A 288,358-nucleotide genomic window follows, 5' to 3' on the forward strand; every position below is an offset into this window, starting at 1 on the left:
GACAAGCCTATACACACGAATTATACTCCTTTGCTTATGGTTGAAGTCTGTTGTCAAAATACATAATGATTGTTGTTTTTTTTATTAAATCTGAAATAGTCAATACTTTAAACGGGGAGCAAAAGAAGAAGATAATTAAATTCAAGGTCGAATTTAACCATTGGGCGATCTCTAGTCATGGTCATAAAATGGTATATAAGAAAGAAAATACAAATACCTACTCTCATTAAAATCAGTTTACATTTCTTTTGCAACGTATCGAAATATTCCATCGCATAATATGACCGTCATGACATACTTGCCTTTTCCCACATCATAACATTGTGTTTTTCAAGCTGATTCATCTTTGAACTATTATATTTATCTCAAAGTCTCTTGCTACTTTAAATGTGTGTGATAATATTGTGTGGGATTTTCCTCATACAATAAAATGACGTAGAACTCAATGACGAAGTTAAAGGATAAAATTAAGATACTATATTATAATTTATAATATGAAGAAAAACAGCAAGCAATGATTTATAATTCCAGTATTAATCCTTGTAGGTAATTTAAGGTATCCTAACAGGCAAATTTGGTGTAAAATTACGTCTAGTCGCTACGATTTACCGAAAAAAACCAAGTAATTTATAATTGTACTGTCTAATTATGTATAGGTCTGTGGCCAAAACAACTAGTATTACCGGTCTAAGTGTAATTGTTACCATTACTTGATATTTTGATAATAACGAGATGACTCGCGGTATAGGATTCACCTGATAAGTTTTATTATACCTTTTAAACTAATTATAAACGTTACGGAGTTACTAGAATCTAGATCATTCGTTTGCACTACGTCATTCGAAATCCGGCCAAGTGTGAGTCGAGCATATATTTTATTTATTTAATAAAAAAAGAATACCTATGCTATAATGTATAAGACAATGAAGAGTTTCGGATGTAATAAGTTGATCGTTAAATTAAAGTGTATAGTTAAATCAAATTTTAGCAGCATTTACGGTTAAAACAGTTTGTTGACAGACGTATAGACAGACAAAGAAGTCTATTGTCAAAACATTTTAAGGTGGCACCAGCGGTCATTGACCTTTCTAGTCTAGGAGTTGTGAGAAAAATATCCTTGCTTACAAAAACTATTACCTTGAGAAAAAAAAATTAACTCTTATAAAGACGAAGAGGTTTTCTGATGAATATAAAATAGTGTATGTATCTATTATATTATATTCATCAGAAAGCCTCTTGGTAACTCTTAGTATGATATACTGTAAGTATATTTTATGAGTTTGAGTGATATAATTCATAATGAGTTCACATCGAGTATGTAAAATACAATAATATCACCCTGACTAAAACATTTGTCACTTTATTGTCAATACGGTTTGTACTATCAGAGAAGTTGATTCCTATGCAAATCGGGGACCTAAGTAGTTTGGTTGCGTTACGTCAAGCCCAGCTGACAGATCACAATTAACATTGAATTGACATATTCGACCAAATAACGTTGGTCTGTCAATTGCATAAGATAGGTAATTTTGTAACTGACTAACCGTACACTTGTTACTTCACCAGAACTTCATTTCATAGAGCAAAGTCTTTCAAACCACTCTGACATTGGCAACTCACTGAGTCGGCCATTTGTAAAGAAGAAGAAGAAGGAATCAACTTCCTCGATGGTAAATAAAACGATGAAATATGACAAGTATTTTGACAGGGGCCTAATGACCGCTACGGTCTGAATACAGCGATTTGATAGTAATGCCCCGTTCCTCAGATTTTTCGAATGGAGTATGTCTTTTTGACATGGTTTTTAATTTGTTGACTTTAAGCCAATCGGATGATTGGCTCTACTGAATAGATAAACTTTCAACTTTTCCTTTCTAATATACTCAAAAAACCAGGCATCGGCCATTTTTATTTAAATTTTTAAGCTTTTCGTATCCAAACCTAAAAAAAAGGTATGTCAATACCAAAGTTATAAGTAATTTAGAGATTTTCTCCCAATGAGTAATAGCGCGACCTTTCCGAGTGGTTTCGAGGCTAATTGAAAGGGCAAAAGCCTTAAATCGTCGCCATTTCATTATATTGGTAATTGGATACAGTTCTATCTATAAGAGCTACGAACCTTAGAGGGAGGGTGAGAAAAAAGTGACGGCAATTTTTTTTTTAATTTCTATTGCCTTAGTTTGCCTTTTTAGGGTTCCGTACCATTAAAGAGAAAGAATAGAAAAAAATGTGGTTTACTGTATGGGAGTGCTTCCTTTATTTTTTATTTTATTTAAATTTTATTATTAATTATTCAAGTATAAATATAATTGAGTATTTTGTGAACATTTCAAGTGCCTACCTAGTGTCATTATTAATATCGAGCAAAAAATAGCAAAAAAATACGTTTGTTGTATGTGAGCCCCCTTCAAATATATTTTTAATTAGCTGTTGCCCGCGACTTCGTCCGCGTGGACTTCAGTTTATAGCGCGCGGTGTCAACAAACTTGCTGTCAAATGCTTTTTAAAACCCCGGTACCCCTTAAATCAAAATACCCAAAACAGCTGTACAGTGTGCACATAATATAAATATTTTTTTAAATCAAACTTTTTATACCAAATTTTAAAGCTTATTTAGCTTTACACAACTTAGCTGCAATATAGGGTTGTTGAGGAAGTGATTATGAGGAAGAGGAGGAGGAAGAGTAATTTTCACGCGCAAATTTAGAGGATGCGGATGAAGAAGAGGATATTTTTGGAGGAAGAGGATGCGGATGAGGAAGCGGAAGAGGAAGCGGATGAGGAAGAGGATGATAGGAAATTATAATACTAGCGGACCCAACCCAAAAGTCTTTGTTCTGTCTGTACATAACTAGGTACATACATTACACAAAAATTAATTAAAAGGGCATTTTCCAGTGGACCAAACTATGAATCTAAACCATTCTCAAAACACACACTATAAAGAATCATCAAAATCGGTCCAGCAATTAAGGAGGAGTTCAGTAACTAGTCTAAGAAAATTAGTTTCAAAATCGACGATCAGACCGAATAATTCGTGTAGTTTTAAAAGTTGGTACAGTTGTTCCTAAAGGTGTCCAGATCCAGTCCAGTCCAGAGGGTGGGACAAGAGCCGGCGGTGGGGGAGGGGGGAAAGGTCTCTTTTTCAAGGTTTTTGCTTGTGACTCGAAAATTATTTAAAATATCTCTTTAGTGACTTCTACATTAATTATTTACATTAAATTTACTATAAATTACGTCCAAACATTTTTACTGTACGATCATTACTTTAGGAAATACAGAGTATTAAAAGGGTACGCTCGCACTGTTTTTCTGTTTTGCAGCACCCTCTAAGTCAGTTTTTAAAAAAAACCTAAAAGTTCACCCTAAACTAATTTATTAACCCAAAATTAAATTAGTTACATTTAAGCTATGACTTCCCACACGTTACTTGCCCGGCTTCCAGAATCTAACTGCCTGATAAATTGAAGTAGAATGAATACTAAACGAAAACTGCAACGCAAACGGAAAAATATCGAGGAATAATAGAAATGCTTATTAAACGGAATGTACTAACTAACTAGGGATGTAACAGCTCCCCCCTTTTGACGAAGCTTTATCTCTTTAAGATAAGCGAAGTTAAAAAGATAGAGACGTAAAGTGTGCGAAGTCTACAGAACATAGAAATATAAAACATTCAAAACACAAATGAAATAGGAAGTAAATATCTAAAAATAGAACATCATTGACATTATTAAAAACATCATTAAAATATCAACATAATAAAACATCATTGTTATAAAATAGAAAAATCGTAGACTTCACAAAAATAAAGAAATTGAAAATAAAACGAGACAAAATTATTAACTGAAAACGAGACAAAATTATTAAATTAAAAATTTAAATTTCTATTAGAAGAAGATTGATTTTTATCAAAAATATTTGCACGATGTTGCAATGGCAAGGATTTAATAGATTGCCTTTCTTCATCTGAAGATGAAATCTGAGTCATCTCGATAGAATTTGAAATTTTAGATTTATGTCTTATATTTTTCTTATTATTACATTGATTGAAAATCTGAATGCAACATCCTGACTCATTCATAGAATTTTTATTTTTAAAACATCTGAAAATCTTATACACAAAATACAAAAATAGAGACACAATTAAAATATAAGTAAATGTAGAATAATATTGGCCATATTTAATAAAATGAGATTCTTTTTCTAAATTATTAATTTCATTTTCTAAATTGTCCATTTGATGTGAGGCATATTTTAAAGAGTCTAAATTTATTTTGCTTAAGGAAATAGGAGATAAATGTGGTAAACTTTTATTAAATATGTCCTTCTTACAACAATCGTCCTCGGTAATATCAAAACTTATATCTAAAGGAGATTTAATCATAAAAGAATAAGAATTGGTTGGCAACAATTGCACAGTCTTCGAATAGCCGACACAATCAGCTGTTAATTTAACAATACCAGTACCCTGGATAGAAAAATCATTAATTTCATCATCACAACGAATAGTTAATTTATTTGGTTTTGACTGTACAAAAATCCATTTATTATTTTGCAACTTTTGCCATATATCGATATTACCGTATAGAATTTTAGAATTACATTCGGAGGGCAACGAAAGTGTGACCTCGGTTAAGATTTTCGATTCACAATTTGGATTACTAACACAAGAGTAAATATTAAACAATTCACAAATAGAATAATAACTTGTTATTAATTTACAATCATTTAAGGAGCTCAGCATAGCATAATGCAGTCTGTCGTCGCTCAAGGCGATATATGAGTCAGAGGGTTGAATTAACGCGGCAAAGGAATATTTTTATACACCATAAATTTTTCAGGTGTGACTAAAGGAATTTGTAAAATAAAAATTATTTTATTATTTAAGAAATAGGAACTAAGCTTAGAAATATCGATTAAAGTATGAATATTCTCTATACTAAGAGAGATTGGAAACTCCAATTTTTTACTTATTTGATTACTATGCTTAATTAACTCATTATAGAGACTTATAGGACTAATTACACTAGGATGTAAAACATTCACTTTAGAAAATAAGATAGAATTTAAGGTAGTATCTAGTAAATTAGAAATAGTAAGCAAAGAACCTTCGATAATATTAAGTAAATTATTTAATTTAGAATTGTATAATAATTGATTATCTGTATCCGTAATTTTAGAAAGAATATTATTCATATTATTAATTTGCATATTTAATTTCATCTCATTTTGATTGAGCTTGTAAATAGTATTATTAAAATTATTAATTGTAGACTTTATAACGTGTATATTATCACGCATTAAATGAAACATTTCAGATTCGCTTTTCTTACAAGACTCAATTGCAGCATCATATTTTCTAGCATCATCAGCATCTAACGTGCCGAAGAAAAACTTTAAAATTTCGCCACCAAATTCTAGTGACCGTTTGACTTTAGTAGTCTTATGATCGGAAATAATATGAGACAAAGATTGTAATTTAATACTGTTACTATGAATCAAGACCTCGATAGGGTTAGATATGTCTTTACAAAAATTTAAATCTTGCGATTGAATCTTGTTACAAATATCAATTGTATTGGATAAAAGATTTTGTATTTTATTTAAATAAGGCTCAAGAGAAAATAAATCGATATGCGTAACAACTTTCCAATAGTCATTATAAAAATTAACATAAGTAACAGGTTCAAAATAGATTCCTGGACTATGCGATATAGGAATGATATTCGACTCCGCGTCGCTGCGGCAAAAGCCACGACAGCATAATATTCTGAAAAGAAAGAGACGAAATATGTTTTTATAACATAGAGATAGAAATCTAAGAAGTGGCAGGCTTAATTTCATTAGTATGATGTTTGACATTTTTGCGACCTACTTGTAGAGTCACATTATGTTTATTATGAACTTTAAGAATTTTATATGGGCCTTTCCATATCGGAGATAAGGCTTTTCTTAATCTATGATGATGTTTTAAATACACCATATCACCTGACTTATAAGAAACTTCGCGAGAATTAGAATCGTAATATTGTTTTGACCTTTCTTTACTACTGATAAGGTTCTGAATTGCTTTTTCGCGACTAAAGCGCATTCTATATTGTAAAGCACGAATATATTCATTATAAGTAGTATTATTATTACTCTCGTATAAAGAGCTAGGAATAGAAGGTTTATAGCCGAACAATAGTTCATGTGGCGTAAAATTAGTAGAAGAATGCGGCGTCGTATTATAAGCTAAGATAGCAGTAAATAAATAACAATGCCAATCGTTTTGATTCTCATTGACAAAAGATTTTAAATATTCTTTTAAAGTTGCATGAGAGCGTTCTAGTGCGCCATTTGTTTGAGGATGATAAGGAGTAGTAAATAATGCTTTTACTTTTAAAATTTCAGTTAATTGTTTAAATAAATCAGACGTAAAGGGTGTACCTAAGTCTGTTAAAATAGTTTTAGGAAATCCGAAAAGAGACATAAAATGAACAAGATTTCGAGCTATTTCGTCACTTGTCGACGAAACCATAGGATAAGCGCTAGTGAATTTAGTAAGATCATCTTGTAACGTTAAGATGAATTTAAAATTTTGGAAACCCGCGTCGGGCAGAGGGCCTACAATATCGAGAGCTAATCTCTCAAATGGCCTCGTAGAAGTAGAAGTGATCTCCATTGGAGCTTTGTTAGATTTTCGTAAAGGCTTATTGATTTGGCAAAGTTTACATTTTTTAACATAATGCTCAATATCAGAGCGCATTCCTTTCCAGTAATAACTGGCTTTAATTCTTTTATACATTCTTTGAGAACCTGGATGACCCGCAATAGGCGAATCATGATTTTCCTTTAAAATTTTAGGAACTTCTACCGGAGTAGGATAAATTAATTGATTTTTGTAAATACAAATTTTAATATTAGTATTGTGAAAAATATAGGAAATCATATTATAAATTTTAGTATAAGATAACTTAGAAAATGGATCTGAAAAATCTGAAATAGCAAGATCCGTAATATTTTGGCAATCGACTAAAATATTTCTTAATTTAATTAAGAGATTAAAAATATCGTTATAATGAGTTTCATCAAAATGATGAACTTTAGTAAAAAGGAAATAGTAATTTTTATCTTTAAAATTATAATGTTTAATTGTGAACGGCTCACGTTCAGAATTTAGTAATTCGTCAGCATTTTCTAGCTGCGATAAAATTTCTTCGCAATGCGGAATAGAATAGTCGAAATCTAGAGAAACTGGACACGCAATATTATTTAATTTAGATAAATGTAAACCTTGAGTACATTCTTCGATAATAGTATTAGAAATAGGAAGTTGATTAGTAAATTGACTTTTAAAGTATTTTTCATAGGTTAAATTATTTAAGTTATTTATATTAAGAGCATTGACCGGACACCTAGACAGAGCGTCGGCATTAGAATTGAGACGACCTTGTTTATAAACAATCTCGTAGTCATACTCCTCGAGGTTCAAGCGCCAGCGAATGAGTCTGCTACCTGGATCTTTTACATTAAATAGCCACACAAGTGGTCTATGATCCGTGACGATTTTGAATTTATTACCATATAAGTATGGTCTAAAAGTTTTGACGGCAAATAAAATTGCTAGGAGTTCTTTTTCCGTCGTAGAATAATTGCCTTCAGGCTTATTTAAAGTTCGCGAGGCATATGCTATAGGTTTGTCCTTGCCTATAGGACCTTGAGATAGAATTGCGCCTACAGCATAATTACTAGCATCTGTAGTAACATTAAAAGGTTGAGAAAAATCGGGATACTGGAGAAGAGGAGCAGAAATTAATTTTTCTTTTAAAAATTCGAATGCTTGTTGCTGTTCCGCATTCCAGTGGAAAACAGCATCTTTTCTTAAGAGACACGTAAGAGGCTTAGTTAACTTAGCAAAATTGTCAATAAAACGGCGATAATAGCCTATTAGACCTAAAAAGGATTTAATATCTTTAGGATTCTTGGGAACTGGAAAATGGGAAACGGCCTTGACCTTATCAGGATTCGGAGTGACACCTTTATCGGTGATGATATGACCAAGATAAGCGACTTCATGTCGAAGAAATTCGCATTTATCTGGCTGAAGCTTTAAATTGCTTTGTCGAAGTTTGTCAAAAACACGTTCTAATTTTGTAATATGATCTTGTAAATTTTGGCTAAAAATAACGATGTCATCAAGATAAATGAAGCAATCTAGACCTTGTAGGCCTGACAATACGGTATTCATTAACCGCTGGAACGTGGCTGGGGCGTTTTTCAACCCAAAAGGCATTCTGGTAAACTCGTAATGTCCAGACATGCTTGAATTAGTACTAATTGTAAAACCCGTTTTTGGGGCGTCCTTGGGACTCATTTTAAGCTGATGGAAGCCACTTGCTAAGTCTAAGGTACTGAAATATTTTGAATGACCTAGTTGATCTAGGATGTCTGTGATAAGAGGCAGTGGATAAGACTCTGAAACAGTGGCGTCGTTAAGGCGACGATAGTCTATGACGATTCTCCACTTTTGTTTGCCAGAAGCGTCTATCTTTTTCGGGACTACCCAAACTGGGGCGCTCCAAGGCGAAGAAGAAGGCCTAATAATTTTCTGATCTAGCATTTTACGGATTTGGGAATCGACCTCTTCTTTGTGACACTCAGGAAAACGATAGGATTTAACATGGATAGGAGGAGTGTCACCCGTATTAATACTGTGTTCAAGGACACTAGTACAAGTTAAAGGCTCGCCATCTAAATGGAAAATATCAGTGTAAGACGAGACGCAGTTTAAGAGAGCTTTTCTCTCTTCATTATTTAAATGAGAACAGCGAATTAAATTTAAAACTTGACTTACGCGATTTGACTTGGAACTAGAAATAGAATTTATGCTTATACAATTTTTATAATTATTTAGACATTCATTTTCGAATGGTGTTAATTTTACGTGGTAATCTTTGACTTCGATATCGGACTCAGTGGTATTTAAAATAGTAAGGTTCACTTTCCCATTAGGTTTGACCTTTACTATGCAATTAGCAACATAAACACCTTGACTTAAGGTATGATCTAGAACTAGAGCTTCATTGTTATGATAAAGCTCGGGCGAGAAATTTGATACAGTACACTCAATACAGGCTTCCGCACGAGCCGGAATGATATACGTTGGCTGAGTGTAAACAATAGGAATGGAATGATTATTTATAGTCATAGATTTAGAAGAATAATCAATGTTAGATTTAAAGAAATTGCAAAAATCGCTACCGATAATACCATCATAATTGGCTAAATTTATGTCGTCATTTGTCACATGAAACTTGTAATTAAATTTTTCGAAAGATATAGAAAATTCTAGTTGAAAAGTTCCTAATGTCTCGACAGGATTTTCGGAACTGTTAATGCCTTTTAGCTTAACGATTTCATGTGAAAGATCTGGAATTTGTAATAGACAGGACCCCTTAATGATACTGATGGCTGATCCCGTATCAACTAGAAAACATAGCATACCCGATCCTGGTGCATGCTTACAATGCAAATAAGTATGAGGTAATGACACCTTCTTAGTATAATTATTAATTTCGTATATAGATTTAGAAGAACTAGGATTTATGTTAGATTTAATTGACTTATTAGAATTAGTATTTTGGACAATTTCGTCCTTAAAATTAATTTGACTCGGTTCATCTGACCGAGATGTAGATTTAGGATTATTTAAACTAGAATTAGTAGAAATTAATTTACTAGATTGAGACGATTGAGGCGATTGAGACGAATTAGTATTAATTGAGTTAGAAAATGAGACATTTTTTGATTTAGAATTATTCTTACACATTTGGCAATTATTTTGGCCATTAAAATTTAAATGACTCTGTTCTTTTGACAGAGATGTATTATTCATTTGACTCGACTCCTTTGATCGAGATGAAAATTTAGTAAGACCCAAATTTTGGGATGAATTATGACTCAACATTTTATTTTGTTGAGATGGACTCAGCATCTTTGGCTGAGATGTAATATTAGAAAAATTTGTTTGACTCGGCGATTTTCGTCGAGATGGACTCAGCATCTGTGGCTGAGATGGACTCAGTAACTGTGACTGAGATGTAGATTTAGAAAAATTTGAAAAGTTAGTTTGACTCAACGTTTTTCGTTGAGGTGGACTCAGCATCTTTGGCTGAGATGGACTCAGTAACTTTGACTGAGATGGACTCAGCATCTGTGGCTGAGATGAAAAATTAGGAAAAATTGTTTGACTCGGCGTTTTTCGTCGAGATGGACTCAGCATCTGTGGCTGAGATGAAAAATTAGAAGTATTAGAAGATTTAGGATATATCGTGTCCTTATGATTTAAGTTGGATTTTGGCAGACACGGAACCAAAATCCTTTTTAATTTAAATCATCGTGCTTGGATTGAGTCTGATGATCATTATGAACATTATATTCAAAGTCACATGTATGTGAAGGAATATGACCGTCGTCACGTTGCGCGTTGCCAGCGTTTACGCGGCGTTTCATATTAAATTGACGCTTACGACATTCCATGATCGTGTGACCGACGTTTTTACAATAATTACACGATTTAGCAAATAAATTAGAATTATTATTAGACATAGAAATAGAATTATTTTTTGGAATAGAGTTAGTATTAAAATTAGAATTTGAGTTAGAATTGAAATAACTTTGAGGATTTACGTGATAAGATTTTTGCAAGACAGTCTTTTTATTTTTAAAACATTCAGAAGAGCCATGTCCGAATTTATTACAGATAGAGCACTGTTTTTGAGCCCTAGTGCTATTTTTAGATAAGTTAAATAATTTCTCCTCATCAGTGGCATATTGAATTGCATCACTGAGGGTTTTAGGATTTTTACACCTAACAATAATAGAAATAGAAGAATTTAAGCCCAATAAAAATGTATTTAAAGCGAGTTCTTCCATAGCCGCAATTCGACCGGGAAGTTCACTTTCGTCTACGCAACTATAATGAATATTAGATTGAATTCGAGTTAAAATTTGTTCAATTCTTAGTGAATATTTTATGACATCCTCATTGGACATTTGCTTACAATTTTGGAGATCAGATAATAAATGAGTTGCGTGTTTCTTTTCGCCGAAAGTTGAGCGTAAAAATAATTTTAATTCCGCCCAATTTGAAAATGTTTTTAAACTACAGGCGACTTGTGCCTTGCCTTCTAATTGAGAAATAATAAATTTGCATAAAATTAATTGTTGTTCTGGGCTAGCTAAAAGCATTGCATTTTCACAGTTTGTGAGAAAAGCAGGAAGTGACTCTCTGTCACCAGAATAAGGTTTAATAAATTTAGTTAAAAATGAAAGCGTTAATTTTTCGGACATATTTTTGTCTTTAGATGACTCTCCTTTGACTGACATTATGAATTATGTTATGCTGAACTTGTATAAAAATTTGAAATATATTAAGATTTAGAAATTAAAAATAGAATAAACTAGGATTTAGAATTATTTTAGATTTAAGAGTTTATAAATTTTAGATTTAGAATTCACTTCACGATTTAGAACACTTTATAGATTTAGCACTTTTGATTTAGCACGATTTCTTGAATTTAGTAGAAACAGAGGATTTAGAAAAACTAGAAAACACTCACAGGAACACGACGAAAACCTGCATGCCGTGGAGACTGGAGTGGAGCCGGAGTCGCGTGCAGAGGCTACGCTTTACCCGGAGCTGGGGGCCGATGATGTGGCCCTGGCGAGTTAGACTGGAGCGGCTCAGACAGCACAGCACCGCTGTTGAAACTGCTGGGGCAGACCGAAGTCCTCGTGGGGTTGTAGCTGGAGCGGGCTCAGGCTAGGGCCTGAGGCTGACCGTCGTCCGAGTGTGTGAACCGGTTGGAGCAGGCTCGCGCAGAGGTGCGGAGGCTTACTGTCGTCCAAAAACGTGGTGCGGGCTCGCGCCTTCGGTGGCGGAGTCTTACCGTCGACCAAAAAACTTTAAAACACGGGTGCCACGGGTTCGTGATCCCTGGTCTAATTTTTCTAGACTTTTTACGGGATCAAATTACATCCCACTTCTGACACCAATTTGTTTTGCAGCACCCTCTAAGTCAGTTTTTAAAAAAAACCCAAAAGTTCACCCTAAACTAATTTATTAACCCAAAATTAAATTAGTTACATTTAAGCTATGACTTCCCACACGTTACTTGCCCGGCTTCCAGAATCTAACTGCCTGATAAATTGAAGTAGAATGAATACTAAACGAAAACTGCAACGCAAACGGAAAAATATCGAGGAATAATAGAAATGCTTATTAAACGGAATGTACTAACTAACTAGGGATGTAACAGCTCGCACTGTTTTTCCATTCAAACATATTCCCCAAGTTACACCCTGGACAATGCGTTTAGACAAATGATTTTATGCAATACTATGGTCTGTTAAGGCTACGTTAGATTTTTTTCTAAATTTACTAATAAATAAAAAATAATATGACCCTTAAAAATTGCAAAAAAATGAATGCCCCGTACCCCGCCAATCGACCGACCATAAAATAAATTTGAAAGATGTTTACGATAACATAAAAACGTAGTGGTATAGAATCATTCTCCCTGAAGATATTTAAAAAGAATAAATTTAGATAGGATCAACTTTGAAGGAGGAATCACGGGAATACGTTACCTCGATTAACTGTATTGATTTACAGATACAGTAAATCGGCGTAACGTAGTCCCGTGATACCTCCTTCAAAATAGTCTATCTAATTTTATTTATTTTTTTATTATTTTCAGGAAGAGCCTTCCCCCCTCCCCCACCACCGGCTCTTGTCCCACCCTCGGAGACTTTTAGTATATTCATCTGGACACCTTTAGGAACAACTGTACCAACTTTCAAAACTACACGAATTCTTCGGTCTGAATTCCTTAATTTTCCCAGGCTAAACAAACCCAACAACGCACACAAAAAAAAAGATGAGTGAATGATACAATTCTCTGGCTCTGGCGTGTGCGTTGCCATGATTGGATATGCGATGCGCATGTGCAGTGAAATTCCTTATAAATTCCTCTTAAATTTTGAGGAAGCGATAGCGGAAGAGGATTTTTCTATTTTTATTTATGAGGATGCGGTAACGGTTGAGGAACCCAAAATATTGCGGAACTTCCTCATTATGAGGAAGCGGAAGAGGAATCCTCAGCAACCCTACTGCAATACAAAACTTTAACTCTACCCATAAACTATTTAGTATTTATTATTGGTAGGCTGTTGTTTCTGATATCTATGTAGGTAGGTGAGTTATTAATTAATAACGTGTATAACAATCGAAAAAATCGAAAATCCCCAAAAATCATGGTACCACCTCTTATAGAAATACATATTATGCGCAAGCAATAGCGCAATCTAGGCGACTCTTGGCGCCATCTGTTATGAGTTTTTGGAACTAATTTAATTTCCAGTTAAAAATTAGATTATGTCCTTTCACAGGCTTTGGACTATCTGTGTACAAAATTTCATAACAATCGGTTCAGTAGTTTTGGCGTGAAAGCGAGACAGACAGACAGACAGAGATACTTTCGCATTTATAATATTAGTATAGATACTATATATTTATTTCGTTTTTAGTATTTGTTGTTATAGCGGCAACAGAAATACACAATCTGTGAAAATTTCAGAAGTATAGCTATATCGGTTATTGAGTTACAGACAGACAAGCTGCTAAGCTGAACAGCTTATGTAGTGCAACAAATCCAAATTGTTTGGTATTAAGTAATACCTTACCACAAATAGATGTGGTGGACATTAATAATATTTTCAATTCTAGATTAGGTAATTTGACATATGATAAGTATTTCTTATCTAATTTTTTTACTCGACATTCAGCTAAATGGCTATACAATTTTATAGTTTTAAGACAAGCCAAAAAATTGGCTAAGCCGACCACTGCTTTTATTGAGCAGTGTTCTTATTCTAATCAATATGTAACTGAGAGCTTGGAATATGTTCCAAATAATTTAAATTAGATTCTAGGACAACAGAGGCACACTCTAGCAGTATATTATTAAACAAAAATAATAATACTAATGCCTACCACCAACAACCTAGTAAGATTTCTAGACAAAATTGTAATTTTAATATAAACTTGGTGCATCAGAACTTACAGGTAAAATAGGAAAAGAATTAGAAATTGAGTTATTTTTAAATGAATGTAACATTGACATTTTGTGTGTATCAGAACATTGGTTAAAAATTATGAATTGTCATTTAATTATTCTGATCATCAGCTAGCAAGTTCGTTCAGTCGAGAGAATGCTATTAGGGGTGGCTCCTTAATATTGATTAAGAAAAAACTTAAATTTAAAGAACGTAAGGATATTGTTAGACTGTCAACTGAATGAATTGCTGAGTTAGCCTATATCAAGCTGAGCCACCTTATTATTGTAAGCGTATACAGACCTCCATCCGGCTTATATGATTGTTTTGAACAAATAATGGAGCAAGTGTTAACAAAAGTGTGTGCATCTAACAAAAAAATTATGGTATGTGGTGATTTCAATATTAATTTACTAGACTTAAACTCCACCACTGTTAGATTCACATCATTGTTCAAATCGTATAACCTTATTAATTTATTCAACGAGCCGACAAGAATTTGTGATACAACTGCGACTTGCATAGATAATATTTTCACCAACATAACTCCCTATAGGAAGGAAATAATTAATGTATTAAGCTCTGATCACTGTGGATAGTTAGCTTTATTTAATATAAATTGTGATACTAATTTAAAAGAAAAAATTGAATATATCTATATATTAATACGTGAGAGAAAAACTTTGTAACCCTTTTTACGCAAAATGGGGAAACGTAGGTGCATGAAATTTCGCACAGTTATAGTTTATATGGTGAAGGAGTGCGTCAAGCTAATATTATTTTGAAATTATGCTTTTATCATATATATTTTTAAGAAATAAAACGTTACACACACTACGATACTACTACTAGGAAAAATGACAGATTTTTGAGTGACAAGCCTATACATACGAATTATACTCTTTTATTTATGGTTGAAGTCTGTTGACAATAAGTTGACAAATTGAAAATGGATTATTGTTTTTTTTATTTAATTTTAGATACTATTAGACAATGCTTAAACGGTCAGACTGGCCGTTTGAGTCATCATCAGTTGAGTCCCAGAGACAAGAATTGAAAAAAAAACTACTTATGATGAAGTCAATATTTTTTACAAAATATAGGTAGTAATCGTAGTAGTAGTAGTGTCGTTGCAAGTAAGGTCGAATTTCGACCATTGGGCGATCTCTAGTACCTATAAATACAAAACGTATTGAGAAATTTAGAAGTAAATTATTATCAAGTTTTGAGAACTTGAATGTATCAAATGATCCAGATAAAGCGTTTAACAATATATTCAATAGAGTAAATCAGCAATACAACGCTGTATTTACTTCTAAAACGGTCAGTTTGAATAATAAAAGAAATAATTTCAAAAATGGTCAAGTGCAGGTATTACTGTAAGTAGACAAAAAATATATGATTTGTATAACGAGAAAACTATAAACCGCAGTGAAGCTTTTAAATTGTACGTCAAGAACTACTCGAAAACTTTAAAAAAGGCTTGTCAAGCAGCGAAGGCACTTCAAATTAAAGAGAAAATTAGAGGCTCTAAAAATAAAGTGAAAACCACCTGGAAAATAATTGCGGATGAGACTGGAAAAGTCGCCTGTCGTAACTCTTTTGAACTTTTAATTAATGATAAAAAAAAACAATTCTGATCTTGAGGTTGCGACAGTCTTTGAGAAGTTTTTTGCAGACATTCCAATCTCAACTACAAAGAACTTTAATTCATCACCTACAGTTGCAGAAAAAATACTTAGAGAACATGTCAAGGAATGTGATGTCAATTTTATTTTTAGAGATATTGACTCCAGAGATATTATCAAGACTTACAAATCAATTAATATTAAAAGTACCACTGATCTTTGGGGTATGTCCACAAAAAATATAAAATCAGTAATTGACATCATTGCCCCTTACCTAGCTTTCGTTTTTAATAATTGTATCAAAAGTGGTGTGTTCCCAGACTTAATGAACCACAGCAAGGTGATGCCTCTATTTAAAGCTGGGAAGAAATCAAACCCAGCCAACTATAGACCAATATCCATATTGCCGACTTTAAGTAAAATCTTTGAAAAAATAATTCTAAATCAACTACTTGCTCATTTTAACTCAAATAATTTATTACATAATAATCAATTTGGTTTTACTAAAGGTCGATCTACAACAGATGCAGGCATTAGTCTTCTGTGTAGTATTTTTGAAGCTTAGGAGGGGTCGCAGGATGCACTTGGTATTTTCTGCGATCTCTCTAAAGCATTTGACTGTGTGGAGTATGATACTCTAATAAGAAAACTACACCATTACGGTGTAAGGGGCACGGCACTTAAACTTCTAAAATCTTACCTTACAAATAGAACGCAGAGGGTGGAAGTTAACTCCATAAGGTCTAATGGAACCAAAATAAAACTAGGTGTGCCACAAGGGTCAATTTTAGGGCCTTTTCTTTTTCTCATCTATATTAATGATTTACCTTATCTTGTTAAAGATAAGCATGAGATAGTACTTTTTGCTGATGACACTTCACTAATTTTTAATGTGAAGAGGCGACAATTTAATCATGACGAGGTAAATAGTGCTCTCTCAAAAATAGTACATTGGTTTAATGATAATAATTTACTTTTGAACTCTAATAAAACAAAATGTTTAAAATTTATCTTGCCAAATGTTAGGCAAGTACAAACCAATGTACTATTATATGATGAGAAAATGAATTTAGTAGACACCACCGTATTCCTAGGCATAACGCTGGATTGTAAGTTACAATGGGGTCCACATATTGCGAAACTGGCAGATAAGCTTAGTTCTGCAGCATATGCTGTTAAAAAAATTCGTGAAATCACTGATGTAGAGACCGCGCGATTAGTTTACTTTAGCTACTTTCATAGCATAATGTCTTACGGCATCCTCTTGTGGGGAAACGCGGCGGACATTAATACAATATTTGTGCTGCAGAAGCGAGCTATTCGTTCTATTTATAAGATGTCGTCTTTGGAATCTCTAAGAGAAAAATTTAAAGAAATAAGAATTCTGATCGTCACATCTCAATACATTTTGGAAAATCTCTTATATGTTAGAAAGAACATAAACATTTTCAAAAAGAAAAGTGATAATTATAATGTAAATACTAGAAATAAGAACAAGTTAGCAATACCAATGTTTAGACTAGCCAAAATAAGCAAATCCTTTAAAGGCCAATGTATACGCCTATACAATAAAATCCCAGAAAATGTTCAAAATCTACCTTTAAACAAATTTAAAAAAGCAGTTAAAGAACGTTTGTGTGCTAAAGGCTAAAGCGTATTATAAAGTCAATGATTTCTTCGAGGACAGCACACCTTGGGAATAGGGTGGCTCCATGCAGGTTACTTTTCTTTTATTTTTGTTACATAGCTGTAAGCCATAACATTGTAATTTTCTATTATTTTAGTAAAAGATGGCCCCGTGCGAGTTTCTTACGCCGGTTCTTCTCGGCGGGGTAGTTCCCGAACCGGTGGTAGGCAACGTAGTTTCTTCGTTCGACTTTCAAAAAGTGTATCATGATACCCATTTTGAATAAAAATATACTTTATTATTTACTACAGACAGACGGACAGACATCTATGTCTCAGTAATAGGGTCCTGTTTTTACCCTTTGGGTACGGAACCCTGAAAACAAAATAAAATGAATATTTAAGTGGGATCCCATACAACAAACGTAATATTTTTTGCCTTTTTTGATGTATTATATCAATAATAATGGCAACACTAGGTAGGTACTTGAATTTTTCAGAAGTCCTTTATTATAATTTATGTGTACTTTATATTTAATAATAATATTAAAATGAAAATAAAAATTAAGGGGGGCTCCCATACAAAAACACATTTTTTGGCATATTTTTGCAATATAACGGTATGGAAACTTTCGTGCGCGGGTCCGTCTCGCACTTGGCCGTTTATTTTTAAACGAGCTTTTGCCCGCGGCTTCGCTCGCGTTAAGAAGTATTATTAAATACAAACTTTCACCCCCTATTTGAACCCCTTGAGGTTGGAATTTATCAAAATCCTTTCTTAGCGGATGACTTTTTTTTTTATCGTTGGGGGAATGCATTTACGCATCCCCGGGGCCTGGGGAGGACCACCGAGGTATGTGGGACTCCCCGGGGCGGACGCAGTATCCGCACCCGGGACTACCCACTAAAACCCCAACGGTGTTCCTGCTCCTGAAGGTAGGACTACGGGAAATACGTGATATACGACCGCAGCCCCACCACCTCTGCCTCTTTGGGCTCCACTTGTGGAAACACCACATTCCACACCACTCCGCGACGATGCGCTGGAACACCTAGCGCATCGTGGCCTACCCGGGACTCGATGTCATGGGCGACGGCAGCCCCATGCCGACTCCCCGAGCTCCCCTGCTAAGGCGGGACGTCGTGACCATGTCTGGCCCTTGGTCTCCGCCTCGGCCTTCTCTGAGGATCGTGCGCCTCTCGCCCGCGCTCCGCCTCCTCCTTCGACGACATCACCGATTCAGCGAATGTCTCGACTGCCCTCTTAGCGGATGCCTACGTTATAACATCTACCTGCATGCCAAATTTCAGCTCGATCCGTCCAGTGGTTTGGGCTGTGCGTTGATAAATGACTATGTCAATCAGTCAGTCACCTTTGAGTTTTATATATATAGATATCTATTGACGCTTCACAACACGTCTCAGTCAAGAATTTATGTTAAGGGAACCAAATAATATGAAATATAAATAAACACTGATAAGCAGCGGTGTTGTAGATTTTTTTATTTTTTATTTTGATATATTATTTTAAAATCTTTGCAAAGTAGTAAATTTTTGACGGGATTTTGTATGTCTCCTTGTTTGTGCTTATAGCTACTGCGCTACAAAGATCGCCAGTTTATCAAATATAAACTGTAGAAGAGAGAGAAATTTGAAAAACAATTTATGTATTAAATTATACCATCTTTTATTTTCTTCCTATCGTTCCGGAGTTCATATTATCCAAGGTAATATAGGCCTTATATAGCTCACTTCCTATTCCTAGGTAATTTCAACTCTGCTCAAAAAATTTAAAAGCCTTAACAAAGCATCACTTTTTGCTTATTGCTATATTATTTCCATAGGCGTGCGAATATGAACCAAACTCGACTTACTATCAAAGAAGTTAATTAATACAGATGGCGGACCTAAGTAATTTGGTTGCGTTAAAGGGGCGACTAACCCTAAAGTGTCGATTTTATAATTCATTTTTATACTTAAAAATAAGCCCCCAATTGTTTCATTTTCTAAAATTAGATTCTACATTATATTTCCGAGAATTCCATCTGAGCAAAAACACGATATCTTAAAATTTTCTCCATAGAAAAAAATCACAAAGATGCATCTAATTTTCACGATTTTTTCATTTATTGCCATAACCATGCATATTTTAACACATTGTATAAAATTCTATCATTAAGAGATCGACCTAGCGGATTTTTAAAATGTTGCATATTTCAATCAATTTCCTCGATGGTACATGTACTATCAGGGAAGTTGATTCCTAGGCATATGGCGGACCTAAGTAATTTGGTCGAGTTAAGTCAAACTCAGCAGACAGCTAACATTGAATTGACATAAGCCGACCAAATGACGTAGGTCCGTCAACTGCCTAGGAATCAATTTCCTCGATGGTACATGTACACGGTACAATATTCCGTCGCAATACGTCTCGTACATTTAGGATAGCTACGACTGAAATGATTTCAATGTGGAAAAGAATAGACAAAGGAGCTTAGGTACTGTCCACAAAAAGTTCCTAATAATCATTAAAGTCATAAAGTAGGTAATTGGAATTTCTATTATTTTTAACCTCCATTGTGCATTGTCAGTATATGTGTTAGAATTATGAATAAGAGTACAGTAAACTGTGTTGACAATGTGGAACTTGCTACCTTTCCTAGGAAAGTTAGCTAGTTACACTAATCTGGATGCCGAGAGTATGACCCTACTTTTGGCATCTAGGAAAGGTAGCAAGTTCTATGATTTTTAAATTGGCCGTTATAGGCCACGGGTCACGGCCTTGGGGCGTCATCGTTCTAGAGGGGCGGCAACATCCATACTAGAGGCCTTAAACGTACACGGGCGGCAGAATTAAAGTGGCCTACTCTCATAAAATAATATGAATTCGGCACTGCTTAGAGGCGCTTCGCCTCGTCTCGCTTTTGCGACGTCTCTGTAATATGATACGTCATTGATGTATCTGAACAAGCAATTATTTTACAATTAAAATTATCCTCATATGTTTACGATCATAATTTGGTTCCCGTTTTACCAATTTTGTATGTAAACGAGCACATTGCACACACAGAATTTGATTTTCGAACTGTTGGGTTAATTACGGCTTTAAAATGTTATTAAAATATCCGACGAATCATTAAAATACGAGGCAATTTTAATCAACATAATATTTAATGAAAAAATCATGAGTATCCTTTATTTTAATAATGATATTAAATTTAAAAACTTCTTATAATTATTATTGAAAAGTGCATACAAACCTACATTATCAGTTGCTTATAGGATTTTTTTGGGTTCATAGCATTGTTCTCATAGAAAAAGTTGTTCATTTTGATGGGCTTATTAGATGGTTTTAAGGATAACGGTGTTAACTCTCACCCAGTATAACAATCTTTACATCCAAGAAAAACTGGAGAACTGTCGTGCGAAACTCGCAAATACATTCGGCCAGCCGCCCAAAGCGGTGACGTGCAACAAGTGAGGCGAGGGCGGGCGGCGCGACGGGGGCGGGCGGGCAGTATCGCCGCGACCATGGCCACGGACGGACGTACGAAGCGCTCGCAGTCGATATGCGCGCCGGCCTCCGCGAGCATGGAGGCCCTCGCGGTGCCCGAGAGCACACCTGCCCCGCGCCGGCGGCCAGCCACGCGCTCGCAGTCGGCCCGGATCACGGGCGGCCGCTCTGTGAGGCACCGGCGGCAGCAGCAGCAGCTGGACAGGGAAACCCGCACCAGATACAGCTCGGAGCCTCGTCTGGCGGAAGCGGAGACCCCGCCGCAGGTTAGAAGGCAGGCCTCGGCGAGACGAAGGCCTCCAGCCGGCCAAAGCCAGCCGAGGCGCTCCAATGCCTTTCTCGATGTCCCTCGACCGCATCAACCTGAGGAGGAACCGGATGAGGACTCGTACAGGCTGAGGACGTTCAACATCACGCAGAAAGGAGGTCAGTACTACGTTCATTCACCCGGATTCTAAATTTGAGTTTTGTGTTTTTCGCGTTGGCACCGATCCTACGCTCAAGATGTTCCATAATTTGATATGCTTTTGTTTCTTACAACTTTTAGTGCTGATGAAAGATTCATATCTTTGAAAACTGTAATATATTCAATACTTTGTAATCTAAGGTACCTACATTGTAGAACTTTATGCTATAAAAGCGATTGCCAATATAATATTTCAATGCACTTTGTTTCCTTCGTTATATATTTGGACTAGCTGTTGCCTGCGACTTCGTCCGCGTTAGCATAGTACTTAGTAGTAGATCACATCCCAAGTATTATTTTTTGTACAAAAATATTCAATGTGCAGAATTAACTTTCCTACGATTTTATACTTATATATGTTCAGCGCGGTTTTGCTTGCGTAATTTAGGAATTTCAAGCAACCGTACCTTTTTCCGCAAAAAAATAGCCTTTGTCCCTTCACGTGGTCTATTCTTTATGTTTGCCAATTTCAGTATCTCCATACCAAATTTCATGTAAATCGATTCCGCCCTTTGGGCTTAGGCATAAGGAGATGAAGAAGAGAACATACATACACATTTGCATTTATAACATATAAATTGCTCCAGTAGTTCTTAAGATAATAAGCAATTTCAAATAATTTCCCTCCGTTTTTTCCACATTTTCCTCTATTTCTTTGCTTTTATTAGTCTTAGCGTAATAAAATATAAGCTATAGCCTTCCTCGATGAATGGGCTATCTAACACTGAAAGAATTTTTCAAATCGGACCAGTAGTTCCTGAGATTAGCGCGTTCAAATAAGCCCTTTCATATAATTTCCCACGTTTTTTCCACATTTTCCTCTATTTATTCGCTACTTTTAGTTTTATCGTAATAAAATATAGCTTATAGCTTTTCTCCATCAATGGGCTATCTAACACTGAAAGAATTTTTCAAATCGGACCAGTAGTTCTTGAGATTAGCGCGTTCAAATAAGCCCTTTCATATAATTTCCCTCGTTTTTTCCACATTTTCCTCTATTTCTTCGCTCCTATTAGTCTTAGCGTAACAAAATATAGCCTATAGCCTTCTTCGATCAATGGGCTATCCAACAGTAAAATAATTTTTCAAATCGGACCAGTAGTTCCTGAGATTAGCGCGTTCAAACAAACAAACTCTGCAGAATTATAATATTATATACTAGCTGTTGCCCGCGACTTCGTCCGCCTTAGCTCAATAGATTACATCCCAAGTATTATTTATTGTAGAAAAATATTCAATGTACAGAATTGACTTTCCTACGCTTTTATTATATTATAATATAGATGTTCCGCGCGGCTTCGCTTGCGTTATTTAGGAATTTCACGCAACATTACATTTTTCCGCAAAAAATAATCTACTCTTCATGTTTGCCAAATAACAAAACAATTACTCCAGTAGTTCTTAAGATAATAAGCAATAAGCAATTTCATATAATTTCCCCCGTTTTTTCAACATTTTCCTCTATTTCTTCGCTCCTATAAGTCTTAGCATGACAAAATATAGCCTATAGCCTTCTTTAATAAATAGGGTATCTAACACTGAAAGAATTTTACAAATCGGACTAGTAGTTCCTAAGATTAGCGCGTGCAAACAAACAAACTCTGCAAAATTATAATATTAGTATAGATAATAAATAATAAAATAATAAATAATAATAATATTAGTATAGATCGGAGTGAAAATTGTGCAGTATTGTATTTGGTCCAAAGCCATTAAATACGATTATGTTCCATAAAATCAACAAACACAGTGGTTAATATACTGGCACCTGACACTTAAATAAAGAAAGTTTAATACTTCCTCATATCGTATAGGTACTTTTTATTCTTCTTTTCTTATTGTCTCAGCACTCGACTGAAAATGTAATCATAAAACCAATCCAATACCAGATGTTCGTTCGTGCAAAAATAGTTTATAGTAGGGCCCTGTGCATTTTTTGTTACAAATATTCTACATCCTTCACCGGAATCAATGCAATTCCTATCTAAGTTGGTCCAGCGGTTTTTAATGTGCAGGATCACACACACACACACACACACACACACACACACACACATACACACATTCTATCAATGTCCTTTTCGATGAGGCCGTTAATATAAGCCCGAACATGAAACCTCTACTTTGGGTTCATACGAAGCTCGGTTTCTATAGAATCTAGGTGATGCTGCAGCAGCAGCATGTAAATATTTACTGTTTATCTACTTCTTACTGGTTGTCGCAATTAAAATGAGCCCAAACACGAAACCTCTGCTCTAAGTTGGCGAGGAGTTGGATATCCTATTGATTACCAGGTGATGCTGCAGCAAGGTCAACTTTCCATTATTATGTGTATACGTATATTGTATATTCACAAATGTCACGAACTATAATGAAATATAAAACCCATCAAACGACTACAAGTTGCCAACGGCCTTTCATGAACCAGGTAAACCCTGATTGTTCAGCACTGAACAGGCTGATGATGATGAATTATATCTGAGAACACTCTCGATCATGTCAGCTTTTAAATAAAAAAACTAGATCAAAATCGGTCCACCCGTTTGGATGCTACGATGCCACGGACAGATACACACACAGACAAACAGACAGACAGACACGTCAAACTTATAACACCCCTCTTTTTTGTCTGGGGTTAATAACTTTAAACGACTCCTATCATTGTAGGTATATTGTATGTATTGTATCTAGTGTTGACTGGTTTCCACGACACAGGGGATCCTAGCGTGGAGATCAGTGATTGTGTTAGATTAACCTGTAGAAAATTTTAAGTGAAAATAAAGATTTGTTAGTTTGTTTCGAAATTGAAAAAGTCATAACGTGGTACAAAAGTACAATTAAAAAACTCTGAAACATGGGATATTTTGTACATTTCGTATTTAAACATAACGTGTCGTTAAACGCAAAAACATCAACGTTCTGACTAAAGATGTTGTAAGATCCACGAAGTGAAATGCAAGGTGCATTTCATTTCGTGGCTTACATGAAAATATTTCTAAAGATATTCAATATTCATGCTTGATTATAAATTGGAAAGGACTGGAAAATGTCGGTACATTTTCATTTTTACTCTAGCAAATTATTAAGCCACAGAATGCATGAAATATAGTATATTTTGGAGTCTATCATTTAACCATATTAAATAAACTACAATATAGTGCTAATAACGTTAAATTAAGAAATTTAAAAACAGACCCTGATTCAAAAGTAACCTAACACCTAACCTAACCCAAAATGTTTTCGGCACTGAGCGGGCTGGACGTGATAATGAACTATTATATTATGAACACTCTCGATCATAACAGCTTTCAACCAAAAAAAATCATAACAGCTTTCAAACAAAAAAAAAGTAGATCAAAATCGGTCTACCGGCCTATGCTACGATGCCACGGACAGACACATACACATACATAGACAACACCCTTCTTTTTTCGTCGGGGTTTAATAGAAACAAAACGCATACTGAAAATTCAAGCCGAAGCCGACCCCCCTGTAATATTTCTCGGTGAATCTCGCACATTCTGTATATAATATGTTGCGGCGAAACTCGAACACCCTGTCGTAAAACGTTGAATCATTTCGGTTTATGAGGGCTGTATAAATCAAGTGCGTTTGTTTTGGGGTAAAAATAACGTTTGACGTGTGCGTTACCGCTAATAGATTGTTCAATGTTCGCGCTCAACCAAAGTACTTTATCCGCCCTATCCAATATCTATACTAATATGATTAATGCGAAAGTGTATCTTTCCGTCTGTTTTACCTTATCTTTTCCATCAAGTGTCATCACTTATTCAATACGTCAGACAGAGAGCCAAGCCAAGCCAAGAGCCAAGCGAAGCGCAAGGGCACTACCTACCTTTTCTCGAAACGTTTCGTCGTGTTTTTGAACTCTCGTAATTTTGGTTTGGATAATATCTTATTTACTGTGTAAATTATTATTAACAAAATGGCGGCCACAACTCCGTGAAATTTCGTTTATCGCATGAAACCGTACATATTTCTTGAATAATAATAACCCTATGTCCTTTCCCGGGACTCAAAGTATCTCCATACCAAATTTCAGCAAAGTCGGTTCAGCGGTTTAGGCGTAAAGTGGTAACGAACAGACAGACAGACAGACTTTTAATATTATAGTACGGATTGTAATATTTAATTATTTTAAAATCATTATAATAATTACCTATATTACCGTAATATGTAAAAGTAGCTCAGGTATCTTTTTCCCGGTTTTTAGTTTATTAGTTTTAAAGCTTACCGAAGCAAACGGAGAAATCTATGCCGATGCAAAGATCTTTCTTTTACATAATATTAGAAGGGAAAACTTTTTATTACCTTCGTAATAAAAATTCTTACATTAGTTATATTAGAAACAACTTCGCTCCCAGTAGTGTTAGCACGGCGACCAGCGGAAATGCGAAAGTATGGACAAACTGTGGAAATACTCGTAAACCTAAGGTGCCGTTCAGATCTTTTTTCGTTCCGAAAAATTCAATTAAAATGCCACTTTATGACACACTATAGTATATGTCATAATGTAGGATATTATTTGAATTTTTAGAACTATAGTCTGTCATAAAGTGGCTTTTTAATTGAATTATTCGGAACTAAAAAAGATCGGAACGGCACCTTAAGTTTATCTCCACAGTTTGTGACTATAGTCTGTCATAAAGTGGCATTTTAATTGAATTTTTCGGAACAAAAAAAGATCGGAACGGCACCTTAGGTTTATTTCCACAGTTTGTCCATACTTTCGCATTTCCGCTGGTCGCCGTGCTAGCACTACTGGACTCAAGCTATCTCCATGAAAAGTTTCATTTAAATGGCTTAGTAGCATTCGTAGCTATGATTAGTAGTACCTATTAGATATGACGCCCGCGACTACGTTGCGCCAAAGTCACACGGACAGACAGACACACTTTCGTATAAATTTATAATATCACTAGCTGTTGCCCGCAACTTCGTCCGCGTGAATGTATTATGTATGTTATTAAAATCGAGTTTTAGAAAATTGAATCTATCTACGACTACACCTATCTACGACTATTTTATTTAGAATAAGAATAAGAATAAAGAATAAATAAGAATAATTTACTTAAGTACATACAAACTTGAACCTCAGATACTTATCGTTTTGAAAATCCTTTCTTCGAAGGGAAACAAATTGGAATTTGTTGTGTTAGACTGTTGCCAATAATAATTGTCACAAAAACGCTTGAAGACACGGATTAAGTTCCTATAGCGCTGTCCACGATATCACCGTAGTATAATTGCGACATCAGATTTACTGTAGGCTGTCTAGCATTATAGTTCTTTCGTTTTGGCAGAATAAACTCTCCCAGAGAACATGATGAGAGGTTTATTCAAACATACTGCCTTCGGTCGTACATATTCTACCATTTCTACCTATGTGCTCGGCCGATACCCGACTGACTTAGATCCGTAAAGTTTGACTTTAAAATTTCCATGGCCGGTAACAAATTGAGATACACATTACACAGTGGTCAATTATATCCATCCAGGGTTTGGATAATCGTTTACGAATATTAGGAAAATATTTAAAGATCGACCTTTGCTAGAATTGGTAATTACTTTGGTTGTCGTTGTAAATTTCGAGGAGTTCCTTTAATTCCATTACTTATCAAGTCACAGTTTTTAGGGTTCCGTGCCCAAAGGGTAAAAACGGCCGGGACCCTATTACTAAGACTTCGTTGTCTGTCCGTCTGTCTTCTCCAGGCTGTATCTCAAGAACCTTTATAGCTAGAGTTCTGATTTTTTTACAGATTGTGTATATCTGTTGCCGCTATAACAACAAAGAAACAAAACAAAATAAATATTTAAGGACCCTCCTTAAATATTGATTTTGTTTTGTTACATTACCCATACAACAAACATGAATTTTTGGCCTTTTTTGCTCGATATCAATAATGACAACAGGCAGGCAGTTGAAATTTTCACAGAATCCTTAATTATATGTGTATTTAATAATTAATAATACGATTAGAATATAATTAAAATTTAAGGGGGGCTCCCATACAAAAACACAACTTTTGGCCTATTTTTTCTCTATAACGGTACGGAACCCTTCGTGCGCGAGTCCAACTCGCACTTGGCCGATTTTATTGTAAACATGGTATCAAATTCGGCCAATCTAAACAACAAAAAAATAATTTTAAAAAACTGACCTCAATCAGCAGAGTTAACATTAACTCCTCCTTTTTTGAAAGTCGGTAAAAAAAGTATCTAAGATGTTGACCAGGGATGTAAGGTATCATCATGCCAAATTTCATTGAAATCGGTCCAGCGGATTCAGAGATTAGCCTGTACAAACAGACAAACAGACAAACAGACAGGGAATCAAACATTTCAAAAACAGTTAAAATGTATTCTACTACTCTTCTAACATGCCCCTGACTCGTTTTTTCAAGTTTATTTTCAATGTACAAAAATTTTACCTCTACGATTTTATTATAAGTATAGATATATACCTCTATGATCTAGCATTCTATTGTAATTTGTATTGTGCTATTGTGTACTGATTACCGCTTGTGTTATAGGTGGCGAGAGTCGACTCTCTTACTAGCAGGCTTAGCATGGTCACCATAGAAGCGGTTTCTTTCAACGGAAGAAAAGACAAAGCGACATTTAGACAAAGATAATCCGTCATTTTGTCACTAAGATCTGTTAGCATGTCCATTCCTTCCCGTTTCTAATGTTTTTATGCTAAGCCTGCAGTTGTGTCGGTTATGCGTCGTCCCCTTGCGAAAGTAAAGTCAAAGCGGGCCCCTAGACGATCAATTTTATAGCGCAACGAGCTTTTGCCCGCGGCTTCGCTCGCGTTAAGAAGTATTATTATATACAAACTTTCATCCCCTATTTGAACCCCTTGGAGTTGGAATTTATCAAAATCCTTTCTTAGCGGATGCCTACGTCATATACCCGCATGCCAAATTTCAGCCCGATCCGTCCAGTGGTTTGGGCTGTGCGTTGATAGATCACTACTATGTCAATCAGTCAGTCACCTTTGAGTTTTATATATATAGATATCACGGTATTGTACAATATTATTGACCGTCTAGGGTTGATATTGAACGCGCCCGCCTTTCAATTTTATTGCCAAATAATTTGTTCAATGGTTTTGCACAATAAAATTGATCATTTAGGGGCCCACAAAGAGAGTGATCTTTTGCACTGCTCATACACTTGGGTAATGGGTATCAAAAATACACTCCTGCGTAGTCATTAATAATTATTATAACCAGTTACAAAAGCAGCAAATAAATTCTCAGTCTGACTAGTCGTAGTCGAGAACAGAACACAAAAATCTAGCTTTACTGTTTAGACAATTACAATTCGTTCAGCCAACTTCAAAGAACGGAACTGATTTAGATTCGCGTCAGAACTATTCGTGGTGCGAACATTTAATTAAATTGTGAAGATCTTCCAGTGCACTCGAAACTCTTCGTCTGTTCGCCTGAATTCCTATTATGTTACATATTTTACAATAGCTTTCATATCCCTCTGGAACACTAATATTGCTAATATAAGGAATATTAGCATTATTAGTATAATAATTTGGCTTTTTAATTTAGCTTTTATTCCGGAAAAATATACGTATCCAGCGTTTAAACGAATTTTGACGCAACAGAATTGCTCTCTCTCTCTCTCTCTAAACTCAGGAGGCAGTCATAAATTACGCAAGATAAACATAAAGATATTTAAGTAAGGAAAAGATATATCTCTCCACAGTTAATGTGCGGGTGGTGAGATATAGCCTCATTTTGGCCTCATTAAATTAAGAAGATGTAGGAATGTATAATTTTAGCGTGCCGCAGATATATCTTAATTCATGTTTATATTTGAATGTTTGTCTATCGAATGTAATGCCGTTTTGTCGAATTAACTGTCAGAGAAATTTTTAGGCAGTCGGCGAACTAACTTAATTTAGTCGGGCTATGTCAAACCTGAGAGATCACGATTGACTCGATAACCCGACCAAATAACATGGGTACACTATGAATCAATTTTTTTACAATGAATCAATTTTTTTGCTAGTAGGTACATGATAATCGGTGACAAGTCTTCCTCATTATAATGCTTCCCGCGCTTCTATCGTATGCGATGAACATTGTATGTGTTCGGTGAGCAGTGCTATATTATAATTGTGGTGTAAGTAGTGTAAGCAAAGTCAAAATAATAGTATCTATGAAGGGTTTTCAAACAATAATAATACTTAACACAAAATATTATGAAAGTTTTAATGCCTAACATACTATTTAATTCATTTTTCCTTATTCGATGTGCTTGATTTTGTATTCAAAATGCTCATTTCAAATGTTTTGAACATTTCTTCAAAACCACAAAATTCATTAGATAATAATTTAACATCGTATTAGCATGTCCGAGTGGAAATCCAAGAAAATTAGTGAGCATTTTCATAAATAAGGAATCACTCATGGTACAGGTATAAATTCGAGGCCAGGAAAGGTTGGATCATACATTTTACATGCGTCATATATTATGTATGGAGTACCCAAAGTAAATGTTTCTGTACTTTTATTGTCATATCGAATACAAGATGAATATTATGAAGTTGTACGAATACAAGATGAATATTATGAAGATATTTGGTACACAAAAACTGAAAGTATATTCTTATGTGTTAGTGAAAATGACGTGTCTGTCTGTCTGTTACGCCTCTCTACGTTACCGATTTCTATAAGGTATGAAAATACATACTATGAGTTCCAAGAAAGCATAAGGATGTCATCCCGGAAAAATATACGGTTACATAAATAACATGATAATTTCGCATCAATATTGCTAGTGCTCATGCACCCTTTTATTAAAAGGGCTCGGGTAACAATATTCTCAATTCACATTTTTCGAGCCAAATTCGTTCATTTACATAACGTTTGATTAAAAAAGAAAACCTTTCCCTTATCCTGCAATTTTCCTTTGAACGTTCAGCGCGGGTTGAAAAAACACATAATTTTGCCATTTAAATCTCATCTTCGCTAAAATGTATAATATATTTTACAGGGTCGGTCTGTACATTCAGTTAAATAATTTGTTGTACTTAATTTTAATTTTTATGGTTACTTTTATTTATTCTAAGTTTAATTACTAAACTTTCAGTTATTATATTGGTTTAGATTACGTTTGCTTTGTGGAAAATCTGGTAGTAGCAATATAAATTACAAAATCCATACTAATATTATAAATGCGAAAGTGTGTCTGTGTGTCTATCTATCTATCTATCTGTCTGTCTGTTACCTCTTCACGCCCAAACCACTGAACTGATTTTGCTGAAATTTGGTATGGAGATACTTTGAGTCCTGGGAAAGGACATAATATAATACTTTTTATCCCGGAAAAATATACGGTTCCCGCGCAATACACGATTTTTGACGCAACGGAGTTGCGGGCGTCATCTAGTATTTGAATATTGTTTCTCTCTACATCAGAGTATATGCTAGTCATTCGTATATGCTAGTCATTCGTATTTTTTTTTCTAACGTCCAATAGAATATATTATTTACTGCAATGTTTTCACGCCAGAGGCGGCACCAGCATAGATAGAAAATATTTTGTTCGACGTTTGACAACGTTTCTACCAATACTCTGACGTGTGAAACAACGTCGGATTTTGGTCTGAGTTTACAGGGTGCAATTAAATAAACCTTCCTGCCAAATTTTGATATATTGATCCTTGTTAAAAATAAACATTTAATATTTAGGTGTTCGAGCCTAATGGCTTGATCCACCTTGAGATTACGCATGTACATTCTGACGTCATAACAGTGTGAAGTGAGCTCGTACTAGCGCCCTCTATCGTAATTCGTAAGTGTGAAGTGCATCAACTTCACTCCAATGGAGGGGACTCATTCAGCGCGGGTGGTGCATTGGTCAGTACGCTTTTGCATTCTGACAAGTCAATACATATACAAAAGCTGATATCTTTCTAGGTAAGTAAATTTTTGTGAAATAAAAGCTATAGTAATACAATACTCCGTCGTACAAATAGTCGTAGTGCGCCCTTGAGCCACTAAATGCAGTGCGCCACTGTGCCACGTGCGTGGGTTGACAACTAACCTCAAATCAAATTTCGTGCGTCGCAGTACCACGGTACGACGTCGTATCATCGATACGCCAGACAAACGACTCGTCAATTCGAATAATTTCATACGACAGTAATACGACACCCTACACGTCGTATCGTCTCCGATACGGCAACCTTCTCTGCGTTAACGAAACGTAGTTAGCTCAATACTAGGTTCATACGACAAACCAGCTGATTCGACACAAGTCACATAAAATTGATACGACATACACAAATCAATAAGTTGTTATGACCTAATTCATCTCATTGCAGAAATATGGATGCAACCGCCTCCTGCTCAAAAACAATGACGATGGGCGAATTGTCATGTCTTTTACCAGAAGGAGATGAACGGCGTTTTAAAACAGTTTTAGAACTCGTACGAAAATACTACCCTCCAGGTTGGGAAAAATGGGAAATCCAAAATTACTCATTTGAAAACCTCTTTGGAAGCAGAATATCGCCAGAAATCGAAAAGAAAATTCTTTTTGCGCTACCTACAGTGGAACTTATTCAAGCGATCTACCCTGATTCGCTAAACGCCTCGGAAATATCATTCAGAGACTTACAGCGCCGCCTTTTAAACTGGTCTTTTGGCCGCGCATTATTATATTCGCCACATAATATTATGGAAAAAAATCAATATAAGTCTCACAACATCTTCATGGACACAGTGGTAAAATTGAAACCTCTAATACTCTCGAGACAAAGTGCCCTCGAGCACCTCCAGAGCATTAAAAGAACAAGCACCCCCTCAGAACGCTCGATATCACCACAAGCACGTGACTCGTGAAACAGACTTAGCACGTTATCTCGGATTTCTACACACTAAGATGAACCTAGCTCCAAACACCATAGCGCTACACAAATCAGTTGTATGCACTTTTACAAATCCAGATGCTACCGCATCGATCGGCTCGCACCCTCTGGTCAAACACATGCTAAGAGGCATTAGTTTAAAAGGGCGTAAACGCCCTAGTAGACTTACCTGGAACGTAAACGAATTCACAGAGTGGTTAAAGTCCTTTAAAGTAAATAAGGATAGCATTTTTCAAGTTAGCAGACATCTAGCTATCCTGTTACTTCTAGAATCCACGATCTAACTATGTTAGATGTAAGTGACGAGTTCTTCGAAATAACAGATAAAAGTATTAAATTATGGCCTAAATTTGGCTCAAAAATAGATTCCTGTAAATACTTACAATCAGGTTGGGAAATTACTACGAACCCAGTCAAAAACTTAGACCTCGTTACCTGGACTAGGCGCCTACGGGAAATATCTGAACCAAGACGAAGAAACAAAGGTATTACAAATTTGTTTATAACAACCCGCGGTAAAGTCGCCCCAGCTTCAAGATAAGTAATGCGGGATGGATACGCACACTTTTCAAAGAAGCCAACATAAACGCCTCTCCAGGTAGCTGTAGATCAGCTGTTGCTACCGGTAATTGGTTACGCGGGTATACAAACATAGAAGAAATTATGAAGAAGGGTAATTGGCAATCTGCAAAAACATTTTTTAATCATTATCTCAAACCAATCAACCCTAACGACGACGTTTTGACGACCTCTGTGGCTTAGTGGTGAGCGCGTTGGTAGCTCAAGCCGGGGGTCGCGGGTTCGAATCCCGCCGACGGAACAAAAAGTTTTTCAAAGTTCCTGGGTCATGGATGTGTATTAAATATGTGTATCATATAATAAAAAATCTTAAATATATGTATAGTATAAAAAGTATTAAATATATATCCGTTGTCTGGTACCCGTAACACAAGTCCTTCAGGTACTTACCACGGGGCCAGACTGACGTGGTGTGAAGCGTCGATAGATATTATTATTATTATTACTAATATCACAAATACAATCGGTAGTAACCTTTCAGATAGTTTTGTGCCAATCGACTGATTTACTAAACTTGTTATAATCAAAGTTCCTTTAGTTAAGAATAAGAATTATTTATTTTTTGTTAGTATGTTGATTAGTTTACACTGTTTAAGAATAAATATATTATTTTCTTTTCATACTTTATTTTTATTAATCACAGTACGCTCATTCAGCGCCGGCAGATAAGAAACACGTCTCAAGGTGGATCAAGCCTTTAGGCTCGAACACCTAAATAGCAGCGTCTTCCCCCCGAAGGGCAGAAAACGCTTATTTAGGTTTCAGCCGTTCGGCTTGATCCACCATAATTTTTAGTGCCTTGCCGGCTTACAAATTGTACTGACCAATGCCACCACCCGCGCTGAATGAGTCCCCTCCATTGGAGTGAAGTTGATGCACTTCACACTTACGAATTACGATAGAGAGCGCTACTAAGAGCTAACTTCACACTGTTATGACGTCAGAATGGATCGCGTAATCTCAAGGTGGATCAAGCCGAACGGCTGAAACCTAAATAAGCGTTTTCTGCCCTTCGGGGGGAAAACGCTGCTATTTTTTCTTTTATGGTCACTCAGTACTAAAATGTTGAGAAATACCTTCCGAAAGTTATCCTAAAAAACCCTACAATAATTAATGGACACGATGCGTCGGCCGCGCGTGACGTGCCCCCGCGCGCGCGCCTCATTCCGCGTCACCCCCTCTTATTCCCCGCGCCGCGAGTGACCGTTCTGCAACGATTTTAAATGGGATAAAATATGTCAGTGAAAAAAAAAATAACACCCAATTTTTTGGTTAAATGGACTATTCTAATGATACATAAGCCCTGAAAAAAATTTGGCAGGAAGGTTTAATTGCACCCTGTATACAGAGGGCGCTACTAGCTGTGCTAGTAGTGCCCTCCGCTCCGACCTTTGCGTGATATTATTCCCTAAGGAAATACAGCGCGCAGAATCTAGTGTATTGGATGTAAACAGAACTCTAGGGGGTTGAACTTTTGTTGAACTCCCCATAATGGCGTCTAGACAAACGGGATTTTATGCGGCTCTGGCGAGGTGGGAATCGAATGCTTGTGATAAGTCGAACGTAGTTCATATCCAATTGCCTGAATAGCCAAAGGAGATGTACATTTTGCGGAATGAAGACTGAAATTGAGAATTATTTTGTCAAATCATAATGTGGGAGTGTTTCTCTTCGTTACCTTTTCCTCTTAAGCCATTAAACCGATGTTGATTTTGTCTGGAGATTACTTGAGTAATCATTGGAAATAATATAGGATATTTTTAATACAGCAAGCGGTTTCCGACCGACGCGATGGCCCGAACGAAACAACTCTTGAACGTGCCAAATGCATTTCCGTTTATGGAAGTAGTTGTGACATGACAAAGTAGTTATTATTAATCGATTCTAGGAATCGGCACGTAAAATGTATTTATACGAATTATATGTCAATAGTTTTCGCATCGAAAAGATATGCGAATAAATAAACAATTTTACCCTCCTCTTAATTAGGTGCAGTTCATAAGGCTGGATTTATATTCGGCGCGGCACGCGGCGGCGCGAACGCGCGGTTTGGCCGCAACACAGCGAAATCATAAGAAAAATATTATGTATGTAGCGATTTATGTAAATAGCGGCGGACGCATATATAATTCGAGCCTTTAGCTCATTGGTAAAATATACATGCAGGTCTGTATCGGTAACGTTCTTATTTATAGTGATCGATAAAGGGCAATCCGAGGTGTAATCCCTTGAGCCTTTTATCAGTGGCCCTTTGTGTTTATTGCCTCTACGAAAAGTTTCCGGATATTTTGTTAACTAACACCAATACGTGAATCGCTACTCAATTTTGACTCACGAAATGCTAATTTATACACCCATAGATTTACAGATTTCTGGATATGGCACAGTAATTGCAAAAAAGCATACAAGAAAAAATTGCTTTTATACGAATGTAAAATGGCCCTAAACAGTACCAAAGTAGAGACATTTTTGGATATTTTTGGCTTGAAATGCTTTGTATATTTTAAAATACCTCTAAGGATATACCTTACAATTTACATATTAACATTATAATATATATAATAGGTATATAACTGTCTTTCAGTCTTCTATCCATCCATTAGCAAGTTTCAAAATATTGTTCAGCGAATATTTTTCTAGAAATGTATATAGAATGAGCTTTTGCCCGCGGCTTCGCTCGCGTTAAGAAGTATTATTATATACAAACTTTCATCCCCTATTTGAACCCCTTGGGGTTGGAATTTATTAAAATCCTTTCTTAGCGGATGCCTACGTCATAACATCTACCTTCATTCCAAATTTCAGCCCGATCTGTCCAGTGGTTTGGGCTGTGCGTTGATAGATTACTATGTCAATCAGTCAGTCAGTCACCTTTGAGTTTTTTATATATAGAAAACCAGATAATACGATATATTGTTATTACACCTACGAGGTATATTAAAGGTACAACACGATGAAATAAAAAATGTATATACAATTAATTTTGACATCGTCTATAAACAATTTTCTGATCCTATATAAGTCTCATGAATATTTCGTATCTGTAGGTTTTGCAAATTGATTTATCGTTATTGTAATACGTTTCCGTGACAGCCTCAATATAGTAACGTACTATTTTCGACGTGTTTGATGATAGCGTGACTGCGTGATGGGGAATGATGGATGCTTTCCAATAGTTGGCGATGTTGGCAGTCACGAAATATTATAGTTTGACGAAGCTTTTTCTATTGACATAGCTTGCAAAATGTTATTTATGAAAATTTCACAGCTTTTTTGTCTACACTTATATTATACTTAAGTGCGAAGTTTCAAATTAATTAGACTGTTAGATAAAAATCGTGCTCAAAGGTTCCGTTACATACATTACATAGGTACTTACAGCCCAAACTTATAAAAGCGTGCTAAAAGGTAATAAGTGATGTATAGTCTGTCAAAAAAGTGAAGAAATTAAAAAGTGGCAACATCGTAGTGTCGTCCCTTTCAAATCAATCTAAGAAAAAAGGGATGACACTACGATGTTTCCACTTTTTTTATTTCTTCACTTTTTTGACAGACTATAACATTCCTCATTTTTTACTATGACAAATTTTATTAATTATAACCATGATATTGGAAAGCCCTGATGATGGCATATTACTTTGATAAAGGTTAAGGATTTCCATTCAGGTTCATCGGACCGTTCACGCGGTAGTAATGAATGCCAGCTGAACATCGGAAAATGTTAGACAGTGTTGGCTTAACGTTTTTTTTTTATTTGGCCGCGCAAAACTTTGAGATCGACAGAAACTAGAAGTAGTGGTTAGACTATTAGAAGGTAACAATGAACGCCAGTTGAACCTCGGAAAACGTTAGTCATTAAGAGGACGAATAAAGCAAAAAATAAAACATCGTTTTTCTCTCTTCACTCTTACATATGCCAGGTGAAAAAGAACGACGCAGAATCTGCGCCAAGTTTGCTTTAGTCATACTCAGAGGGCCTAGACAAGCGGCAAGCAATTATAGTAAACGCCAACGCCAACGCCACAAAATGTATGGGATTTGACATTAGTATTCGCTAGCGAAGCGATGACTTATGTCAAATCGCATACATTTTGTGCCACTTGTCTACTAGGGCAGATTATTTTTTTGCGCTAGGCCACGCATAACTTTAGCGGTTATAAACTAGAAGGGTAATGCAGTTGCAATAACACACGTTATTGGAAGATAATGTTCATAAAATGCGGTTTGGGCGTGAAGAGGTAACAGACAGACAGACACACTTTTGCATTTATAATATTAAGTATGGATATTTTGAATAACTCCTACCCCATCCCACAATACTATACGGTCAGAGTCTATAAATTCTATTGACCCTATCAATATAGGTATTTCATATGACTATAATGACCCTAGTTGTCCCTGGTCGCACATGGGTGACCCTTTCCCTTAGTCGTTATTCTCACGATGTTTCACGGCGGACGTGACAAGAATTATGATCAAAAGGGCTTGGAGTAATAAAACCAATCGTGAAAGAGAGAGATAAGATTTTTAGCATCGCAGTTGTAAAATGGGATTTTTTAAGAAGTTGCTCAAAATTGGTTTATCGCGAACCGTACATTTTTCCGCAATGAAAAGTATTTTATGTCCTTTCTCGGGACTCAAAGTATCTCCATACCAAATTCAGCTAAATCTATTCGGCGGTGTGATCGTGAAGACGTAACAGACAGACAGACACACTTTCGCATTTATAATTATATATTAGTATGGGTATTAAGAAATCTTTCCCAATACAAGAGTTTCTGCTATGAATCAGAGAAACTGTTATATTTAGCCCACACGTAATGTTACGTTTATTATAAGCCGTAAACGAAGTGGAACGTATCCTAAATTACCTCCTTTTGGAAGCCGGTTAAATATCGTTATAGTCTGACCGAAGGACAAAGAGAAAAGAAAGAAATACGCTGTTTGTTTCATTCGCACACGAAAATATTCGTACCTCGTTTTCTATGCTACGTAAGACGGACAATATTTTTGCACACAATCATGTTTATTATATGAAAGGCCTACCTGAATATTGATCGCTGAAAAAGTTGAAACTCACTTTAACTCACTTATGGCTTAACTAGTGCTTTCCCGGGACTCAAGTTGTGTGCATACTCATCAAAATAGTTTAAACGAAGCGTAAGGAGGAAAAAAAGCAGACATTTTACCATTATTACGGATAATAACTACAAGTAACAAAAGGGAAATTTTGTATTATTCTTGAAAAAGTAACTTCCCAACATACTTTTCTCATCAAATGTATTCTGTTACTCCATAAACTTCCTAATTAACCTCTCAGGGTATTTGGTGCGAGAACTGCAGTACTTTACCCGTATTTATGTTTGAGGAGGGTAAGAGATAGTTATAGCGCCTAAAGCCATACGAGGTTTGGGGCAAACGAGCGACAAAAATGTCGCTTATGTACCATTAGTAATGAATTTATTTTATTCGAATACGAATTTAAACATGTTAATTCCAGCAGTATTGTGATTCTAGATAACATTCTTACTAATCTAGGTAATATTTAAAAAGTCGGGTTTTCCTTCCTGACGCTATAACTCCAGAACGCACCAACCGATTTCCACGGTTTTGCATTCGTTGGAAAGGTCTCGGGCTCCGTGAGGTCTATAGAAAACAGAAAAGCAGGAAAACAGAGAAAATCATTTTTAAATGGCAAAACAACATTTACCGGGACAGCTAGTAACTCTACACGCTTAAACCTGTGAACCAATTTTGATGAAATTTGGTATTCCGGAAAGGACAAGATACTTTTTATCCCGGAAAAATGTACGGTTCTCGCGCGATAAACTAATTTTGGTGATGTTGCGGGCGTCAACTAGTAACATCTAATATTAGATGATCAATACATACAGCAACTATGATTAATCAACGCACAAGTAATAAGAAGGCGTACAACAAAATGTTAGAGCCAAAGTAGGAGCCAAATATATACGAATAACATTCCTTGTTTTTCACGTAGCCGCGGGCAACAGATGACTAGTTACAACTTATTTGATTGTACCCATTGACGTAAAACTTTACAGGATACTGAACTTGTATTAGCAAAATGTTCACCTTTAAATACCGATTGAACAATCAACTTTTCTCTTGATCCAACAAAATTTTTAATTAAAGCATTTTTGTTTATATTTGATGTCAAATACCAGCAAAGTAAATATATGCCTTAAACATTCCTAGCTATTACAAACTACTTTCTTGACCCAGTGCCACTATTATGACTAAGACAAATCTAAACATAGCTAAAAACCTAATAAAGATCGACAATTAAACGACTAACGGCCGTTCCCAATATTTGATCTATCTCTGGTTTTGCCCTACTAGAGATAGGAATAGCTCACATTAGACATTAGAGACATATATTTTATGTCAATTGAGAGCTATTCCTATCTCTAGTAGGGCAAAACCAGAGATAGATCAAATATTGGGAATGGCCGTTAGCCAGCGTAGGAGGTTACACAGTTCTAGTACGTACGAGTACGACCAACAATAATATTTCAGCGCAGTCAATTTTTATTATACAACTTCTAACTTTTTCCTTATAATATGGAAGATTTCATTCCACTTTACCGTATTAAAATATGGCGTGCGAGGTCCATGTTAGTATTGTACATCAGCACGTTAGGTTATGTTGGGGCGCACATATTCTATCGAATCTAAGGGTTCTCTTTAGCCCTATAACGGTTAAATATTGACAAATATACGGGGGCGAAAACCTATTCACTGTTGAATACGAAATTAAATAGTCATCCGTTTACAAAAATTGGAAAAACTTTAGTATGGTTAGTAAAAAAAATATATAAAACCTCTTCGTTTTTGGAAGTCATTTTAAAGGCAAGCATTGTTGTGTTCTCTCACTTCCTAATAATAATTTACACTTAGGTACATACTACGAGTAGTTTAATAGATCAATTTGACCCATACTTGATCTTCTGGACTTTGTTAATTCAGTAAACAATACTTTTGTTCCACTTTAACATAAAGTGTCGAATAATCTATATATCATCAATAAATAAAGAAATTAAAAAAAAACCCTGCCAAACAACTTTAAAAAGTAATGAAATAATATATATTACTGACTTAAGTTTTAATTTTATTTCATGCTTTTTAAACTTGTGTTGGTTATAGTGCAGAATAATTCCTATCAACAGGATCATACTATATCCCAATGAATACCATCTAGAAATGCCCTTTTGCATGAGGCCGTCAATATGAGTCCAAACATGAAACCTCCACTTTGGGTACATATTATGGAGCTCAGCTCCTATAGAATCCAGATGCTGCTGCAGCAGCAGCATGTAATAATTTACTGTTCATCTACCTACGTCTTACTAGTTGTCGCAATTAAAATGAGCCCAAACACGAAACCATTGCTCTAAGTTAAAAAAAAAGATAGATAAAAAAGTTGGTGAGGAGTTGGGTATCCTATTGATTACCAGGTGATGCTGCAGCACCAGGTCAGCTTTCCATTAATCTGTAAATATTCATAAATGCCACGAACTAGAATGCAAAATATAAAGCCCACCAAACGACTGCAAGTTGCTAATCGGCCCTTCACGAACCAGATGAACTGCGGTTTTCCAGCACGGATCAGGCTGATGATGATGAACTATAGCTAAGAACACTCTCGATTAAGTCAGCTTTCAAACAAAAAAAACTTGATCAAAATCGGTCCACCCATTTGGACAAGACAGCAAGGACAGACAGACACGTCAAACTTATAAACACCCCTTTTTTTGTCGGGGGTTAAAAATTATGCAAATTGATTTTGATGAATTTCAGTATGGATCTAATTTGACTCTTAGGAAAGGCATAGTATTATTTTCTTCCTGGAAAAATGCTCAATAACAATAAACACAAGTCAGTTTTTCGGTGCAACAAAGTTACTGGAAACATATTGTTCATTACTAGATGACGCCCGCAACTCCGTTGCGCCAAAATTTGTTTCTCGCGATGGAACCCTACATTTTTCCAGGATTAAAAGTATCCTATGTCTTTAATTTCAGTAAAATCGGTTCAGCGGTTTGGGCGTGAAGAGGTAACAGATAGACAGATAGACAGACAGACAGACGGACAGACAGACAGACACACTTTCGCATTTTAAATATTAGTACGGATAGTATGGATTAAAAATTGGTGAAACGCTTAGGTGAAATATCTAGTTTTTATTTTAAATATACCCGCTTGGGTGAAAGGGATTGGATATGAAGGGTTATGGTTGTGGTTCCGTCCGCAAATATCTCGTATCGTCCCACCTACATCCTCCCGCCACCATCTTACCCCGAGCTAAGCGTCAAAAACATACATGACCTCTTCATGATAAATGTATTTTTGACGCCCGACGAAAACAAAGGGCCGTTGTTATTCGAACTTTTTTAAATTGTTAGATATTTGTTTTTGTTTATAATCGTGGTGTTGCTGTTACTGAAAAAAAAATGGTTCTTATAATAATAAGAATCATTTTTTTTGTTCTACTCCGTTTCTAAATACAGAAAAACATAATATATTAGGTTTAGGCTTAAAGATTCTTTATTATCAACAAAGGCAAGCGGCCACTTATTTGATAACATTGATTACTATGTCTAGATACAATTTCATCGTTCGTCGTCGAAAATACAATATAAGGTACAGTTAAATTACTGCCCCCGTAGACAAGTGGCAAAACGCTAACGCTAACGCTGACGCTAGCGCTACAAAATGTATGGATTTGACATTAGTATTCGCTAGCGAAGCGATGACTTATGTCAAATCGCATACATTTTGTAGCGCTAGCCTTAGCGTTAGCGTTAGCGCTTTGCCACTTGTCTACAGGCCCTGGTAAGTACCATCGAGGAAGTTGATTCCTATGCAATTGACAGACCAACGTTATTTGGTCGAATATGTCAATTCAATGTTAATTGTGATCTGTCAGCTGGGTTTGACGTAACGCAACCAAACTACTTAGGTCCCCGATTTGCATAGGAATCAACTTCTCTGATAGTACATAAAGGCACTTGAAAAATTTAAATTTTTTAAAAGGTAAAAAATGTGTACGTACCTCACATATTTTAACAAAATATAGCAAACTGATTACAAAACCTCAGGTTATTACCAAGGATAGACAGGTTATTACCAAGGACCTTTACCGTACATATTTTGAAGTCATTACATTTTCACTAACCATATTTTTTAGGTAAAAACAAGTTTGAAAATAATTATAACAGAGCACTATATTTTAATTTAGTAAGCCTTATAAAATTGTTTAAAAACAGCTGAGCCTATGCAAGAAGTACCTTACGTAGGTTTTTACGAATATAATTTTGATATAAAGCCTTGAATTATTTATTTTTCAGCTTTAGCTGATGCGAGCAAAAAGCGGGCTAAGACAATTTTTCCAATAAAGCCCATAATTTTTGTCCCAAAAAGTAAAAAATTTCGCAGTTTTCGGCCAATTATAATTACTTACATCGCATCCGCTCCGCGGAGACATTTCTCAAAGTTACCAACAATCTTTTACAAAATATGTGATTTATTAAAAGGAAAAGTTTGAGTGTTCGCCTAATTTGTTTGCCCTTTTTGATTTTTTTAACAGAATAACGTTTTATTTGTCGGCTAACTTTGAACGCAAGTATGCCTGCCATCATCATCATCATCATCGCTGATCCCTTACACGATGATGACTTTGTTAAGTTTCTGATAGAAACTTCTCAACAAAATAAAACTGAAACGCTAGTTGGTCGTTGTTAAGCATTAATGTCCTAAACATTTTCTTTTGTTTTTAAAATTAGAATACACTCTTGCTCTAAATCATTTAAAGAACATAACTGCAATCATAACTCGACACGTAATTTTTTGTGGGTAGTACACGGATGCTCAGCATCCAGTTAAACGTGCGAGTTTCTTACGCCGTTTCTTCTCGCCGGGTTAGTTCCTAAACTGGTGGTAAGCATTCTGAAAATATTTGATTAACTCAGAAATAAAATAATTTTTATTTATTTATTTAAACCAATCCAAATAATGTATTCGCAATCCAAAATGATCCGTGAGCAGCTTTTAAACTGTTTAAAAGCTGCCGACTGCCGTATACGTAAACCAGCACGTAAACCAGCTTAATTTGGAATGCGTATAGAGTGGTTTAACTAGAATATTACATAGCTTTTCATTCGGATTTAAGATTTAAGAACAGCTTTTTGCATCTACCCACCCTAGCTCAGTATCCTTGTAAAAGCTTTGTAGACCGTCTTTTGTTATATTTTTGTTGTTAAAATCGTAATATTGAATTTCGAACAGGATTTTAGCACATTTTATAATCCAAATACTTATTATAAAATAAATTCTAAATGTAAAATAGAGATGTTTGTTTGGGCACACGGGTTTTGTACCCGCGGGACCAAAAGGAAATATGACGTTACGAGTACTATCTGTGTTTGTACCTGTGGGACCAAAACGGAACAACTTTTTATTCATGGGTTCTATTGGGTATATTTTGCGTGGAATTTATTTTCTTTTTTAAAAAGGTTACTGTTATCTTATTATGATTGTTGCGCCGAATAATTCTATTTGGGGACCGTAAAATCCATGACAATATCTTATGCTATTTCTTCTTCTAGGGACTGAAAATATTTTCATCTAAAATAATTAAGAGATTTAAAGAAACAGACAGACAGACAGACCCTCTTGCTATTCCGCGGGAACCATCTATTTTTCCGAAAAAAGTAGCCTACCTCCTCCCCTCCTCTTATATCTGTGCCAAATTACATTCACATCCAAATCACATCAGTAGTTTGCGAGATTAGCGCGTTCAAACAAACTCTTTAGCTTTATAACATTACGAGTTTTTGCCCGCGGCTTCGCTCGCGTTAAGAAGTATTATTATATACAAACTTTCAACCCCTATTTTAACCCCTTAGAGGTAGAATTGATCAAAATCCTTTCTTAGCGGATGCCCACGTCATATCATCTACCTGCATGCCAAATTTCAGCCCGATCCGTCCAGTGGTTTGGGCTGTGCGTTGATAGATCACTACGTCAATCAGTCAGTCACCTTTGAGTTTTATATATATATATATATATATATATATATATATATATATATATATATATATACTAGCTGTGCCTCGCGTTGCTATGCCGCGGTTTTTTGGTAAAGGTAAATTTGCGCTTAAACAGTAGATAATTTTACGCAAATATATTTTCACTGATTTCCCATAGGAATAAGACATTTTTGCGAAGTAAAATGTAGCCTAAGTTTGCATCCAGGCTGTCAGCTAACTCTTTACCAGATTTTATCGAAATCAATCCAACCGTTTCAGTATACAAATAACAAGTAGTACGAGTAGAAGTAACAAATATACACACTCACAAACTGTCGCCTTTATAATATTAGTACGAAAAGTATACAAGGGTCAAGATGTAACAAAACTAAGTGATAATACTTTAAGGTGTGTATGTGTCCTTTATATAGAGTTCACTGTGCAGCGCTGAAAGAGCAATTTTTTGTGATTTCTATGGGCGAGCGCCCTCGCGTCGTGATTTTTTCCATACAAAGGCGAAAAAAAAGTCAGCGCTGCTACTTCCACAGCGAACACTATAGGTCTGGTATAGAGGGCCTTGTTACACCCTGCAGATAGATGACAGTCTTTTGTGTCACGTATCTAATGTGCGTGCGAATGTACATTAACGATCAAAGTGTTATTAGCGACTGTACCGCGGTGATCAAAGCGAATTACCTCAATACAGCCAAATGTCGCATGAGTATCAGATCAAACGCGCGCGTAATTTGAATCGGGGTGGTGCAGACGGGCGATTATTGAACGCTGATAGAAAAAATAGGTACCACCAGATAAAATTATACATAGGCAGTTCTACGCTCTTTATTCTAAGTCATGTTATGGCAATCTCAATCCACATATTACCGGTAACATTGATATGGTATAACGCGAACTTCGATATTTTTTCTCAATTTAATATTTTTTTCATTTACAAATTGTAAATGAAAAAACAAAAGTTGAAAGAAATGAAAGAACAATGGCCAAATCGTACCAGGTGGGCGGTGGCGTCCCGATATGCCATTAGTAGCAAAAATTCCCTACTATTTTAAGGCATCGAAAATCATTAGAAATGTGTCTATAAATAGCCACAAAAAAAAGATCAATATATTTTAGTTTCGTTATGTTCTGACAGCCGGCGATCATTCGCATTCGTTCTATTATTTGGGTAATACTCTAGGAAAAATTGAAATAATTAGAAACGAGATCGCCGAATATACACTTGTAGGCCACACCGCAGTCGGGAAAAAGGTAGTTCTTAAGTCTAACCTCAAAATAATTGTAAACGTTATTAATTATTATAAAAAATCGTGGCTATTTAGACATAATTCTCAAACGGAATTATGTTTAGAGCATAAGAACAACCAAATCTAACTATAGTTTATTTTGGGACATCAAAAATAAAAGTCGAGTCCAGCTCCTATACAAATTTGGCCATGATTCTTTAACTCAAAGTTTTGCTGCTTATCACTATTAAATTAGAATGTTAAAAGTTTAAAACGTTTTTTATCTGTGCATTAATGAATACTGTATCATTAATTTAAATGAATACGGTTATAATAATTTCAAAAGATAAAACTGTTATTTTAAGAAGCTTACAAAAAATATTTAATTATATTTTAACACTTTTGTAGCTCGTTTGCGCACCTTAAAATGTTAAAAAGGTTCATTTCCTTTTGATCTCATTATACTCTTGTTCAGGTTGAGGCCTCTTAGTCTTTTGACTTTTAGGACTATTGAGTCAAGGAGTCTCTAAGGTCAACTTGGCTTTGTGTTAGCCAATACAAAAAGAAACATCATCAGCACAATAACAATTATTTTTAAAGAACACAAAAAAAAACTCAATAATAGAAATATTTAAATACAAAATAAGTATAATGAGAACAAAAGTGAAAACGTCTTAGCTAAGGCCTATATTGAAAATAATGGCATACTGACTTGTAAATATTATATTATGTGCTTTTGCTGTGACTTCGCTGCGTTCTTTGAGTTCAAAGACTTTTCAGCAAAGTTTTAAAACTGATCGAACAGAAATTATTGGATAACCTAATACTCCTATACGCATCCTTGGTCTCCGTGGTCTAGTGGTTTAGAGCGTGGCTCTTGACTCGGAGGTCGTCTGTTCGATTCCCGCGTTGGAAACATAATATTATTATTTCCAAGTTTGGTTAGGATAATGCAGGCTGATCACCTGATTGTCTGACAAGTAAGATGATCCATGCGTCGGATGGGCATGTAAAAAGTCGGTCCTGCGCCTGATCTCTCGCCGGTCGTGTCGGTCGTCAGTCCCACTGGGTTATGAGAGTAAAGGAATAGAGAAAGCTCTTGTCTGCGCACACACTTGGGCACTATAAAATTACTCCTGTAAAAAAATACAATAAATATGGGCACCATCACCGAAACCGGTGTAGGGAGTATTATTACTCCTATACAAAATATGTAATCTTTACAATTTATAATATAATATTCTAAATTCCAAATTATGTCTGTATATCTGTTACCTCTTCAAGCCCAAACAACTTAACCGATTTTGTTCAAATTTGGCATGGAGACATTTTTGTGTCACGGCCCACGGGAAAGGACATAGTATTTTATCTTGAAAAAAGGTGCGATTCCCGCGCTTTAAACTACTTTCGGCGCAACGAAGTTGCAGGCTTCATACAGTAATTAATATTTAATCCAATCTTATTTTACTAATATGACGTTCGCGAAATTTCAGTCGCACAGAAACTCCAAGGTAAAACCACTCCTAACAAACGTATTCCTATATTATAACTGTGTATCCCGTGTGGACCGGGATTCGGAAATCGACGGGCCCGGGATGTGGGATCCGGGATCCGCCCGATATCGGGATGTGCTCCAATTTCCATTTGATCTCATAACTTGCAACATGTAGAGACATTCGGTGTATTTTTGTATCTTGTAATTATTTTGTGTTCAATGTATTTTTGTACATTGTAATAATTATTGTTTCTAAATTTGAAACTTTCAAACGTTTTGGTGGCCATTTTTTTGTTTTTCTTTTGCTGTATTTTTTAGGTCCGTTTAAGGCAGCGTTCCTCAAACTTTTATGGTGGCGGAACCCTTTTAAGAAGTAACATTTTTGAAGGACACCAAAAAATAATGTCTTTGAATAAATTTTCTCCATGTAGGTGTCTGATATTACTGTTAACATTTCTAAAAACTTATCGCTCGCGGAGCCCCTACAAAACCTTTTGGGCTCCACAGAGCACACTTTGAGAATGAGAATGAGAAAAAAATGAATGGCACTTAGTTTCATTCGCCTTCCAATTCGTTATCGTTTATCATTGTAAATTTTTTCGCGATAAAAATATCCTATGTCTTTTCTCCGATTTCGATGTGCAAATCATATGAATTGGTCCAGCGGGTAAAGCGTAAAGAGTTAACAGACAGACAAACTTTTGCATTAATTACAATATCAAGTACTTATGAAAATACTAGATGACGCCCGCAACTGCGCGTTGCGCCAAAATTCATTTATTTTTTCGTTTATTCCTAAGTACCCTATATCCTTTCGCGGGACTCAAAGTATATACAGAATTTTAGCAAAATCGGTTCAGTGGTTTGGGCGTGAACAGGTAACAGACAGACAGATATACTGACATACAGTCGCATTTATAATATTAGTATGCTTGGATGACTTCTATCATCCATGCAGCAAACAAAATTGAATGTAAACTACATAGTTCCATTGTACTTACATACAACATGCTTCTATAACAATAATAATAATTGACATTTCACACACAAATCACAATACACAATATCCACAACACAAAAATTCATACACATTTTTCGTTTCCGAAGACCGACCCTTCCCCTTTCTGAAGGGCCCTAATAAGGGCCCTTCAGAAAGGCGAAGGGCCGGTATCACTTTGACGTATTTCTGTTCAAAGTAATACTTAAAATATTGTGTTTTCATTAATTTACGTATTTTTCAATACTGTGTTTTAAATTATTTATTTTATGTTTTGGGTGTTAAAATTTTTCTACATAATAATTTACAGATTTATTGTAAAACTTAAAACTACTAGAGAACCAATCTTTGCGACGTGCGATTGGCTCCATGAACGCCTATAGCTACGCTACAGTATACATTTATTTTGTAGTTACAGTATAACTTGTAGAATTAGTAAGTGTGAACTAAAGTTTCAGAAATTGTTAATTAACTTAGTTTATCGTTAATCGCCCATGACTATTAACAATGTCGGATGTGAAAAACGACAACTTTACAGGAGAGCGATTCAAAGTCTAAATTGTGCATAACTTTTTACTTATTTCAAGTAGGATCATGAAATTTCAGGGTAATACTATAAAAGTTATTTACGTTTGATATGTTATTATGAGTATCTCGTATTTTTTGCCTAAATATGAGAAAAGTCACTTCTGACCTTTTTAACGGCTTGTAGAAAATCGACGATTGCTTGTCATTGTTAAGTGATAACTGTTAATTTAAAAATATGTCGCATGTAGAAATTACCAACAAAAACGACCAAAATTTAAAGAAAAAAAATTGTTTTATGGACTTCTGTCAAATAAAACGTAAAAACAATGTACGTATGAAAATACAAAACATTTCTTATGATTTAAATAATTCGGAAAATCAAATTTTCATCCGAAATGAAAACTTACTTAAAATATTGAAATTAAAAATTATTACCAACACTATTTTGTTGACTTTTTGATAGCATAACCATAGGTTTATGAGCATAACATAAACTAAGTAAACAAAATAAAATAAAATAAATTATTAAGAGAAAAAGTTTGTTTTAAATTATAAAGAGAAAAAGTTTTGTTTGTATTGAATGGGCTCAATAACTACTGAACTAATTTTAAAAATTCTTTTACTTTTGGAAAGCTACATCATTTGCAAAGAACACAGGCTATGTATTATTCTGAAAAATATTAGGGATCCTACCGAAAATAGCAAAAATATAACCCAAAGTGGTAAAAATTTGCCAAAAATTTCATTATTTCGCTTCCGCAACGAAAAATACTGATGATACATCAAAATAATGTTAAACATGTTTATAGTACTCATCATTATTTACAAAAAAGCCCAGGGCAGCTTATGTCTATCTTTTATGCTTAACGAATAATAACCATTACTTTCATTAAAAAATTTACTTCAAATCATCTCCTTCTAGCGTGACTTTTTTTGCATATTCGTTATTAATCCTTACCTACATAAATATCAAAATATTAATTGGAATTATGTGAAAAATAAAATTGTCCTTTAAATTATTACCATGAGCAAAATATTTTAGAAGTAGGGACAGTTTGATTAAAGCTCAAAATAAGGCACCCGCGCCGACGCGGCAACGGCGGCGGCTATCACGAATGTGTAATGGAAAATATTATATTTGCAAGTCGAACGACCGGCTATCGATCTCATCTAGATCTTCCAAATATGCTCGAGAGATGATATTGCCTAAATGTGTGGGGAATACAGAAAGTACTGACGAAGGACTGACTGTTTTGCAGGCCCATGAAACGAAGTTCGCGGAGTCACGTAGTTCTTAAATATTTCTACATTTTAGGACACTTACCACCACAGCCTTTGTTTACATGAAAAATTGAGATTAGTATTTATTAGATTAATTATTCAAAAGCAGTCTTCTTCATCCGAGATTTTCTCTGGTCCATTGTGGTATTTTAAATAGCATTTTAGATATTATTTTTGGGAATTATGTCACTTTTACATAATTTGAGTAAATTTTTATGTTTGTTGCCTACCTGCTTAATAGCAAAATGCCAAGAAAGTCTGGCTTTATTGCGGCTACTAGTCACTAAATCGCAAAACCATGAAAAATACGATTAATAAATAAAAAAATATATTAATTCATTATGTATGACATGTGCCAACATAAAACTAATTTTCGCACAAAAATTACCCATTTTAAAGCCTTCTGAATTTTTTTAAAAGTCGGTAAGCAACGACAGATATGGTACAAACTACAAGCGCCATTTAATCAATAAGAAAAGTAAATGAAATGATTATGATTTAGTACTACCGACATTTTACCAATTTATAAATCCACATAATAATGTCAGAAATGGCACTACCGACAATTTAACCATTCATAAAACCGATTAAAAATGTCGTATGTGGTACTACCGACATTTTACACATTTGAAAAACCGGTTAAGAACGTTGGATGTGGTACATCCTACAATTTTAAGTTACCTACGATAAATTAATGTTGATGAAGTTAAGAATTCATCTCATAATCAAATCTAAAGCAATAAAACATAAGCTATACTGTTAAAAATATTTAAAAATATTATAAAGAATAGTAAATACCATTTTCCGCACTAGCGTTAGCTTTGGACATAATTCAGTCAGCATTTTTTGCCTTTTACTATATTTTTCTTAATTTAATAATAATAATAATAAGCTTTATTTGCCACTACAAAACACGGTACATATTTACTATTAAAATATTATATAAGCAATTCAAAATAGTAGTTGCAAATTGGCCCACACTCGGCATATGCTGATACACCCGAAGGCATATTCAGCGCCGGTCTTCCGCGAGAGCCATAAGTGACGACATGGATATCATCGTTATAAACTAATCACAAACAGGCAACGACATAATATATAACAATAAATTTTATAATAATAAACTATAAACAAATAAAATTTAACGCGACAGCCTACGACTGATGCTGTCACCCACGCGACAAACATCTGTCGCACGCCGCCGCCACAGCCCACAAGTGATTATATTGGCACAAGTGATTTCGTTGAGTACCAAGTTTTAATTGGCCGTGCTGATCTTGTAGACAAAATATAACTACGGTAGCAAAAAATCAAGTGACAGCGCAACGTCCATTCCCTCCGTTAACATACTCGTAGTCGGATGTGGCACATCGTGCGCTCGTACTCGCTTCCGCGTTCCGTTAATAACGTAGGTAGTGACTATCCGACATTGTTAGCGGGCTATCTTAGTAATATACGACATTTTTAATGTGGCTATTTCAGAAACTAAGCATAATATAGATTTTTTCTTTTCAGCTCACGATAGCCTTGGTTAGAAGGACATATTTTATGAAATAAAACAAAAATGTCGATTTTGCACATCCGACATTGTTAATAGTCATGGGCGGTTTATCGATTGCTGTTGCTTGGTATTTTGCGATGTTAACAGAACTTTTACAGTTTTTCCTCTTGGTGCTTATCTCTTAAAGTTTTTAATGATAGATTTCTGTTGTAGTGGAAGTAAAAGATCTAATAGAAGTTGCAAGACACTTAATGCATTAAAAGAAATTATATTACATTTAGATGTTTTTTTTCTTAGCTTATACCTACTGTCCCACCAAGTATAATTTATAACATAAAAAAATAAATGTTCCAGCACTGAGCTGGTTGACGATGATGAACTCAAATGAAGACTCTCGATCGTCTAACAAAAGTAGATCAAAATCGGTCAACCCGTTTGGATGCTACCATGCCACGAACACACACACACATACATACACACACATTGACACACTCATAGACGGACATACACAGATTAGTCACACTTATAAAACACCTCTCGTTTTGGGTTAAAAAGCAGCATAAAAGTAGCTACGAAATGAACGTAAAATTTCGTAGGCGCTCGTAGTAACCTCTACGCCGTAGCTCGCTACGCGCTACGGAGCCTAATCTCGTAATGTACGGGGTCATTAACATCTGACGTCATAGTGACGTCACGAGTCATTATGACGCGGTAATTGAATACACTGTCGATTACCGTGTTGGACTAATTACATATTATCTTCATCGAACTTGAATATTAGGCTAATCGTGATGTAATAACAGAAAATCTTGATGGTGGGCCTACGTTATGTCCAGTAGATCAAAAAACGTAACTTGACATAGTCCCACCGAGTATCGAAGGTTTGCCTTATGCTTACCACATTGCTTACGAAATAGAAAATATATTACGCTGCTTTTGCAATGGAAACGTGTATCTTCTATTTTGTATCTTTAGGTCTGATTCACTATCCTTAGGGTCAGTTCATATTGCTCAGGTGACGAAACAATGCATTTTTAAATGAGCCAGTCGAAATTAGAATAGGTATTAGGTAGCCCAACACCACCGGCACCAAGTCTAACTTTAATGTGTATATTCTTTTGTAGTAAATAAAGTTCAGTTTAGAATGGCATTTAAAACGCATCGCCTCGTCACGTAACAAAGTAGATTCTAAGGGCTATTTCATATTAAAAGAGTCGCTAATGCGGGCCACGGGTAGTAATAATAATAATAATATAACTCTTTATTGCACACCAAAATACAGTACATAATACGAAAGATACAATAAAGGTAGTATTGAATATAATTAAAAGCTACTGAATCGATTTTAATCATTTCTTCTGTGAATAACACAGGTAGGCTATAATAATATGTTTTATACCCCTGCCAAGCCAGGGCGGGTCGCTAGTAATATTATATATCTCAATTTCGCAAAAAAATGCCGGTAAATACATTTTCCTTTCCACCATCAGTACAACGCTTCACCTCGTCACGTTGCAATTTAAACAAACCCTTATGCAAGTAACGTTAGCAAAACCACTCTCATCCCGAATTCATCCGGAATCCGGCGAAATTGAAACAGCAGTGAACCAGTTAGTGCGACATTGGCCAGCTCGCTACCGTAATATGTCACGTACATGTACCATCGAGGAAATTGAATCCTAGGCAGTTGACGGACCTGCGGCATTTGGTTGGATTATGTCAATTCAATATCAGTCGCGATCTGTCGGCTGGGTTTGACATAGCGCGACCAAATTACGCAGGTCCGTAGTCTGTATATGAATCAACTTCTCAGATAGTACATTGTACAGTCGGCAAAAACATATTAAACCCTCTGATACCTCAGTGCTTACGATTATATATAGGTATATCAGAATATTACACAAACGTATTTTGTTTGGTTTATTTTGTTTGGCATTTAACAGGTAGAAGTTATACTTCTACTTTCTTATCTGCTAAAGTAGATAGACAATTTATTGATGGAGAAAAATAAAAATAGATACTCTGTTTTCTCTTCTCATTTAATAAAACTGGTGAACCGATTTCTATATAAAAAATTAAAAAAATGGTTATAGTTCAAAAAATGCTAGGCTGATTTTTATAAAATTTTAAATACTCATAGATATATTGATAAAATTTTCCATGTCACGGAGAGTATAATTTAATACTTTGCCGCAGGATACTATAATATTTACTCATCGCAACTTCTAGTGCATTATAACTTATGCTGCACACCATACAGTACGCAGTGTGCATACCTGTTTTAATGAGACACCAACTTCCAATCAGTATTCAGTAAGCATTGAGTGTGTACCTCACAAGTATCGAAATTGGATTGGTACATGCTTACTTTTAGATTGGTTGATGAAATTATTTAATCATAATTATTCCTGAATATAAGAAACTTTCTTCATGGCAGATAACTTGACCTAAGAAACTAACTCTCGTTCTTAAAGTTGAAAAATCTATATTATAGCATTATACAATATGTGAAAGTCTATTTGTCTGTTACCTCTTCACACCCAAACCGATATTGCTGATTGGTATGAAGATACTTAGATTCCCGAGAAAAGTCATTGTCACAGTATAGCATAGGGATATGTCATATTGCTATACTGTGACATTGTCATGTTATAAAGATTGGACACGTAAATTAAACACGAGCGTTGGGCTAAGACTGCTTTATTCTTTTTGGTTATACAACCTACCTTCAATATATTTTATAATAATAATTTACATCTACCTACAGACATGGTATATTTTTATGCCGAAAAAAATTACGCTCCCCGCGCGATAAACGAGTTCCTTCAACGGAGTTGCGTACGTCATAATATAGTATATTTGACTAAGACAAAATCTTAGTCATCAAGATTCCTAGCTAGCTAAATACTTTTACATACAAATTAAAATATGACAAAAATTTCTAGCACTATAACTTTATCATCAATATGTTCTGCTATCAAACATATTTTCAAAGCTTTGATAAAAACCGTTGATTAATTCCCTCTGTGAAGTGCTCTTCAAGGCTGGTTCAGTGCAGTTACAACCTGCATCGGATCAATTTCACGAATGAGGCTGAGTTCAAGTGGTCGAGTAATAATCGTCTATATGTCTCTTTGATAAGGCTTGGTCCCTAATGGGAAATAACCACCTATAAGGTTTGAAGCGGAAGCGTAGCTAGCCTTGGCGCGGTCCCGTATGAAAAATTTTCGGGACCTAATTTGAGGGTTAGTTTTTACTATTTTTGCTGACGCACGTTGGGACTCCAGCGTCTTAGAGACCCCGTATGATTGATAAGGCAGATATGACGGTATATACGGCCCTGGTTTGAAGGCATAAGTTCAAATGTTTCTAAAATCAAAAAATGGATTCTTTGGCTAGTCATATTCAAATATTTCACCGACCTCCATTAGGAGTGGCACAAACAATTGACAGTGTTTGTACCGTACTGAAGAAAAACAGCTTGCTTTTTGGGATTGCAAGAAGTGAATACGAACAGTTCCAGGCTTACCTTTCCGCCATAAGATTGGAAGATAGATATTACGAGAGAGAGAGAGACTACACTGCGCCGGCTGGCTACTTTCCCTCGGTCTTGCGAGGTCACGTGTTGAAAGATTGTCTGTCTAGTATATTATAAGTTTATGATCTGTCTTAAATGTCTATCTGTCTTCCTTCGTCGACAACTGACATTCTTTCATATTACGAATAGGTAGCTGTCAATAATTATTTCTGGCACCCTGTAATCTTTAAAAACTACCATCAAAACATGGAAATATCGTTAGACAAAACAAATCATGAACCATTTATAAAAGTATAAATGTTTTTGTACTTATAAACCTCATAACAATAGCAATAAAGTTCAAATTGTCGGTTGTCCGAGTATAGCGGTAATGGATACCTAATATCATATATGGGACAATCTTGGCTACAAAAAGACAATATTCTTTACGTAAGTATTTCCAAAGGTCGGTGCGTGTTTCGAATTCGAACCCTTGTACTGCCTTGTACATACGAAGTAATAACGGTAATTATACTATAGGTCTACCAGAATCTGATGGCAAAAAGTGAGAAAATAAATTGTACCGGGGTAATAGGAATAAAACATTTTGATCCTTTTTTTTCCTTTAGCGGCTTATTCTGTGTGTGAAACATGCAAATATAAAAATTTATCCAATGATCAAGTATTTTTTTTACGTCCGTGTGATCAAGGATATTTTTTGAAAATCTACTGTCAAAAATTGCCATCAGATTCTGGTAGACCTATATATTATTTGGTGCCCAAGTAAAAGTAGGTTTAGTTAGTATTCTGTTAAATACCGACCAAATTGTAAAAAAACATTAACACGGCGAATATAGGTCCCCTTATCCTAGTCTGGTGCAAAAAATTGAGGTTTATATTTTATCAAAGATTAGTTAGACCTTCAGAACTGGATACCTGTTAAAGTAACCTCAACCGACTCCATAGTTCTTACCTCTGTAGCGGTTAAATACAAGAAAACTTTCAGCTTTTATATAATGACCAAAGTCTGGCTGGTCGCTGGCTCTTGGGCCATTATGTACTATCAGATAAGTTGATTCATAGGCAGATGGCGGACCTACGTATTTTGGTCGCGTTTTGTCAAACCCAGCCCATGGCAGATTATAAGTTGACATAATCGAACCAAGCGACGTAGGTCAGTCAACTGCGTATGTATGAATCAATTTCTTTGATGGTACATGCGTGATTCAATATCGTTAGCTATTTTCCGCAAAGACATAATATTCGATATGTCGACAACCTTTTCGTAATATCATTATTTGTAATTAATGCTAATTGGGTAAATGTACAATGTTTTACAGTCTATTACTAGACTAATAACAATAATAATAATGAATTAATACATTACTGTTATCCCTGGATAATTTCTGCTTACTGTATAATTAATACTAGACGTTCCGCGCGGCTTCGCGTGCGTAAATTAGATATTTCACAGACAAATTAGTCCACAAAAAATAGCCTATGATACTGCACGTGGTCTATTTCTTATTTGTGCCAAATAACAGATCAATGTTCCAGTAGTTCGTGAGATCTCTTTCAAAATATAATTTCCCTCGTTTTTTCCACATTCTCCTCTATTTCTCCGCTCCTATTAATTTTCGCGTGATAAAATATAACCCTTCCCCTAAAGACTTTCTCGATAAATGGGCTATCTAACACTGAAAGAATTTTTCAAATCGGACCAGTAGTTCCTGAGATTAGCGCGTTCAAACAAACAAACAAACTAACAAATTCTTCCGCTTTATAATATTAAGTAAGTATAGATTAGTATAGATTAGTATTACTATAGATATTTATAGAAATACAGTTTCTTTCTGCGATGAACACTATAATATTACTTTTTAATCTATTGCATTGTCATATTCCATCAAAATTGCTTCAGCAATTTAAGCTGTAACAATGTAAGCTCTAACACACTTTTGCATAGTTCATAAATAATCTTCCTCTATTGTATTGTATTCGAGGTTCGCTGTATCTGTCTGTCATGGTGTTTTTTAAATAGGCCATCTGGCTTATTTAAAAAACACCATGACAAGACCATGAGAGAAGCCTTGTTAATTTAAAATATAAATAAAATTCGCTGTTTAATTGATATTATTTTTAGTGAGGGGTAAAATCCATACTAGTTAATATTATAAATTAATCCATATTATAATATATGCGAAAGTGTGTCTGTCTATCTGTCTGTATGTTCAACCTTTTCATGCCCAAACTGCTGAACCGATTTGCTGAAATTTAGTATCGAGATGACTCCCGGAAAAGGAGATAGAATATTAGATATTCATCCCAGAAAAAAAATACGGTTTTCACGCGATTAAACGGAGTTGTCTGAAATCAATAGGAGAATCTGATGTACAGTCTCTTGATTGAACGTTTTTGGGTTTGTGACAGGCCAAAGAACTGACGTTTTGAGCATATTCTTTTAATTTTATACAATATCTAATTAATTTACGTATCTGAAATTGAGTGACCAATTTAAGGAGATTACATACTTTTAAATTAAGAATAAAATCTTTAAAATATAATGTGATTAATTAAATATTGACTGGTGACTGTGAATTACCCAATTTTTGTAGAATCACCCGTTACGGAGTTGTAGGCGTTATTTTGTATTTTATAAAAATAAATGTTGCATTGCAGACCGCTAACTCTCATTTAATCTTGCAAAATAAGAATTTATAAACAGGATTATGCAAAGCTGAGCAAACTGTATTTAACATAAGCGCTAAGCGTTGAGTTGGTTAACGTCATATGGGGTATGGGGACAAAGAGCCAGAGATATATTATAATAACATGGACTAAGCGATTAATTTTGTAATGTCATAAAGACCATAGCGAACATATATTTTTGTCTCTTTTTACTTAAGGAATATAGGCAATAACAGCTTTGTTTACATGATCGTATAATATTATTATCTTTGTCATGGTTGTTAATTACAAGTACCTAAAAATATGAATTATACAGCGTCCTATAAACTTTAAAATTTTCAACAAATTGTTAAATTAATTAACGCGTAGTTAGGTAAAAATTTAAAAAAATTTAGCTCCAGCAGAACTTACACGTACTTTTGGACATGTGATCGGTTCGATTGTGGTCCATAGGTGTCTGATCAATAATTTTTTAAGGGGGAAACATCTAATCTAACTTCTTTTTAGATCTGAGAATTTCTAAACGCTCAGCGCATTATCTATGTCTATGGTAAAGGGGAGAACACACACCCCTCCCAGGCCTCCTCTGTCATTGTATCGCTATTAAAACGTATTTTTATAGCGCACTAAACACAAAGTGTCATTTGCAGGCCGCGTTTCACATAGACGCGTCCCGAAGAAGAATAAGGGTGGGTTATAACAACTTACTTTAGCTATAACTGTAACTTTAACTATAACTACAATGCAAAATATCAAATCTTTGGTTGAAGTAAAAAATGGAAGCCATATTTAACCATAACCTTGAGCTCGATAAGGCTTTGAATGAACGTGGCGAAAAAAGAAACTAACGCTGTCATCATACAAAAACGCCATTTTTGACAGTTCTCAAGACAATTCTGTGGTAAAAGTTAAGATTAAAGTTAAAGTTAGCTTTAACTATAAAACTAAACCATAACTTTGACCATAACTTTAACTTTAAGCACGCCTCTGGTGCAACCCACCCCAAAAAGGTAAAAAAAAACTCTGCAAAAGACAACCTTTTAAAGGTTTGCAAGTTTTCATAAATGAGTGGTACAAATAACAAATACTATGAAGAAGACATGAGTGGAAGAAGCAGGAAAGTAACAGATAAAAAAAATGACTTTTTTTGTGCATATAATATGGGGGCTTTAGGGCCGGGAAAATAATGGACCACGGTGTAGATATTTAAGTTGTACAGTTCCAGGGTTTAGTGCATTTATATGAAACTTATATTCAGAATAGAAGTTATATAAAGGGAAAACCTTAGCGCGAAGCGAGTTGTGACAAAGAGAGAGCATAAAATTATTCTACCTTCGTTAGCTACAAAACTCACGCAAAGTCCTGATAAACTACCATCGTAATGAGCTATGCTGCCTATGATCATAAAACGGAATGAAATAGCCACCTATAATGTGTACGAGGTCGGGGAGCATCGACCTCTGTGTAAATGCGGACAGACGCGCCAGTAACGCGCCAGTAATGCGCCAGTAACGTGACAGTATCGTGACAGTATCGTACCAGTGGCCAGTAACAGTGCTGTAATGCATTGATGAATCTAATCGACGTTGTATTATAATATTTAGCTTTTACCTAATTCTATACTAGATGTAGTTTGCAATTTGTTAAGTTGAAACTATCCTATTCCTTCCCCTGGACTTAAAGTATCAGTACTCAGTCAGCTTTTAAACAAAATCTGTCCATACGTTGTGATACTACGATGCCATGGACAAAAACAAAGACAGACAGTCAGACACGTCAAACTTATATCACCCCTCACCTCACCATCATGGTTAAAACTTGTAGAGTTAACTTACAAACAGGCGTACGTCTATGATTTTAGTACGGATTGAATATAAAGATTTATAATAGCAATTAGCAATAACCAAGAGGCCCCAAACGCCATCTTGGATAACACAAATGACGTGTTCTAATAACAAATCACGACACATGTGACGTCACTTGCCTTGGGAGTATTCCAGCCAAATTGATTTTGTCCATGCTTAATTGCTTTTTCTTGACATCGGAGAAACCGTACCGCTTTCGGGCTTGGTCACAATATTGTTATTATGTTAAAGTATTTTTTTCGTTTGTTACTTATAGTAACTTAAACAAAAAGAAATAGTTTAGTACATAATTTTAAAGTGTATGTCTGTTATCTCTTCAATTTTAAACGATAAGCCGAGTTTTAGGAACGTTGATACAGTAATACTTATTAATTAATATTTTGTGTAGGTACTGAGTAGGATTCACCAGAAAAGTTTGTTGTCAAACTCCTACAAAACGGTTGAAACGATTTTGATGGAATTTGGTGTACCTATTGGGCAAGTCTTATAATTGGCCAACACTTATTCATACCCGAAATACTTACAGCAAAATATTTGCTTAAAATATTTTTAGCTAACCTCGACTAGAAATGTTTTTAACACACAAGTTTTAACTAAAATTTACTAGATTCACACAAAAATTAAAATATAAATTAGTCACGAAAACATTCACGAACCGCTATCCCCCTGGGTATGCCATTGTGTGTCAGTAATTAAATCGGTGACAATCGAGTGAGGCGACAATGATGAGTCAAATCTGCATATTCGTGATTGTCATGTTATATTCAATAAACTTTGTGTTTCAGCTCTTTGTTAAATAGCCAATAAATTATTTTGGCTATGATAAAATATATTGAAATTTATAGCCAATAGGTTGGCTGTTAATAGTGTGACTGGTATTGCCCAAGTCTTTTTAAAGTATGGCTCTCTACGAGTGACATGGTCTTCTTGTACCTAACTCTCTCTAAAAAATAAAGATTAAAAAAAGTATTTACGAAGTAAAAGCTGCTTTAGCGGTTGTGAACTTTTTGGGATGGCTACAAAATAATAATATGGTAATTTCGATTGAGATTTCGTAAGATGAAGAGAAGTTGACCGCCTGCGCGGCGTAGGACAGCATCCGTATTCCCCTTGAAAGAGATAATATCTCTACCTCTTCGGCAGACAACTGTCTAGCTATAGAAAGATACAGTCTAGAGGTAGACAGCCAGACGGACAAACAAAAAAAAAATTAAGTTATAAGTTTGACGTGTCTGTCTGTCTGTCTGTCTGTCTGTCTGTGTGTGTGTCTGTCTGTGGCATCGTAGCATCCAATTTTGATCTAGTTTTTTTTTGTTTGAAAGCTGATACCCTATATTGGTACGAATCTCTGAAAAGTAAAAATAGACTGCCTAGTGCCTCGAAATGCAATAGTGACATCAGCATTACATTTCGAGTCTAGATTCGGTTTGAAACTAAGCTACCGCTATATTAGAAGACTCGAAGTAGTGTGGCTGCTTTATTATGTCCTCAAGTAGATACGCCACTGCTAATTGAATGCTCTCCAAACGAAACCACGAGCTCCTAGCGTTTGCCTTTGCTTAGACTTTACTTTGACTGTACCTCAGCGAAGAGTCGACATTTGCAGTAGACTGTTGCTTCGTATGTTATATTTAATTCTGTGTATTTCCTATTTAATTAAAGTAAAACATGTACTTAATAAGAAACTAACTTTTATTACTTAAAATATTTAAACTATTCATATAAGTCTCACGTTGATTTTGACCGACTTCAAGAATGGATGTTTTGTCAGATAAGTTTTTCTATAAAACATTAAAAGGCTAAGACTTGCTTAGCAAATTTTTCTTTGTTTCAAGCTCACATATAGCTTTGAGCTAATACAAAGAGTAATCTATATAGAAAGAAAATTAATTTTAAATGTTGGTCTCACTAAAACTCGAGAAAAGCTCAAATTTGTCTAATTTTAGTCTTGAAATGTTCGCGAAAGTCCAGAAAAGGCTTATATTAGGAGGAAAATGATACGGAGTTCCAGTCATCTAGTATTTAATAATATACCTTTTGAGTAAGATTAAGTCCACTAGAACCTAGTTAGTTGTCAAAGGATGAAAATATATTAAGAGGGCGACTAACGGAAAAACATCGTCATTCTCTCTTCACACCCACGCCCGTCTTTCATATGCCAGGTGAAAAAGGACGACGTGGATTCATCGCCAAATTAGTTTATTCTCAATAACTCGATAAATATACAACATTTTAAAAATCCGTTAGGTCAGATTCTCAATGATAGAATTTTATACAATGTGTTAAAATATTAACATAGTTTTATCCACGGTTATGGTAATATGTGGAAAATTCGTGAAAATTAAATGCATCTTTGTGATTTTATTTCTATCGAGAAAATTTTAAGATATTGTGTTTTCGCTAGGTCGGATGTCTATGTTTAGAAAAAGAAACAATTCAGGGCTTATTTCAAGTAAGTAGGGTTAGTCGCCCCCTTAAGCATATCTTTGAAAAATTTTCTCCGCGTAAGCTAAGCTAACGTAATACAAGGAATTTTAATTTGAGTGCTTTTAGACTCAAGCATACATATAAATGCAATAATATCCTACAAGGCAGAATATTAAACTCTTTAGTCTTTTGTTCTTTGAACATGATATTAGAAAGGAGTTTGTATGGAAATGAGATGCAGGCTGAATGTTTAAATTACCATACAAATCTTCTTAGAGACGTTCAAGCTTTCGCTTGTGGGTCAGCCCGCTTTCAGCCCATTAATAATACTAAAGGAATTAATTCAGTTTCATTTATACGTGGGAGAGCCATGCTTCAGCACGAATGGGCCGGCTTGACCGGATAAATACCACGTTCTCACAGAAAACCGGCGTGAAACAGCGCTTGCGCTGTGTTTCGCCGAGTGAGTGAGTTTACCGGAGGCCCAATCCCCTACCCTATTCCCTTTCCTACCCTCCCCTATTCTCTTCCCTTCCCTACCCCCCCTATTCCCTTTCCTAACCTCCCCTATTCCCTTCCCTTCCCTACCCTCCCCTATTACCCTATTCCCTCTTAAAAGGCCGGCAACGCACATGCAGCTCTTCTGATGCTGCGAGTGTCCATGGGCAACGGAAGTTGCTTTCCATCAGGTGACCCGTTTGCTCGTTTGCCCCCTTATTTCATAAAAAAAAATTATTTTTATTTATTATTTTTATATATATTTTTTTATTTAAACAATGATTTAGATAAAATCTAAAGGATCTATGGATCTAAAGAAAAGGTTATGATTTAGCTAATCCGAGCATATTATGATATCTAATTTTTGGATAGCCTAATAGCTAAAACCTTTATAGATTCGTCATGCCTGTCTGTCTGTCAAACCGTACTTTTTTGGTCAATTTTTATTTTACGGACCGATAGTAAAGTGAACGAATAATAAATTATAAGCAAAAAACTTTTTGAAAAAAGCTTTTATTTAAATACTTACTATAATTAATGAAGATTTTGACTTGACCCATCAAGCCCCAAACGGCCACATGCGGCCGCGAAACAATTGAATATCTATTGTGTCTCATTTCTCACGATCGAGGGATTAAACCCCATACATTATCTGTCAAACTCTTCATTTAATTAAAGTTTTATCATCGTTAAACGTCTGTGAGCAGCCTTATATTACGGTGGTAATTACAACCCCCAACAACCCCCGATTCAAAACTCAAATAATAATGTGATGAAGCAGTTCAGCCCAAATTTTCCGGCACTGAGTGGACTGATGATGATGAACTTAGGCTAAAAACTATTGAAGAAAAAAAATTTGATCAAAATCGGCCCACCCGTTTGGATGCTTCATGCTACGATGCCACAGGCAGACACACACACACAGACAGACAGACAGACACGTCAAACTTATAACACCCCTCTTTTTTGTCAGGGGTTAAGTACAGATGTTGCTGATGTTTGTCTACGTTGAGCTTTTTGATCGCTTTAAATATCACCCAGTACTCCAGATCCTCAGCAAAATAAACCTTTGAGTATGTTAAACGTGGCTTCGTGCTAGCTCGATAAGTGGGAGGGAGAAAGAAATATTATGTGCTCTTGCTCGCACTGTTCGATTTTGGTTTGAAATCGTGTATTATTGTTCCCCATGTCATCGGATGTGCAGTTGTGGATAGAAGCGGTTTACCAATTTTCCAGAATAATCTTCGTACATCGAAATTCGAAGTCTTCGTATATTGTACAGTCAGTGGCATGGGTGTGTTACATTAAAAATGGAAATTGAGACTTTTCATGGTTTATTCCAGTTTTAAGGCAGATGGCAAATCTACGTAATTTGGTCGGATTATGTCGGGTCCAGCCCCAAAAACCACTAACATTGACTTTACATTATCCGACCGAATAATGTAGGTCCTCAATCTATTATAAATCTACACCTTGATGGTACAACACCTTATTTCAAAATCTTTGAAAATTTTACCACTAAATGATTTTGAAAGAGAATATCTCATTTTTAATAATTTTTAAAATAATGATTAAAATGAAACTTACCAAACAAATTCATTTTATCCCTTTTTCACCAAAATGTCCGATCGAATCATAAAATATTAAGTAATCAAGTCGCTCGGGATTTGAATTTTTAATTAAACTCCAGTTTGGTAAACACGAATTCCGGGAAAAATATTCCCAATAATCGCTTCCAAGAGATTTGAAGAGTTGATAAAAAATGTAATTGACTTTTAAACGATCTTTTGTATCTTGTTTATAACATTATTTGTCACTATAGACGCTGTTATTTTTGTGGATGCGGTTATTTGTTAGTGTGGTAAATAATATATTTTTTAGTTTCTCTTTTTTATCATAAAATTTTCAGGTAGATATTACTTGCAAGTTCGGTGTACTGAAAATCTTTTGTCACGTAACCGTAAAAATTTCGAGAAAAACACTATTTTATATCCTTCCCCATGACTCAAAGTGTATTCATACCGAGTTTCATCAAAATCGGTTTAGTGTTTCAGGCATGAAGAGGTAACAGACAGACACATATATTATTATTTATAATATTAAAGCATGGATATTAGCGAGCGTAAGTATACGCTGTACTTTTATTTTTAAATCAAGGAAAAAGTGCAGTTTTCCAAGAGTTTATTTTGAAGAAGCAACAAGTAGCCAGCCAGACAGCCCAACTTCAGTATCATTTATCGTAAAACCTTTTTATATAATACGAAATAATGACTATGTCCTTTCCCAGGACACAAAGTACCAATTTAGTGTCAACAAAATTAAAAAAAAATAGTATTGTATTTCAAAGCGATTTTAATTCAAAATCTGTGTAATTGTTTCAGGTATATAAATTGCAAGTTATAAAGTTAAGTAGAGAATAAGGTAATTTTAAAATTACGTAAGCTTCAGTTTAAGTAAGTACTACGTACTAGGGTACATAATTTTTTTCGTAACATGTCATTGTACCTACAATATATCTTGTTGCGAAGTAAATAGAGAAATATTCTAAACTAAACAGTAAACTGACCCTGGCCGTTTGTCCACCGCTGCCGTCACCGGGACGTCACATACAAAATCTAATATATAAAATTCTCGTGTCACAGTGATTGTGCGTGTTTGTGTCGTCCAAAACGGCTCAACCGGTTTTAATGAAATTTTGTATGTACCATCGAGGAAATTGATTCTTAGGCAGTTGAAAAACCATCATTTGGTCGGATCTTTTCAATTCAGTGATCTCTCGGCTGGGTTTGACGTAACGCGACCAAACTACGTAGGTCCCCCATCTGCCTAGGAATCAACTTCTCTGAAGTACATTCGTTAGGCCTGCTTGATGATAACACATCTATCTATACACACTCACACAGACACACACACATACACACTCTCCCTCACACACACTCTCCCTCACACACACCACATGCACACACAAACACACACACACACATACACACACATACACACACTTTACATCTTATATACTACACAATATTCATCTAACCTGACTTCACCATCTCTACCTTTAAAAATATTTTTTCTTATGTAATCTAAAACTGGAACATCTACTTCTAAACATAATCATTCTTTTGTAGAGCTTTTTAATCTGGGATAGAGGCCTGGTGTCCTGAAATACAGGCTCACGCCCAGTTTAGGCACCAGTCTCCCACATGAAACCTACCGATAATGTGCTATTTGTCGACCTATTTGTGTCTATAATTATACTACTTTATCTACAATTATCTATAATCATACTACTTTGTGTCTATAATTATGTACCTACTTTCTGTCTTTTAATATTATGTGGTGAGAAATAAATAAAATTATTATATTATTATTATTATTATATTATACAAATATTATAAAGCGGAAGAGTTTGTTTGTTTGTTTGAACGCGCTAATCTCAGGAACTACTTGTCCGATTTGAAAAAAATCTTTCAGTGTTAAATAGTCCATTTATTAAGGAAGGCTATAAGGCCATATTTTATCACGCTAATACTAATAGGAGTGAAGAAATAGAGGAAAGTGTGGAAAAACGGGGGAAATTATTTTAAGGGCTTATTTGAACGCGCTAATCTCAGAAACTACTGGTCCGATTTGAAAAAAATCTTTCAGTTTTAGATTGTCCATTTATTGAAAAAGGCTATAGGCTATATTTTGTTACGCTAAGACTAATAGGAGCGAAGAAATAGAGGAAAATGTGAAAAAAACGAGGGAAATTATTTGAAAGAGCTTAATTGAACGCGCTAACCTCAGGAACTACTGGTCCGATTTGAAAAATTCTTTCAGTGTTAGATAGCTCATTTATCGATGAAGGCTATAGGCTATATTTTATTACGCTAAGACTAATATGAGCGAAGAAATAGAGGAATATGTGGAGAAAACGGAAGAAATTATTTAAAATTGCTTATTATCTAGAAAGCTGCCAGAGCAATTTTTATGTTATTTGGCACACATGAAGAATAGACCACGTGAAAGGACATAGGTTTCTTTTTTTCCGAAAAATGTACGGTTTCCGTGACATTCCTAAATTACGCGGACCGAAGCCGCGCGGAACATCTAGTATTACTAGAGATCGCCCAATGGTCAAAATTCGACCTTAGTTTCAACGACATTAGAACTACTACCTATATTTTGTAAAAAATAATATTGACTATTGCCTTTGGGACTTAGCTGTTCTCAGACTGGCCGTGTAAGCATTGTCTAATACATAAGTCTAATATTATCTCAATAAAAAAACTATAATCCATTTTCAAATTGTCAACTTGTTGTCAACAGACTTCAACCATAAATAAAAGAGTGTAACTCGTATGTATAGGCTTGTCACTCAAAAATCTGTCATTTCTCATGTGTGTGTGTTGTAGTGTGTGTAATGTTTTATTTGTTAAAAAAATGTATGATAAAAGCATAATTTCAAAATAATATTAGCTCGATGCACTCCTTCACCATATAAACTATTTATAACTGTGCAAAATTTCATGCACCTACGTTTCCCCATTTTTCGTAAAAAGGGTTACAAAGTTTTTCGTTCGCGTATTAATATTATGATATTATAAATAAAAATTACTATGTTAAAGCACAAATTAATAGGCATGATAATTTTTCCGTAAAGTGTGCCACAAAATGTTCAGGTTGTGGGATATAATAGGGCTCACTTCGCTCGCCCTGATAAATCCAGGGTTGGTTTTATGTGGCATTTTATTTGAATTTTTGTCGATGACGTCCCGTTGACGCCAGCGTTGGAAAAACCGTCTAACAGACTCGTAGCTGCGAAGGCTGTCAGTTAATATAGCTTAGTAATTCCACTTTATATATTCAAATATTGGAATTACACTTGTAACCCTTTTGAGTGCTTGTACAACATAGTTTACTTCGCCTAAGCTTTTCAATAGGGTTGCCACTTCTTAGATTTTTTCAATATTTATTTATTTTAAGGATTTTTGTACAACAATGATGTCAATCCCATCGTACTTCTTAGATTTAAATATTGAAAAAGTGTTTTTTTTTGGTAATTTTGGTATTTGTACCTGAAATTCCTAGGAATGTTTCTTATCTAAGATAGTAATAATAACTGTCTATGTCTATTCTCTTTAAATTGCTCTTACAACGCAACTTGAAATATTATTTTAGCACGTGATATACAAAAGTACAAAGCAGAGGAATTGTTCTAAAAATATTCTCAAACTACTTTCCTCAAGAATTATTCCAAAAATATTCCTAAAATAGTTACGGTATTCCCGTGAAATACCTTTGATATGCTAATCCTGACCTCACTTTATATAATATATCAATACCTACAGCTACATCTTTATTTCATTTATATTTTATGAACGACGGGAAGAATTACATCGAAACTCTTTTAAGGCGGTTTGAACCATTGGATCACTTGAGTTATTTTGTCTTTTGGTTGTTATAAGGAGGCTCAGATTTACTTACAGATTTTTTAAAATAAAATAAGGGGGAAAGCGAGTAACGGGTCACCTGATGGAAAGCAACCACCTTCGCCCATGGACACTCGCAACATCAGAAAAGCTGCAGGTGCGTTGCCGGCCTTTTAAGAGGGAATAGGGTAATAGGGGAGGGGAATTGAGCCTCCGCAAGCGCTGTTTCACGCAGGTTTTCTGTGATTATCTATTAATTCTATATACAGCAATATCCATCAATTCTTCCGTACTCATATTACTAGCTAAAAGCCGAGCTTTGTTAGAACTCGCGTCGTCACACCTCGACTGACTAATGTTAACACATCTACTTTACATATAAATAAAAATTACTATGTTAAAGCACAAATCAATAGGCGTGATAGTTTTACCGTAAAGTGTACCAAAAAATTGGTTGTGGGATATATGTACTAGGGCTCGCCTCGCGCCCTGATAAAATATGTGAAAGTGTGTCGGTAGGGTATATCTGTTACCTCTTTACGCTCAAACCGCTGAACCGATTTTGCTGAAATTTCGCATGGAGATACTTTTAATCCCGAGAAAAGATATAGGATTGTTTACATCCCGGAAAAATTTACGGTTCTAGCGCGATAAACGAATTTTGGCGCAACGGAGTTGCGGGTGTCATCTAGTCACTTATTCTAGTGTAAGTATATTAAAAATACTATTTGTGCACAACCCTGCGTAAAATATTTGTACATTGGCTCATCCATATTGGCTACGCCGTAAAGTTTAATGTAAATCGTTATGGTCGTATTGATACTTCGTTGTGGGGTCGTTAACACGTAGGTATAGATAAGTGGCAAATTATCTATAGACAAAACTGTGACTCAAAAAAGTCTGTAAAGTTTTGTGCTTCGTCGACAGACTGTTAAAGCATAGACTTAATATATACTGTCGTATGTTAAAGCATAGTCTTAATATATAAGTTAAATATTAACGCTGGAGTAGATGTGAGTTTCTTACGTCGGTTCTTCTCGCCGGGTTAGTTCCCGTAGTTTCTACGTTCTTCCGCCTTTAAAAAGTGAATTCATGATACCTATTTTGTATAACAAGATATTTTATTTTATTTAGCGTCACAAGCAATAATTGTAAGTAAATGACTATAGTCGCTACTAGACATCCATTACCATGGTAGGTATTAGGTTTTGCTGTCAGTTTTACCACAGTCATGGCTGTAACTGATGGATAACCTACCGTGTAAGAGCGTCGAAAGTCTGAATATCTTGATTTTTGCTTCATGCAACTATCTGTCACGAATTTTGTGAGTGTTGTCAGTTGTCACGTCTGACAAAATAGGAAAAAAATTACAAACGTATGACCTTTAAAAATGTTGGCTTTGACTGACATAAAACTGAAGAGAATTGAGTGACCGTCTAATGCCATTCGTCAGTCCATCAGTCACCATCAGTCAAACATAATTCATGATTGACGGAATTGACTGTCGCTTGCATGAGCGTGTAATGGATGCCTTACATACGTTTGTGATCTCGCGGTGTAGCGACCAAACCGCTCGTTCGCGCGGACGCATATAAATGCAACCTTAGATTATAATTTGAGTTTTTTACACCACATATTATGCATTGTCGCCGCGGTAAAAAGTTTTTTTTTTCCTCTCTTACATTGCCGCCAGTCTACTCTACCTCCGTCTAAAAACTGTTAAACAAGGTCACCTCCTGATGCGAGTGTAACATTTTTACTCATTCCAAAAAGGCGCACGACGCCGCCACATAAGTTTTTTCTAGAAAAACCAAATAAAGTATTTAAAGTATAGGCTTCAATGCTTCCAAAGTTTTCAGCTCTATTGAATACCCTTCACGACATCGACTCGCGCTTGGCCGGTTTTAAATATTCTTTGTATGTTGTGTTTCAATATTCCCGCGGGTTTTCTGAGAAGAGCAACAACAAAGTGTTCGTTAGTTTGCAACTTCACTCATTATTTTGTCGTTCGCAGGAAACGTTAATTGTCGGGAGCTCTACGTTTATATTACGTAAAAAATAAGTGGAAGTAATTTAAAACATTTAATTAATTTGTTACAGAATCCTTTGGAAAAAATTTAGTAAAAGGCTTATATTTAGGATCAAAATCCGTGCAGTCGTTTTTGCGTATATACTCATAAGTCATATACATAGCAGTAGCGAAGAGTCCATATAACCCGATTCCCGTCGGCTTCCCTTAGAAAAATCGAATCTATGGGCCAACGACATTTTAGGTCTATGTTAAGTCTACTAATTGAGATTTAAACAGCTTAAGTAGCCTATTTACGTAATTCTCTTTTAACATCTTAAGTCCTTTAATGTGTTTTGAAATACACTACATTTACTTACCTTCCATTATTCCGGAATCTGAATCTTGGCACGACGCGTTTATATTGTTTTTCCTTCAAAGTATTAAAAACAACCACAAAACCTTCTGACGTCAACATATTCTAGTGACTAAGATAATAATATTATTATATAATATGGTAATCAGATAGTAGTAATACATAAAGGTTGAGGTCTATCTATTGCGTGGGTATAGTATAATCATCAAAATTTGAATGGGTTATCAATCAGTATTTAGCTCTTTTGAACCAATTATCGCTGTTAAAATACAAGAAAAAATAACTCTCATACGTTGCAGTTTCTTTTAGGCACACAAAAATAAATCAATGAGAATAAAAACCTATAGATACTGTCGATTTTCAACAAATAAACAGGTGTATTCGGACTGGAATGAACTAAAATAATAAAAAATATATATTTAGACTACATGATGCCCGCAACTCCAAAAAAATTTTAACGCGCGGGAACCGTACATTTTTCGGGATAAAAAAGTATCATATTATATCCCAAAACTCAAAGTATCTCCATACAAAATTTTAGCAAAATCGGTTCAGCGGTTTGGGCCTGAAGAGGTAACAGACAGACAGGCAGATAGACACACTTTCGCATTTATAATATTAGTACAGTATGGATATATTATGTTATGAAAAATTAGTATGGAAGTATGGATATGGATTTGGACAAGTAAATACAGTTCTAATGATGATTTATTACTCCACCTGCCCTATGGGGGTTGGGGGGGAAAATCGCCAGCTGGGGGCTACCCCATTTAGGGGCGAAATGATAAACGAATTAATAATATTCCAGTTTTAATTGCCGATTTGTGACTGATGATTTAATTTGTGTTTCCACTCTTAATGTTTGATTTTCATTATCAAATATCAAGTTTATTTAAATTCAACTAGCTGATCCGGTAAAATCCAGTTGTTTTGTCATATTAAATAATTATGGATATACTGTAAGTCCCAAAGCCTTTCTTGGGACTGTTTGTGTGTTTCCTGTATTGACTTGTTGACTGGGACTCAATGTATATCCATAATATTTAACTTGTATGTCTTTACAAAGGATAGTCGTTTAAAGAAATACGTATCCAATGCGGTTTTTCAATTTTATTGCAACGAAGTTGCAGGAAATAATATCTGGCTATAATACTCGTTGATACGAGTATTTAGTTGAAACTTTAAGGGACGGGAAAGGACATAGTTTTTTCTCAAAAATGTGCGTGCGGTTCCTGCGCGATAAACTTTTTTTTTTTAATAATAAGGGGCAAACGAGCAAACGGGTCACCTGATGGTAAGCAACTACCGTCGCCCATGGACACTCGCAACATCAGAAGAGCTGCAACTGCGTTGCCGGACTTTTAAGAGGTAATACGCTCTTTTCTTGAAGGTTTGCAGGTCGTATAGGTCCGGAAATACTGCTGGTGACTGTTGAATGGTGACTGGTGGTGAATATTGGCGAAAATGAGTTGCGGGTATCATCTAGATCACTTATATAGCATACCAAGTTTCAACTAAAACGGTTAAGCCATCTTGGTGTGAAAGGGTAACAAAGAGACACACTTTCGAATTTATCAGGGCGAGTGAAGCGAGCCCTAGTATATCCCACAATCTAAATATTTAATATTTTGTTGTACACGTTACGGAAAAACTATCACGCCTTTTGATTTGTGCTTTGACATAGTCATTTTTATTTATAACTAGGTGTCCCGGTGAACTTCGTGTCACTTTAAAACCTTCCCTGGACTTTTACGAATATTTTAAGACTAAAATTAGCCCAATCCATTCAGCCGTTATCGAGTTTTAGCGTTACTAACACAATTGGAAATCCATTTTTATATAATACTAGCTGTCCCGGTGAACTTCGTGTCACTTTAAAACCTTCCCTGGACATCTACAAATATTTTAAGACTAAAATCAGCCCAATCCGTTCAGCCGTTTTCGAGTTTTAGCGCGACTAACACATTTGAAAATCCATTTTTATATATAAGACTAGATGTCCCGGTGAACTTCGTGCCACTTTAAAACCTTCCCTGGACTTCTACGAATATTTTAAGACTAAAATCAGCCCAATCCGTTCAGGCGTTTTCGAGTTTTAGCGCGACTAACACATTTGAAAATCCATTTTTATATATAAGAATATAGATAGTACGGGAGCCCTAGAACATTTTTTTTATTACTATCAAGCAAATTTTTTGTGAGGAGCTTCATTTTGATAAGACGAACAACATTTTTATCTGCGAAAAATCTTGAAAATGGTAGCTAACAGAAATAGAACGGACTTCATACTTTGAATTGATGGTCCTAAAATATGGATCGTTCTATTTGTAGGACAATGTTACTATTAACCTATCAATATACAAAAAGTCAGCTTGTTAGGGTTTCGTTTTAGGGTTAAGTAGTCAACCAAGTTTTGTTGATTATATCAAATTATGAAATCCTTTTTATCTCTGTTAGCTACCACTTTCAAGATTTTTCGCAAATAAAAATGTTGTTTGTCTTATCACAATGAAGCTACTCACAAAAATTAGCTTGATAGTAATAAAAAAAATGTTCTAGGGCGGAGTACTATAATATTATGTAGATGTGTTATCGTCGGTCATTCAATGTCTGGTTGATATTAAAATATAAAAAAAAAAACTTCCCTAAAGATTATCACCACGCAGAGAACGATGCGAGCCCTCACCAAGCTCGGCTTTTAGCTAGTAATATTAGTAATAATTCCATCTTTAACTGGATGGGGTAACCTCGATGATGATGATGGAGGGTTCCGTATGATCTGGGTCGGGGACTGCTGCTATCGCGTGCCGTGACAGCCTTTGTCTGATTAAATTATAACGATAATAATAACTATTCATTTTAAAAGTGCTCTCTCATAAGGCTCTGAGAAAATTTAACCGTAAACCGTCATCAGATGAACTTTAAGCCTTAAAAAATGATATGGGCGAAAAGTCTAGGCACGTAATATATTATTAAGTATATAAAATAAAAATATCAGCATACGTGGGAGAGCCATGCTTCGGCACGAATGGGCCGGCTCGACCGGAGAAATAGCACGTTCTCACAGAAAACCGGCGTGAAACAGCGCTTACGCTGTGTTTCGCCGAGTGAGTGAGTTTACCGGAGGCCCAATCCCCTACCCTATTTCCTTCCCTACCCTCCCCTATTCCCTTCCCTTCCCATCCCTACCCTCCCCTATTACCCTATTCCCTCTTAAAAGACCGGCAACGCACCTGCAGCTCTTCTGATGCTGCGAGTGTCCATGGGCGACGGAAGTTGCTTTCCATCAGGTGACCCGTTTGCTCGTTTGCCCCTTAATTTCATTAAAAAAAAAACTAAAATTCTATTGACAGTGTAGGTTGACGAGACGATGCGATGCATTATTAAATGGGCCAGTAAAAATTGGAATAGTCAGCTCATTGCGTGCTTAGTTTTGAATAGTTGGATACAAATGCATAGTTTTGCATCAAAATGTCAGTTTTATTGATAATTGATAAAATATATCAATTTTAAAATCTACTGCTTGATGAGTACGGTACGTCGAGTATGACGTCACAACTCATATCGTTATGACGTAGCCGCTGTGACACGCCGGCCCCGAGCTTTAAATAATTCTGTCTTGAAAAGGTGTCGTGAAGGTGTCGTGTCCAATGACATTATAAACTAAAACAAATAAGGGAAACTATACACTTGAAATGTGCAACTTTTTTGTGAATTATTTTAAACGATTTTGTTTTTGTATAGAATTGCAATATTGCATTTCACAAATTTAATTATTGTTAACAGTTCAGAACTTGCTGCTCTATTATGAATTTGGAAATAAAAATATGTTTCATTTCATTTTAACATTACCTATGTTACATACAATGCTATGTCTCTAACAGCAAAAAAGTAAGCTTTTCTCGCAATATTATAAATATTGCACTGAAGTGAATGCATTAAATTTATCATTGTTATAATTATTTTAAAAAGGCAGTGTAGGAAAAAAGTTCAGCTTAGCTATTGCTTTTGTTTCTTTCGTTTTTATTTTACAATAGACTCTTTATTTTGTTTTCATGTAACAGTGAATAATAAAGCACAATAAAAGTAATGTATGTTACTACAAAGTACTTATTTCAACAACACTATCTCTTCAATCTACATATATTATTATCAGAGTCATTCAAATACAAAATATTTTATGTTAATGTAATCCTTTTACCAACACATCTAGCTGAATAATAAAGTAGTAAAAGGTATTTTTAGTAGACAACTCAGTAATTTTATTTATTTTTACGAGTATGTTCAAATAATGTTAACATTTTTATGTCTGTCCATTTAATTATTAGGAAGTTGGGAGAAAGTTTTAAGTTGTACCTACAATCCTTTTAAATAAATAGAGGACTTTAATTTCAAATAACTTTAAAATAATAAACTTGCGTGCAAAAAAATCGACCCACCTCTCTCCTTATGATTCAAACGGTAATAACACGGTATTAAATAAATGTTGGAATCGTTTTAAAGTTAGTACAATAAGGATTTAATTATTGCTATAGTTATTGTAATTGTAAATTGTTTACTAATTCTACAGCCTTAAAACAAAAACCGGTCAGTTTGGCATAACATTTCAGTAGGCGATTAATGACATCTTTCTTGTAAAAAACACTAACAAATTGATTTCAATAGCTCATAGTGCCACCCATTACCCTAATTTAGGTTTCCATCCGGGTGTTCCTTGACCTTATCAAAGTTATGATGAACTCCTGAGCGATACCATGCCGATCTTCTTGTACAGCCACCTGGAGGTATTGAAGGGTATCTGCGGCAAGAGTCCGGGCCCTGACCCTCCTTTTGAGTTCTCCCCATAGGTGCTCAATAGGATTAAGGTTAGGACTCCTTGCTGGCCAGTCCATACCCGAAATTTCGACGTCGGAGAGATATTGACGAACTTTCGCAGCAACGTGCGGTCGAGCATTGTTCTACATCAATATGAAACCTTCATCAACAAAACCAGCACATGGCACCGCATGTTGTCCTAGTACGCCCTGAATGTATCGATAGGTACTCAAAGTGCCAAGGCGTGGCCCGGTTACGAACTCAAGATTGGTTTATGCATCAAAAGAAATCTCGCCCCATACAGTCCCCGAACACCTACCAAATGGAAGCCTTTCGTCAATGCACGCCTGCGCAAATCATTCTCCTTATCAACGGTATGCTTTTCTGCGACCATCGTTACCATAAATACTGATTTAGCTTTCATCAGAAAAGAGCACGACCCGCCATTGCTCCAATGAAAAATCAACATGAGAACGTGCGAAACTAAGCAGCGCTTGACTGTGTGCTGGGGCTAATTTTGGACCGTTAGCGAGTTTTTGTGAAGTCAAACAGCTGCCTGCAAGTCTTCGTCGTACAATCTACTCAATTACTGTAACTCATCCGACTTCTCTTGGCCGTCGTTGCACTTGAACTGAAATGAGATGTCGATTGACGTTGACACCTTAAAACGGTCATCACGTTCAAATGTAGCCCAATGTCTTCCTGAACATGGTCGCATGGTAAAGTTTAGAGTCTCTAGAATACTTCGGTATACTCTTGTAACCGAAGTTCGACTTAAATTAAGACTTCTAGCCACAACTCGTTGTCTAAATTCAGCTCTTAGCAAAGCCCTTGCTTGAGAGGCTTTATTTAGAGTAATATCCATTTCGCCACAAATAAATTACGTTTAAAATGAAGTTAAATGAACAATAAATCAATAAAAATCGAGACAAAACAAAAACAATAAGATTTGACCGATTTTTCATACAGAACAAAACCGTTCAATTAACGATTAAAAAACTGAGTGATGGGGGTGCTTAGTGATTTGTGTCGTTTGTAGTCAAGCATGTTGGAAATGAAAATGTAGAGTAAACGTACACATTCCCTATCATATTAACTCGCATTATTAATAAAAAGAAATAATAAATAACTATAACTTTTTAAGATATAGCGACTTGAATAGAAATGCGCGGGGTGGGTCGATTTTTTTGCACGCAAGTGTATTTCCGTTGCACATATTATGAATGCAAGATAATAGGAAATTTTTCAGAATAAAATGTAGCTAATATGTGTAATTGAATAACAAAGCCTGAACTCTTATGTCACACAAAGTTACATAATTTTATTTAAATCAGTTTCGTAGTTTTTTTTAACACATCCAACATCTTACTAAAGCATCGTCACAAATTTTACTTTTATAATAAAAGCAGGATTATTATATTTTGAGGTATCGTATATTGTAGTCATTTCTCCTTATTCAATTATTTATTATAGAAGAGTTACATTACATTATTTTATTTGTAACAACAAAACCAATTTATGTCAGGGTACAGTGTACACGGCGCCTAACAGAGTGTCGTAGCGGTGCTACGGCGTAGCGGCTACGTCACGCGTAGCCGTCAACTTCGTGACGTCATTATCTACGTAGCCTTTGTTCACGTGAACACCGCGGCCCCTGGCGGCACCGTTATCGCGCGTAATGGAAACTTTCACATCATCATCAGTTTAAATGTATTGTTATATTTATTGTTTGTTATATTTAATCATGATCAACGTTATTTTTATTACGATTTGTTATAGTTGTTTACGTTTTTGGTACCAAATGTCAAATCGACGACGGGCCTGAAAGAAGCCTGATCCCGCTGAGAGGATATTTTTAAGGGTTCCGTACCCAAAGGGTAAAAACGGGACCAACCAAAAATTTCTAATTATAAAAACTCAAAACCTCTAAAAACCCATTAAAAGGTTTCGCCACAGATAATTAATTTCGGTCGACTGTGAGTTAATTAATTTTACAATTTGGTGGTTTTACGTTTTCTTGAAACGACATTCGGACAAACTGTAAGCTTTATTGATTTGAAGCCTTTTAACATTACAATGAGCAAAACCAAGAATTTCCATGATTGGGTGACATCAGCGCGAGAATTTTGGCAGAGTCATTATTGTGTCTTGCGATAGCAATTCAACAGGCGATATTATAAGTACATGATTTTCTCCTAATACAATGCTGTCGCAAGATACGAAATTACCGTGCCGATGCCTGCTTGGTATTTCAAATCATTTTTGTTTTACAACTGATACGTCAACAAATAACAATACGTCTTATATATTATCATTAAAATTATGTGCGGATTATAGGCCAAATATCCTTACTAACTATAATAATAAAAAAGTGTGTATGTCTGTTATAGATATTTTAAATCTCGAAAAGGAAAATATATGTTCGTTCTGGAAAAATTTACGTTGGTTCGATTAAAACCAATTTCTGCGCGAACGGAGTTGCGGGAACCATTTTTTTGTAACGTGAATGCTTAAGAGTTCATCAACGGACTTTTATCTTCGTGTTATATGAAGTAATATCTGACCCAGATATAACATCACCTAGTTTAGTTCAGAGTGTCATATACATATTTTAAAACTATAAAAATATAAAGCATTTAAATGTCATCGTAGCGCGTTCAGTTTAAAAGGTTTAAAAGGTTACGATATCATTATTTTTATGTTTATAGAAATATAGCTTTTATAATTAAGTATAAGAGAGACAGCCCGGTTACACCGGTTCAATATCATATCCTCCTGGAAAACTGACGTGAAGCAACGCATTATGTGAGTTGGTTGGTTGGTACGTCTGCATTATGAATAGCTGATTTTAGTTAAAATTTCGCTCGTCATTTCTTTTCATTAATTAAAGAAATGTTAGCAGGACATCTATAGCAGTATTTTAACTTTAAAAATAATACCTTAGATATTATATGCAAAAATTCTACGAAAACAACGTTGAAAAACTAAAAACATTTTTGACATTTCAATAAAATCGAAATAATTCCAGCAATTAAAATTTTCCCAGCACGCCGTAGCCGCCCGTAGCTTCCAAACAATACAAAAACAGATTTCACAACTTGAAAATACATGTTTCAAATTACAAAAAAAAAAAAAATTAAGCTCGTAAATTTTTTGGGTCGTAATTGGTGATATTTTATATCAAATTGAATCTGGTTCCATTGTGATTTTTGAGGGTTAGTAATTAATTAATAATAACAGAGCAAGATATTTCTATTCTATTTTTTCTTTGTTTCTCTTAAAATAAATATTTTTAGATAACAATTAAATCAAACTTAAATTTTGTTCCTACGAGTAAGTGTCTGATCTTCTCGCATGGTAACGAGAATTCTGTACAAACCACGATTTCCATTTTAATCAGAATTAAGATATTCGTGGCTCCCAAACAATGGCTTTTAAGATTGTGTAACCGCCGTTGTTTTAAACTAGACGTTGCCCACAGCTTTGTTCGCACAGATATTCCTATTATTGGGCGGTAGTTTTACAAGAAAACTATCGATAAAATATATTATTATATCGTCACAAGTATACCAAATTCCATTTAAATCCATTTAGCGCTTAAAGGTAAAATGCATTTTCGTATTTATATTAACTAAGTATGGATGTTTCTCTTTCATAAAAAAATATTGTAAACATTTTAGTGCTGAATAAAAAAGGTATACAAGACTTTTTCTTTCTCTTTTCAACAACTAACATATAAATATGGTCTTACACTGCTAAGTATTTACTACTTAGCAGTGCAAGACCGTATTTTGTATCATGTAAACTATGATTATCAAAAAAAAAGCAGGGTTTAATTTATACAAAAAGTTTATGTACCAATCAAAATATTCAAGATGTACCAAAGGCTACCATAAACAGGGTTGTCATTTTCGAAAAGTTTTTGAGTAAACATTATTTTTAGTTAATTTTAAGTTTTTGACCGAATTGAGTTTTTTTTAATTTGAAGCCACAGACAATTATTATTATTTCACTAATACAATAAAATTCAAATATCGTGTATAGTAACTGTTTTAACTTTTAGACAAAATAGTGTCGGGTTATAATGACTCCTAATGCAGGTTTATCTATGAAGGTTTCATAAAATGAAAAGTAAAAGAATAACAACCGATTTTTAAAACCCACAAAATTCACCCAGTCAAGCTTTAGCCAGCCGACTAAGGAAAGAGTGAAAAAACTCACAAGGGCAAATATAATAGGAAATAATTCGTAGATGTAGCAACCCTATTTGATTGGAGTCCATTGCTCTGTCGCTGACAGGTCGATTACGTTTTATAACCTGCAGGCCTGTCACCCCTCACCTGAATAAAAATCATATTACGTTAGATATGACAACACATTAAATGATTCTTATGGATATTATGTTATGAATAATGGATTGTGCAACTGTTATATTATGTTATGAAGAGACAGTATTTTTATATTCAAGGTATTTACAACTTACAAGTTATTTTTTGCACCATGAACTTATGCTTTTGAAAAGTCTCTTGAAATTCGATTTTTTTATTTTAATTAAACTTTGAAATATCTTATTAAAGAAGTGTAAAACAATTTTCGTTGCCTACGTGTATGATGGAGCCATTTGGCCAAAATATATCAAAGTTATCGTTCTATAGATTGTATTTCGAAATTCGATGTCTTAAATGAAAGTACTTCATAGCTGTACGATAATATTTTCCAATAATCTTGGAAAAGCTTGAGATTATTGGAAGTTATTGACAGAGTTAAGGGTTTCAATTAATTCACTTTACGCCGCGCCGCGCGCCGGTTATTTAATTATATGTATATAAAATCTATTTAGGCTAGGGTGAGTTTATAATAACACTACGAGTACACACCCGCTGCCCTGTTGCGCTAAAACTATTTTATCATTAAATTAAATTAAAAATATAGTAATATATATTTTAATCTATACTATAATATTATAATTGGGAAGAGTTTGTTTGTTTGTTTGAACGCGCTAATCTCAGGAACTACTCGTCCGATTTGAAAAATTCTTTCAGTGTTAGATTGCCCATTTATTGAGAAAGGTTATAGGCTATATTTTATTACGCTAATACTAATAGGAGCGAGGAAATAGAGGAAAGTGTGGAAAAAAACGGGGAAAATTATTTGAAAGGGCTTATTTGAACGTACTGGAGCAATTTTTATATTATTTGGCACACATGAAGAATAGACCACGTGAAAGGACATAGTTTCTTTTTTTGCGGAAAAATGTTCGGTTTCCGTGACATTCCTAAATTACGCGGGCGACCCCGCGCGGAACATCTAGTCGCGGAATATCTTTTAGCCAAATCATAGTAAGTCCAAAGTGAAGGGATTCCTTTGTATGTTAAGCGCTGACATCATGGACTATGATGGACTTTCGATAACGAATGTGATCGAAAGTCAATTCGTCAATGATTGTCTATACTCCACTCGGGCTAACTTGTCGCTAGCGGTCATTGACTCCCTGTCAAAAACTTGTCATTGAAGTGTCAGATATTGTCAATCGTGGTTTTATAATATGGAAAATGACAAGTTTTTGAGGGCAACCACTGTAAAATCATGGCCCAAAATTAAGGGCTATTTATATTTTGAGCACTGATATGCTGGATTACGAATTTATAAAAGGTTATAACCGTCAATGATTGTCGATAATTGACAACTACAAAATCATAATATTTAAGCAATCATAGTAAAGGGTCCAAAGTAAAGGGCGCTTTATGTTTTAAGCGCTGACATGTTTGGAGGCACATCCATGTGTGAACTCACACTCCACTCCACAGAACCAATGGGTTAGAAAAACATGAAACTAGCTATAAAGTGTATTTATAGATCGTATGCAGAAGTTGTGCGATTACCAAACGGAAATGAACGAATGAAAGTCGCAGTATTTCCTTTTGGATGGTTTTTCGAATAAAAGTAACAACCTATACTTACCTATAACATTGTAACAAAATATATTACTTAGTAGCCATTTTATGAAATACGACATAAATTATTATCTGTCAAAGTCGACAGATAATAATTTATGTCGATTTTTTTTATTCCATTGCAATTTACATTTAAGTACTTAATTGATATTCGTTTCTGAATAGTGGTGGTTACCCACTTACTAATGATTTAATATTATATTGACGCATATTATTCAAATTCCATGTCTCTGTCTGTCGTATGACTTTTCCAATCTCTCAAACATAGACAAGCTGGCCTCGTATAGTTTTCCGGATTTAATATTATATTTTTATTGCGACGAAGTTCCTTATCGCGCGTCGCGAGAGGGGGCTAGACGGGAAAAGTTGTAACGACACTTTTTATTATCAAGAAAATATTTCTCAATATTTAATATAATTGAAGCTAATAAAATAGATTCGAAATACAAACAGTAAAAACTTTTTCTGCATGATGTTACAGTAGAAATTATCAATTTTACTCAATTCTGGTCAACGCTTTTTACACATATTTCCTTAGCACTAAAAATAGTATCATTCAGTAACAACTCTTCCGCTACCTAAAACTGTTAACATAATATATTTCATCTTGATAAAAAGGTAGCCATAAATTCACTTTTCAATTGCCACTCGTAAATTCAATACAACAAACTTTCGTGTTTTCAAAGCCGCGGCACACGTATTCCAAATTTAAACCGCCCGAGACGGCGCCGAAAATAGCCGACACGAGCCGAACGCAGCCGAAAATAGCCGAACGCACGCACTACGTAATTCTTGACCCTATTTCAAAAATGTCTAATTTCTATATATAGGTTGGGGTTACCATATTATGACTGGCTTAAGTCGGACAGTTGCAGTAGGTAAGTAGGGTATAGGTTCGTAGAACTGGGTCTGCATAGACAACTTGGTCACGGTAGATCTAAAGTCAAAATTTTGTTGAAAAAATGCTCTTTGTTCGAAGTAATGACTACATATTTTTATTTTCAATACAAAAACAATTAAAATGGGATAAATTAGTATTCTTAATTAAATATTTACAAATTGTGTACTGTTAAGTTGTATACTTCAGATTTTAACAAAAAATATAAACTGAAACACAGGACTGATAAAACCAAATATCAAAGAAGCTTTAAATAATATCATTGTTATTAATTATTTCTAACCGTACTTACTTCGATAGCACAATATACCCAATTTAAGAAAAATTCACAGCATTATAATGTAATCACAACAAACACCGGTTTTATTTTATTCGACAAGCAATCCTTCCCCAATAAATTTTCGTAAATTGAATTTGCCTAGCTAACGACTGTGAAATGCGAGCTGTATTTTTATCAGGAAAAGTCCGCAATTTTCAATATTCATGCTTCGCCTAGCGACAAACCTTTTAGCGCAAAAATGCACACGAGCCCTTATGTCACATATTAATTTAATTTTTATGTGGCACTAATATGTGCACATAACAGAGGAAAGATTTATTATATTTTCATTTGATAGTTTTATAGTATATAACTGCAATAAATAAAACCATGGTTAAGAAATACGTCACAGAAAAGCATTCTTCTCTATTTTGATTAAGTAAAATGGTTTAGAGTTAAAATATTTTTCTATTTTGCAGTTTAAAATTATCCCTGAAGGCTGCTCCTTCCATACACTACCCAGTATACTCCAATCAGTTGATTAGTTAAGTCCGATTGTTACATCTTTACGGTCGAACCGAATTTGATAATCTTTAAATGAAGGTATGAAGCTCTCTTCTTACCATGATTACTCCATAACTCTGTATGATATTTTTAGTCCCGACAAAAGACATAGTATTTTCCTCACAGAAAATATACGGTTTCTGCACGATACACGAATTTTCCACAAACATCTAATATTCGTTCATCATTTTGATTTATTGATCAATAATGAGATGATATGAATCATTAAGGTTAATTGACCTAATCTGTTATTTGATGAAGTAGGAAGTTAAACAATTACATCAACATTTGATCTCATTTACAAGATATGGATTATGGCGGTCCTTTATGTTGTATGATCCTTTATGTTTGAACTAACTTTCCGAGTTGATAACAAATGTCTCTGGTTAACTTGGTTCATTAGTAAGCTGTAAGTAGTTACAGTTAATAAGTTTATAGTCGAATAGATTTAGCATTTAATATTTTATACATACCAGCCATGCTGGCCAGCGGTGGCGCAGAAGAGTGACAGATGGAAGTATTTGGGGGAGGCCTTTGCCCAGCAGTGGGACAGTTTAGGCTTATAATAATAATAATAATAATTTTATACCTTGAAATTATGTTATTTTAGATACTTAATCTTAACACAAACACATTATAGTTATAATAATCGCCCAAGTGCGAGTCGGACCGCGCACGAAGGGTTCCTTACCGCTATAGAGCGAAAGTAGGCAAACATTCTATTTTTTGCATGAGAATAAATATTTCAAATATTTTTTTAAATTTTTAGTTTATTATTAATTGTTAAAGTAGGTACAAATAAAATTAAGCATTTAGTGAAAATTTCTATTGTCTACCTGGTGTTATTGACTACGTGCAAAAAAGGCCAAAAAATACGTTTGTTGTATTGGAGCCCCCCTTAAATATTAACTTTCTTTTTTTATTATAACATGTTGTTATAGCGGCAACAGAAATACACAATCTGTGAAAATTTCAGAAGTCTAGCTGTAGCGGTTTTTGAGATACATGCTGGAGGCAGATGGACAGACGGACAGACGGACAGACGGACAGACCATACTATAACACCCAAACAGTAAGTAATATTTAAATTACCATTACTCTGACTTGAGGTGTCCTTACAATCAACGATATCAAAACGTTCTAATTCTATGCTTACAATAAGATATTACTCTTGAGTACTTACTGATTTTGTATAAACTGAAGTGTCGATGTTCAATGTAAGGGCGTTTGTGCACTACACGGAATTTTACCGTCTGGCGTTCATAACTTTCACGTTTGCCATATAAATAAGGTATATCCTAAGATCCGACCGTAAAATCCGGCATGAATCGTTTTTTTCGATCAAATATATTTTAAAATAATCTTTAGAACGTATAGAATGGATTAATGTTGGGTTGCCTTGTTAAAAGTAGCCGCAAGTACCTGTAATTGAGTAAAATGAAAGCCCGTAATACAAACTTGCGTGTATTCAATGGAATCAGAACTAAGAAGGAATGACATTGAGGAATGACAGGACACTACACATAAAAATAAAAACGCCTGTTAAATATAAATTGCAATCTTGCGGGTTCTCGACGTCCTCAAATTCTCCCAGGCATAATAATTGTAGGCCTGAACATTTGTCTTAAACAAAAGTGATGGCAACCCCAGTTTGCGGCTATCTTGCAACTGGCAACCATGGATATTCATGCACAAAATGCATAAAACTTTAATTTTGTATCAAAATTATTAAAAAAATAAATGCTTCAATTTTGATGATGAACTATGTCTGTTTACGGGCTGGCAACCCTAGGTTGCGGCCGACTTAGAGCTGGCAACCATTTATACCTTATTTTGTCTCGTCATTTTCTTTCAAATGATGTAAAATTTACTGAAAAAAATATTCAAACAAATTATTCATTTATCTCATGAACATTCAACTTAATTAGAGGTACTTGCAGCTACTTTTGACAAGACAACCCAACATTAATCCATTCTATACGTTCTAAAGATTATTTTAAAATAAATTTGATCGAAAAAAACGATTCCTGCAGGATTTTACGGTCGGATCCAATACTAGTAGGAAATCGAGATGCCGCGCCCCGCCGGATGGTTATATCTACACAATTTACCCTTCATCTTATGCATGCGACATGCGACGTTCTTACAATTTCGTCAATGCCGCCATGAATAGGTGTCAACTGTCAAGCGCAGCGAAAGCAATTCTCGAGCTATAACGGCGGCGTTATATTGGCAATAACATTATATACTTTATTGTTATGGCAATAAAGCCTACAGTAATAAATTAACAAACACTGGCTACACCTGATAACTGTCATAAAATCCCTTATTGTGGTATAATATTATATATGTTGTCAAAGCTTAGAGAATATGGGATCAGTTTCTCTGTTTATTATTAATATACTGTGTAAAAAAACCATATCGATGTATAATGTCGTTAGAGTAGCCTCTTATAATAATAAATAAATAATTATATACTTATATATATTTAAATTATAAAGCTAAAGAGCTTTTTTGTTTGTTTGTTTGAAGGCGCTGATCTCAGAAACTATTGGTCCGAATTTGATATTTCTTTTACCTATAACTTTCGTTCTAGTAGCACCTCGTACTTGTAAGCACCTATTTAAAACAAAAAAATATTCTTCCCTTTTCAAAGTCCAGTTAAAATACTCTAAAGCGTCGTTACAACTACCGTGCTAGTACTGAAAAACAGTTAATCGAAAAGTGTCGAACTAGTTACAGAGTTACGTTCAATATGCCGGCGCGATCGACTTACAGTTTTAATATTAGTTCGAAAGCTGCATAATCCTTTATTAAACATTATTGGGGTCGTTGAAGTACCATAGGTCGTTGAAGGACGTCGCATACGATGGAGATAATATGTACCTAGGCAACACTTTTGTTTAGAAAATGAAAAACGGCTTATTGTAGAAAGTTGCCAATACTTGTATTGTTTTTCGAAGTAATCTCCGTTTCACTCTACACACTTGATTGACTTAGAAATATAGTTGCCAGAACCGTACATTTTGCTGCAAGCTATTAGCATTCCTAAGCTATTGCTAAAATATGTAATTTCGCTATATCTTAATATGTCAGAATTAACACTATGTTTTGGTTCATTCTGTATACCTATTACCTTCTGCAGTCGTATTCGTCAGCAAGAAATGATTCCACGTGTACAAAGTTAAATAAATTCATGTTCCGAAGTAATTAACTAAGGGTCAAACAGACCCTCAACATTACTTGACTTATTCAACTCAGATGATACGGGTTAGCGGAGTTTAAAAAAATAAGTATAATTATTTTCCTTTGATTTTTGTTGCGAGAAAATCATCTATTTATACTCATATTATAAATGCGAATATGTGTCTGTCTGACAATCTAACTGATGATAACAATCACGCCCAAACTGCTTTGCTGAAATTTGGTATGGAGGAACTTTTAGTCTCGGGTAAGGACATAATATTATAATAATAAGATAATAATATGTACTTTTTATGGAAAATGTTCTCACGCGATAAATTAATTTTGGCCCAACGGAGTCACGAACGTCATTAGGTGTTAATATAAATGCGAAAGTGTGTCTGTCTATCTGTTTGTTACCTATTCACGCTCAAAAACCGATGAACAGATTTTGATAGGTATGCAGGACTTCGAGACCCGGGAAAGGACTTTTTATTCCGGAAAAATGTATGGTTCCGCGTGATAAACGAATTTTGGCGCAACGGAGTTGCGGGCGTCATCTGCATCTCTTCTAATACAAGCATATTCAATTTTGATGCAGCTTTGTAAAAGAAAATCTACTTTTTAAATAAAAACCCCACCATCACAAATTAAAGGTAATATATTAGAAAAGTTGAGAGTGAGTTGAACAAATTCCTCAAGTTTTAACGTCTCGAATTATGAAAATATACTCGAGTATTTGAAGCAAGTTATACGTTATGAAGGCACTCCAAACATATTAATATTATTCAAAGCTTTCAAAGCACAAACTTTACATATAATATAATAATATTATGAAATGAATGGTACACACTGAAATCACATATTTATCAGTGTGTCCTTAGTTTCTTCTAAGTCTAAGGGGCTGTTTCACCACTTCCTGATAAGTGCCGAATAGGCTATCCACTGAACTTGACAGATAGAATATGCAGAATCTGTCAAATGAGTTGTGGAAAGCCTATCCGGCACTTTATCAGGAAGTCCCTTAGAGCCTGTTTCACCACTTCCTGATAAGGCTATCCACCACTTAACGTGACAGAGTATGGAGAATCTGTCAAATAAGCCTATCCGGCACCTTATCAGGAAGTGGTGAAAGAGGCCCTTAGTCTAACTCTCTAACTAGATAAATAAAATGCACTTAATAGGGAATATTAATAGTAATGTAACTATGTTGGAAAATGAAAATACTTTTGTTGAAATTAAGAAAATGTCTCATTTTAATTATCTCTCCCGGGGCCAATAAAAGTGTTTTTTCAGTTCAAATAAAAGTAGCTTACTCCAAATAGGCCCCTATAAAGACGGATCACCATTTCCCAAAAGGCTATACGCTATGTATATAATACTAAAGGCCCCCGTATTAGACGAAGACGATTGAATCTGATTGCCGACCTGACTGGACTAGTTTATTAATCCTGTGTGTGCATAAGTTGACCTGATAGGCATGCGATCAATCCGATTGGGGCATTGAACCAATGTCCAATACAAAGAAAATTGTGTATTAAGCCGATTGTAAGTACTGAAGTCTTTCTTGAATGGTTCTACTTTTCGGATTCAACTTTGATGCAGCTTTGTTAAAGTTTAGATGCAGTCACAATATAATAAAATAGTCATCAAAATCGTTTTAAACCCAACATCAATGATTCTTCTGATCGATCAAAACTTCATAAACTCTATCGATTTAAGTTTTTTGATGCTGAAATACATTTGCCATTTCATACGATCCGAAATGGATCCAAACAGTTTTAATGATGAACGAATGGATGGATTAAAGTAAGCAGAGTTGTTGTTTAATCCTGTGGGATTATATTTTACAATTAAAACAAAAAAATACTTGGATATATTTCAACAAGAACAAAAACAATGTTCATTTATTTCTGTTCATTTCGAAACTTGAAACAAAAATATTTGCCCCAAGGGCTTACTAGCTAAGATAAATCAGAAAAATTGATCCAAAGGCAGATAGATTCAGATTTGATAAAAAACAACAATCCATTTCTAATTATTTGACAACAGACTTCAACCATAAATAAAAGAGTATAATTCGTGTGTATAGGCTTGTCATTCAAACTATCGTAGTGTGCACATTGTAGTGTGTGTAATGTTTTATTTATTAAAATAGGGTATGATAAAAGCATAATTTTAAAACAATATTGGCTCGATGCACTCCTTCTCCATATAAACTATAACTATGCGAAATTTCATGCACCTGCGTTTCCGCATTTTTCGTCAAAAGGGGTTGAAAGTTTTTTGCTCACGATAAAAAAATTAGTCCATATTTCCCTTGGTCACGACATAACGCGTAAACGGTTGGACCGATTTTGCTGAAATTTGGTATAGAGATAATAGTCCCGAACAAGAACATAGGATACATTTTGTCCCGAAGAAATGTACGGTTACTGCACAATATACTTTTGTGATTTGCGCGTAAGCTGTTGAATCGATTTTGATTAATTTTGGTATGGAGATACTTTGAGTCTCGGGAACGGACAAGGGATACTTCTTGTCCCGGAAAATGTACGGTTCCCACACTTTAAACTTTTATGATTTTCACCTAAACTATTTACTTAATCTATTTTGATGTTTGGCATGGAGATGCTAATTTTAATTCTACTAGCTAGCTAATTCTACTAGCTGACCCGAAAGATGTTGTCCAGACGGGACAACATCTTTCGGGTCAGCTATATCGATTATAATAATATTATAATCGATGATTATAATATTATTTTAATTCAAATTGGTATTTAAAAAGTGTGTTTATTTTTCCTTGCCATCGTGCACTCATTCCAAACTATTAGATTGCTCTGCTACAACACTTTGGCCATCGCACAATTTCTCGAAAGGTTGCAAGTTGGGGTGCTGAATGAGGCTGTTCGACCGCCATCCAACGATGTGACTACAATACCTGATGAAGAAATTACAAGTGCGATTCAGTTTTCTTACATCTTTTTGTGGAAAATAATATAAATTATTTATTTTACATGTATTTTCTATCGATATATTCAGGTTTTAGGGTTCCGTACCCAAAGGGGGTAAAAACAGGACCCTCTAACTGAGACTTCGTTGTCTGTCTGTCTGTCCGTCCGTCCGTCTGTATGTCTCCAGGATGTATCTCAAGAACCACTAATTCCTTCTAAAATGTTCATAGAATATTTTTAATACCTGTTGCCGCTTTTGCTCCATCAGGTATTCGTTGGATGGCGGTCGAACAGCCTCATTCAGCACTCAAGTTGCCGTTGAACTTATAAATAAATGAAACACCAACTTGCAACCTTTCGAGAAATTGTGCGATGGCCAAAGTACTGCAGCAGAGCATGCTGCGTGCTTGAAATAAGAATGTGTAACTGTAGCTTATTATCGCAATAATTGACAAGGCAAATATAAGTACTTCCAATTTAATTATGTACCAAAATATTTCGCGCGTAATATATGATTCTAAATATATTTTACAAATCTTTTCGGCGAAATCTCGCAATCGTCCGTTACAACACTCGTATTTATAATTCAAATTATTTGGTGAAAGTGGTCCAAGTATTGAGAGGAAGCGATTTCTTATTTTCGTCAAATTAGGCCTTCATTTAGACACGACAGTCTTAAGACAGCATACAGCTATTGAAATTATATAGACATATAATAAACATAAACATTTTGTATTGTGCCATAGGTTGTCTCAAGTCTGTCGTGTCTGCGAGTGCCCTTTGGCATTTGTGCAGTGTGCAAAGATTATTGTCTTATGGATACTCTCTCGTTCTTTGTAGTTATGAAAGACAAGGCATGATGTTTTGGCAAACGATTAGTAATTACTCAGACTATCGAAAACGACAGGCTAATAATAATCATAACATCATGTGTCTTGCGACAGCGATTTATTACATGTGTATGTCAGCAGATATTACATTTATATTACCTGCTTTCAAACGCCTGTTTTTGCTGTCGCAAATACATAATCACCCTGTGGTTGCTCGGTATCTTAAATGATGATGGGTAAAAATGTATGGGCTCTGGTATAGGGCTCAACAAGAATTGATTGTATATTTTTTGGAAGGTATACCCATGTACATGACCATGACCATGACCAATAGGGCGCTTGTCAAGATTCTTTGTACTTTTTGAGCTAACCACGTTAAAAGTGCTCACTAAGAGCTATCTTACAGTGTATAATTTATCTTTGTTGAGACTATATACCAAAATGCACCCTTTACGGCTAAATATTTACTAAAACTCTTTCATTTTTCCATCTCAGATTGTTAAATTGTTGTGTTGTTGATGACAATATTTAATTTTGTTACTAATGTTGTTAGTGAAAATTGGGCTCTTACCCGTAACTTTATTCTCTTCCAATTTAGATAGAGAGTTTGATAAATAATAATTTATAGAAAAGGTATAGAGATAGTAAGGAGTAAACAGCTTTTATCTTATCCCACACTTCACACCGTCTGGCGAGCGATGTATTTGACAAGGATACGTCTCACAAACTATTTTTAACATGAGCGCACTCCATTTCTCTTCTATACTACTTACTACTTACTAGTAGACTGTAGAAATAACCTATGTACATACGTAACATGCGGTATAGTTATAGTATAATTTATATCCTTGTCTATCAAATAACTTTTCTGATGTTGATACAAAAACAAAACGTTGGTATAATTATTATACTGTCTGTAATACATAAAACGGAACTTTTAATTGATAATAGGTTTAGAATATCTAACTCTATCTTTCAGCATTGCGTGTTTATCACCATTTTACACAAGGCTATAGTGTATAATCAGTTTTTTTATACCCCTATTATTTTCTAATGGGAAAAGATTTTATTGTTTATATTTAACAAACCAGATTGTTGTTCTGTTGGAATATACCAATTTCAAAGAAAATTTGGACACAAATATAGAGTAGATTTAGGAAGAGAACCAGATATACTTTTTAATTGCGGCGGAATCTACGGTTTCAGCGAGATTTATGTGCACGACCTTTTAGGGTGAAGCCAAACGAGCGTAATTTGTGAGGTGTGAGTCGCAGAATTTCGGCTGGCAGAAATTCTGCTGCATTCAGTTTCATACAAAAGTTTGATTCACACGAGCGTAATTTTTTGAGTGTATAAAAAGATATTTATGTCGCAGCCAACTGGTTAAAATAGCTTAATCAAACAAACCCTTTGACTAAACAACGCCATTCAATCATAATTCTAGCTTTTTAATTGAATATTTCAGTCACTCAAAACGTTCAACACTACAGCTGATTCAAAAGCAGCCGTTTTATTGAATTAGTTCAGCGCTCACCACCGCGGCGCTAAGTGCGTTATGTTTACAATATGGCGCCAACTAGCCGGTGTTTTGTGATTGTATTAAGATATTTTTATTTTTCGTAAATATACGTTACAAGTGTTATTAAAGTGACAGAAATTATGGGGGCAGATACGAGTGAATCAAAATTTAAACTAATATTCGAGGTTACTGGATTATGAAATGCATCACCAAGGTATTTATTGCAATTGTGTTCAAAATGAGTTAGAATACAATTTATTCTGCTTGTTATCAATGCGCTTGTGTACTTAATAATAACACTTAACTAATGGTCACCTTAGTTAATTTGCCATTTAACCAGTTAGCTAAGCGTCGTCTAGCTGTAGTGTTGAACGTTGGAGTCAACAAGTCGGCTAAACGACGTATAGCCGTGTGATTGAATGGCGTTGTTCAATCAAAGGGTTAGCTCTTTGATTGAACGGCCATTTTAACCAGTGACCTGCGACATTTACGCGGCAGAAATTCTGCTTTTTTGCAGAAATTCTTCTCACGATTCACAAAATTACGCTCGTTTGGCTTCACTCTTAGGCAATATCCATACTAATATTATAAATACGAAAGTGTGTCTGTCCTGTCTGTTACCTATTCGCGCCTAAACCAATAAAACAATTTTGCTTAAATTTTGTTTTGAGATACATACTTTGAATCCCGGGCAAGTTTTATCCTGGAAAAAATCGATAAACAAATTTTGGCGCGACGTCATCTAGTCTAGTCATAAAATTAATTAAGCTTTTATGAATTCAGTGAATATAAGAACCGTAATGCCTTTACACAGGTGTATTAACAGTAAGAACATTATTTCAATTTCTCCGACACCTAGCGAAGCGAACAATATTAACGTTCCCGCTACTTATTCAAGTGTAATAAAATTTCCAGCATTGCGTATTCAGATTTATTCAATATTATATTATTAGAATTTTATTTGCAAATTGTTACAATAGTTTGTCTAAATCTAAATATTATATATAACTTAAAGGTGACTGACTGAGTGACTGACATGGTGATCTATCAACGCACAGCCCAAACCAATGGACGGGTCGCCCTGAAATTTGGCATGCAGGTAGATGATATGACGTAGGCATCCACTAAAAAGGGAGTTTAATGAATTCCACACCTAAGGGGATAAAATAGGGGATGAAAGAGTGTATATAATAATACTTCTTAACGCGAGCGAAGCGGCGAGCAAAAGCTAGTAATAAATAAAGTAGATAAAAAACTTGAGAGGTGTCAAGGGACATCCGAATGGAACGAAGTTATTTCTTATGTTCAAAAAACGTGTATACACATTATTATACACTCAACAAATTATTTTATATTGACGCCCAGGAATACTAACAACGCGTCGCTGTTTATTCTCAAAAAACGCAATCTAGTTGACGCAGGAATAATATTAACGCCCTCTGCCCCTAACATGCAGGTACTAATAAAAAAGTGTCGAGGTCAAATATCGTTCTTTCTAGCCTCCTTTACGCCGAACGCGCGAAAAGGAACCACATGTTTCCATATAAATGAGGAGTTCCCTCGATTACTTATGGATCCCTTCATCAGGTCACTAACTCACCACTTTTATGAATATGGTACTAAATTGGGATTATACCTTATACACCAAAAGAAATTTTTTGAAAATCGGTTCACAAACGGCGGAGTAATCGTTGAACATAAGAAAACAAACATAACACCTCCTCCATTTTGAAATGGGTTATTCTCATATAATCTATATTATTGTAAAGTTTTATTTAAATCTGTTCAGTAGTTTTTGCGTGAAAGAGTAACAAACATCCATACTTACATCCATGCATACATCCAAACTTTCGCCTATATAATATCAAGTAGGATTAAACCAACACATATTATACGAAAAAACTATATTAGTTATAAACGTTTTTTTAACACAAAGGTATGTTTCGTCTAGACTCGAGAGAAAAAATAAAACAGGACAATAAAAGCGGCCTCAACGTAAAATAGTTTTCTAAAGGGTTTTTCCTCGACATTACGGAATCATTAAGCCGGACTATACAATAGCGACTATTCATGGCTATAAAGGAACTACTGTCGACTATAAAAGGACAAAGGTCGTAATAAATGAACTGAAATAGACGGTGGAGTCAGAGTAGACAGAAGTAGTTATGTCTATTGTGGTGGAGTGTCACACACTCGATAGAGTTGACCTACGTCAAACGTTTTTCTGTGACAGACGCCGCGGTTTCTGATAAGGGGTCCAAAGGGGTCCAAAATAAGGGATAAAGACCCCTATAGGTTAAGCCCCAATTTCACCAACGACTGTTAAAGTTAACGCCGGAATTAGTATGATGTTACCTCTTTCGATTTTCATATGAATGAAAGAGAAGACATTACATTTTAACAAGCTGTTAACACTAACAGACGTTGGTGAAATTGGGGCTAAGTTGGGTAAGGGGTTTAACTTACAGTACCCATATACAAACCGCAAACCGCCTTAAGTGAATGACCTAAGAACCAAAGTAATAAAAATACATCAAAACATCAATAGTTATTAATTGTATTTTAGATTTTGAACGGTTCTGAAGCGGGCCCCTAAACGATCAATTTTATTAAGCAATATCACGTATTGCGTAATATTATTGACCATCTAGTGTTGACATTGAATATCGCGAGCCTTCAATCTAATTGTCATTGTAGTGTTCCCTATCTAATTGTATTGTTGTTGTTCAATAAAATTGAAGCGTGATATTGCACAATACAATAGATCGTCTAGGGGCCGGCTAAGATTGTCAAAAGTTGTAGAAACAAAATGACATACATTCAGTGAAAGCTTATCTCGAATTCAATACAGCTTCGCGAAGGTTCCTGCCCTTTGAATCTTTTGTTCTCGATCCCGATGACTTTTGATGGAAACTTCCGAATCGAGCTACGAGTAAACCTGCGTACTTAGTCTATTAGTACTCGATTATTTAGAAAGCAAAGTTACAAATAAAAAATGCATGGGATTTAACACTCATGTTGACCCTTAGGTCAATTCACAACGCAACGCGACGAGCAGATCCGTTTCTAAATTTGTGTAAAATTGACAGACTTGCATGACGTCTCACGAAATAGAAGTATGTCAAATCCATACTTTAGAAATGGATCTACGCGTCGCGTTGCGGTCTGAATTGATCCTCAGGCGTCGCTAGCACAATGTCACGTTAAACTTTAAATCCAATCCTTTTTTGGGTACTTAGTCACTTTGCATTTGATAATTTCAACAGCGAAGTCAAAAATTAAAAGATTTGTTATTTAAAGGCATCGCATCAAAAATGTTACGTTAACTATCACAAAATTTGAAATCGAGTGCTTTATGACTAAACACCCTGTTCTATTTTAAATAATCTTCTGTCGAATCAACATTATCATTCTATTTACAAGTCTCCTTTGCCTCTCTCACTTGAAATTTTGTCTCAGAATTAAGAGGATACACCAGGGGCTAGAGAAATGAAAAAAAAGTACGTGTAATATCTATAGCTGTCTCCCTTACCTCAAGCCTATACCGCAGACCGCGATAGAGACAACTGCAGAAAATCCAGAAAATCAACGATTCGTTGTCCCCTGATTCCTTCTCCAAAACTTAACCGATTTAAGTACTTTTTTCATTAAAGGTTAAAAAAAGGCTTGAGCTGTGTTCCTATGTTTTGCTTTTTTTTGTATAATCTAGCCAAATCTGTTTTCTGGACGTTTGAACACAGCGGAAAATCTGGCCATTTTTTGGGGTTTTTGAACGTTCATATCTTATTTAATAATTAAATTATGAAAAAAAAGAAATATAGGGACATTGTATTAGTGGCCGTAGATATTCAGGAAAAAAAAATTATAACTCTACTAGCATTATCCAGAGTGGAAACAGGGGACGACGTTTGTATGGAAAAAAGGGCGGTGTGGACTCCTCTTAATAATAAGTTTGGGAGTTTCTACTCAAAGTTAATATAAAATACTGTTACGATACATTTTTTCAGTCCCATTCTTTTTAACCCCCGAAAAAAAAGAGGGGTGTTATAAGTTTGACGTGTCTGTCTGTCGGTCTGTCTGTCTGTCTGTCTGTCTGTCTGTCTGTCTGTCTGTGGCATCGTAGCATCCAAGCGGGTGGACCGATTTTGATCTAGTTTTTTTTTGTTTGAAAGCTGACTTAATTGAGAGTGTTCTTAGCTATAGTTCATCATCATCAGCCTGCTCCGTGCTGGAAAATCGCGGTTCATCTGGTTCGTGAAGGGCCTTTTAGCAACTTGCAGTCGTTTAGTGGGCTTTATATTTTGCATTTTAGTTCGTGACGTTATAAATATTTACACATTAATGAAAAGATGACCTGGTGCTACAGCATCACCTGGTAATCAATAGGATACCCAACTCCTCACCAACTTAGAGTAATGCTTTCGTGTTTGGGCTCATTTTAATTGCGAAGACTAGTAAAACGTAGATAAACAGTAAATATTTGCATGCTGCTGCTGCAGCATCACTTATCCAGGTGATGCTGCAGCAGCAGCATGCAAATATTTACTGTTCAGCAGCATCTATAGGAGCCGAGCTCCATATGAACCCAAAGTGGAGGTTTCATGTTTGGACTCATATTGACAGCCTTATCCAAAAGGACATTCCTAAATGGTATTCATTGGGATATAATATGATCCTGTTGATAGGAATTAGGAATTATTATTCTGCACAATAACCAACACAAGTTTAAAAAGCATGAAATAAAATTAAATTAAGAAATTTAAAAAAACCCCCGCCAAACAACTTTAAAAAGTAATGAAATAATATTATATTTTACTGACTTAAAGTTTAAATATTCCTAAGTGTAAAGTGATATTTTAGTCCATAATTGTTGTCAAGGTGTGTCGGGGGACCGCTAATGTAGATGTTTGATTTCACATAGTATAAAGGGTCAGTTCACAGCGAACCGAATCGAGACAATCAGTGACATGGTGATATCAAAAGACACTAGACTAGTTGGCGGTCCCCCGACACACCGTGACAACAATTATGGACTAAAATATCACTTTACACTTAGGAATATTTAAACTTTAAGTCAGTAAAATATAATATTATTTCATTACTTTTTAAAATTGTTTGGCGGGGTTTTTTTTAAATTTCTTAATTTAATTTTTTACTTTTATTTTCCTTTTTTTTTTTCTTAAGTTTCTATTTTCTTTTGATAGTTAACCTATAATTACAATCAAGTAATATGCAGATTGTAACAAAACAAAGTGATAATGCTTTAGCCATGGTCATCAAATTGCGGCCCGCGATAAAGTAAATTATTTGAATGGTCAACTATTTACTATACTACACAATGGTTAAGAGTACGCCATATTTAACGATTTAAAACGTAACCGGCTGCTAATGTTTCCTTAACAAATGTCATAATAATAACCTAATCCAGTTGTTTTATGGTGTGGTGCAACTCACTTATAGGGCTCTGATTACTCCTACCGAGTAGAATGGCGAGAATAATTGTTCTCGACCAATAACATTTGCCGATCATAGAACTGTCTCGCTACTCTATATTACATAATTATAGCAAATAGACGATTTCTATTCTATTCTATTCTACTCGGTAGGTGTAAAAAGGCCATTAGTGTGAAACCGCTCTTGCCAGTAAAGTGTGACGACCGCTGCTTTAGACTTTAGTTTAGGGTATGTATGTGTCCCATATAATATAGAGTTAACTTTTAAATTAGCACTTTGTAGAGACCACCTAGTAAGATATTACTAGGTGGTCTCTACAAGACCGGGGCAAGAGGTATATTAGGCAAATGTTACGTAATGAAGCATGTAGTGTTCAAAGCGGTTTGTTTGTCTGTTTGTACAGTGACCGGGGAACTTCAGGCAATTACATATTAGGCTTAGATATTGAAGCCTTGATGTGACTAGCCATAGAAGATGTACATTTAAAATGTTTCTTGTGCCCAATAAATTATTAAATCCATACTAATAATATAAATTGCAAAGGACATGACGCCCGCAACTCCGTTGTGTCAAAATTCGTTCATTGTGCGGAAATCGTAAAATTTTCCGGGATAAAAAGTATTATAATAATAATATAAAACTCAAAGTATCTCTGTACCCAGCGAAATTGGTTCAGCGGCTTGGGCTTGAAGAGGCAACAAACAGACAGACACACTTTCGCATTTGCAATATTACTCGTAGTATAATGGATTAGGTTTGATGACGTGCGTGGACTTCTAAGGCGCCAACCCACCGCAGCGCACGGAGAGGCTACGCACGCACTAATATATTTTCTTACAAAGCGAAGCTTGACAGCTTCGCTTTGTAAGAAAATATATTATGTGACTGTTTCCACTGCAACCCACGGACACGCTACGCACGAATTGACTCACGTAGCTTGCTCGAATATGGTGCACACGTAGCTCAACGCTGGCTACACTACGCATGCTATAGATCAGTTAACTAAAGCTGGCTCGTTCACACTTATGCAATTTCACTATACAGTATGTTTAAAAATATAATATGTTTGCATCATGATTTATAAAAATTATGCGTACGATAATAATATGCTATCGTACATCGTACGTACGCACAAAATTATCGTATGTTACATACGATAATTACTATCGTATGGTTCCGAACCCTGGCCCGCACCGATCACACGTTACCGACTTGTAACATCACGCTTTATTTATAAACAGTAGTATAAGAAAAACAATAACTGTCTCCTTCACGCTCATAAGATAGACCGCGCGCGAGAGAGACGGACAGACTTTTTATGATGCGTATGTAGTACGACGTCACAGTAAGCACTACACAAGCGCAATGTTTAAATGTGTTGATCGTGCCAGCTCTTGTTAATTGACCTGTATGCACGGGAAAGTTGTGTGAAAACGTTGACCCACGTAGTCAAAGAAATAAATCCGTGCACGTCCACGCCTGCGCGTGGCCGTGCACAGCGTGCGCCGCGGTGGGTTGGCGCCTTAACAAAATGTAAATTGTAATACAACTTGTACTTACATGATACGTAAAACTGAGTTTCCGTCTGATTTTGGTGGGCCTAAAGTGTATTTCTAAATAAATTCAGCTACGAAGATGATTATTTGAGTTTACTTTAATCTTTGACTACTTTGATCCAAAAAGATAAATTGCTACGTCAAACTAAACCATCTTTGACATACCACATACTAAATAGTTACTACTTAACTAATATACTGAGATTATAACTATCACTGTAGGCTCTCTTCAAAGAGTCAGCCCTGGGATATATTATTATTTATTATATTATAGGGTTTGCGTCATGACGATGTTGCCTCTCAAGAGTCAGTAGTCAGTATGACGTACGCAGAGATTTGAGAACTCGCAGACTTGGTTTGGGGTCAGCAACACTGGGACATGACGTAGCATGTGCAGGGTGGTTATTTTAACTGAACTTTATAAAACGCAATTTTTATATTTTATGAATATAATATTATTGTCCAAATTGAAAAATTATTTTAGTTAAGAAAATAAAATAAAAATACTCACTCTAATTGGTGTTGCCAGTTGAACGCTGTTTAGCATTCGTGTACTAACCCACAAAAAATTACGAATTGAGTTATAAATGCAGTTATGCTTTTTAGATAATTTAGCACAAAACTGCATTCAAAATTTAACAACAAAAAAAATTGTGGGTTAGGACAAGTTAATGCTTAACAGCGACCAGTTAAAAGATTGAGTTTAAAAATTGCATGTTTTGTAAAATTCTTCAAAATTAAAATACAATAATTGAAATCTTTTTATTTCATTGAAAATATAAATGGCTAAGCTCTCCATCCGATCTGTACGTATTTACCCATAAAATATAGAATTTTAAAAGCATGATCACAATTTCTACTTGTAATAAATATAATATCACAAATATATTAGAAAAGTTACACCACACTTTGTTGCCAACTAGAACAAAACAGGAACAAATCGGAAAATACACTTTTCAATACTAATGTTTTACGATAGGCCATCGGTTATATCACATACAAAATACATCACATGTACGGTAGATCAAGTTTACAACAGCACTGTAGAACTGTAGATACTGGGCAGAATCAGCAAACGCCAAAAATAAGCGTGATTTGAAACAATTTTGGGAAGCAGTTGGTTAAGCACGAGTTCTTATCGTTATCAAATATTAAACAACACGCATGGAAGCTGTCAAAAAGTTCGTGACAGCAAAAGGAGTCCAAAACTTTTGGACAAATTTATTTTACACAAAAAAGATATTTGATAATGCTCACCCCTCATATTAAAGTATACAGTATCACAAAATATTGTATCACGTACCGCACATTGTTAAATTATTCTCTTTTTCTTCCTCTTTCTCCCTCGAATCCTCTCTCTATAGCAAGGATTTGATTTCAAGAACGCGGCTGAGTTATGCTACTGTATATTATATTAGTGTTGTGCACGTTCGCTTCTGTATTGCATTGTATAGTTATATTGCTACACAGTTTACAAAACAGTGTAATACGGGAAGGTACCGAACCGAACCGAACGATCTGTAAACATACATTGACGTCAATGCAGCTGCAATATTGTTTAGTGGAGAAGGGGTGTTGCAACACTGCAATGGAGAATCTGTCAAAAAAGTTGTGAATAGCCTATTAGGCACTTTATCAGAAAGTAGTGAAACAGGCCCTTAGTATTGTAAACACAGCAGCTAACATTTATTCAGCGGAAACAGCTAGCAGGAATGAAATAGTGATAAAGTCTTCGAATAAAACATAATCCCCAACTTCGTCAGTTAACGTAATTGTTGTTGTTAAGAGCCATTCGTTGCAGTAACTGAGTGAGTCTTTAAATTGACTAGACACGTAACGATTAAACTGCACAGTTTGTTACACCGTTTATAATTAATGTAAAAAAAAACTTTTCACTCAATGATATAATAGGCAATGACCACGATTGGATATGGCAGTTGTCTTCAGTGCTACATATTATTGTATAAATTATTGTAAGCAATTTTACGAAAGGAATGTTTGACTAAGATTTTTCTGCCTAAAAGAACAATAATTATAGCAATTTTTTACACCTCATATAAATGTACAATCTTCATTCTTTATATAGTACATCGGTTGGGCCAGTTCAAGCTGTATAGTTATATCTACAGTGACCGAACTGTACAGCTATATCGCTGTCTGTAGCAGTCGTTGACTCAGCGCCATAAACAACTGAATCCCGCCCATGACAGACTTTTTGTGGGACCGACGCGACGGGCTCTGTTTTTATCGACATTCGCTGATTTCAAGATATTTTGGACCATTGCAATGTACTATATTTAACTATAATATCTTTAGACTGGCCGCAAGCGGTTGATTAAAAATTATAAGCAAAAAACTTTTTGAAAAAAAGCTTTTATTTAAGTAAATACTTTAAAAAGAAGAAAATAAATTTCCCCTTAAAAATTCTAACTATTAAGTTATAACCTCAATATATTATACAATTTGCATTATAATAAAAGCTTGTCGCGAGATTTGTTAATAATAAACTAGTAAGTGCCAATTTAACTCAATAAACTGATATTATATTTTTTTATTTTATTAGAGTAATTAAATATTGACAGATTGTTAAGTCTCGCGACAAGCTTTTATTATAATGCAAATTGTCTAATATATTGAGGTTATAACTTAATAGTTAGAATTTTTAAGGGGAAATTTATTTGTCTTAGATGAGCCGCCATATTGGATATAGAATGACATTACATTCGTTTCCGAGTTACTCTCAATGAGCCCTTTCATTTACCCACCCATACCCATATTGCAGAAGTGCATTAAAAATAACTATATCCCCCTACCTTGAATGAGGCGCCATAATTATTGGATGTAGAATGACATTACATTCTTTTCCGAGTTACTCTCAATGAGCCCTTTCATTTGATACCCATATTGCAGAAGTTCATTAAAAATAACCATACCTCTATCTTGTATGAGCCGCCATATTGGATGTAGTATGACATTATTTTCGTTTTCGAGTTACTCTCAAAAAGCCCTTTCATTTAATATCCATATTGTAGAACTGCATAGAAAATAACTATTTCGCCATCTTGGATGGTCGGCCATATTGGATTTAGAGTGATGTCACATACAATATCATGTATTGTCATCCAAACTAAACGTGCCTGCAAAATTTCAGCTCGATCGGTTAAATATATCTACACCAAAATTGAGTTCCAAGATTTCACCCGAAGAGCAAGTTAAATAAAAGCTTTTAAAAAATATAGGAATATAATATTATACAATGTTTCCCGACACCGGTGTCCGATCCTTTAATGTCATGGCTCTAAAATTTTTTCTCTCTCTCACGGTTGTAAAATGGCAGCCATTTTAATTTTTCTCGGGCTTTCACATTAATCTGACCAGTACTTCACATGTAAATATCCTATGAAGATAAAAAAGGTCTCATTTGATAGCTGAATTTGTGGACTACGCTTACATAGGCAATATGTTATAAATTTCGTGGAATTAAACATAGAAAAACCCAAGTTTAAGAAAAAAAAAATGTGTGTTTTTTATTAATGGCTTTTAGTGGAAAATCTAGCAGATTAAACTGGTCCTTTTTTATTTCAAATAGATAGAGGAAGTTTTCATCTTCTAAAATTCTTTTACTTTAATGCTCTAAGTCAGATAGTTTAGAAGTTATAACGATTTTCTTATGTTGAGGTGGTCAGATTAGTATGAAGCCAGAGGAAAATTTTTTTTTTCAAAAGTTGTAGAAAAAAATTTTGAACACATGATGTATGGCTTATATTAGTGATAAATTGGCTTTCAAATTATTTTTTTCTCCAACTTTTGAAAAAAAAAATTTCTCTGGCTTCATACTAATCTGACCACCTCATCATAAGAAAATCGTTATAGCTTCTAAACTATCTGACTTAAAACATTGAAATAAAATAATTTTAGAAGATGAAAACTTTCTCTATCTTTTAAAAATTAAAAAAAAACACCTTAATGTGCTACATTTTTTTACAAAAAGCCATTAATAAAAAATACACAACTTTTTTTCTTAAACTTGGGTTTTTCTATTTTTAATTTCACGAAATTTATAACATATCACCTGTGTAAGCGTAGTCCACAAATTTAGCTATCAAATGAGACCTTTTTTATCTTCATAGGATATTTACAAGAGCAGTTCTGGTCAGATTAGTGTGAAAGCCCGAGAAAAACTAAAATGGCTGCCATTTTACAACCATGAGAGAGAAAAAAAATTTGAGGGCCAATTTGTCGATAAAATATGCCATAGATCATGACATTAAAGGATCGGACACCGGTGTCGGGACACATTGTATATTATCAAACGAAAGTTTATTTAGAATATTAGATTCTTGCAAAAGGGTTAAAAATTATAAATATGTAGGTAGTAGCAGGCTAATGTACTAAATACTAATACTAATCCACAGCTATCAGAGAAGTTAATTATAGGCAGATGGCGGACATAGTATTTTGTAATTTGGTTGTTGTTAATGTATGTCAAAGCCAGCCGATAGACACAATAGACATAACGACCAGTAGTTCGACTGCAAAGAGACGGACAGGTTTCAATATCTGTCAAATTCGTCGGGTTTCACTAGGATTATGAACGGAATGTGCCTCGCGCTGGCTGATATAATTTATTTTTAAATATTTAAAATAAAGATTTCAAAATTGGATTCTGACAATTTTAATCACAATATGTGCCAAAACACAAACAACAATACGACCAAAGAGGAACACGTCCATCGAATATGTCATAGTTTTAAATTCGTAGGTAACAATTTAACAACCCTAGCGACGATTTTCGTCATAATACGTCAAATTTAAAAATTTCAACATCAGTTCTAAGTCGGCATACTCTATCATTCTGTCTACTCTGCGATAGATGTTGCTATGTGCCGATAGACCACAAAATTTTAGTTGACTAATTGAAAATTGACATTACCCGACATAGGCCTGTCAACTGCCCATGAATAAATTTCTTCGATGGTACTGATGATGATGGATGATGACTGAGTAACACGCAGTAGATCAGCAATTGCAAAAAAAGTTTTAATAAAATTAACACAATATTATTCTTGGTGACAAATTTATCTCTTATAATGTCATCAATATTGGTCCCGTAGATCCAAATATGTATATCTAATGCAAGCCTTTTATTCCTCCTCATCATTTTATTGTCAAAGTATAGAGAAAATTTCAGATTGTCGAAAAATCCCTGAGCGTTAAAAATCGTTGTCTAAATATTTACGTTGTGTTTACACGCCTGACGTCAGAGCTCGAGTGGTGTCGGGTAACCATTACATCCATTTTGTAAACGAGGTCAGCCATTTTTGTTTTTGACCGACAAAAGAGTTTGATTGATTTCAAATGCGATTCAGTGGCTAAGTAGTCGAAAGCTTATAAACACATTACGCCATCAAGAAAATAATAAATTATTATCCTTGGAACGGTTTAACGGCCGCCCTCACAGATATTCAATTATGATCAAATCTTCATTTAATTATAGTTAAGTAAATAATATTTGTCTCTGAGTGCGGCGGTAAGTAAAAACATCAAGAAATGTCCTTGAAATGGCTGAGTAAAGGCCATTCATACTAATATTCGATTAATATAAATCGATTTTGGAGAAATTTAGTATGGAGATACTTTGTGTCCCGAAAAAGGACATAGGATACCTACTCGTATAACCTATTATCTAGGAAAAATTTACAATTCCCGAGTTCCCCACTAACCCGAGTTGTGGGCGTCATCTAGTATTATTGTATCTACAGAACAAGAGTACAAATACATTCAAGTAATCAAACTACTTATTGTATATCTACAAGTAAAAATTATAGCCATTACATCGTAAGTGAACATTTGGACTTTTCCAGAATCCTCAGGGAAATTAACACAATCGTAATAAGTAAGTTATGAACTTGTGTGGCTTAAATATTATACTGTAATATGACTGTAATGTACTTGGGAGAGCTAATATTATGAATTAAAGCTATCGAAGAAATAATAAGAGTTGAGACTCGGGTTTAGTGAAAATTACAATGAGAGAAAGAGCTATGGCAGATTTTTAGGTAAAAGTTTTTAAAGCGTCTTAGGAACGCATAGCAACCAAAGAATAACATATATTCGTAAATGATTTTCAACGATTTCGTTACATTGATCTAAAGCCAGGATAAAAAGATAATATTTAAAAATAGCTAAAGTGATTTCCTTTTCCAAAATGGCCATTTTCTGTCATCCGATGTTGCCTATAATTATTTTTTCCAATTTAAAATCAAAAAAATTTTTCTATTTGTAATCACATTTATAGTGCTTATATAAATTATGATTAATGTAATTTATTCCATTATTTGTATATTTATAAGTAGATTTCATATGAAATATTGAATAAGTATAAGTACTTACAATTCATTTTATGCACTGCTATTAATTGTAGTAAAGTACATATTACGAATGTGAAGCAATTTTGAAGGAAAATAAATTCAAGACTGCATCCAGATAAATTCAAATAATTTTACTTAAATGGACTGGACTCAATAAATCCTCATATGAAACCTTCCTAAAATCTTTTTTCGACATATTAAAGTACACTAAGAAGCCTTTGGTAGCCCTGGCACGACTAACTACTTTTCTTAATTGTTTAATGCAATAAGTGAAAACATGAATTAATTATTCTGTTAGATATAATTTCAAGCTATAAAAGCATGTGATACATTTTGATGACTGATGTCTCCATAATATCTTCCATATTTCTCCCTCTCACTATTCATAAAGTTCAAGTTATTAATAAAGTTATCACCAATCTAAGTGGGATCCACATCCCGTTGCTTAACTTGTGTTTTCATTAATTATTTTTGCCTAGCAATCGTAACTTTCATTTCTCCATCAGTTTCTTGAATATTTAATAATAAATACATTATTAAACATGGTACATGCATTAAATAATAAGCTACATAATTACATAACCTTCAAAACTTCTAAGTATGATAACTCAAAAACCTGGCCTTCTAAAATCACGATTTTTTTTTCTTAAGGGGAGGTTATTCCTAAATTAGCAGGCCGATGTCTGTCAGTGCGAATATCGACGTAAAAGACATTAAAATAACATTCATATCAGCGCGCCTTGTACAGTGGCGGTTACGACGATCGCCGCGTCCATGATAGGGCGAAATAGGAGAAAAAACCTTTTTACTTAGATAAAAAATAGTATAACTAAACATGTATCCGTACATTTCCCTGTAAAATTTTAATAGCAATCGAACTATCCAAATTATTTTTTGATTGAGTCCCTGTAAGTCCTATAAAACTGAAAATGTTTTTAAAATCGAGGTTGTTTCGGAATTTTTTTTTATCGAGTAAAATTATCTATATTGTGTTTCTAACCGTAAAAGTCACTAGTTAAAAGATGTATCTATACATGTATATATTTTTCAGTTTTTTTTAATGACGCTTTCTTGAAAAATTACTCATTCTAGAAACGTGAATTTGGAATAACCTAGCCTTAAGAATCAGTAATAAATGCTCTTTAAAACAAGGTATATTTTATTCATAGACGCTTACTTTATTTATGACCTAAATTCGTCTATGGGAAGCTGCCATAGCTCTTTCACGAAACTAGCTTTTATCGGGGCTTTGTTCGCTAGAAAGAGTATTCCAGGTATCGTGTGTGTTCCAAACTGTGATCGTCTATTGAACCAAGAGTACAAAGTTCAAAGTCCTTTCTTCACGGATGCCTATGATCGCTAAAGATTCAGACTTCATAAACAAAGAATTTTATTTCTAAGGTTTAACCACCTCAGGAGTGGAGTTTATTTTCTGGATTTATTCAAACCTACCAAATTAAAAATCGATATCGGAATCGTAATCGGAACAGAAAACGAAATCGGATTCGAAATCCGCATCCGCGTTTTAATCTCGATAAATAGATTACGATCAGCAGATCACGTACAAACTACGCTTTAAAATAATTTATGTTATTTCTTCTTCATTTTACAGTTACTATTCAGTGTTATATAAAAACGTGGATGCTCAACAAAAGTTTATGTTCCTAATTACACAAACATGATACCTGTGAAATACTTTGAAAATAAGAGTAAGATTGATGATCTCTGCACATGTGCTAGCTCGAGCTTTTACACACGTATTAATTCATTATTCTATCCGTAGCGTTCCAAGTATCTTTATAGCGGGTTTATATTATTCTAATCCAGTTATTCAATAGTTGGATTGCTGCTGGAATAATGTAAGGAGGCACTGCATTGCACTGAATTGAAATAATGGAAACCGAACATACATTTTATATGATCCTTAATGATGTTTTAATATAATATCTGTTAGCGGATGTCAATGGAAAAGCTACATGATATTATATTTATTTATTTTAATCGGTATATTATGTTAGTTACTATATATAATTTTAATAAGTGATTATTATATTTTAAATATTAATAAGTAAGGTACTTGATTATGACAATTAGTTAGTTATAAATGGGCGGGAGGATTATTTACTTCCGTTATAACTTCCTCTTCTCATATTATCTAAAATATGAGAAGTACATTAATTAATATTTAGAATTATATACTTAACTTATTCTTAGCCATTCTTAATTTTAATGTATTTCTTTATGATTTTGCTATATTTGAATTATCAACGGAAGTTCGTTTCTTTTGTGTAAAATGGCATATTGCATTGATTGATGCATTCTCTAATTAACTTTGAGACATGTAAGGTGAAACTCTGCTCGAATAAATATCGCTCAATGTATAATTCAAGACTTTTATTATTCTCTAACATATCATAGATCCTAAATAATAATATTTACAAAAAAATTATAATACAAGGTCTGCTCATTTTGTCAGGAATATTAGAAAGTTGAAATGACAGACAAATTCAACAGAAAAATCTGTACAATTGTATGGCTAGTCTCTGGTACAAATCTATATTTATTTTGGCACCGTGCTATCGGCGCGTGCTACGAAGCCCTATGAGTGTTCTACGCCGTAAGGGTTACCCTAACGGCCGTTCCCAATATTTGATCTATCTCTGGTTTTGCCCTACTAGAGAGAGGAATAGCTCACAATTGACATAAAATATATGTCTCTAGTGTCTAATGTGAGCTATTCCTATCTCTAGTAGGGCAAAACCAGAGATAGATCAAATATTGGGAACGGCCGTAAGTAATTAGGTGCTGACACTTTTCTACCGACTTCAAAATAATCGGCCAAGTGTGAGTTCGACTCGCACGAGCACGAGCACGAGCATGAGCATGAGCATTAGCATGAGCATTAGCATTAGCATGAGCATGAGCATGAGCATGAGCACGAGCATGAGCACGAGCATGAGCACGAGCATGAGCATGAGCACGAGCATGAGCATGAGCATGAGCATGAGCACGAGCATGAACATGAAGATGGTAATTTTTGGTCTATTTTTTCTCTATAACGATAGAGCAAAAATAGTCCAAAAATTGTGTTTTTACCTTTAATTTTTATTTTATTTTAATATTATTATTAATAATTATTGAAGTCTATATAATATTATTAAGGCCTTTGTGAAAATATCAAGTGCCTACCTGTTGCCATTATTGACATGTTTGCAGTCTACTTTTGCGGCGTAGTGAATTGCCATTTAGACAGTCGATTTTGCCGTGCGGCGTAAATCGTGCGGCTATAGTCACCCGTGTAAACCCCGCATTATAAACCAACTTTTCTATATCCAGGGATTATCAACCATAGCAACTGATTCTCTTTACAAAATCACGCAGGTGTAACAAACCATTTTTGTCACCAGGGATCATCAACCATGACGAATTTTCCTTAGCTAACAAAATCAGACACAAACAGGGAGTGACATTTTATCTCCAGGGATCATCAATCACTACGTCTCTTTCTCCATACAAAATCACGCTGGTGCTCTCTACCATTTTTGTCTACAGGGATCGTCAACTATGACGATTTTTCCGTAGCTTACAAAATCAGGCAAACAGGTGTTATGTGACAAACTTTTTAATCTAAGGTTCATCAACCACTACGTATATTTTTTCCTTACAAAATCAAGCAGTTGTTCTCAACCATCTTTTTGTCTCCAGGTATCGTCAACCGTGGGGACTCCTTCCGGCGCCGGCGCTCGCGATCCGGCAGTTTGGCGCCGTCTCCGGCCGCACCGGAGCCGGAGAGGCGAGCAGTGGCGTGTCACCGCGTCGCCATGGTGGGAGCCCCGGGCGTCGGCAAGACCGCTCTCATCAGTCAGTTCCAGACCAGCGAGTGTATTAACGCTTATGATAGACAACGTGAGTTTATTTAAGTATAAGTAGAAGTCAGATAGCATTAAATAGGACAATAACATTATGAACAAATTATAAAATCTATTTCAAGAGCTTTATCTTATCTATAACAATTGCCGTTATTTAAATAATGTGAGATCTTAAAGTAGATTAGATTTAACTTGGCCAGTTTTCATTACATCAGTCATTTCATAAAGTTATTGAACATTTGAATTCTGATAAAAACTGGCCAAGTTTTATTTAATCTACTTTAAGATCTCACATTATTTAAATAACAGCAATTCAGGTAGACACTTAAAATATTCACAAAATCTTTAATCATATTATATAAAATTAAAATCAAATAAATATTTAAGGGGGCTCTCATACAAGAAACACAATTTTTGCCTATTTTCGCTCTATCCGACTCACACTTGGCCAATTTTTTGATTTTTTGATTTTTCCTTGAGTTTTCAATTACCGAGGTGGATTCTTTTCGGCCTTCTAGGTCATCTGGAAGTAGGTTAGAATTTTGATCTATAGTCGATCAGTCAGTGATAAAAATGATTTTCGGACGTGATTATCTAAATAACCGTTAGAGATGTGTTTATGAAATTTAAAGCATTATTACCTTGCAAGTTTCATTATATGAGCCAAATTTGACACGTTTATGTTTAATAGTTTTTGAATTATGAGGGGGTCAAAAGTGGCTCCAAATGGTTCGTGTAATATTACACACGGTGCTGCTCGCCAGTTCTGTTTTACTTGAACTTGGCTTGACACGCGGCCGCGTAGATCTCCTTTAACTCTCGGGTTCATTGTTTCATAACTGATAAAAATTATAAATGCAAAATATGACCTATTTTTATCACGCAAACACTCAACAACTTATCATATAGGCCACATGATAACGTTACTTTAACTAAACTTTTCCAAATGAATATATTTTATCAAATACAATGAATCATCGTAAAAAAATTTAACAATTTTTTTGCCTACTTCTGTAATCTAAATCAGAAAGACCAACACAACTATTTAGCCTAAAGAGTAAAGTTACATACTTTCGGAATTCATGGGCACGACTTTTCTTACGAGTCAGTAAATGTAAAACATTACGAGTATGTATCTAAAGTTCAATCGACGAATCAAGGCATTAATATAAATGTCAAAAAAAATATAAAAGTATCTCATAACTTTTAAATACACAGTATCCTCTTAATTTCGGGAAATGCCTAAAGTTTGAGAGCCCCCGCTATGTCCTATAAGATTTATTCGCGTACACTCGTGTAAATAACACTTAATAATGTAATTACTTTCGCAACAAAAGGGGTTGTAATGGCTTCCCGCGGAAATGGAAATAAAATTCCATTCCCTACATTGTCGACATCGGTTCAACGATCGTCATATTAGCCGACTGCGTGATGAGGATGTTATTTTTCGAGTATGTGTATTATGTATATCTTTTGGCAGGGTCTAAAGCTTTAAAGTTGTCGAATTTGAGCTTGGGAATTAAGCATGATTATGAATATCTGTCTAAACATGTACTTAAAATATCAATTATGGTAAAAAAAAATACGAATCAACAAGTCTATAATAGGCATGATGACTATTTTTTTTCTTATCAGTAATTGAAAGACACTTAAAAAATAGAAACATCGTTGAAAGAATGACTCTGATAGCTTAAAAATTCACCAAGATATGACAATTCAAATATCTCATAAAAAAGACCTGCCCAAAACGCTCCATACAAAGTGCTACGAAAGTATGACGTCAGTCTTTCGTAGTTTGTACGCATCGGGAGACAACTTTTTTCGACAGGTATATTAAATATTGCGTTTATGAAAGTCGTTTCTTAACAAAAGTTGTTTTTAATTGCATAAGTTATCGAATTGTATACAAATATTAAGAAATTTAATTGAAATTATTATTTTTTAACTAAAAATTAAAACCGACTTCCAAGGTAAAAACAAAAGTAATATTCTTAAACATAATCTAAAAAGAATCAAATAATTCTTATTCCTTATTATAGTGCCGTCTTCAGACTTCGCCTAAACCTCAACTATTTCTGTACTCAATCTTCATGCTTTTGAAGTCGCTACCAGCCCGGAAAAGTTCTGAGATCCTTGACATAGAACTTACGCTAAGGTAAGCTGATACCGACTTCAAAAGCATGAATATTGAGTACAGAAATAGTTGAGGTTTAGGCGAAGTCTGAAGGCGGCACTATAATAAGGAATAAGAATAATTTGATTCTTTTCAGATTATGTTTAAGAATATTATTTTGTTTTTACCTTGGAAGTCGGTTTTAATTTTTTGTTAAAAAATAATAATTTCACCCTTTTTAGTTACTTATAGCTCGAGGCTTACCACAAGGCTTACTTATAGCTCGTTGTCTTAGAGTTATACATAATATTATTACTAGCGGTCGCCCGCGGCTCCGCCCGCGTGGATGTCGGTTACGGCTGCAAAAATCCTATCCAGGAAAGACTCTGTCAGCAAAATGATTCCCAGGTCAATTCACAGACTCCAACACTGACATCGACGACGCGGACGCAGTCATTATCCGAAGGGATGCATATAGTGCACACTGCACAGATCGTCTTCCTCCCGCACACGCACCCCCACTTGGTGACGCCCACTATCGTTATATTTTAATTTTGCCATAATTTCAAAACTAAACGTCCAATTTTAATCATTTAACGACCAAATGTTATTTACATAAACTGTACTTAGTGATGAAATAATTTATTTTCATAAGGATTGATAGCATAAGTAAAATAAACGCCTTTAAATGTAGTCCAAAAAAAATTCAAGATTTTCAAATAAAAAAATGGTTATTGTGCCTCACTCGACATAGATAAGTATAGTGTGTCGCGGACTTTTTTGTAGATATTTATAAGATCTACAATCACTTATAACATTTATGGTTCTATCTTTTATAGTTTCGGCAGCGTACGCTAAATAAGTAACTTTTCTGGTTGATTTTACACCTGGCGTCCGATAAACCCAAATATCTTACGAAACCCAATTTTTTCCAAAATGAAATTTAGCCTATGTTCAGCAGAAATAATGTAGAATCCATTGGCTTTTGCTTGGAGTAGTTTAAATAAAGCCAAAATCCTCGAACTTGTATCTATAAGGATTCAAAAGTTCTGTTGGGTACCTTCGGAACCAAGGTACATCCTGGTGCAAAATCTTACTTTTTGGTAGTATATGCCTGAAACACTTTAGAAAAAATCGAAATCACTATATGTTTCCATATAAATTTTGAGGAGTTCCCTCGATTACTCATGGATCCCATCATCAGGTCCCCACTTTTATGAACATGGTACTAAATTCGAGTCAAACCCTATACAACACAAAAAGAATTTTGTAAATCGGACTACAAACGGCTGAGTAATCGTTGAACATACATAAAAAAAAATACATACAGCCGAACGTATTACCTCCTCCTTTTTGGAAGTCGGTCAAAAAAATTCAACTCGAATATCCAACTTTGAAGGCGCATAACAAAAAAAAATAAAAATGCTATCAAGCTGAAATTTTTTTTACCGTGATTTCTTTATTTTATTAACAAGATTCGCTAATCTTTGACCTTGTCATCATCCCTATTACTTTTGTCTATCATGGGTCAACACATGTACTTGAAACATCAATCGTGGTTAATGTTAGACGAATACGAATGAACATGTCTGTATAGAGGCCAAATATGAAGAACAAAAGCCTTTTAAATATTAAAAAATGTACTAGTAATACTTAGAGTTTGTAATTTGTATATACGGACGTACACTACATACGAATTACGAAGTACATACGTCTTTTTCTCTCAAGATGATCCGTCTTCAACGTTATGCACATTGTGGATATTTAAAGCGCTTATTCCATTTATCCTAGCTAGGAAGTCCTAGCTAGGATCCTAAAAAATTTAGTCAAGTGGAATAACATTTAGAAAGCTAGGATCCTAAATCGGAAAAAAATGTGGCTTCTAACTGACTAAATCAGTGTTGCCAGATGGTCTCAACCTTTTATCTGTAGTGGGAACTGCTAAATCTGTATTTAAGTCAATTTATATTATGTTATAAGATCTGAAATCCATTCGTAGGTAATTTCTTAAGTCTGCTGGTTCCAAGTAGTTCAGAAAGTTCATAATTCATAATTTTTCGTGGATCAAAAATTCTTTCAACCATCTTTTTCGTCTTTTATTTATTTTTATTTTCATTAAGCCAACAGCTAAGCCTATGAGAAGACCAATTTTTTGTTGCTTTGATAGAACTAGAGCCATTAACGGCCGTTCCCTATATTTGATCTATCTCTGGTTTTGCCCTACTAGAGATAGGAATAGCTCACAAGTCACATTAGACATTAGAGACATATATTTTATGTCAATTATGAGCTATTCCTATCTCTAGTAGGGCAAAACCAGAGATAGATCAAATATTGGGAATGGCCGTAAGAAGACGTCTGTCCAAAATTACAACTGATTTAGTCACTTAATTAGGACAAGTGGAATAAGAATCTTCTAATTAGTCTCCTATCTAGGATCCTAGCTAGGACTTCCTAACTAGGATAAGTGGAATAAGCGCTTTAGTTCGTAACGTTAACTGTTACTAATTTTATGTTTATTGTCCTAACAATAAACAATTACAAAATAAGTCCCATAAGTGACCTTTGTCATTTTACCGCCGCGCGCCGTGCAAGAATGCTAGCAAGTGCAGTAATTAATATTTTGTCGCGTGAATCGCCGGCGTTTGTGCCGGCATATTTGTTCGTCTGCATTATTTTCCGTCTAGCTATGTTGCCCCTCTCGTTGGGCATTGGCTAATTGGTACATTTTACCCTTACTCGAATGACGATGTATTGCGAGCACGGTTGATTGCCAGAGTAACTTGGCGAGCTAGGTCTGGTAACATAATATTATGTCCCGTCAAAATATGTAGACCTAAGCTGCTACATATCCCATTTGTTAATAGCACATATCTAGGCAAAATAATTTCATTATAAGAGCTAGTAAAAATTATAACATAATTGCATATGACGTGGATCTAGATTTACAAGTATTTCCAAAATGAAGAACTGTCTTGCTAAAAAAATCTTTAAATATATTTGTAACATATATGTATTTTATACTGTAACGTACTGTTTGAGATTTGTACCTTAAAATATAATTAATTTGTAAACCACTGACTCCAAATTTGTATGTAAGTTTTCTCTGTTTATCTGTGAAAACTTATAATTGGCCTTCATGATTGAGTAATTTGTATTTGCTCTTGTGTTTTCCGAATTTCATAAAATAAAAATAAAATGATTGAGAAGCTGTACATGCACTTCCGATAATGATGATGAAAATAACAGACAAATAGCTCATCTACACGCCTTTCCCAAGGACTTAAAACATCTCCAATGGTCTTCTTAATCGGTGGAGTGTTTTAAGAGTCAGGCAGCATTAACCGCAGACAGACAGACTATATTCGTCTGATAATACGGAACAAATGAATCTTAACAACTTGTTATGGCCGGTTTACATTCCAATCCAGTGCCCAGTGGTTCAATTCAGTGGTTTTTTTTTTTTTGCAAAATTGCATTCCAGTGCATTCCATTGCCCGTTTACGACATTACATAGTAATCCTGCCCTATATTGGAATAATATAAACTCCAACATGTCAATGTTATGATAGACACCACATCCACCAAACATTTGGACGTAATTGATTCATTTCTTCCGATCCCTTTCATCCCTAAACGAGGGATTTGGCGGGAAACCCTCGTGACCCAAATACCTGAACTGTCGTCCGGCGACGATACATATAATCCACCGCTAAATGGATTGAGTCCTATCTTGCGTACGCTTAAAACTTTGAAGTACTTTATAATCAATTCCTTTTGAGATATTATCTCAGAGCCCTTTTTGTAAATTGTGTGCGATTTAAATTGGCCAGCAATTGAAAAACGCATTTGTGGTGAATCACGCTTCTGTACAAACGAACGAGTTTTCATCGTTAATTCGTTTATCACGATAAAACCTCACATTTTCTTGCAACAAATAATATCATATGAACTTTTCCGGGCTTTAAAGTATCTGTGGCGTGCGTACAAGTTTCATTTGGGGCGACTCCAGTCGACCTACAACTTCTTCGACCTGCGCCAAATATCTATACCAAAATTTTACTAAATCAGTTCAGCAGTTTAATGCGTGAAGAAATTACAAAAAGACACACTTTTGTAATTATTATATTAATAATTGTGCCTGACACAAAAAAGTTATAGATATGATTAATGATGCACTGTTTGTAAATCACGCTTCTTTGCAAATGTTCCTCTTGGAAAAACGGTAATTGTAATTAATATTTTATTTCTACATACAGACAGACTTACGCATTCAAAATATTGGTATAGATACTGACTAGTAACACGAATCAATTTTGAATCAATAGTCTAACTGGATATTCGCAACATGTCTTACAAACAAGACTGGGTAAATCCGGTGACGGCTTATCTCCAATCAGTAGTTCTTATTCACTATATAATATATTCCTTCGCTGGGTACTTAGTCAAATTGGATTCAATAGCTTCGACAGCAACGTACCTAGGAAATAAAAAAGAAAATCGACAGAAGACATAGCAAACTATTCACTTAGCGATGCGTTTTTTCATAGCGAGTGGAATTTAAGTACCCAATATTGTTTTTATTCGTCGCTGTTATTTTCCTGGAAACAAACCTTTTTCGCAAAAAATAATTTGAATGAAAACTTACTCCATTCTACTCTACTCTATTCAATACAATATAATATTCATACTTAACTATATTAATACAATATAATATTCATACTTAACTATATTCAACTAATACTTTTCATTAATTTAGTTAATCAATGAAGTAATTTGTGGAGCCAATTTTGAGAACAATCATTTTTTTTTCTTTCTACATGAAAGAAAAAAAATGATTGTTCTCAAACCTCCTCCTAAACCTTTACATTGTAAAGGTTTAGGAGGAGGACGGGAGATGACGGTAAGCAAATTGCATGTCAAACAAAGATGGTCAATCTCGATTCTCAAGCCAAGAACCTAACCTAACGTGTCGGGCGCAATATCTTTAACATACTTACATTGAGTTAAGAGTAAACTTCGACCTTTGTGCCTACAAAATAACCCTTAGTTTATTGGAACAAAAGTCAAAACTTCCATAGAATCTTCAAGGGAGTACCTGTGGTAGTACCATAAAAGGTCTAAAGACTGAGTTCCAGCACCACATTATAAATACATAAAGTAGACCACATTTTTCTTAATAATCCTAATCAGGGAGCATGCACACATTAGCTTCTTTTCAGACAGATGCAGCTTTATAATAAGGTAAAAGCACTAATGGTAGACTCGGAACTAATAGATGACACTTACGACAAAAATACCATAAACAATAAGAATTAGTCTAATTTTTTCCCAACACTAAAAATTTTATAATCTTATCAAGCTATCTGTTGACGTTAAAAAATATATTAGGGACGCCTTCGGGAACAAAATTTTAAAATGGGATCAGTTTTCGTAAAAAATGTGACCGCGTCAACACGCGCTCGGCAGTTTCTTAGCAAATAGGTTAAGGAAGGCGAAATTTTGCACGTAAGTTTTAAATACATTTATTTGATTTTTGTAATTTCTATTGATTTCATTGGATTAATGGTTGTTTACACTAATTAATGTTTATTTATGATTTTTATCCATTTTCCCAAACAATATAAAGGGTGTCTACTATTAGTTCTTGAAAATGTAAAAAACCTAATAGATGACATGGAACTCATATCATCATTTTGCAATACATACTAAAGTTAAAAATGTATGCGGTTTGACATAAGTCATCGCTAAATGACATTTCGCTTTCGAAGACTAATGTCAAATCCCATACATGTTGATAACGAATATCGTCATCGTTTTTAACGAAAGGGACTTTGGCTACGGTCTGATCTAAAAATCGATTGCTTTAGTTTTTTAGCAGTAAAAAGAAGAAAAGGAGAGCTGAGAAAAGAAAGAAGAAAAAAGAAGAGGCAAGAGAAGCATGGAGACTAAAGACTGAAAATAAATTTGTTAGGAAAAAATATATAAGAAATAAAAATAAAAGGAAAGATAGTTTTAGCATGGAAGAAGAATGGATAGAATCTGGAGACAACGTGGATCATCTGCCATTAGTGCTTTTACCTTAATATAGCAAAACAACAAAGGAACGTCTCACGCATGACGCAATGATTAATAAGATATTGTATTCGTGTGTAGTAGAGTAACTTGCTGTGTAGTTAAAATCAATCTAGCTAGATTGATTTTAAATCCTAAATACACAGCTGAGTTACTATTCTGTGTGATTATATTGTGGTACTTTTACATAAAGCCGAAGTCAACCGACCGTAAACACAAAGTAATAAAAATCCTGATGAAGAATTCCGCGCGCGCCGTAAAAAGTAGAAAAATGGATATTTTTTACGAGTGAACTACATTTTTAATACATCCATCATCTAACCAGACTTTAGTATTGGCAAAAAACAGATGTTGCTTTCATATTTTCATAATTCGAAAGTGAAATTTTAATTACGATTAAATTTTCAAATACATAATATTCTCTCGTAAAATGGAATGGAACTATTCAGGTAGCGTTCGGATCGACGCAGCAATGTGACCATGACAGACAAAAATTCAAATAAAATGGCACTTTCTGACCTAGACAATAAGTTTCATCTTACGCTACTACAAAGCAGTGGCGGCATGGATCGCTAGACCAATGCACAATGTCGGTAGAAAATGTAACCTTATAGTCTATGCCGTATGTCATAAAGTGGTATTTTATTTGATTTCTTGTCGGTCGTGGTCGTGTGCAGCATGGATCAGAAAGCAACTTATTAAAATTAGGACAGGGATTAAACCCGACTTCTACTAAATATTCAATCTTGTATCATTACATGATGAGTAGGCAAAATATATGGCCCAGGCTGGCAAGTTCCATCATACAAAGGAAATTGCCTAAACTTTCCCTGTTATCACAACTATTATCCCTCAAAGGCTTAAACACTCTTACAACTATTTTCGTTAATAACGGACTTCAAAAAACAAAGCTCTGAGGCTGAAATTCAACAACATTGCTGGGATTACAAGATGAAAGAATACAACTCCTTTTTAACGAACCCGAAATTGGCTAACCCATATAAATTATAAAGCCAAACATAACTTGCGTCATACGGGATAACTTGGGATGCTTAGCAACGTAGCCCTTATAAATAAAAAGCCATATTACAGTATAAATGTCATAAAGTAGTGTAACTTTGTCATCTTGAAATCTAAAACGTAAAACAATGGAAAATGTTTTATGCGTATTGCAATACTACAGCCGGTAGTGTAAGTAAACGGTGTCTCTTAAGCTCGTTGCACACTTTTCTATAAACATGCGACGTGATAGGCACTGCAATTATACTCGTACTTACCTCTCCAAACTCACGTTTATATAATATTGTGTGCACCAATTCAGATGTGTTCTTGTAGATATTAAAATGTAAAAAAAGTTTCGAATCGTAATATTGTTTTGGTACCTCAAGTTGTCCGAAATCACGGTATATGTGCAATTAAGGCGCTATTGTATGAGGATAGTCTACCGTACTTTTGTAGACATTCATAATATTACAGTAGCCTTATTTAAAGGGACGGAGAATAAAGGTATTCATCATAAGACCATTGTAATGCTTGGCCCAGGGATTGATAGGGTTTCTGAAATGTTTTTGATGTCCAAACCTTTAGATTTACCTAACTTCTAAAGCAGGGTCAATTATTTATGTTATTTTTGTTTTTTTGTCTCTATCATCTATGGAATCATAAAGAATAGAATAAGAATTATCTTAAATGTAGTAGAATTTTACACCGTAGAGTTTATGGAAGTAAGGAATAAGGAAGACAAAATAACCCTAAACGCACTGTAATTCTAACCTTGAAAAACGTTAAGAATGTTCTTAAAAGCGTTTTGTAATTGAATTTCTTTCAATCCCAACTGCACCGTTAACGTAAAGGTATCGTTTCAATCAAGTCGCGACCGACCAAAATTCAAATGCCATAACTAGGCCATAGGTTTTCTACCGACATTGGTCTAGCAACCCACGCCGCCGCTGCTTCTTAGTGGCGTAGAACAAAACTAAACCTATAGCCAAGCTTATAAAGTGGCATTTTATTTGAATTTTTGTCGGTTGCGGTCGCTTGCGTTTTTGATCGGAACGGTACCTTACCGTGAAAATCGTAACGAACTTTAAAACGTTTTGTGATCGAATTTCTTTCAATCCCAGCTGCATCGTAAACGTAAGACAACGTAACGTTTCAATCACGTAGATTTATCGTATCGTTTCGGTTGCAATGGCTGTTTTATTGCCGGAGCTAACGTTTAATGTGTTAAGCAGCGTTTTCACACAACAGCAAAATATCTTGGCTGAGGTATATCTGAAAATGGAAAGGGATAAAGTCTGTTAAGAAGTTTTCAGACTCGCTTTAGGGTCAGTTCAGACCACAACGCGACGCGTAGATACATTTCTTGTACTGAATTGACAGATTTCAATTGCGTAAGACGTCTCGCAAATCTATCAAATGCCTACAAATTTAGAAATGCATCTACGCGTCGAATTACGGTCCGAATTGACCCTTAGGCAAGACAAAGTTTCGGAACTTGACTGTCAACTTTCAGTGATTGGAGAGGCACTAGGAGAAAAAGGAGCATTCACACCAAACTGATTGTCCATTTTAGGGACAAAACTATGCTATATGATTAAGGGCGGATTCGACCAAACTGGAGTAAAATTTTACTCGTGTATAACTGTCTCCTAATCTAAGAGTAAGCTGGTTTTGCGTTTTTCCAACTTCTAATCCAAGAATGAGGTAGTAAATATTTACACGGGCTATTTTGATGGAGTAAATCATAAACCTATAATGCTATATATTATTATGTCTATGGAGTAAATATTAAACTGAGAATAGTTGCACAACAGGGTGTCAACTGTCACGGTCGGTGTCGTTGTGAACTATAATTGACATTCTATTTCATACTCTTTGAGTAACTTGGTAAAATGCAAACGATAATATCCTAGAGTAAATTAAAGGAGTAAAATTATTCTCATGATAGCTATACTCGTGTAACTTCACGTTTGGTCGAATCGGGCCTAAATCATCTAATGAATATTACTTAAGATAATGGCTACATGGTGTAGCAATAACAACTTTGCTACGCTCCTACTTTTTGCCTTCACCGCTGTACGATAAAACTTTGGTCATTAAAGAACGATATTTTTCATTAATTCTGCCCTTTAAATGCGGCAAAAAGATAAAATACGGGTGGCACTCTAAGAATACCAGCATAAGAACCGAGTTATTACTTCCTAAGAGAATAGTTATTACTTCCCCTTCTAAGCTGCGCTGGCGGTCTACTCTCCCTCCATCTTACGAATTTTCAATCAGACTACGTACCTATCCTGATGTGAGTTTAACATATTTTTTACCTATCTCTAATATGCAAGCACATGGCCGCTAATAAAGTTTTCGGTTCGAAAAATATTTCGCTTTAATTTAATCATTGAGTCACTTGAATTCGCCAACAATTCATTTTGATTTACGGGGAAATATCGATGTCAAACTTGTTACAAGTTAAACATTTTGCATTGACAGGATTGGTGAATTCAGTAAACAAGATAAATTACTGTGGAACTCGCGACACGACGCTCCTATTGTTTGTTCCATCGGGATACCCTTTTGTGACAATCTTATAACTTTGAGTTTTTTACCAGCTGGAATAAAACTGATCAAACTTAACGAGAATAAAATTAATGTGTCTTTGTAAATACGAAAAAAATATTTTTTAACAACTTTAAATTTTTAATTACAACCTGCTGCCTTACCTCCGACAGAATCAGAATTGAATCGAATAAGCTCTATCTTAATAGCTTTTGCTACTTCCGACACATATTATACTAACGCAAAATCGTGCTGCGGCTCAATTTGGAAGTAATTCGATCGCAACGGTTTTTCCCACTCTTGACAGCTATACTAGCACACGAACGTGCTGCGGCTCAATTTGGAACTAATCAGACTCATAAATCAAAATCGTATCAGTCTCGGGGCTGCTGTTTAAAACTACTGGAATTCATACTCTGCATCCCTCAGCTTACCCCTTTGTTTGATCTACTGTAGAGTGAAGTACCATAATATATTAAGTATAGCATAATATTATTATGTATAATTGTTTACTGGTCTGGTTACTTTAAGAGTATTCCTAGGTAGGAAAACTCTAAAAATCTACTATTTTGTAATGTACTAATGAAATGTGTAATGGAATAGACTGAAAAAATCCATTAAAATTGTCCAGTAGTTTCGAATTTTGAATCTAAGCCATACGTCCTATATATCCTACATTAAATGAATTCCTACCGTACGCCACAAGATCTAAAATAAAGCAGTGATAAGTTCACCATCTGTACCCGTATTCCGTAATTTATATGGGCAAGATTTATGAGAATGTTCAAGCCAGCCACGAAATTGCGTTAATAGCCGCTAACCATCGAAATACGATACTATTGAAACGTTACTGTGTCAAAAAGTGATTCGACTAAAAGGCTATCAAGGTATCTTACAATATTATCTGTCTATGTGTGAAATCCGTTTTTATTCATACTTTTAAGTACCTACGACAAACCGCTATTTGGAGCACAGGTATTATTGTCAAGTAGCCCGAAAAACAATCTTGGTGCAAATAGCAATGAAACCTGCACTTCGAGAGTGTTAGTATTTCCCTGTCATTGCTTTATTTTTGACCGACTTCCAAAATGGAGGAGGTAATGCGTTCGGCTGTATGTATCTTTTTTTTTTTGTATGTTCAACGATTACTTAACCGTTTGTGGTCCGATTTACAAAATTATTTTTGTGTTGTATAGGGTTTGACTCAAATTTGGTATCATGTTTATAAAAGTGGTGACCTGATGATGGGATCCATGAGTAATCGAGGGAACTCCTCAAAATTTATATGAAAACATATAGTGATTTTGATTTTTTCTGAAGTGTTTCAGGCATATACTACCAAAAAGTAAGATTTTGCACCAGGATGTACCCTGGTTCCGAAGGTACCCAACAGAACTTTTTAATCCTTATAGATACAAGTTCGAGGATTTTGGCTTTATTTAAACTACTCCAAGCAAAAGCCAATGAACAACAAACAAAGGAGCAAATACCTCTAAAACAGTTGCATATGCCTGTAATTAGCTATTGTGTTAGTTTAAAACAAAAATGTATTAGTTTTTAAGTTATTAATGTTGTCACAATATGTTGTTGGTGTATCTGGCTTTTTTTGGCCGAGGCTTTTTGCAGCCGTAACCCTTATGATATAACTATGACCGCTAGTAATAATATGTACAACTCTAAGACAACAAGCTATAATATTATAGCTTTGTGGTCTCATAGGTAACTAAAAAGGGTAAAATTATTATTTTTTAACAAAAAATTAAAACCGACTTCCAAGGTAAAAACAAAAGTAATATTCTTAAAAATAATCTAAAAAGAATCAAATACCAAATTACTATTCCTTATTATAGTGCCGTCTTCAGACTTCGCCTAAACCTCAACTATTTCTGTACTCAATCTTCATGCTTTTGAAGTCGGTACCAGCGTACCTTAGCGTAAGTTCTATGTCAAGGATCTCAGAACTTTTCCGGGCTGGTAGCGACTTCAAAGGTACGAAGATTGAGTACAGAAATAGTTGAGGTTTAGGTGAAGTCAATAAAAGCTACGTGTGTAACGGGCTTTACATCAAAGTCAAGGGTTTTGTCGATATATCTAACAGTAACATATTGGTATGTAGGTGATGAATAGTTATAGTCCAATAAGCATACTTATGTGACAGTCACATCTTGGTACGTAAGGTACGGTAATGAATACTAGTCCAATTCCAATATGCATACCTATGTGTAAATGTGCCTGTCTAGTGTCTGTTACATCTTTCAGCGTGCAACCACTAAAGTGATTTTGATGTAACTTGGTATGGAGATTCCAGAAATTACAGGAAAAGAATAGGATTGTTTTATTCCAGAAAATTGTACAGTTATCGCGCTAGCCAAATTTTGCCGCCTACGAAGTTGTGGACAATATATTTTAGTAACATAAATCGTATGAAGACAAGGATTAAGACAAGAAAGGTCTATAAACGATACTCAATAGGAAAATCCTAGACTCTTACTGATAAAACATATGCAGCTTATATTCCAACTCGTCTATTTTCGTCTTCATCTTATGACTTTTCTAAAATGCTAGACATAAACCAACTTTGTATAGTTGGACTGTGCATATTGTGTTTAGTTTTATGGGTCCTAATTCATGTCTTGATGATGATTTATATAAACAAAATATATTTTTTCATTTGAAGATATAATACTATGAAAAACTGGTTGGCTGGAAGAAAATGCCTAAAGGCAATAAGTCCGCCTCTGTACTTTTATGTGTGCAAAAAGTAATTTAAAAAAATCTCAGCCTTTGGTGTAGTGCTGGTTAATATAACGTATAGCTGATAAAAGTAGCACGCTAGTTCTTCGCAACGAATAGCGCGCGCTATAAATCTATTCATAAGACGCTACGTTATAACGTACCGCGCGGTCACTGACCTAGCGCGGCGCCGCGCCGCCCGCGCTGCCGATCGCGCGCGGTTTCGTTCGATCGTTGTCGTGTCGTTTCGTTGTCAAGTCGGGTGTATTCGGCTGTCATTGCATTTGCCGTGTTGCGTTGCGTGTTAAATAAATTATGGGTAAATTATAATATTATAATCATGACTTCCATTTGAACTTATTTTTTCTAAATCTGAATACGTTACTAGTGAGTAGTGACAGAAGAAATCGTTTGTCGTCGACAGAAGTGGCGCAAATAATATTTTTAAATGTAAATAAAATGTAAAAAAAAACTGACATTGTAAAAAAAGATGTAAAAATATGTACATATTATGTAGTACCAAAAAAGAAAAAAAATATTTAAAGCCTTTTTAAATAATAAAATTGTATATTATATACAACCTAACCCTAACATAAACCTTAACCAATTTATGTACATGGTTCATATTATATACTTAATGAACTTTGAAATACGCCTATAATTTTACTAATCAGGTTTGTTCAAATATAATATCAATACAGAGTTAAAATTAATATTTGCAACAATATAATTAACCAAATAATGCATTATTAAATTAACGATTATGTAACAAACACGTTATATTATATAATGTAACAAACACGTTATATTATATAATTAACTCACCCACCGCGTTATAATTATATAGATTATTATTGATATAACATAAAGAAATAATTTCAATAACGTCGGTAACTTTACAACGCATTTTCATTCGATATTTAACGTAGCGTCAAAACTAGCGCGCTTGAAATAATCGAGATTTCATTCGATATAACGTAGCGTCAAAACTAGCGCGCTTGAAATTCGTTAGAACGTAGCGTCAAAACTAGCGCGCTTGAAATTCGTTAGAACGTAGCGTCAAAACTAGCGCGCTTGAAATTCGTTAGAAAGTAGCGTCAAAACTAGCGCGCTTAAAATTCGTTAGAACTTAGCGTCAAAACTAGCGCGCTTGAAATTCGTTATAACGTAGCGTCAAAGCAAGCGCGCTTGAAAGAATCGGGATTTCATTCGTTGTAACGTAGCGTCAAAACTAGCGCGCTTGAAAAATGTAGCATATTCTATATAGCGTGTTATGAAAATATAGCCGTTAGGAACACCACTGCTTTGGTGCTATTATCCGTAATGAACAAAAAATACCCAAAACAATATTTCAGGTACCGTTAAAAATATTTTTCGTAAATTAAAAACGCTCAAACAAAGGACTCGTAATTAAGGAGCTAAAATTTGTTTAAACAAAAATGGCGCAAAATCGTTGTACCAAAGGTGAGAGTTTTTTTCTCATCAACAATGAACAAAAGTAATAAGGACTTTCCACAGATACGTATTTTCATCTCGCTACACGTGATTTATCTGCGGTCTTAAATTACGTTCATTGTAACTGCGTCTATAAACAAGCCTTGGTTTAAAAAAGAAAATTCAATTTGCCTTTATTTTGGCCAGCGGGGTGAGCCAAATTCTTTTTTTTATCGCTTCTTGATTGAATCGCCCATCAAAATGTATGGAATTGACATAAGACGAGTCGAACGTCACCGTCATATTAACGAACGCTTATGTCAATTCCATACATTTTGATCGGCAATAACGAAGCGATAACGGAAAACTTTTGGCTAAATGGCCTTATTACTTCAAACCATTTTAAATATGGTTTTGATACGTTCTGGGTAAAATATAGTTACATGATACTCATTATTAACCAACGACAAACGCATCGTAATTTAAAACTCCAAGCTTTACTCAATGCAATCAAATCCCCATGATTCATAAAGTCATATCTCGAAAGTCGTGTTGTTCAGCGCACATTTAGGGTTAAATCAGGCCGCAACGCGACGCCTAGATGCATTTCTTTTTGTAAGCCATACACGCTACGGGCTATCGGAGAGCAGGTATGCCTGCATTCACCTGTGCAGGTAGACCGGAATATGTGTGGAAATAGACTTGTGCAGTTTTTTGAGCCTGCGCAGGCAACCGGAGCAAAATCGAAAATCAATTCTTTCTAGTGACACTTGCGCAGGCATAACTGCACAAGTGACCTCTCCGGTAGACCGTAGCGTGTAGGTATACCTTACATAAATTTGTATGGATTTGGCAGATTTGCAAGCCGTCAATTTGGTACAAATTTTAGGGATGCATCTACGCGTCGCGTTGCAATCTGATTTCACCCAGACACAATATAACCATATCCATACTAATATTATAAATGAGAAGGAGTGTCTGTCTGTCTGCTACCTCTTCACGCCCAAACTGCTCAATCGATTTTGCTAAAATTTTGTATGGAGCTACTTTGAGTCCCAGGAAAAGACATAAGATACTTTCATCCCGGAAAATGTACGGTTCCCGCGCGACAAATGAATTTTGGCGCATTGGAGCTACGAACGTCATCGAGGTTTAAAATTATCCCGCGTTGATGGCTAAAACATTAATATCTTGGGGGCTGATAATGATGAACAGTTTGCGTGCCTCGGAACATAAATATTGCTAGCGTGTGCCGACCCACTATATCTTGATGATCGAGAACTGGCGGGATCAAGTACTATCGCCCCATCTAACAAGCCAAAAGTTATTGATTAAATAGAAAACTTTACACAGTTCATTCATTTTCAGGGTTCCGCACCAAAAGGGTAAAAACGGGACCCTATTACTGAGACTTCGATGTCTGTCCGTCTGTCTGTCCATCTGTCTGTCCGTTTGTCTGTCCGTCTGTCTGTCTCCAGGCTGTAACTCAAGAACCGCTACAGCTAGACTTCTGAAATTTTCACAGATTGTGTATTTTTGGTGCCGCTGTAACAACAAATACTAAAAACAAAATAAAGTTAAGATTTAAGGGGGGCTCCGATACAACAAACGTGATTTTTTGCCCTTATTGGCTCGTAATCCATAATGGCTACATGTAGACACTTGGAATTTTTACAAAATCCTCAATTATATGTGTACTTAATAATTTTAATAACTAAATTAAAAAAAAAATTAAGGGGTACTCCCATACAAAAAACTCAATTTTTCCCTAATTCCGCTCTGTACCTAACGGTACGGATCCCTTCGTGCGCGAGTCCGACTCGCACTTGGGCGATTTTTTCTGTGTTTCACGTTATTCTAAGACGGATAAGCAAGATTGTTACAATTAGGCACAATTTACTGAATGGAAGCGTCAATTTCGCCTCATGCGAGCGAATTGGCAACGGAGTATTCCGCAGAATTCCGCGGAAGACGCGTGTCCAATTTTTTTTGCTCGTATTTAATATTTTGTTTATTATCTATGTGTGTTGTATGTTATGTGCTATGTGTTATGTTGCAAAAAGTCGCTTCAATTCCATTCCGCGTATAAATGGTTAATTTATCTAGGAGCTCAGGTATTTCTTAATAATAACTGACATTTGAGCAAACCTTTGAAATATATATAAAATTCAATCAAGTGTACACTCTCTATATAGAGTTTGTCTATATAGAGCGCTCCTGGTGCCCTCACGTATATTGTATAGTAGATCGATTGGCTGATCAACTGATTGTCTGACAAGTAAGATGATCCATGCGTCGGATGGGCATGTAAAAAGTCGGTCCTGCGCCTGATCTCTCGCCAGTCGTGTCGGTCGTTCGTCCCACTGGTTATGAGAGTAAAGGAAAAGAGAGTGCTCTTGTGACTGCGCACACACTTGGACACTATAAAATCACTCCTGCGTAACTGGCTTAGTTTCAATGAAACCGGCCACCGTCATCGAAACGGGTGTAGGAGTTATTATTATTGTAGCAGATCGATAATGCCCAGTTATTGGAATGTTTGTGCCATCTGCGCTTTTACTTTTTTATAGATAGTTCCAACATAAGATCCTTTATTTTATGAGCTGTTTGAGTTTTTTAAATCATTTCGATTTGATTGATTGATTGTCTTTAGCGATAACGTTGGATACTGAAACTATGCGTACAAAATATTTTTTCTTTTTAAAGTACTGACTGTGACTAGTTTCATTACTAGTCTAAGTTTTTTTAATATAGTGATTTACTTATACAAAAAAAAGGAAATATACTACATATTAATGTTTTTTACTATTCAGTTTTTTATTCAACCTACCGTGCCAAGTTGAAAAATCCGTTACATTCATTGTACATTACACAAGGTGGATACTTATCACTTCCTCGCTTTCGACACAACACGGATTATAAATTAGGCTGTTAATGTCCTTGATAAGGCCGTGTTCTCACGTGAATAAACAACCTGACACGCGAAACCTAGGTCTAAAGTTCATTTATACTAATACGATATTTAAAATTTAAAAAAGTGTTGAGTACCTGGAAAAAACTGGTGATAGTTTATCATGCAAACTGTAGAGTCCCTTCTAAGTAAACTTTGCACAAGTGAAACTTAAGATTTTGATAGAGCTTTTTTGTTGAAAACTGACATGATGAATTGATGATGAGTTCAGATTACACTCACTGCTAATATATAATTTTCGTATTTTTTATTTTCTTAATTTCAACTTGTTTAGCCAATTCTTAATATCGAACCCCTATAAATGACTATTTTAGTACCTGAATCGTTTTAAGTGACCTATCACGAAAAACCTTTTATACACTTCCTAATACCTAAATAGTTAAAGCGCTAAGTTAAGCACTTAAATTCCGATGACTTTATAACCTAATTATTCAGGCATTTTTTTTATTTAAACACTCAATATTTAAATAATGTAAAGTATTATTTAAATACATAAAATATTATGCTATACGATCTTCTGGTTTTCTCTATCAAGCGTCTTTTCCAAAGACACAACATGGTACGGTATAGGTATCCCTTTATTAGTACGAGGGTGAGAAATTAAAATAATTTTAAGATTTTGTTGTTATTCCTTCTTTCTATTATATTATTTACGAACTTTCGCCCGCGGCTTCGCTCGCGTTAAGAAGTATTATTGTATACAAACTTCCATCCCCTTTTTTAACCCCTTGGGGGTAGAATTGATCAAAATCCTTTTTAGCGGATGCCTACGTCATAACATCTACCTACATGCCAAATTTCAGTCCGATCTGTCCAGTGGTTTAGGCTGTGCGTTGATAGATCATCATGTCAGTCAGTCACCTTTGAGTTTTATAATAATAAAAAGAGCTTTTGCCCGCGGCTTGTCTCATATACAAACTTTCATCTCCTATTTGAAACCCTTGGGTTACTACTATGTCAATCAGTCAGTCAGTCACCTTTGAGTTTTATATATATACAAGCTTTTGCCCGCGGCTTCGCTCGCGTTATAAAGTATTATTATATACAAACTTTCATCCCCTATTTGAACCTCTTGGGGTTGGAATTTATCAAAATCCTTTCTTAGCGGATGCCTACGTCATAACATCTACCTGCATGCCAAATTTCAGCCCGATCCGCCCAGTGGTTTGGGCTGTGCGTTGATAGTTCACTATGTCAATCAGTCAGTCACCTTTGAGTTTTATATATTACGAGCTTTTGCCCGCGGCTTCGCTCGCGTTAAGAAGTATTATTATATACAAACTTTCATCCCCTATTTTACCCCCTTAGGGGGAGAATTTTTTAAAATCCTTTCTTAGCGGATGCCTACGTCATAACATCTACCTGCATGCCAAATTTCAGGCCGATCCGTCCAGTGGTTTGGGCTGTGTGTTGATAGATCACTATGTCAATCAGTCAGTCACCTTTGAGTTTTATATATATAGATTAAGAATCTATATCCATACTAATATTATAAATGCGAAAGTATCTCTGTCTGTCTGTCTGTCTGTCTGTCTGTCTGTCTGTCTGTCTGTCTGTCTGTCTGTCTTGCTTTCACGCCAAAACTACTGAACCGATTGCAATGAAATTTTGTATACAGTTATTCTAGAGTCTGAGAAAGGACATAGGCTACATTTTGATGTGGGAAAATATCTTATTTCCATGAAAATTTCGATGAAAATGAATTCGCATTGCGCGTGGCCAGCGCTCATCCCGGGGGTCCTGGGTTCGAGTCCCGCAGGCGGAACAAAAAGTTTTCGATTTTCCTGGGTCTTGGATGTGTATTAAAATAAAATTTCAAAAATCTTAAACATATTTTATGTATAATATTATAAAAAATCCAGAAATATATCGATGGAATGAACATTTTAGTTCTAATACGATTCAACAGATGGCGTTTTATTTTTTACTTTATTGTAACATAGAACTAATCATACTTATTAGTTAGTATGTTTTTGTTTATAGTTTTTAATACGTTAGAATATGATGTTTAATCCATACTAATATTATAAATGCGAAAGTATCTCTGTCTGTCTGTCTGTCTGTCTGTCTGTCTGTCTTGCTTTCACGCCAAAACTACTGAACCGATTGCAATGAAATTTTGTATACAGTTATTCTAGAGTCTGAGAAAGGACATAGGCTACATTTTGATGTGGGAAAATATCTTATTTCCATGAAAATTTCGATGAAAATGAATTCGCATTGCGCGTGGCCAGCGCTCATCCCGGGGGTCCTGGGTTCGAGTCCCGCAGGCGGAACAAAAAGTTTTCAATTTTCCTGGGTCTTGGATGTGTATTAAAATAAAATTTCAAAAATCTTAAACATATTTTATGTATAATACTAGCTGTTGCCCGCGACTTCGTCCGCGTGGACTTTAGTTTATAGCGCGCGGTGTCAACAAAATTTGTGTCAAATTTAAAAACTTTTTAAAACCCTGGTAAGTGCTTCCGGTGTAGCGCGGCCCTTAATTAATCAAAATACCCAAACTGCTATGCAGTGTGCACATAATCTATACTAATATTATAAATCCGAAAGTATCTCTGTCTGTCTGTCTGTCTGTCAGTCTCGCTTTCACGCCAAACGCCAAAAGTATCTCTGTCTGTCTGTCTGTCTGTCTGTCCGTCCGTCAGTCTCGCTTTCACGCCAAACGCCAAAACTTCCGAACCGATTGTAATGAAATTTTGTATACAGATAGTCTAAAGCCTGAGAAAGGACATAGGCTACTTTTTTAATGGAAAAAGGGTTGTAAGGGGGTGAAAATGCGTAAATTTGTTCAAATTAAGTTAGTTCCAACAATTCATAATAGATGGCGCCGTGCGTCTTCTACATCGCGATGACGCTTGCTCAAAAGTCTTTCTATAAGACGTGGTATCATCTTACATTTAAGTTTCGATTTTTTTCGATTGTTATATCTATTCTACGGTATTAAATAACTCAGTACTTTATCTGTGCAGTGACGTAACCTTGAATCTATCAATGATAAATAGTTTATGGGTAAAGTTGTGTAATTGGAGGGCTAAATAAGCTTTAAAATTTGGCATAAAATATAAAGTTTAATATAAAAAAATGAAATACTTATTGTGTGCACACTGCACAGCTGTATTGATTTAAGGGGTACCAGGGTTTTTTTATAAAAGCTTTTGACACCAATTTTGTTGACATCGCGCGCTATAAACTGAAGTCCACGCGGACGAAGTCGCGGGCAACAGCTAGTATCATAATAAGTGGTTGCCGTCTGCCGAACGGTAACCAAAATATTATAAAGGCGAATGTTTCGTTCTTTATGAACTTAACCAAGAAATGAGCGAACTTATTGTCTGTTTTCGTTTCCTAGAGTTATATCTAAATAAGGGATAGTGGGTTTAGATTATTATAACAGGCAATTGGCCTACCGGCTACCACATACTCCCATCACTGCAACCCCCTGTATCACCAGGATCAAAAGTGGTAACCAACCACGAAAACCCTTTGATATGATCTCAGGGGTGCCCGAGGGACGAGCTTAATCTGTCTTGGGACCCGCAACGAAATTAATCAGAAGAAAGGTAGGAGGAGTAGGAGCTATAATATCCAATTTTGTAGTTGAGATAACCCACTAACCAACTGTCTCCTAAACTCCGATCTAACAGAGTTACACAAAAAGTATTCGAAAGTCTATTGAAGACTATCACAACAGTTCAATTAAAACGTTGATCGAGTTTCACTCCGAGAGCGAAAACGCTATTGATACAGTCGCCAGCAGATACGAGATATTTTGAACCCAATTGCTGAGACAAAACTGTTGCTTTGATTGTCAGTGCCATATCATTACCGGGCCGGTGTCGGCGCCAGTAAGTATAATGGCGTGCGATATATTTTCATACATTTGTGCTTCCCCGACACCGACGCCGGCGCCGACACCGTGCCGGTGCCGGTGACGGTGCCGGGTCGGCTAGTGGAAAAACGCCCATTGACGAGACAATGCTACAATTGGTAAATGGTAGTAGGTAAAAGACGCGTAAGTACTCCCCGTTGACTTCAGTTAGTCTGTTAGACGGAAAATTTTCTGCATGCGAAATTTTTCGTCTGTAAAACAACATTAATATTTTAATTTCATGAGATTAAAATATGAAAAGGGCTTGAAGCGCTGACTATATCGTATATCGTGTAATCAAATAAATTATTTGAAACCAGTAGTAATTATGTTCATATTACATGTTGATTTAGAATATTAATTGTCTGTTCCCGCTTAATTCAATTTCATTTAAAATTTATACACAGAACCAAACATAATATCTACTGATATTAATGTAAAGTGTAGACTGTCTGTCTGTTACATTTTCACTCTTAAAATACTAAACCGATTTCGAATAAAAGTCTACGATAATCCCGAGATCGGGCATAGTTTTTGGAACGAAGTTCCTTATCGCGCGTTCGGCGTCAAGGATATTTGACCTCGACACTTTTTTATTAGTAGCTGCATGGTAGAGGCAGAGGACGTTGATAGTATTCCTGTGCGTCAAAAGATGGCGTTTGTTTAATAATCTTTTTGAGTGTATATTGTATACAGGTTTTTTGAACATAAGAAATAACTTCGTTCCATTCGGGTGTCCCTTGACACCTCTCAAGTTTTTTATCTCAAAGATGTACTGACTTCCGCGAGGTAAAGTACTCTAAGGGATCCGACCTCACAGCTTGTACATCGCGCTTGCAAACTGAACGCCGGAAGTCGCGACTTTTACGCTTTCTTTCATTTTCGACCCTTTTCCAGTTAATAAATTTCCTTTCATTATCTTCATTCGAAGTTACTGTAATAGGCTTAAGAATTTGAATTTTAAAATGAACACCTGCGCTCAACCCAGCCCAAGTGCCCCCGGACTATTAAATTATTCCCAAAACTCGACCGACTATTTTACGGCCTAACATTACAGGTTTATGAGAATCTTTGTGAATTGGTAATACGAGCAGTAAGTGGATGAAGTACCTTCAATTTAAAATGATAGTTTTATTGTATATTTGGAGACTTAAGGACCAGGAACAATATTTGAAATCAACAGATGCGGGTTCTAGATATTAATATATCTTGCCATGGGCTTACCCAGGGGGGATCATGTTGAAGTCACTACTAAATGTCTTATCTAGTACTTTTATCTATAAAAATTAAAAATTTATAAAACGACGAATGTTTGCCAGTTGTTTGCAATACAACTAAAAATTATTAATTTTCATTCTTTATAAACACCAAGCTTTTAAAAATCTGCATCTATCTATACATAGATTCCACATTTTGTTGCTTTGCTAGAATATGATGAAGTGCGTAAGTTACAAGGTTTGTTCAAGTTATAAGGGGAAAAATATAAGTAATTACCTCTTATGTTGTAAAATACCCGATTCATCCACTCATGTCTTCAAATAACATAATATTGTTATTATGTTACATAATTCTACCCTACTATTAACTATATTGACATAATCCTACCCAATAACATAGGTCGGTCAATCTTCGATTTTTTCGATTTCAATTTCTTAGATGGTACACTTGGTACACAATTAGGCCAACCGCGTACATACGTTTTCCGTATGCAATTTCCGAATTCTTTTTCCATATTCGGACACCCGATTTCATGGTATCAGTAGAAAATACATTAACTGCCGCACACGTTCATTTTCTTGGTACGGAACGAATTCCGCACGTACGTTTCATTTTTCAAGTGCAAGCCGGCGCGTTCGCACGTGAAAAAACCGAACGTTTGCGCTAGTCTCTCGGAATTTCTAGTACGGAAAACGAATTCCGAAATCATATGCGGCCAGCCTAACTGTCAGTGACTGTCCGTATTTTCGTCAGTAATAGCCAATCCCCGAGGATCGTGCTGTAAGCCCCCGGCCAGTATTAGTTCCGTCTAATTGAGTATTATGATCCCACGGTACCCTATTTCACGAAACATGGCTGGGATTTTATCATAAAAAGTCGTGAATATTTGTAAAACAAGCTTATTTCCGCGACTTTGTCCGCGTAATTACTACTAATAGGTAACAGATAGAATAGACAACACACTTAGAATTTTGTTTGGAATGAGAATATTTTTACATTATTATAAACGAACTCTGGCTTAACAATTGTTAAGAGTGTGTGGCAGCTCAAGCCGGTGGTTTGAATCCCGCTGCAAAACAAATTGTTTTCAATGTTTCTGTATTAAAATGATTTCAATGTGTATTAAATATTATGTGTATGATAATTATAATAAAAATTCTTAAATATTTGTACTATACAAAAGTATTAATATATATTTCCTTTGTCTGGCACCTGTTACACAAGTCCTTCAGGTAGTTAGCACGGGGCCAGACTAACGTGGTGTGAAGCGTCCATAGATATTATTATTATTATTATAATTATAATTATTGTTACTGCAATGATAGACAATAAGTGTCCCACACGTACCAAAACCACACCGTCGCAACAAAATGTGGCTATCTGTCACACGCACGCGGTTGATAACGACTGGAAAATGTGTTTTTTTATTTTTTATTTTCAATACAAAGTATATGGCCGACCACGTGGTGTTGTTGTGGTACGTATGGAACAGAGGGCTTTTAGGTTGAGGGCTGTCCAAACGTACGTATAGGGAGACATAATTTTTTTTCAAACAAATGTTTTTGTTCTAGACACAACTTTTTGACAACGTTTCTGTCAATGTTCTAATATTATGACGTATGAAACATGTCGAATTTAGGTCGAATCATTTACTGTATGCGCTAGTAGCGCCCTCTGCTCACATATACGTAATATACCCTATTATATTTTCTTCTCTTTTACTTCGTCGTAGTCGGTTCAATGTTTCTAGACATTTCCTCATCTTCTCTTATCTTTTCAGAGACGGACACAATGGAACAGAAGGTGTCGATAATGCTCAATGGCGAGGAGTCCGAGCTTTACTTTGTTAACTGCACTAGTGTCAAGGTAATATAATTAGGGTCAAATTATACTGTAACACGACTCTGCGTTTTTTGATAGGTCATTCTAAAAGCTACGATGATATAGTTCGAAATTTTTAACCATTGAGTTACACGTACTTATATCAATGGAATTTTTCACCTAATAATAATTTTGACAGATCAGTAAATAACCTCTAATATTCCAAGTCTTAATAATGACAGTTTTAAAAATATTTTTATCAATATATCCAGAAATAATGCAAAACATTCAATTAGTGATGCTTTAACAGTTTATACTATAGCAAGCATAATATTGTAAATACGATATTACCCAACAAAATTCTAAGGTGCCAATAATGCGATGACTGCCAATAATTGTTTCAGATTATCCTAAAACGGTTTTTTTTCTCCAGGAGGAAATCGACAGGTGTGAGCCGCCCGATGCGTTCGTGATAATCTACTCCGTGGTGGATAAGTCTTCGTTCACGCGAGCTGAGCAGGAGTTGATCAGGCTGCTGGACACTGACCTACTACGCGCACGACCGGCGCTGCTGGTGGGAAACAAGATAGACCTGGCCAGGAGCAGAGCTGTGTCTACACAGGGTAATGATATTTAAAATTACAATAAATATTTCTGGTAGTACATAACATTTTAAGCTGCTAGTGGAGAACAAAATTGACTTGACGAGAAGCAGAGCTATGTCTACACAGGATAGTGAGATATTTAACCTAGAACTAGTTGTTGTTGTGCAACAATCACAAAAGGTCTAGCCAGAAGCAGTGATGCTTCTACACAAGGTTACTCTTAGGTTACGTTTAGGTTACTTTTAGGTTAAAATATAGAACTAGACTGGCCTTCGTACCAAAATTTGGCAAAATGCACCCGAACTGCGTGGCATCAAATTGATACACTTCGTGGTGAACAAGTCCTTGTTCACGCGACCGGAACAGAAGTTGATCAGTCTGCTAGACACCAACCTGTTGCGCGCGAGACCGGCGCTGCTGGTGGGGAGCAAGATAGACCTTGCCAGGAGCAGAGCTGTGTCTACACAGGGTAATGATATATTTAACCTAGAACTAGTTGTTTCCCGCAAATTTTTGCATAAAAATTGGTCTGGCCAGGAGCAGAGATGCCTCTTCATTTTGCGGGCGGCTGGTAATAATTTCTAGGTTTAAACATAGAACTAGACTTACCTTTAAAGTTGTACCAAAATTCGGGACTATGATCCAGAATTTCCTGGCATCAAGACAATCCATACTTACAATCCAAAATTAAAATTATACCCGGGACGGTGGTTTTGATGAGTTTATGCCTTGCTTTCGCATGTTAATTTTCGCGCGTACGCAAACATCTTAAAAATATATCGCCTACGTCGTAGCACCATCTACGCCCGTAGACCTCTACGGTCGTAGAGAAGCTACGACGCATCACAAAACATCGCTGGCCCCGGGCAATAAAGGCGTAATATAAAAAATAGTTTTGTTCAGGAGAGACAAAGTAAGCTATCTTGTTTATAGTGCAGCGTACAGTGGTCCAAAACAAATGTGTGATGCCTCTTATTAAAGTTAATTTTATTACCTATTTAACCATATCAAAATAATTGTAATAGTATAAAAAAATATTTAAATAATTGAAAAAAGTATAATACAACTAAAAAGCGATATTTTTTCAATTGTAACATTGTTTATTGACTTTTAAGAAACACCAAACCGCTTGAGATTTACGGCTGTAAGAACAAAATACGACGTATTTTTCGCTTTAGATTTTGAGCGTACCAGCCGATTACTCCGTTCTTCTGGGGAATCTTACAGCGAAAGCTTAGTTGTATCGTATCTTCACCGGTTTTTATAGTTATGTTTCATAGAGTAATGCAAGAATACAGTTTTAGTCGTAAGAGAATTTTCGATTCAATAAAGCTTTTGTCATTTAACATACCCAAATATTATTTTAAAAATATGAAATAAATAGGGGTGATAGACTAATACTCAGAGAAGCTAAAAATCAAATAACATTAAAAAGGGCGTAACTGGCGTTTACCGCTTTGTTGCCCGGGGCCAGCGACATGATATAACAATTATAGACAGAGTCTTTCTGTCTATTGTGTTATCTATACTAATATTATAAAGAGGTAAACTTTGTTTGTTTGTTTGTTTGTTTGTTTAATTGTAATGAATAGGCTCAAACTACTGGACCGAGTTTAAAAATTCTTTCACCATTTGAAAGCTACATTATTTACGAGTAACATAGGCTACTTTTCATTTTGGAAAATACAGGGTTCCGAAAGATATTTTGATTTTTCTGACACAAGGTGAAAAAAATCAACCAGAAAATTTTGTTATTTTGCGTACGCTGCCTAAACTATAAAAGATAGAACCATAAAATGTTCAAAGTAAATGTAGATCTTATAAATATCTACAAAAATGTCCGCGACACACTACACCTATCTATGTCGATTGAGGCACAACAACCATTTTTTTATTTAAAAATCTTGATTTTTTTGTGGGCTACATTTAAACGCATTTATTTTACTCATGCTGAGAATCCTTATCAAAATAAATTATTTCATCACTAAGTACAGTTTGTGTAGATAATATTTTGTCTTTGAATAATTAAAATTGGACGTTTGGTTTAGAAGTTATGGTGAAATTAAAAATTGCGATTTACGCCCGTTTCGAAGTGGGCGCTAAGTACCAACTACCAAGGCGCGCAGTACTAGCGAAGATTATGACCGGCCCTGCAGCTGGTGAATTAGCTCATATACTTACCAAGAATACCAATGATCCCTACTGATATTACCTATACCCTTCAAAAGGCTCCAATTTCCTGTAAAAAAATCTTTTGCACTAACGATAAATTAATCCCAGGGCCAAACATTCAAATTAGTAGGAATAGATTTACGATTATTATTTTTTAACAAAAAATTGAACCCGACTTCCAAGGAAAAAACAATATTCTTAAAATGACCTAAAAAGTATGAAATAATTCTAATTATTCATTAGTGCCTTTTTCAAAATTCGACTAAATCTCAACGAATTCTGTACTATAATTTCATTCGTTTGAAGTAATAGTACCAATAATTGGGTCATAATGTGATGACCCATGGTGTAATTATGGTTGTAATTATAATGATTAATCAAATTGATGTGTTGGCTTATGCTTTCAGTTGTTTAAATAACACCGAATCCCCGAACCTGTATCTATAAGGATTCAATAGTTCTGTTCGGTACCTTCAGATTCAGGGTATAACCTGGTACGAAGTCTTACTTTTTGGTAGCATTCACCTCAAATGCTTCAGAAAAAATCGAAATCACTATATGTTTCCATACAAATTTCAACGAGTCCTCTCGATTCCTCATGGATGCCATCATCAGATCACCACTTTTGTGAACATGGTACGAAATTTGAATTCAACCCTGTACAACGACAAAAGAATCATGAAAATCGGTCAACAAACGGTGAAGTTATAACCTCCTCCTTTTTGGAAGTCGGTTAAAAATAATGTTTTACGTATGGGCACAGAATATAATACGAGTATATTATTAGTAGGTATGGGTAACTTTACATTGCCCTATTACGAGTCGGGGGGGTCGAGTTACGAAAATAACAAAACGTCAAATGTTGTTTATAGAGAAGCTCTACAAAAATCGCTTTAGTTATCTGTCCTAAAACAACGGGTTGCACTCCGGGACTACCGTCAGAAGTGAAAACTTATTAATTATTATTAATTACATTTAAATATTCTCATCATTAACAACTTTAACATCCACAGAAAGATAATCTTACAGCCTGCGGATAATGACTGCGTCGTCGATGTTAATGTCGGTGTTTGTGAATTGACCTGGGAATCATTTTGCTGACCGTGTCTTTCCTGGGTAGGCTTTTTGCGAATTGCAGCGGTAACTGACATCTACGCGAGCCGAGCCGCGGGCGACCGCTAGTAATGGTAAAAAAATTATGGTATTACTAGGGTCGTAAATATTAAAAATATGATCGGCAAACGAGCAGATGTGTCGCCTGATGGTAGGTCAAACCATAATATACTGTTGCTTCTACTACACTAAAATTTAAAAGATCTAGTTTAGACTCCAATAACATTATAATAATCATTTTACACCAGAATCAAAATAACTTTATTATAATTAAGTTTAATAATTATTAAAATAACAAAGTTAATAAAATAATTACCTAGGTTCACCAATGCTTGGCACGTTTCGATCGAAGCGACATAGTATAATATTATGTAGTTAATTGTACTTGAAAGCTATTATAATATGTGATATAATATTATGTAAAGTGAGCCCACGTCAAGACGATAACGACCCTTCAACGCTTCCCTCTTGTACCCTCTTTAATATTATGTTGACATAGAGTATAGATATAGTATAGATAAAATAATTACAAGAGTATAATTTTGATATATCTTCAATTTTTAAAAGAACGAATTAGGTGTTCATTAAAATGTTACTTTCTTTCGAAGTAAGTTCTTTTTTCAGATTTAACGTATTTCTTTACAAAATTTCATCAAAGTAGGTGCAGTAGTTAAAGCGTGAAAAGCTAGATTTGAAAGATTTTACGTGACGTTTAAGCTTAAGGTTGTAGAATAGAATAATATGGCAAACATTTCATAATGGTCTTGTTTAACAAAACAAATTTAGCATTGTGCCAAGGAAAGTTAAAATAAAAGAATGTCTATTCATTATTAAAAATTAAAATTTGATCTTATCGTTAATATTAAATTAAACATGGCTGCTACACCACAGACTAAGTATAGTCGTTACGTCAAAAATGACAGCTCAATTTTCCCCCCAAACGCGAACAAATACGATACTTCATTATCCACCATTATGAAAGAAATTGCTTAAAAATGACGTTAGAATTACAGAAGCTGCCCAAATCTTGTTTCCTTTTGTAAACAACATTTCGCTTCTTCCATTCATCCTTGATAAATGGAAAAATGTTTGATAGACAAATTGTTCAATGTGTAATTTGGGCAAACAACTTCGTATATTATTAGTATTCGTATGTTATAACTTTTTGTTTTGTTGCAAATTAAAAGCACCCTCGAATAGGGCAGGCATATTCGATATTAAAACCCCTGTTTTTATTATGTTGAAAGCCTAATCACAAGGCTATACTAAGATCAAAATCCTATATTGTTTTTTTAAGTGTGTAACGGCCGTTTTCCAAGATATTTAATTATTACCGTCCTCAACTTTAAAATAATGTCCTGGAGCACAGAATATATATTAGTAGTACCAACCTGGAGGCGACGAACATAGTTCTGTCAATCGTGCGTTAATATGACTAATTTCAATGTTGACTAAAGTATTTTTGTCCACAGACGGCAAATGCATGGCGTGCACATACAAGGCGAAATTCATCGAGGTGTCAGTGGGCATCAACCACAACGTCGACGAACTGCTAGTCGGAATCCTCAACCAGATTCGTCTAAAAAAGCAGCAGTATTCCGCCGACGGTGGACGAGAGTCGTCGCCCGCGCACTGGTACAAGTCCCGAGGCGTAGTGAGGGCCAGCATGAAAGCGCGCCAAATGTTAACCTGGATCTTCGGCAAAGAGGATTCCAAATTCAAAAACTGTGAGAACCTTAACGTCCTGTGAGTGGAGAGCGAAGGCCCCGTGTTTGTGTAGGACATTCCAAGCGGGGACGCTAGTATAATTAAAAACGTACAAATGTCACTTTGACAGCTGACAGGTCGTACTTTTAATGCTACTTAAGCCAAAGGGTAAGGGATGGGTGATCCTTATAATTAATTCAAAATTAATTATACCTACTGACACATTAGGATTTTGTGCCAATTTTTTATAACGTAGGTTTAAATAAGGCGTATGAAATACAGTATTTTCCTCTATACTAGCGTAAGATGTAACAGCAATACTAATTTATAATGAGATACAACTGCTTAACGTTTTTGGACCATTCAAAATGTATATTAGGGTTAAGTCGATATTGTGAATTGATGGTTTCGTGCCAAAATATATGCGTGTCGTTTACAAATTACAAAAACGAAACTCTTTTGTGTATTATCGTGTCCTTTGTGAACGTTTTACAAAAAATTGCTGGTCGTTTATCACTCTCTTCACAGAAACGAAAAATGATTTTTTTTTTCCCTCGATTATTAGAAGTGAATGTTATCATTAAGGGTTAAAATCAGTAGACAGAATATAAAAAAATAAATATTTAAAGAGGAAATTGATTCCTAGTCAGTTGACAGACCAACGTTATTTGGTCGGATCAAGTCTATGTAATGTTAATTGTGATCTGTCTGCTGGTTTTGACGTAATGCGACTAAACTACGTAGATCCCCCATCTGCATAGGACTCTCTGACTTTAGTTATCAATTACCTAATCGAGCGAATAGCGAAGTTAAGGTGTGACTAATTCTAAACTTAAATATCATTTAAATGCACTGCTGCATCGCGCGTCATCAGTAACGAAACGTAAAACTAAATAGAGAAACAGACATCCATACCAACTATATCAAGATTGATAGCATTAATAGATAAAGCTGTCAAGTTGTTTTGCAAATGGCGGTGTTATGTTTGGCGTGAAACCACTGTTATTCACGGATTGAAATTATTAATAGATATTACTAAATACGTAAGAACTTTTGATAGTATCCAAATATACCAAAGCTTTCTAACCTTAACATTTTTTAAGAAAACAATAAACCCAGTTTTATAGCCTTTCATATTGAACCATGATGGATAAATTACGACCACGATTGGGCAGTTACAAGCTACGTCGATCGTGGGTAATTAAAGACTAAACAGTCGTGATTGATTGTTTTTGTCCATCATGGGACCATCGTAGAGTGGCTTTACTAGCTTACGACCAAGACAAACTTATTGATACCTCTTAAGCTCGAACTGTTTAGGCCCTAGAGCGTGCCAAAACATCCATACATAGTACATTCATAACATCCTTCTAGGACAGTCCATCAATGACCAAATTGTAGGAATAAAATATAAATTCATATTTTGTCTTTTTTCCGTTATTTCCGATGAAATACATTAGAAAGCAAATACACAATCACAATTTTGACACAGGAGATACAGTGGTGGGAATGTGTGGTGGGCAAAAGCCCGATTTAAAAAAATACACAATCACATGAGAATTTAAAAAAAAGTTTGTATACCTACTTTCCTATTTATATTGTTTTAAATTAATGTCTAGTTACATAATTTTAATTGTATTTATTAGGTGGAATTTATATTCGAATTTTTAACCTCGTTAACTCGTTAATTCGATCGTGGGAAAACGAGACACAATAGATATTCTATTGTGTCTCGTTCACCGGTGAGCGTATGGGGCTTGATGTATTAAAGGTTGCAAGAGCTTAAAATAGATTTTCAGTATGTCGTTTTCGGTTTTATTAATATTTATTTGGCATCTTCATCTAGTAACGTCATAGTTATTAAATTAATATAATCCAATGTTATCCAAACCTCCAATCAGGGTCCTATATTTATTCCATCCAAAACTCCTAAATACATATACTCTACATCACTACGATTAGAACTAAGGGTAGTTTAAGCTATTTTGTTAAGGCAGTAAATGTGCAGTTGCAAAGCAGTCAGCGTGAACAGTCAAGGTGTGTAGACAGTAAGTCCATTTATCCATTTTTTAATATTAACTTTTATCTTCATTGCAAATATTAAGCTAAAATGTTTGTTTTACAACGGATGATTAATACTAGAATAATAAGCTAGTTACTGCAGTTTTCATTTGATATTATATTTTATTAATAATCTATTTGTAAAATTAGTGTTTCAGTACAATTTGAACGAAGACGATGGGTAAAATTTAAAACCATCAATGAATGCTTTTTAAATGGACGTACTTATATTGCATATTTAAATCGGTTTTATGTTACCTGTAATTTATAAGTAAGTTATTATAAATGTACATAAAATCATGCAAACGCACCTACGGATTTGACTCAAATGTATAAATAAGTGTAACCTCAAACTTCCCAAAAAGTGGCCACTGCCAATTTTTACCTGCGTAAAGAAAGCGTTTTTTTAATAACTAAGGCAGCATAAAGTCTGTCTTAATTATAACTTGAAAATAAATTAATATTGGGTATGTTCCGAAAAATACAACAGTGACATGGCCAGTGCTTATGACGTATAAATTCAACGCCATACTATTCTCGAAATACACGCCAGTAACATAATGAAGCAAAATATGACTTTGTTGAGATGCCTTTATACTACGTCACACTTGTCTCACCAGTATAATATGGCGTCAGAGATGACGTCTTGAGCACTAGCCGATATACTGAGTTTTATTTAGGAACCCAGGCATTGTTAAACATATCTAACAATGACGTTGGTTTCGGTATCCAATTTGATGTCTAAGCCTGAGTTGCCGCACCTTTAAAATTAGCATTTTCCATGGTAGCCCAATGTAATGAGAGGCTTTTAAGGCCCCCATGATATCATATGGGGAGGCCGATTATGCATTCACAGGTGGAACGCACAATATTTGGTCGGATCGGCCTGCGATCAGTCCGACCTGACCGATCGGCGACCTGGATATAGAGTCCTTAAAAACCTCTCTCTAAGATTTTTCTAAAAAGTCCCGCTTTCTTCCCTATCATGTTAACTACAAGACGTGTAATTGTAACACCAATATTATTTTTATTAACCAGTGCCTTTAATTGTATGTAAAACCAACTTAAGGACGAATTTTATTTACATTTAAGGATGTAAATTATTCCTATTAATAATTTATATTAAGAATTATTTATATTGTTGTTAAATGTTGTCTTATTAGGTGTTGTCGCTTTGAAACTTTTGTATACCTATATTATTTTACTGCAGGACGCCACAGTATAAGTATAATTATACTTAGTAGTTTATCTTTATAGTTTATACCATCTTCAGCACGCACACATAGCCGTGATATCGGCAAACTTAATAGAGCAAAACATCTTAATTATTATTATATCAGTCCGCGCGAAAATAAATCCTTGTATCAGTGTAGAGCTAGTTCAGAGTTACCTTACTAATTGTGTCTATACTGTGATGTTACTATCATCTTAGTTTAAGAGCCTCTTATTATATTTGATGTGTTCTTCCTACAGGTCTTTATGGCTAAGTGTGAATCATTATTTGAAACATCACACAAACAAAAGTTGTTATTTCTTATGATTCACTTCAAATGGCCATTTTTGACTTGCTGAACTATGCATCATGTTATTTTAAGGCAGTAATAATACTTAGGAATAAATCATTATATCGTAGTTTTTGTTTTTTAATCTCATGGATATCAAAACTATAAGCAAATTCATATCATAGGAATGCTTAGATATATTGAGCCTTCTGCTAAACCTAGGTGATATGTAGACTATGTTTAATATGCATTTTACTATACTGTATTATATACTGTATATCCTGGCCACTGAATATGTAGAGTTTCGGTCGTTCACCTGTTGCTGTTTGCCTCTTTACACGTTCAATTGCATTCGAATCGAAACAGAGAAAGGGAAGAATAGCGATAGGTCGAAAAACTAATTCTACGTGTTCGGCGACCAGGCTCTAGCTATAGTTAGGAACGCGGTACTTATTTAATCGTTTGTTGTTTTGTAAAATATATATTTAATTTAATAGTAAATGTTGAGGGCAATTTCAGTGTTGTTCGTTCACGGTTCAGAACCCTTGCATACTGTCGCAAACGAAAATTTGTCCTATGTCCTTTTTTGGGACTAATAGTATATTTACTTAATCCCGGGAAAGGACATGGAAGATTTTATTTAAACAAAATGTATGGTTGTTGCACATAAAACCATTTTTTGCGCCAAAGCAAGAAACATATTTAAGTAAAAAATAAACGAAGAGTCGTACCTGACTTTAACTCTTTAAATTCAGAATTAGTCGAGTATTTAACTCTACTCTGAATATCACCAGCTCCGAATACTCATTTGACAAATAATAAATGAGATCGGATAAATTTTAATCAAATAATTTCTACTTCAAATATTAAATTTTGGTGAAGGGAAAATGATTTTGAAATCATACCTGGGGTTCCATTTAAAATTCGAATAAGAGGCTACATTCGAGAAAAGAGGCCCGGCCTTTACTTTTGTTTGTAATTGTTTTAAAACCTCTTTGATGAGCTATAATAGCTTTACATTTTTAACTTACTCTTTAGTCACATTCCTATTCTTTCAATATCGCGATGGGCTCTAGCATATTCGAGGTAGCTATGCGACGTGCGAGCCATCGTAAGAACAATACATTTTTTCCAGCAGACGTCTTAGGGTCAATCGATATTGCAACGTGACAAGACAACAAAACTTATCACTCCAATGTTGTAAAATTCAAGTAAGAAAGCTGTTAATTGCAAACTCAAGTACTTATTTTTGTCACGAAAAGCGTTCTCGCCTGTTGTTTTTACTCGGCTAATATGCTAGGGCTATGTCATTTTGTTATTGCTATCATCTTTAATACTGTACCGTGTTACAATAATTTACTGTAATTGTAATAATATTTTATTTGTGCTTTTTTTTGTAAATATTAAACAGATTGACAATAAATTTGATTACTGTACATGTCCTTTTTCATTTACAAGTCCTCAATACTAATCTATTTAAGAAGCTCCTTTACAAGGTATTATATTTATATTTATAATATTATTCGTAAATCGTAATCAAAGCGAAAATCAATTTTCTATGAGACAAAATTTTGACACATTTGACTATAAGCTACGAATAATAAATAGTTTTTATTATTCGTAGACACTATAAGTTTGAAATAGCGAATAGCAAGTACGTACTTACTTAATTTTTAGGAACATAATCCGTAATTTATTGAGTTAAAATTTCTATAAGATAATCTATAAAAGTAATTGTAGTGACTGTGTCATTTTACATACTTATTAACAATACTAGCTAATATTAAGGACAAAATGTGTGTTTACCTGTTGTCACTTCACGGAGTGGAGACAGCGTGAAGACATGAAATTAGGATGGCTTTCTAATACCGAATAGTACGGTTCTCGCGGACCGAAATGCTGGGAAAACAAAGTTGCGTTCGACATTAAGTGCAATATACTGCAATATATTTTTGAATAAACAGCCATGAATAACAAATTAATGTTAACGGTGTAATTCACAGCAAAATAAACAAAATGGCAGCCTCTGTGGGCTCCTCCATTAAAGATTCAGCCCCAAATGGAATTGTTAATGTTGTCAATTCGACTGAATCGCTGTGAATTGATAAAGCCCGCGAAACATAAAGTACATAATATAGAACTGTACCTCTCATACATTTGATTTCTTAAATATGGCTCGTTGATGAAACAAATAAAGGGCAACAAAAATTGTCTGACCGTCCCGAGTTTGACAACCAACATTAAGTATAAAATGCTTTATGACTAATGCCCAGGGTTGGTGTGCCTCAGACGGCAGACCTCAGTTGAGCTGAAGCAAGCTACCCACCAAAACCACCAGCGACTTGCCATCAGCCGTTTGCGGAGTGCTGTCCTGGATCTTTTAGACACAATATAACTCCCTCCACAACCTGCCGGTCAAAGGGACCAGAACGAAATGCAAACCTAGGTGTGCATATCGTGAATGCATTTTTTGAACTCAGTAACTACTTACTCTTCTGTAGTATGTTGTTATTCGTAGGCCAATACTTATCAATATTAAGGCTTGATTTACATTAGAGTTTGCGAGAATGAGACGAATATATTATATACATGAATAAAATATTGTGAAGACTTAGTAATGTAATATATGTTGATGAAAACACAGACCGTACAAAATTGTCTTATAATACGGTCCAAGGAGTAACCCCTATGATACCCCCGGGTCCAGGCGAGGCGCGGCATAAATTTGTATAGATTCGACAGATTTAAATTGCGAGAGAGGTACCTACATCTTGTGAATCTGTCAAATCCTATGAATAAAAAAAACTAGTCAAATCCATATAAATATTAAATTTAGAAATGCATATCTATGCCGTAGCATAGATATGCATTTCTAAATTGCGTTGCGGTCTGAATCAACCCTACCCTTGTGTGTGACTAGTACCAAAGTCTGAAAATATTACTAATAAAATATATTGTGCCTTTCCCCACTTATTCCTATCTTCCAACATAGCCATGACCACCACTCAAGGAGATCAAGGAGATTTTACTTCAGGTTGGATAATGGATAGTGGAAATATTTATGTATTTTACTTCAATATTCTCACCTATTATCTTGTAACTAAACTAGCTCATGACTTAATTATATGGTTTTTAGGGTTCCGTAGTCAACAAGGAACCCTTATACATAGTTTCGGTGTGCCCGTCCGTCTGTCCGCGGTTTTGCTCAGAGACAATAGGACCTACAAAGCTGTAATTTGTCATGAATGCACATATTAATGATGTCGACAAAATGGTATAAAAAAACATATTTTTTTATGGTACCGTCCCCTACACATCAAGCGGGGATGATTTTTTTTCTCCCGTCCCCACCGTGTGTCGTTGGATATGATTTTTATTTGCTATTTTTATTATTTATTATTATATTTGCTATTATTATGATTGCGAGTATTCATAAATCATTTTCCGATTTAGGGATCTATTTGTGAAATATGAAGTTTCAAAGCGGAAAAAATCTTTAGAGTTCAGTGTCCCCCCCCCCCCCATCTACCAGCTTAACGGTAGCTTCTGGAAATGTGGAAAAATTCACGGGAGTAGGTAATATGCTGAATTTAAAAGAAAAAAATATCACGGCAAACTATGATATTCTATTATAAAAATTGACGGCAACGAAGACTTCATAAGTTATTGAGTAATAGTCGATCAACTAAAAACAATTTTTTCGGCGAAGTATGAAGGAACTTTTCGTTCAAATTCCTTTGAACGTAACTGAGATGAAGTTATTAGTAGTGTAAAAGACGTTAAAAATGTACATTTATTGACCATACAAGAATTATCAAAAACTAGCGGTACTACGGAAACCTATATTGCGCGTGGCCCGACACGCACTTGGCCGGTTTTTTATAAAGGGCAGCGAAAATGATCTTTGCCCGGAGCGGCTAAATTGCTAGATCGGGCCCTGACGATGTCAAACAACTTCAAACTGCATCGGTACCACGAATTTTAACTGGCGCACTCAGAGACATTTAATGAAGATTTTTACTTGGGTTTATCTTAATTATTTAATTACAGTTAAATAATTATTATTCGTCTCTGAGTGCCGTAGTAACAAGTTCCAGATGTCACACAAAATATCTTTTTGTCTAGATAAATAGGCGTTTAAATTAAATAAATTCGATTAAACATTTTATAGGACATAGTAATGCTCGTTTAAACAAAGGCACCAAATACCAATATAACGTCACTGTCAGTACAACTACCGAGCATCATTGTACGAACTTAATTAAAATGCTCATACAGTCGGACTTATACAAAGTTTTGTATGAAGCGTATCTCGAGTTGGAAATGGGTATTTCATTTACAACTTTGTCTATACTAATTAATAGCTAGGTGTATTGCCTTTTGTATAGGGTAAATATAGACAGGAATAGTTTTTGAAGTGAAAACTTCCATTGGGATAGTTAAAAATGTTAACCAATGTCGGGATAACCTGATTGAAAATTCGTAAGACGGAGTGTAGGCTGCCAGCGCGGTATAGGCGAGGAAGTAATCTCTTCTTCTAGTACTGCGCATCAATAATATTATAATATGCTACCTTTCAGTGGCGGCTTTAGGGGGGCACGGTTGGGCCACCGCCCAGGACGCACCTTACGCACCACCGTAACCTCAAGCCTCCCCTCGCAGAGCGCGATAGAGCAACTACAGCTTGATCTAATAAAAGAATAGAGAATCAACGATTCGTTGTCCCCTGATTTCTTCTTAAAAACTTAACCGATTTAAGTACTTTTTCATTAAAAATTAAAGCAAGGCTTGAGCTGTGTTACTATGTTTTTTTATATAATCTAGCCTTTGTTTTCTGGATGTTTGAGCGGAAAATGTGGCAATTTTTTGGTTTTTGAACGTTCATGTTATATTTTTTAATAATTAAATTATGAAAAGTAAGAAAACATAGGGACATGCTAATAATAGTGGCCATGTGGTGGCCATAGATATTCAGGAAAAAATTTCAAAGCCTGACCATCTAATATACTCACTATAAAATCAGTTCCCTCTAACCATACATTTAAAGCATAGATCATAATATTGTTATGACTTATGACTTGTATAAAATTAAATAATTATTTTATTTCGAAATCGCCTCTCCTCCCGTCTCGACTAAAGACCTTCAATAAATCAGTGGGTAAAAGAATCGTATTCGATCGTAATATTCCCGACGAGGGTAATTCTACGTAATGAAATTTTGCCATTTAACGCAGTTAGCGCCCCGACAATTAGGGGCCCCTCGGCGCTTCTCAAACTTTTACGATTCACCTTTTAATAACATACTCAATATTATTAAAAAAACAACGGGTTGCGCTCCAGGTGTTGGCAGAATTTAAAACAAAACAGCAACTCGGGCATGCCGTTGCGTCAAATAAAATTTTGCCATTTAAGAAGAGTGTTTTTTGTTATAATAATTGACATGCAGAAAACTTTTTATAATAATTATTTTTTTATGTAAACTCAATACTGTATGGAATTCAATAAAGCTTTATTTATTTATTTTATTTTTAAGAGGAGTCCACACCGCCCTTGTTTCCTTACATACGTTGTCCCCTGTTTCCTCCCTGGATAATGCTAGTACAGTTATAATTTTTTTCTGAATATCTACGGCCACTAATACAATGTCCCTATGTTTTCTTTTTTTTTCATAATTTAATTATTAAATAAGATATGAACGTTCAAAAACCCAAAAATGGCCAGACTTTCCGCTGTGTACAAACATGCAGAAAACAGATTTGGCTACATTATACAAAAAAAACATAGGAACACACACAGCTCAAGCCTTTCTTTAATCTTTAATGAAAAAAGTACTTAAATCGGTTAAGTTTTGGGGAAGGAATCAGGGGACAACGAATCGTTGATTTTCTGCAGTTGTCTCTATCGCGTTCTGCGGTATAGGCTTGAGGTAAGGGAGAGCTATGGATATTACACGTACTTTTTTTTCATTTTTCTAGCCCCTGGTGTATCCTCAGAGGCACCTCGGTGCTTCTCAAACTTTTAGGATTCATTAGCCCCGATATTAATTGTTATATTCAGAGAGAGAAACAGCAGGATCGAAAGAGAAAGCAGAGAGAAGAGAGAATAATATCGGCCGCTCCTTTTACCATGCATCGAAAATGTATGACGTGCTAAATCATTTTTTACAAATATAATTTGTAAGGGGATTGATTGATGGAATGATACAAACTTTAACACAATTCATAAAGCTATTCATTGAAAATATTATACAATTTTTTATTTGGTTCAGCTATAAATAAACTACAACAAACTTTAAGAAACACTGTACGTTCATGCGTATAGTAATTATAATATAAGGTGACGTGACGAGAAATATTAAATATTATACTATCTCAAACTAAACTTAACTTAACAAAAAATTCTAGGGTGTGTCTGTATTTTACCTCTTTACGCTATAAAACATGTCAATGTCATATTTCAAAGGCCCAGAGAGGGTAAGAGTTTATTGTTTATTATATACGTCTATGTTTAATCTAATATATAAAATTCTCGTGTCACAGTTTTCGTTGCCATACTCCTCCGAAACGGTTGACCAATTCTCATGAAATTTTGTGAGCATATTGAGTAGGTCTGAGAATCGGCCAACATCTATTTTTCATACCAAAAAAAATATATATGGCAAAACAACGTTTGCCGGGACAGCTAGTTCAATATAATACTCTTATACATACAGCTATTTCAATTATACACACTAGTCTGGTTCTCTATTGACAAACTCTGAGAAACACTGTCCGTCCAGGAGTAATTAATACTGACGGAACACTAGACAGAACTACATTAGAGATATTCCATCTCTACATGTAGTTCAGTCTAGTATGACTATACGCTTGACTCTGTTAATTAGTATAATATTATGGATTGGATTGGATGAATGCGGAGAACATACCTAATATTATGTTCTCCACAGATATGTATATTAAGTTCATACAGATCTGTATATTAAGTTCTCCGAATTCATCCAACACATCCATACTGGCCATAATAATTATTATAAATAAGGCTCCCCTGCTATCTATCTCAAACGTATTTTTAGCCGACGGCTAAAAAAAGAAGGATTTTCACGGGAGATGCACTAGATAGAGCAGAAGAAGTTGCTTTTCAACTGCTTGTTAGCCTCACAAAAAAACCAATCATATTTTATTTCCTCTAAGCGCACACAAATATTTTGTTACATCATTTTTCAACACTAAATAGGTTTCCGTATTGACATTTCGAATTTGGAACGGATGCGGATATGGCATTGGCACTCGCACTAGGCGGGTAATGAGACTCATTTGCGAATAATGGCATATGGCTGCCAAGTGCCAACATATTGTGCCTGTTTGGCATTTACCTAATTCAGTTTTTTATGCTGTAACTTGATTTTTCCACGACTAATTTTGTATAATAAAGTAAATAAGGGCCTGTTTCACCACATCCTGATAAGTGCCGGATAGGCTATCCACAACTTTTTTTACAGATGGAGTATGGAGTATCTGTCAGATAAGTTGTGAATAGCCTGTCCAGCACTTTATCAGGAGTGGTGAAACAAGCCCTTAATGTTGTATAATATACAAACCATGTACTAGCTGTTATATAATTAGGTATACGAACCTTGTTCACAAATTTCCGCTTGGGGATTGATGGGTTAGCAGTTAAAACATACAGAAATAACACAAGACCCACTAATGCTAATGAGGGTTAAAGTTAATCAAAGCTAAAGTAAGCCTTGATGAACCAGAGAGATAATATGACATTTAACCCAGGGTTAAATTTAACTCAAGAGTTTTGTAAATGTTTGGCGGTTAATATAAATATTGATAAGGCACCTGCGATATATTATTTCACTGAGATAACAAAGCCGCCTACACACAGGTAGGGTTGGCGCGTATGTCATAAATATATTGTTTTATTCATATTAAATTCATAATCATAATATCAGTTACATATTTGCATATTATTAAATACAATGTATTAAACTTTTGTTTAATACATTGTATTTAAAAAGAAGAGAAAGTAGAGCGCCGGCGTGGCGTAGGTGAGAAAGTAATATCCCCGGGCTAGTTTTGGAAAATTAGCATGTGAAAAAGTGTGTTCTGCTGGCACTCCCGTAATCAGCAAAACTTTTTAACGGAGCAAGGGACTTATAGGGTCAATAAGACCGCAACGCGACGCGTAGATGCATTTCTAAATTTGTATCGATTTGACAGATTTGCAAGACGTGTCACGCAATTGAAATGTGTCAATTCAGTACAAATTTAGAAATGCATCTACGCGTCGTGTTGCGGTATGAATTGAAAAAAAATTCACAGCCCTGCAGGTATTGTCAGTGATGTGTGGTCGCACGATTGTTCGCGTTTGAATTTAGAACTTCGCGAAGAAAAATGGCCGCTGGGCCGAACGTGAAAAGAATCCTACACGGCCGATTTACATGCTACGTGTACAGCCGATTGGAATTTATTTCACCTTTGGCAGGACCCCTATGTCAAATTAAATAAGGATCATGCTTAGATAAGTCAAAGGTACAATGAATTTGGACGGCATATTTTGTGGCAAATTCAATATACTAACTTATATCTTACTGAAAAAGAGAAGGTCATACAGTGTGTGAAATATCTTGTACTATCAGAGAAGTTAATTCCTAGGCAAATGGGGGACCTACGTAGTTTGGTCGCGTTACGTCAAACCCAACCGACAGATCACAATTAACATTAAATTGACATGATCCGACTAAATGATGTAGGTCTGTCAACTGCCTAGGAATCAATTTCTTCGATGGTACATAATATGAGCAACACTACCAACTTGTTTATTTTTAACCGACTTAAAAAAGGAGGTCATCAATTCGACCCGTGTGTGTGTAATAATATTTCCAGAACTGCCCAGTTTTCGTATATTAATTAATATCAGCTTCTGAATAAATGTGCCAAATTTCAAAAGTGTATGTATCTTGTATGTATATGTAATATGTATGTATTAGGTATTGTTCAACTTAGGGAATACTGCAAGTTTCATCAACATCGGTTCGGTAGTTTTTGAGATAGGAAATTTTGAGTGCAATTTTGAAGTTGGTTTTATCTTTTTAATATACAAAACGTAACATAACAAATTATAAAAGCGACAACACTGACGTAAATATTTTTTAAAGCAATGTAGGGTAATATAAAACGCTTACAATTTTATAGAAACCACGATGTTACTTAAGACGTTATAAAAACTCGTGACGTGTTTACAAGATTTTACCTTTTCCCTCCGTAAACATGTAACAAGACTAAATAAACTCGCCCAGAACGTGACCAAATAAAAGTAGCGGGGCTCAAATTCGCCCTGATCTTATAAAAAGCTGACGCTACCCGTGCAAACTATTAGAGTGAGAGCCAGCGAGCGACAGCCAGACTTTCAACCATACTATACTTACTATATTATTTCAATTATCCTTGGTGCGAAAAATCTAAATAATAAAATAACAAAAAAAGGATATGGACGAACAGTCCATAGACGGCCCCAATTTTATAATAAAAAAAAAACCATACTATACTATAATATTATAAATGCGAAAGTGTGTCTGTCTGTCTGTTGTTACTTCTTCACGCCCAAATCGCTGAACCGATTTTGCTGAAACTGGGTATGGGGATACTATGAGTCCCGGGAAAGGACATAGGCTACTTTTTATTCTGGAAAATTTTACTGTTCCCGCGCGATAAACAAGTTTTGGCGCAACGGAGTTGCGGGTATCGTCTAGTCATTTTATAAAAGCTAAAAGTTTTCCTGTATTATACATTGAAGTTGTCTGGCAGTGTGAAGCAACTGTCATAAGTGTCTGGCAGTGTGAGACGAGATTCCTATAGCTATCCCTAAGAAAATAAGATAATAAAATGAGCTTTAAACTTTATCGAAGGTAAGGTAGACCTTCTAAACTGGATTCCTCCTAAAGTAACCGCGACCGACACCCCATAGATGCTGGGATTTCGGAAAACTTTCAGCTTTATAAAAGACGAAAATCTGGCTGTCCCGTGGCTCTTGGGCTATAAAAGGTAGGGTAACATCTATCATAATATAAAAGATGACAAGACGAAAAGCCTGTTGCAACGAAGACTCAACTATTTTTATTTGTTTTCAAGTGAAAACGAAAGGTCTGAATTTCGATTTGTTAGAAGAATTTTGAAAAGTATTCACACTAAGTGCGGCAGTTAGCTACTTAAATGAGATTATTTAGTATAAAGTTCATCCGATACCACCCAGTATGGACGGTTCTGCCTCACATGGTCAAAATAGACAATTAATCCTAGACCCAGGAGCACAATGGATGGACTAAGTGCACAATAAAGGACGTAAGCCAATAGGATTAGTTCTGAGGACCTGGGACCAGCTAAAGGAGTTGGGGTAAGGGATAAGTGGTAGAGAGTTTAACAATTATTTATCGGCATAAGCTTTTGTTTAGGAGTATATTCATTCAAAGTAGCGTAATACATATTACATTGATTGAAACCTAACAAATACGCCTTTCAATAGAGGTTTTTTATTAATGTTTTTACTTTAGCTAATCAGAAGCGATAGAGAAGAGACGAACTAAACCTCTGAAATTGGACTTAAGAGGGCGACTAACCCAAAAAATGAAACATCGTCCTTCTCTCTTCACACTCACTCCCGTTTTTCATATGCCAGGTGAAAAAGGACGACGCGGATTCATCGCTAAATGAGTTTTTTCTCAATAACTCGATAAATAGAAAACATTTTAAAAATCCGCTAGGTCGATCTCTCAATGGTAGAATTTTATACAATGTGTTAAAATATTAACTTAGTATTGAACTAAGTTAATATTTTAACACATTGTATTTACCGGAGGCCCAATCCCCTACCCTATTCCTTTCCCTACCCTCCCCTATTCGCTTCCCATCCCTACCCACCCCTATTACCCTATTCCCTCTTAAAAGGCTGGCAACGCACCTGCAGCTCTTCTGATGCTGCGAGTGTCCATGGGCGACGGAAGTTGCTTTCCATCAGGTGACCCGTTTGCTCGTTTGCCCCCTTATTTCATAAAAAAAAAACGGTTATGGCAATAAATGAAAAATTCGTGAAAATTAGATGCTTCTTTGTGATTTTTTTCTATGGAGAAAATTTTAAGATATCGTGTTTTTGCTCAGATCGAATTCTCGGAAATATAATGTAGTATCTAATTTTAGAAAATGAGATAATTCGGGGATTATTTTCAAGTATAAAAATGAATTATAAAATCGACACTTTAGGGTTAGTCGCCCCCTTAAGACACGTTTAATTACTGAGGAATAATAGGTTATTATACAAAATTGTTTTGTAAGATATCTATTCATTCTGTCTATGTGGTAGCAGATCTGTCTTTATCTCCAAAAAATGTGAAATTCCGCGTCGTAGTAGATTGGCAAAGGACAAGGCAGTTTGTTCCTAAAATCCGTTAGTGTTTTTATTCCTACACTTTTCTACGGTGCGTGGCTATTCTAAATCTGTAAGAGTTAATATTGTGCCACTTTTGTATATATTTTTTATCTATGGACGATTCACACCACGTAAGTCTGGCCCCGTGCTGAGTACCTGAAGGACTTGTGTTACAAATACCAAACAACGGACATATTATATTTAATACGTTTATACTAAGTATATTTAAGATTTTTATTATTTCATACACATATTTAATACACATCCAAATCCAGGAACATTGAAGACTTTTTGTTCCGTCGGCGGGATTCGAACCCGCGACCCCCGGCTTGAGCTGCCACACACTCAACCAATTGAGCCACAGAGGTCGTCAAATTTGTTGACATACTAAGATAAGGGTCGCTCTCTTCTCTATTTACACCACACACCGTTCATAGGAAGCACTTTTGAGTCGGTACTGAGACAGCTTGTACTTTGTATTACTCTCAGAGGTTTATATTGGATACGACTACCGTTACAAGTTTATAATATTAAACTGACAAAGTGTATTGCATTTTTCATTTGTTATTGTTTACTTTTACTCAGGCAGAAGAAGCTATTTAAAAGGTTACTAGAGATCGCCCAATGGTCGAAATTCGATCTTAGTTCCAACGGCATTAGGACAACTACCTATATTTTGTAAAAAAATATTGACTTTATCATATTTTTTCAACTCTTGTCTCTGGGACTCAGCTGATCTCAGACTGGCCGTGTAAGCATTGTCTAACAGTATCTATGATTCAATAAAAAAAAATCATTTTCAATTTGTCACCTTGTTGTCAAGTGTCAACAGACTTCAACCATAAATAAAAGAGTATAATTCGTATGTATCGGCTTGTCACTCAAAAATCTGTCATTTTCCTAGGTGTGTGTGTTGTAGTGTGTGTAATGTTTTATTTGTTAAAAAAATGTATTATACAAGCATACTTTTAAAATAATATTACCTCGATGCACTCCTTCACCATATAAACTATAATTGTGCAAAATTTCATTCACCTACGTTTCCCCATTTATCGTCAAAAGGGATACAAAGTTTTTGGCTCACGTATTTATATAAAGATTATGATTTTTAAATCAATTTTATGAAAATCTAAAATCAGATCTGAATCTTCAATTTTTATGTTTGTATGCTGTTTGTCGATTTTGTAGGTCATGTATATAACTGTGTACTTTTTTATCAATATTTAAAGTCTATGACGGTCGCTATTAGACATTTTAAATTATTTACGCACTTTAAACACATGACGAGTTTAACAGAAAATACATAATATAGAGTAATCAAGTCCTAATCTTCATTAAACTAAACTTTAATAATTGTTATTATCTTAGTGCGGCCGTCAGTAAATCCACGTACGAATTTGTTTTTTTTTTCTTTCGTTTAAATATTTTCGTAGAGGGCTCTACGGCGTAGCATACTCATAGATCTTCGTAGTGTAGTCTGTAAAAAAGTGAAGAAATTAAAAAGTGGCAACATTGTATTGTCATCCCTTTTTAGGGTTCCGTAGCCAAATGGCAAAAAACGGAACCCTTATTTATGTCATGTCTGTCTGTCCGTCCGTATGTCACAACCACTTTTCTCCGAAACTATAAAAGCATATACTATTGAAAGTTGGTAAGTAGATGTAGTCTGTAAACCGCATTAAGATTTTGATACAAAAATGGAAAAATTATTAAAAATTTTAGGGGATACAATTGAAACAAAAAAAAATTCACCTAACACAATATGCGTGTGGGGTATCTATGGATAGGTCTTCAAAAATCATATTCAGGTTTCTAATATAATCTTTTTCTAACCTGAATAGTTTGCGAGAGAGAATCTTCCAAAGTGGTAAAATGGTAAAATGTGTGTCGCCCGCCCCCCTCTAACTTAATTGGTTTGATCGAGATCTAGCTAACTCTAACTTTCATTAAAACAACTGAAATATAAAAATAAATCAAAAACCTTTTAATTTCATAGAAATAAACCTTACATAAAGGAATCAACACTACGATGTTGCCACTTTTTAATTTCTTCACTTTTTTGACAGACTATAACTACAAGTGTTGGTATAATAATTAATATTCTATACGGCCTGTACCTATACGTACTGATCTAATCGTTCCTCTGTACTAGACCAACTAGGTTGGGAGAATGCCGTATGTGCTTGGGCAACCGAATTTTAAATGTCGACGTCGAATTTTAAAATTTTAAATGTCCGTATGGACATTTAAAATTTCGTCCCAGGCACTACAGTAAGTATGGGCGTACTGGGGGGGGGGGGGGGGGGGGGGGGGCTCGCTTCTAAAATACTGTCATAATATAGCTCTAAAAATACTGTCATAATATAGCTCTAAAAATACTGTCATAATATAAATCATCATAAGAAATTGAAGACGGACCTAAGTAATTTGGTTAAGGGGGTGACTAGCCCTAAATTTTCGATTTTATAATTCATTTTTATAATTGAAAATAAGCCCCGAATCGTTTAATTTTTTAAACGTAGATACTACATTACATTTCCAAGAATTTAAACTGAGCGAAAACACGATATCTAAAAATTTTCTCGATAAAACAAAATCACAAGGATGCATCTAATTTTCACGAATTTTTAATAATATATTGCCATAACAGTGCATTAAACTAAGTTAATATTTGTATAAAATTCTATCATTGAGACACTGAGCTGGCGGATTTTTTAAATATTGTATATTTATCGAGTTATTAAGAAAAAAACTAACTTGGCGATGATTCCGCGTCGTCCTTTTTCACCTGGCATAATAATATGAAAGACGGGCGTGAGTGTGAGGAGAGAAGGACGGTGTTTGATTTTTTGGGTTAGTCGTCAAATCCATCCGACCGATCACAGCTAACATTGAATTGACATAAGCCGACAAAATGATGTAGGTCCGTCAACTGCCTAGGAATCAATTTCCTCGACGGTACAATCTTTTGCGCATCACTGGCCAACGTGGAGGGGCTGCGTACTATGATAAGAACAATATTAACATTACACGCTACAATATAATTATATTATAACAAAAAAACAATCAAAATAATAATCCCGTGGAAAATTTACGAGTTAATTAAAACGAAGCCAGCGCCCCTCGAAAATTTAATTTAAGCCGCCTTTAATGTTATGATTCTATACTTTAATTAAAAATATTATAATAAGTGTGAAGTCAAATATTATGGGACACCTATAATATTGATACTTCCTTTTGAAATGTGATATTCATTACACAAAAAGGGGATGAAAGAAAATAGTCTCATAAACATGGGTTGTAGGTATAAAGTACATGGGTAAACATTAAGGTAATATATACCCATGTACTTTATACCTACTCATAAAATATTTATAATGTTTTGCATCTCTTTCTAACGTAAGAAGTCTCGACAGAGACAGAACATTTTAGAACTGTATAATTACAAAGCATAGTGTGGACATCGATGTACTCGTAAATCGCTATAATTCTATAATTAGTGTGGACCGTATATTAGTGATCGAAGTGTGGACCCATTTATTTACCCGACTTTCGTCAGAAGAAGCTATAGGTTTGTTTGTTTGGCACACTCCGCAACCTGAACGGCTTGGCGGATTGCAGCATGGGTATTGGGTACATAATATTAAGATTCGTGCTGTCACTATAACATATCACAATAAGAAAAACTTAAGATCAAACCGGTTTTCAGTTTTGAAATTAAGTGCCGCTTTCTTGTTTCTGAGGTCTTTACGCTACGAATAATAATGTTATTGTTATTAGTGTTGTCGCGGAAAAGGCAGTTAAAACAGTTTCAATACTAATTATTGCACAAGCAATATATTATGATGTCTAGTTAGAAGTAAAAGTCTTTTACTTTTTTATTCGCTGATCAGTAAAAGGTTAACTTGGTTAGGCATTATTTTTGTTGCCACAATCATATTTCAGTATAGTGTCTAGGGCCAAGTATCAACATAAAGCGATTATTTTCGACACCCCATCAAGAGCCTCTTTAGCTCAGTGGTAGAGCACTGGTCTCGTAAACCAGGGGTCGTGAGTTCAAACCTCACAGGAGGCATGGTACTTTTTACTAAAAGTAACATTCTTGTAAACAAAGTAACGTGAATATTATCTTCTAAGAAGTAAGAATTAAGTAAAATATTACAGGGTGAAACAAAACTAAGTGATAATGATAATGATTTGGCCTTAAGGTGTTCGTTGTACAGAGTTCATTGTAAAAATAGAAGCACTTAAAGATAAAAAAGAAACACTTTTGTATGGGAAACTCGTAACACTGCGGCGCTTGTCCATACAAAAGTAAAAAAAATATGGTATTTCAGCGCTGCTACTTTCACAATGAACTCTCTACAAGGAACACACCACCCTAAAATATTATAATTTATCACTAAGTTTTGTTACACTTTGTATAGACAATAGGGTAACCTGGATATTATAATATTTCTAAGTACATAGGTACTATTAATATAGTATAAATTTATTTATTTATTTCTTTATTTAGAAAACTTACAGCTCTATTTAGCAGGATAACTTACTATTCTAAAAAACTGCAAGCCAATAATAAGTTTCCACTAACACAATATCTAAAGTACTTATGAAATGTACTATAAATAGTAATATAATGCATATCTCTTTGTGTTTAATTAACTGATGTAAGTAATATTCTTGTAGACAGCCAACAGTACTAATAATACGATTAATCATTAACGTTACGCTGTGACTAACAAAATCGAAAATGTTTAGGTAGGTACCTATAGCCTGTAAAGAAAGTGAAGAAATTAAAAAGTGGCAACATCGTAGTGTCATTCCTTTTTTATTAGATTGATTTGAAAGGGATGATACTACGATGTTGCCACTTTTTAATTTCTCCACTTTCTCGACAGGCTACTACGCATAACTATACGGACTAGGGGAAGGTGAGGTAAAATGATCCCCTTAAGGGAAAAATGTAAAGTATGGCTATAGTTGAAGGAAAAAATCGCAATATTTATATAGCTGGATGTAGTGAATTTACCAAACTTCGTGATAGCATACTTTATTTTTTATCATATGTTCGTACTTTTTTGTACTAGAGGTTTTTGTAAAAGTTTAACTAAAGGATCATTTTATACACCCCTATGTATAAAATGATCCCTTGAAACTTTGGTAAAATAATCCCAGAGATAATATATTTATTATTGATAACCAATTTAAGCATATAAGAAAGAAACACGCATCTTTTAGTTTATTAGCAAGTTTTTTAGGCTTCGGTAGCCAAAGGATAAAAAGGGGAGCAAATTTATTAAGATCTTGCTGTCTGTCGGTTTATCGGTCCGTCTCAAGGCAAAACACGATAGTTGTGACTCCTGAAATCGATATCTTTGATAATATATTTGTTCTTTAATAATAAAATTAAAATAAAATAACTATTTCATCAAAAGAAAAATATTCGCCAATTTCTACTTTATATCCAGGGATCATTTTATACACACAAATAGGGATCATTTCACCCCATATACCAAATTCCAAGAAATCGATCAAAACACAACCATCAAATACCACGTGGGGTGATCTAAAACTGTTTAAATATTAGGTAACTGCTATTAATACCTTATAACAAAATAACATTTAAATAAACACGAATTCGGAAAAAGTTATGAAAGTCCAAAAACTTAATTTAGATCAGAGCGACACTTTTTTTTAAAAATTAAATAAAATTTCGCCAAGCGCTCTGATCGCCATGATACTATAAGTGGCAACTAGCAGGGTTATGGGCAACCCGTTTCACGTGCATTTGGAAAGATGCCTCTGGCTTAATCTGATTTAAGGGGAGGGATCATTTGACCCGTAGGGATCGTTTTACTTCACATTCCCTTTGTCTGGCAAAAAAGCCAACACATTACACAGCTGAGCCTACATGAAAATAATAAGTAATAACTAATAAGTAATTTTCCTACTTTTAATTAACCCTGGCAGCCCCTTCCCACCACCCGATTGATATAAAAAAAATTTGGGTGCACAGGAAATACGGAGCAACTGTTTGGAAAAAATTAAAGTCGCTGAAGCTACATTTTTTCCCAACCCCCACTAAACCCACAGTCCCACACCCACCGCCCACGGCCTGCTAGCACGCAGATTATCAGAAAAGGTTGTTCAGGGAAGAAGCTAACGGAGTTTTAAATAATTTAATACAGCTGAAGCCACATGACCGATTTGGTCGCCAGCTCTCCGTTGATAATATTAGCTACTAAACGACTTTATAATAGATTCATCGGATAATAGAATTACCGGACAAAATTGTGGTTCGAGGGCACGGGAGTTTGATGAAACATTAGCTTATCTAATGCAACAAAATTTACGGTAATAAACTTTCAAATAAGCGACCTACTCTTGGACTAATTTTACGATGGAAACTTTTGAAACGTGTGTCTTTGGAGTAAGGGTGGTTTTCACCGTAAAGGTAGAGGGGTAAAATAATTTTGGATTTAGGTAAGTATTTTATTAATTACTTAACCCTCGATTAGTCGCGCTTTTGAAATCACGCCGTTGGTCACCTGGGGTCTTTGAAAGCCCGGAAATTAAATGACATAAAAATGGCATAAACTTATATATTTCATAACTTTTTCTATAAATTATTGTTATTTAATTCAATATTAATCAGATTTAATCAAAAGATTAAGTAATTATATTTTGAATACTTATAACCAAAACTTACAAATTAAAAATAGAAGTCAAAAATTTCAAGTGGAAACCGTGAGTTGGGAAAATTAAAAAAAAAATCAACATTATGTTAAAATTGTGGTAAAACGTATACATAACTAAAATAACAGTTAAATTTCCTATAACTTAGATTGAAATATAAAAAACTAAGTCCAAATAACATATAAACTTCAATACTTTAGTTATTTGGACTTAGCTTAATAATAATAGCTATTGAATGTTAAACATTGACAAACTTTCAGCACCAAAACCTTATATATTTTATACATTTTCCTGTTCTAATATTTTAAACGTATGGTAAATATACCGACAATTAGTTTCTAATCATCACCAAAAATAATCATCATCATTTTGGTCTACATAGCAAAATATGCATTTCTGGAAAAGTGCATCTAAAACTTCTTATAAGCAATATAATTATTTTAATTGATTTATTATTAAAACACAAGGAATATCACAAAAGAAATCCATTTTGGTGTAAAAACTGTATGAAAATATCAAATCGAATTTAATTACGCGGTTAGTCACCTGGGGTCTTTAAAGACCCCAGCGTGAATAAACATGTTCCCGCGTTAGAAAATGTTGTTTCCAAGTTTGATAAGGGCAATGCAAGATGATTATTTGATCTGATAAGGAAGATTACTTACCTTGATTGGGTGGGTATAATAATAATTATACAATATTATGTACCTACTTAAAAAATAATCGGCCAAAAATTTTCACAGATTTTTGGCCGATTATTTCATACACAGATTGATCCATGAAGCTATTATGGATTGATCCCATACAACAAACATTATTTTTTGACCTTTTTGACTCGTAATCCATAATTGTAACATGTAGGTCACTTGAAATTGTCACAAAATTCTCAATTATGTGTGTACTTTAATATTTTATCATAAAATTAGAATAAAATACCTAATTAAGGGGGGGCTCCCATACAAAAAAAACATTTTTCCCCTACTTTCGATCTTTAACGGTACGCGAGTCCGATTCGCACTTGGCCGATTTTTATTAATTATTTATTAGTTTACCGATAAAATTCAGGATATACTTAGTGGAAATTTCAAGTGCCTAGCTGTTGCCATTATTGATATACGAGCCAAAAAGGTCAAAAAAATTAAGTTTGTTGAATGGGAGCCCCCCGGACGCTATCACATTTTTTCACAAATATTAGCGATTTTCAGGTACCATTTTAAGGAATTAGGAGTCACACTGCGAGGATATTTTGGTTTCAAATAATAAGTAAGTATAAGCATGGGCGTAATTTGCCCCCCCCCCCCCCCCTGGCCCAGAACCTGGGTAATTTGCCCTCCCCTGGCCCAGAACCTGGGTAATTTGCCCCCCCCCCCTGGCCCAGAACTTGGGTACGCCCATGAGTATAAGTATTCATCTCCACGTCTACACCATAAAAAATTTATAGCCGCATCCAAAATTTTTACATAAGTTTTAACCATCACAATAATCGCAAAAGATTTAAAAAAATGAAAATGGTTTGATTAGGTACCATTAAGTATAGCTAAATACACTGAACTAAGGAAAATAAATACTTAGATACTTATACAAAATTAATGATTAAACGAACTTACTTGTACGTGAAGTTTTATCATATTTACAAGGTACACTGTTATACCAGGCGCGCTGCCTTGTATAACAGTGGCGGTTACGACGCTCGCCGCGTTCTTGATAGGGCGAAAAATAAGAAAATGTATGAAGAAAATTGAGAGCGTTTCTTATTTTTCTTATAAATGGAAATTTTATTTATTTTTATATACATAAGTAAAATATTTAGCTTTTCGTACAGGGGACTAAGCAACAATTTTTTTGTATAAGTATCTATTTATTTTCCTTAGTTCAGTGTATTTAGCTATAATGGTACCTAATTAAACCATTTTCATTTTTTTAATCTTTTGCGATTATTGTGATGGTTAAAACTTATGTAAAAATTTTGGATATTGAATGTTATTTTAATGTCTAACGTCGATATTTGTATGGACCTGCTAATTTTTGGGATAGGGTCCTTAAATATTAATTTTATTTTGTTTTTAGTATTTGTTGTTATAGCGGCAACACAAATACATGATCTGTCAAAATTTCAGAAGTCTAGCTATAGCGGTTATTGAGTAACAGCCTGGAGACAGACAGACAGACAGACAGTCAGACATCGAAGTCTCAGTAATAGGGTACGGAACGGAATAAGCAGTGAATCTGTAGAAAGTCTTGTCGGGCATACACCCCAATGGCATTGGGTAAAAGAATAAAGTAAGAGAGAATGCTCTCATGTACGGTTCACACTGCACATTATCATCCCTGCTAGTTGGCGGCTGGTTTCAATCAAACCGGCCACCTTCAAGGAAACAGGTGTGCAACGCTTTATATTTCTTAGCACCTATGTCCTGTCAACTAAAATTTTAAACAGTAAGGAAGAAGCCCTAATACAAAACCTAAAATCCACATAATTATTATTAATATGATGTTCTTTCATCTTTTGTAAGCTAGGTAGATATTGTCGGCGCAGCAATTCATTGTGACGCTCAAACTATACTTAAAATTACTTTTCCAAGATTCAAAGTCACTAGATACCTAAACATTTTGAATATATAAGGATGTTACAGACTGACAAACACACCATCACATTAATGGTATGGATTCTGCTGCACCTTAATTGATTTTCTAACAGTAACAGTAATTTTGTAATTAATCCTTCGATCATGGATTCTTGGAAATCTGTTGTTATAAGTTATTCTATTGTGTCTCGCTCAGCACAGAACTTGGGGCTTGATGGGTTAACTCCTAAGTGTAATGTCACAATAAACAAGAGAATTATGAAATTAAACAAAACAATGAATTATATTTACTAGGTAAATGATTTATTGGTTAATTTAACTACTGTTCATTGGAAATTACTTCTTATTAAATCTATTTATTTTCTTTTAATGCCTTCCCCTTTGGTCTCAGTCTATTTCTGATGATACTGTCTCTTTCCTCTTGTTCTGCTCTTAAATTGTCTTGATATCTCTTCTTAGCAAAGTCAAGTTCTGCAGACAGCTCAACTATTTTGGAAGCAAACTCTCGCTGCTGTAACATTCTTTTCTTCTGTTTTTGCTGGAATTCAAAAGATGTTTATGTAATTACTGCAGGTATACAAGACGTGGATGCATTATTGATGATAGTCGGTCACTTTGTTATTAAAAGAGCATTAAAATTGAAGACTTTACTAGTAGAGGTGTTGGTCTGCCATCCAAGAAGGTATAATCTGGCCCATCAGTAAGCATTCCTTCAGCATTTTTGTTGATTGGTAAGCCTCGTTCTACGCGCCATTGTTTTATTAACATTACTTGGCTGCAGCTAATGTGTCTGATGATTACTGTAAATCACAAACAATGCATTAGTAAAGCAATTATATTGTGATTATCAGGGAACAAACATTGTAATAAAAACAGAATCTTACCTTTTTGTAAAAATGACAATTTATTTGTTGTTTGGACGAACGACATTGTGAAATGTGAAGTTAACTAATACAATATTAATTCTACTTTTAGAGTATCCACTCCTTATTATTAAAAATATAATTCAAAATATATTTGGTAGTTCCGAATCTTTCCAAATGCAATTTTGTGCAATTCAAAAGCATAAAAAGTAACCTAAAATTTAAAAATATATTTTCAAAATATGACATTGACGTTGATTTGAGAGCGATTTCTTTTTTTGCCAAGAAATAAAAACTATGACATAATAATAAACGTCCGTACATATTTAATTTATTGTCTATGGTATTGGCTGTATGGGCAACGCTCCCTTTGCCTGTCCCGACCGGGACGAATGGGGAAGATTTTGCCATTTTTCTCCGCTAGGTGTCGCGATTCCTATGATCCGCTATGCCTATCTGTACATCGTTACATTTTAGATCTTTTATAATAAATCTATTATAAATGACAAAGTAAGCAGTGCCGCGCGTTATCATTGTTCCCAAAAGATAAAAATAGGAAAAGGTTGTGGGCTAAAGCAATAAAACGGCCAGAATTGGCGAAATTGCAATCTTCATATTTACGATTTTGTGGACATCATTTTACAGAAAATGATTATAAAACTTTTCTTCTCATTCTTTTGTATGGTAAATTTTGTGCTTTCAGAGATGAGGAAGAAAATTTTTCTTCGGGCGATGAAAACTCTATAGCTTTTGAGTGGACACTTCCTCTAATACTACAGTTTTATGTTCACAGTTCAATCATATCAACTGTACCAAACAACACAGTAGCAACATGCTTGCAATGTGAATTAACTCCAGATCCGGCTGTTCATTCACAATTAGTCTCTTCTAATAAACCATTTTTGTATAATTTAATATTAACCTCATACTGAATTTTTCATTGCTGCTTTACAAAAACCTTTTATATGTAAAATCATTTATCGAGACAGCTCTTAATATAAGAAGGTATCTATTCTCGTATAAACTTTTCCCCTTTATTTATGATTGACTGCATCTGAAAGAATTAAAATTAAGTAAGTAGAGTAGCACAGCAAACTTTTTTCCTGATTATGAAAAATGATCTTTTATAGGTACAAAAAGTTTATTAAATTAATTTATATACTCACTCTCCAAAATACTCTTGTATTTGATGTTTATTTAATGGTGGCAATGGGGTATTGCTGTTTATATCTTTATAATAATCGTCTTTTGGTATGACCATAACTTTGGATTGTACTGGTTCTGAGGGACATGATTTATCAGTGAAGTTAAAATCTCTATCATACGCTTCTTAAACCTACAAAAGCAGGAGATAGCTTAGAACTTGTTTGTCACAAACAATAATAAACGAAGTGAATAAAGGTTCATAGAATTATGGTCAAGAGTTTAATGTTAATCAGTAAAAACATTCACCAAGAAAATATAAAGTACTGTAGTAATTTACTTACTTTTATTTACCAATCTCTCTACAAGGTCTGCCTTTCTTCCACTACAGGAAGCACCCCTCTTCCTTAATTCTTCTTTGAGCTAATTTAATTTCCAGGTACAATACATTGCACAGGTAAACATCAGACAGGTAAACGTGGCACAGGTAAACGTTATTCGGAACGTGCACGTCAGTAGTGACACATTTCAAACGAAGTTTTAGGGGCATGTGTCAAAAAATAAACAACAAGAGTTTGTTTATTTTGTAAATAATAAAGCAAATAAAATATATAGAACAATAATTAATGGTATTTGGGTTATATTTAGTTAAAAACTACTTGTGGAGAATGAATATAATCATAAAAAAACTGGTGTTGAGAGTGTAAAACACTCTTTAAGTTCAAGGCCCAATCTATGCTAAAATGAAATAAATTGGTGTTAGCAGGACATGTAAGGGATGTAGAAGAGCTAAGAACTAATGGCAATGTTTTATTTAATACGAGCCAATATAATTCGCCGACTTTAGCAAACTATAAAACAAGTTCAACCGTAAGTACTCAACCAAGGCTTGTTGCTGGAGTAAAATGCAGCTGCGTTTATAACCAGAGCGGCAAGTGCAAACATACTCTTTTAATCAGTAACAAAAATACGAGCAATACTTTATACTTGAAAAAATAAATGTAATGTTTTTAAAAATCTTGTTTTATTTATTTTCACAACATAAATACTCTTGAAGAAAATCGGAGTCTATAAATTTACTAAAAAACTGCAAACATTCTTCAAGTTTCTGAGTTACACTTTCAATAAATGAGTTTCTAAAATAGTAACATAGAATATCATTGCTTTCAATATGGATTCTTACTCGAGCAATATCATAAGTCCTTTCGGTTTCCTCTTGATAGTACTCGTTTTATTTTGCTCAAAATAGGGGCATAATAATTTTAACTTTTTACCCCTTTCATCTAAAACTTGCTTACTTGAAAACCTTTTTCATTTAAAACTCTATCTCCAGCTTCTAAAAGATCAATTAAACCAGATGTAGTACCTATCTGGTTTATCGTCATTTGTGAGTCACTGTTTCTTCCACCTGATAGGTACTTTGAATTTAAATGAAATATTCTATGAAACTATCACGGCAAGTTTTGTCCAGAGAGAGAGACCACGGTGATCCATCATTCATCAACACTAAAATAATAGGTAGGTATTAATAGCTTTGTAAAATGCAACTCAAATAAAATTGACTTGATAATGCAATTTTAGGTTATATCGAATCACATACTTTTTCATTTTTACAGCAGCTATCCATTTATATATGATCTAATTTCCTAGTGGATTTAGGAAAAACATTATATTTGTATAATGACTACCTATTTCTGCTGTTATTTTCGCAGTCTACGATACAAAAACAATTAAGACCAATTTCTGAAAATTTCAAAACAAGATTGACAAGTTTGTTTGACTATTAGCTGAGCCTCTTTTTTTGCATATTTTTGCCGCGGCAAGCGCGGCAATCGCTTTCTTTACCCCCTCCACCCACTTCGCACGCTCCGAATACAAAAATATTTCGTATGAACCGACAGTATATATTATGTCTATCATAGACTTAATATATTATATGGTAATAACTAATAACATTGTACTAACATTATAATTATAATAATAACAGTATGATAACATCATGTCTATACGTGGACCGTTTGCCGTGGTCTATACTCTATACCAGCGTTGCCAGAATGTTACTTTTGTAACATTTTACGTTACTTTTGACCCTTGCATGTTACATTCATGTGACATGACTACAGATGTTACTTTTACGTTACTTTTGGTAATTGAAAAAAAAAAGATATTTGAAACCAAAAATGCGAAAACGAAACCATAACGAAACGCACTAAGTTTTATTGAGTTTTGTCGTTACAGCTGACAAAGCTTTAAATGAACGTGGCGAAAAAAGGAACTAATGCTGCCATCATACAAAAACGCCCCCGCCCACGTTCATAAAATTAAAGCCGTGTCGCACCTTAGTTTAAAGTTTTAATGACGGTCCTATTGGTAGACTTGGAGCTAAACAAAATAAAATGCCTTCGTAAAAATAAAATATAATCGGCCAAGTGTGAGTCTGACTCGCTCATAAAGGGTTCCATACCGTGATAGAGCAAACATAGGTCAAAAATTGTGTTTTTTTTGTATAAGAGCTTATTTTATTATAATATGTTAATTTGAATATTTTTTTATTTAAGTATAAATAAAGTACACATGGGATTTTGTGGAAATATCAAGTGCCTACCTATTATTGATATCCAGCAAAAAATGCCAAGAAATCAAGTTTGTTGTATAGGAGGTCTTTAACTATAATATTTTGTTTTTAGTATTTGTTGTTATAGCGGGAACAGAAATACATAATCTGTGAAAATTTTAAAAGTCTAGCTATAGCGGTTCTTGCGATACAGCCTGGAGACAGACACACGGATAGACGGACATACATTAAAGTCTTAGTAATAGGATCCCGTTTTACCCTTTGGGTACGGAACCCTAAAAATAAATAACTTCATCTCTATAAGTATAGTATTTTTCGTGCATTCTGGATCCTACACCCCCCCCCCCCCCCCCCGGCATTTAAAATATTAAATAATACGAAATGTTACTTTTCCCCACAAAATGTTACTTTTTGCATGACATTAAGTAGCTTTGGAACATACAGCACTGGCAACACTGCTCTATACTCTATGGACTATGATTGTTCAACTTGCGTGAATCGATTGTGCATTCCACACTTGTATTTTTTGCGATTTCTATATTTAGCTGTGACTTTATTGTGTATTTCCAAAGCTTTGTTTAGCGAGCAACTTTAAAAGGGTAAGTAAAAATTGATCGTAATAAATAGGTAAAAAACGTACCTAATATTACACATAATATATAATCTGTGTATTACACCACCAATGTAGAAGTCGGGGTACTTTCTAGACTTATCGAGACAATTATTGTTTTTTGATGTATCTTCTCTCAAACATTTATTTTGCCTAGAAAACAAAAGCATTAATAAAAAAACTCAGTTTTTAGTACATTTTTAACCTTTTCAAAAATTTATTGTATTTTCCTCTGACACCAACACAATATTCCATATTGCATCACATTTGCTCTCTAAGGATTCCACGTAGGTATAATAACACGCACAAATTTGTAATGAAACTATAGGAGCAGGTGCCAAGTAAATTTCTGTATGTTGTATGGGTATTATTTAAATCTTTTTGATGATTCTACTTACATTAATTATAGATAGTAAATATAACAGAACAACATGTTGGTCACAAATCATAATTTCCCCACTCTGTGTTAAAATTACATACCTACTTACTCAAGAAAAAAAATTATAACTAGTACTTACTTAGTATATTATTATCTGTAAATATACTAAAATTTACTAATTATAGTAACTTCCAAGCCTACTTAATAAAAAAAATCTTTCTTTTAAGTATATAATCAGCATAAATTTTGTTACAAAATTACTCCAAATCATTATTTTCACATATCTGTAAATATCATAACCCAATTTTTTCTCTTTCAGTTGTCCAAGCAGAGACAGGTTTCACCAGTGTTATCCGGAAAGGTAGTAAAAACGGCTTCCAACAAGTTAAACGACAAAGAGCAACCCAACTACAACACAATGTGTATGTATTGATTTTTAATTTGTTTTTTTTTTCTGCAGCCAGGAACAATGTGGCAGACGCCTGGAGTGTATCCCGGAGGTTTTTATGAGATATTTCTGTTTTAATAATTGTTGAATGCAAATAGTTGTTGTGACAGTCACGGCTATGAGTAATTTTAAGTAAATAATATCAATCAAAGGTTTAACCCTTAGGTTGATTTTGTAATACATTATTATATTTGTATTACAAGTGTACTTAATTAAATACACTTCTTGCAGTTGCACTTGCAGAGAATTATTTTATTGTTATTTAAATTTAAATGTAGAATAAACACAAAAGTCACTTATTGGTCCAATCTTGAAAAATATTATGTTGTTTGATTTGTGTTTGACGTATATGAGATATTTTGCTGCAATGTGAGATTACAATTATTATAACACACATGAAACACTTTGCAGTTGCATTGTTTATCATACTTGGTTTGAAGGAATTGTCTGTTTTTATCACAACAGTCTGTAATGCAAACAGTGACTCATGAGATATTATATTCAGTGATTAATAATACAATAAACTCGAGACCATTTATTATAACGTATTATACCTAGTTTTCACTATCTTCAGATTAATACACTAAAAATCATAAGCACCATAGTATCACATTACCCTTTTTCACTGTCACTTCTATTGAAATACTTTACTATATTATGTAGAATATGTTATAACTTCATTATTATTATTTTATATATTATACCTAACTAAATCTCACATCTAAATAATGCAACAGTAGTATAAGACTTAAAATTACTCTTTGTAGCCAAAATTTTAATGTTCAATGTTGCACATGCACTGTCCACTTCTGCCACATTTAGGGTTGCCATCTTGTTTGGCAAGAAATAAAGTATATTCAGATCTCTGAAGTATTTTCAACAGTATTTTAGTAAAATGAACAGTACGATCGAGGAATTAATTAGAGCTCCTGTCAAAACTAACTTGAAATTTAAAAAAAAAGTCTGAGCGTCTTGGTTTAATACGCCATAATAAAGTGTTGACATTTTGATGCTGATAACAGTATTTTGTATACTTTATTTTTCTTCAACAGTAAAAAGTATAATTTAATGAAAAACAGTATAATACTGTTTAAAACAGTATGGTTGGCAACCCTACACATTATAATTTCATTACCCGTTAAAACTTTATCATTGTTTAAAATACCATGTTTCCTTTTTCATGAATAGTATTTATGAAAAAGACGACATGATATTTAGACAAATGATCAAAGTTAACAGGAAATTTTGATACCACTAAGCTAGCATATTGAAAGCACAAAAGTACCACAACAGTTACACTTGCTACAATATTTATTCACAGATTTGCCTGTGACACGAACTTGTGCTAAGACAGACACTGAAAATCTTGAATAGCTTATGTAAATGTATAAGATGAATGTCTTTATTAGAGGGTTTGATTTTGGTCACTGCTGGCTGGTCAGCTTGTGGGAAGTCACAGTTGCTATTGTATTGCTCTATTGTGCATGAAAATGTACCATCAGAGTCATTAAGCCATAGGCAGATGATGGATCTAAGTTATTGGGTTAGACTAAGTGAAGTCAGTGATGAGTGACATGATTTGTCTATGGCTGACAATACCCCAACTTTTGGTGGTCTGCAATCTGTCTATGGAGCAATTTCTTTGATGAGTGGTGTTCCATGTGAAGCATGATCGTAAATATTTGTGTGCCCTTGATAAATTATCAACTGTTTGATGTGTTTGCTAATATCAGATAAGATGGTACAAGCGTAGGATGTGGTTTAAATACCAGTTCTAACTTCTAAGGTTTTAACAGTTTTGAAAACGATAACATACTTAAATATTTTATTCTAATTTCTAAATATCTTAGTTAATATTTGATTCAACCGTATTTTAATATTAAAATCACTATCTGTGAATTCTGTTTTAAAATACTTGCATAATTTTAATACCGGTTTCACTATTTAGTGGTTTAAATAACTGATACTAATTTTGACAATTAGCTTGTTGTTTTCCATTTAGGCATGAATGCTATAATATGATTCAATATAATTTTTTTACCTACTTTATAGGAACTTTTAATTTTGACAAACTTAACTTAATTATACATGAAAATGACGAAACTAAAATACTTACTGTCGCACTCAGAGACAAAAATTAATTAAGTACTTAAGTCATAACGGTAATTAAATGAAGATTTTGACATAAACCTCACAGTATCTGTCAAACTGTTCATTTCATTACATAGGTAATTATTAATAATAATATATTTTGTCTCTGAGTGTGGCAGTCAAAGTCTTTGTCCCGTAAAATATTTCAATTTTACATCAACAAATTCAAATAGCAAAGTATAGAATGTAGTATTTTAAGTAATCTTGAACAGCTTAGTTTCACATTAGTGCTTATGTGGGCGAGTCTGATAGGATAAATTACATGATTACTAGGTTAAGGTAATAGCAACAGATTAACCGGTTATCTTCTTGCTTAAAATAACCATTGCTTTTAAAATATACTTTTTATATTATGATATAGTATCGTATGGGAACCATACTTTTTCCGAGTTAGAAACTATTTCTTTTCTTTCTCTCAAAGTGTCTCCATCGCTACTTACATCAAAACTAAGTTTGAACTATGGGTACTGTATAAATTTCAGGTCATAAAGATTGTGGTCGTATATATGCCGTGAATCGTGATAGCTGCATCATTTTAGGGGAAGTCCCGTCCATAGACAAGTCGAAATGTAGAGCGATGTGCGTTCTTTGTCGTATCATAGTATTGAGTATATTGACTGTTGACGGTTTGACGTCACAGTTTGGCAATGACTAATAGCTTTGTCCACACTGTGCCTCTTTCTGTCAACAGCGAATGTGAGGCATGCCCGCGACGCATGCTCTCTGACCGTATCCAAAACTTCAAAAATGATAATGTTGGCGTTGCGTTCGTTGACGCATTCAATTATTGAATGCGCCAAAACGAAAGTTGAATGAAAGAAGATGACGGAAATTGAAGACGAAAGCGCATAGTGTGGACATAGCTATCGAGTGTTTCCTGTGAAGACAGGTTTTACTTGTAATTTGTAAATTGTAATATTATTGTAGAATGTAGGTACCATAATAAAATTATTGATTTTTATGATATGAAATTTAGTACGAAATAATCTACACGCATTAAACTGTGCGAAGTGCGACTGAAATCTGTAGTTACGAAATTCTGATGCAGTACTTAGTAATATTAGATTTGTTTTAGTTTTCACTTTCTATTGCTCTAGAATTTATAGGGGACATCCTCGTATGAGTCATATTATGACGTATCGACGTACGTAATTAATGACATTATTTATGCGAATCGACGTGAGACTAACTTTTTGTATCGATTTCTACGTAGCCATAGTTGAATTGGCTAGCCTGGTCGACGCCTGGGCTGCTCGTCACAAATCAAAAATGCTGACAGATTCAGGTACTTACTAATCATGAAATGTATCGAGATTAACATCTACTTTTTAGAATAATAGGCCTTAAACGGGTGCTTTCACAAAAATAGGGCACCTTTTGAGGGTATTTTGTCTTCATCATATTTAATTTGTTATTGAATTCCCTGATAGTGTACATGATAGGTGATCAATTAATTGTGTCTTGTCTAAAAGGGCCAGTCACTTTATGCCTCATTTTAGGAATTTTTTAGAGTTTTGCTAATTTAGGCATCTATGGACTGACAACTTTATACTCTTCATGCGCGAGTCTGACTCGCACTTAGCCGATTTTATATTATTTTAGGACTACTGGGTCAATACTTCTTATATAATATATAAAGAGTGGAACTGTATCACCAAAGTATATATTTTTCAACATTTGGGCCAGACCAAAGCTGTTTGAAATTTGACTGCTCTTGATGACTACAGCTTTTGATATAATATTTTCAATAATCGTTTTTCTTAAGTCTATTATATTTTTTCAGTTGAGAAGGCTTTAATAATATATGTATTTCGTTATAGTACTGATGTTTTCATACTAAACGTCAGTCCAAGCGCATTTAGAAGCTAGGGCCTGATGGTCTAGAGGCTGATTATTATTTGGAATAAAATTGAACTTAAAATTCTGTTGCAAATAACATATTATTCATAATATGTTATTTGTCTAATATGATATTGCAAACAATGCCGACGTATTACTTATAAATATTGATTAATTCATAAGTATTTAATATCAATAAACAATAAAATTAGTATTTTTACTACTTTTAGCTGTCCTTCCTTTCTAGAATTTTAGGCTCTTTCCATCTAGGGCCGTGCTGACAGTGGTCCCTATCCCTTCATCAGATCCATTACTAAGTCCTTGCTTGGTTACCTTTCTACCGTGGTCAACTGGTCACCAGGCCTGCCGCCTGAGTATGATTTTCTAGATATTTCTGGAATCCTTAAATGGATTAATCTAATGTTCTTCTAATGCGATAGTAATAACAACAATGTTATAGCCTTCACACATTGAAGCTGAAATTAAAAAGTAATTTCATTTCAATGTCAAGAGAATCGATACTTACAACAGTTACAAGGTTGCTGGTTTTATTTACATACTGCGACGATAATAGTAATATCCATATTTTACTAACTTTACTAATATTATAAATACGAAAATGTGTCTGTCTGTTACTTCTTCACGCCCAAACCTCTGAACCGATTATCCTGAAATTTGTTAAGGAGATACTTTGAGTCCTGCGAAAGAACATAGGATACTTTTATCCCGAAAATATACGGTTCCCGCGTGATAAACGAATTTTAGCGCAACGGAGTTGCGGGCGACATCTAGTTATGTATAACTTAAAAGACTATTAAGGGGGCGACTAACCCTAAAGTGTCAATTTTATAATTCATTTTTATACTTGAAAATAAGCCCCGAATTGTTTCATTTTTTTTAAATTAGATACTACGTTATATTTCCGAGAATTCGATCTGAGCAAAAACACGATATCTTAAAATTTTTTCGATAGAAAAAATCACAAAGATGCATCTAATTTTCACGAATTTTTCATTTATTGCCATAACCGTGCATTGAACTAAGTTAATATTTTAACACATTGTATAAAATTCTATCATTCAGAGATCGACCTAGCGGATTTTTAAAATGTTGTATATTTGTCGAGTTATTGAGAAAAAACTAATTTGGCGATGAATCCACGTCGTTCTTTTTCACCTGGCATATGAAAGACGGGCGTGAGTGTGAAGAGAGAAGGACGATGTTTGATTTTTGGGGTTAGTCGCCCTCTTAAGTAAAATGTCCTTCAGGGCCTAACCAAGGATGCTTTGGTTGACTAGAGTACAGTTTGAGCCCTGGTCTCCTATATAGTGCTATTTTTTAGATGGCTCACAAAAATAATTCTAATTTCTCTCTGTTAAAATTAGCAAAACTTATAAAGTCCGGTTTCAGTCTACACTGAAACCGGACTTTCTGTCATCAAGATAATTTTATAATAAATAAATAAATATTTATTGCAACCCCACAACAGGTCATATTTTTAAATTATAATAAAATTAACTATTACTATTTAAATATAATTTAGAATTATCATAAGTATTATCAATTTTGACCCTATGAAATGTAGAGTTCCTTCGAAAATTTCGCCATCGTCAGTTAGTGTTAACAGCTTGTTAAAATATCATGTCTTCTTTTTCATTCATATGAAAAGCGAAAGAGGTAACGTGATACTAATTCGAGCATTAACTTAAACAGTCGTTGGTGAAATTGGGTCTAAGGCTGCCTTTACATTAATCGCGAGTAGTACGGCAGCCGCGCGACTTCTACATAATACTTAATTATTTATACTAATTAAAACCGACTTCCAAGGTAAAAACAATAATAACATCCTTATAATATGAACTAAAAAGTATTAAATAATTTTTCCTATCTAATAGTGCCTTTTTCCGGATTCGGCTAAAACTCAACTATTTCTGTACTCAATCTTCATCATTTTGAAGTCTAACCTAACCTAACCTACTCTTGGACTTTCTGGATCGTGTTTGTTTTTGTTTTGGTAGGGGGCTGCCCCCCCCCCCCCAACAGCAACTATATAACTAATTCAGCAACTCCACAGAATACACATTTGTACAAGCTACTCTATCTTAACGAAATTATAAATAGTTTCTTTTAAATACATTAACTTATAAGTAGGGAATTATATCGTAAAAGAAACACAAACACGAATATTTGTTCGTAATTTATTTATTTGACAACTACTTTGCTACATATCCACCAAAAGGAGGGTGAATTTGTGTACGAATTCGGACATCTACCGGTCTCTAGCACTTGTAAGTTGTATGACTCGTCGAGCGATCTTTACACGAAATATTTCGAGTGTTTTGAGAATACACTAACTATTAGCAACAAATTATATCGTGCAGGAAACCGGTCTCGAACGCTTCAACTTCCAAGCGGCCACATGTGGTGTACGAATTCGGACATCTATAACCGGTCCCACTCGTTGGACTCGAGCGATCTTTGCACGAAATATTTTGAATGTGAAGTTTTGAGAATACATAAACTGTGTTACTTTTCTCACATCCTGAGAATTGTGCCCCAGGTGCGCGTGGTCTATGGCGCGGGCGGTTGCATACTAAGGCATCGCGCCGCTCGCTTGACAGATGAAGCGAGACCACAGGCGAGATGGCAAACAGTTATTGTACTAATGAACGCTAAACGCAAGGCTGGTTGAAATTAGGTTGTTTTCCAGAATAGTAGTTGAATAATATCTCGGCTATTTCGGAAATGAGACTTTTTTTTATGAAATAAGGGGGCAAACGAGCAAACGGGTCACCTGATGGAAAGCAACTTCCGTCGCCCATGGACACTCGCAGCATCAGAAGAGCTGCAAGTGCGTTGCTGGCCTTTTAAGACGGAACAGGGTAATAGGGGAGGGTAAGGATGGGAAGGGAAGGGAATAGGGTAGGGGATTGGGCCTCCAGTAAACTCACTCACTCGGCGAAACGTTTCACGCCGGTTTTCTGTGAGAACGTTGTATTTCATCGGTCGAGCCGGCCCATTCGTGCCGAAGCATGGCTCTCCCACGTATATCCCTCAGAGATATGCATGTACTTACTTGTATTATCGAAGCAGCTTACTTCTCAAAGTAATGTCAAATGTGTGCCTTACGCTCTGGAGTTAAGGCTGAATTTGTTATGTTTAATTTTGGTGACATTGGTGACCCTGACGTGGTAATGATGATGATGATGATGATGAATTTAATTTGCATAGTAGCATATGCTTTCAGTTCTTAAAACAGCGCCTAAACCCGCGAACTTGTATTTATAAGGAATTCGGAGTTCTCTTAGTATCTTCGGAACCATAGTATACCTCGGTGCAAAATCTTGCGTTTTGGTAGCATATGCTTAGGATGATTCTTATAAAACCAAAATCACCATATGTTTCCATATAAATTTAGAGGAGTTCCCTCGATTACTCATGGATCCCATCATCAGGTCACCACTTTTGTGAACATGGTACCAAATTGGAGTGAAACCTAATACAACAAAACAAAAATTTCGAAAATCGGTTCACAAACGGCGGAGTAATCGTTGAACATACACAAATAAAAAAAAATTAAAAAAAAATATCCACAGCCGAACATATAACCTCCTCCTTTTTGGAAGTCGGTTAAAAAGAGCCGCGCGGCTGCAGTTACCTAACTTGAGATGGATAAATATTTTAAATTCAAATTAACTACATTCCCCGCTACATTCCTATACTTAATTAACATTTATCAATAATAATTTGACCTACCGCAAAACTAACATATTAGCCATAAGCATATTTACTTCATCTATACATACGTATAACGTATGTATAGGAGTTTGTGAATCCAATTATCACATAGATGTGAATAAAACAATGCCATTCAACATATTAAGTAACATACAACGACTGATTTTAGTCTCTATGCCATTGTGTTACAGGCTACAGCTCGAAAAAAAAAAACAATTGAGACTATTATCCTTGGCTTGTGTGAAAAATTGCAAACAGTTTTTGCCTGAGCGCCTAGCGAAGCGTATGTCTAAAATGTTTTAACTTTTAACTATAGTTGACTATAGTGGAATTTATTTGGAGTGAGAAACATTGTGAATAATATAGAAGTTTCATAGTGATTTCGGTATAAGTGCAAATATGAATAGTAAGTGAACTTTATAATTGCAAATTCGCGTGCTAAAATATTGATTTTAAAAGCCGATTGTAAAAATGTTGTCAACGTTATGGCTAGGGCCATTAATCAACATTGAATTTAGAAATATAGGATTAGCTTAGTGCTTACATAATTTTGAAAATATGTTTAAACAACGCCCTCATGTTATCATTATTACACACTATTTTAAGTTGGGCTTCCTAAAATATGTAGATAACAATTTTGCTAACAGGCGACTTCAATGCCTCTTTACTAGCATTTTAGCATACAAAAAGCGTAAAATATGGAAAGACGTGTTACAATTTTTTCGAAAATATTAGAACTAGTTGATGCAACTCCTTTGCGCCAAAATTCGTTTAACCGTGCCGTATATTTTTACGGGATAAAAGTATCCTATGTCCTTTCCCGGGACTCAAAGTATCTCAATATCAAATTTCAGCAAAATCGGTTCTGCGGTTTGGGCGTGAAGAAGCGGTAACAGACAGACTGACAGACAGACAGACAGACGGACAAACGTTACAGACACACTTTCGCATTTATAATATTGAATATGTACTAAGTATGTATGGATAGTTATTTTAAAATTCTAGAGTCCAGACCAGTCCAGACCCAGAGGCCGGACTTGCCAAATGCGTCCAAAATGCGTCATTTAGTCAGACTCCTCGGCGTCGTCTGTAAAGCCTGAAGGTCGAGACCTCGTTTAATCATTCTATCGAAAAAGTTGTGACTAACAGGACGTTCTATCATTAGTTTGTTCACTCTGTAGACTACCTGGCTCTATATAATATCATAAGTTGTCTTGTTAATGTACAGTACATTATATTATAGTACATTTTAGAAAAGCATAAATGTATTATTATTTTTAACAAAAAATTAAAACCGACTACCAAGGTAAAAACAATAATAACATCCTTATAATATGAACTAAAAAGTATTAAATAATTTTTCCTATCTAATAAGTAGTGCCTTTTTCTGTATTCGGCTAAAACTCAACTAGGTATTTCTGTACTCAATCTTCATCATTTTGAAGTCGGTACCAGATATAGCTGAATCTTCAGTCTGCCAGAATATTTGAAATTTTTGACGTGGGAGAGCCATGCTTCGGCACGAATGGGCCGGCTCGACCGGAGACCACGTCCTCACAGAAAACCGGCGTGAAACAGCGCTGTGCGCTGTGTTTCGCCGAGTGAGTGAGTTTACCGGAGGCCCAATCCCCTACCCTACCTTTCCTACCTTCCCTTATTCCGTTTCCTTTCCATCCTTACCATCCCCTATTACCCTATTCCCTCTTAAAAGGCCGGCAACGCACTTGCAGCTCTTCTGATGCTGCGAGTGTCTATGGGCGACAGAAGTTGCTTTCCATCAGGTGACATCAGGTGACCCGTTTGCTCGTTTGCCCCCTTATTTCATTTAAAAAAAAAACTTTTGTAACTGGCACCGACTTCAAAATGATGAAGATTGAGTACAGAAATACCTAGTTGAGTTTTAGCCGAATACAGAAAAAGGCACTATTAGATAGGAAAAATTATTTAATTGAATACTTTTTAGTTCATATTCTAAGGATGTTATTATTGTTTTTACCTTGGAAGTCGGTTTTAAATTTTTGTTAAAAGTAATAATTTCACTCTTTTTAGTTACCTAGTAAACTATCGCGTACTATACGTAGAATAATTAATACACTCTACGTATCTTATTACAAGCTCACCGGTGAGCGAGACACTATAGAATAACAATAGATTTCCAAGAATCCACGATCGAAGGATTAATAGGAGTATAATCACTAAAACCGTTTCGGAGGAGTAAGGTAACTAACATTGTGACACGAGAATTTTAAATAATTTATGAAGATAAGAAGATGTACTTATTTATTGTATTAAATAATAATATTATAAGACACTTATTTAAAGGGTCAGTTGTAAATTGCAGTTTTGATAAGTTAAAAATTATAAATGGCACGTCTAATAACTAGTTTAGCAGTTAAAACTAAGCAGTAAAGTAAACAAATATGAGTTGTAAAAAATAATGAAATGGATCATTGAAAACATTATTGAACAGTAAAATAATTCAATGAGCGGTAAAAATTAATGAATGAGCGGTTACGAGCAGTGGGCAGTAACGAATCGGAATTTGTCAGTAAGAAATTCTCATAATCTCATTCTAAGCCGCTTTTTAAACAATGAGGTGGTAAAATATAATAAAATCGGCCAAGTGCGAGTTGAACTCGCCCATGGAGGGTTTCGTACCGTTATAAAGCGAAAGTAAGACGGTCGCCCGCATCGCGCTATCGATGACGCGAAGATGTTTGGTATAGCCGTTTAACTTTCACAGCAATATTTTTTTGTCTTTAACTAACCGTAATCGTAAACTGAAGTTGTTTGCATAAAAAATATATTTTAAGACCTATTATAATACTAATTATCCTAAAATTCCTAATCAATCTGTTTCAAGTTTGTAAACTTAAAATAGATTGATAGTTAAGTAACTAATTATTATTATAATTAATGAAATACTCTTATTAATTAAATATTTGCAAAGAAATGCTAAGACTACGACTATTCTACGACTATAAAACGGGACCCTATTACTAAGACTTCGTTGTCTTTCCGTCTATCCTGTCTGTATGTCTGTCTGTCTGTCTCCAGGCTGTAACTCAGGAATGGTAATAGCTAGAGAGTTGAAATTTTCACAGATTATGTAAGTATATATATCTGTTGCCGCTGTGACAACAAATACTAAAAACAAAATAAAATAATATTTAAGGGGACTCCCATGCAAAAAACGTGATTTTTTTGGCCTTTTTTGCTCTATAAATCAATAATGGCCACAGGTAGATACTTGAATTTTTCTCAAAGTCCTTAGTTATATTATGTCTACTTTAATTAACCGACTTCCAAAAAGGAGGAGGTTATACGTTCGTCTGTTTTTTTTTGTATGTTCAACCATAACTTCGCCGTTCGTGGACCGATCTTCATGATTATTTTGTTGTTGTACAGGGTTGAATCCTAGGTTGGTACCATGTTCACAAAAATGGTGATCTGATGATGGGATCCATGAGGAATCGAGGGGACTCCTTGAAATTTGTATGGAAACATATAGTGATTTCGATTTTTTCTGAAGTGTTTCAGGCATATACTACCAAAAAGTAAGATTTTGCACCAGGATGTACCCTGGTTCCGAAGGTACCCAACAGAACTTTTGAATCCTTATAGATACAAGTTCGAGGATTTTGGCTTTATTTATACTACTCCAAGCAAAAGCCAATGAATTCTACATTATTTCTGCTAAACATAGGCTAAATTTTATTTTGGAAAAAATTGGGTTTCGTAAGATATTTGGGTTTTTCGGACGCCAGATGTAAAATCAACCAGAAAAGTTACTTATTTTGCGTACGCTGCCGAAACTATAAAAGATAGAACCATAAAATGTTCTAAGTAATTGTAGATCTTATAAATATCTACAAAAAAGTCCGCGACACACTATCTATGTCGAGTAAGGCACAATAACAATTTTGTTATTTAAAAATCTTGAATTTTTTTGGACAACATTTAAACGCGTTTATTTTACTTATGCAATTAATCCTTACGAAAATAAATTATTTCATCACTAAGTACGGTTTATGTAGATAACATTTGGTCTTTGAATGATTAAAATTGGACGTTTAGTTTTGAAATTATGGCGAAATGAAAATATAACGATAGTGGGCGTCACCAAGCGGGAGGAAGACAATCTGTGCAGTGTGTACTATATGCATCCCTTCGGATAATGACTGCGTCCGCGTCGTCGATATCAGTGTTGCAGTCTGTGAATTGACCTGAGAATCAGTTTGCTGACCGACTCTTTCCTGGGTACGCTTTTTGCAGCCGTAACCGACATCCACGCGGGCGGAGCCGCGGGCGACCGCTAGTAATAATATGTACAACTCTAAGACAACAAGCTATAAGTAATATAGCCTTGTGGTCTCATAGGTAACTAAAAAGGGTAAAATTATTATTTTTTAACAAAAAATTAAAACCGACTTCCAAGGTAAAAACAAAAGTAATACTTATTCCTAAAAATAATCTAAAAAGAATCAAACAATTCTTATTCGTTATTATAGTGCCGTCTTCAGACTTCGCCTAAACCTCAACTATTTCTGTACTCAATCTTCATGCTTTTGAAGTCGGTACCAGCTTATCTTAGCGTAAGTTCTATGTCAAGGATCTCAGAACTTTTCCGGGCTGGTAGCGACTTCAAAAGTACGAAGATCTGAGGCGAAGTCTGAAGACGGCACTATAATAACGAGTAAGAATTATTTGATTCTTTTTAGATTATTTTTAAGAATATATATTACTTTTTGTTTTTACCTTGGAAGTCGGTTTTAATATTTTGTTAAAAAATAATAATATAATATCAATTTGTCTCATCATCCTTATCTCTTTAACATATATGGGCGATTCCGCTAGAGACGACCCTCAACACGAATTTTTAAAGTATAGCATTTGTTACATTTTTTTATTGAATTATAAATAAAAATATGTATATTTACTAGCAAAAGAACTTTTATGAGTAAAAATTGTAATTTGAATGATTTAGAGCATTTTGAAGTGATATTATCTAACGGCGCGAGAAAAACTGCTTATGCCACACATGATCATTTTTACTCTAAATCACTATCTCGAAGTTGAATTTCATTACATAATATTGACTTTATAACATAAGTTTCTATTTCGGTACAAAAAAAAAACAACAATTTTGAAATAGTTTTCAAACATTATTAAAGGAAAATTGCCATGGTTGCACCCGCGATAAAAAGGTACAAAAGTTTAGTTTTCTCGCTAAAATATGTTGTTAGTAATTTAAAACTTTGTGAAAGTAAGGAGAAATGTGAAGGAAAATAAGAATTAATCATTGGAACAAACTATTTTATTATTTTTAATAAAAAAACAGAACCTTTAATGTGGTTGCGCCCGCGATCGAAGCAGTACAATTGGAAATGCAACAAATTATTTTTTGACTATTCTAGTGATTTTCGTCTTATTTCATATTATTAAGGTAAACAATAACGTTAGATTATATTTGTTATTATTACTTTACATGTAATAACAAGTTTTATAAAAATTTGAATGGAGTCACATCGTGTTTTATATTTTTCGAAATATTTTATATATTATATATAATTTTATATTTTATATATACCTAATATTAAAGTTTGGTTTTATAACAATACATCGAAAAAGGTTTGCTTAAGTTACATATTTAATTGTTTTTAGTGATTTAGATGATTTCTTTTCTCAGATCGATAAATGACTGATAATTAAAAAATAATAAAATTTTAAATAGTATTATTACCATTTACTAATAATATCATGTATTGCATATCAAAAATGTAGAAATTAGTCGCAGACTTATGAATAAATTCAATTTCTTTAGACTCGTTGCGCCCGCGATATTCTGATGTTGCACCCGCGATCGTGAAAATTGTTAATAATTCCTAGTACTAATTACTTAAATTAATTGTATCTAGTTAAATCATTTCTTTGTCTTATACACTTTTGAAATATAACCCATATAAATTACTAAAAGTTCCACAATTAGCAGTATTCTCAAATGAACTAATCCGAGTTCTTAATAGAGGACCGATTTGGTTGCACCCGCGATAGTACTTCAAACATGTTTTGTGGCTTTTCTTAGATTTATTTTTAGTTTTCATTTACAATTTAAGATTGAACTAGTGTGTTTTATTTTGTCAGAAGGACGCTTTAAGTGTGTCAAAATGTTGCACCCGCGATAATGGAATAGCCCATTTCTATATGCGTGTTATATATTATACCTCTTTCTAGTCAAAATATGTTTCAATCCAGTGATAATGGCGCCTAAATGTATAACTGTAAATGAGCAAATAACCTGCCTGCTCGTTATGTTATATGCACGCGAATGTTAACATTTATGTTTATAGTGAATGTTGAATTTGTTTTGCTAGTTATTATGATTTCATAATACAATATATAACAGCTGTGCCACAGTATAGATGATAATATTCAGTAGACCATCTTAATACATGAGTAACGCCTCCGTGGTCCAGTGGTTAAGAGCGTTGCTCTTGACTCGGAGGTCGTGGTTCGATTCCCGCATTGAAATCATGTTATTTCCAAGTATTGTTAGGACAATGCAGGCTGCTCACCTGATTGCCTGACAAGTAAGATGATCCATGCGTCGGATGGGCATGTGAAAAGTCGGTCCTGCGCCTGATCCCTCGCCAGTCGTCGTGTCGGTCTTCCGTCCCACTGGGTTATGAGAGTAAAGGAAGAGAGAGTGCTCTTGTGTACTGCGCACACACTTAGACACTATAAAATTAGTCCTGCGTAACTGGCCTGGTTTCAATGAAACCGGCCACCGTTACCGAAACCGGCATGCGAGTTATTATTAACACATGAGTACGTAATAAGAGTCTCTTTAAGCAGAACAATTTATATTTAACATTATTTGTATTTAAATTTTTGATGCTCTCAACATTTAGAATATTAGGTATGAATTGCAATTTTTTTTATATATTGAACAAGCAGTGAAAATCATTCTTTTTACTATTCCTTTCCCAAGATAAGCTTAGCGATATAAGATGTAAAATTACTCATAAAGTTTGTGTCTATAGTAATTAGTAACCAATAAAATGGATTGAATTGATATAAATCACACAGGCCAAAACAGATCCAACTTGAAAAAAAAGGAACAACTCATAAAATAATATATGAAACGAGCTTTTGCTCGCGGCTTCGTTCGCGTTAAGAATTATATTCAAACTTTCATCCCCTATTTGAACCCCTTGGGGTTGGAATTTATCAAAATCCTTTCCTAGCGGATGCCTACGTCATAACATCTACCTGCATGCCAAATTTCAGCCCGATCCGTCCAGTGGTTTGGGCTGTGCGTTGATAGATCACTATGTCAATCAGTCAGTCACCTTTGAGTTTTATATATATATATAGATTTTATTGTATGCTTGCGAATTTGTTCATTGTTGCAATACTTGCTTTTGCTGCGTATTACATATCTTTTTATATATCTTCTTTTGTTATGACTTATGTTACGTAATATTACTAGCTCTGAAACGATATGGACCAGTTTAAGTTTCTCAATATTATAATAATACTTTTAGTTCTGCAAAATGCATGGCGTTCCAGCGTTTTTTTTTCAATAATAAGCAGTTGTGTTTCATAAAAAGTAAAATTATGCTATCCCTGAAACTACTATACTTACAAACTAAATTGGAAGCAAATATACTATAAGCAAAATGTACGGTTCCAGTAAAAATCCCTGTTACTTTTTCTACAATTACAATTAGCATTAATAACATCGCCTATGGATTGTATGTGATGTGTACAAGTAATTGCATGCGTTGGGGTGTTTACTCACCGTATCACAATATGCTAACATAATATATTTACTTATCATTGATTCAACTCAAGAATGTTATTTTATAATGTGTATGATATGACCGAGTTTTTCTTGAGATTTTATGGAGAAGTAGCGAATTTTGTGATTGTTATTGTTGATTATTATATTTCACTAAATGACCCGGTGAAATATGTATCACTTTCCTCATAATATAATCCTTCCCTGGACTTCTACGAACATTTCAAGACTAAAATTTGCCAAATCGGTTCAGCTAGTTCAGCCGTTCTCGAGTTGTAGCGAGACTAACAAAATTAAAAAATTATTTTTATTTTTATAGCTTCTTATTATAAATCAATTTGTATTTTGTTTTATGTGGTACATGGGCGAAATTTTGTTTCCTTTGCTAGCGATTTGAAAGATCTATGTAGGTTCCTAGGCATACAGGTAATATCCTGTGTCTTAGACCGATTTCCTCTGACTTCCTGCAACTTGATTGCAAAGAAAGCTATTACCATTGTAAGAACAAAATGTACCATCGAGGGAATTGATTCCGAGGCAGTTGACAGACCAACTTAATTTGGACAGATCATGTCAATTAACATCAAACTACGAAGGTCCCCCATCTGCCTATGAACCAACTACTTACTCTGATAGTACATATTATGCTTGTAAATGTCTTTTGTCTTTTGCTTTGTGACAGGTTCGAATCCTGCCATGATTTAATTTTATGGGCCTTATCTGCGTTGAGCGTGTGCCCGCCGTGCGCTCGCCATAAGTCTCCTCTACATATCGGCGGACGCGTCGGCAGATTGTATCTGCGGATGCGTCCGCCGATGTGTATGTTGAATTTGTTTTGCTAGTTATTATGATTTCATAATACAATGTATAACAGCTGTGCCACAATATAGATGATAATATTCAGTAGACCATCTTAACACATGAGTAACGCCTCCGTGGTCCAGTGGTTAAGAGCGTGGCTCTTGACTCGGAGGTCGTGGTTCGATTCCCGCATTGAAAACATGTTATTTCCAAGTATTGTTAGGACAATGCAGGCTGCTCACCTGATTGTCTGACAAGTAAGATGATCCATGCGTCGGATGGGCATGTGAAAAGTCGGTCCTGCGCCTGATCCCTCGCCAGTCGTGTCGGTCTTCCGTCCCACTGGGTTATGAGAGTAAAGGAAGAGAGAGTGCTCTTGTGTACTGCGCACACACTTAGACACTATAAAATTAGTCCTGCGTAACTGGCCTGGTTTCAATGAAACCGGCCACCGTCACCGAAACCGGGATGCGAGTTATTATTAACACATGAGTACACAATACACATGAGCATAAGCGTAATAAGAGTCTCTTTAAGCAGAACAATTTATATTTAACATTATTTATATTTAAATTTTTGATGCTCTCAACATTTAGAATATTAGGTATGCATTGCAATTTTTTTTATATATTGAACAAGCAGTGAAAATCATTCTTTTTACTATTCCTTTCCCAAGATAAGCTTAGCGATATGAGATGTAAAATTACTCATAAAGTTTGTGACTATACTCTATAGTAATTAGTAACCAATAAAATGGATTGAATTGATATAAATCACACAGGCCAAAACAGATCTAACTTGAAAAAAAAGGAACAACTCATAAAATAATATATGAAATTTTATTGTATGCTTGCGAATTTGTTCATTGTTGCAATAGGTACTTGCTTTTGCTGCGTATTACATATCTTTTTATATATCTTCTTTTGTTATGACTTATGTTACGTAATCTTACTAGCTCTGAAACGAATTGGACCAGTTTAAGTTTCTCAATATTATAATAATACTTTTAGTTCTGCAAAATGCATGGCGTTCCAGCGTTTTTTTTTCAATAATAAGCAGTTGTGTTTCATAAAAAGTAAAATTATGCTATCCCTGAAACTACTATACTTACAAACTAAATTGGAAGCAAAATGTACGGTTCCAGTAAAAACCCGTGTTACTTTTTCTACAATTACAATTAGCATTAAAAACATCGCCTATGGACTCTATGTGATATTGTGTACAAGTAATTGCATGCGTTGGGGTGTTTACTCACCGTATCACAATATGCTAACATAATATATTTACTTATCATTGATTCAACTCAAGAATGTTATTTTATAATGTGTATGATATGACCGAGTTTTTCTTGAGATTTTATGAAGAAGTAGCGAATTTTGTGATTGTTATTGTTGATTATTATATTTTTCTAAATGACCCGGTGAAATATGTATCACTTTCCTCATAATATAAACCTTCCCTGGACTTCTACGAACATTTCAAGACTAAAATTAGCCAAATCGGTTCAGCTAGTTCAGCCGTTCTCGAGTTGTAGCGAGACTAACAAAATTAAAATTTTATTTTTATTTTTATAGACTATTATTATAAATCAATTTGTATTTTGTTTCATGTGGTACATGGGTGAACTTTTGTTTCCTTTGCTAGCGATTTTAAAGATCTATGTAGGTTCCTAGGCATACAGGTAATATCCTATGTCTTAGACCGATTTCCTCTGACTTCCTGCAACTTGATTGCAAAGAAAGCTATTACCATTGCAAGAACAAAATGTACCATTGAGGGAATTGATTCCTAGGCAGTTGACAGACCAACTTAATTTGGTCAGATCATGTCAATTAACATCAAACTACGAAGGTCCCCCATCTGCCTATGAACCAACTACTTACTCTGATAGTACATATTATGCTTGTAAATGTCTTTTGTCTTTTGCTTTGTGACAGGTTCGAATCCTGCCATGATTTAATTTTATGGGCCTTATCTGCGTTGAGCGTGTGCCCGCCGTGCGCTCGCCATAAGTCTCCTCTACATATCGGCCGACGCGTCGGCAGATTGTATCTGCGGATGCGTCCGCCGATGTGTAGACGGCGGTTTTTTACCGACTTCCAAAAAACGAGGAGGTTATATGTTCGGCTGTGGATATTTTTTTATTTTTTTTTTGTATGTTCAACGATTACTCCGCCGTTTGTGAACCGATTTTCGAAATTTTTGATTTGTTGTATTAGGTTTTACTCCAATTTGGTCCCATTTCACAAAAGTGGTGACCTGATGATGGGAACCATGAGTAATCGAAGGAACTCCTCGAAATTTATATGGAAACATATGGTAATTTTGGTTTTATGAGAAGCATCCTTAGCATATTATGTTACCAAAACGCAATGTTCTGTGATGTGGACTGTGGTTGTATGACAACTACATAATATGTACTAGATGTAAGTAAATGATTTGCAAATTTTGCAAATTGCAGCATTTTTATTCAGTGTGCATCTCATGAAAATTTAATATCGAATTTAAATAGCCAATTTTATTCATTTATAACTAAAACAATGCTTATTTAATTATTTACCCCTAAATTAAATATTCGTAGTATTCGCTTATTCGTAAATATTCGTATTCGTAAATAAAACTAGTAATAATCCTAATTTAAAAATAACAAATTTTAAAAGACCCATCTAACGGCAAATTATGGTACTGCTTATCTGTTTGATAGTTAGTGAACGGTTCATTGCGTATTCAGAAACGCAGTGACAGATAACCGACGTTTATCCTATACATAACTTTATTGTATCAATAGCTAATGAAAGTTTAACTGGGAACTTCAGAAACCGGGCATTAGACTATTAAAATTTTTTCAGAACTTTTGTTCTATTGTGTAGTTTATATACGTTTTAGGATAATTACGTTTATTATAATATGGGAACTAATTTTTGCAGTAGCCTGAGAAAGGACATATGCTACTTTTTTACTCAAAAAAAGGGTTGTAAGGGGGTGAAAATACGAAAATTTGTTCAAATTAAGTTAGTTCCAAAAATTCATACTAGATGGCCGTGCGTCTCTTACATCGCGCTAACGCTTGCCTACCTACATATGAGTATCGAATTTTTTCGATTGTTATTTCTATTTTACGTTATTTAATAAGTCAGTACTTTATATTATATACAGTGACGTAACCTTAAACCTATCAATGATAAATAGTTTATGGGTAAGTTGTGTAATTGGGGGGCTAAATAAGCTTTAAAATTTGGCATAAAATTTGAAATATTATGTGCACACTGCACAGCCGTTTTGATTTAAGGGGTACCAGGGTTTTTTTTTATAAAAGCTTTTGACACCAATTTTGTTAACATCGCGCGCTATAAACTGAAGTCCACGCGGACGAAGTCGCGGGCAACAGCTAGTCTGTTATATTCAAGAGTATCATTTCTCTGTTTCTTTACGATCCTTTGGTTAGTAAGTCAGTATCTGAAACAAAATATTGTTTGTCTAATCTTATTACATAATAATCAAAAATATCAATGTTGCTTAAAATTACATGCCAAAACAAGATGAGCAAATAATAGAATCTTTAAAAGTTTGGCTGCGACTCATGTAATTTTCATAATCCATACTAATATTATAAATTCGAAAGTATCTCTGTCTGTCTGTCTTGCTTTCACGCCAAAACTACTGAACCGATTGCAATGAAATTTTGTATACAGTTATTCTAGAGTCTGAGAAAGGACATAGGCTACATTTTGATGTGGGAAAATATCTTATTTCCATGAAAATATCGATGAAAATTAATTCGCATTGCGCGTGGCCAGCGCTCATCCCGGGGGTCCTGGGTTCGAGTCCCGCTGGCGGAACAAAAAGTTTTCAATGTTCCTGGGTCTTGGATGTGTATTAAAATAAAATTTCAAAAATCTTAAACATATTTTATGTATAATATTATAAAAAATCCAGAAATATATCGATGCAATGAACATTTTAGTTCTAATACGATTCAACAGATGGCGTTTTATTTTTTACATTATTGTAACATAGAACTAATCATACTTATTAGTTAGTATGTTTCTGTTTATAGTTTTTAATACGTTAGAATATTATGTTTAATAATATAATCACTTGGTATAATAATAATCAATCTATCTTATCTTATAGAACTCCTACTGCATTTCTAATATATGTGACAAGTTGACAACAGAAGGCGCTCTAAAATAAAGGAGTTCGAGTGTACCGTGTTGGCCTATATTCCATCCAGAAAATATATCAATGCAATCAACATTTTAATTCTAATATATGAAAACAGATGGCGTTTTAATTTTTACTTTATTATTGTAACAGAACTAATCATACTTTACTATATAATATTGTTTTTATTCATAACTAGCTGTTGCCCGCGACATCGTCTGCGTGGACTTTAGTTTATAGCGCGCGGTGTCAACAAAATTTGTGTCAAATTTAAAAACTTTTTAAAACCCTGGTAAGTGCTTCCGGTGTAGCGCGGCCCTTAATTAATCAAAATACCCAAAAACAGCTATGCAGTGTGCACATAATCTATACTAATATTATAAATGCGAAAGTATCTCTGTCTGTCTGTCTGTCTGTCAGTCTCGCTTTCACGCCAAACGCCAAAAGTATCTCTGTCTGTCTGTCTGTCTGTCTGTCTGTCTGTCTGTCTGTCTGTCTGTCTGTCAGTCTCGCTTTCACGCCAAACGCCAAAACTTCCGAACCGATTGTAATGAAATTTTGTATACAGATAGTCTAAAGCCTGAGAAAGGACATAGGCTACTTTTTTACTCGAAAAAAGGGTTGTAAGGGTGTAAAAATGCGTAAATTTGTTCAAATTAAGTTAGTTCCAACAATTCATAATAGATGGCGCCGTGCGTCTTCTACATCGCGCTGACGCTTGCTCAAAAGTCTTTCTATAACACGTGGTATCATCTTACATTTAAGTTTCGATTTTTTTCGATTGTTATATCTATTCTACGGTATTAAATAACTCAGTACTTTATCTGTGCAGTGACGTAACCTTAAATCTATCAATGATAAATAGTTTATGGGTAAAGTTGTGTAATTGGAGGGCTAAATAAGCTTTAACATTTGGCATAAAATATAAAGTTTAATATAAAAAAATGAAATACTTATTGTGTGCACACTGCACAGCTGTATTGATTTAAGGGGTACCAGGGTTTTTTTATAAAAGCTTTTGACACCAATTTTGTTGACATCGCGCGCTATAAACTGAAGTCCACGCGGACGAAGTCGCGGGCAACAGCTAGTTATTATAATAAAAATCACATAGTCAACACTCTGCCTTACAATTTCCTATTTTGTTACCTTCTTTTTCTTAGATACGTTACCACTCAAAAGTAACAAAAAAGGAAGTAACAAATAAAGTTAAATAAACTTTTCAACTTGTATACGCGTATAACTAAAACTAATACTCGTTTATGATTTGACTTACGAAATCAAAATTGGGAGCTTTAATGGATCTTAGGGAGAAATAATAATAATATTAGAGCTTACCTGCGTTTCTTGGGTAACAAAGACTGGAAATTTTCTGGACCACTATGCTAATAGACAACCTTCTGTTCGCGCACGTGGAACGTAAAAGAAATATCAAAACGAAAATAAGATGGATATCGAGCTTAATAATTTTGCCAGTATACCAAAACATATTTATACCAAAATAGACTCCAAAATTTTAAAAAATATGGTCACAAAAAAGGAATTTCAAAGAGGAACTTTTTCCGCGATACAATAAAAACATTATTTATTAAATAAATTTGTTCTAATAAGACCAAATATTCTTTTTAAATGATTTATGGTCTTGTAGCCCTAAATAAATACATAAGTCGTTTCAAAAATTTCCGCTAGGCCTTACAAATGCAATCAATTGTTTGGGAAGGTATGAAATTGGGACACTTCACTTTTCATACAATTAGATTAGACCGATTTTCAAAAAATTTTTATAGTTAATAATTTATTAATATAATTCTAATTTGTAAATGTTTTTTACTGAATTTATTTAACTTACTACGTATACAATTTAATAGAAACGGGTAATGCTCTATTTTATTTATAGAAAAACATATTTCAAAATGTGGGACAAAGATTTAGAAAGTACACTTTTTTGAAAAATGCTCAGATAGGAAAAATTATTTAATACTTTTTAGTTCATATTTATAAGGATGTTATTATTGTTTTTACATTTTTTCTGAACTAATAATTTAAACAATTGAAATATTAAAAAAACGATTATAAACAATAAAATATTGTTATTAAGAAAAAAAATGTTTCTAAAAATCATAATATTTTCAAGAGAATAAAGGTAAGAATTTTTTTTTTAAAGCATTTAAATAGTCCATTGGTTAATAAATTTTTTATTAGCAAATGGCGGAAAAAATTTTTTTTTTCGTTAATACATTTCCTTCATTGATATGAAAAAATTACGTGATAATAAATGAAACAATTTTTTTTTAACAATATTACCTGGATTTCTAGTTTGTTGTTCAAGTTAAAAAATTATTATAAATATTATATCAATTTATATCAAGGGCTCCACGAAGTGAAAAATTTTTACGAAAATTATTTAAGATTTTATTTAAAGTGCAATGAGGACGGAAGTTCGAAAAAATTTCGTTACTTAACATTTGTTTAATTTGTTGAAAAATTAACTTGAAGTTAAATTTCCAACGGGAGCAAATTCTTTGAAGTGTTCGGAATACACCATAAGTTTTTGAAGTTTTTAAATTAATATTTAATACCTTTAAAAAAATAATCAGTGTTACGTGCTCGGTTTTGAAGCCGCGCGCTACCTAAAAATGCCGCGCGGAGGCTTACTTTCAGCGTTAAATTAGAATTATAAATAATAGAGATAGAATTCTGGGAGTGGGAGTTTCTTATGGAAATTTCCTCCTCTTTAAGAATCTTTTTTTTATACTTCTTAAATGTTAATAGTTTCGAAGTTTTTAACAAAAAACGTAATACCTTTTTTTGGCAACCTAATTTGCTTATAACTTTTGTAATTTTTTGTGTGCCAATATACGCTTCCGATACATTTTTCTAGACGTCTTCCCGAATCTAATGAGCTATCGCACGTATTTTTATGACCCTTATCTCTATATTTCGCCATTCTCAACTTATCGTTTAGACTATATATTGTATAATTTACAATGAAAGTTGAAACCGTACAAACAACGAATGTAGGTCAAAGTGCCGGCTACCGTTCACTAGAAACAACTATTTTTAGTCGCGTCCTGGTTTAAGAAATTCAGTATTTTGATAAGCGATTTTCAGTCTTTTGGTAAGCGATTACCATTTCCAAACTTAGCAAGTAGCATACGCTCATCCAGCCATGAAGTAGAAATGGTATTCCGAACGAGCTTCTTACGCGCGGGTCTTTTCGCCGGGCTAGTTCCCGAACCGGTGGTAGGCATATTATCAAAGATTCGACGTTCAAAGTGTATTTCATGAGTTTGATTTATACACGCTGTGCCGATTTAAATGCAATTTCAAATAATGTATACGCTTACTATGAAAAATATTGTAATACGCTTCTCTCGCGATACTTACACAAATTTCGGCGCTAAGATGGTGCTATTAGTTGGCCGCATGCTTTTATAAAAAGTTGTTTTTACGTCAAGGTGAAGGCAAACATGTATTTTGGTGGGACGCTAGCCTTCGTATTAGTCATTGTTTTACAAAAATAGAAGTAATGTCGTTAAAAATATCACTTACGGACTTTATCGAGTCATATTTTAGTATGTCTGCAGTAGATAATTTAGTTGTTTGTAATAAAATATGTTATTGAAAATTTGTTAATGTTTTACCGCCTAAACTCAAAAACAATGCCAAGATATAGAATACCTAAATATTAATAAAATATTATCAAGTAGTTACCTACTTACCTAATCTATTAATTATTAGTGATTACTTACATCTATACTAATATTATAATTCTGCAGAGTGTGTTAGTTTGTTTGTTTGTTTGTTTGAACGCGCTAATCTCAGGAACTACTGGTCCGATTTGAAAAATTCTTTCAGTGTTAGATAGCCCATTTATCGAGGAAGGCTATAGGCTATATTTTATCACGCTAAGACTAATAGAAAAGAAGAAATAGAGGAAAATGTGGAAAAAATGGGGGGAAATTATTTGAAAGGGCTTATTTGAACGCGCTAATCTCAAGAACTACTGGTCCGATTTGAAAAATTCTTTCAGTGTTAGATAGCCCATTGATCGAGGAAGATTATAGGCTATATTTTATCACGCTAAGACTAATAAAAGCGAAGAAAGAGAGGAAAGTGTGGAAAAAACGGGGAGATTTTATTTGAAAGGGCTTATTTGAACGCGCTAATCTCAGGAACTACTGGTCCGATTTGAAAAATTATTTCAGTGTTAGATAGCCTATTTATCGAGGAAGGCCATAGGCTATATTTTATTATTCTATGACTAATAGGAGCGAAGAAATAGAGGAAAATGTGAAGAAAACGGGGAAAATTATATGAAATTGCTTATTATCTTAAGATTCTCAAGAACTACTGGAGCAATTTTTATGTTATTTGGCAAACATGAAGAATAGACCACGTTAAGGGACATAGGCTATTTTTTTGCGGAAAAATGTACGGTCGCGCGAAATTCCTAAATTACGCAAGCGAAGCCGCGCGGAACATCTTTTTCCGTGATTTTATTATATATAAGTAGATACTTATATATAATAAAATCGTAGGAAAGTCAATGCTGTACATTGAATATTTTTGTACAATAAATTAATACTTGGGACGTGATCTACTATACTAACGCGGACGAAGTCGCGGGCAACAGCTAGTACTAAAATAATATGCTGGAATGAGTTTTTCTTTAATTTCTATTATTATCGGCTTTAAAGATGATATCATAAGTTTTATAAAAAACTTTTTATTTCCTGATTCATTTATTTAAAAGTAAAAAGTCATGTTTCAAAAGAAAGCTTTTATAAATAATTTCTTTTAACCCTTTAACCGCCGATCTTAAAATTAATTGTCGTGCCTCTAGCGCTTTCCGACCTTGGCGGCTAAAGGGTTAAACACGTTATTTTCATACTTTATATTCTCAGCTTTAGAAAATCCTCGTGAGGATTTTCTAAAGTCAGGTTGGGGACCACTGCTATAAACATAAACTCACAAACATAACAACTAACATTCAACTTGTTAATTTACAGATCAGTCGCAAGGCGGGTACCCACAGGGTGGGTATCCACAACAGGGGGGCTACCCACCTCAGGGGGGCTACCCCCCACAAGGGGGCTACCCAGCACAAGGGGGCTACCCAGCCCCCGGAAGCTATCCTCCTCCCCAACCAGGCTTCCAACCGGCTTACGGGGCTGGCGGATATGGCGAGGTGGGTTTCTTGAAGGTCTAATTATAAGTAATAACGATGTGCTCGCAATATAATAAAACATAACTGTAAATTCGCAATGCATCGCAAATATCGACGGCGAAATACACTTACGGCGCGGCACAAAGCTTTATCTGATTATAGCTGTTTATAGTCGAAACTGTAAGTAACAAAACTTTTGTTGCTTACCTCATCGCACATAATTTCTATGAAGCTTTGTGGCACGTCTCAGGAAACTATAGTCCATAATGCTAAGTACTTATAATTTTTGTGTGGATCGCAAAACTCACAGCTCGAAGGCTCGCTTCGAGCCGACTTGATGGTATTAAATATATCGATTTAGAATAAAACTATCGAGCAATGCTGAATGTGTGGATGAAATCCCGAGCCGCGGGTTTTGCTCGACGCGCGACGTTATTGCTCGATCGAGAGCAAAACCGTATGTAAGTACTTAGCACAACTCTATACTATACAATGAGTTTTAAATAGTCTAAGCCACGAGGTAACTCACAAAACTTTATTTTCAATGCTGTTTTGTGACTCGTTTCGTGGTTTCGATCATAAAGAAATGTCCTCATCAAGATTGCCGAATTACCATCTATTATTGACGAACTAAAAAATTAATCGTCAATTTACCGTCCTACAATGTTTTTAAAATTGATTACTTTTTAAATTTGCATCATTGCAATGTGTTAGAAAAAGACAAAAGATCGTGGTGCTTCTCTCCTTGCACGATTCTGCTAATATACTTTAAATAGTGTTTGCAATGTCAGACTACATTCTAGTCGGTCATGCATTATAATTGCATTAGTTGTTACTTTACTATGTATGATGATACCTATGAGTCTGAAATTGGTATGTATTTCTTGAGTTTATTTTATATAGAGAAATACAAAAAATAAAATATCTTTAGTATTTGACTAAATTAACCTCCTCCAGTAAAACATACATATTTCATGTTATTCCCTGCACTGGAGTACCTCGAAAACTATCAAGCTATAGTATATAGCTAAGTAACAAAGAAACTTGAAAATTAAATGGTTTTGGATTATGTGACAGGATACTGTTCGTTGTCCTTAATTCAAATAATCCATACTAATATTATAAATGCGAAAGTATCTCTGTCTGTCTGTCTGTCTGTCTGTCTGTCTGTCTGTCTTGCTTTCACGCCAAAACTACTGAACCGATTGCAATGAAATTTTGTATACAGTTATTCTAGAGTCTGAGAAAGGACATAGGCTACATTTTGATGTGGGAAAATATCTTATTTCCATGAAAATATCGATGAAAATGAATTCGCATTGCGTGTGGCCAGCGCTCATCCCGGGGGTCCTGGGTTCGAGTCCCGCAGGCGGAACAAAAAGTTTTCAATGTTCCTGGGTCTTGGATGTGTATTAAAATAAAATTTCAAAAATCTTAAACATATTTTATGTATAATATTATAAAAAATCCAGAAATATATCGATGCCAGAAAAAAATAAAACGCCATCTGCTGAATCGTATTAGAACTAAAATGTTCATTACATTTTAGTTCTTATACGATTCAGCAGATGGCGTTTTATTTTTTACTTTATTGTAACATAGAACTAATCATACTTATTAGTTAGTATGTTTTTGTTTATAGTTTTTAATACGTTAGAATATTATGTTTAATAATATTATCACTTGGTATAATAATAATCAATCTATCTTATCTTATAGAACTCCTACTGCATTTCTAATCCATACTATCCATACTTCCATACTAATATTATAAATGCGAAAGTATCTCTGTCTGTCTGTCTGTCTTGCTTTCACGCCAAAACTACTGAACCGATTGCAATGAAATTTTGTATACAGTTATTCTAGAGTCTGAGAAAGGACATAGGCTACATTTTGATGTGGGAAAATATCTTATTTCCATGAAAATATCGATGAAAATGAATTCGCATTGCGCGTGGCCAGCGCTCATCCCGGGGGTCCTGGGTTCGAGTCCCGCAGGCGGAACAAAAAGTTTTTTTTAATGTTCCTGGGTCTTGGATGTGTATTAAAATAAAATTTCAAAAATCTTAAACATATTTTATGTATAATATTATAAAAAATCCAGAAATATATCGATGCAATGAACATTTTAGTTCTAATACGATTCAACAGATGGCGTTTTATTTTTTACTTTATTGTAACATAGAACTAATCATACTTATTAGTTAGTATGTTTTTGTTTATAGTTTTCAATACGTTAGAATATTATGTTTAATAATATAATCACTTGGTATAATAATAATCAATCTATCTTATCTTATAGAACTCCTACTGCATTTCTAATATATGTGACAAGTTGACAACAGAAGGCGCTCTAAAATAAAGGAGTTCGAGTGTACCGTGTTGGCCTATATTCCATCCAGAAAATATATCAATGCAATCAACATTTTAATTCTAATATATGAAAATAGATGGCGTTTTATTTTTTACTTTATTATTGTAACAGAACTAATCATACCTACTTTACTATATAATATTGTTTTTATTCATAACTAGCTGTTGCCCGCGACATCGTCTGCGTGGACTTTAGTTTATAGCGCGCGGTGTGAACAAAATTTGTGTCAAATTTAAAAACTTTTTAAAACCCTGGTAAGTGGTACCCCTCTTAGGGCCGCGCTACACCGGAATGGCAGCGCTGAAAGTGCTCGCCTCGCATGGCAGCGCCATTCCGGTGTAGCGCGGCCCTTAATTAATCAAAATACCCAAAAACAGTAATCTATACTAATATTATAAATGCGAAAGTATCTCTGTCTGTCTGTCTGTCTGTCAGTCTCGCGTTCACGCCAAACGCCAAAAGTATCTCTGTCTGTCTGTCTGTCTGTCTGTCAGTCTCGCTTTCACGCCAAACGCCAAAACTTCCCAACCGATTGTAATGAAATTTTGTATACAGATAGTCTAAAGCCTGAGAAAGGACATAGGCTACTTTTTTACTAGAAAAAAGGGTTGTAAGGGGGTGAAAATGCGTAAATTTGTTCAAATTAAGTTAGTTCCAACAATTCATAATAGATGGCGCCGTGCGTCTTCTACATCGCGCTGACGCTTGCTCAAAAGTCTTTCTATAAGACGTGGTATCATCTTACATTTAAGTTTCGATTTTTTTCGATTGTTATATCTATTCTACGGTATTAAATAACTCAGTACTTTATCTGTACAGTGACGTAACCTTAAATCTATCAATGATAAATAGTTTATGGGTAAAGTTGTGTAATTGGAGGGCTAAATAAGCTTTAAAATTTGGCATAAAATATAAAGTTTAATATAAAGATTTAATTGGTACCAGGGTTTTTTTATAAAAGCTTTTGACACCAATTTTGTTGACATCGCGCGCTATAAACTGAAGTCCACGCGGACGAAGTCGCGGGCAACAGCTAGTAAATACAATAAATTGAATTAACTGTTAGGTTTGCACCCGACTCATATTTTATGTTGTTGATCATAATATTTTGTCAAAGTATCTTACTTAAACTTATAATGTTGCGAGTATCCATGGGCAACGGTAGTTGCTTTCCATCACTTTTTTTTTATTACCCGTTTGCTCGTTTGTCACCTTATTTTATGAAAAAATATCTAATACTAGCTGTTGCCCGCGACTTCGTCCGCATGGACTTTAGTTTATAGCTCGCTATGTCAACAAAATTGGTGTCAAAAGCTTTTATAAAAAAACCCCTGGTACCCCTTAAATCAAAATCAAGCTGTGCAGTGTGTACGGTACATAATATTTAATTTTTTTTAAATTAAACTTTATATTTTATGCCAAATTTTAAAAGCTTATTTAGGCCCATAATTACACAACTTTACCCATAAACTATTTATATCATTGATAGGTTTAACTTTTAAGGTTACGTCACTGCACAGATAAAGTAGGTACTGAGTTATTTAATAACGTGAAAAAGTAATAACAATCGAAAAAATTAAAAAATCGAAACTCGAATGTAAGATGATACCACCTCTTACAGAAAGTCTGGGCAAGCGTCACCGCGATGTAGGAGACGCACGGCGCCATCTATTATGAATTTTTGGAACTAACTTAATTTGAACAAATTATCGAATTTTCACCCCATTAGAAACCTTTTTTCCAGTAAAAAAAGTAGCCTATGTCCTTTCTCAGGCTTTAGACTATCTGTATACAAAATTTCATTACAATCGGTTCGGTAGTTTTGGCGTGAAAGCGAGACAGACAGACAGACAGAGATACTTTCGCATTTATAATATTAGTATAGATAATAAAATTGTCGTATCACAGTGTTCGTGCGCGAACATTCGTTAGGCCTGAGAATAGGGTTTTATCTACTTTTTATGTAGATACTAGAAATAATTTGTATGGCAAAACAACGTTTTCCGCGTCAGCTAGTAATATATTATTATATTTTTTTATGAGTACTGCACATTTCCAGCCGGCCGGCTACCCCGCGGGACAGGGCTCCAACTTCGGCGAGGACGCGGACGTTAAAGGCTTCGATTTCACCGAGCAGAGCATCCGGAAATCGTTTATACGGAAGGTAATTTAAAGCTACTAAAATGTTTATAAAAGAATATTATTAAAAAAATCAAGGATTTCACCTATTACTTTAACAAATTAAAGTGATAATAATATTACCTCGATGGTGGAAAAACCAGACACAATAGCTTATCTATTGTTATCGCGGTCGCCGGTGACCGCTTGAGGCATTAAATACTTTATGGTGTGTAATGTGTATGTGTGGTGTGTACCCTTGTATAGAGTTCACTGTAAAAGTAGCTGTTTTGAAAGGGCTACTTTTGAATTCTTTTTCTTTGATGAATGTCCCAACTCATAGCTCATAATTTTGCCCATATAAATATTAAAAAGTAACTGCCGTCGACAATTAGTACCGTTCGTCTGTAAAGGTGCAAGTTGGAAGTCGGCTACATGAAGTTGCAGCAGACGATGTGTCGTCACGACACTACTGGTTTTTATGTATTTCTATGAATGTGTCGCTAGCTTCGTGTCGCTAGCTGCGGAGGCGGAGAAATACATACACGTAGTCTGCGGTTGCTCCATGTCGCCCGCTGCCAACCGCCGCGGCACCTTAAAAGCGCTAATTCAGTTTCTCCTTAGATATTATAAGGATAAGAAGATATAAATCGACTAATAATTATGTGGATGCAACTTGTAATTCCAGGTGTACGCGATCCTGATGTCTCAGCTGCTGGTGACGCTGGCTTTCATCACGCTGTTCGTCTACCACCAGCCCACCAAGCTCTGGGTCCAGAAGAATCCGTTTATGTTGTGAGTAAACCATCCTGCTTGCTCTGAGTAAGAACGCTTACAGACGAACGGCACTTGTCGACGGCATGCATCAACGGCAGTCGACGCTGCCGTCGACTGCTGTCGTCAATAAAATCAATGAAAAAAAATCCAGCGAATGTCGTTGACGCGTGCCGTCGACGAGAGCACGTCTGTAAGAAGTCTATTGTGTATTAAGTTTAGTTTTAGTCACTGACCGGAGCGGTAAGGGCCAACCTACACGTACTACAACCACACGGCAACCACAACCATACCACGTGGTCGGGCGCATATTTCGTGTTGTAAATGAAGACTATTCACACGTACCACATTTTACAGTCTTCGTCGTCGACCACTTGTGTGAAACCGACCACATCGCAACCACAAGCGAACTAGTGGCCGACCACATCGTAACCACAACGTTGCGTTGATGCAATGACAGTGCACGCACCCCCCCCCCTTCACAAGTCCATCCGACACATAGACCATCTTAATAGTCAGGTGACGCCTGATGGTCAGCCTGCATTGTCGTATCCGAGCTATGAAATGACAAGTTTCCAACGCGGGAATCGCAAACATGACCTCCGAGTCAATAGCCACGTTCTAAATCACTGGACCACGAAGGTTTATTCCTCTCTAAAACTAAAATAATCATACAAGGTGTAACAAAATTAAGTGATAATACTTTAAGGTGTGTATTCGTCCCTTATATTGAGTTCACTGTGGAAGTACTGGCGCTGAAAGACCAATTTTTTGTCATTTGTATGGACAGTTCAAAAAGTTTAAAAAAAGTTACTCTTTCACCGCTGCTACTTACAAAGCGAACTCTATAATGTAGGTAGCTCATACGCGCTCTTAAAGTATTATCATTTATCATTTATAGTTTGTGCGTTTTATGGATGATATGTGTGACACATTATAATTGACAATAGTAGGGAAGTTACCTAACAAAAATTAATCGATAATTTAAAAATATCGAATCACTTCGTAAAGGAATTGCAATCGAAATTATTACGACATTTCAGTGGTGCCGGCGATTTAAGATGGCCGCCCTTTTTATCGATTTGATTTCGATTCAACAGAGTCAATCTCTATTGGCATAAGTTCCGTTTCATGCATCTGACATTTTTCAAATAATAATAATATCTATGGACGCTTCACATCACGTCAGTCTGGCCCCGTGCTAAGTACCTAAAGGACTTGTGTTACAGGTACCAGACAACGGAAATATATTTAATACTTTTATACTATACATATATATTAAAAAATTTTATTATGTCATACACATATTTAATACACATCCAAACCCGGGAACATTGAAAACTTTTTGTTCCGTCGGCGGGATTCGAACCCGCGACCCCCGGCTTGAGCTACCAACGCGCTCACCACTGAGCCACAGAGGTCGTCGTGTTTCGTAACAATAATTTTATACTCCTATTTCACAGTTAATATTTATAATTTTATATAAGTTAGCATTTAGCAACATTTTATTTTTATTCATTTAATTATAGGAATCTTTGTTTTTGTAGATGAAATATAATTTATTACATTTTGTTTTTTTTTTTGTTTTCTTGTAAAAAAAACCCGTAGCAAGGAATATGAAAACTGTCACCCATATCATCTTATAACGCACAAACTATAGTGTTGTTACACCTTGTATACGCGTAGTGATTATTGTAACCAATACAACGTATTTTCAGCTGGGTGGCATTCGCGCTGGTCTTCATATGCCTCATAGCCATGGCCTGCTGCGGCAGCGTGCGTCGTCAGGCGCCGCTCAACTTCATCTTCCTGGGCATATTCACCGTCGCCGAGAGCTTCCTACTGGGTGTCACCTCCAGCATGTACTCCAGTGACGCGGTGAGTGACTATCTATATAGTGACAGCAGGCAAAACCTGGCCATAAAAGTAAGATCGCACTGAGACTACACTGCAGCAAAGCGACGCGACAAGTCACAGCCAAAATATTCTTTGTATAAAATTGTATAAGGAAAGCCACACTATGCGGCAGCGACGCTTCTCGACACGAAATATAATTTCTATAAATGCGTCGCTACGCTGTAGAGTAGTATGCTCCTAGTGCGGTCTAATGCGGTCTCGCCTATAATAGCCAGTAATGCGAAGTAGCCTTCTACGGCCATTACCAAGAGGTCCATTAGCTAAGGCCGGTATAAATAGTCAGTACTCAAGATGCATCTTGGTCTCAAGACACGGTTCATGCTCTGTGATTGGTTGGCTCCCAAATTTTGGACCAATCATATAGCAGAACCGCGTCTTGAGACTGAGATGTATCTTGAGTACTGACTATTTATATCGGCCTAAGAGTGCAATATTTGTTTTAGATTAATACAGTAATAGTAATTTCAGCTATCAGAACTGATCAATATAAATAAAAAGTAAAAAAGGTTTTAGACCTGCTAGTGACAATTCTGTCTGTCACAACTATTTATCGTTTATCTTCAGGTAATGATGGCGGTGGGTATAACTGCGGCGATCTGTCTCACGCTGACGCTATTCGCGATGCAGACCAAGTGGGATTTCACCACCATGGGCGGCGTGCTGTTGTGCTGCACTGTCGTGTTGCTGCTGTTCGGTGAGTGGCTCGCGCATAACTTTAAGATCGGTAGGCCAAAAAAAACTAGATCTAAATCGGTCCACCCGGTCGGATGCTACAAAGCCACGGGCAGACAATCAGACACACAGACACGTCGTCGTCGTCGTTTTTACGTCCAAATTAACACACCCTTTTTCGTCGGGGATTAAAAACAGAGTTATAAACGCATGAGTTGTACTACCAATAACGCGTCACTGACCAATCGTGATGGCTTTCTATTGGTGAAAGTATTTTTGAAATCGATTCAGTATAAGTACTTAATATCCAGAGACTACTCCCATTCAACGTTATTATAACCTCCGAAACTTTACATCTAAACAGTGTTAGTAGAATACCAATAACAATACTTATATAAGTATAGCCCATAAATACCAGATAAAGAAAAGCAGACTCACTGCCGCACTCAGAGACGAAAATTAATTACTTAATTGTAACTAATGAAGATTTTGCCATACGTCCCATACATTATCTGTCAAACTTTTCATTAAATTGAAGTTTAATCATCATTAAATGTCTCTGAGAGCAGCCGTTTGCAAAGTGTGCTTGTCTTTATCTGTCACGTTGTAAGAAGACAAATAAGAAGAAAAAGACAGCGGACTTTGAATACGCTGCGTAATCTTTATGAATAAGAGACTTTATTAACACCTATAGTCGGCACTACATATTATAGGCGAACGCGTTGGCCGACGCGTTGGCCGGCGCGCTGGCCCAATGTGTAGAACAGGCGAAATACCTACCGAGCAAAACAAATGATTGACTGTTTCATTGATTGAAGGTTATAATGAGAATATCGTATTTACAGGTCTCATCGCCATGTTTATCCCGAGGAACAACATCGTGACACTTGTCTACGCGTCTCTTGGCGCCCTACTCTTCTCATTCTACCTGATCTACGACACCCAGCTGATGATGGGCGGCAAACACAAGTACAGCATCTCGCCAGAGGAGTACATCTTCGCTGCCCTAAACCTGTATCTCGACGTCATCAATATCTTCATCTACATCCTCACCATTATCGGCGTAGCCAGAGATTAAAGTGGCTGGTTTGGTGGCTGAATCTGATGGGAGAACTTTTTAATTTATTTTTGTGATTGTATTACACAGGGTGTAACAAAACCAAGTGATAATAATTAGGGTGTGTATGTACTATGTAGAGTTTACTATGAAAGTAGCAGCGCTAAAAGAGCAGAAATTTATTTGTGCTTTGTATGGGCCAGTACCATGCACTTTCCCCTACAAAAGTAAAAAAAGTTTCTCATTCAGCGCTGCTACTTTCACATCGAGCTCTATATAGAGGACACATACACACGCTAGAGTATAACGCAGTTTTGATACACCTTGTATATGGTGATGAGTCAGAGTTGATAGGCAAATGGGCATCCGTAATTTGGTTGGGTTATGTCAAGCTGTGATCTTGACTAACATTGACATAACCCAAACTAATCTGCGGAACTATTTCACTGGTGGTACATCTTTCACATTTTTTTGCAATGGTTAAAAACTTTTATTTTTGTCTTCTTTTTCCATACCTGTTATTATGTTATTATGTTTAGCAGCTTCAGCCACCATTTCAGAGTAAGTCACATTCTTTGATGTTTGTATAGTCTAGGATCCCGTGTTTTATTGATTGTCCTCCTGATTTCAAGTCAAAAAGTAAGGTAGACCTATAGGGAGCTTAAAATAAATTGCTTGTACACAATTCAGATAAAAGATAGGACAGATATTACATTGGCATGTTTAAATAAAATGAACTAAAACGCGTTTTAAAATACGTTAACTCGGGTACTATTCGCGAATCTAGATGTAAAGATTTCCGTCAAATACGGGGTCCTAATTTTTTTAGGTGTTAAGATTTAAAAACATCGGTGAAGTGCGAGTCGGACTCGCGCACGAAGGGTTCCGTACCATTATAGAGCAAAATTATGCCAAAAATTATGTTTTTTGTATGGGAGGCCCCCTTAATTTTTAATTTTATCTTAATATTGTTATTAAATATTAACGTACACATATTATAACTAAGGATTTTGAAAAAAATTCAAGTACCTGTTGCCATTATTGATATAGAGCAAAATAAGCATAAAATCACGTTTGTTGTATGGGAGCCCCCTTAAATATAAATTTTATTTTGTTTTCAGTATTTGTTGATATAGCGGCAACAGATATACATAATCTGTGAAAATTTCAACTCTCTAACTGTTACCGTTCCTGAGTTACAGCCTGGAGATAGACAGAAAGATGAACAGACAACATACTTAGTAATAGGGTCCCATTTATACCCTTTGGGTACGGAACCCTAAAAAAATTAAATATTATTAAATATTATAACAGATTTTCTTAATAATCTTTACAAAAAATGTCATAAAATAAGTTTGCAGATGAATTATTATAATATTTAGCTTTATAGTTTTTGCTAAACTGTATAAGACTTAGCCATATTTTTGGCTCCTAAGTCATAACATTCCGTATCAAAATTCACAAACATCAAATGTATCTGACAATAGACAATAATTTCGGCTATTTTCATCATTATTCATTTAAATTTTAAAATATATTTTCTATGGTCAAGTTATAATAAATACGATCATAGATGTTAAATAAACAAATATTATCACAATGCAAGTTTTAAAATATGCATTGTATTAGTTGGCTTCTGACTTATTTACCTGCGCAGGTTAATAGTCCGGGTGCCATTGAAATCCTCATACAAACGTAACTCAAATATAGTTAATATTCTCATACATATAGGAATTAATGATCTTGATATTACCTTTGTATGAGAATTCCGATGGCACCCGGACTCATACTCTGTCCAACTATAATTGAAAAGGCATTGGTATTATGTCTTTATTATAAACCTCACCATAATAAACTACCACTACTTAATGTGATGCTAGCCTTATAGAATTTCATCCAGTATAATTATATTCATAAACTGACGATATAACTTATATTATATTAAAGTATGAAGTAACTATTTAATGTCACTATAACTTATTATAAAATGATGATTTAGTATGTATAAAGCAGCTATAAAAGTAGCATATAGCCCGATCAAAGAACACGAGGAAATCCGGTCGTTGACTTGACGAGATTCTTATCTCGTTTCTAGAGACGTAGCTATAGGTCATTGGCTAATTTTCTATGTGTTTCGTGACCAGTCTATATAATCCTAGCATGAAGACGCAAATGTAAAAAATGTTATATCACTCATAGCAATATTATAATTAATTTTATTATTTAAAACAGAACATATTCGTGTTTTATTAAGTTCGTAATTTTATATTTTTATATAAAAATGTATAATATAATAGTATTACATTTGCGTCCAAATAGTAAGAGCCATTTAGTTTTTTTAGTATCGTTTATTCATTGTAGGGTTATAACTTTTGCTCCTAAATGGAGGTTATTCTATGAAAGTATTCTTATCTAAAGTATGGATGTAAATAGTTGTATTAATATATATGAGCAAAATTTTTGTTTTAACGCCTTTTGCACACCGCGTAGAAGAAAAAAAAAAGAAAAAGCCTTCGAAATGGTCTTCTCACTATCGGTATTACTCCGAATCGAGTAATTATCATGTGGACCGCAAAACTCACAACTCAAAGACTCGCATCGAGCCGGCTCGATGGAATTAAATAAATCTAATTTCCTTCGAACTTACTCGACGGCTCGCGTCGCGTCGCTTTACTCAAGCGTGTGAGTTTTGCGGTCCACACATTTTTACTCGATTTGCAGTAAAACTAACGAGTAATGATGAATGTGTGGCCGAAAGCCCAAACCGTGGGGTTTACTTTACGTGATTGCTCGATCGAGGAAAACCTTATGTGAGTACTTAGCAAAAAACGATAGAGCGAGATGCAACATAAGTAGAGAAAGTAGGGATCCGGCCCGATTCTTGTATTATCGCTTCGATCGCAGGCGGTCAAACGAAATGCTGTCTCGCCTAAGTGATAAATTCGAAGCATGAGTATCAGGCTTATTTATTAATCGCTTTTTTGTAATAGTAGCGGTGTGCATATCAAAATATAAATGGAGCTGAAATTATTCTTATGATTATTGCAATAGACTGCAAGAAGCTTTTGTGCTTTGATAAAAGTTTAGAAAGGTCTCTGTCTTACATTTTAGTGATATGATTTATGTGAAAGAGACAGACAGAATTAATTCTGTTTTATCTTATAACTGTGCTGTTTTAACATCGATTTCAGTTAGGTAGTTTAGCATTAAATGCTGTAATGTTTTTGTCGTTGAAGTGATTTTGCAGTATTTTTAGTAGTTTGCCGATTTGCGTAAAGTTATGGCTTTCAACGGTATTTCATAATAAAAAAAAGCTAAAATTAAATTTCTAATAAGATATTATATTATCTGTCTTAAAGTTAACAGACTTATGAAACCGAATAGGTGTACTATTAGAGAAATAATTCATAGGCCGATAGCAGACTTATATACATGGGCGTAACGAGGGGGGCTGCTGAACCCCCCCCCCCCCCCCCTGGATCATGTTGACGTCCCTACTAAGTATATTATCTAGTACTTTCATCTATAAAAAATAATAAAACGAATTTTTGCCATTTCTTTGCAATATAATATTTTTACAGCTAAAAATTAATTTTTTTTTTCATTCTTTATAAACACCTAGCTTATAAAAATCTGATTTGCCCCCCCCCCGGCCCAGAACCTGGGTACGCCCATGCTTAATTAGGTCGGGTTATTTTAAGTCATAAGACTTAACATAACCCGACTATATAAATTTGTGCCGCCACTTGCCTATGGATATTTTTTTCTAATGGTACCAATATAATATTAATTGATTATTATCACCATTTTATTTTACGCGTCGTTTACACAAAAATATTTAAAAACCAAATATTACTGAAGCTGTGAGTCGCTACGTTTCTTGTGAGAGGTAGATCGTACTTGTGTTCTCTCTCGCACATATATTGTGCTGATAGGCGTGCGAGTAAGACAGACTACAAGTAATGCCGTGACTGTTTTCTTTCTTTTCAATGAATACTTTAATTCGTTGTATATTCTTTGTACTTTAGTTAAACACTTACAATCGTACATTATTATTCTTACTATTTTTTTATTTAGTTTTTGTGGATAGAAATAAATATTTATAATTACTTACTATTATTGTACTAATTTACTTTTATTCCTTCGATCGCGGATTCTTGGAAATCTATTGTTCTCGGCTTGGGAGTTGAAGCGTTAAACGGACTGACAGACGTAACGATTCACAATGAACGCCAGTACAAAGTTACTTTCAAAGATCACTAAATATAGAAATATGTAGTTTTTGTTAATGATGTTAATTTGATTTATAATAAATATCTAATATTAATCACACGTATTGTTGTTTCATTCAAATACTCCTATTTTTTTCTTAAGCAATATTTAGCAGTGATATATTTTTTTAAACCGACTTAAAAAAGGAGGTTATCAATTCGACCGGTATGTATGTAGTATTTCCTGAACTGCCCAGTTTTGTTATATCACCGTCTGAACAAATGTGCCTTAAAGTGTATGTTTGTATGTTTTTATGTTTGTGTTCTCATATTATCTCCCTACAAGCCTGATTTAAGTCATTCGTTTTTTGTTGTACTAGGTATAATTGTTCAACTTAGGGAATACTGCACGTTTCATCAAAAACAATTCAGTAGTTTTTGAGATTGAATGATTTTTGAAATTGAATGAATTTTAATTCTTAATTACGTACAATTTTTAAGTAGATTTTATCTTTCTAAAAAAGTACTTATTAGTTTAACTTTATAATTTCACCTTCACATTTCAGATGTTTGTTTAACCACTTGGGAGGTGCCACAGACAAACCGCAAAGTATAGTTTGTTTTATCACATCCGTTAGCATCATAATACTTCTCTGAAACATTAGAGTTGTGTTACGTGAGTCATGTTGCAATTGTGGCCCTAGTGGAATTATTATCAGGACCTTATCAAGTACGCGATAGTCAGTTATCGCGCTTTATTTGTGATAGACGGACGGAAAATGGCACAGGTAAATATAATTTAATATTATTATGTTATACTTAAATGGCTATGTAACGAATAAATTAGTTTGCGCGCAAACCGTACATTTTGCAGAAAGGAATTGTTGTCTTTTCCAGGGACACAAAGTAGGTATATTCATACGACATTTTAGCAAAATCTTTTTTAGGGTTTTAGCGCGTGTACGTAACAACTAACAGACATACAGATTTGTAATTTTAGTACGAATGTTTATTTGAGTTTGACGACGACGAGCCACAGGGCTCAGTTGGGCTGTTGGTAGCTCAAGCCGGGGGGTCGCGGTTTTGAATCCCGCCGACGCGACGGAACAAAAAGTTTTCAAAAGTTCCTGGGTTATGGATGTGTATTAAAATATATGTGTATCGTATAATAAAAATCTTAAATATATGTATAGTATAAAATTGTTAAATATATTTCCGTTGTCTGGTACCTGTAACACAAGTCCTTCAGGTACTTAGCACGGGGCCAGACTGACGTGGTGTGAGCGTCCATAGATATTATTATTATTATGTTTAGAATTTAGCTTCTTAATATAATCTTCTTATTTAAACCTGTAATATTTTTATAATAATTAACTACTTAAATATTAACTTTTAAATTCTACTTTTTTAACTAACCACTGTTATAATACAAAGTTTACTTGCTACTTTCTTTACTTTGGTGTGCCGTATGTATTATACAGAGTACACTGAAAGTAGCAGCGCTGATAGAGTATTTTTTTGTAATCTGAAATAGGCAAGCGCTCCAGCGTCATAAAGCCTAGTGCACAAAAATAAAAAATCCTCTTTCAGCGCTGCTATTTTCACAATGAACTGTATTCAGGGGACTCAAATACCCAAAAGTATTATCACTTAGTTTTGCTACGCTCTGTGTATCATTTTGTTTTGTTATTATACTTATTAAACTTTTCAGACCCAGTACGGTGGCCCTATCGGTTTCTCGGAGGATGGCGTCGACCACCACTTCGACTTCACTGAGGCCACCATCAGAAGAGGTTTCATACGCAAGGTGACTAGAACCCATAAATACATACCCACATTACAATACCTAGACTACGAACTATCCTATGTCCTTTTCCTGGACAAAATTGGGAGTAGGAGACACCGGTAACAGACAAAGAGAAAGATAGACAGACACAATATGATTTTAATATTTTTGGTATGGGTACCACGAACAGTTTTTCTTGATGAAAAAAGTAGCATGTATCAGGTAATTCCACTGACCTCCATTATACAACTACGCTGGATTTATGATACCCTTTGAAATGAGAGCAATTTTTGTGCCTATTTGAAGTGGAAGCGCTGATTCCGCTTCAAATAGGCACAAAAAGCAGGTGGGTATCATAAGTCCAGCGTACTTGTTTATTGGAGGTCAGTGGGTAATTCAGCGACTAAACTTCCTTTGATGAAAACCGGTTCAGTAGTTTTTACCGACTTCCTAAAAGGAGGAGGTTATACGTTCGGTTTTTTTTTGTATGTTCAACGATAACTCAGCCGTTTGTGATCCGATTTTCAAAATTCTTTTTGTGTTGTATAGGGTTTAACTCGAATTTGGTACCATGTTCACAAAAGTGGTGATCCTGGAGGAATCGAGGGGACTCCTTGAAATTTATGGAAACATATAGCGATTTCAATTTTTTCTGAAGCATTTGAGGTAAATGCTACCAAAAAGTAAGATTTCGCACCACCCTGGATCCGAAGGTACCCAACAGAACTTTTGAATCCTTATAGATACAGGTTCGGGGATTTCGGCGTTGTTTAAACAACACATCAATTTATTTGATCATCATCATCAAAATCATAATTATGCCATGGGTCATCACATTATGACCCAATTATTGATGCTTTTCGTGATATTTTGCATCGAAGCAGATGTTTTTGATAATTATTTCGCTGTTTGTGGACCGATTTTCAAAATTCTTGTGTTTGTTGTATAGGATGTAATCTTGATTTTGTATAATAATTACGAAAGTGGTGAGCTGATGATGGGATCTATGAGCAATCGAGGGAAATCCTTGATATTTATCAAAAGACTCATAGTGGTTAAAATGTTGTTTCTAGTAACTTAAACATATGTTAACATATGTTACTTAAACAAGAAGAAAGAAAGAAAGAAATGTTTATTTGTGCAGGAAAACATACATAGTTTAGTTACAATAAATAATACATACACCATAAAATGTTTTCGAGCACAAGCCGACGCAGCTCAGCATATGCTGACTGTAAGCAATCAGCGCTGATCTTCCGCTGGGCCGACAGGTGACGTCACGGACATCAATCCGGGTTCACAGATGCAAGTTTATATAACTTATGACACAACAATATAGAAAGCAGCAAGTCACAAAAGTTTATTTTTAAGATGAAAAGAGTAAAGACACAAATATCAGGAATGTAGGTACCTAAAAATATTATATCTTCAATATTAATCATAGCATTTTATAATTAGAAATTTAAAACCAGTGTAAATAAAAAGTATAGTTAAAACAGTAAAAAGGGGAAAAACGACATCTAAATCAATAAACCAACGACTAATCTAAAATAATAATAATAAAATTAAAACTAAAAACAAGAATTTCATTGAATAACGTAACTTCAAAAAATTATTACGTAGTAGGTAAAAATAAATAAATAATGTTAAAAAATAAATAAGTAAATAAAAAATATAAAATTGGTGTAATATAATAATATTATGTATAATAACATGCAACATTAAACTGTACTAATAAATATTGTGAATAGGTGAACATAATAAATATATAATAAAATAAAAGAAACACATTCTTATTATATTGCACTAGTGTCTATTTTCAAGGACGCTTCAGCCATTTGGTGATCAAGAATAATTCTCCTGAGTTTCTTTTTAAAAGTATTAAAACTCTGCGAGTTCCTTATTGGGGGTGGAATATTATTCCAACATTTGGTCGCGGCATAGCGGAAGCTGCCTTTGAAGGCGGCTGTTCTGTGTCGCTCCAAAGTCAGCTGGGGCACACATTGTCTTGACACATATTGTCGCGTTTTCCATGTAAGTTTCTCAAAAAGATAACTTGGCTCCTTATATTTCATAACGCCAAAAAGAAGACACGTCAAGTGAAGCTTGCGTCTATGTCGCATTTTTAAAATAAAGTTTTCATTGAGATAAGGAGTCACGTGAGCCCTTTTGGGAATATCAAAGCAAAACCTCGCGCAAGCATTTTGCACACGTTGCACTAGCTTCTTAGTTTTAGCGAACAATCGCGGACCGAAGACTGCATCCATATAATTAAATTTAGACAGAACAATCGATTCTACCAACTGGACGCGTAATGGCACACAAAGATAAGACCTCATCTTGTACAAAATTTTAAGTCTATAAAAACAGTCACGTACACAGTTTGCTACATGACTTTCAAATCTCAGCCCACAGTCCATGTGAAGACCGAGATTTTTGGCCTCGTACACTCTTTCAATTGGCACTCCCATGAGCTCAACATCCGTCTTCATACAAATATTAGACAATTGGAATGTGTTACCGAAAATTAAGTACTTTGTTTTGATTGGGTTCAGTACAAGACAGTTTTTAGATGACCATCCTGCGATGCTAGACAGATCTGTGGCTCAGTGGTGAGCGCGTCGGTAGCTCAAGCCGGAGGTCGCGGGTTCGAATCCCGCCGACGGAACAAAGAGTTTTCAAAGTTCCCGGGTCTGGATGTGTATTAAATATGTGTATGATATAATAAAAATCTTAAATATATGTATAGTATAAATGTATTAAATATATTTCCGTTGTCTGGTACCTGTAACACAAGTCCTTTAGGTACTTAGCACGGGGCCAGACTGACGTGGTGTGAAGCGTCCATAGATATTATTATTATTATTATTTTATCCAGGTTAAGTTTAACGATAGTTTCATTTATTTACACGAGATATATATTTGTATATCGTCAGCGTATATATGAAATTTACAATATTTAATAATATTTACTATATCAGCTAGGTATAAAATAAATAGAACTGGTCCTAATATAGAACCTTGTGGCACTCCTCTGTCAATAGTAATAAAATCTGAAAGCACCTCTGTACCATCGTCTCTAGTAATTTTGACGCATTGACAGCGATCACTCAAATAACTCCTAAACCATTTTACAGCTTCTTCGTCGAATCCATAATAACTCAATTTGGACAGAAGAATATCAAAATTTAAACAATCAAAGGCGCGTGAGAAATCTAAAAGTACCAGAATGGTGCACATACCCTGATCTTGAGCGCTAAGGATGTTATCTGTAACATCCAATAGCGCACTAACAGTACCTCGTCCTTTCCTAAACCCGGATTGTAATGTGGGCAGTATATTGTTTGCCTCTAAGTATTTAGTAAGTTTTATGCATATCGCCTTCTCTAAAACCTTAGATAACCAAGGTAAAATGCTAACGGGTCTCAAATCTTTAAGTTCCCTAGGGTTATTAATTTTTGGTATTGGACGCACTATTGCATGTTTCCATACATCTGGAAAGGTCGTAGTTTCTATAGAACTATTAATAATTGCAAGTATAGTATCTAATGTATATGGTAGCGTCATAAAGATCATATCTAATGTAATTGAATCATATCCTTCTGCATTTGATTTTAACTGTTTCAATATAGTAATTAAATTCTCTAAGTTAATATTATTAATTTTATTCCAACTACCCCGGTATTGCTACAGTCAATTTACTTTCTTACTTTTTGCCATCAGATTCTGGTAGACCTATACAACTGTGCGAAATTTCATGCTCCTAAGTTTCCGCATTTTTCGTAAAAAGGATTCTAAAGTCTTTCGCTCGCGTATTAATATATAGATAGCAGCACGATCGCGCCGTCATTTACATATTGCTTGTGATCTCAAGGTGTACTCGTCACTCGCCAAACCGCGCGTTGAGGCGGCCGCATATAAATCGAGACTAAAATAATTCCGTTACGAATTGTGTTATATTTTTAGTTGTGAATATTCCAGGTGTACGCGATCCTGATGTGTCAGCTGCTGGTGACGATGGGAGCCATCGCCCTCTTCCTTTTCCATGAGCCCACCAAACTGTTCGTCGCCAGGAACTCCTATCTTTTGTAAGTTATTCAAGTCATGAACGGTTTCGCTACGTTGACCCATCTTTGATTATCCTGAGGCATCATATTCGGCTATAATTGCTAATTATCGGCGCATTTTTAGAAAATGACATTTTATTCGTGTTTTATCGAATACCGAGCAAAGCTCGGTCAAATAGCTAGTATTTATAAATTGAGGTTGTCTACCATCTTTCGACAACGCAATTTAAACGAATATTAAAATAAACAGCTATAATTATATATTTACTCTCTCTCGAACTCGAAAATTGTTAATCCCACTACTTTGGTATGCCATATTATACCGGTTATAATCATAATATTATGATTTCATTTAAATTAAAAATATAATTTTCACTTTTCAGCTGGATAGCCCTCGCGGTGCTTATAGTGACGCTAATTGCCATGGCGTGCTGTACGAATGTGCGGCGAACGGCGCCAATGAACTTCATCTTCCTAACGCTGTTCACTGTCGCGCAGAGCTTCCTGCTGGGAGTAGCTACTAGCGTGTACGACGTGTCCGAGGTGAGACAGACAGAAGAAAAACGGATAAACTGACAAACCGACAAACAGACAGAAAAACTTACAAATCTTCAAACAGATTTAACCGACAAACTGACAAGGACTATAGGTAGTTGACATTAGTAGTAGTAATAAAAGTAGTAGCATTTATAAACTGTTTTAATTCGTTCAACGTTTTTCACCCACCACAATAACTTCAGTCGTAGCATAGAGAAATCGTAAATAAATCTATATATATAAAACTCAAAGGTGACTGACTGACATGGTGATCTATCAACGCACAGACCAAACCACTGGACGGACCGGGCTAAAATTTGGCATGTAGGTAGATGTTATGACGTAGGCATCCGCTAAGAAAGGATTTTGATAAATTCAGACCCCAAGGGGTTCAAATAGGGGATGAAAGTTTGTATATAATAATACTTCTTAACGCGAGCGAAGCCGCGGGCAAAATTTCGTGTATATAAATAATTGTCCATGGTATATGTAGTAATACATTCAGTATTTTATTTACAGTGAGTACTTTTTGTATGTTTTCAGGTAATGATGGCGGTAGGTATCACGGCAGCGGTGTGCCTGGGTCTCACCCTGTTCGCCTTCCAGACCAAGTGGGATTTCACCATGATGGGCGGAGCTCTCGTTGCTCTTACCATGGTGTTGCTGGTTTTCGGTGAGTTGACGATAGATGGCGCTTTTTGGTGTTTTGAATTGTTTAATCATATATGGCGCTTTTATTCTGTATAATATTGGCCTAACGAATAACTTTAATATCGTATGGTGAAATTGGACATTCGGTGTAAGCGTACAATATCAACTAATAACGCGAAACAGTTAAGTACTCTGATCACTAAGCTACCAATAGGGTAGACTGGGTACGGTTGTGACAGTCGTCATATCAGCGAAACTATACAGAATATGAGGATGGGTGCTAAGAGAGAAAGACGCATCTTGCAAGTCTGAATGCTTCTCCTAACAATGCTTCCGCCAGCACTTGACGATAACGTTATTAGGGGCCTTCATTGCTTTTTAACAGACAAAAGTAAGTTTTCTTGCTTGATTTATTTCAATATTTACTATTTTTTGCATACAAATAACCTATGTCGTGTATTTTCTTATTATAAGTTGATCATTAGTAGTTAACTACAAGTGATTATTTTTTACGTAAATCGTTTAGCCGATTCGTGGCACTTGTTTAATAATTGAAATTCTGTGTTGGGTACGGTCGTGACAAATCTTATGGGTACGGTTGTGATATACATTTGTCCTATATTTTATCTTAGATGTCCTAAAAACGCTTGCAGAAGACCAAACGAGCGCAGGATATTATCAGTCAATACGAAAATACTTAAGAAGAAGTCAAATGTAGGACTTATTTACAGAGAACGGCGAAATTCATCAAATGAATCGGATGTCGTTGTTTTGGTCGATAAATATGTTTAGAAATAGACTATGTTTTGATACGCTAGATGAATTTGTTTAGAATAAGATTATGATGTTTTATGGTACATTTTTAATGATATAAAAATCATATAAATCATTTTTTGAAGGTGAAACTGACCACATCCACTATCACAACCGTCCTTGGGTTGTGGTCTGTTGTGACAATTTCCCTCTTTCTTTTAAATTGGATTCCATGACTAATACATCGCATTTTAGCATGATATATTAGTATTTTTATGTAGACAAATAAATAAACTATGGTATGTGACAAAATTTTCCTGGCTAGCCGTAAAATTAACAAAATTATTGTCTTCCAAACCAAAATTGACACAACCGTACCCAGTCTGCCCTATCGTGTCCTTGCCACACCAAAAGACCAAAGAGAAAGGCCACGTCTCCATCAGACACGGCACGGCGCCGTCACTGGGTTACGGCACGACGCCGCCACCGTGACACGGTACGGCGCCGCACCATGTCACGGTGCCGCAAATTGTGCACCGCACGCCCCTTTTCTGGGTGAAACTACGAGCAAAAATTGTGTCCACACTTACACGAGGCACTAATTTGGAACAGATAAAAATCGGCCAAGTGCTAGTTAGGCTCGCGCTCGAAGGGTTCCGTATCATTATTGTAGAGAAAAATAACCAACAAAATATGTTTTTTATACGGGAGCGCCCTTAATTATTTTATTTTAATTTTTAGATCAATTTTTAAAGTATAATTAATACAATTGAGTATTTTGTGAACATTCCAAGTGCCTATCTGTTGTCATTATTGGTTGTAATATGTTGATAGGTTAATTTTAGTTTAGTTAAGTATATAATTTACAAGTAACATTGTCATACAAATAGAACATTAATCCATATTTTGGGACCATCAAATCAAAGTATGAAATCCTTTCTATCTCTGTTATCTACCACTTTCGAGATTTTTCGCAGATAAAATTGTTGTTCGGCTTATCAAAATGAAGTTAGTCACAAAAAATTAGCTTGATAGTAATAAAAAAAAATTGTTCTAGAGATCCCTGACTATAAGCTTTTTTTTCTTTCAGGTCTAATCGCTATATTCTTACCAGCGAACAGGATAATAACACTAGTATATGCGTCGGCTGGTGTACTTATATTCTCCATGTATCTTGTCTACGACACCCAGCTGATGATGGGCGGCAAACACAAGTACAGCATCTCGCCAGAGGAGTACATCTTCGCTGCCTTAAACCTGTATCTTGATATCATCAACATCTTCCTTTACATTCTCACTATTATTGGAGCGTCGAAGTAAAAACGCGCCGTTTTTAAATTAGGAACAGATTGACATCTATGACAGATTTTTATTGCATATTTTGTAGGTATAACAAAGACAAAGGCATGTCACTATTGTTTATTTATTTGTGTAACCCTTTTGGCTTAGTAAGACTTTCAAAGTCTCTAAAATTAATAACCTCCTCGTTTTTTGGAATTCGGTTAAAAAGTTTAGATGATAACCACATTTAAATGCTTAAAGTTAGTCGTACTTAAATACATTATTATTATGTAGTACAAAATGTCAAAACATATGTTACTAGATGTAAGTTAGAGTTAAGAAAAAAATCGGCCAAGTGCGAGTTGCACCCGCGCACGAGGGGTTCCGTACCATATGGGCGAAGCCAATCGAGCGTAATTAATTGTGAGTTGTGAGTCGCAGAATTTCGGTCCGGCAGAATTCTGCTGCATTGTTTCATACAAAAGCCCTGTTTGATTCACACCGCGACTCAAAATGACTTGTCTGTCGGCTCACACGCATTATACCGACCGAATTCAGGTTATCAATTATTATCATTTTTATTTCTTTTACTTACTTAATTATACTTACTTCATTACCAGTTTTATTATTATATACTTAATCTTAATTATAATTTTTCAAATTGAAATGAACCACTTATATTTTGCATAATATTTGAAAACGTCCACTTCGACCCACCTTTTGCGTTGCATATCACAAATACCTGGTATAAACGTTGGACAGCAACTGAATAAAATGCACTTGTCTGGCGACTGAAATTCCCAGACCACAACTCACAAAACTACGCTCGTGTGGCAGTCCAACAGAATTTCAGCTGGGCAGAATTCTGCCCAGCTGCAATTCTGCGACTCACAACTCACAATTCACAAATTACGCTCGTTTCGCTTCACCCTAATAGAGCAAAAATTGTCAAAAATTGTGTTTTTTGTATGGGATTATTATCCTAATTATTTTGTTTATTTTAATTTTATTATTAATTATTAAATTATGAATACAGTTGAATATTTAATTTATTTTATTTTTAGTTTTGTTGTTAAAGCAGCAACAGATATACATAATCTGTGAAATTTTCAGAAGTCTATAGCGGTTCTTGAAATACAGCCTGGAGACACACAGACGGACAGACACCGAGGTCTTACTAATAGAGTCTCGTTTTTACCCTTTGGGTAGGTACGGAACCCTAAAAATAGTACTTATAAACTGGTTTTTTTTTAAATAAAAATAGCGTAAGAAATATTAATATTATACATATTGGATTTTATGCCTGCTGCTTAATAAACTCCTTATTACAAGAAAACATGAATAAAATAATATTACCATAGACTATTTGAAGAGTGGTTACTTCGCTTTGAAAATAAGTACTGTATAAATCCTCTTATTTCTCTGCTGTCCGAAACTTTTTGCTAGAAATAAATAGAAAATTACTGAGTATGTGATTACCCAAGTGGGTTCCGTGAGTACCTAGAAATTTCGCGATCCCACCAAACTAATTTGTAGGTACCTACTTCGGAAGGTATGATTAATGATCTATGTTCAGTAAAATACCGTAGTTACCATAGGAAAGTCCTTTTTATCGCATTTAAATGCTACATAGAAAAAGGTGCATTCTATTTCTTATACCTCTGAAATATTGTTAGGTATCTAAAAATGAAAGTGGCGTCTACCAATATAGGTACCTATTATTACCTTATTATCATATTATCGAAATACCAAATAATGCAGATGCCCGTTATCTAAAGATAAATAATTACTTTTTAATTATACTTTTGGTTCATTACATAACGTATTATCTACCCGGTATTTATCAGTTACTCACTTAAACTCGTCCAAGAAGCTCGTTTTAATGGCTCCTATACTTATATCTATAGTTTTGGTATTATTAATATGGTTCCTAGTCAAGAAGAACCCTAAACCATTGCTAGGAGTATACTCTCAACCTGGAAAATGGTATTACCTGAAATATGTGGTATTTGCCTGCATCTACTATTATAGAAAGGTGAGTAAACTATCTTACTTTTTTTATTGGAACGAAAGCTAAGATCACTATGGCTATAGTATAGCATTGAACGAAATGATTTTCTCGCCCCTAGAAAACATATGATCTACTAACCGCCTTACTCAGAGAATCAATTTAATGAAGAGTTTGACAGAATGATAATAATTGATAATGTATGGGGCTTATTATGTCAAAATGTTGAATTAATTACATTAATTAAGTAGGTGTTCCACTCTGAGATATGGCATATTGTTGACATAAAAAATATACTTAAACAATATTATTTATGATATTAGTAGGATATTAGTAAAAAAAATCTAAGAGAAAAATCGGCCAAGTGCGAGTTCGACTCGCGCACGAAGGGTTCCGTACCATTATATAGCAAAAGTAAGCAAAATTTTAAGCTTTTTAGTATGTGAGCCCTATTTAATATTATTAATATTAATTTTAATAGTTCAAAGTGTTGCCGTTATTGATATCTAGCAATAAAGCCAAAAAAATAACGTCTGTTGTATGGGAGCCTCCCTTAAATATTAATTTTATGTTGTTTTTAACCCCCGACAATAAAGAGGGGTGTTATAATTAACCCCCGACAAAAAAGAGGGGTGTTATAAGTTTGACGTGTCTGTCTGTCTGTCTGTCTGTCTGTTTGTCTGTGTGTGTATCTGTCCGTGGCATCGTAGCATCCAAACGGGTGGACCGATTTTGATCTAGTTTTTTTTGTTTAAAAGCTGACATGATCGATAGTGTTCTCAGCTATAATTCATCATCATCAGCTGCTCAGTGCTGGACAATCAGGGTTTATCTGGTTCATGAAAGGCCGTTAGCAACTTGTTATCGTTGATAGGTCTTATATTTCATTCTAGTTCGTGACATTTGTGAGTATACAATATACATATACACATATTACTGGAAAGTTGACCTGGTGCTGCAGCATAACCTGGTAATCAATAGGATATCCAACTCCTCGCCAACTTAGAGCAGAGGTTTCGTGTTTGGGCTTATTTTAATTGCGACAACCAGTAAGATGTAGATAGACAGTAAATATTTACATGCTGCTGCTGCAGCATCACCTGGATTCTATACCTAGGAACTGAGCTTCGTATGAACCCAAAGTGGAGGTTTCATGTTTGGGCTCATATTAACGGCCTCATTGAAAAGAACATTGATAGATGGTAATCATGAGAATATGATTATTCTGCACTATAACCAACACAAGTTTAAAAAGTATGAAATAAAATTAAATTAAGGAATTTAAAAAAACCCCCGCCAAACAACTTTAAAAAGAAATGAAATAATATTTACTGCCTTTAAGTTCAAATAATTTCTAACTTGTCTAAAGTAATATTTTAGTCCATAATTGTTGTCAAGGTGTGTCGGGGGACCGCTAATGTAGATGTTTGATTTCACTTATCATTATAGTTTAAGGATCAGTTCACAGCGAACCGAATCGAGATAATCAGCGTCTTGGCGGTTGTAGTTTGTAGTTTACTTGGCGGTCCCCCGACACACCGTGACAACAATTATGGACTAAAATATTACTTTAGACAAGTTAGAAATTATTTGAACTTAAAGGCAGTAAATATTATTTCATTTCTTTTTAAAGTTGTTTGGCGGGGGTTTTTTTAAATTTCTTAATTTAATTTTATTAGTATTTGTTGTAATAGTGGCAACAGAAATACACAATTTCTGAAAATTTCAGAAGTCTATTTATAGCGGTTCTTGAGATACAGCCTGAAGACAAACAGACAGACACCGAAATTTTAGTAATAAAGAGAAGAAGAGTTTTTACCCTGGTACGGAACCCTAAAAATATAATTTTACTACTGTTTGCAAACATACACTACACAATACGAATATTACTTAGGTATCAATTATTATTCTCTCTCCATTCTTTGATTTCTTTTACATAAATATTCTGCAAATAAAGTTTGTTTTTGTTTTTTTGCTGTGACTTTGGTCTGTGACCGTCAACACTCGAGACATTTTATCAACACTTGTCTGATAGCGCAACAAGTTAAAAATGTTTGCAAATCTCAGGTAACAGGTGTTAAAATTATTTTTATCAGGTTTTTAGATAAGGATAAATACTAAAAATATCTAGTTGAGTAATTATAGTAGTCATGCTTTTGAATTTTGATGCAATACCTAATGAGTATTTTTGAGTTCTGACCAAGTGTCGCGGGGCGCAGGCGCTAACTCAATTTTTTTTGTCTAAAAATTTACTACTATTCCTACACAAACTACATCTAAAGGTTCTATGCGGAAATTTTAACTGTCTAGATATCACAGTTCTTGAGAGTCAGCCTGGTAAACAGACAGATGGACGGACAGACCGCAAAGTAATAGGGTCCCGGGTTTCTACCATTTAGGTAAACACTAAAAATGTACAACCACAAAATACCTTTCATTGGTTTAGCTTGTTGTTGCAGTATTCTAGAAAAAATTCTGCAGCGGGTGCCGATGGCAGCGCCGGTCAGGGAGTTAAGGCGATCGTGAACCCAGCTGATATGGACCGTCCGCAGCCACTAAGCGATGATCCTAAGGTATGGTTTTTTTTATAAAATAAGGAGGCAAACGAGCAAACAGGTCACCTGATGGAAATCAACTACTTTCGCCCATGGACACTCGCAACATTAGAAGAGCTGCAGGCGCATTTCCGGCCTTTTAAAAGAGGAATCGCTCTCTTCTTGAAGGTTTGCAGGTCATATAGGTCCAGAAATACTGGTGGTGACAGCTCGATCCAGAGTTTCACAGTGCGCGGCAGAAAGTTACGCGAAAAACGCACGGTGGAAGACTGCCACAGACAAGTGATGAGGATGGTAATTTTTTCGCGTGGGACGATGCAGAAGGTGAAAAGTTGCTGGAGGTATGATTCCGAACAATTCCTCAGGGTACTCCCCGTGATACTTAGATCCTGTAGAACTCAACTTTTGGGGCATTTGAGGCAATGCAGCGTGTGAGAGCAACGGCAGGGGGCTAGTGTACCATAGTCAATTCTACTGACAAGTACAATTGAGTATTCTATTTTACGGCTGAGTGCAACCGTAGTCCTATACAGTTGAATTTTGGGATATTTTAGACGGACAACAGCTATAGATACCCAATAAGTAAGTCTAAGGATGTAACAATTTAATAACGCCGTTTAATCCTTCCTTATTAGAACTTGACTTAAGTACACGCACCGCTTTAAACACTAAATTCCAGTGCCGATTTTAGCACTATCAGCGCCCTGGGCGAAATTTCTTATGCACCCAGAGTGCTGGTAGTACTAAAATATGGGGTGTCTGCGGAGCCCCTTTTTGTTAGCCTTCGGCTCCCCATTTTATGGGGCGCCCTGGGCGGTTGCCTTGCGTTGTCCTCCCTAAAGCCGCTTCAACTAATCAACCTCGACCATATACTATCCAGACAGTGTAATGTAAGGCCTATGATTTTAACGTCTCATAATTTCCAGGCATTCGACGCAGTTTTCTTCATCTCAGCAACGGAACAACAGGACGATAAAGGAGCCTACGTGATCGCGGGCTGCGAGAGACGAGCGATGGGCATGTGTAATGGACTGTTCTATATCGGTGTAAGTACTTACCATATCATTTAAATGCCAATACTCAGTGAGGGTTAAGACTACTCGATGCTCTAAGGCCTAAGCAATCCATGCCTGTGGGTGGGGCCCACAGGCATGGATTGCTTAGGCCTTAGGGTAACATTAGTTTTTTCCTAGAAACTTTTTTTGGTATGGTTTTTGGTGAGAGAGAGTGAGACGTGATGCCCTAGGAACGAATTTTTTGTGCTTCTTCTGGGGTCCCCTCAGACGTGATGCCCTAGGCTATTACTTAATTTGATTAAGGGTTAATCCATCACTGACAATATTATGTCTGTTATTTCATCATGCTTCCTTTAAAATATCAAAATGTTCCAGTTATTACGACTAAAATTTGGAAAAAAACCTAATTTGGGCGGAGTATGGAGATAAGAGTATACTAGATTCATCTCAAATCGAAATCGAAGGATCATGTGTTACATACAGAAAATACTACTGAAAAATTGTATTCACAAAGTTATCAACATCTTTTACAATAACTGCTATATCAAAACACATCATATTACAGCTCCCAGGCAAAGGTCTGCTCTGCAGCAAGAAGATTCCCGACACTGTGTTATTTGGGGCACAAATCGGCGAGTTCGGTGCTGAAGGTCTCAAGATCACCCCCGTGGAACCCATGAAGACCTGGACTGTGGCTTACAAGGGGCAAATGTGGTGAGTTCATCATCATTATATAACCGGTTTGGTTGACAGTTTCATGACGTCGGTGTTTAAGGCAAACGTTACTCACTTGAGCACTCAAATAATCCAAACAAGTACAATTTGTAGGATGTAATGAAATGGATGGTTATACAGTACACCTACAGCCATCGAGACGCCAGAAGCATATTCGACTTTATACGTCATGACGACGAAACAAGGATCTTATCGATGAGTCTTCATTAAATAAAAATTCTCGTATGGTGGTAGTTATAATGGAGAGCATGATATTTTTGAAGGTAACATGTTTTTTTCTGCAGCAGCTGAAAGCGAACCCACGGCTTCAGAGTCAATAGCCAAGTATGATATTTCATAGCTCTACCAGTACCTAACAATACCTACTATCATATTCTGTGTCATTTTTAATGCACCTTAAGGATGCCTTTCCATCAGAGCTGAGCGGAGCTGTGTTGCGAGGAATGTGTTTTTGAAACCAATAGAATCGCTTCATTGAAATGACTTTGCCATGACATCGTTCAGCGCGGCGATGTTATTGTTTCTCAAAAACACATTCCTCGCAACACAGCTCCGCTCAGCTCTGGTGGAAACGCAGCCTAAAACTGCTTAAGTTCAAGAAGTTTTCAACTCTCCTATTGCTCACCGTAGGTACCAGAACAACCCCGACAAACTCGTCGACGTAGAATTCTCCGGCGAGTGGACGGCATCAGGGAAATACTTCGACTACGACACCGACCTCCACCCCCCGGCCATCATCAGGTCCATCGCCAGGGAACCCTGGACGAGGAAGTACTTTGAGGGGCTGAGGACGTGAGTTAATCCTTGGTTCAATATCGTGACACCTTGAATGAATCAGCATGTTTATATATTAATTACTAGCTGTTGCCCGCGACTTCGTCCGCGTGGACTTCAGTTTATAGTACTTTATAGCGCGCGATGTCAACAAAATTGGTGTCAAAAGCTTTTATAAAAAAAACCCTGGTACCCCTTAAATCAATACAGCTGTGCAGTGTGCACACAATAAGTAAGTATTTCATTTTTTTATATTAAACTTTATATTTTATGCCAAATTTTAAAGCTTATTTAGCCCTCCGATTACACAACTTTACCCATAAACTCTTTATCATTGATAGATTTAAGGTTACGTCACTGCACAGATAAAGTACTGAGTTATTTAATACCGTAGAATAGATATAACAATCGAAAAAAATCTAAACTTAAATGTAAGATGATACCACGTCTTATAGGAAGATTTTTGAGCAAGCGTCAGCGCGATGTAGAAGACGCACGGCGCCATCTATTATGAATTGTTGGAACTAACTTAATTTGAACAAATTTACGCATTTTCACCCCCTTACAACCCTTTTTTCCAGTAAAAAAAGTAGCCTATGTCCTTTCTCAGGCTTTAGACTATCTGTGTACAAAATTTCATTACAATCGGTTCAGTAGTTTTGGCGCTGTTGTTTTTGAATTTGATGTCTAAGTTGGTAGGTGAGTTATTAGTTGATAACGTGTATAACAATCGAAAGAATCGAAATATCTAGCTCAATATGGTACCACCTCTTATAGAAATACCTATGAGCAACCAATAGCGCGATCTAGGGGACTCTTGGCGCCATCTGTTTTAAGTTTTTGGAACTAAGTTAATTTGACCAAATTTACGCATTTTCACCCCCTTACAACCCCTTTTTCCAGTTAAAAAGTAGCCTATGTCCTTTCTCAGGCTTTAGACTATCTGTGTACAAAATTTCATTACTATCGGTTCAGTAGTTTTGGCGTGAAAGCGAGACAGACAGACGACAGACAGAGATACTTTCGCATTTATAATATTAGTATAGATATAGATAATATTCTAACGTATTAAAAACTATAAACAAAAACATACTAACTAATAAGTATGATTAGTTCTATGTTACAATAAAGTAAAAAATAAAACGCCATCTGTTGAATCGTATTAGAACTAAAATGTTCATTCCATCGATATATTTCTGGATTTTTTATAATATTATACATAAAATATGTTTAAGATTTTTGAAATTTTATTTTAATACACATCCAAGACCCAGGAAAATTGAAAACTTTTTGTTCCGCCTGCGGGACTCGAACCCAGGACCCCCGGGATGAGCGCTGGCCACGCGCAATGCGAATTCATTTTCATCGAAATTTTCATGGAAATAAGATATTTTCCCACATCAAAATGTAGCCTATGTCCTTTCTCAGACTCTAGAATAACTGTATACAAAATTTCATTGTAATCGGTTTAGTAGTTTTGGCGTGAAAGCAAGACAGACAGACAGACAGACAGACAGACAGACAGAGATACTTTCGCATTTATAGTATTAGTATGGATTAAACATCATATTCTAACGTATTAAAAACTATAAACAAAAACATACTAACTAATAAGTATGATTAGTTCTATGTTACAATAAAGTAAAAAATAAAACGCCATCTGTTGAATCGTATTAGAACTAAAATGTTCATTCCATCGATATATTTCTGGATTTTTTATAATATTATACATAAAATATGTTTAAGATTTTTGAAATTTTATTTTAATACACATCCAAGACCCAGGAAAATTTAAAACTTTTTGTTCCGCCTGCGGGACTCGAACCCAGGACCCCCGGGATGAGCGCTGGCCACGCGCAATGCGAATTCATTTTCATCGAAATTTTCATGGAAATAAGATATTTTCCCACATCAAAATGTAGCCTATGTCCTTTCTCAGACTCTAGAATAACTGTATACAAAATTTCATTGCAATCGGTTCAGTAGTTTTGGCGTGAAAGCAAGACAGACAGACAGACAGACAGACAGACAGACAGACAGACAGACAGACAGAGATACTTTCGCATTTATAATATTAGTATGGATTCTGTTTCGAGATATCCATACTAATATTATAAATATGTCTGTTTGTCTGTCTGTCTGTTACCTCTTCACGCCTAAACCGCTGAACCGATTTAGCTGAACTTTGGAATAGATATACTTTGAGTCCTGGGAAAGAATATACCTATTATGATACTTTTTATCCCGGAAAAATGTACGGTTTCAGATAAACAAATTTTGGCGCAACGGAGTTATGTGCGTCATCTAGTTGCAAAATAAATACAGATAGGTGATACTTTTCCGCTTTCTACTCTGGATAAAGTTTAGACTTTAGATCAGAATCATCTCACTCACACAAACAATATTTTAATTAAAGCTTCGCACAAAACTGCTATTTTGCATTGCATTTGATGCTATTTTGCATCGCATCGCAAATACCTACGAATTAAAAAAAATATTATGATGTCGGAATGTTTTGCCGCCGATGTAAGAGGCGTCGTCGCATCGCAGTTTTGTGTACGAGTTCTAGAGCCGTTTATGTTCACTTCTTTTTTAATAACTTCATTTGGCGTTCTTTCTTTTGGACTGCTTTAATAACACTTTCTTGTTTTCAGAGCTCATCAGTCCCACTACGAACAGTTTGGCAACATGAAGTGCAAGTTCACCATAGACAACGAAGACTTCCAGTTGACTCTACCTGCGTTTAGAGACCACAGTTTTGGTAAGATTTTGATTACAATACAATGCATCTTTCAAAATCCTAATCATAATCTTGAAGATTATGATTAATTTTTAAAGATGCTTAGATTATGATTAGAATTTCAGTTCGAAATAGTAACATTAGCATGTTTTAGTTAACACGTCATAATAATATTTTAATAGTAATACACAGTGGCGGCCTTACCCATTGCGAGGCCCCGGGCAACAAGTCTTTGCGAGGCCTTTTGTCTTACGAAAAAATACCTTGCGAGGCCCCTGCAAGAGTGAGGCTACGGGCGATTGCCCTGTTCGCCACCCCCTAAGGCCACCATGGTTTTGAGAGTGACTCTAGAGTCTTGGCCCGGAGGTCGTGGGATCGATCCAAATGGGTCACGACTAGGGCATGCAGAATTTTCGTACCCGTTTCCAGTGGTAGACAGAACCGGGTCCTGATTTTACCTGGTTCCAAACGACTCACGACTTGCCAAAGTAAAGGAATAGAGAGTGTACTTCGCACACACATTGGCATTGCAGAATCACTTGCTGGCCTGGTTTAATGAAACAGCTACCGTCACGGAAACTAGTGTGGGAGGCCTTATTGTCTATTACATCATCATGATAGTAAGTCAACAATGTACTTAGGTGCAATTTTCACCTAATCTTTGTGTTTATCTTTGGTTTAGTTAGTTTTTATTATTCGTAGGGTTTAGTACTATCGTCTTTACGCATTCTTTAAAGAGTTTTGAGTTATAATGACTTGTAATTTGTAAACCTGCTGAGGCATAGTAATAATATTATATCATTTTATGTAAGCTATAGATATTATATTCATTTTAAATAAAATCAATAACTAGGTAGGCGCAAATACTTATGCGTCAATTATTATACTCGTACTGACTCTGCTAATATTAGCACTATAACTATGTAACTTTAAGTTGCAGTTATTTTTAATTGTAATAATAATTTATCTTCCAAACCATTTCTGCTTTCAGTTAAACCACGTCTATACTAATAATTTTTACTCTGCCCCGATGTGTGCGCAATACACTATCCTCCACGATCGTTTACAGGTAACCGTCGCGACTGGAGCCTGATGCACCGGTACATCTTCCACCACATCTTCCTTCAGAACGGCGTCAACATCAGCGTCGGACTCATCTGCCAACCTTCAACTGCTTCTAGGTAACACGCAATATAGCAAATAATAATTAATGTAAATGGCCAATGGACAACTTATATACGTAATATAAAATACCTAACAAAACTTAGTGATAATATTTTAGGGTGTGTCCTTTAAATAGAGTTCACTGTAAAAGAAGCAGCGCTGAATTGCTATGTTACTATGAGAAATGCCGAAACGTTATGAATTTGCCCATAAAATAATTACAAAGAAGCAACAATTTGCATTTTGCGCTGCTACTTTCACAGTGAACTCTATTTAAGGGACACATAGGTATATCATGTAGTATATTATGTAGGATGGAAGCTGGAGTTGTGAAGCTGCCAAGCGGTGAGATGGTGCCGGTTGAATGGCTGGAGATGGAGCTGTACCAGCTCGGAGAAGGTGGAACCCCACCTAAAGACTACGCCTTCAGGATGAAAGCTGGTGACGAGGTGTATACTGTCCAGGTGGGATTCAAGTTGATTTTCTATAGCATGTTTAACTCTAAGATTGATTGATAATATTGGAAGGAGTATTAGTAACGATCCGTCTAATTATATTCCTACCAATAGCGTCCGTGCGCGCATTTGCCCCGCTCATTCTTCGCTTTATATGGACGACTGTGCCGTCCCCTTTCATTTTTGCTGAGCGATCATAATTTTGTGACGGCCTATAACCGGTCGAAATTAAATCATTCATTTATCACTACTTACTGAAAACTTGCCCTCAAACTTAACACTTCCTTTTCCGTGAGGGATGATTAAAAAAATGAGTTACCTCTTGAACGTTCACGCTTAAGGCCCTGTATTCCCAAAAACGGACGATTTTCAAGATTTAAAAGTGACAGTAGACACAAAAATATAGTACGCACAAACGCTGAGACGTCAGACGACACCAACACGTGGTGTGTTGCGCCAAAATTCATCTATGGTGCAGGAAAAGTACATTCTTTTTGGGATATACAGTGTGTAACAAAAATAAGTGATAATACTTTAGGGTGTGTACTGGTTCCTTGTAGAGAGCTCACTGTAAAAGTAGCAGCGCTAAAAGACCATTTATTTTTCACTTTTGTATGGGGAAACTCGTGACGCTCGGGCCCTTGCCCATACAAAAGTGAAAAAAAAATTGTCTTTCAGAGCTGCTACTTTCACAGTGAACTCTCTACAAGGAACACGTACACACCCTAAAGTATTCACTTATTTTTGTTACACACTGTATATCCCAAAAAGAATGTACTTTTCCTGCACCATAGATGAATTTTGGCGCAACGCACCACGTGTTGGTGTCGTCTGACGTCTCAGCGCTTGTGCGCGAACTCCTCCAAAACGGCCCAGCCGATTTTAATGAAATTTCGAGAAGTTTATTCAGTTCAGGCAGATGGGGACCTATAATTGCGTATTGCGTAACGCGTTACGTCAAACCCAGCCGACAGATCACAATTAACATTAAATTGACATAATCCAACCAAATAATTTTGGTCCGTCAACTGCCTAGAAATCAATTTCCTCGTTAGGCCTGAAAATAGGTTTTCATCTATTTTTTATATTGATACTAGAAATAATTTATATGACAAAACAATGTTTGCCGGGTCAGCTAGTTCGTTTGTAAATTAAGCCTAAGTTTATGGCATTTTACTGACTTATACCATTTAATTATATTTCTTCAGGTGCTAGTAGAATACGAGTCCATCCACTACGTATCAGACGAATGGGAGGCGCGTATGGTGGAACGCTTCTGCAAGTTCATAGTCAACGGTGTACCTGGGAGGGGTGTCAACGAGTTCCACTATCGGCACACGGATGGAAGACCAGAGAGTGCTGCGAAAAATGACCCGGAGTGGTACAGGAAAATGTGCCATAAGATCTGAGTCGTAGCGTAAAGTTTAATAAAGCTTGATTACGAATAAATAATTTATTTTTCGAATTTTTGTTTCTTTGTACACTTGTGCAACCTCATGTAACCTTATAAACAATTTCTGAAATAAAATAAGAATCTTACATCCATACTAATATTTAAAAAAGCGGCCAAGTGCGAGTTGGACTCGCCCATGAAGGGTTCCGCAGCAGTAATAAAAAAAAATAATGAAATTAAAAGGTTTTTGATTTATTTTTATATTTCAGTTGATTTAATGAGAATTAATTTAAGGTTTACCATTTATGACGTATAAAAAAACTACTTGCTAGATCTCGTTCAAACCAATTTTCGTTGGTAGTTTTTATAGTAATTTACATCATATATCATTTTTAGACTTATCATAATATATGTTTTAGAAGTTAGAGGGGGGAGGGGACACACATTTTACCGCTTTGGAAGAGTCTCTCTCGCAAACTATTCAGGTTAGAAAAAAATGACATGAGAAACCTCAATATGATTTTTGAAGACCTATCCATAGATACCCCACACGTATAGGTTAGATGAAATTTTTTTTGTTTCAGTTGTACCTATGGGGACGTTATTGTCGATTATACGATTATACGATGTTAAGTTAAAATTACTGGAGAACGGTTCTCCGAAAAATTGGTTGGATTATATGAACTGTCAAGCCCATGTTGCTGGGCTTGACAGTTCACAGACCCAATTTTCGACCAAAATATGATGAAGCCTATTAACCAATTTGATCAAAGTACTTAAGGACCTACTCTAATCTCGAAATCCCTACTTCCTCAAACCAGTGAAAGGCCCCTAAACCTTGCCCCGCTTAGCTGATTGACCTTGATGACCGGCCCAGGGACCAGGGACCAGGCCAGCAATTATCCGACTAATCGAATTGACTGACTGCGACCGACAAATGGGATAATTGTGCTCCTCATCCCATTGGAGGTACAGGCTGATTGGTAGACGGTGGGAAACTAGTTTGGAAATCTATTGGCGTATTATTGGACAATATAAGAGAAAAAAAGCTTTAAATACTGAAAAATTTGGTCTATATGGACCTAAAAACTATTTTTACATAATATTAGATTATTGCCATCATTTCTGCACTGCAATTACTGGTTTAACCTTTTTTTAATTAAATAATCTGATTTAGAGTATTAATGTATTACCTGGAAAAACTTAAAACTATGACAAGCATTAATGATCGATAAACTGTATGTACTTAACCAGTGTTACTGTTGAAAAACCTAGTAGCTTTTCCTAAAAAAATGTCCCACGTGGAAAAATCTGTCCTCTTTTCTAAAGATCTTTTCATACACCCTGTATACCCCACCGGTAGCGTTTAGGGTCCCTAGCACTGCGCTACTTATGGACAGTTGACTGGTGGACATAGGCTGGACACACGCGTACCCTCATTACAGAAGGTAAGTCCATAAATAAATCTGAAAACCCAAAGCAATAATGATGAAAAACTAACGACAAATCGTGTCGTACACACGATCTGTCTTCTAGGCAATTATTATAATCATATTTAATATCTGCCTTAGTTTATAGTTTATACTCTTCAGCTGCTGCGCACGCTGTACGCATAATATGTGTTACAAGCATGATCTCAATGTCTTACATTTTTCATACGCCCGAAGATAGTAGGTATGGATGCCTCCTTAAAGACGTAGTGTCTTATTGCTTCTTGCTAGTCTTGCAGAAGATGGTAGAAAGCTGGCGACGGTTATATTTCAAACTATTTCTTTAAAGTTAGGCGTTGTTGAATCGATTTTCAGATAATAGGATAAGTTGAGGATAAGGAAATGTACTTAAAGGAATGGTAGCCTGATGATGATTTTTTTTTCTATTAATAATTTATTCAATCTGCTGACTGAAATTTTATCATAATGAAATAATAATTTATTGACATCATATTAAGTATAATATAATTCTTAAATTTAATTTTGACTAATTGACATTTTATTTTTATTACTTAATATTGTTATTATTATTCATTAATCAATGATCAATTTTATACCTTTTGACATTGTTTGTATGAATTAATTCAACCTGTTGACTGAAAATTGTATCTTAGGACATTTTGGATGATAATGAAAAATATAATATTAAAACATTTTTTATTACTATGTTTCATAAGATGAATTAATTACTTTATAGACACTTAGTACTAACCGTTTAAATTAGATTTCCTTTTTTATGTCATTTTACTTAATTATTTTATTATCTATTGTTACTACTGTTATTTTTTGTCATATTGTTATACTTTAATACTGTTTTATTATTTAAAAATTATGAGAAATTAATATTTGCATGCTAACAATTTATTTAGCGAATTGTGCTGAAACTGTACCTATTACTTTTGTCATCTTTTTTTACTAACCACATTTCGAGCAAATAAAGATATTATGATTATGATTATTATGATTATGATCAAATTACATAGTTTCCAAAATTGTTGTACCTATAACACTTACTGATTAAACTGGATAAATGCACCTTACTAGTAATCGCAAAACGCATTACATAATATTTACTTGGTTAGGAACTAGCTTATCAACTACAACTAAGTATATTCAAGGCAGAACCTAGAAAAATTGATTCCTAGGTATCAATCTGCCATCTGGCAGTCCTACAATATTTAGTCAGGTTATGTCCAGTTAAGTCGTGACTGAGCTGGGCTTGAACTGCTTGACATACCCTGACCAAATTACGTGGATCCGCCATGTAAATCATTCCCTCTACTAATATAGGTACCTACAAAACTCCAAGACTCCAGGTGAAACCATGGATTTCGACGCCATCTTAGAAGACGTGGGAGAATTTGGTAAATACCAGAAGCTGGTGATCTACTTCATCCTCCTACCTGCAGTGATACCATGCGGCTTCCATGCGTACGCGCAGCTGTTTATGGCAGCTGATGTGAAGCATTGGTGCCGTGTGCCTGAACTGGACGGTGTGGATTTGGAGCTTGGGAAGAATTTGAGGTAGAGTTTCTTCGTTTCACTTCGTATCTCTTTAATTTTAGGCGTTTCATGATTATGGCCGTGATCAGAGAGATATAAGTATTACTAATTATTTCACTGTCTACTCTCTATCTTTTATCTTCCTTACGTCTATTTTGTTTCGTTATCTTATGTCTAATGTCTATATTTTGTCTTAAATTGCATCAATAGCATCTGCGAACATGAATTTTGAAAGAATATGACTGTAACTTTTCTATGTAAGTACCTACTTTAAATATTTTTTATGTGTTAAATGTTAATCATACATTATTTTTCCTTTTATTTTATCAATCTATCAGAGCATAATATTATCTTTAACTTATGGAAACCCTGAAACATTGTCTGTATTCTTGCTCATTCTAAGAAGTTCTCTGTTTTTCTACCACCAAACCAAAATCCAGTAAAAAAGTTTCAAGTACCTACTTATTGTTTTCTGATTTCAGCATACCACAAGAACTACGCAACGGGAAATTGGAATACTCACAATGTACCATGTACAATCTGAACTATACGGAGATCCTGGCTAACTATACAAGCATCGAAGAAGTCCTGATGGACAGGGATCCAGAAGTCATACCATGTAATAACGGATGGACCTTTGACAGGGATGTGTATAAGAGCACTGTTGTTACTGAGGTAAATAGTTTTAAACAGCAATTTTGCAATTTTTGTCGCTTCTAGACAATGTTCTAGGACTAATTAATGATCAACAAAAAGTAGAGTAAAAAAAAAACTTAAAGCTTAACTATCATCACGTCAAGTTTACACAAGGTACTGGCAATCTATGTTGTTGTCTTTGTCAGATACGATTGAAAGATTACTCAACTGGCAGAGAGCAATTATTGTTTAATCAAAAATATACCCTGTTTTTTCAGTGGAGTCTAGTCTGCACCAAAGATTTCTTGCCAACGCTTGGCCTGGTATTGCTAGCTGTTGGAGGCATCATAGGGAACTACATCTTCGGCTACCTCCAAGACACCTTCGGCCGGAAGCCCTCCTTCTTCATCTACCTGCTCATTGAGTGCGTCTTTGGTGTGGCCACTGCGTTCGCCCAGAACTTCTACATATGGATCATATACAGGATCGGCGTAGGGTTCACGGTTCCTGCTATTATGGCCACACCGTATGTTTTGGGTAAGCATCCAAAACACAATAATTAAAAGTAAATGTTGCCGGCAATTTTGTAACTACCGGCAACATTTACCGGTAGTTACAAATTTACAGTACACTTTTCCGTGGTAAAACTGTACTGTAAAAAGTATCTTCGTAGGTACCTTTCATCAGTGCTTAATTAACTTTTTTTTTATTCGAACAGACAGATTGGCTGATGTTAAGCCATTATGACAATAATTCATGGATACTCGACGATCGCAACCTGACAGACATATTAAATCTGCTTGTTTTTCATAACAATCTATGTATATCTACTAAGTCAGCTTTTTACATTGTTAAAAACATTTTCAGCCATAGAACTTGTAGGTCCAAAATGTCGGACGCTCTGCACGATTCTCTCCAACATAGCCTACTCCATGGGTCTGATCTTATTAGCTGGTGTGGTCTACCTGGTGCGAGACTGGAGGTACCTAGCCCTGGCTAGTACTCTGCCGTTTGTGGCCTTCTTCGTCTGCATCTGGCCCATGCCGGAAAGTCCAAGGTGGTTGCTGGCGAGAGGACAGTTTGAAAAGGCTGAGCACATACTGAAACGTATGGCAAGGTTAGTGGAGATAAGGTGTAAAAGTATGTATTTTTAGGCTAGTTCCAAGCAAAAAGGTGTTTGTTGCTTATTTGATAAAGAGTGCTTGAAAATGCAAGATTGAGTATCAATATTCAGCGCAAATCTTAATTAACCGTCATTGTCATCCGGGTTATTTTTATTTTTTAATTAATTCGTTGATATTCAAATCTCAACAAGAGTCAGTAACAAAACTTCACAAGAGTCAAATTATACAGTTTTTATCCTTGTATTTATAACCTTAAAACGTCTGTATGAGAGCATGGATCTTGTCATCAATAAAAAACCCAACTTTCCAGGATAAACGGGAAATCCCTCCCCGCAAACTACATGGTTCATCTAAAACGGAAATACGAATCAGACAAACTGAAACAAGATCTTGAGATGGAGAAAGCCAGAAAGTATGGCATATTAGACCTCTTTAGAACCCCAAACTTGAGGAAGAAGACCATCATCATCACTTTTATCTGGTTCACCAACACCAGCGTATATGTCGGTCTGTCGTATTACGCTCCTGTGCTGGGTGGTGATGAGTTTCTTAACTTCTTCCTTGCTGGTATAGTGGAGTTGCCGACATATCTGTTCCTGTGGCCATCCATGGAGCGGCTTGGGAGGAGGTGGACTCTGTGCATGAGCATGGTGGTCGGAGGAGTCGCCTGCTTGACCACTTTCTTGGTGCAGCACGGTGAGTGTTATAGTTTTCGAAAGTATTTTTTTTGGGAGTGACGAATATATTGCATAAAAGTGCAGTAAATATTTCGAAAGTCTTTTTTCATACATAGCTGTTAAATAATTTATTTATTTATTATACATTCTTACAACAGCTATCATTACAGACTAATGTCCAATTCGATAACGTAGTAAATAGAATAATTAATTTTTTTAAATATATTATCTGTACAAAAAGTTGGCCAAGAGTCGTGAGACGTATTTAAGATTTATAGGTACCTACTTTGAATTTAATATGAGTGTAGGTCGACTGAGTTCGACAAAATCTGACCATGACTGAATTTCTCTGATAGTGATAAGACCACTCTATAATAAATAATAATATTACAATTTATGCACCATTATCTGTCCGTCTGTATATTACCATTCTTACTCACTTCACGAAAAGCTTCTCAGCTTAACCCCTTTTTTTTCAGAGACCAACGTAACTCTGGCTCTCTACTGCGTGGGTAAGATGGGCATATCCTCCGCCTTCGTTGTCCTGCCGCTCATGGCGTCTGAGCTGTACCCCACTGTGGTGCGAGGGCTCGGCATGAGTCTGAGCTCAGTGCTGGGCATGCTGGGACCTATATTTATACCGCTGGTCAATTATTTGGTGAGTTTTTGTAACTATTTACAATTACCTAAAACTTGATTAACAAACACATTGAAACTTGAATGAATTTTTTCGTTAAAACTCCCAGCGGGCTTAAGAATGGCCACAGTGGAAATGCGAAATAATAGAGACAAAATGAAATAAGTACCTAATATTAATTTATTTGTCAATAACTTTACCGTAAATAGGAACTTTTTCTATCGCAGTCGAAATCCAGTTGAAAGTAACCGACCAAGTTTTTTGGAACCTACAATAAGTCAATAATATTGAACAATACAATATATTTTATATTTTGACAATAAGATTGAAAGGCGGGCCGCGTTTGCACAATACGTGATATTGCACAATAAAATTGATCGTCTAGGGTACCCTAATAGAGCTAATAATAATATCGATAATTCGAAGATGACGGAGTCAATTTTGTCCACCGTGGGCGCAATAATAAATGCACTGCCAAATATTAGGAACTTTAAAATATATTTCTTTGCTGCTCTAATATTTTGAGTGAAGTATAAAATATAGAAACAAAAAAAAAACATTTTGCATCAAGCTGTATATTATTAAAATCTGAAATAAGTACTTACAATTTTTAATTACAGGGTTCCGACATAATGGTACTGCCTCTTATCATCATGGGTGCGCTATTGGTCGCTGGTGGCATCGCCAGTCTACTTCTCCCGGAAACCCTGAACCATCATCTACCGCAAACCCTGGAGGATGGGGAGAAAATGGGCCTAGACACAGATTTCTGCTGTAGTCCACCTGTCAAAGAACAGAAGACAGACGAAAAAGAAGATAAAAAGTGTAAAAATTGCACAGCGCTGTGTTCTTGTCAGATGACCAACGTATACTTAGAAGATAAAGAAGACAGAAGGGGGGAAGAAGATAAGGAGAACGTTGAGTTTGTTGTTTTAAAATAAAAAGTAATATTAATTATTATAATCCACTTTTTCTTATGACTCAAACCTTCAAAAGCGCCATCTGTTGTTGCATAGCAGAATGTAAAGAAATTTTAGTTCCAGTGAAATGCACTAGGTAGCGCTAATACTCGTCATTTAAGAATAATTAAGCTTTTAAAAGTTTTTAATTAAACTAAAGTTACAGATTACATGACGACAAATAATTAATTGTACTTTATTTAATAGAGATGACGCCCGCAACTCCGTTACGCCAACATTTGTTTATCCCGCGGGAACCGTAAATTTTTCCGGGATAAAAAGTATCCCATGACCTTTCCCGGAATTTAAAGTATCTCCACACCAAATTTCATCAAAATCGGTTTAGACAGACAGACACACTTTCGCATTTTTAATAATTATTAGTTATGTTTTACTGGTAAGTATACACATATTATAATACTTGTGCATTACCGTCCGTCCGTACCGTTTCCCGTCAAAAGCTATAATAGATAAAATTAGAGCTAGAATCTAGATAGATTCTAGCTCTAATTTTATGTATCTACCTTAAGTAATGGTATTTACTATTTACTCTAAAATGTATCAAAAACTATTTAATTATTACAGCGTTGCTTTTTTAATTTAAGTCCTACTTATAAAATTAAGCACGCGTCCCGGAACTTAAATAGACAATAGAGATTAATTTAGGATTTAGACAATTTTTTGCTCGTGGGTCAGTTAATAAAATTGCGAAATGCAGCTGCCTACCTGAGCGTATTGTCTAAACTCTAAGGTTTTTGTTTGGCAAAGATTTAGGGTCATTCACAATGGACGCTGGGCAAATAGTGATTAATATATTAACCCTTTCGCGTTCATTAGAATTTGGACCCTACAACTAGAGAGGTAAGGTTGGATTTGCTCTGGGGGTTGATAAGGGATTTTAGGGTCAGCAAAGGAATTGTCCTAAATATGTGCTTTATCCCTTTGTTTGAGGCCACCTGGACCTTTGAGCCTCATTTGCATGGACTCAGTTATCTCGTCGCCCGATACGGGACCAAGTGTGGTAGTGGTGACGGATTTCGCATTTGTGGTAAGTTGGTCTTATTATATTTTTTTAATATTTTAATAATATTATTATTTAAGTACTTATTATATATTTCATTAATTTAAAAATAATCTAATTAAATCAAGTGATCAACCAACACATTTTTATTTAAACAAGGAATCTTCAAGGCTTCAATCAATCTCCATAATAAGGTTTTTTAACCTTCTTGTACAATATTTCTCGCAAATAAAAATGTTTATATTGATTCATAGATCTCCATCGATTTTCTTTAAGATCTAATCAATGTTAGGTCCTAGTATATAATAACTAAAATATATTTTTCTTTTCATTCAAATTACTTATATACGATTAGAGAAGCGAAACTGGGTACCTAGTATCTATTCTATTAATTAATAAATAAACGTAGAAGTAAAAAAACAACTTATTAGGACGTAGGCACTTCAATCTCTCAACGTCAAGATCTAAAATCTGTGGTCAAGAAGCTTATTAATACTACTTACATAGTTCACAAGTTACAACTCGAAACGACTTAAAATTCGACTTGACATAGCCCGATAAAATAACGTAGATCTGCCTTGAAAGGTTGGAAGTTGGAACCATTATTCAGTAACTAAGTAGTATGTTTACTGCAGTAACTATAATGCAGTAATTTTGTCTGTTAAGGGCTTTCCTACAATAAATTAAACTTTGATAAGTTTAATCATTAATCAACCAGCTTACAATTAATTAACGACCAATTATAACAATTAAGCCATAATTATATCACCATTAAATTATTGCTAAAATGCAATTCGCGGCGTTTCCTGTTGCCACATTAAACACCGCATGTTATGGCAACAATTTAATTATTTTCACGCGGGAGAAAGTGGACAGGTGTGGCCGCACCTGAAGGACATTACCAGAAAGGTGGCGCCAGTGCCTTATGTTGCGAATTGATCATTATTGTATGAATGGTAATAAATTAATACTAACCTTAATTTATTATTTAAGTAGTAATTTTTGTAAAAAAAATACTAAATAATAAGTACCTACTTACCTATACTTGAAAAAGTGCATGTATACAGGGTGTAACAAAACTAAGGTTGGGTTGCACTAGAGGCGTGGTTAAAGTTAAGGTTATGGTTATAGTTAAGGCTAAATTTAGCTTTAACTTTAACCTTAACTTTGACCGGAGAAATTGACAGACGACAGCTGGTCCAACAAGGTTATAAATGAACGTGGGCGGGGGTGCTGCTGGTAAGGAGAACTGTCAAAAATAAAGTATTTGTATCATGACAGCGTTAGTTCTTTTTTTCGCCACGTGCATTTAAAACCTTGTCGAGCTCTATGGTTATGTTTAAATATGGCGTCTTGATAGCGTCCATTTTTAACTTTAACCAAATATTTGACATTTTGCATTGTAGTTAAAGTTAACGTTACAGTTATAGTTAAAGTTAGTCGGGGAAACCCAATCTAAGTGATAATACTTTAGGGTATGTCCTCTATACATATAGAGTTCGCTTTGAAAGTAGCAGCGCTGAAGGAGTTACTTTTTTCACTCTTGTATGGAAAAAATATGACGCGGGGGACTTGATCTATTAGGACCTCTCTATAAGGGGGTATATTTAGGGGGTGTAATGTGTATATTATGTGGCCCCCATGTAAAGTACAATGTGAAAGTAGCAGTGCTGGAAGAGTAAATTTGGCAAAATGGGCAAGCGCTCGAGCGTCATGAATTTCCGTAAACAAAAGTAAAAAAAATGTACTCTTTAAGAGCTCACCTGACTCTAAAAATCAAACATCGTCCTTCTCTCTTCACACTCACGCCCGTCTTTCATATGCCAGGTGAAAAAGGACGGCGCGGAATCATCGCCGATTTAGTTTTACTTGAATAAAAGACGAACTATAATGATTATGAAAAAAGTGTTTTGAGCAAATTTAGGTTTTATCAATACCTTTTTAGATATTAAAAAATATTAAAGAAAAGACAGTAAACTTCGAAGATCCAAGCAAAAATGTGTCTAAAACAATGTTTTTTGTAAAAAAGAAACTATCGAGCATTTTTTGAGTAATCGTGTTTTCGTCTTGAGCATTTAATCTTTATGAACTGAAGTTACTTGTGTCAAAAAATCAGTTTTCTAGACCTTACAGATTTTGAGATCTAGGTTAATGTATGTAGTCAAGTTAGGGTCATATGGGCTCTTAAGTACTGATACTTTCATAGCGAACCCTACCTACATAGGAACTCCAGCTTTATTACAGCCAGTAGACGTATAGCCATGGGCGTATATAAGGGGAGGGGGGGTCCTGGGGGTCCGGACCCCCCCCCCCCCCCCCCTTGCTATACATGTTACTTGTCCAATCGACAGTATATTATGTACCGTACCGCACCGATTTTAATCGGCGAGATACATGCACTTATTTTTTTTAATTTCCTAAACACGTTACCTTTTTGCTGCTGCGGAACCCTTCATAGGCGAGTCCACTCGCACTTAGCTGCCTTTTTATTTTAGGGGGACCCCCCCCCCCTACCCCCCTTATCAAAGCTATATATACGCCCGTGCGTATAGCTTGCTTTAAGTAAAATTTCAGTTTTCATCCAAACTGATATCAGGCTAATTATTTATCTTTATGATAGTTTTTGTTCCAGAAAATACGAGTTTTCGCACGATTAACTAAGTATAATATTATGGTCATCGTCAAAGTTAAATCTAATAATACTTACTTAATTAATATTGTATAGGTATTAAATATTATTAATATACCTAAAGGTACTTTCTATTATGCTATGAAGGTATGCAGCGTGCTTCGGCACGAATGGGCTGGCTCGACCGACCCATCCCTACCCTACCCTATTACCTCTTAAAAGGCCGGCAACGCACCTGCAGCTCTTCTGATGTTGCGAGTGTCCATGGGCGACGGAAGTTGCTTTCCATCAGGTGACCCGTTTGCTCGTTTGCGTCATAAAAAAACATAAGTTTAAATAATATCTACTTAATAATATTTTTCATCGATTAGTTATTTATTTTAGAAAGAAATAAACCTTATTTGGTAAAAACACTAGATACAAACAATTATCACAGATTCAGATATTGGCAAATTAGTGCCTATAAGTACTTCAGTATTAGTGCCTATTTTATGGGCATTTTTGCGTTAAACAAAGTTCAGCTGTATCCAAATTGATTGGATTTGTAACGGAAAACTACCGTGTGTCGAGTGTAATAGAGTTAGCACTACACAGAGATAGAGTTAGCCCGTGACCGCTATTAGGCGCTAGTAGGATTTGTTTACATTTTTGATGCTCATAGATCAATAGATCACATACAATTTTGAATACGATCTACTTACTCGCTTACCTATAAAAAAGAAATGAAAATTCTATAATGATATAATTAAGTTTAGGTAAGTAGATAAATAGTAGATCAATAAAGTAAAGTATCACCGAATATTCTTCCACAATTTAATTACGTAATACTACATAATTAATGTTTGATCGATTTCAGACAAGATAGAGTCATATTGTTGCAATCTAAAAACGATAGAATACAATCCTTACCCAACGATATCAAATACTTCCTTACCTAGATAGGTAATGATTGGATGACATTTAGATAAATGACTAGGTTTTTATACGACCTGTGTACCTAATATAGGCAGCTATAGCGTTTATAATACAATCTTGAATATTATTAAGTTCAACCACATGTAGGTAATCCATATGATGGCTTAAGCATGATGAGGCAATCGACAGACAGACAGACATAGTTACTTATCAAAGCATGAGTTTGAAACGTGTTCTAAGATTCCGAAATTATTATTGTTTGAATCTTCCATATTTAATCACATACTGTAATCATACTTCAAAACCTTTGCCCTTTGCCTATTAAATAATCTACCACTCCATTACCCCGGGGTGAATGACATTACGAGCGGAAGTGCCGGGCCCACTTCCGGCCAAACCGGAAATCGCTGCGCCTCTGTTGGCGACTGACGGAATCGCGGTTTTTCATCTACCCTCGCCACAATTACTGAATAATGACATTTATAATTTAACTAGACTGTTATATACTTTATATAGTTATCTAACAATATATAGGTCTACCAGAATATTCTGATGGAAAATTTTGACAGCAGATTTTTCAAAACATATCCTTGATCATTGGATAAATTTATATATTTTCATGTTTCACACACAGAATCAGCCGCTATAAGGAAAAAAAGGATCATAATGTTTTATTCCAATTACCCTGGTATTGCTAGAGTCAATTTACTTTCGCATTTTTTGCCATCAGATTCTGGTAGACCTATAGCCCCTTACTAATAAACGCTGTATAAGCTGTGAATAGTTATACAGTGTTTTGTTCCTGTCACACAAGTGACATTTTTAATTGGATTGAAGAAGACAAAACACTGTATAACTATACAAAGCTTATACAGCGTTTATTAGTCAGGGGGCAAGTGTATATATTTATAATTTTAATAACTAGATTGTATAATATATTTATTTACAATTATTTATATAGGACTCGGAACCTCGTTCAACAAAAATCATTTGTCCTGGCGGGCGAACCGAACATTTTTCCTGGGTGAAAACTTTTCGCATCTTAATTTATTTCTATGTCGTCAAAATCTTGTGGTGTACCTACGCGTGAAGAGGAATCGTATTTATAATATTTTTTATAATATGGGTATGGATTGTTTATGATAAGAGGAACGGGCGACAGTAATTATCTTATGGTTAGAGAACCTGCAACACTAGCAATGATATTATACTTGATTGAATATTGAAGGAGATTGCTACGGACTTTGAGTGTCTAGCTTCCTAGCTTAGCAAAATAAAATACTTAGAATATTTTTAATTTGCATAATATAAGCATAGCTCTCTTACAATTTCCGTCTAAAACGCTCAATTGTTCATCATAATTACAGTTTTTGACAGCCCCTCATATTATTTCCCGTCTTTCCACCGTCGGTAAGGCAGCAAGCGCGCACTGTGCCTACTCGGTTTATGTATAAGCCGAACAAATCGATGCCGTTCGACGGCTGAGCGGCGACTGCGCACGCGCGAAAAAAATGGCCACCGAAAAAACCCGGGAAATAAGAGAAAGAAGCCGGGGGTGGCCCGTAAGGAGGGAGGCGCAAAAAAGAATCCTCGAGAAAGCAAAGACAGACATTTTGACGTTCGATTTTTGAAAAAGTTTATTTTTTAAATTTTTGAATCGTAACGCAAAAGTTTTTTGTTCTGAACAACTTTAAATTATGTACTTAAAAATATAGGAATATAAAATTAACATTGTAAATTACAGTCTGCCAAGAAAGTGAAAAAATCAAAAAGTGGCAACATCGTAGTGTCATCCCTTTTTTCTTAGATTAATTTGAAAGGGATGACACGACGATGTTGCCACTTTTTAATTTCTTCACTTTCTTGACATACTGTACTAATTAAAAATAAACAAACGAAATCAGAAAATACTTTTCATGGTTCTTAAACCTAAAACAGTCAAAAATATAATTTAAAATGTATTTTAAATATAAATTTGTGCTTTTAAGTTGTGATAATAAGTTTAATATATGATGGCGGCTAGGGGTGTGTCTTCCCTCGTCGCGCCCCCGAGGGTGACGTGCCCCTACGTTACTTCGCCTCGTGCTGCCTTTACAATATTAGGGGCTGCTGGCGCCAGTGCATTTTATTAATTTATTTTATCAGCTAAAATAGTAAAGAGTCTTGGCTCTCGAAATGTTTAATCTAGTCTTCGCTTTAAATCTGAAAAATATGACCTGACATCTATTGGCGAATTATAATACTATTTTGTGTGTTAATATAACGACACAACATAAAGCTATTCCAGCGTTGGCGTATGGCGTTGTTAAGTAACACGAAGTCAATGAGTGTTTGTCATACCGAGCAGAGCTCGGTAATCCAGGTACTAAATTAGTAATATAAGACCAGCTTTTTCATTCCAAATCAAAACTTTACTGTCAAAAATGGGCCCTGTCAAACAATAAATAATTGCTAGTTTATTAATGACGTATGTAAATATTATTTTGATATATTTACTTACTAGAGCTTACTAGACTACTTTTCGTAGGAAATTGTTTATAGTTAATTGAAGGTCTGCCAGAATCTGATGGCAATTTTTGCCATCAGATTCTGGTAGACCTATACTTACTAGAAACTTGTACCTAAAGTTTATTTTTTCATCCTTTATTTTACTTTTTTTAGACTAAATAGGAACTAGAATAATCAATTGAGCAGGTGAATCGTGAGTTAATCAAGCCAACAAAGTATAACAACGCACTTTTTGCCGCAGTTATATTGTGTTGTAAAAGAATTAATGCAACTTAGTCACGCTATATTATGCTACTAGTTTTCGTTACTTTATTAGTTCTATTACAATATATTTCTGAATTGAATACATTAATAATGAAGATATTCAATACAAGATGACGCCTGCAGCTCCGTATAGCACCAAAATTCGTTTATGGTGCGGGAACCGCACATTTTTCCGGGATAAAAAGTCCTAGTACCTATCCTATGTCCTTTACCGGGATTCAAAGTATCTCCATACCAAATTTCATCAATATCGGTTAAGCGGTTTGGGCGTGAAGAGGTAACAGACTGACAGACAAATAGACTGACATTTTTTGGCATACCTACTTAATTATTTATAATATGGATATTGGATACTGGACTTAATTTATATTTAGTTAGATATTAATATTAATGAAAGTTCCAGAGATAGAAATAGAACCAAGTGCTGTTTATTTCTCATAATATACTTATCTACTTATTTAAAATATTATAGTTATCAGTTATGTTAAAACAAAAAAATATGAATCAAAACAAAACTAATAGTATTCTGTGGCTCTTGAATGAAATTTTTATTGGCGTGGGCTGTGGGTGCTAATACTTAACCGTCACTCAAAATGAGACTCCCAATAACAATAAAATAAACAAAGAAACAAATTCTTTATTGAGATCTAATAAGGCCCAAATTGTTAGTATCATTGATCCTAAAAACTAGATTAGTAGATAAGTTAAGCCAGAATAAAAATTGTTTATTTAAATAACTATCATTTTCTTATTTCAGCTGCAGTGCCCAAAACATTTTTGCGGGATTGTAAAAATACCAAGTAGGCAGTAGCGTCTACAATATTGCAGATGTCACTTCATGACTCAATAATATTATTATGATCAAATAATTGTGTTTTTTTTTAATAATTAGTATTCATTATAAAGTTATATTGCATAAGTTACTACTTACTTATTATTTATTAATGATTGGTAATTTATTTACTTTTAATATTCATACTACTGAATTATTAAAATCCATACTTAATTATTTATTAAATCGGTGAGTCTGTCTGTCTAGTCGTCTTGCGTTTAAAGCTCTAAAGCGATTTGGATTAAGTTTTATGAAGACATACTTTGAGTCCTTAGGAAGAAGTCTTTAATTTTTACTGTGGCTAAATGTCGCAACAAACTGGCACACAAAAGTGCTGGCAGTGGCAACATTCAGTATTTTTTATGTCCATTTCAATTTTTTTACATACCAAGGCTATCCAATCTACACTACTATTATAAAGAGGAAAGATTTGATTGTTTGTTTGTCTTGAATAGGCTCCGAAACTACTGGACCGATTTGAAAGATTCTTTTACCATTGGAATCCTACATTAATTCTGCTGAACGTAGGCTAAATTTTATTTTGGAAAGGTGTAAAAAATCAACTATAAAAGATAGAACCATAAAATGTTCTAAGTAATTGTAGATCTTTTAAATATCTACAAAAATGTCCGCAACACACTATACCTATCTATGTTGAGTGAGGCACAATAACCATTTTTTTATTAAAAAATCTTGAAATGTTTTTGGACTACATTTAAATGCCTTTATTTTACTCATGGCATTAATTCTTATCAAAATAAATTATTTCATTACTAAGTACAGTTAATGTAGATAATATTTGGTCTTTGAATGATTAAAATTGGACGTTTGGTTTTAATGTTATGGCGAAATTAAAATATTACGATTTCTGGTGCACGTTGCGAATTGGGCGTCGTCAAGGCGTGCCGCGCGGGTTGCTCGCCCGGAGAGTCCACGTAAATATTAATTATTATTACCTCGATCATGGGAATCACAGACACAATAGATTTATAATATACTAGACGTTCCGCGCGGCTACGCCCGTGTATATTAGAAATAGATATTTCACAGACAATTAATTAGTCCACCCGTTTTTCCACATTTTCCTCTACTTCTTCGCTCCCATTAGTCTTAGCGTAACAATTTTTTTAATTATAATCTACACATCTATACATCTATACATCTTCTATACATCTATACATACATACATACATACATATAAATAAGATTGGAGTGTCTGTTTGTAATATTGAAAGAACCGTTTTTTACTACATGCATATGAATGTATATACGCTACATACACCAAAACAACATTTTTTACAATTTTTGTCTGTATGTCTGTCTGTCTGTTTGTTCCGGCTAATCTCCGAAATGGCTGGAGCGATTTTGACAGGACTTTTTTTGGCAGATAGCTGATGTAGTAAGGAATAACTTAGGCTACTTTTTAACCGACTTCAGAAAAGGAGGATGATATATTTTACTATTTTTTGTATTTGTTCTCGGACAACTATGCCATTTGTGGACCGATTTTCAATATTTTTTTGTTGTTGTATAAGGTGAAGCCCGATTTCGGTAACATGATCACAAAAGTGGTGATCTGATGATGCGATCCATGAGAAATCGACGGGACTCCTTGAAATTCATATAGAAACATAACTAGGTAAAGTTTATGCGGACGAAGTCGCGGGCAACAGCTAGTTATTAATATAATAATAGATATACATAGCGTACTGCGTACCTGCCCATTAAAATATGAATTCCAAATAGGTTATAATTTTAGAGTAATTTTATTTTAATGTGGCCATTTTAATATTTAAATTGCACAATAATGGGTGATTGCTTTTAACGTCAGGTGAACTGAAGGATACAGGTGATTGGTAACAAAGAAAATATTATGTTTTTTTTTACGATTATTGAAATATTTAAATCGATATTCATAATAATTAATAACAACTGTTTAGATTTTCGTTTTTAATAACACCAGTGGCAGGTTTTACGGGTCTTATTGTGATATTATTATTTCCAGCGAAAAACTTAAAAATAAAATATGTTATTACTTACCATAGTTGTCTAAATAGCTATAATATATAAAGATGCAGCCAAAGACAGATTCAAAACCTTATTGCTAAAAGTTAAGTCAGAGATAGTCTATTAGCTCTAAAAGCTAAACTGTCTAGAATTACAACAGCGAAGTAATAAATTAAAAATGTATAAGATTTTAGTAGTAGGTAGTATTGGTAATTTACTTAACTAAATACCCAGATCTAACTTCTCAAATTCATCGAATTCTGCTACTGTATAGTTTTTATAATTATTGTGTTTATAAAACTGTTAAATTACATACAGATACAAAATACAAAAATACCATGTGTAAATCTCTATAAATCCAACTCGCACTTGGCTAATTATTTTCTGCCCTTTTTTGATCAAGTAGACTCGCCATAAAAACGTGGCAGGGGTCGTTAGTATCTGTAAATACGCGCGACATCAAAAAGAAGCACATATTGAGACGAAAAGAAACCTCGCTTTGTATACTTTTAATTATATTAATTAATAAAAAGTCTTTGAAGCTTACGAGATCTTTTAAATATTAATTTTATTAACTAAGGCTGGTCTCTGTAGACAGCTAAAGACCAAGCAGCGAATCGAGGCATACAACTTTTATGTATGTGAGTATTTTGTGCCTTAATTTAATGCCTAATTTTGGGCGTAAATTTATCGGATGTCAAATATGTAAAGGATGGTATTGATAATTAAATTCAATCATTTTCGATAACATTACGATTATATCCTAATAACATTCACTAAGTAATCAGCTTGCACCCAGCCGAGACTTTTTCTTTATTTATTCTTTATATTATAGAATCGCCGATCAATATATGGAATTGACATAACATGAGTCTAACGTATCAACTTCATTTATTGAACGCTTATTAATTCAATTCCATACATTTTTATCGGCGATTCTATAAAGAAGCGATAAAGAAAACGTCTTGGCTAAAGGACCATAATTCTAATTACAGGGTAATTATTCAACTTGTTTTGATATTTTTTATCCGGTTTTGGCCCACCACACATTCCCACCGCTGTATCTCCTGTGTCGCCAGGATCGACAGCGGTATCCAACCACGAAAACCCTTTGATATAATCTCAGGGAACCCGAGGGACATGCTAAAGCTGTCTTGGGACCCGCAACGAACTTGATCAGAAGAAGATAGGAGGAGTAGGAAGTTTTCTCTCACCATGAAAAGCGGGAGATAGCACAAATTTGCAATGAGCGAAAGACGAAAGTCAAATAACTAAAGGCAAAGCAATCCCATGGATAATATTTAGTATCAAGAGTCGGTATCAGAGCTATCTAAGTACCTACTATAGGAGAAGTTGATTCGACCTACGTGGCTTGGTCGGGTTATGTCAATTTGTTGTGAACTGACGGCTGCCGGGTGGATTTGGCCTATAAATCAATTTCTTAGATGGTACTGTGGTAATAATAATGTGGGAATAAGCGTTGAGGCCGCAAAAGAAGATCTTCCGACCAAGCGAGGTGTTATGCTCGGTCAGGCCGAAGCCCACGTGATACATATTTTCAGCTGTCGTATAATAGTTATATTACAATCTCGCGGTTTTTACAATCTTACGGTGACATATATACCGACTAGAAAACTTTGATAGTGCGATGCAGGAATGTTAGGCTAATTGTGGGACCGGCACAGTACTTTGGAATTGTCGCTTATATTGCTTATGTCTTCGGGATCCAGGGTTCAGCCGAAGTCGGGACTTCGTGATACAAATAACGCAGGAACCGTTACAGGTACAACTATTTTTCGTGCCGAGTTTTATGAAATCATTCTATGTAGTTAGCAGTTTCGGAGAAACTCGCTATTATAATCTTTCACAGTAAAAAAATTGAAAATTATAACCTTTTAGGTAGGTACTAGGTAAGTATAGTTTTTAAAACGACTAGGTCATGTCACCCATAAATTAATATACTAGGCTAATGTCTAAAGTATAAACTTCTTCAAAAAGATTATCTATAATAGAGGTTGTAACAAAACTGATTGATAAAACTATAGGTGCCTTACATAGAGTCCGCTGTGAAAGTAGCAGCTATGAAATACTCATTTTATTTTGTGATTTGTATGGGCTAGCGCTGAGTGCGATGGCTTTTCCAATACAAAAGTAAAAAAGGTGCTCTTTCAGCGCTGCTACTTTTGAAGTGAACTCCACAAGTCCACACAGGGGACTTATACACACCCTAATCTATTATCACTTAGTTTTGTAACACCTTGTTTATTCTAAAAACTAAATAACGGCCGCAAGATCCGTTGCGTTATATTTCGTTTGTCGCGCAGGAACCGTACATTTTCCGGGATAAAAAGTCCTTTCCTTTACCCACTCAAAAGTGTGTGATAAAAGGACTTAAAAATATTATGACCTAGACTTACTTACATACTAATAATTAGTAGGTATTTGGCATATAGATACCCAACGACCGCACTCAGACATTGATGATGAAACGTCAATTTAATGAAGAGTTTGACAGATGATGTATGGGGCTTATGTCAAAAAATTCATTTATGTAATTTACAATTACTTAAATAATTATTAATATTCGTATTTGAGTGCTGCAGTAATGTCTTGATATTAGTAATTTATTATTTAAGTCATTTTAAAATAACTATTCCAAACAATAAGTTTTCGTAATCTTTGTATTACAGGACATATTTTACTCTATGATGTACTTACTAAAAGCGTTACTCTATGATGTACTAAAATTAAAACACTACTTATAAAATTACATACACATACTTATAAGTATATTATATTTAAAATAATATACTTACTTAATATATTTTGTTGAAGCTATGTACTTCAGTTAAATTATCAGATGTAAACAAACATTTTAATTTGACCAAGAGCATCTAGCAGCTTATACTGAACTTAGTTTACTTTTAATTAAAAAAGAAATACAACGGAATCATAACGGAGTATACCATAAAAATTAACATCCTAAATTTTAATACATAGTTTAAAAATTTCAAACATTAAAATTCTCCGCAACTACATTTTCTAAAACCAAGTGAAACTCATCTTTGTACTACTACTAAAACTCTACCAATTAAAAGTATTAGCATTAAAAAAGTACGAAATAATTTTATTTTAAACCGAAATAAAACTTGGTGCACTCGCATAGCGACAGGGGGTGCATAAATAGAGGGCGGGGGTGGCAAGAACAGAAAAATAGGGTGCTAAGAGCTTGCCGCCATCTTGGTTTGCGCCGTCGATGAAAAACGCGCGCTTCATATTTTACCCGCGGTAATGAGATGTTTGACAGATTGAAATAATGATTTGACAGATTATCTTTTTATATTCGGTATCGATAGGCAAGGAGGTCGTCGAAATTAATTACCGAAGTCACTTGTCTCGTAATAGGAGTCTTATGTCAATAATATTGTTATTGATGTTTTTTTAATGTGATTTTTTAAATTAATTAATAAGAGGACCAAAGAGGATTTATATTTTTTGTGATGTTCATTAAATATGTAGGTAACATAATTAAAGTATCGTAATTTCTCTCTATTAACACAAACCATCGAAATAAAAAGTTGAGCCATAGAATTTACGTCCTTACTAGTTAAATGGTATAGTATTTATATATTATGCTTTAAATTATACACTGCTTAAAATTATACACTACTGTTTTAAGTTCTGAACTCAATAATTGAACGGGCAAACAGACAAAATCAAAATTCTGACAATTTTTACAGTAAGATGCACGAATTCCTGCGTATGTCAAAGCACTACATACTAGTTATTTAATACATGATCTTGAATACATGTTGTCGGCCCCCAAAAATCAATACTTATTATGTACCAATAACAGCCGAATTAAATGTGGGGTGATGGATGCACAAAAAACCCTGAGGGTGCGGGCGCTACCCTCATTTTTTGCGCCACTTTTTATGTAGGGGATGTTATGTACTTGTTTATGCGAGGGTGGAAATGAAGATGTAGATTTAACTTGATTGTGATATAGTACCTAAAGTTCCAGAACAATCGTGACATGTGGCTTATATTACCGTAACTGAACACCGGATCTGTGATGGATGTAATTTAATTTGTATGTCATGACATGACAATATTTAACTAGGTACATACTGGTATCTATATGACACCCGCAACCAACTTCGTTTATAACGCGGGAACCGCAAATTTTTCTGGCATAAAAAGTATCCTATATGCTTTCCCAGGATTTAAACTATTTATTACGGGATTATAACTCTATATTTCCCAATTTCATCAAAATCGGTTCAGCGGTTTATGCGTGTAGAGACACAGACAGACATAATTTTGCGTTTACAATAGATAAAGTCTGTCAAAGAAGAGTAGACGCTGAACTAAATGTTCTAATCATAATCTACTGATTACGACTGAAAATCAATTGATACTTCGAATGGTGATTTTTCTCCTCATATTTCCACTCACAACGTTTGTACAGTTCAAATATTATAATTCTGTTACATTTTACATCTGGTTTAATACAGTTTTTCAATATTTTATGTAATTTAAAACTTGGGTTCGGCGTCTACTCTTTTTTGACAAGCTTTATTACTCGTATAATGGATTCTACTGAGTTGACACATATTTTGTGACCATTGCATCTTAGAAAGTTCTAATTCTTAAGAAGAAGAAAAGTGTACTTAATTTACTATAGCGAGTCGCTACAGCCTACATGTAGATAAAACGGAAAAAAAATGTAGAGCACGATAATGTTTAGGTAATTAATAATACTCGGCAGTCGTTTTTATTCATCGTAAAGGTCTTCTGGTCCACGGAGTAGTAAAATAAGGAAGAGAGGTGCATGAGCATTGAGCATACACTTGGGCACTACACTATCCACATCTTCTATCACCAATGTGTTACATACTCTACTTATTAGCTCTATGTTACTGTTTTGTTACTGTTTTGTAGACATAACAGTAAATGCTTAGGCGCAATGTTTAATATATTTTATTATTTGGCGCTTACTGAAAACCAGCGTTGCGAACTATGCACTTTGTAACACATGATGTGTAGGCGCCAATTTAGTGAGACTTTTATTTTTAAACGTCTTTGATTAATTATTTTAAATGTAAAGTGTACTTAAACAGTACATTTATTGTTTTACTAAAACTATACATCTATACAATATACATCTATACATTTATACTCTATACACACATATAAATAAAATTGGAGTGTCTGTTTGTAATATTGAAAGAACCGTTTTTTACTACATTCACATGAATGTATACAGGGTACAGACAACAAAACAACATTTTTTACAATTTTTGTCTGTATGTCTGTCTAATCTCTGAAATGGCTGGAGCGATTTTGACGGGACTTTTTCAGGCACATAGCTGATGTAGTAAGGAATAACTTAGGCTACTTTTTAACCGACTTCCGAAAAGGAGGAGGATATATTTCACTTTTTTATAATGGTTCACGGACAACTCCGGCATTTGTGGACCGATTTCCAAAATCCCTTTGTTGTTGAATGAGATGTAGCCCAAATTTGGTAACATGATCACAAAAGTTGTAATTTGATGATGCAATCCATGAGAAATCGATGAAACTCCTTGAAATTTATATGGAAACACATAGTAATTTCACGTTTTTCTGAAGGATTTTAAAGTTATATATACTTATATAATATCTTTCTTGCTTTCTAACTGGCCGTAATAATTCATGACGTCATTTCCATAGACGGTAGTCCAACTGTTAGCAACATGGCTACACACTAGGCATTGTATGAACGAGGTTGAGCGTTCTAGCGTGACGTGCAACCGACCAATTATATACTAATTAACACCCGGTCACGCCCATCATTGTTACGATAATGGCGGATAGGTTTCTCTTGAGCTTCGTGGGCGGTAGGCATAAGAAACTTGATCTTATAGGAGAACTCTGATAAAGTCGCCTGCAACGCATCTGCTGCTTTTCTAATGTTGCGAGTGTCGATGGCCTACGGTAGTTGCTTTCCATTAGATGACCCGTTTGCTCGTTTGCCTCCTTATTTTATTAAAAAAAAATGCTATTGCTGCGTCTTATAACTTACTAGTTAGTTGATGTCCGCAACTCTGTTGCGCCTATCTCGCGGGAACCGTACATTTTTCCGGGATAAAAATTATCCTTTGTCCTTTCCCGGGACTCCAAGTATCTTTATACCAAATTTCAGCAAAATCGGTTCAACAGTTTAGGCGTGAAGAGGTAACAGACAGACACACTTTCATATTTACAATATAATACTAGCTGTTACCCGCGACTTCTTCCGCGTTAACAAAATGTAAAAAAACAAAATGTATTGAGTGGTATAATGTATTAAGTAGTAAAAAACGGTTATTTTAATATTACAAACAGACACTCCAATTTTATTTATATGTATAGATGTGTAGACTAGCTGTTACGAGCGACTTCGTCCGCGTCAACAAAATGTAAAAAAAATAGGTTAAAAATAAAAAAAGTAAAAATATGTCCTCCTCCTATTTGGAAGTCGCTTAAAAAGTAGCCTAAGTTACTCCTTATTACATCAGCTAACTGCCAATAAAAGTCCCGTCAAAATCGGTCCAGCCATTTCGAAGATTAGCCGGAACAAACAGACAGACATACAGACAGACAAAAATTCTAAAAACTGTTATTTTGGTGTAAGTACCGTCTAAATATTAATATGCATGTAGTAAAAAACGGTTATTTTAATATTACAAACAGACAATTCAATTTTATTTATATGTATAGATGTATAGATTAAGTAAGGATTGTACTTCAACTTGGTGTTTTGTTTTACTTAGAAATATAGATTTTTTTCGCCATATAAAGATACATTTTTCAAATTGTTTTATGTTTTTGGTAAAAATATGGCCCCGAGAGAGTAGAGCATTGCAAGATCTTCCCGCCGGGTCGCAGATTACTTAAAAATTACTAGTAACTAGTAAATAATTACCTAGTAACAGTAAATAATTACTCGTAATTATTAAGTTATCTGATTTACTACGTAAGCCGGACTAGTTCCCGAATCGCTGGTAGACATCATGTAGGCATTTAAAAAATATGTTGAAAGTATAAAATTCATTTTGAATTTAAGTGTTTGAGTATAAGATTTTTAATAAAAATTGAAGATTTCATATAGTGTCTAACTAATATACTTGTAATAATAATGAGAAGGGTTAAAATCAAACGTAATTAAAAGGAATCAACAGAAATAGTCCTAAAAGTTTACGGTTTACGGTTAACTAGAAAGATCTGTGTAAATACGGTAGAATAAAATTGAAGTTCTTGCTTCTTTCGTATGTGAAATGCGCTCTTGTTTTACCCAAACTTTCTAGACTTTTTCCCATTGTTTCCTCACCTTTGTGTAAGAAAACTCTTACGGCAGAGTAATCGGTTGTAGAGCCACTTTTTTCCAAGTATTTCGCTTCAATTATTGCAAAACTCTTAACGAGTCATATCCAGTTAAAAACGGTATAGACCAGTCTGAACTTGAACTCGAATTCTTGTTTTATTTCCGGCCAGCATTGCGAAAATTCTGCCACTCTAAAACCTACTTTATTCCGAAAATGTAGAGCTCAAATTTTAGTGCACGCTATCCTAGCTTCAAACTCAGCTATGCGAGGATTTCTTAAGATGAATGAAACTTGATTTTTGAATGAGCCCGCCTTAGCGACCGGTTAAATATTTTTATTTGCCGAGATGTTTTTAATAAATAAAGCCTCGGTCTGATTTTAATTAAAATATTCCCCGCTGTCTAACTCGGCTTAGAATATAAAATGTTACATTTCTATTGAGACCATAATATTTTATCTCTAAAGAGCGGAAGTGAATTTTTTAACTTTTAATGAGAATTTCCTTGAAACATTCAAAACTTATGCTACATAATATCGTGTTTATCGACTATAATTGTCGTTAAGGTACCAATCCGAACAGTAGGTGCTTATACTGTAAAATAAGCACCTACGGTTCGGATTGGTTAAAGAAAAAACGATTGACTTTATTACAGAATTTTCTTATAATTTGTAATAAAATTATTACAAAATATTGTAAATTGCGATTCACATAATGTAACGTAGGTATTCTTATGTTAAACCGTCAATTGAGAGATATTGATCTTGAAGTTAATTTCTTAAAAATGTTAGTTAGGACAGCAATGATAATATGTAATGTCTACAATTTAGTAATCTCAAGTTACAAATTCCCAAAAAACTTGTATCCAAAATATTCCAAAAGTATTGAGAAAGTCAAAAGACAATTAGTGTTAAAAATCAATTAATAACAAATTCATAAAAAAAAAACTATTTATTCTTAATAAGCTATTGTGAAAGAATTATTTGACACCATGTGGTCTGTAAGTCAATAAATATTGACACGAGCCAATAACAATAACACCACAACAGGATACACATTACACAACAATAACAACAAATCAATAGACGCGTGTCGATCAATTGGTTATACAGGTAAAAAAGTCGCGGGTAAAAAAAAACGCAGGTAAAAAATTCGACACCGAGCTTGCACTATGATACGTTTTTTTTGTTAATCCGACGTGTGAACGGAATGCAAATTAAAAAAAAAATGGGCCACTTAACTCCCTTACGGTAGAGGATTTTGAATGGATGTTGTGATAGAGTCATTTTTTGAGTTAAGACTCAATTGGATCATTTTTTAACAACAAAAACGTGTGAGAGCAAACTTTGAAAAAAGCATGAATGTTGGGAGATTTTTTGTTTTTGTTTAAAACAAGAAATATTGTGGGAAAGAAGAAAGAAAAAGAATACCTGAATAAACGTCTTTAAAATTATACAAATGCAAAATATTTTTAATTTTTTTATACTTAATCATTTTTTATTTAGGATTTGTTAATATTTTGTACTTACCTATGGATTATATGGCCTGCATGCAAAATTTGATTTGTAGGTCTTTTAAGTCAGTAATGTTAAAATATATGGAGCCAAATTAGATACCTATTATGTTAACACCTATAACTTTTAGGTATGAGTTTATAATCAAAATAAGAAATTATATAAACTTATTTGTTCATCAGATGTTGCCAACAAAGCAACGACAAAAACATCCGGAACATACATTTTCCTGTGGTAACATAATATCATTCCCCGTTATGAACTCTACATTATTATGTATTTCATCGAAATCTCTGATAGTTATATCAGAGGCCAGAGCCTTTATTTTTAGGGCAGTAAAGATAACATTATCAATTTATGAAACAGCCTACACAGATACCTACATCAAATAACAACACAGCAGGAAAAAATAATAAAACCTCGTTTGTGAAATATTGAATTTCTTAATTATCGACAGAATCAAAGCCCTACTTGTTCCGAAATTAAATGCACCAAAGAACGTATCCCTAATTAATTTTTAAGGGAAAAAATTGAATAAGGGGTGGAAAATTTTGTAGAAACTTAAATAAAAATGCAGATAGGTAGAAGTTTTTTAACAAGGGGTGGCTCCCTCTGAGGGTGGAGGGAGGCATGTACTCATGTCAGTGGATTGTGCCACTTGGTACATAATTATGCATAATGTGCACCTTCAGGAGCCGTCAGTCAGCGTTTTTTCGGACTAAGGCTTCTGTGAGACTTTTGAGGTTGGTATACTCGTAGAATCTAGATTTTAGACCTTTAATTTGCCTTTTGGAAGTTAGATGACAGAAGTCTTTTTTGAAAGTATAAATACATATTTCGCGTTATTTATTTCGCAAAATCTTGCATAGAGGTCAGTTTGAAAGAGTGTGCTGTCTGCGAAAATAACGGTAAAGTTAAATACATAAATAATAAATATAGAAGAAACTATTTTCATACCTTTTTTCTCGCCGAGTTAGTTTCGGTGGTAGGCCTCATGTAAAATTTCTAAAAAATCAATTTCATTTCATTTAAAAGGCGGTTTAAATTCTTTTGACCTCTTTGAACTTACACTAGTTTTATATCCTATAGTGATTAATCAATTTAAATTGCAATTTTTCTACGTCGTTCACTTTGCGATTTAGTCGTAGAGAGTGCAAAGACAATAGCAGTGATACTCAGGGGTCGACGCACTTTGGGGGTATATAAAAATCATTATTTGAGTTATTGAAGCAGCAGTCCCTCTGTTTGAATTGACTAGGCGACTGATTAGAAGTGCTTTTGTCTTCGCGAGGTATGAGGGGTGGCTATATTTTTTCCGCGAACAGTCCCATGGGAAGTGTGTATTTCGATGTAAAGTTGAGGCTTAAAATCAATATATGTTTCTCTGATAACTGTAGACGTATTATTATGAAAGTTAAGCTGCAAGACGAGGCGATGAAAATCACTTAGCATCGCCGTTAAAATATGTATTATCGTTTAAATATCATGTAGTTTAACTTACGTAGTAGGTAACTATTTAGTGATCTGGATTTAACCGTGTCTGCACTCTGCAGCGATTGCAAGCGAGCTATACGCTCAATTTATAAAATGTCAGCTTTTGAATCTCTGAGAGAAAAGTTTAAAGAAATTGGTATTCTAACTGTTGCTTCTCAATACATTTTGGATAATGTATTGTATGTTAGAAAGAATTTAACTAAATTTAAAACTAAAAGTGATAGTCACGGTAGAAACACTAGAAATAGGCACAAGCTGGAAATACTAGTGATCAGACTTAGCAAAATAAGTAAATCTTTTAAAGGTCAATGCATACGCCTTTACAATAAAATCCCGGAAAACGTTCAAAATCTATCAATTAATAAATTTAAAAAAGTAATTAAAGAACGTTTGTGTGCCAAAGCCTACTATACGGTCAAAGATTTCCTAAACGATAGCACATCTTGGGAGTAGGATGGCTGCTTGCAAGGCTGCTTCTACATTTATTATATGTGACTTACAATTGTGTATTCATATTGTATAGATTAAGTTATTTACATTGTAAATTTTATTTTTTTAAAAGACAAATTTTCCACTTTTTTACTAAAAAGTGGCCCCGTGCGAGTTTCTTACGCCGGTTCTTCTCGCCGGGTTAGTTCCCGAACCGGTGGTAGGCAACATGTAGTTCAACATTCTGAAAATATTTGATTCAAATTCATTCAGAAATAAAACAATTTTTATTTATTTTTTTTATTAATCACTTCACAGTCAAAGACTAAAGTATTTTGCGGTCGAGCAGGAACTTGGTGGATTACGTTTAGACAAAGAAGATTTTTAACAGGAGTTTATATATTCGCTAGCATTTTTGATTGGCCAATCAATGTTGAATATAATATTTAAAACTCCTACAAACTTCTGAAATCGGGCTAATCGTTCACATTCTGTAGATCAGTGATCCGCAAAGTGTGTGCCGCCGGCCGCGAGACTGTTGTACCGTGGTGTTGGTTTGCCTCGGAAAAGCTCATCGTACTGAGTTCTAGTGCCAATTATTATTTTTAAAAACAAATATTAAAACCGAGCCTCCAAGGTATAGACAATAGTAATATTCTGAAATGAACTAAAAAGTATTAAAATAATTAATATTCTGTACTCACTACTCAGTATTTCTGTTTTCAATCTTCATTATTTTGAAGTCGGTACCAGTTAACTAATCCCCAGTTCTATGACAGAATATAACTGCAACTTATAAAAAGGATGTCACAATAATTGTAAGTACTTACCTATCAAAAAATTTCGAGGAGTTCCTTACTGTTGGTATTCAATAAAGAAATACATCACATAAAATAATTAATAAAATAAAAAACCATATTCAAATTCCTCATGTTTCCCATTATCAGACCACCACTTTTGTGAACATTGTACCAACTTTTAAATTTTGAAAATCGGGTCACAAACGGCGGTGTAATTGTTGAACATACATAAAAAAAATATCCACAGCCGAACGTATAATATAACCTCCTCTTTTTTGGAAGTCGGTTAAAACGGGACATCTCAGCACGATCGACAAACAGGGTTGGGAGCTCAGAGTAAAGAACACACACTGATTAATTTGTGGTATACCTCCAAATATTTTTATTTTACTAGATGTACCTTGAACACAAATAGCTTGCGGAACACTGCTGTTATAGATAACCTAGATCCTCAAAAAACCCCATAAAACGAGTCATCCTCCTGTGTGAAATTAAAAAAATTGCCTATAATAAAAGTGATAATAAATTATCAGATACTAAAGACGGCAGTCGGGAGAACATTAAAAACAATCTCCGAGCATCAAACTCAGCCCTCGCAAATAAAAGGGAGCCATTTTTATCATTTTAGCAAACTCCGAGAAATATTTCTAAATCCGTAACGTTAGGGAAAAGTTCTGTTTTCTGTTCTGTTTTCAAACAGAACTTTGAGCGAATAAATTTTTATAAATGAATCTGAATGTACTGTAACTTCTTTGTGGAAATTCATGTTTCACAGTAATAAATGTATTATACATGCATCCCACTTAATTACTTAAGGCGCTCCCCCTACTTGGTACAACTAATATAATATATTCTGTGCCCCTACGGAGATGCCGTAATTTAAACCCTTATAAGCTCATAACTTGAAAGCTACAAAGTTATATTAAAAATACAGCAAAAATCTTCAATATACCAACATTCCTTTCCCCGGTATTAATTTCCTATTTTTGTTTAGGTATTATACTCATGAGTATTTAAATGTATTAGCTTCCAAAGTAATACCAATTTATTAAAATTGAAGCATACTTTCATAAATCTCTCTAGTATTTACAAATTACGTTTATTTGAAACACACGACAAAAGATAGACAATTTCATTAACTACATATTCCCCGTTTGAATTTTTTTTTATAAATTTCGAACAAAGATAACTAAATAAAACGAGAATTTTTGTGCAATCTCGGCAACGCGTCAAATGTATGTTCGAGGTCGTTTGCTCGGGGGATGGCCTTAATATATTGTTTTACACGACCGGTTTCGACAAAATCTAAGGAATAAATGTTAGTAAGTATTTGTATATAATATTTACTAAGCCGTACTTTTTTGTAACAACGAAACTGAAATGTCTTTTTTACAGACTCAAAGTAACTTTTAGGCGAAACGGAGTTGCGGGAGTCATCTAGTTATATTATAGTTTTTAGCTTCAGGCCAAACTGTATGTAATAAAACAATTAATATAAGATTTGGTGGGGTCCACACCCCACAAAACTACATTAGCTGTCCAAACATGGCGGGAAATCAATATTTACGTAAAATTAGCACTCTTTGGAAAATAAATTAAAATTGTTAAGGAAAAAATACCTATATTTTCTTTTTTTCTCAATCTTAAAGAAAAAATAAGTTATTAAAATAACTACTTAGACTTTTTCGAATCTACTATTTTGTGATTCGTCGTAATTTCCACAAAATTGAAAAGAAATACATTTAATCAGACATGTCAATAGAAACTCATATTATTATTAAAATATTATGTGAAAGGGTGTCTGTTTTTCTATTACGTCCTTAAGCGATTTTGATGAAAATTGAAAAGCAAATGAGTCAAGGCAGCTTTATTATGTAAGTTCACTGTAATTCCTGCAATATAATTTATTGAAATAATATTCTCTTTCGTTTTTAATTTGTTATGTATTAATATGTTACCGTTAGAATGCAGCTGAATACGTTAACGTGCACATTACCTAGGTAATCTGCATATTCCCCGATACCATCCGTTAAAGTGGGAATTTTTATGTTTAAAATTACTTATATTTGCACTTACCTACTTAGTTTGCATTCTCTTACTACGTGAAAGCCATAAAAACTTTAAATTAAACTTGTCAACCTATTACTGTTTTTGTTTTGATTGGTTTTTTTATTAGTATTTAATAATTTATTCCTTTGTTGATGTCCAAAAAGTTTATATTAAATGATTCTCTACAACTAAATAATATGTTATATTCAAACAAAAACCTGTTTTATCTCATTTAATGACAATATAATAAACTTTTTGCACTTTAACTGGCTCACTCAGATAATCTGCAGAATACCTTGTTAATCTGCAGTCTAACTGGTTTACGCACATTAACGGTAACATAATATTATATAATAATGGACCCCACGAGCTTTCTTCCGCTTCGAGAAAATCGGAAACTTTTCTTTTTAATCTCTAATAACATGTAAAAATCGTTATCTATATTCAAATTCAATCGCCGGTGCACCGGGGTCCGCAGAGACCCCAAAATGTCCCCCCCATAATACAGCTCCCCCTAAATACATATTAAAAATGTATCAGAGCTCAGAGGCTGTCTACGATTTCAAAGAGAAGGGATTCGTTAAAGAAAATGAACTTTTCATCCAAGGCAAGTGGGGTCTTTACAAGGTACAGTCCGTTGGATAAAATAAAAATGTATTTTTTTTATTTGAATTTATTTTGGTAGATAGATGCATCTTTTAAATACCTCATTGCTAATGTTTGGAAATAAAAAACTATCTGGAAAAATTATAATTAGTCCAGAAAAGTCAAAATAGAAAGCATTATAATATTATAGATATAACTCATAACATATTTTTTCAATGATGATAGGTCTGCCGCATAAAATTTTGTGGACAATTTATTTTCATGTAAAATAATTAACTCTAACCATGTCAACGGTCTTTGGGGCCTTAAATTTTCGTTCGTAATGAAACCAGCCAAGACTCCGAATTTTTGGTGTCGCAAAGTGCAATAAGCAAAATTAACCCATATAAACTCGTAACACCAACTAAATACTGCTTAACTCTTTTTAATTTTGCCATGATAAAAACTATATTACATTGCCTTTGTATCTTTGCCTGCTAAAAGCATAATTTAACATTATATTCAAGTAGATTCATTAATTTGAGCTTGAAAAAGTAATACACGGTTATACAGGCATATTACAGAAATAACATAGACAAATAGACACACAGATAAAAAGACATATTGATAGACAAGCGGAAAGGCACACAGAAAGAAATCTACAGGGTCAAACTTTCACATTTTAACATACCTAAATTGACAAAAATCCTCTAAATATTTAGCGGAGTGTACCTTCTTATAAACCGCCCCGCGGCGCTGTTTTTTCCTCTCAAATCAGATGCACACCCTTAGGTACCGGGATTGTTAGCAGCTATGTACCACCCCGGGTACTGACTACTGCATGTGCGTTGTATACCGGTTTATGTGCGTTTTATGACTCATTGCACAGTGTTTAATTAATCAGAACTAATAATCCAGTTTGTGCAGTTCTTTGTGAAACGATGTTAGGTAATCATGTAATTGTAGGTTTAACAAGGCTATAGTATAAATGCGAATAGAAATATTCATGGGGAAAGAAACCTTTTCTGTATGGGCCATATAGACATTAGACACTGACCTCCATTATACAAGCGGCCATAGAGTATATTAAAGTTTCAAGTCCGCGCTGTTTAACCACTTACTATAACACAGTAATTATTCACACACACGCCGGTCTTTCATATGCCAGGTGAAAAAGAACGACGCGGATTCATCGCCAAATTAGTTTTTTCTCAATAACTCGATAAATATACAACATTTTAAAAATCCGCTAGGTCAATCTCTCAATGATGGAATTTTATACAATGTGTTAAAATATTAACTTATTTCAATGCCTTTTTTGATAAAAAGGCTTAAAACATTTATTATTGTTAGTATGGGAGCCCTAGAACATTTTTTTTATTACTATCAAGCTTCATTTTGATAAGACGAATAACATTTTTATACGCGAAAAATCTTGAAAGTGGTAGCTAACAGAAATAGAAAGGAGTTCATACTTTGATTTGATGGTCCTAACATATGGACTGTTCTATTTGTAGGACCATATTACTCTTAAATTATATAACTACTAGCTGTTGCCCGCGACTTCGTCCGCGTGGACTTTAGTTTATAGTTGTTTAGTTCCCGTACATCGATTGAGTCGTTTACGCGCAAATCACAAAAGTATATTGTGTGGGAACCGCACATTTTTCCGGGACAAAAAACATTCCTTGTTCCAGATTCAAATTAGTATCTCCAATCTCCATGCCAAAATAGATTAAGTAAATAGTTTAGGCGAGAATCATAAAAGTTTATTGAGCACCGTATATTTTCCGGGATAAAAAGTATCCCTTGTCCTTTCCCGAGACTGAAAGTAATGCCATACCAAATTTCATCAAAATAGATTGAATAGCTTAGGCGATAATCATTAAAGTTTATTGTGTGGGAACCGTACATTTTCCAAGACAAAATTAGTATTCCTTGTCCTTCCCCGAGACTCAAAGTATCTCCATACCAAATTCCTGCAAAAAAGATTGAATAGTTTACGCGCAAATCATAAAAGTATATTGTGCAGTAACCGTACATTTTTCCGGGACAAAATGTATCCTATGTTCATTTTCGGGACTCAAAGTATCTTTATACCCAGCAAAATCGGTCCAGCGGTTTACGCGTGATGTCGTGACCACGCGAAATATAATGTTCCGCGCAGCTTTGCCCGCGTAAATTATATATTTCACAGACAAATTAGTCCACAAAGAATGGCCTATGATCCTTCACTTGGTCTACTTTTTGTCTGTGCCAAATAACAGAAAAATTGCTCCAGTAGTTCGTGAGATAAGCCCTTTCAAATAATTTCCCCCCTTTTTTCAAAATTTTCCTCTATTTCTTCGCTTATATTAGTTGTAGCGTGATAAAATATAGCTTATCGCTTTCTTCAATAAATGGGCTATCTAACATTGAAATAATTTTTCAAATCGGACCAGTAATTCCTGTGATTAGCGCGTTCAAATAAGCCCTTTCAAATAATTTCCCTCATTTTTTCCACATTTTCCTCTATTTCTTCGCTCCTATTAGTTTTAGCGTAAAAAATATAGCCTGTAGCCTTTTTCGATAAATGGGCTATCTAATACTGAAATAATTTTTCAAATCGAACCAGTAGTTCCTGAGAGTAGTGCGTTCAAATAATTTCCCTCCGTTTTTTCCACACTTACCTCTATTTCTTCGCTCTTATTAGTAGTAGCGTGATAAAATATAGCCTATAGCCTTCCTCGATAAATGGACTATCTAACACTGAAAGAATTTTACAAATCGGACCAGTAGTTCCTGAGATTAGCGCGTTCAAACAAACAAACAAACTCTTTTCCCCTATTTCCTCCCTGGATAATGCTAGTAGAGTTATAATTTTTTTCCTGAATATCTACGGCCACTAATACAATGTCCTTATTTTTTCTTTTTTTTCATATTTTAATTATTAAATAAGATATGAACGTTCAAAAACCCAAAAAAATGGCCAGATTTTCCGCTGTGTTCAAACGTCCAGAAAACAGATTTGGCTAGATTATACAAAAAAAAGCAAAACATAGGAACACAGCTCAAGCCTTTTCTTAATCTTTAATGAAAAAAGTACTTAAATCGGTTAAGTTTTGGAGAAGGAATCAGGGGACAACGAATCGTTGATTTTCTGGATTTTCTGCAGTTGTCTCTATCGCGTTCTGCGGTATAGTCTTGGGGTAAGGGAGACAGCTATAAATATTACACGTACTTTTTTTTCATTTCTCTAGCCCCTGGTGTATCCTCTTAAAACCAACTTAACCAACCAATTCTCTCAGATTAATGATTCATTGACTGAAATTAAATCCACCATGGATAAATTAAATTACGATAATTTGTATATAAAGAAATCACTTCAAGAAGTCCAAGGTCGCCTGTCGGACTTGGAAAAGTTGGCAATTTTTTCTAGCGATTGGCAGGATTCCGTTACTAAACATGTAAAACCGACCGAAGAATACATTAAAGATAATACGTACTTATCTCAGAAAGTAACAGCCTTGGAACATCAGCTGGCTTCAATGAACCAACAATCCCGTCAATGTAATATAGAGATCTCGAACTTACCTGAGTGCCGTGGAGAGAATTTACTTGAGATCGTCACAACCTATCCAAAGTGATAAACATACCTATTCCTGCGGCAGACATCGTGGCCGTTCATCGCGTCCCGCATGCAGACCAGAAAGACGCTCACCCTAAGAACATTGTTCTGAAACTTACTTCCAGGCTTCTGCGTGATAAGATTATTACCGCTGCCCGCACCAAAAAAGGATTGAACTCTGCCGACTTGAACATAAGTGGCACTTCGCAGCTCATCTACTTGAATGAACATCTTACTTTAGAAAATAAAAAGTTATTTCGCATGTGCCGGGAGGAGGCCAAGAAGCACTCATTCAGGTACGTGTGGATGAAGCACGGAGTCGTACTCGCGCGTAAGTCAGATACCTCTCCGGTGGTGGCTATGCGCTCGGTCAATGACCTGCAGAAAATTAAGCCTTAATGCTATGCTCACATGGTTTATGTTGTTTGAACTTTGCTTACTTTTTTGTGTGGTTTGGTTTGATTTCTATTTAATATTTTGTGATTTAATATCTTTTAATGTTTCTAATGTTTATGTTGTGGCAAACTTTTGTAATTATTTGTTGCACGACAGCGGTGGCTACGGATGGGTTTTGTCGTTGCATATAACTTATATTTATCTGGCAGGTTATATAGCATACTCCAGCCTTGTTTCACAACACAATACACTCTACATTTTTATAACACATAGCTATTATATTATCATACTGTTACTACTTACACGTATATATTATAAATTTTTATATTATGTTTTTAATCCGATATTCTCATGCACACTTATTTCTACGAACAAAAATTTTATAAAGTACACGTTAATACTTGTTTACCTAATATTATGGCATCTTGCATCTGATAACAATTATAATTTAATGTTATCACACCTTTTGGTAAAACTGCTTATGTCCTATACATTCTTTAATGGCTGATAATAATATCTCCTTGTATTACCAGAACTGTCGTGGGATCCGCACAAAGCTGCATACTTTATACATAAACATCCTGTCGCATTCTTACGATTTAATTGTACTTACAGAAACGTGGTTACACAAAGATATCTGGGATAGTGAGTTTATGGACTCGAGGTACATAGTGTATCGCAGTGACCGTGACCGAGCGGCCACGGCGCGGCGGGACGGCGGCGGTGTGTTGGTGGCGGTGCGGCGTGGGCTGGCGGCGCGCGCGCTGCTGCGCGGCGCCCACGCCCGCGCCCATCGTTGACTATGTAATCTTGCAACTTTTCGCGGGCAATTCAACTCACATTATATGCGCCGTCTATATTCCACCTAATCAGAAAAGTGATGTGTATTCTTCTTTTTATAACTACGTACAGGATCATTTAGACCATACCAATTACATAAAATTTCAGCTGCCCCCACACCTCTTGTTCTACCGGACAAGCACCATCCTCCCTTCTTTATTGTTATACCGCTTAGTTCTAATCTTAAATTTATGCCCAGGATGCCCTACCAGAAACTAGACTTTAAAAATGGTGATTTTGAAAAAAATAACGAACATATTTTAGAAATAGATTGGGCTAAAGAACTTTCAAACTTATCTGCTAATGAAGCTATATCTTATTTCTATGAATATATTTACAATTTAATTAAATTATATATTCCAATTAAATTAATTAAACGATCACAATATCCATGTTGGTTTACCAAGGCATTAATACACATTTTCAATGATAAAAATTGGGCTTGGATAAAATGGAAAAAATATGGTTGTGATTCTGACTATAATGATTTCGCTATGTATAGGAGTAGATTCAAATCTGAATGTGACAAATGTTATAAAGATTATATAGAAAATGTAGAGCATAGTATCCATTGCAACATCAAATATTTTTGGACTTATATCTCCAACAAGAAAAGTAATTCTACTCTTTCAGACTCTGTTTTCTATAAAAATGAAACGGGTAATAACCCAGAAAAAATCTGTAATTTGTTTTCGACATTCTTTGAATCTGTATTTGAGCCTTCTTCAATCCCAGATGACTTCAACTTATCTGATAGTTCCTTCAGTTATAATGTATCATCTGATATATTTTGTGATATTAATGTTACAGATCAACAAGTACTCTCTGCTCTTAAGTCACTTGATATAGCAAAGGGTCCTGGTACAAATAATAAAATTCCTCCGGTTTTCTTTATTGCTACTGCCCGTTCTATTAGTTTTCCATTATGTTTATTATTTAATAAATGCCTTCAAGAAGGAACATTTCCTAGTGTTTGGAAATCTGCTAGAATTGTGCCCGTACATAAGGGTGGATCCAAAAAAGATGTAGAAAACTATAAGCCAATATCCATTCTTTCTACTCTATCGAAGGTCTTCGAAAAACTAGTTCACAAAGCAATTTATCCTCATTTTCATAAATTAATAATTCCCCAGCAACACGGCTTTGTAAAATCCCGATCTACCACAACTAACTCATTTATACTTCCTGTCTTTTTGATAATTTAGATTCTAATAAACAGACTGATAGTATCTACGCAGACTTTCGTAAGGCCTTCGATATAGTAGACCACAAAATTTTACTTGAAAAATTAGCTTTTAATGGTATTAGAGGAAATTTGTGGAGATGGTTCAAATCATATATTTCGAATCGAACGCAAACGGTAGCCATAAATGGTTTCAATTCTAAACTAGTAAATATAACATCTGGCGTGCCACAAGGCTCAATATTAGGACCACTCTTGTTTATTATTTTCATAAATGATATAGATGAATGTTTTAAAAATTGTGATTTTTCTTCTGTTTGCTGATGACCTTAAAATATATTGTGAAATTATTACTGTTGAGGATCATGTCAAAATTCAAAGCGATTTAGATAGTTTTTCTAATTACTGCATATTAAATAAATTAGGTCTTAGCTTAAATAAATATATAAGTCAATATCTTTCACAAAAAAAAGGTTATAAGTAATTATATTTATTCGCTTAGTGGTACTCCTCTTGAAAAAGTGGAAACCATTAAAGATCTTGGTGTTATGCTTGATACTAAACTCCATTTAGATACTTACATTCAAACTATCTTAGCGAAAGCCTATAGAATGTATGGCTTTGTTATGCGAGCTTCTACTGTTTTTCAAAAGCCGTCCACTTACTTATATATTTATAAATCACTTGTCAGAAGTCAATTGGAATATGCGGTATCAATTTGGAATCCTTTATACAACAAATACAATGACCAAGTTGAATCCGTTCAAAAAAATTCCTTCGTTCTATGCAATACAAATGTTTCAAAAATCGAATTCCCTACAACGATCTTCTGGACAAACATAAATTACTTGATCTAAAATCAAGACGTCTACAACTGGAAGCAATAATGCTTTACGACCTTTGTAATAATAAATACGATTGCAATTTCTTAATTAACAAACTGTGCTACATAGATCGAATTCAAGAAAACAGTATAACTTTTTTGCTACTCCATTTAGCCGAACCAACGCAGGTATGCGATCCCCCATTACTCGAATAGTTCGTAACTTTAATAATCATTTCAATGATATAGATATATTTGCTCTTAAACATGCCAAATATAAAAAATGTCTTATAGATAGACTTAAAAATTTACATATTATAAATAATTAAAACCTTGCATTCCTCTTCAATAAATAATTTACAAACATTACACTTACAATTATACTAAATTTAATTTTACTACTATTTTAACTATTATTAACAAACACACTTAACACACAATTGACACACAAATATACCCTTATATTAATTATATATATAATTTACTCTCTACTTCCTTAATCTCTTTTTTTTCCTATACTAAATTATTCATCTGTGGTCACCGCTGTTGGTTCTACATTTAGTAAATATTATAATTGCATACTTTACTAATATTCATGTAAGACTGTTTGGAGACCCCAATATACGAAAATAAAATAAATAAGTAAATTATGGCCATGTTTGACTTCACACTTCACTTGGGACCTTCACTTGCAAATTTTAATTTCGAAACTACAACGGTCGACCGCTTTGTTTAAATCGAATTTAAATTAATAATTTTGAATATGACCCCATTCTAATAATGAAACAAACGGCTAAAACTCTATTGTAACAAACCAGAACTAACGCAACCGGTAGACGCAAAAAAACAATGGGTAAAAGGGGTCAAAATTCCCAGCGATCTGCATATCGCACCTTGTCCATAGACATCTGCTTTCTTGCTTTTGTTTATGGCAAGAACGCGTTGACACAATTACTTTTGCCCCCCGAAACTTAAAACAAAAAAAGTTGTTAGAAACAGGTTTTCATTATCATTAGAAAGGGTAAAGTGAGATGTGAACCGGAGTGTTAGGGTTGGCAAAAACGTCTTGACGACGTTTCATAAAAAAATTGTAAGATTTTTAATCAAAATAAAGTCAATAAGTACGTTAGAAAATTAATTTACATATTAAGTATTTCAATTATAGTAATTATAAGTATTTAGTAAGAAAATTATAGACATTTTGGTTTTCATTTCATTCACGTAGGTACTTAAACAATTTTTTTTTAATTTTTTTCTTGACAACTATTTTTTATATCTTTCAGATAACGAACATCAGTGGAAATTCCGTTTCGATTGCCAAACGACGACTCCAAATGACAGGTTCCTCATGCCGAAAATGTCTGTCATGAGTCATGACATGAATCTCTCGTTTCGAGATGCATGTCACTGGTTCATACCAGAATCGAGTTGAAATTTCCGAAGGAATGTTTAAGACGGACGTTCATGATTCCATTGTCAACACCTTTTTTGATGGACCCAAAATTGATAGACAGCGAAAATTGTAAATTGGGTCTGGATTTCACAAAAATCTAATGTATATTACTTTGTTACATTGATAGGCACATACAATTTTCACCAATAAATATTTGCTATATTGTATGGAAATTTTATTACAATAAATATTGCAGACATAATTAAACCACTTCTCTTATAATGTAAAACTTGAAAATTATTTTAAAATAATATATCTGTGACAGCCTTATGAAGTTGCATTTTAATTACATCTTTCTCATCATCCCCTTGCTTCTTGAAGATATTGTGCCCGCTAATTTATTCATGCAATTCATCAGAAATTATTTCAAACGGGACACACATGCAAATTAAAAAAATTAAAAGCATAGACAATAATATTTTATCCCGTTTGGCGTTCTATAAAAAACATTGTCTCTGCGTTCACACGAGTTTTGTTTTTTTTCGACTTACGAATATAGTTGTTAAAATATAATTTTGCAATAATAAAGTATTATTTTGAATGCAGTTTCTTTTTATGAGGGGTCTAGCATGAAATACTTTAAATATTCTAATATATACTTAAATAAAATATTATATTGCTGCTAAAAGTTTTTAATGTACCCACTTACTCTGAAAATTTACACAAACTAAATTCTTGAATAAAATTATATCTATTAAAATTATTCTGCTTAATATTATGGAAATAGACCTTAAAACTTTAAGTGTAAAATTGCTTTAATCATAAAAAAGTAAGTATTTAAGAAATAAAATAATATACTTACTTTAGATGATATTAACCTTTCGATCGTGGAAAAATGAGACACAATAGCTTATCCATTGTTATCGCGGCCGGATACGGATGTGGCCGCTTAGGACTTCATGAATAGTTAGGGTTCCCTAGAAAATTTTTTTTATTGCTATCAAGTAAATTTTTTCTGAATAGCTTCATTTTGATAAGACGTAATCAACAAAACTTGGTTGATTACAGAACCCCAAAACGGAACACTAACGAGCTGATTTTTTGTATGCTGATAGGTTGATAGTTACATAATTTAAGAGTAATATTGTCCTACAAAATTTAGAACAATCCATATTTTAGGACCATCAAATCAAAAGTATGAAATCCTTTCTATCTGTGCTACCACTTTCAAGATTTTTTCGCAGATATAAATGTTGTTCGCCTTAATTTGGGCCTTAGCACAGAATGTATACTTAATAGTACAAGTAGCCTTAGTAGCTCTCAATAAAGAACTAATTTATTTATTTAAGTGAAGCTCCTCACAAAAAATTACCGAATCCCACTGTCCCCAATTATAAAGACTGTACATTATAAGGCTGCGTTTCCACCAGAATGGTGTTGCGACTTGCGAGGAATGTGTTTTTGTGAACTAATAGAATCGCTTCATTGACGTGAGCCTTGCCACGACCTTGCTCAAACATAATATTTCTCGCAACACTGTATCTCTGGTGGAAATGCAGCATAATCGAGGACAGCGGATGGTTTCTTAAAAATTATGAATGCAGATAAGTCGAATGATGGTAGCATACCATATATTATGACTTTAGCCTCGAATCTAATTTCATTTTAGTGAAATGTACATAATAGGCTCGAACAATTTTTTAAGTCTTATCTCAATTTTAAGCAGTCTATTTCAGAAGCCTTTTTTACTTATCAAAGAGAATAATTAGAAGTTTTTACATTTGTTAATGGAGCTAATTAAACTCGTTATTAAGTACGTCACTATATCAGGTATCGTCGTCAGCTAACGAGCCCCGACAACCAGGTGACGTGGCCATCTGCTAAGCTGATAGATCTAAACATAGGCACCATCTGTCTAGCCTAATGTACCGTCATACAGTGTCGCTAACGCGCGTTACCTTGAACAGAAAAAATACATCCATACTTATATTATAAATGCGAAAGTGTGTCTGTCTGCCTGTCTGTTACCTCTTCACTCAAATTTACCGGGACGCAAAGTAACTCGATAAAGTTACTTTGTGTCCCGGAAAAGGACAAAGGATACTTTTTAATCCGGAAAAATGTACGATTCTAGCGCAATAAACTAATTGTGGCGCAACGGAGTTGCGGGTGGCATCTAATTACTTAATAGTACCTAGTACCTAGTACCTACTCAAGTCAACGCCTATTTCGAGTGTACGACAGTTAGTGACAACGCATTTTGAAGGTTTTTTTGTATAACTTTTTAATAAATAAGCAAAATAAGCTACAAGTTTTGAATTTCTAAGCAAAACGTACAACTTCTTGACTGTCCAAATGTACACGCAACGTCTATAAAACAAGTTTTCAATATCTTGAAAATTAGTTATTGAAATTATGAGGAGCATCATAATTTTTTTGGGTTTCATTTGTATCAGTTTATCATGTTGCATTTTAGTCTACCTAGTATCAGATCATTATTATTATTACTATTATTGTCAAACCAGTATACTGATACAAAGTTATAATCCAGCTTAATGTAGTGATACGTATAGGTTCAGCCACTGAATCAATGCTAATCCGCACAATGAAAAGTCGTTGTGGCGCATGCAGTATGAAGACCCCTTATTTCTAAGCCTAGGGGTCCTACATTATTTGAATTGTAACTAATTACCTACAGCGGCTATGTCCACGGGCATTTTATTGTTATAATATAAAATGTAAAAGCATTACTTCTAAGGAATAAGACAGGCTATATAAAACATTGTGTGTTAAGTTAACTAATGTTTTCTCACTAAGTATATAAGTTTATTTACTAGCTGTAAGAATAATGACTTATTACAGTGTTGAAAGCTGAGTGGCTTATTAATATTAGCTTTGTCCTCACTGGGCCTTTTTTGTTCATCAAGGGTATGCCTTATAGCGCTGTCAAGTGTCAACAGCAACGTGAGGCATGCCCGTGACGCGCGTTGAAATCGTAGCGCGCGCTATGACACTTTTCTTTCAACGCGGGTGAATTTTGACGCATTCAATTATTGAATATGTCAAACGAAAGTTGAATAAAAGAAGATGACGAAAATTGAAGATGAAATTGAATGCGTCAAAATCCACCCGCGTTGGAGAGAAAAGTGTCATAGCGTCGCGGGCATGTCTCACGTGCGATGTTGACTGCGCTATAACGCATGCTCTTGACGAACAAAAAAGGCACAGTGTGGACAAAGCTATTGTACTATATAACGCCCGCAACTCCGTGCATTTTTCTGGGACGAAAAGTATAATATGTCCTTTCCCGGGGCTCCAAATTTCTCCATGCCAAATTTAAAATCAAATTTCAGCCAAATCGGTTCAGTAGTTTGGGTGTGAAAAGGTTACAGACAGACAAACACACTTTCGCATTTATAATATTAGTATGGATATGGATGTATAAGATCTCCTATAACAATGCCTGCCTAGCATACGCCAACGAGATATCTCACTCTCGAGATAATTAAAAACTACTCATCTCATAATGTCAAAATCTCGACATTATCTCGATAAAGCTCTATAAAAATGTGTTATTTCGATGATAGATCTACGCGAGAAAAAATGTTTGTCATGCTAGGGTCAATAGAGATGAAGAGACAAACCATCAAACATCGAGAAAACATGTAGAGTGAGATATCTCGTTGACGTATGCTAGGCAGGCTGGTCTCGGTGACAGTGGCCGCTTTCATTGACACCAGGCACCTGCAGCTACGCAGGAGTAATTATATAGTGCCCAAGTGTATGCGCTCTACATAAGAGCATTCATTATCCTTAACTCTTACACGGATGGCGAGAAATCAGACGCAGGACCGACTTTTTACATACCCGTTTAACGCGTCATTTGTCAAACAATCAGATGATCTGCGGGTCTAAAATGATCGCTTTGTGTGCAATTCCTATATCTATACTCTACTCGGGCTAACTTGTCGCTAGCGGTCATTGACTCCCTGTCAAAAACTTGTCATTTTCCATTTAAAACCACGATAAACAATATCTGACACTTCATTGTTAATCGCCGTTTATATGGAAAATAACAAGCTTTTTACAGGGAGTCAATAACCGCTAGCGACAAGTTAGCCCGAGTGGAGTATAGTAATTCGCATTCAATTCATATTAATTTGACATTCATTAGTTTGACAGTTTTGACAATTCATTTTCTGAATTGATTTGAGAGAAATTGCACTTTGTTTTTTTTTTTTTATGAAATAAGGGGGCAAACGAGCAAACGAGCACTTGATGGAAAGCAACTTCCTTCGCCTATGGACACTCGCAGCATCAGAAGAGCTGCAGGTGCGTTGCCTGCCTTTTAAGAGGAAATAGGGTAATAGGGGAAGGTAGGGATGGAAAGGGAACGGAATAAGGGAGGGTAGGGAAGGGAATAGGGTAGGGGATTAGGCCTCCGTTAAACTCACTCACTCGGCGAAAAACAGCGCAAGCGCTGTTTCACACCAGTTTTCTGTGAGGACGTGGTATTTCTCCGGTCGAGCCGGCCCATTCGTGCCAAAGCATGGCTCTCCCACGTCTAAACCTTTGTGACCTTTTTAGGTCTGGTGTAGTTTGGTCTTAGGACAATGCATGTTCTAACCTCTGACTCAAGAGCCACGCTCCAAACTGCATAATCAAGGACGCGTTTACAACAGCCGGCCACTTGGGTTTTAGGGTTTTAGCGCTGGACAAATCGTGTATCAATGAGATGTTTTAACTTTTAGAGCACTCACCAGTATCCTACAGCCAGTAGGATACTGGTGAAGATACCGCTACCATAATATGTGCCATTCTTTAGGGGCGCCAAAGGAGCCGTAACTAAGGGCCCATACAATAAAAAAAAAATAAGTACCTAAATATGTTTGACGACCTCTGTAGCTCAGTGGTGAACGCGTTGGTAGCTCAAGCCAGGGGTCGCGGGTTCGAATCCCACCGACGGAACAAAAAGTTTTCAATGTTCCCGGGTCTGGATGTGTATTAAATATGTGTATGATATAATGAAAATCTTAAATATATGTATAGTATAAAAGTATTAAATATATTTCCGTTGTCTGGTACCTGTAACACAAGTCCTTTAGGTACTTAGCACGGGGCCAGACTGACGTGGTGTGAAGCGTCCATAGATATTATTATTATTATTATGTAATAATATGAGTATAATATTATGATACTATTATATTATACTCAACTTTTATTTTCGTTACACAAATTTATGTTTTTTCTTTTAAAAACTTATTTAAGGATACGTTTCCTCGCATCAAAATCGAAGTTTTTTTGCCGATTTTCCACTATTTAGACATTTTCAGCCAAAATTCTTTTTAGCAAACAAGGGCCAGTAGCCCTTACGGGGGCCCTGCCTACAGCATTCAGTATTGCAATTAGGCCTTAATCAGTGATCCAGCGCTGAACAGTCCGCTGTCGCGTCGCTACAATTGAAATTGAAAAGCAGGCTTTTTCTGCTGGTTTATTCTTACTAATAATATAAATGCAAAAGTGTGTCTGTCTTAAACAGCTGAACCGATTTAGATAAAATCTGGTATAGACATTATTCGAGTGACGGAAAAGGACATAATATATTAGTTTTTATTGCGGAAAATGTACGGCTCCTGCGATAAACAAGTTGCGGGCTCAACTATCTATCTATACTAATATTATAGGGTTGTTGAGGAAGTGATTATGAGGAAGAGGAGGAGGAAGAGGAATTGGCACGCGCAAATTTTGAGGATGCGGATGAGGAAGAGGATATTTTATGAGGAAGAGGATGCGGATGAGGAAGCGGAAGAGGAAGCGGATGAGGAAGAGGAAGATAGAAAATTATAAATACTAGCGGACCCAACCCAAACTTTTGTCCTGTCTGTACTTTATACATAACGGTACATACATTACACAAAAAATAATTAAAAGGGCATTTTCCAGTGAACCAAACTATGAATCTAAATTCTAAACCATTCTCAAAACACACACAATAAAGAATCAGCAAAATCAGTCTAGCAATAAGGGCCGCGCTACATCGGAATGACAGCGGCGAGGCGAGCCGAGGGTTGCAAAATTACGTAATTTTACCGAAAACGCTGGTAAAATACGCGTATTTTACGGTAATTTATATATATTACGGTAAAATTACCGGCTACGTATGTATGCGAAAAGTATACCTAGCGGGGGGTGAGAAGAGCGTGTAGTTGCAAGTTGCAACTTGCAACATACTTACGTTCGGCGGGGCTAAAATTTGAAGAATCATGATATGAATCATAATATGATTCATTTTTCTAAAATCGTAAAATGCAACTCTGCTTGCAATTGTTTTGACTGACTGCACTATACGTGCATTTAGTAAATTATGCCACGAAATCAAGCAAAAGTGTGGGATTATTTCCAAGTGCTAAGTGAACATGACAAAAGGAAACATGTGATGTGTATATTTTGTAATACGGAGTACAAAAATGCTAATGCTACTCGGATGACAGAACATTTTGAGAAGTGTAAAAAGTGTCCTAATGATGTTAAATTATTATTTATTAGTTATTTTTGCATAATAGTCATACGTTCAATGCCTTGGTAGTTATCCAGTTCATGAGAAATGAATTTACAGAAAATAAGATTATTAAGTCTTATGTTTTCACCAACTTCAGTAATATTTGTCTGGACATATACATTTTGACTATTTCTTTTTTAAAGAAGACTGCAATTATTACTAACTAAAAAGGTAAAATACGATTTAACTCTTGTTAAATTGAATTTTACCCAATTTTACCGTAATTTACGTAATTTATTTATATTTTACGTAAAATATGGTAAAAAACCGAATTTTGCGAAAGTAATATTACCGCTTTACATCCCTCGGAGCGCTTTCAGTGTCATATATATGACTAGCTGTTGCCCGCGACTTCATCCGCGTTAACATAGTATAATAACAAAGATGGATAGTTTTCTCCTTTTTGTTTTTGAGGTTCCTTATACAAAGGGTAAAAACGGACCCTATTTAAGCAAACGTTAAACGCAAACGTCAATAAACTTTCATGTTTCTAACTCAAGAAATGACGGACTTTCATTGCAACTTTCCACCCCTATTTCACCCCCTTGGGGGTAGAATTTTCAAAAACGCTTAAACACGTATCCAATCATTTTTTATCAGTAACCCAAACATAAAATTTCATGTTTCTAACTCAAGAAATAACGGAGTTTCATTCAAACTTTCAACCCCAATTTCACCCCGTTGGGGGTAAAATTTCCAAAAACGCTTAAATACGTATCCATTCATTTTTAATCAGTAACCCAAAAATAAAGTTTCATGTTTCTAACTCAAGAAATGACGGACTTTCATTAAAACTTTCAACCCTTATTTCACCCCCTTCGGGGTAAAATTTTCTAAATTCCTTCCTTAGTGGGTGTCTACTTAATAAAACAACCCTACTCACCAAATTCCGTGGCTGTAGCCTTTACAGTTTTTGCTCAGCGATGATGAATCAGTCAGTCAGGACATGTAATTTTATAAGTATAAGATTTTAAACTTTATCTTCATTATTGTAATACATAGTACCGCTTGAGAAGTCTACGGCCGCCCGTGGCCGCTGTACTGTGTATTACAAAAATGAAGATAAAGTTTAAAATCTTATGACACTGAAAGTGCTCGCGTCGCCGCTGCCATTCTGGTGTGTCGCGGCCCTTAGGCTGTTTAGACACACGCCGCAGCGGCGCCACTGCAATACTCATCTTTGCCCTCAGGGTGCGGTGCGGCACCGCTCCGGCGCCGCGCCGCCGCGCCAGAGCGTGATTGGATACGCGACGCGCATGCGCAGTGTAATTCCTCATAAATTCCTCTTAAATTTTGAGGAAGCGATAGCGGAAGAGGAATTTTTATTTTTGTTTATGAGGAATGCGGTAACGGTTGAGGAACCCAAAATATTGCGGAACTTCCTCATTATGAGGAAGCGGAAGAGGAATCCTCAGCAACCCTATAATATTATAAAGCAGAAGAGTTTGTTTGTTTGTTTGTTTGAACGCGCTAATCTCAGGAACTACTGGTCCGATTTGAAAAATTCTTTCAGTGTTAGATAGCCCATTTATCGAGAAAGGCTATAAGCTATATTGTATCACGCCAATACTAATAGGAGCCAAGAAATAGAGTTAAATGTGGAAAAAACGGGGGAAAATTATTTGAAAGGGGCAAGGTCTTTTCACACGAACTACTGGAGAATTTTTTCTGTTATTCAGCACAGATAAAAAGTAGACCACGTGATAGATCATAATATAATGCCATTTTTTGTGGACTAATTTATCTGTGAAATAATTATCTTATTTACGCGGCCGAAGCCGATAATTTCTTTCTTCCCTGCAGGGCTAAAATGGTCACATTTAGCAATTCCTCCTAATCAATTAAGAAAATGAATTGTCAAAACTGTCAAACTGACAAACGTTAAATCAGTACAAAAATACAGAAATGAATTGCAAGCAGAGTTGCATTTTGCAATCATAGAAAAATGAATCGTATTATGATTGAGAGAGAGAGAGAATGATCGCGAAACAAACTCGTAAGGTAAATAACCTTAGAAAATATATACATGAACATAAAATTATAATAAATATTGCTCAATAACAATTAAGTTGGTATAATTGTGAAGATCTCTCGATATAATTATGTTTAGATAACATATAATTATGCTAACATAATATTATCGGAGGAGTTATCCTACCATAAACAACAGATAGTATGCTAATAACATATTGGATTTTAATTTTATTACGTGTATATGAATCAAAGATTAGCTAACACGCAGAAAGTACACGCTGTATGATAGTTTGAGTAAAATCAGTTTTGTAGTTTTGTTTTTTTTGTTCACCTGACTAAGCTGGAGTGGTTAATATGTTTAAGACCTCTCTTTTGAAAAATTCTTATTATTATTTGACAAAAATGTCTTCACAATTATGGTCCATGCTAGCCCACTACAAGCCATAGCCATTGTAGACGGGGTAATGGTGTATGATGGCGGATGATGGCCAGTGGATTGCCAGGCAGTAATAAGCCATGCGCCATTGTGTTTAACACCAAGTGATCGTGGTCTACAGTTCACGATGGAATAATGTGGGCCGCGGTGGGCCATCATGTGTAACTGTTTACTGGGGGCTTTAGAAAGTCTCCATAAGTCAAAAATGTTTAATCTTAAGACAAACAAAAACAATGACAAACAAATGCAATTATTTGAAAGTAGGTGAAATTTGTATCAATATGTTACAAAATATTATGTTGCGGAAAAAGTTTCTTCGCATTTAATATAAAAATTCAAAAGGTTTTTTTTATAAAGTTTATTTACAATTGACTAAAGTATATAATGTGCCATTTTGTTCGATAACTTTTTGCCATCTTGTAGGTAGGGACATGATTCCATTGCTATAAAAATTTTTGGGCTACTGATGAAAAAAATGCGACAAGTGGTTTTGGCAGTCCTCTTGTGATGTCAACCTGACACTGCCTAAGGAATTTTACAGCGACCGAAACAGGCGTAAATCTGAAGGTGCAAGGTCAGGACTATCCTCCCAGCCAAACTCCCGTAATTTTTGCGGAGTGGCTAAAGATGTTTGATGTGTAGCGTTATCATGGTGAAAACCACACCCCTTCTGTTGATTAATTCCGGCCAATTTCTCTCAACTTCTTGCTTTAATCGCATCAATTGTTCGCAGTCGATGGTCCTGCCTGGCGGTAACAGCATCACCTTGTTGCGAGTTGGCCCGGGTTTCGCCACAGCCCACAGTCTGTAAAGCCTAACCGGCCTTTGACCACGATCTTTTTCGCACGTTCTTGTCGTACGTGATCCACTTTTCATCACCAGTTACCAGCTTCTTCAAAAATGGTTCGGTTTCATTACGTCGTAATAAATAACCACAAATAAGTAGTAACAAACACTGTTAATTTTTGGGTTTCTTTCAGTGAGCTCATGAGGCACCCAAATATCGAGCTTTTTTGTGTACCCGGATTTTTCAAATGCGAAAAAACCGTTTTGTGGTCCCCAGTTTTTCAGCTGCATCGTAACTACTAATATGCCGACCTTGCTCCACTTTTTCAAAAATGGCATCAGTTTTGTCCGTAACAGGTCGATCAAAGCGACATGCATCATCGTGCATATTTGATATCAAAATTTCCGGATTGAAAACGCTTAAACCAAATTGGCGCTACTCTCACAGATACTGCATTAGGTCCATAAACATCACAAATATATTTCGCGGCTTTTTTGTAATAAAATTTTAAAATGTATCGAATTTCTTCATTAGAATCACTCATTTTAACAATAAGAAAAACAAATGAAAATCTCACATAATTATCTAATTTGAATTTGGAATTGTCTTCTGTAAAATTAAAACTTTTTAATGATACCAAAATCAGCCAGATACAATTGGTATAGCCCAAAAGATTTTAAGACAAGTTCATACATACTATAATGCGAAATAACTTTTTTCCCAACCTATTATTAAATACCACCTTTTAAATACATTACATAAGACTAGTGTTGTTCGTTCGTGTGTTGTTAGTTACTTCGTTGCATAAAAAGTGATAGAATACTTTTATAAATCTTATATTTATGCATTTTTATAGAATAAAGGGCAACAGATAGACAGACGTTTTTGTAGCAGTACATAAAATGCCTCTAATAGGTATTAATTATTATTCAAAGCTTGTATCGTGTTGTGCTTCTGTCCGAATAATCTATGCAAGCTACTGTTCTATGTTTAGAAGACCGTTAGACAGTACCAGATGGGTCGGAGGTTTTTGCTCGTTCCACCTATAGCTTCTGTAGTTTTTCAAATGACAATCGTTTTCGTGTCAGCCTTTATAACGGACATTTTATTTATGTATATTCCGGTACTACAGGAAAAGTCAGAGATTAACATACTACATTACGAGTATAATATACTATAGTTTATTAAGTGGGGATGGAAGTTCGTTTGTGCGTCACCCACTTAGACTTGAAAATATGAGCGAATTTGTTGTAGACATCACTATTTTCTGTTACTTACGGAAGCAATCAAGAGTATTTTTATATTTTTTTTTATTATAAATTACTTAACAATAAAAAAATTGGCTAAAGTAAGGCTGTTACTGAATTTTTATGGTAAAGAAAGTTTGTAGGATAAGGCTAAGACTGTATTATCTAATATATTCCAGCCGAAAAATACTTTCATATTGCTTATGTGTGTGCGCAGTACACACAGCACCTCTACTCTCGTAACATAGCGGAACGGATTGGCTCACACGACTGGCGTTCTCTGTAATTATTTTTCTTGTCAGAAAACCTATTGATCAGCCTTCATTTACCGAACCAAACTTAGCAAAATATTTTCTTGTTGAAGAATCGAACCCACCAACGACTATGCCACTGGACCACCGAGGCCTTATTAAAGCGGCAATCATGGGTTCTTAAAATGTAATTAATTATCAACTTATTTGCATTGAATAAAGATATCTAAAATATATAACATTTCGCCATAAATATTGAACAGGTATTAAGAGAGAACTTTTGTGCTTAATTCTTAAATGGGAGAACATTATGATTTCAGCTATTGATGTTTTAATTAACGCATAAGTTGTTTATTAGTCTAAAAATTAGCTTTTTAGTCCCATCCATACTAATATTAAAAATGCGAAAGTGTGTCTGTCTGTAACCACGTCAGCCTAAGCCGCTGAACGTATTTTGTTGAAATTTAGTACGAATATATTACTTTGGGTCCCGGGAACAGGGCTGTAGCTAGAGTCAGATTTGAGGTAGGGCAGCATTGGTTACAGGTAGGGCGGAAGTAAAAAAATATTCGTAATTGATTGATTTTCTTGGCTTTTGGTATTTTTAAGGTAGGGCATTATGATTTTAAGGTAGGGCATTGCCCCACAATGCCCCCCCCTAAGCTACGGCTGTGCCCGGGAAAGGACATAGGATACTTTTTCATCCCGAAAAATGTAAGATTGTGGGAGTTGTGGGCATCAATAAGCGTAATTATATTATATTTCTAAATAGTTAATAGAATCAGGCGTTACTTTGCGGATCCATAGCTTAAAATTAAGTAAGTTATTGGAATGAAGTTCCGTATCTCGCGTTGCAAAAGGGGGCTAGACGGAAAAAAATCATACGAAAAGTTGTAACGACACTTTTTGCAACAGACTTAATATTATATTATCAAGATATTATATCGCATGTTCCGCGAAGCGATATCTATGTCTGTGATTTTTGCTATACATAGTTTTGAGCCGTGCGGAAGCGCGTGTTTTTTTTTTTAGTGTACATACAGGTTTTTGTAAATAAGAAATAGCTTCGTTCCATCCGGGTGTCCCTTGAGACCTCTCATTATGAGTGATTTACTTACAACTTACAACAGGTTGAGGTTTATTTCGTGGAATATTGCTAAAAATAATAACATACAATTTTTTTTATTATAATTCTTGTTTGACTGTGCCACTAAATTGCTCCGAAACAGCTGGAACAATTTTGCTGAAATTTGGTATATTATTATCAAGATGTTTCTCGCTTCATCACTTACCTACGTTGAATGTGTGTTGACCTTTAACTTTACAGTATCGGGAACTTCGCGCCCCCAGTGATATACCCAGCTGTAGGTACTTATATCAAGCTTTTTGTTTTATTAAAAAACGATACTATGCTTTTGCCAAATTAATGATAACGATTATAATTTGAATATTATCAGTATGAAGTTGATGTGGCGTGGCCAGACGAATTTATCTAAAGCACCGCGGGTCCGACAGCAATTGAAAATTAGTTTTTAACACGCGATTTACATAACTTCTTCAAAAGTATTATTGGATAGAAAAGTGTCTTGTGAATAAAGAATTGAGATATATCTAGACGTAATCTGGGTTCTTTTGCTTATTGAATTACTATCTTTTTGAATCTACTATATGTTTGCAAATACCTAAACGTTGTATTTTTAAAAATATTGCTCCATGGTCAAATTCTAGAATTAAAACTCCTCGTGGTAGGTAAAGCTATACAGGTTTAGAAGTGTGAGGAAAGAAGACTTCTGGATATTATTAATAATTATTTTATTATAATATACAGATTATTTATATTCAAGTTATTAAAGCTTATGTCTTTCTCCTCTATTTTACGATTGGCAAAAGTCAATAAAATATAGTCTGGCATATACGTGAAGAAATTAAAAAGGGTTGCCCCTTTTTAATTTCTTCGCTTTTATGCCAGACTATACAAGAGCATTTCAATAAGTAGTTGTGCTATAAGCCTACTAGAGCTATTGTAAGTCCTTAATTTTTGCAAGAGAAAATGACAGTAAAACCTTTTATTTTTGGTAAGAAAAATATTTAGGGATACTTAAAAGAGGTGAGCGACTCGTTAGAAGAAAGTTTATAATAACTATATTATTTAGGGATCTCGATTTCTAAAAACTCTTTCCTATACATTTAAATATCCATACTTAATATTATATAAATGCGAAAGAGTGTCTGTCTGTCTGTTTGTTACCTCTTCACATCCAAACCAGTGAATCGATTTTGCTGAAATTTGGTACGGATATATACTTTGAGTCCCGGAAAAGGACAAAGGATACTTTTGATCCCGGATCCCCGAAAAATGTATTGTTCCCGCGTGATAAACTAATTTTGGCGCAACGGAGTTGCGGGCGTCGTCTGGTTTAATATTATAATGTCTCTAATACCTAACACTTTCGCGAGCGACTGTACAATTTCATTGCGGTATCACATTTAATTTCATTTACCAAACAAAAAGCACTTTATTTAGTAAAAGCCAAATGAAATTTTAGAATTAGTAATTATTGTGAGCACTATAAGGTGTGTCTAGTTTTAGGTCATGAACCGCTCATAGCTCGAGTCACGAAGACCTAAACAGTACCATTAATATTTAAAATTAATGGATGTCTTATTTGACGTAATTGGCTACAAGCATTAATAATAATAATTAATAGAAGGTATTTTTAAAAACTTTTTATTTTAGTCGCATAGACCACGCTCTATGCACACGAAAACTCCACTTTAGAACTTTCGGGGCCATTTTGACATCTTTAGATGTTTGAATTTGATGTATCTTTCTCTCGCTATTATCATAGCCAGTCAGAACCTTCAAATATTTGTATTAGATACGAGCTTTTGCCCGCGGCTTCGCTCGCGTTAAGAAGTATTATTATATACAAACTTTCATCCCCTATTTGAACCCCTTGGGGTTGGAATTTATCAAAATCCTTTCTTAGCGGATGCCTACGTCATAACATCTACCTGCATGCTAAATTTCAGCCCGATCCATCCAGTGGTTTGGGCTATGCGTTGATAGATCACTATGTCAATCAGTCAGTCACCTTTGAGTTTTATATATATATATATTTACTGTGAAATAAACTTGATTTGATACGGATTTGATAATATAACACCAATAGAATCTGGTGGCTATTGCAATAATGAATTACCTAAATATACTATGGTACTTACGTTTCTTGGCTTCTAGATTTTTATTTTTAGACAGTCAAAGTCATGGTAACGCCTAGTTTAACACATCAAACTAAGTAATTAGGATAATGATATTGTAAATTTTTATACGATGTAGAGATAAGCAAGGTAAATTGCTTGCAAATTATAATAGAATACTTATGTAATTATGTATATCACCACTTTAGTTTATTAAAAAAGCTAAGCGCGTCTAAAAGGAACATTTCCTTGAGGGAAATGGAAAAACCATTACCTACTGTATCTTATATACTCGTATAAAAATGGATTTTCAAATGTGTTAGTCGCGCTAAAACTCAAAAACGGCTGAATGGATTGGGCTGATTTTAGTCTTAAAATATTCGCCGAAGTCCAGGGAAGGTTTTTAAAACCAAAAAGTGACACGAAGTTCACCGGGACAGCAAGTAATAAATAATGTTTTGTGACAATTAAGTATCTTGGGCATATATGTAAATATTTTGTAATAAATCTAACATAATATACAGGTTGTAACAAAACAAACTAACTAATATGGAATTTACTATGAAAGTAGCAGCGCTGAAAGAACATATTTTTTGTGATTTGTATGGGCAAGCGCCTCAGCGACATGAGTTTGCCCATACAAAATCTAAAAAATGTTGCTTTTTCAGCACTGCTACTTTCACAGTGAACTGTATACAGGGGACTCATACACACCGTAAAGTATTATCACTTAGTTTTGTTACACCTTGTACAAAAGGTGTATTAAATAATCTAGGGGGTGAGCCAAAATCTTTTCGTTTTCGCTTCGTTATAAGATCTCTCTTAGAATCGCCGACGAAAATGTATGGAATTGACATAAGCGTTCGTTAATATGACGTTGACGTTCGACTCGTCTTATGTCAATTCCAAACATTTTGATCGGCGATTCTATAACGAAGCGAAAACGAAAAAGTTTCGGCTAAATGGCCTGATATTTTGGGCCGGAAAAAACTTGTAAGGTTCGTAAAATATAAAATACTTATGTCCTAATAAAAACCTTTGCTTTTATGAAAATAATTTTAAATTTTGTAACGTTGTTTAAGGTTCTAAACCATAGTTAAATTATTTTATATTTTATTACCCAACCTAAGTGTGAAAATTAAATTACACAATTGGTAGGTACTAAATTTATTATTTTTAATAACTATTTACAAAGTTTTTATGTACTTGCAATAAATAAATTTTAAATGGCGTTTCGAAATAATTGTCATCCGGCATCCTGATTAAAATCGGGACTTCGTCTGTAATTATAAAAAAAAGTCATTGTGCCAAAAATGCGCGCGCTTTTATACGTCAACTCTAAATCAAAATGTATCAAAAGATTTAGTCGAATTTCACACTATTGTTTCAATGAGGGGACTTTTTTATTTTTGTGCACCATTGTCGATGTGTTTTTTTTAATTAGGAGTACGGAGTCATTTTTCATGCATCGCTTGATATCTGATTTACCTGTCAGTTTTGTTTTTTTTTTCTAATTTATGCAAAGGGTTTGCCATAAAGCCGTGTGACATTATTACTTTTTCTCAGATGCGGATCTGATTTGGATTAGATTTACGAGAGTTTTTTTTAATGGAATTACAGTATATTTTATCTCAAAGTACCATGTAGTTTTTGAATGCGTTTATAAGCAGTGTAGAGTTTCATGCTACCGTTACTTTTTTACTGTAACCGGTATACAAAAGTTTTATTGCATTGCCATGTATTAGTAACGTTTTATTACTTAATTATACTAAAAGTATTTCGAGGTCTGAATTCTGCGTCGGTTAGGTAAGTAACAATTTAAAAAGAAGAGTTTCATTAGGTCTGTACATCTTTCCTACACGCAATCTTATGGAGAACCCAAGAAATCCTGGAAAAAAAAACAATTTTAGGTACTTGCGATTGGGCATAGTACCTATAGGAGTAACTTTCATAATTTTATAAAAATATTTCGAACATTTTTATTTAAAAAATATTTGCAATTACTGAACATATTATTAGAATCTCCTCTTTTTAGGGTTCCGTAGCCGAATGGCAAAAACGGAACCCTTATAGATTCGTCATGTCTGTCTGTATGTCTGTCTGTCTGTCTGTCTGTCTGTCCGTCCGTATGTCACAACCACTTTTCTCCGAAACTATAAGAGCTATACTATTGAAACTTGGTAAGTAGATGTAGTCTGTGAACCGCTTTAAGATTTTGATACAAAATTGGAAAAAATATTGAAAATTTTAGGGGTCCCCATAGATACAACTGAAACAAAAAAAAATTTTTTTCTTCTAACCTATGCATGTGGGGTATCTATGGATAGGTATTCAAAAATCATATAAAGGTTTCTAATATCATTTTTTTATAACCTGAATAGTTTGCGAGAGAGACTCTTCCAAAGTGGAAAAATTTGTGTCCCCCCCTCTATCTTCTAAAGTAGGGGCATGATAAGTCTAAAAATATATATATGATGTACATTACTATAAAAACTACCAACGAAAATTGGTTCGAACGAGATCTAGCCAGTAGTATTTTTATACGTCATAAATGGTAAACGTTAATTTAACTTTCATTAAATCAACGGAAATATGAAAATAAATTAAAAATCTCTTAATTTCATAAAAATAAACCTTATTGCTGCTGCGGAACCCTTCATGGGCGAGTCCAACTCGCACTTGGCAGGTTTTTTAAGATATCTGTTTAAAATTAAGATGTAGGTACATGCATCTAACATTTCAGTCAAGACGAATTTCGGGACCATCAAGAAAAGAGTGTATATATTTACACCAACAAGGAAGACAGCGTACTTTTTAGTTTCTACTTCTCCGGTGTTGCGGGCGTCCATCAGCGGCTTTAACTGCTTTCCATCAGGTGATCCGTATGATCGATTGCCCTCCATTTTAAATGACTTTCAAAAAAAGGAATACTTACTAGGTTATAATTTATTATAATATATTCGTCAGTTTTTTTCCTATTATGATTTTATGAAAGTTTTTAAGTGTCTATAATACCAAAATAATAAGTATTTTAGTCCTAACCTTAGATAAAACAAAATATACTCGATAAACATTTCGTTGCCAGAAAAAAACAATACTTACTTAACTAAAAAAAAGGCATGCCAGTAAGTAAAAACCACTTTCAATGTACCATCATTGTAGTCCTTAAATAGACGGATGGTCTTTCATGTCTGGTCTTTCAAGTAGACAAATGGTCTTTTAAGTAGCCTGATACAATGCGTTGAGAAGCTTGAAACCTTATCCTAGATGCATGGCTAATAAACAGGCTTAGAATCTAAAGCTTAGGTCTTAGGCCTTAGACCTACCGCGTAGATTTTTATAGAGGGACCACTTCACAATATTTAATGTATTTATAATAACTTATAATTAAAACTATCTTTAATGTATAATTGCAGTAATACATAAGTAATATGTAATTATTATTATAGTATATTAAAATATCAATTTTAATTATTTTCTTAACTTTCTTATCGTGTGTTTTTCTTGTTAAAAATATACAGGACCGATTTTAATTAAATATTGTACAGATATAGAGTACATTTTCAGTATTTATTTTTTCTAACTAGTCCAACAATGTTGGACCAATATCAAAGTATAGAAGTATCTAGATATAGAACTAAATAAACTAAATTGGTTCAGAAATTCAAATTACAAACATTTTAAGCAATGTGAAATGTTACATAAAAAGTTTTAATACACCTGTTATTATTTTTTAAACGCACAGAAAAATTCCAGCAATTTATTGTTCTCGCAACTTCCCCTAGCAACCGCAATTTGGCTCGGCCATTTTGATCTTGAGCTGAGAGTTTCTTTGATGTTAGTTCGAATGCCTTTCAACCGGAGCGAGGGCGGTTTTTTTAAATTTTTAGCGGCATTTCGCTACTC

At 34.9% G+C, this 288,358-nt stretch overlaps 6 protein-coding genes and 1 non-coding gene across 11 annotated transcripts; 6 read left to right on the top strand and 1 right to left on the bottom strand.

Moving 5' to 3' along the window:
* Positions 1-20,879: 20,879 nt before the first annotated feature.
* LOC121739391 (GTP-binding protein REM 1) lies at positions 20,880-140,095 on the top strand. Its single transcript, XM_042131839.1, has 5 exons — positions 20,880-21,297; positions 107,784-107,984; positions 133,698-133,783; positions 134,172-134,361; positions 139,101-140,095. The coding sequence occupies exons 1-5, from the start codon at positions 20,889-20,891 to the stop codon at positions 139,376-139,378; spliced, it is 1,164 nt and encodes a 387-aa protein (XP_041987773.1). The 5' UTR covers positions 20,880-20,888; the 3' UTR covers positions 139,379-140,095.
* An 18,236-nt stretch (positions 140,096-158,331) lies between these two features.
* Trnat-cgu lies at positions 158,332-158,403 on the top strand. The gene has a single exon. It is a non-coding gene; the product is annotated as a tRNA-Thr (tRNA).
* Positions 158,404-163,886: 5,483 nt separating this feature from the next.
* Positions 163,887-164,657, bottom strand: LOC121739392 (39S ribosomal protein L52, mitochondrial). The gene is made up of 3 exons (XM_042131840.1): positions 164,494-164,657; positions 164,261-164,409; positions 163,887-164,147 (listed from the first exon to the last, which is right to left on the bottom strand). Exons 1-3 carry the CDS (start codon positions 164,537-164,539, stop codon positions 163,962-163,964), a joined length of 381 nt encoding a protein of 126 aa, XP_041987774.1. The 5' UTR covers positions 164,540-164,657; the 3' UTR covers positions 163,887-163,961.
* Positions 164,658-168,655: 3,998 nt separating this feature from the next.
* LOC121739388 (protein lifeguard 1-like) lies at positions 168,656-204,311 on the top strand. 3 transcript variants are annotated; one of them, XM_042131835.1, is made up of 9 exons: positions 168,656-168,789; positions 169,499-169,540; positions 169,640-169,679; positions 195,137-195,315; positions 199,728-199,832; positions 200,475-200,581; positions 202,279-202,438; positions 203,042-203,171; positions 203,995-204,311. In XM_042131835.1, exons 3-9 carry the CDS (start codon positions 169,649-169,651, stop codon positions 204,225-204,227), a joined length of 945 nt encoding a protein of 314 aa, XP_041987769.1. In that variant the 5' UTR covers positions 168,656-168,789; positions 169,499-169,540; positions 169,640-169,648; the 3' UTR covers positions 204,228-204,311. The 3 variants fall into 3 exon arrangements, with proteins under 3 accessions (XP_041987769.1, XP_041987770.1, XP_041987771.1); XM_042131836.1 differs by having other exon boundaries at positions 169,640-169,664; XM_042131837.1 differs by lacking the exon at positions 169,640-169,679 and having other exon boundaries at positions 168,657-168,789; positions 169,499-169,601.
* A 4,798-nt stretch (positions 204,312-209,109) lies between these two features.
* Positions 209,110-217,623, top strand: LOC121739390 (protein lifeguard 1-like). Its single transcript, XM_042131838.1, has 6 exons — positions 209,110-209,205; positions 210,129-210,224; positions 214,185-214,291; positions 214,654-214,813; positions 215,351-215,480; positions 217,302-217,623. Exons 1-6 carry the CDS (start codon positions 209,197-209,199, stop codon positions 217,529-217,531), a joined length of 732 nt encoding a protein of 243 aa, XP_041987772.1. The 5' UTR covers positions 209,110-209,196; the 3' UTR covers positions 217,532-217,623.
* A 1,448-nt stretch (positions 217,624-219,071) lies between these two features.
* On the top strand, positions 219,072-233,358 carry LOC121739387. 2 transcript variants are annotated; one of them, XM_042131834.1, is made up of 10 exons: positions 219,072-219,527; positions 221,960-222,073; positions 222,982-223,101; positions 223,637-223,785; positions 224,437-224,598; positions 227,235-227,341; positions 228,390-228,501; positions 228,798-228,948; positions 230,148-230,351; positions 233,347-233,358. In XM_042131834.1, exons 1-9 carry the CDS (start codon positions 219,375-219,377, stop codon positions 230,346-230,348), a joined length of 1,269 nt encoding a protein of 422 aa, XP_041987768.1. In that variant the 5' UTR covers positions 219,072-219,374; the 3' UTR covers positions 230,349-230,351; positions 233,347-233,358. The 2 variants fall into 2 exon arrangements, with proteins under 2 accessions (XP_041987768.1, XP_041987767.1); XM_042131833.1 differs by lacking the exon at positions 233,347-233,358 and having other exon boundaries at positions 230,148-230,392.
* Positions 231,739-237,362, top strand: LOC121739386 (beta-alanine transporter-like). 2 transcript variants are annotated; one of them, XM_042131832.1, is made up of 8 exons: positions 231,739-231,780; positions 233,139-233,346; positions 233,808-234,000; positions 234,240-234,498; positions 234,829-235,078; positions 235,396-235,781; positions 236,242-236,420; positions 237,020-237,362. In XM_042131832.1, the coding sequence occupies exons 2-8, from the start codon at positions 233,147-233,149 to the stop codon at positions 237,338-237,340; spliced, it is 1,788 nt and encodes a 595-aa protein (XP_041987766.1). In that variant the 5' UTR covers positions 231,739-231,780; positions 233,139-233,146; the 3' UTR covers positions 237,341-237,362. The 2 variants fall into 2 exon arrangements, with proteins under 2 accessions (XP_041987766.1, XP_041987765.1); XM_042131831.1 differs by having other exon boundaries at positions 231,745-231,780; positions 233,132-233,346.
* Positions 237,363-288,358: the final 50,996 nt, after the last annotated feature.

The sequence above is a fragment of the Aricia agestis genome, chromosome Z (assembly GCF_905147365.1).
Source record: "Aricia agestis chromosome Z, ilAriAges1.1, whole genome shotgun sequence".
NCBI classification, from domain to species: Eukaryota; Metazoa; Arthropoda; class Insecta; order Lepidoptera; family Lycaenidae; genus Aricia; species Aricia agestis.

Excerpts from the sequence above, each read along its gene's own strand:
- LOC121739391 (XM_042131839.1), top strand. The coding sequence starts at position 20,889 with ATGGCCACGGACGGACGTACGAAGCGCTCGCAGTCGATATGCGCGCCG. Across the intron at positions 21,298-107,783 it reads CAACATCACGCAGAAAGGAG|GTATCGTCAACCGTGGGGAC; the intron begins GTCAGTACTACG and ends TTTTGTCTCCAG. Across the intron at positions 107,985-133,697 it reads TAACGCTTATGATAGACAAC|AGACGGACACAATGGAACAG; the intron begins GTGAGTTTATTT and ends TTATCTTTTCAG.
- LOC121739392 (XM_042131840.1), bottom strand. The coding sequence starts at position 164,539 with ATGTCGTTCGTCCAAACAACAAATAAATTGTCATTTTTACAAAAAG. Across the intron at positions 164,410-164,493 it reads ATTGTCATTTTTACAAAAAG|TAATCATCAGACACATTAGC; the intron begins GTAAGATTCTGT and ends TGTGATTTACAG. Across the intron at positions 164,148-164,260 it reads GCAGACCAACACCTCTACTA|CAAAAACAGAAGAAAAGAAT; the intron begins GTAAAGTCTTCA and ends TTTGAATTCCAG.
- LOC121739388 (XM_042131835.1), top strand. The coding sequence starts at position 169,649 with ATGTGGCAGACGCCTGGAGTGTATCCCGGAG. Across the intron at positions 169,680-195,136 it reads GCCTGGAGTGTATCCCGGAG|ATCAGTCGCAAGGCGGGTAC; the intron begins GTTTTTATGAGA and ends GTTAATTTACAG. Across the intron at positions 200,582-202,278 it reads CAGAAGAATCCGTTTATGTT|CTGGGTGGCATTCGCGCTGG; the intron begins GTGAGTAAACCA and ends ACGTATTTTCAG.
- LOC121739390 (XM_042131838.1), top strand. Across the intron at positions 210,225-214,184 it reads GAAGAGGTTTCATACGCAAG|GTGTACGCGATCCTGATGTG; the intron begins GTGACTAGAACC and ends TGAATATTCCAG. Across the intron at positions 214,814-215,350 it reads GCGTGTACGACGTGTCCGAG|GTAATGATGGCGGTAGGTAT; the intron begins GTGAGACAGACA and ends GTATGTTTTCAG.
- LOC121739387 (XM_042131834.1), top strand. The coding sequence starts at position 219,375 with ATGGCTCCTATACTTATATCTATAGTTTTGGTATTATTAATATGGTTC. Across the intron at positions 222,074-222,981 it reads CACTAAGCGATGATCCTAAG|GCATTCGACGCAGTTTTCTT; the intron begins GTATGGTTTTTT and ends CATAATTTCCAG. Across the intron at positions 228,949-230,147 it reads ACGAGGTGTATACTGTCCAG|GTGCTAGTAGAATACGAGTC; the intron begins GTGGGATTCAAG and ends ATATTTCTTCAG.
- LOC121739386 (XM_042131832.1), top strand. The coding sequence starts at position 233,147 with ATGGATTTCGACGCCATCTTAGAAGACGTGGGAGAATTTGGTAAATAC. Across the intron at positions 234,499-234,828 it reads GGCCACACCGTATGTTTTGG|CCATAGAACTTGTAGGTCCA; the intron begins GTAAGCATCCAA and ends AAACATTTTCAG. Across the intron at positions 235,079-235,395 it reads ATACTGAAACGTATGGCAAG|GATAAACGGGAAATCCCTCC; the intron begins GTTAGTGGAGAT and ends CCAACTTTCCAG.